At 43.9% G+C, this 288,358-nt stretch overlaps 1 long non-coding RNA gene across 2 annotated transcripts; it reads right to left on the reverse strand.

The window, feature by feature from the left end:
* Positions 1-39,789: 39,789 nt before the first annotated feature.
* On the reverse strand, positions 39,790-154,858 carry LOC137377927 (uncharacterized). Of its 2 annotated transcripts, XR_010976515.1 has the most exons (4): positions 154,796-154,858; positions 140,359-140,493; positions 40,290-40,365; positions 39,790-39,904 (listed from the first exon to the last, which is right to left on the reverse strand). It is a non-coding gene; the product is annotated as an uncharacterized lncRNA (long non-coding RNA). The 2 variants fall into 2 exon arrangements; XR_010976514.1 differs by having other exon boundaries at positions 39,790-40,365.
* Between the last annotated feature and the right edge of the window lie 133,500 nt (positions 154,859-288,358).

A 288,358-nucleotide genomic window follows, 5' to 3' on the forward strand; every position in this document is an offset into this window, starting at 1 on the left:
TGCGTTTCCGTTGGTTGCAGAAAGTGTGTGGAAAGCCACTGCTCTTTGCCTGATAAGACTCTTACACTTGCTCCACTGTCGAGTTTGAAATTAGTGATATGTCTGTTGACATATAGGTCTACAGAACAAAATGCCTGATTCTGTTCATTGATCTCACCAAGGAAATGCTTTGGTTGGTGTGCTGCAGGATGTAGTTTAACTTCATTAACTTCTCTGTTCTGAAATACTTTTCCTTTAGAGTTTGAGGTAGTTGAGATTTTATTTTGACTCATCTTACTGTAATGCTCTATTTTTTGCAATAAAAGCATTCTGCTCTATTGCCAGGACATTTTGTGCCTATGGGTACTTTTGGCACGACATCACTGGCAGGGTTTAATGGCGTCTTTCACTTCGCCCCGCTACCCACCCTCCCCACCCCTCCCCGCCCCAGTGTACCTTTTTTCCTGGTGTCTGTTTTTCAGCCTTCTGGTGAAGGAATTGAACCATTGTAGGAGGTGTCCTGAACCAAGGTCTTTCTTCACCTCGCAGGATTGGTCTGTTGTTCTTCCTATCCACAGCTTGGCTCACTAGGTGAATAGCTTTATCCAGGGTGAGGTCTTCTTTGGAATGTAAAATGTTCAATATGGAATCATCCACAACAACACGATCTCTCTTTGAGGTCTCCATACTCACATCCCTCTGCAAGCCTGTAAAGATCATTGAGAAAATTATCGACCGTTTTGACCAGTTTCTGGACCCCTTTATTGAATTTGCTCTTTCTAAAATCCTATTACTCCGCAAATTGAAGTCAGAATCACAAGCTTTAAAAACATCATTGAATTTGGCAAATGTTTCATTGAGACCTTGTCTTTCAATTATGTCATCAGTTATAGTATCAGTTGAATATAACAGTGTATTCACTTGCTCTGCTTCAGACTGGCTTTCCAAGTTAGATGCAATTCTATATCTGAGAAACTTTTTTCTCCATAATATCTAGTTTTGAATCTGATTGGGTCCCTCTTGACTTTTGATACTCTCCAGCATTCCCAATGTTTGATCCATGTTATTTTATTTTTAGACTTTTTAGAGTGTTCCCCTTGAAAAAATTCTTTTTTCTAAGCTAGCATGCTTTCATGGAATGTAGCAGCTGCTTTCTGGTGTCCCTTGCTGTTTTTAATAGGCTATTGTAGGGTTTTTCCCTTTGCTTGAGAACTTCACTTTATTTGTTTACTCAGCTTGTCTAATGGAGTTGACACAGCTGTTTAAATGTTCCTTGCTGTTTTAATAGAATGTTCCAAAGATTTCCCCTTTCTTTAAAAGCTGTGGCTATTTGTTTTTCTTCTTCAGGCTTGGCTGTGTTAATGGAGTCTCCCTGCTGTGTTCTGGGGTTTCCTGTACTTTTTGGCAGTTTGCGTGCTTTTCAAAGGTTTCCTGCTCTTCGCCCTCGCGTTCAGCCTGAGTGAAGCATTGAGCTTTCCCTTTTTTTTCTCTAGCCTGATGTCTTTAAAAAATAAATTTTAAGCTCTTCAAAGGATTTTTTTTTAACTGCAATTCCTCGACCGTCAGCACTATAACTCACCCATCAATGGAACTGATTTGCAAGAAGCCATGCTTCTGATCTGTGGAGCTTCTCCCAACCTCTTCAGGTCTGTAGTTTTTATTTCACTTTTTGACTAGTTGTTTTAAATTTTTTCTTCTGGCTGAAGGATGATAGTTGTTTTACATTTTCTCTTCTGAGTGTACAATCTCATCGCTGATCACCATCCAAAGGCTGTTCACCATATTATATGCTTGGTTCTGTATGCTGCCACTGTATAGAGTCTAGCCAGAGAGGTACTTAGACTAAAGTATTTAAACATTAATATTTATTTCATAACAACAATATACACTCCACACTAGCCTGTGTGACTCCTTCAAAAGCCATGCTGTATCTGTTCTCGACTCTCTCCCACATGATCTCTTACATGTGCATGGTGGGTGGTATTCTTTACATTCTCTCAAGATTAACCCTTTCAGACCCTTACACTACAACTAGTGCCTGTGGAACGGCACCCTAGAAGTCAAAAGCTTCAGAAAAGCAGGAGTGGCATAAATTGAGAAAGAAATCATTTGCAATGACTGTAATATAATGAAGAAACTCAAATTACATCTGAGGTGTTATGTGATCACTGATAAATGGAAGAAGATGTTGCAGAATTGTTACAGTACAGAACGAGGTAATTTGATCCATTGTGTCTGCACCGGCTCTCCGAATGAGCTTAATACCATTCCTTGCCTTCTCCCTGTAACCCTACACATGCTTCCTTTTCAGATAACAGTCAAATTCCCTTTTAAATGCCTTGATTCATCGAGAGAGATACAACACTGAAACAGGCCTTTCGGCCCACCAAGTCTGTGCTGACCATCAACCACCCATTTATACTAATCCTATATTAATCCCACATTCCCTCCATACACTAGGGGCAATTTATAATGGCCAATTAACCTATCGACCTGCAAGTCTTTGGCTGTGGGAGGAAACTGGAGTACCCACACAGTCACAGGGAGAACTTGCAAACTCCACATAGGCAGTACCCAGAACTGAACCCAGGTCACTGGAGCTGTGAGGCTGTGGTGCTAACCACTGCACCACTGTGCCACCCATTTTCAGGCAGTGCATTCCAGATCCTAACCACTTGCCGTGTGAGGAAGTTTTTCCTCATGTCGCTTTTGCTTCTTTTGCCAATCGCTTTAAATCTGTGCCCTCTCATTCTTGATCCCTTCACGAGTGGGGGAACAGTTTTTCCCTATCCACACTGTCCAGACCACTCATGGTTTTGAATACCTCTACCAAATCTCCTCTCAGCCTTCTCTTCTCCAAGGAAAACAGTCCCAACTTCTCCAATGTGTCTTCATACCTGAAGTTTCTAATCCCTGGAACCATTCTTGTGAATCTTTTCTGTACTCTCTTCAATGCCTTCGCATCTTTCCTAAAGTGTGGTGCCCAGAACTGGATGCAATCCTCCAGCTGAGGCTGAACTAGTGTCTTATACAAGTTCAACATGACTTCCTTGCTCTTTATTGAAACTCAGGATATTGTATGCTTTATTAACTGCGCTGTCAACCTGTCCTGCCGCTTTCAATGACTTATGCAAATATACACTCAGGTCCCTCTGCTCTTGCACCCCCTTTAGAGTTGTATCTCTTATGTTATATTGTCTCTCCATGTTCTTCCTGTGAAAATGAATGACTTCACATTTCTCCACATTGAACTTCATCTGCCACTTGTCTGCCCATTCCACCAACTTGTCTATGCCCTTTTGAAGTTCTACACTTTCTTCCTCACAGTTCACAATTGTACCAAGTTTCGTATCATCCACAAATTTTGAAATTGTGCCCTCTGCACCAAGGTCTAGGTCATTAATATATATCAGGAAGACCAAGCGTCCCAAAACTGACCCTTAGGGAACTCCACTATAAACCTTCCTCCAGCCCGAAGAACATCCATTAACCACTACTCTTTTGTTCCTATCATTCAGCCAATTTTGTATCCATGTTGCTACTGTCCCTTTTATTCCATGAGCTATAATATTGCTCACAAGCTTTTGGGCAGCACTGTATCAAATGCCTTTTGGAAGTCCATGTACACCACATTAACAGCATTGCCCTCATCAACCCTCTCTGTTGCCTCTTAAAAAAAAACTTCAGCAAGTTATTTAAACATGATTCTCCCTTAACAAATCCATACTGGCTTTCCTTAGTTGACACACACTTGTCCAATTTATTCCCGAATTGTTTGTTTATAGAAGTTTCCTCACCACTGAAGTTAAGCTGACTGGCCTGTAGTTGCTGGGCTTATCTTTACATCCTTTTTTAAACAAGGGTATAACATTTGCAATTCTCCAGTCTTCTGGCACCACCCCGGAGTCAAAGGAAGACTGTAAAACTATGGCCAATGCCTCCACAATTTCCACTCTCACTTCCCTCAGTATCCTTGGATGCATCTCATCCGGCCCTGGTGCTTTATAAACTTTAAGTGTAGGCAGCCTATCCAATATTTCCTGCTTATCAATTTTAAATCCTTCTGGTGTATTAATTACCTCCTCTTTCACTGTGGCCTGGGTAGCATCTTCTTCCTTGGTAAAGACAGATGCAAAGTAATCTTTTAATACCTCAGCTATTCCCTCTACCTTTATGTGTAAATCCCCCTATTGGTCCCTAATCGGCCCTACTCTACCTTTTACCATCCTTTTACTATTTATCTGCCTATAGAAGACTTTGGGATTCCCTTTTATGTTAGCTGCCAGTCTCTTTTCATACTCTCTCTTTGCTTCTCTTATTTGCTTTTTCACTTCCCCTCTGAACCTTCTATATTCAGCCTGGTTCTCCATTGTACTATTTACCTGGCATCTGTCGTAAGCACACCTTTTTTTCTTCATCTTCATCTTTATCTCTTTTGTCATCCAGGGAGCTCTGGATTTATTTGCCCTGTCTTTCCCCCTCAAGGGAATATACCTGACTGTGCCTAAAATATCTCTTCTTTGAAGGTAGCTCATCGTTCAGCTACTGTTTTTCCTGCCAACCTTTGATTCCAATTTATTCGGCCCAGATCCATTCTTACCCCATTGAAGTTGGATTTCCACCACTTAATTATTCTTACTCTAGATTGTTCTTTGTCTTTTCCCATAATCAACCTAAACCTTATGGTACAATGATCACTGCCCTCTAAATGTTTTCCTACTGATATTTGATCCACTTGGCCCACCTCATCATATAGTGCCTTTCACCTCCTCAGGACTTTGCCAAAATGCTTCACAACCAATGAAGTATTTTTGAAATGTAATCACTTTTGTAATATAGAAAACCATTTACACACACAAACAGCAATGAGGCAAATGGGCAGATAGTGTGGTTTGGTGCTGTTGGTTGAGGGATAATGTTGGCGAGCATTAGTAGCCATTAAACATTAAATTTCACAATCAGAAGGCATATTTCCAATCTAATGCTTGTCTGTCATTTACTCTTGGGTTAATTTTACCAACAGAACACAGACAAAGCTAATTGATTCCATAACCAATGGATCAGAGCAAAGCTTCATGACCCCCTCACATCCCATCGAGAATGATGATGGACAATCAGGCAGCTAAAGGTAGGAGGAGGCTCGCTGATCATACTCATCCTTACCCCAGTCGAGATCAGCATGCGAGTGCAATATAAAAGGCTGAAATGCTTTTATGCATCTTCATTCAAAAGTGCAGTGCGAGTAATCCTATTGAGTTATTTCCCTACCTTTGTAAATGGCAGTGTCAAGCCAGTTTAGCCACAAGAAGCAACTCAGTGCCTTGGACACAGCGAAGGCTATGGATTCTGACAGCAGCCAGTTGTGTCACTGAAGACCTGCATGCCAGCACTAGCCATTTCCTCTAGCCAATGTTTTCCAGTGCAGCTATAATATCACTATATACCCAACAATGTGCTAAATTGTCTAGGGATGGCCTTTTCAAAAAAAGTAGGGGAAATGTAACTTGGCCAATTACTATTCACCATCTTCCCCCCCTCAATCTTTAGCAAAATAATGGAAGGAATCATCAACAGTGTCATCAAGTAACACCTATGCACCATTAACGTACTCACCAATGCTCAGTTTGGAATTCACCAGGTAGTTCCAGAATTTATTCGAACCTTGATCCAGATGTGAGCACAAGAGCCGAATGTCAGAGCACAAGTGAGACAGTTGCCCTTGACATCAAGGCAACATTCAACTGAGTATAGTAGCAAGAAGTCTGTAAGGCTCAAGGGGAAAGTTCTTCAGGTGGTTGGAGTCACATCTGACACAAAGACAACTTTGATTGTAGATTGCAGCCCCAAGATATCACTGCAGCAGTTCCTTCAAGCAACATACTCTTCATCAGCTGCTTCTAAGTAAGATTTCCTCCACCATAGGTCAGGATTGGAGCTGTTTGATGACTTTTCCATAGTAGTCAGCTCCATTTACAATTCCTCCTGAGTAAGTCCATGTGAAGCTAAAGCAGGACAACAGCCAAATTTGGACTGACAATGAGCAGGTAGCAGCTACACCACATATGTGCCAGAAAAAAAAATCTCCAAGAAAAATTCCAATCACTTCCCTGAACTTTCAGCCATGCCATCTTTGCTAAATGTCCCACCATCAAAAGCTTGGGAATCATCACTGACCAGAAGCTTAAGTGGACCAGGTATATCAGGACCATAGCTACAAAAGCAGGGAAGAGGCTGGGTACTTTGTGATGAGTGACTCACCATCTATTCCCTCAAAGCTTCTGCACTATTAGCAAAGCACCAATCAGGATTATGATGGAATACTAACGACAGACCTAGGATGGCGCAGTCCCAATAATATTGGAGAAGCTTGATACCATTCAGGACTGAGCCGTTTGCTTGATCTTTTACTTAATATACACTTCCTCTACCACCAATGCTCTGTGGTAGTTGTATGCACTATCTGCAGGATGCATTACATGTTTTCACCAAGCTAATATTGACAGAATTTTCCAGCCTTGTGACTTCTACCATTGAGAAAGACAAGAGGAGCAATACTGTGGAATATCATCACCTTAAAAGTTCTCCTTCATGTCACACAACTGTCATGACATGGGCATATATTGCCACTCTTTCCTGAGGTCAAATTTCTGACGTTCTCTGCTCACCTCATCATAGGATCACCATCACCACAAGGACTGCAAGAATGCAATCCATCACCAACTATTTGGGGCAATAAGGGATGATCAATAAATGTAGCCTTACTAATGTTGCTCACATTGTGTGAATAAATAACAAAAACAGTTTTTTGAGCAGACTGTTTGTGGAAGGAAGATATGCAAAAGCAATGGTGAGAATATTAATTTCTGCTGATTCAGCTATAGTTGTAAGGTCCACAAGCTCTTACATAATGCGATACTGAAGAAGGAGGAAAGTAATTATATGAACTGATTTGCAGAAACACTGTATACAACTTAGCTTCTAAATGACAGATGACTGCTTTAGACATTCATTGTCAGATCTGGCTGGACCACATAAAGCATTGTTGGGTCCTGCTCTTCACTGTCAAAAACAGCTCACTAATCTAGGATCACCCTGGTATGCAAAAATAACCCCCAGCTTATCTTCTCCCTTACAAACCATCTCCTTAAACCCATCTCTGCTGCCCCTACCTCCCTTACCTCCAACAAGTACAAGGAGTTACTGGACTTCTTTATCACTAAGACTGAGAGAATCCTCTGCCATATCCTTCCTTTTCCATTGTCTACTGAATAAAATTTCTCTAAGGTTTACTTCCTGCCCTAGCCATGAACTTGCATCTTTCTCTAGTTTCTCTCCTGTCTCCCCTCATGTCTTCTCAAAAGTAATCTTGTCCATGAGACCCACCTCCTACTCCTTCAACCTTATTTCCTCCAAACTGCTGATCACTCAAAGTCCTGGCCCCCATGCTGGCTGATATTGTTCAGAGTTTCCTTTACTCAGGTATTGTCCCCCTCTACTTCAGATCTGCAGTTATCACTCCCTTCCTCAATAAAAACACTCTTGATCTCTCTGTCTTTGCAAATGACCACACCATCTCCAACATCCCTTTTCTCTCATCTCCCAAATCCATACCCGTTTTTCCCATAAATATATGTTGGTCCCTTCCCAACAGACTTTCACCCTGCTACAGGACTGAAATGGCCCTTATCAAAGTCACAAATTACACCTCATGTGTGTCACTATGGCAAACTATCCTTCCTCATCATCTCGACCTGCTTGCAGTCTTTGATGTACCATCCTCCTCCAATGCCTCTCCTCTGTTGTCCAGCTGTGTGAGACTGACTTTGCCTAGTTCCATTCTTATCTATCCAAAGACAGAGAATCACTGTAAAAGGCTTCTCTTCCCACTCTTGCACTGCTACTTCTGAGTCCCCAAAGGATCTATCCGCAGCCCCCTCCTATTTCTCATTTAACTTCTGTACCTCAGCAACATCATCTGAAAACACAATGTCAGGTTCCATATATAGGCGGTTGAAACTCAGCTCCATCTCACCACCTCTTCTCTCAACCCTTCCACTACCTCTGAGTTTTCACACTGGTTCTCTGACATCCAGTATTGGATGAGCAGAAATTTCTCTAGATCAAATAATGGCAAGACCAAAGCCATTGTCTTCAGCCCTGCCACAAATTCTGTTTCCTAGCAACCAACTCTATCACTCTCTCTGACCGCTGTCTGAGGCTGCACCAGACCGTTCACAACCTTGGCATCCTATTTGACCATGAGATGAGCATCCGGACCCATATCCTCTCTATCACCATGACCGCTTGCTTCCATCTCCTTAATATCATCTGTCTCCAGCCTGCCTCAGCTCATCTGCTGCTGAAACCCTCATTCATGACTTTGTTACTTCCAGACTCGACTATTGCAATACTCTGCTGGTTGGCCTCCCACATTGCACCCTTTGTGAACTTCAGCTGATCCAAAACCCTGCTGTCCGTATCCTAATTCGCACCAAGTTCCATTCACCCATCACCACTGTGCTCGCTGACATTCACTAGCTTCCAGTCCAGCATCGCTTTGATTTTAAAATTCTCATCCTTGCCTTCAAATCCCTCCATCGCCTTAACCCTCCCTATCTCTATGCCGTAAGTCGGCCATATAAACTTCCGCAATCTCTGTGCTTTCCTAAATCTGGTCTCTTGCGTATTCGCGAGTTTCTTCCCTCCACCATTGCTGGCTGCACCTTCGGATGCCAAGACCCTAAGCTGTGGAATTCCATCCCTAAACTTTTCCAGCTCTCTAGCTCTCTTTCCTCCTTTAACATAAATTCCTTAAAACCTACTTCTTTGATCACGTTTTTGGCTACCTCTCCTACTATCTTCTTAACGTAGATCAGTGTCAGATTTTGTTTGATAACACTCCTGTGAAGTACCTTGGGACATTTTACTATGTTACAGGCCCTATATAAGAGCAAGATGATGCTGTTGTAAAGTAGCACCACTAAGATTTAGAACACTGAACTGTTTGATGTCTTTGGGAAAGCTCCACTTATGACAATGTTAACTGTGAGTTGTACTATTGATTTGCATTCCAAGGGAATAGTGATTGTCAACACAAAATATATTCTTCAAATTAGTTCATTTTGCTAGAAATTCACCTTCTCCAGTTCATCACTCAATAGCCTGCAAACAAATTACATTGGCTTAAATCGGAGGCAAATTCATTTATGTTTGAACAAAGAAATTGGATTGCGCTGTTGGCTAAAATCTTGGTTTTCTAATAAGATCTTATTAAATTTTCTTGTAAGTATGGTCTTGTTAAAAATCCATAATTCAACCCATGTGCACAAATTAAAGATTCTGTGCTAAAACAGTGTTTTGTTGCCATGACCCACCTTTATTCTGAGGTTCAAAACAATTTTAAATTAAAACTAAAACAGCCCCTTCTTCAAACGAAGTTCAAGTACAATTATGTTTTTGCATCTGTAAGGTTAATTTTTACAATCCCCATGATACTTATTTCACATGAATGAGAATAAAAATACAGGTGAAAATAAAAACTTTACAACATGCTGCATTACAGCCATTAAATGCTGTATAACATTTCAATGTTACAAGAATTGGGCTATCCTTGCACACAAGCTGGTGAGAGGAACAGCTGTGAAGAAAGGTCAGTGGTTCATCGAAACATCTAGTGATATTGGTTAGGAAAACACAGAATTTTGGATAGACTATGTAGACACAAAGTTTTTAATCAGATCAATTGGTTTTTAAATATTTTCAGTGAGTTGATATTTAAGTTTTTTTTTAAATTTGAGATTTCCAACAGCTTTTTGACCAATCTGGAAAAGTTAGTAATTAAAATTAAAGGTTAATGCCTCTGGAAGCATGCTGAAAATTAAAACATGAAGCTTTTTTAAATTTGTATGTCACACAATAATTTCAGTGCATATGCTAACATTTAAAGTAATTAAATGTAATGTGTTTCAGCCCGTATGGTTCAGCTTGTCTATCCAGTTGGAACAGGGCCATACAGGACAGGAAGGAATGGCATATGTTCCATCCTTTGTGCAAGGTTACCTGATATTAGATGGTGTGACAGTAAGGGTGTTATGGAAAGAGGTTTGTACAGGATCTCTCCAGAGATTCCTTTTAATTAATTCCTGGAAAATAAATCACAGGCCTTAATTCCCAGTGGGAATTCCACCAGTTTCTTGTTGCACTGTTTTTCTCTCTAAGAAAAACTGCCTCAGAAAAAGTCCTTGAAATTTGAGACTACTTCCAATCCATTATCTCTCCACAGATGCTTTCTGACCTGCTGAGTATGTCCAGCATTTCTTGTTTTTATTCCAATCCATTACCTTGTCTTGGATTTTTTTTTTAAACAGAAAATGAATTCTGATTACTTTCATTTTCATAACAATCGCTTCCTTGGGGGGTTTACATTCTCAGTTGAAGGGTCAGGACTTAAAAACAATGGCTTAGAAATTTGGCCATGCATGTTTTAGTACATTTGTCATGTGCTAATTGTCCTCCCAAGCCTACAATATAACAGCAGGAAGTGCATGCTCATTAGAACCCAGAACTAAAAATGGAAGCAGCTGAATTGCTAAGTCAATGGGTCTGATTTTAGGATTCATCGTGCCTAAAAATGGGTGCAGCAGGAACATATCAAACTGGGCAGGAATTCATTCTGTCTGAATTCTGACCATTTTGTATCTCCCTGGATGTTGTAGCAATTTCTGGAGCAGTTGATAGAATCTCTTTTCTGGCTGGCATACTTGCTGGAAATCGAGTTCAAAGTAAGTCCAGGAACTTGACATTCAAAAGAAGAAACAAAGGCAAAATACAGCATATGCTGGAAATCTGAAATAAAAACAGAAACAGCTGAAATATTCACCAGGTCTGGCAGCATTTATGGAGGGTGAAATAGAGTTAAAGGGCAGAATTTCCCCAGCCCAGTGGAAGCAGGTTCCAGAGTGTGCAGGGTGGGAAAGTGTCAGAAATTGATGTCGGATCAGGATCCCAACATGATCCTGCCCTTGTCGCGATAGTGTATTTGTCAGTATGTTAAATATAATCGTTTAAATATATGTCCAAGCTAATATGTATGTCATCAAAAGAAGTAATGCAATATCATGTAATTCAATTCTCTTGCACAGTCAGTTAGCATGTGTAAGCTGAAGCAACAGCAAATCTCCATTAAAGTTTTGTGTTCAAAACCTTAATGCCTGCCCTTCAGCTTCATTTGCATTAGTCTAGAAAGAGATAATGGTGGCAGCTGTAGCGAGTCGACAGCATTGATCAGCAGCTGAAGATGACAGCTCAAGTCAGAAGCCTTACCTGAAGTCCTGCAACCAGATCACAGCTCTCACATAGGGAGAGCAATGGTGTGAGTCGAAATTGAAAGTGATTTGAGTGCACTCCCAGTTTTGCCCCAAGCTAGCAAGAAAATGCCTAAGTTCCTTAGACCTGGAATACAGGTACAAAGAGTCAACATGATCGACTTAGATATTCTGTATAATGGAAGTGTCTGCACCAGCAGTAGCAGGGTTGCTGGCATGTAATGAACTGAACATGGGCACCATCCATGAGCTGACCCAATCAGAAGACCACAGCAGTCAAAATAGGTGCAAGATTGGTGCAAGACCTCCAGAGGTTGTACCTGGAGCAGTTTGACATGGGAGTTGGAACTCCACCTTCCTCTATTTCTTCAGTCTAGTACAGCATCCTGAGGGAGGAACATGAAGCTGAGATCGACAGCGAGCTTATCATTGATCCATGGGACGCTTTATCAGCATCTGAAGAGAGTCTCCAAAGTGAAGAAGACTCCCCAATGAAATCTGAGAGCATGGGGAGAGAATCTGATGAAAAAGCCTTAACGATGGACAACCAGCAAGAATCAGATCATCAGTCAAGTCGATCAACTAAGTAGCTTGCATCTCACATTCTCAAATGTATAAATGGAACAAATGGAACCACGGCAAAGCTTCTCCAAGCACATGACATACCGTCATCACCATGGACCAAGATAGCAACAGATCTGTGATCTGTGAGCAGAGAAGACCATCCGCTAGTGACTGACTATCACTCCAAATTTCCTATTGTGCAGCAGCTTCAAGACACATCGAGTACAACAGTGGCCAACACTGTTAGTGCCATCTTTAGTCTTTTTGATGGCCCGGTAGAAGTGGTGCCCGACAACGGCCCACAATACACAGGAAAACCGTTCCAGGATGTGTGTGAACAATGGTCCATCAACCATGTCACATCATCGCCCCAATATCTTCGTTCAAATGGGATGGCTGAACATACGGTCAGCACAGCCAAATCGCTGATCAAAAAGTGTTCAGAAACTGGGCAAGATATCCAAGTTGCGTTATTACATCTTCGCGCAACACCATTAGACTCCAGATTTCCATCACCTGCTGAGATTCTGTTTGGTCGACTAGTGAGAACCACACTACCAATTTATCATCTCACCAAGTCATTCTTGAACACAGACCCTCAGAGACAAGACAAGATGAAAGATGCGCTTGATGTGAATGCAGGTGCAGAATTATCAACACTATGTGTTGGCCAGAAGGTGAGGGTCCTTCGCCAGCAAGAACAGACATGGATCGCAGCAGAGGTGTCCAAGGTGTGCAAAGAACCATGTACATATGAGGTGATAAATGGTGCGATACTGAGAAGGAATCAATCTCACCTCAAGGGACTCTCTGTTAGCCATGCACAAGGTGACCAATCAGCGTACCCACATATGCTTTGAAGACAAAGAGGGAACAAGCAACACACCAATAGCTATGGACAATCCTGCCAAACACAATCTTCAGGAGGAGAGGACAGACAGTTTGAGAACACATCCACATGTCATTGTCACAAGGTTTGGTTGAGTCCAAATGGAGCGGTGCGGGGCGGCACAGTGGCGCAGTGGTTAGCACCGCAGCCTCACAGCTCCAGCAACCCGGGTTCGATTCTGGGTACTGCCTGTGTGGAGTTTGCAAGTTCTCCCTGTGTCTGCGTGGGTTTCCTCCGGGTGCTCCGGTTTCCTCCCACATGCCAAAGACTTGCAGGTTGATAGGTAAATTGGCCATTATAAATTGCCCCTAGTTTAGATAGGTGGTAGGGAAATATAGGGACAGGAGGAGATGTGGTAGGAATATGGAATTAGTGTAGGATTAGTAAAAATGGGTGGTTGATGGTCGGCACAGACTCGGTGGGCCGAAGGGCCTGTTTCAGTGCTGTATCTCTAAACTAAACTAAACAATGCCTTAAAGAGGAGTATTCCAAGTATTCTTGTTACAGTTAAATGTTTTCTTTAAATAGTGTTATACTTGTTAAATTTCCTATATCGCATAAGAGTAGCTTATTCATGTAAATATTTATGTTATACTCTATGGGCTTGTCATTAAGAGAAGGGAGATGGTGTATTAGTGTATTTGTCAGTATGTTAAATATAATTATTTAAATATATGTTTATGTTAATATGTATGTCATCACAGGAAGTGATGCAATATCACTTGATTTAGTTCTCTTGCACAGTCAGTTCGCATGTGGAAGCAGAAGCAACAACAAGTTTCCCTTAAAGATCTGCATTCAAAATCTGTTTTTAAAATCCATAAGAAAACTTGTCACGCTCAGGTCATTTGAAAAATAAAACACCAAGGATCTAAACTCTAATACAAATATATTTGCTGTGGTCAGATGGGGAGTTGAACAGTGGGAGCCATCTATGTCACACCACATAGCCGTAACAGTTTGGCCTGACCCTGGCATCCCTGCCTCACTTACTTGAGGTCTGGGATTCCAGCGCTGGGCCTGGGTCCAAGGCCTCTGTAGTATTGGCAGTGGCCATTGCTCGCAGTGGCGCTGCCAATGCTATTGAGCTGCCGGCCCTGTGATTGGCTGGCAGTTCTTGGGGGAGGGATTCCCGTCTTTAAAGGGATGGAGATCCAGGCGCCGGATACATTGCCGCCAGAACAACGGAGAATTGTGCCGGGGGATGCCAAAAGGCCGACGAGGTCTTCCCCCCGTCCTTGTGGTGAAATCTTTGGAGGCTTCATTCGCACATTGTGGATGAATATCCGAGATCACTGGGTCCGGAATACCATCTGTGGGGTTATGGCTGAGGTGGGAGGAGTGCACTGTTTTTCTCTAGTTCCACTTCTCCACAGGTCACAACATATATTTAAATGTTTACACAGTTACCAATATAGTTAATCATATACTCTCTACTCTTTATCCAAGAATAAAATACACCAACTGTGTTTCTTTAATAAACAACAAAATTATCAGTTTATTATAAAAAAAACTTATCCAGTAAAGATGCAAAGCATTAACTCACAGTTTGAAATATGAATGTAAATAGATATTCCCTTCTAGATACCCAACACACACGGGGACACATACACACCAGTTCGATTTTAAAAAAAAGACATTTTCTTTGCAGAGCTCTTTTACAAAAAAAAGACAAAAAAGAATACTTTGTCCAAATACTTATCAATTCTTGAAGAAAAAGGATAAGATATGTTGTGTCCGAAATGGCATGCAGTCTGGTTTCCGAGTACATGTAGCCGGGTCACTGAGATCTTTTTTGAAGCAGTTTTTTCAGGTGGCATCGAGAATTAATCTGGCAGGCTTTCCAGGAGCTTCTCAGGAGAAATGCGGCATCAGGGGTTTTAGCTATCACACATTGGATTTTTGCAAGGTTTCTCAAAGAGTTGAAGAAAGATGAGCTGGGTGTTTCTTTCAGCAGGCTACAAACTCAACTGACATCCAAAACAATTCACACCCTATTGAGAAAGTCAAAACCTCCTGACCACCATAAATCTTGACATGTCATTTCTCTGTAAACATCTCCCCAAAGTTAGCAAGGCTTCTGTTGTTTATTTAGCTTAAGACATGTGACATCCAGTAAAGGTTTGTTTTCAAACTAAACCTCAAGTGTCTTCCCAGTGACCTTTGTAGAAAAAAAAACACATCCAGGGATTTTTTTCAGTTTTCCAAATGAACCAATGTTCACAATCTTTATCACAAGTCCTCAAAACATCTTAAGAATGGAGCACCTTCTTAACAGTGGCAAAAATTTCTTTGAGCGATTTGATTATGGCTCAGAACTCTGGCCATGTATTGGTTTGACTTTAACCCATCTAGAGTAATAATCAATGACAGTAAGGAAAATCTTCCCTTCATGTTCAAACATTCCCAGACGCTCCTATGGCCTCGACAGAAATGAAGATGACATCAGTGGCTCTCTAGAGTCTTGTCTGGTAGTAGTGCATGTGATACACCTAGAAATCATGTCTTAATTCCATCTCCTTGGAAACCCCTGGCCACCATATTGAGTATAATGAGAAGCTTTTTATGTTGTCTGATGCGACATAAATGAGATGCATGGAGTTCAGTTGATTGAAGATCTCAAAACAAGTTTATTAACAGCTAACTATTATACAGTGCAGAGCTAACTATTAACAGGACTTGCCTCTTGGTGTTGCAGTTACAGAGTGACTCTGGCATGTAGTCACATGATTGTATTCTGGCGCTCAGCTCATTAACATACTAAGATCTGAAAGAGACATCACTCTTAAAGGCAATCGCACAACACCGAGTTCCTCACTCTTGCTTTACACTTGGTGAGTCCTAAGTGCCTTGGTATAGTTTCCCTAGGACATCTAACCTTAAAGCCCACGGAATAACTAGCCTTTCGTCGTAGACTAGTAAGTCGTCCACAATAATAAGATGGCTTCGTTGCTCATGATACTTTCTTAAAACCGAGTTATTAGGCATATATTCTGGTCAACCTCCTTGGCAAAATTGTCTTACTTTTTTGCAGACTTCGTCCTCTTTCTGTAGGTTTCTAATTTAGCGTAACTTTTGAGCAGTTGCCGGCAAATCTTCCATTATAGCTAAAGCAAAGACTTCCACTTCGTCCAGGAATGAGACATCTCCCACTTCAGATATAGCAATCGATGGTCTTGATAGCACATCAGCTGTCATCTGATGTTTCCCTGGGACATATTCAGTTGTTGTGTTATATCTCATTAGTCGTAGTCGAAGTCTCTGTACCCTTGGGGATAATTTTACTAACTCCTTTGAATTAAGCAACATCACCAGTGGCTTGTGGTCAGTTTTGATCTTGATCTTGGGGCCCAGTAAATAGTCTGAAAATTTTTTTCCATGCTCATGTTGCTGCCAATGCTTCCTTTTTAATCACTGCGTACCTTTGTTTTGTTCCATTCTGGCACTTCCTTCTCTTTGGTTCCCAACTCGAAACATCTTCAAATTGCCTGTTTGGAGCTTCCCTTTAAATACATGCCATGCAGGTGGTTACCACACTCGCTGATGCTAATTGGTCATGAAATGCGAAAATAATAACTCAATGCAGTGTTTGGGTTAAGAAGCCACTGACAGACATGCTACACTTACTTTCAGGTTTCACACGGTATACCAGACCACCTCCGCTCCCAGCGCATCACAAACTTAAAATCCAGTCCATAGTATTCTAAAGTATAAGTTATTAACTAGAATGAACATTTTTGGAGAAACACAAGTAGAGACTGATTTATTATTCACTAACTCTCCAGATTGAACTTGCACGATTTGGACATTTAGATTGCCCAGTAATGTTGTAGCCGTGAAATATTCCTTTAAGGTTCACATCAAGGTTGCCAGTTTTTCAATGGGAAAGTATTTACTGATTATTTATAACCTTGTCGAACAATCTGCGTTGATGCAGATTAGACAACTTCAAAGCTTATCTTTTTCAGGAAGTATTGTCATTTTTAAAATAGTTTATAGGAAGATCTTTAGGATTGACTAATAACAGTCACTGATAATAATGATAACAGCAATCAACGTCTATCAGGGGTAAGGTCCACCAACTAATAGACTGCTATGGATGATATTACACCAAGGACATTCATTATCACCACTGTTTGTGAACAAAAACTGAGTACATCATACGTTGTTAATTGCTGAGATTAATACGAAGATTGCAGGAGTGTTACTGCCTTCAATTCAGACTCCAATGCCTCCAAAGTAAAGAGGAGAAGGTGGGCAGGGGGGAAAGAGCTTTAGAGACCCAAGTTCAATTTGACTTTGCAAAATTGAAAAAGATAGTAGAGTTTTATTCTACACCATTGAAACATACATGCCACAGATACTGTTTTATAAATATTTTATTATTCCACCAAAGTTACATTCTGTACAATAATTCCACAAATACGTGAAATATGTTTTGATTTCAATTTGTGTTTTTAATGAGGATCTATATACAGATATAATTTTGGAATAAGGTTCCTATTTGAATATTGCAGGTATTTAAATTCTATATTATACAACAATTGTTTAGTTTACAGATACAGCACTTAAACAGGCCCTTCAGCCCACCGAGTCTGTGCCGACCATCAACCACCCATTTATACTAATCCTACACTAATTCCACATTCCTACCACATCCCCACCTGTCCCTATATTTCCCTACCACCTACCTAAACTAGGGGCAATTTATAATGGCCAATTTACCTACCAACCTGCAAGTCTTTTGGCTTGTGGGTGGAAACCGGAGCACCCGGAGAAAATCCACGCAGACACAGGGAGAACTTGCAAACTCCACACAGGCAGTACCCAAAATTGAACCTGGGTCGCTGGAGCTGTGAGGCTGCGGTGCTAACCACTGCGCCACTGTGTCTGTAGAATAGTACACCTGACATGGCACTTAATAAGGAAAGCATAAGGTTAATGAAAGCAAATTGGCATGAACTGGGTTATTTTTTTAAACAGGAGTGCGCTGTATTAGGCTTGCCTTGTTGAGTTTTAGTGGTCATTGCTTTGGAATTAAATGATAAATCAGCAGATTAAAAAAACACAATAGCTTTTTATTTTTGCCATTAGCACTGCTGCTGCATAGCAAACAAAGTCTGCTGCATCTGCAAATATATAAACCTGAACCATCCGTTTCATATGAATTTCTGGAGAGACAATATGCTTGTTATTTACAATGGATTATATTTGATGGGTATAAACAGATGTTCAGGAACACGTCCCTGGAGATATGCTACAGCAATTACAAATACATAGCCTAATTATCTTCTCATCGTTTTTCGTTAGGCAGTTCCCTGTGAGGCTGAGGATTATTTACTAATTTCTATGAAATATCTTTGCATGTTTGAACAAATTATTCACTAGTTTGTGCAAGCGTATTGGAACATGATTTCTTTTCTGTAAAGAAAGAACAAAAGCAACATTCACATGAGAATTTTAGATGGGATAGCAAAGAAAACATTGGGAAAGTCAACAGCAGTAGCACCTGGGAATAGATCTCTCATTCAATATCTTTGGGAATTGAGCCTTTCTCTCGTAAAGTGTGTAGTTTTGCATCACTATTATTCTACTGAAGTGTGGCATCCATCAGTTGTTAATGAGCTGAAATCCCAAAAGAGAAAATGCAGCAAACTTTTTTTTTAAAACCTAATTTTGCAATTAATAGCTTACAAGTAATGTACAAGGAAAATCAGATCAAAAGAATTTGGCCTATTTTAAGCTTTGGAAACTCAACCCTATTAACATCCCATGGACAATTTTAGGATAAGCTATTCATCCATTTATAAAACATGTACACTTTAGAAGAGACTTTTAGCTCAGAAACAAAATTGTTTTCAATTTGGAGGAATATAGTTTTTCTTCTTCCAAAATATGCAGTGTTATTGCCAATGGATATGTCGGGTTCAGGCCTGTGATTCAGTGTTTGTTTCATCTAGACTATCTACATTACGATGACAGCTGTATTTAAGTCGATTGCAACACTGCATGCTTTAACTTCAAGCTTCCTGTACATTTTGGAAATGCATTTCAAAGCAAGTCATGTGACAAATGAAATAGAGTTATTTGAAGAAATAACAGTATATTGAGAAAGGAACAGCAGTGGATCTGTATACACAGATTTTCAAAAAGCATTTGATAACGTGTCAAATAAGATCCTTGTTGATAAAATTAAGTTGTGTGGTATTAAAGAAAATATACAGCAGCTTGGATCAGAAGTTGGTTTAAGGCCAGAAAAGAGAGAGCAATGTTTAATGGCTCTTTTTGTACTGGAGTGATGAAAATAATGGTGTGCCCCACAGGCCAGTGTTGGGATCATTGCTCTTCCCATTACATATAAAAATGATTTGGACTTGAGTTTATCAAAATTTGAGGATTACACAAAATACAGAGCATAGCTTACTGTGAAAAAGACAGTAAGCAACTTCAAGAGAACATGATTGCAAAAACAACTTGGATGCTGGAAATCTGCCCTCTGAAAAAAACGAGTGCAGAAGTTATGATCTAAAATCGTTGAAATCAATGTTGAATCCAGAAAGCTGCAAAGTGCCTAATCGACAGATGAGGCGCTGTTCCTTGAGCTTACGTTGAGCTTCATTTGAATAGCGTAGGAAGCCGAGGACATTTACCTCATTTAGACCCATCTGTTGTTTCTTTATTTGTCACATTACCATTTCTTTTGCACCATCATCCCTTTTGTTGTTTAATTACTCCCGCCTTCTGCCCTACTGAAGATATTCCCTTTTGTTGTTTCCCCTCTCCTCCCCGCTTTCTCTGCCTCTGTATTCATTTAAAACATGTTACATTTCTCACTTTTTCAAGTTCTGACCATAGGGTATTGACCTGAAATGTTAATTTGTTTCTCTCTCCATAGATGCTGCCTTGTGTTCTGAGTGTTTCCAGATTTTTCTACTTTTATCTCAGATTTCCAGAATCCATAGTGTTTTGCTTTTGTGTTAGTGTTCAATTCATTGCCACTTCTCTTTCAGGAATACCCACCTTGAAGAATCTCTGCTTTTCTCTCCAATGGAATTCTCATTTATCTCTTTTGCCTTGATCAACGTCATTGTTTTCTGTTTCCATTCTCTTGTTTCATCATGCAGTTACTGTTATGGTCAAGTGAGGAAGGGTCGAAGGGCTTCCCTCTTTTGCTCCCCTTGTTTGACCACAACAGATTTAATTCTTTCTTAGAGTGGATGTACTGACAAATTCAGTAGGTGTTTGATTATTTATTTGCTATGATCATAACAAGAATCAATCAGACAGGTTTTCTTGAGTTTAGCAAAGAAAGAGGTTAACTTTATGGTACCTAAACTGAATTAATGAAAATAGTAAACTAAGCGCCAACTTTCACCCACACATTCGAGGTTTACACACACATAAATAGGCTACAGAGTGGGGAAAGGTAGCTTGGTTGAGTTAGAGTCCATAAAAAAGCAGAATACAGTCTGTGGTGTTTGGTGATTTGGCTGGCTTCCAGTTGAATTCAGTAGTCCCGAAACTTTTAGTTTGAAGAAGTAGATGACTGGTTTGGTGCATCTCTTGGAGACAGCAATGCGGATGATTTCCTCCAAAGGGGTTTCTGATTGTAGCCAGAGTATGCAAAGGTGGTCAGTCAACAGTTCGGATTTGAAGCTTGCAAGCTGAAATGGAGAGAGGGAGAGAGAGAGAAACCCCCACCTGGGTCTGCACGTGTCAGAGTCCAGATGCTTCTCCTTGCTGCTGCAGAGAAGCACAAGCATTAAATCACACATGGGGAGGAGTTGTCACATGGCAGTCACTCAGTGATTCAAGCATAGTAGTTAGTAGTATTTCATCTTGCTAAAAGAAAAAGAACAAGCAGTTCCCTCAAACTTCCTGGGTCTTGGTTCTTGCTGCGATGAGCAGACATTTTGTCTCCCTCCTCACAGGCTTTGCAATGTAGGATACAGTGTTGCAAATTAGGTGGCCACCTTAAGCTGCTGGTAAAGTCATCTTTTATCTGTTCTTTTTAAAATTTCTTTAAAAAAAACATAAATTCAGATCTCCAGTCAGTGGATTAAAGTAAATTATCATTCAACAAAGCAAGTTGGTGTGATTCTACCAAAACTCACTTTCACAGCTACATCTCTTTCCTCAGCAACTATCTCTGAATCTTATTCCAGGTGGGTTCCAATTGTAATTGCACCATTCATGTTTCAGATCCATCCATGATTACAGATATTTTCAAGATATTCTGCATTCCTCAGACCACTGCTCTTGTCGCTTCCTGACATCCACACTCTACCCCATGCACCACCACCTGCACACTGTTGACCTCTCTATGCAGCAGCACCAACTCACTCTATCACAAAGCTGTCCTGTTCTGCAGTTCCATTTCATTCTTCTCCTCATCCGTGCAGTAACAAAACACTTGTTTTCTTCCTTTCAGGTGTCAAGAATTGCAAGCTTCAACAACTATTGAATATAAATTCCCCTTTCGATTGATCTTCTTCTACACTTTTCTCTGACCCCAACCCTTCTTCTAGTCCCACCACTTGCCATATTTTCAATATCCCCTCTGACCACAAACGTTCAGTCCTTAGCAAAGGCCCCACCTCAATTAGCTCTTCGTCTGCTGTGGTTGCCTCTGCACCCCTTTCTTTGGCCAGAAATCTTCTCCCTGCACAACAGATCCTTTCTCCCATCTTCAGAATTTGTGATCGAACTGCATCCCTCCCTCTGACCTCTTGCCTTCTTTAGATTTTTTCATTGAGAACTGCCAGCATGACAGTAGCCATCTTAATTTCTTTACCCACTCTAACGCATCTCCCTTTAAACTTTAAACTTGCAGCACGCTATTCTCTCAGGTCCATCCCTAACCTTGTTATTGAACCATCTGACAAGGGTGGTTCCGTTCTTGTTTGACATACTGACCTCTACCTAGCATAGGCTGGAAGCCAACTCTCTAACACCTCCTCCTACCTCTCCCTAACCATGATTCCACAACCAAACATCAAGCCAATCTTTCCAAGATTTTCAACGACCTCCTCTCCTCTGGAGATTTTTCCCCCATGGCTTCCAGCCTCACAGTCTCCCAACCCTGCCAGCCCACTTCTACCTCCTTGCCATGATCCACAAACTGGACTGCCCTGGTAGACACATCGTTTTAGCTTGTTTGTGCCCCATGAAACTGATTTCATCCTATCTCAACTCTGTTTCTTCTCCCCTTGTCCAGTATCTTCCACCTACATCCATGACTCTTCCGATGCCCTCTGCCACTTAAACAGTTTCCTGTTTCCTAGCCCTAACAGTCTCCTTTTCACCACGGACATCCAATCCCTCTACACTTCCCTCCCCCATTACGATGGCCTCTCTGTTTGATCCTTGAACAGAAGACTTCCCAGGGCTTTACAGGGTAGGCACAAAGCAGTTGTTTTCCCTGGCTGGGGCATCTAGAACACAGAGGTACAGTCTCAGTACAAGGGGTTGATAATTTTGGACTGAGATGAGAGATTTCTTACAAGGTTGTGAATCTTTGAAATTGTCTACCCCAGAGGGTTGTGGATGCTCCTTTGTTGGGTATATTTAAGGCTGAGATAGAAAAAACTTTCGGTATCTCAGGGAATCAAGGGATAAGGGGAGGGAAACCGTCGTTAAGGCAGCAGATCGTTGTACTGAAGCCATGGTTGTGCTGAATGGGGGAGCAGACTCGAGGGGCCTTATGATCTATTCCTGCTCTTATTTCTTATGTTCTTATGATCAGTCCCCATCCATCACCACCCTCCTCCACCTGGCTGAACTTATTATCACATTGAACAACTTCTGCTTTGACTCCACTCACTTTTTCCAAATAAAAGGTGTTGCTATGGGTACACATATGTGTCTTAGCAATGCTCACCTTTTCATGGGATATGTGGAACATTCTTTGTTCCCGTAATACTTAGTTTTCCTCCTTCATCTCCTTTTCTGGTACATTAATGACTTCATTGGTACTGTTTGCTGCTTCCACCCAGAACTGGAAAATTTTATCAACTTTGCTTCCAATACCCACCCTTCCCTCACTTTCATATGGTCCATCTCCGACTTTTCCCTTCCCCCACTTCTCTGTCCCCATTTCTGGAGATAGGCTACAGATCAATATCTACTGTAAGCCCACTGACAGCCACAGTTACCTTGACTACACTTCCTCCCACCCCATTTCCTGTAACAACGCTATTCCATTTTGCCAGTTTCTTCTTCTCTGCTGCATTTGTTCCAACAAAGCCATCTTCCATACCAGGGCTTCCAATATGTCTTCCATTTACCTCAACTGATGAGCCCCTCCACTGTGGTTGGTAGAGCCCTTGCATGTCTCTGTACCAATTCCCGCACTTCTGCACTCACCCCATTCCCTCCCTCCAAGAACCATGATAGATTTCCCTTTGTCCTCAACTTCTATTCCACCAGCCTCCACATTCAATGGATCATCCTCCACCATTTCCACCATGTCCTGTGTGAAGCCACCACCAAACGCATTTTCTCCTTTGCACCACTCCTCAATCATCCCCACCACCTCTGCCCTTTTCCATGGTACCGTCCACGTAATAGACACCTGATGATATACCCCAAAAGATGAATTCCTACCCCAATTTTTCGAACTGATATGTATATGCAAATGCCATGGAAATTAATCTCATTTGGTAATCAATGGAAAAAGTATATGCTATTAATAGCCAACTTGCTGATTAGCAGGTGCATTTTGTTGATGCTCCTGTTTTCAAAGCCACCATTCTGAAAGGTACTACTACAGCTTTCAATAGGAGCAGTGCTGGTGTAGTTTGACCTCCTGCCTGATTTTTCTGTAAAATTAAAGCCAAATAATGACCGATGTTTTAATTATTTGCAGTTGGCTGACGAAAAATACAGCAAGTTATAAAAATTCATTATACGTCCTAAGGTCTATTGCTTGAATATTTTGATCTCATTTTTTAACAGCGCCAGCATTACTCAATGTTACAGTCACTAGCAAATTAAATCAGCAATTGTTTGATTAATCCAATGTAATTTCAGTAGGTTATTAAATAATAGAAATCCAGTTCTTCATGGCTTGCAATTGCCTGATAAGCAAAAAGGGTTTTTGTTAGAATAGTGTCAGTTCACTGTGTCAAACATTTTACACTAGAAACTTAGGGACGGAGGGGTGGGAGAGAATCATTGGGGGGTTTTCAATCGCGGAGTGGGTCTGGTCGCTGTATGGGGATTTGATCGCAGGGCAAGGCGAATTCCTGGCAGGGGGCATGTCAGATCACTTATGATGGCGGTCAGAGGGAGCAGATGGTGATCAGGTGTGATCTGATAGTGGTGATGGGGTGTTCGATGATTGTTGGGAGGGCTCCAATAGTGTTTGGGGGGAAGATTCTGTTGGTGGGGGATGGGAGCAGACAGATAGCGGGGAACGGTTCAGTGGATAGTTTTCTCTGCCTGGAGGAAACACTTCTGCTGCTCCTGGCTCACACGCAGTTCGGTAAAGGCACTTACCTCATGCATTCAGCCCTTCTTATCTACTTTCACCTGCCAGGTTTCCCAAGGTCTGGGAAACCTGGCCAACATGAGTTAAAAATAGAATCACTGTTAAAATATTTAAATGACAAACTCACATCGTGCAAGCGGATTGGTCACCTGCCTTTCATCCTGCCACTGTTAAAACATGGAAGTGGGTAGGTTGGTTCCGCTTTCCAATTTTCTGAATTTTAAGCTCTGACATGACCCCAACCCACAGATTTCTAGGAGTTAAGTTTCAGCCCTTAGGTACTGAGTTTTTGAGGACCCAGAAAAGTAAGAACTTGCACTTAGATATTGTCATTCACGACCTGTGGATGCCACCGAACGCTTTCCAGGGATAGTCACATTGTAATATAGGGATTCAGGAATCCCTGAATTGTGGTTTATCAAAACTATCAGCAATATTAAAAATCATAGCTAATTTTAGAAGAGAAGTTATTAATATTTTCTCTGTGAAAACCCCACAAACACAATTCGTTACAATATTACATACTTAATTTTTTAGAATGAATTTCAGCATGTAGTTTTAAATATTTTGTACTTCATTTGAGATTAGTCTTTACAAAGGAATAAGAAACTGTGAAGTAAAAAGGGCAATTCAGCCGATTGATCCCACTTACAATTTGCACAGGCACGGATTCTCCTTAACTTATTCAGTCTCCTGAGCAAGACGAATAACAGCAGATAAAATTCAAGTTTCTCGTTGACCTCAAATGCAGCCAAATCGATTCATCATTACAATTGACACGAATCAGCTTTAAGTAGCTCCATTCCATAAATGAGATTCTTATCTCAACAGGATGTTTCAATGCACACCTCAGTGAAATGTTCCTTCCACAAGGACATAGTATTGTGAAAGATTTAGAAGGAAAAGTTCTGTTGTCAGTTCTGGTGCCTGACAACATCTGATATTCAAACCTGTGGAAATAACAGCTCAATCAAGTGACTGCAGCTGTTTTATTTAAAAATATAAAATCATTTTTGGGCAGAACTACACTGAGTCATGTTATTAATGAGCCTCATTCAAAGAGAGAGCTTTTTGATGTCTGTTTGATGTATTCAAAATGGGAGCATTTTAAAAGCATAACTTTTAGTTGTTGGGAATATTCCTGCCAAACACCACATCTGCACTTTATTTTAAATTTTATTATTACTTCCTTTAATCATGCCCAGGAACAATGCAATACATTGTAAACAGTAATGATCTTTTTTACTGGAACTTATTTCAGCTGCGAGGGATGGCATCTGGATTCTGGGCGCAAGAAACTGGACTTGTTAGCACCATTTTTTTGGGGATGCAATGAGTGCCCATAGAGCTCCAAAATGGTACTGTGATATGTGTGCACACTTCTGGGACAAATTCTGCTGGATGCCATCTTGGTGCAGGTATCAGTACACATGCATTGAACATCTGCAGAAGTGTGCAGAACAGGCAGATCATAATGTCAACCAATCCACAATGTTGATTTGACACCAGCGGTGCTATTTTTGGAGCTCAACACTCCAGTTAGCGCCTTCTCATAAGCTCACAAAGCTGAATGCATGCTCAGCAACTGGAAGGACCTCCCACCAGTGCTATTTAAAGAGACCATCAACTATTTACAGTTATCAGCTGGTTGATTTCTTTTGGCTATTGCTATAATTCCACAAGTGTTTGGTGCTTTCTATAGTTGTTTCAAATTGCAAATGTCTACAGTGTATCGTACAGCAGGGTACTGAAGGATTTTTTGCTGACTTCAAGGTTTCTGCACAAACCATTTAGAGTCACTTACATAAAGTCATTTACAGCACAGAAGGAGGCCATTTGGCCCATCGCGTCCATGCCGGAAGTTGCTCTCCAACATGTGTGCATTATTAGGCATTCCCCTTAGAATACAGTATGACAGGGAGAATGAATAGATGGCATGCAGAGCAGGTCGAACCTCTGGAAGATGGAGGAGGAGGAGGGGGAGAAGGGCTGACAGCAGGAGGCCATATCCACCCAGAGTGTTTAGGGAACAATTCTACTACTTGACTTTAGTGAGGAGCAATGTGTGAGTTGTCTGCAATTCAGTAAAGATGTCCTCTCTGAAATCTGCTACCTGCTGCAGCAACAACTGTAACCTCAGAGCAGGGAAAGGACCGCATTGCCAGTGGCTGTAAAGGTGATGGTGGCCATGAACCTTGATGCATTTGGCTCCTTCCAGGCTGAAGCTGGAGATATTTGTAACATCTCCCAGGTTGCCGTTCACTGTTGTGTAAGGGATGTCACTAAGGCTCTCTACTCAGTGAGAGATAACTACATTTCATTCTCTCTTGTCAGAGACAAGCAGGTGGAGTGAGCATGCAGCTTTACTAGGGTTGCAGGCTTCCCTGTGGTGCAGAGTGCCACTGACAGCATGCACTTACATTTCTTTTCAGGTGTCACTTGTCAACTCTGCCCTATACTGGAATTGAAAGTGATTCCATTCCCTCAACGTCCAGTTGGTGTGTGGCTATAGGCAGTGCATCATGCAGACCAGTGCCCTGTAGCCTGGCAAAAGTCAATATATGTGCATTCTGTGTTGGTCTGCTGTGACATTTATATTTAAGCCACCGCAGCAAAGTGGGTGATTACTGGGCAATCAAAGCTATCCAGTAATGACATGGCTGATGACTCTAGTGTGCAAGTCATGTACACGCGCACAGCATACATACAATGAAAGCCATGTTGCCACACAAAATGTGATAGAACAGACCGCTGGCATGCTGAAACAATGCTTCTGCTACCTGGTCCACTCTGGAGGAGGCCTGCAGTACTCTGCAGAGCACGTGTCAAGATTTGTGGTAGTCTGCGGCACGCTGAAGAACCTCACCATTAAGAGGGGACAGCCCTTGCCACCAGCTGTATCGTGAGAAGTTGAAGCGCAGGAGCATGAGGAGGAGGAGAAGGAGGAAGAAGAGGAAGGGAGGAGGCAACCTTGTCAAGCCCCCTCCCACGATGAAGAGCTCATCTGAGTGCAATACCAGTAACCGCAACACCAATTCCCTATTCACCAACGGTCCCAAACCTTTTCTTCCCTCTGGTACAGTGTTCATTTTGCCACAAAGCAAAAAAAATCACCACAAAATAAATGTTCAAGAATAATTTTATAGCTGAAATCATGCTGAGAAAGGACAGTAACTTTGTGCTCCACTGAGCCACTCCACGGGGTGGCACCTCAGCAATTCTCGTAATCTGTTGGAGGACATGTTGCTGGACTGCTGTGACATCATGCAAGCTCCTTCGCACACAGCTATGATGACAGCAGACTGAGCTATTGTGGCAGCAAGCTGACCTTGCGTGGCAGCAATCTGAGCTTCCAATGCAGCATTCAGATGTTGGTTGGCTGCTGCTAGTGCTGCAATGGAAGCTGCAACATCAGCCATTGGACTCTGAAGCATAATTGGGTCTACTAGTGTGCAAAGGGAGTTGGCCACCACTTCCATGCCAGAAAGGATGAGCTCCAAGCTCTGTGCAAAGCCTTGTGCCAAGTTGGTACGAGACTCCTCTATGCTGCTTGACATTGACTGCAGACTTTCTGACAGGCTTCCCAATACAACAATGTATTTTGTTATACCTGCTCATCAGCATTCTTCTGTAGGCTGCCCCATTGAAATGCTCATCTGAGTCATCTGCAGTGGAACCCATGTGCGACCTCACCCTTTGGTGAGCTGGCATCTGCACTATCTTTGCCCCCTACCCTGGCTGCAGCCCATTCCTGCCCGGTGTTTCACCATATGCAGATCCCACCTCCAAGCTATCCACTTAAGGTATGCACAATGTCAGTATCTGAGTTGATGGCTGCGATTGTGAAATCAAGGGGTGGTGCTGTGTCTTCACCATCACTCTTTTCTTTGAGTTCTTCCACTGTCGGGCCAGATTGCACCTTTTTGGTATCTGAAAGGAAAAGGTATGAGGATAAGGTTCTGGTGGGGAATGGGAGGAAAGTAAGATTTGCATGCTTGCACCGTCTGAAGTTTGTAAATGAGAGGAGATTGTAGGATGAGGGGAAAGTGGAATGTGAGAATTAGTGTAAGGTATGAGGATACCATCATCATTAATGGTTTCAGTTCTGCAACTGACCCTGACCTCAATAATGGGCATCCTAATAATGGCCAACATTGAATCCTCCATGGGGGTCAGGACATGCAGGCGCGTCTGTCCTCCTCCACTTAGCTGTGTCTCTGATGATGTGCCACCTTGTCCTGCAAGGGAGAGTGAAGTTTGTCACTGAGTATTGTCCATTCTGTTTGGCTAATGTGGCTATCATGGTTGAATAGCTGGCAGCCTGTGCAAGCGATGAGGATTGATTGGGAGGTTTGCTAAGAGTAAGAAGATGTTGGTAGGTGACTGATGGGGGTATGGTTATTTGAGCAGTTTCTGAGGCTAGTGGTACATTTGATGAGATGTGGGATTTGAAGATGCATTCACTGATCTTGACCACTCCTGTGAGGTCATTGAACTCATTGTCGCACTGCAATCTGGTCGTGGGGCTTGACTCTTGGCATTGACCTTCAAGCTATCTTCTTCCAGTGCCTTCTGAGCATGCATCTGGAGGGCCTCCTAGTCCCCTGCAGATACAGGACATCTCTCCTATTTTCCATCTCTTCCACCAAGGCTCCCGTGCAGTATCCAGACACCTTGGAGGCCCCCTCTCTCACATGTGCCATTCTTCACTGTTTCCCGGGTCAAACTTCCTGTGCAACTGCCAGCACCTACTCCAGCCACCAATGCACCTCCCCTTTAAGAGGTGCAGGCTAGCTTAAAGCACTGCAGGCTAGTTTTAACTGCTGCTAGCATGTTATGATTTTGGGCCCGCTGCTGATGTGTGCAGTCAATGAACACCATGGTTAACGCTGGCTGCATACAACAATCATTATAATGAACAGGGAGCACGAAGTTGTTGTGCTTCCTGCTTTATATTGAACAGGCATGGGTTAATCGTGCATCGTGATCACAGCAACAATTTGTGGGGGCTATCCAATTTAGCCCCCTAGGTATCTCTTACCATACATTTAGGGTAACAAAGTGACTGATGTGGGGAGAGCGGGGAAGAGAATTCCCTTCTATCACAAAGCAAGTGCTCCTTCTCCCAAGGATATATTGATAGCTGATATCTCACATGCAGCTCATGTGAATGGAATCATCCTGACATTAATAGGTGCGAATGTTTCTAAGGCCATCAGAGATGAGATAACAAATTGTTTAATGTCTCAAGTCACTGTGAAAACCTTTTCAGTATTGAACTCATTAACAGGTAAATCCCTGTCTCAGTGGCTGCAGGATGTGGCTATTTAAACCTGTGTGAAATCATTTTGTTTTAAAACACACGTAACATAACTCATTACCAAATCCAAGCTATGAAAAATATGATTAAAATTCCCAAGTTGTGACAATTCTCAATTAGCACAGATGCTAAATAGGTGTGCTGTATTATATTTTGGTGATAACTGATGGGTGTATTGGTTTTGCTATTGCTTATTTCTACCTGACTTTAACTCTGACCCCATTTATTTTGGATTGTAACAGTGTTGGGCATTTCCACTACTCTTGGAACAGAAGAGATTTTAGAACCTGGAGAAGACCCATCCTTCCTTGATTGATTGCAATGCCACTCAGCACCATATCCCCAAATTTCAACTATACAGAAACATGTTTCTTTGTCTTTTGAGTTCATTTACGTGATGCGGTCCAAAGGTTATCCTTGGTAACTTATTTCATAACTCTATTAATCTTTTGATAAATAAAAAAAAGTTATCTGACTTCCCTTCTTACATCTAATTTACGCATTCAAAACTTTTCTTTCTCAAAGAAAAAAGAAAGTTACCTTTAGTGTGTCTTGTTTGTACATTTAGGAATTCCACTGCAGAAACTTAAATGTTGCTGAGAATAGAAGCATGTTGTTGAAGCTTTTTGTCTTGCACTCATCAGGACAATCCGCAAGAATATCAATGTAAGGGAAAACAACAACTTTATACTATATGAGAAGACAGTGCTGATTGGTTGGCAAGTCAACTCTGATTGGTAGAGGCGTTGCCATGGAAAATGTACCAGTTCTGGTGATTGACAATTAACTGCCAAGCTTTATTTGAAATTTAACCCAGGCAGCTTGACTCTGATTGGTCAAGGCATTGCCTTGAGGATTGAACCAGCGAATGGCTGAGACTTATTTTGTTTAGCTGAAACAGGCACAATGTTTGTACACATTCTTTCTGTCTGCGAAGAACAGGGCCCTGTGTATTAACTTAACCAAACAGCAGTGCTAAGGGTCACTGATATCCAGTTATTTTAGTATTGTTAACTGATATAACTTCTCAAGGCAAAGGATGGTGAGTCTATCAGAACCAATGTCAACATATCCATTTAAAGGATCATTACCAGGGCATGGGATTAGAGTGTATGCTACAATAGAGAAAGGTCAGCTAGGTAGGAAATTAAGGGTGAAGAATTAAACTGCTCAAGGAAGGATTTAAACACAGAGTTAATTAGCTCAAATAATCTCAAATAGACAGATAAAGCAATGTAAAGCAAAATATGTAATGACCAGAGGAAACAGAATGCTTTCAGCACCCGGGGCTGGAGTGAGTAGCATAAGGGAAACCAAGTAGACACTGGAGTTAGTCACAACATACTCTCATCTGCATCACTGAAGATCAATGTTAATGCTGAAGGATAAAGTTTCCTTTTGAGATTGAAAATCTAGGAGCTTCATCCAGACAGATCATTATTATAGATATTACTTTGAGGATTATACAAATGTGTGTGAACAAGGTCAATAATTACCATAATTTCATACTATTAATGTTGGCTACACAATCACAATCACTGAACTTCAAAAATAACCCATTATATGAAGTGTTTCCAGACATTTCAAAATGATATGTGCTATATATGCAAATGTTATTAACAATAATGTACATTTTATCTCAGAGTTGTACATTCCGGCTGAGTATATACTTTCTTCCATAAATGGGGCTTTGAAGTATACTCTGAGTACCAGAAAGTAATGTCAGTTCTTAGGCAGAAGCACTTACAATAATTAGAAATTTGAATCTGGAACTTGGTTCAGACTAATTCAGCTCAGAATATAGTGCAATTTGGATTCCAATTACCTTATTATTCACCCTATGTGGAAGACTGACAACTAGAACCTTTGTGAGCTTTGAGGGCTTAGTGGACACCTCTAATGCATGTTATCTACCCCAGCCTGTGCTATATTTACTGTTGCCCATGGCACAATTGCTAACTCTCAACCAACAAAGTCAGCATGAAATCCTTCCTCACAATAGAAACTTTCAAAAAAACTAAAAAGTATCTTACCTCAGCTGCAGCGATGACTAATTCTTGAGATGTCGTCACTTCCCTAATAAGGTCATGAATAAAATCTGCCAATTGCTGCAAACACAACTGCAACCTCAAAGCAGGGCAAGGATCGCATTGCCTGTGACTGTCAAGGTGACCATGACGCTTAACTTTTATGCATCTGGCTTCTTCTAGCCTGCTGTTGGTGATATAAGCAATATTCACAATTTGCCCTACACAGGGCATAAGCGAGGTCACTGAGGCTCTATATATTCAGAGAGACAACTTCTGCTCTCTTACCAGAGACAAGCAGGCAGAGCGAGGATGAGTGTTCGCAAGGATTGCAGGCTTCTCCATGGTGCAGGGTGCCATTGACTGCACACACATTACTCTGTGTGCACCTCATATGAACTCTGCCATTTTCCTGAACCAAGAGGGATTCCATTCCCTCCATGCACAGCTGGTGTATTACTGTAGGCAACGCATCATGCAGATGAATACCCAATATCCTGGAAGTAGTCATGGTTCTTTTATTTTGTGGCAGTCCTCTGATGTGTATTTGAACTATCACTGCAAGTCAATGGCTGGCAACTGGGTGACAAAGGTTGTCCACTCATGATATGTCTCATGTCTTAGGTCCGTCACAGCAGGCATACAATGAGAGGCATTATGTCACAAGAAATATTATTGAGCATACCATCGACATCCTCAAACAACACTTCTGCTGCCTGTACTTCTCTGGAGGAGCCTTGCAGTACTTTGCTGAATGGATGTCAAAATTTGTGGTGGTCTGCTGAATGGGGCACAATCTGGCCATTATGAGGGAACAACCCTTACCACCAACTATTAGGTAAGAAGTTGAGAAGCAGGAATGTGAGGAGAAAGAGGAGAAGACAATGAAGGAGAAGGAAGTGCAACAGAAGGCAAAGAATCAGAAAGAAGAAAGGAGGCTGCAACATAGCCAGCCCCTTTCTGTCTGGGGCTCTAGGTGATTAAATAATTAATGTGTGATATTAGTAACCACAACCACATCTCCCCATTCACCAACAGTCTTGCTCTCCTTACCATTCCGATATCAGTGACCATCGCATCATCCTCTTCCTGACAACATAAAACCATCAGAAAATTCACATTCCAATTCTAAATTCTAAATTCAATTATTACATTATGCAGCCAAAAATAAACTAATTACCCTTGTGCATTCTGCACTGCCTCTTCTGTGTGTTTTTGCCTATCCTAGTCTCCAACGAGGTACTCATCCAGTAGCTGCAACATGAGTGGTGGAAGGCTGCTAATCTCCAACTGAGGAGACTGCAGATGGCCTTGGATGGTCACCTCGAGCAGTTTAGGGGCTAGAAGGCCCGGTTTCAAACTGCACCATCTCTGCCTGGGTTGCAGCAGTCTGGGCTGCTTGGCTGACAGGCAACAACAAGGACACTGGTGGAGTAGGAGGGAGCATGAATATTGCCAGCCTGAAAGAGGACAGTAGGTTCACGCTGTGCAGAGGCACTGCAACTCCTCTGGGGTGGCTCTTCAGCAATCCTAGTAATCTTTTGGGGATCAGATTGATGGAGTACTTTGAGGCCCTGGAAGTCCCTTCGAATAGCAGTATCCACAGCCATGAGGCCATCAGTCTGAGCTTCCAGTCCAGCACTCAGACCCTTGATGGAGGTTGCTTGTGCTGCAGTGGAAGCTGTGTTATCGGCCATCAGACATTGCATCATGATGGGGTCCACCAGGTGTTCTGATGGAGGTGACTACCAGTTCCATGTTGGAAAGGATGGACCAAAAATCTCTATTAATCATGACTCAACTCTACCATTCAAATGCATTACCTCACCCTCATTTATTCAGCACTGTTGAAAGCCTATCACACACACTGACAGCTGTTCAATCACGGCAGCCACACCACTCAAATATATTGTGGAACACTCATTGATGCACTTCCCTTTTACTTGCAGGGGAAGGCGATGCACAGCAGCAGGCAGTAGCAACAAACTCGAGAAGGACAAACACACTCACATGTTTTAACTGCCATAGAGCAGATAATGCTGGCCATCATGGGAAGGGCATCACTGAGGCAGTGTTCACTGAAGCCCTGGAGCAATGGAGTTGGATGGACAAAGTCTTGTACCAAGTGCATTCTGGACTCCTCCATGCTCCTTGACATAAACTGCAGGCTTTCTAGCAGTTTTTCACATGCACCAAGAATTTGATTGTGCACACCTATCAGTCTTCTTTTATAGCCTCGCCCATCAAAGTCCTCACCTGAGTCCTCTGTGGCAGAACTAGTGTGCAACCTCATGCCCTAGTGAGCTGGTACCTGTGCCAATCCTTCAACCGCCTTGGCTCCTGTGCACTTATGCCTGGTGTCTCACCATGTGTAGACCCCTCCTCTATCCGAGCCTCTTAAATATGCACAGTATCGGTATCTGATCTGGTGGCTGCAACTGTAGGATTGAGTGACAGCATCTTTTGATCTACTACCTCTTCCTCTGCTGACTGGGAAAGTTCCAGTTCTTGGGTATCCAAAATGAAAAAGGGACAAGTGTTGGGTTGTGATGAAGAGGAGAAAGTAAGAAATGCATGATGCATCTGCAGCTTCTCAATCAGAAAAGATTGTGGAATAAGGGAGAAGTGGATTGAGAGATGGAGGAGAAGGTATGCTGATAACTTCATTATCAATTTCTCCAGGGCTGTCAGTGACCACAGCCTCAGTGATACCCTTCCCATGATGGCCAGCACTGTCTCCTCCATGGCAGTTAAAACATGTGGGTGCCCTTCTCAAGTTTGTTGCTACTGCCTGCTGTTGTGCGTCACCTTCCCCTGCAAGTAAAAGGGAAGTGCGTCAGTGAGTGTTCCGCAATATGTTTGAGTGGTGTGGCTGCCACGATTGAACAGCTGTCAGTGTGTGTGAGCTGTGAGTTGTGGGTGATAGGCTTTCAACAGTGCTGGATGTGAGGATGAGGTAACACACATGAATGGTAGAATTGAGTCGTGATGGATAGAGATTGTTGGTAGCTGTGTGATGGGGGTGTTGTGAATTGAACAGTGGATGTGGCGACTGGTGCAGTTGATAGGATATACCATTTGAAGATGAACTCATTCACCTTAACAACTCGTGCAAGATTGTTAAACTTCTTCCTGTAGTGTATTCATAGAACAACACTCCTGGCAATGACCTCTGCTGCTACCTGTTCCCACTGCCTCCTGAGCATATGTCTGGAGGACTTCCTGCTCTCTCCTCACATCCACTTGTTCCATCAAAGCCTTATTGTTATCAGAAAACCCTGGTGCATGCTCACTCGCATCTTCAGACATTCTTCAATTTTTCACAAGACAGATTCAGTTCACAAATCACTCCCACCACTCTTGCAGCCACAATGCACCTCCATTTTAAGAGTTGCCGGTTGCCTTTTAATAGTGCCAGCCACTTGTGATATCACAGCCCTTGCTGATATGTGGAGCCAATGAGAAGCAAGGATAACCCATACTGCATGCAGCAATCATGTAAAAAAGCAAGTACCACAATCCCCATGCCTATTTTCGAGTTGTGTCCAATTCAACTCCCTAAATGTTCACAGGCCATCTCTTGGATCAAATGAAGAATTGAGAAATGAGATTGTTAATCAAAATAACTGTAACATCCATCTATTAACTGACCTTGTTGGGAACTGCTGGAGCCTTAAATCTCTGTGGGAATACAAATAGGATATAAATACTGAAATAATTTTCCTGTTTTGACTGCATACAGAACTTTTCCATTATTGTTTCCACTCATGTTGGTTGCTCTCATTGCAGATGTTGAATGTGTTAAGGCAATACGTTGATAGCACGTTAAAACTCACCAAGATGAACTCAAACAGAGCTCAGAGTAAGGTACAATAATCATCAGATTACATTACATGGGGGAAATGTTGAACACACATCATTTCAATATGAATTCAGCATGAAATTTGTTTCTGTCATTTTTGGTACTAAAATATTGATGAAAGGAGATTAAATTTCAGGACCAGCATTTTATTTAGTATTGGATACATTTGGAGGTAGGTTGCAGAAAGGAAATCATCGTTTCATGTGATTTTCCAATCAATCAAGAAAAGAGGTGAAATTATGCTGTTCCTCTAATACACATAATAAATTTCGCATCAAGGACATTCATGTATATTTATTACCAGGAGATCTGTGTAACGGTTTCTAGTTTGGGTTATTTACTAGTTTCACAGATGTGGCAACAGTAGCACTGTACTTAATGCTTGGTTTTAGAAGCTGCGCCTTCTGGTCCGACTAAAATAAATCAGATTATTTGTTTAAATGCAGGACCAACATAACAATGTTGCAAATATAACTTGTCTTCGTAAATAATTTTGTGATTGCAGTCTGTATTAAAACCACTACCATACTAATATTCACACCAGATTGTCTTAATATAGCAATTGCCAGTGTGCATATAAGATATATTTATGCCTTTCTGTTAGCATCCATAAAAAAAAAATACTATGAGCTAGATATTCAATCCACGTGTCATTACTACTTGTAATGGATTTTATATCCAACTGACTTTCCACCGAAACAATGAGCTCAGTGGTGATATCAATTTAGACGCAAACTAAGTGGTGTAATGGTTTCAGTAACCTCAAATAAAATGTTCTACATTAATAACCAGGGCTTTAATAAACTAATTACGTGTCTTTTCTTCAGAAATAAATATGACATAGTATTCCATTGCATTTACAGCACAGCATCAGGCCATTCGACCCAACAAGTCCATGCCAGTGTTTATACTCCACATGTAACTCCTCCCATCCTTCTTCGTCTACACCCTTCAAAATATTTCTCCATTACTTTCTCCTTCATGTGCTTATCTTGCTTTCCCTTAAATGGATCTATGCTAGTTTTCTCAACTACTCCTTGTGGTAACATGTTCCACGCTCTAACCACTCTCTGAGTAAAAGAAATTTCTCCTAAATTCCCTATTGGATTTATTAGTGATGCATGTTATACTTAGGGCCTCAAGTTCTGGTCTCCACCACAAGTTGAAACATCTTCTCTTACGTTTACCTTTTCAAACCCTTTCATGACTTTAAAGAACTCTATCAGGTCACCGCTCAGTCTTTTTTCTAGAGAAAAGCACCCTAGCCTGTACAATCTTTCCTGAACAGCCAAATTTCTCTGTCTGTATCATCACGGTGAGTCTTTTTTGCACTTTCTCTAATACCTCTGTTGCCTTTTTAGCATATGAAGACCAGAACTGTTTACAATTCTCCAAGCATGGTCTAACCAAGGTTCTATAAACATTTAACATAACTTCACTGCTTTTCCATTCTATCCATCTAGAAATGCTTTTATGTGGCCTTATTAACCTGTGTGAACGCTTTGTAATTTGTGTATCTGTACCCCCAGATTCCTCTGCTCCTCAACCCCTTTTAGACACTTAGGGCTGGATTTTACCATAGGTGGTGGTGAACCCGCTTCCGCCTAGCCTGGGGATCTCACCCGCATTTTACAGTCCCCGGGGTTTAATTGTCCCGCTTGAGGGCGGAAGTCCAGCCTCAGTGAGCTGCCGGCCAATCAGCGGGCCGGCAGCTCTTAGTCCCAGCAGAACCACCGGGAGCGGTGGCCACTGCTAGGACTGCAGCCCAGCTGCCCAAGGAGGATGCCAAGGAGCCGGGATCCAAGGTAGGTTGTCGATGCCTCACTAAGGGAATCGTGCGTGCCCCGACAAGGCAAGGTTTAGTTTAGTTTAGTTTAGAGATACAGCACTGAAACAGGCCCTTCGGCCCACCGAATCTGTGCCGACCATCAACCACCCATTTATACTAATCCTACACTAATCCCATATTCCTACCACATTCCCACCTGTCCCTACATTTCCCCTACCACCTACCTATACTAGGGGCAATTTATAATGTTTGTTTGGGGGGAAGGGGGGTGTTTTGGGTCTCGGGGGTGGGTTGGGAGGCAGGCGGAGCTCTCAATCGGGCACCCTGTGCCCGACTGCCATGGCACCCCCCCCAGAGCACGGAAAGGCCGGCAGCTATCGCTGGGAAGACTTTCACATCCCCAGCACGCCCGGGGGTAGAGGGCCCTTAAGTGGCTGTTAAGTGGCCACTTAAGGGGCTTAATTGGCCTCAGGCGGGCAGGCCATTTCCGCTCCCCCCCCCACCACCTCCCCGCCCGACCGCTGTAAAGTTGACCGGAGACGGGGGCTGGGCGGGAAGGCCTCCCTGAGCCTCCTGCTCAATTTCACACTGCCCCCTCTGCCCCCACGTCACCATCCGACCTGCAGGAGCGGCATAAAATACAGCCCTTATTTTGTACCAGAAAGTACCACCTCACACTTATCTATACTAAAATTCATTTGCCGATTACATACCCCATTCTGCAAGTTTATTAATGTCTTCCTGGAGTTTCACGCAGTCCTCTTCTGTCTTAACTATACCCACCAATTTGGCGTTATCCACAAATTTGGCAGAGAATGGAAGACCTTACTCTCCAGAATTAATATATGGCTCTCATAGTAATTATGTTGGCTCTAATATGAACAGAATTATATAGAAGTGAAAATTTTCATCCCAGTCCTACGTGACAGATGAACTTTCAGCCTCGGTCCCAGGACTGCCTTTATGTCCTTCAACAGATCTGAATTCCATTCTTTGATGAAACGTCTATCTTCCATTTTTACCTCTTTTTAAAATATTACCTTGCCAAATTATTTTTTTACACAAAAGTGAATTCCCATTTTTTTCACAAAGAATGACATTTCATATTATTAGAGTGTGCAGACAATAACATAATACATGTTGCAGTTGGATATATTTCCCTTTTAACCATGCTACCATTTCCCTCTTTGCTAATTTCTCCAGTTTTCAAGGCTAGCATAGAGAAATTTGTCTCACAAATATAATTCATGACCATTACAGGAAGTGGTGTCACTTACATGAAAAGTTCTTGTTATGATCCCCGTGGAGACCAACAACAAACAAAAAGAATCAAATCCACCGACTAACCCCAATTTAGGAAACCAAACAAAATGGACAAGATTTCACTTCTATAAATTCTACTTTAACACTGAAACTAAAACCAACATAAATTAAACATGAAGTAACAGACAGATCACGATCTATATATACATTACTAATTACACTTTAACTGTCAGATACAACAGAGATGGATCTCACGGTTTCAATGGGCAGTCCACTGAGCATATATGGCAACAATTACAGTCACATCGTTCTTCAGAACTCTAAAGTTCCTCAGGTAGATTTTCAGCCCCTTTCTTCAAGGATTTAGGCACTATTCTTCTTTCGGCAGCAGTTCCCTCTCAATCCGAACTCCACAGGTGCGGTCTTTACCACATGGTGTACATCTACAGCACCTTCTCAGCTCTGCTCACAACAGTCTTCGTGATGTAGATTTTCCAATCTTCCCTTTATCCAAGTCCTTCAGTGGCAACCTGTGCACCGTATGGTCACGTCTGGTTAGTTGACTACTTTAAGTAACAGGAACAGTTCCTGGATTCATTCTTCACTTTCTTCTGCTTGCCGGCTCTCCACTCCTGCCTGATCTGGGGAGGACTCTGTCTCCTTCTATCTGGTTCTTACCAGTGTCACTTTCTCCAGAAACCTGAAATTGTTTCTCCAACTTCTGTTTCAGTTTTGGTTTCCGTTTCTATTTCGGTTCTAGTTTCTGTTTCAAATTCTAGTTTTCCTCTCAGGGTCTGAAAAAAACAAGTTTTTCAACCACAGATTCCATCACATTCTATCCTTACTGCCATACAAGAACCAAATCCAAACTCTACAATTGTTGAAGAAAAGATTAGCTGTTCTGATGGGAGATGACCTATCACCTGTTAAGCTTTAATTGCTCCATGTTTCTGTCTGGAGCTCGATATCTGTCACTTTTCAGGGTTTTTTGACCATTTTGGCAGAAAAAGGATTTGGAAAATTAACTATTTTCTATTTAGCTATCAGCCACCAAAAAGGCTTTTGGAAACGAGATGCAGCAAAGATAGATAGTCAGTAAAAGACAGGATCTGCAGCAAGGTGAGATTCTGCCCTGATTTGTAGGACAGAATTCAGAAAAATTGCTCTACTCAAATCAAGCAAGGTGAGCCACTAAACTTGGGTTAGTTAACATATTATTTATTTTTCGTTAATTTCACAGAAATAAGTTGCATTGATTGAACAAAGTGAATTTGATCAGAACTATTACTTTATACATGCACTTTACTGTGGAATAAATTTACTTAACGACTTGAACCAAGCCTCGTCTCATCCAATATTAACCTGGCCCTCCTTTGGAAAGGTTGAAGAACTACACCTGCAAAAGACACAGATAACCTATTCAGGTCACACAAGTGTTCCATCGCTATATCCCCAGATCCCACTATTGTGCATTCAGGGCTGTGAGAGTCAATTCCCATAAAAATGGATTCCTTGGACTTCCTGTGGGAGTGACTTACACTACTGACCTCAAGAAGGGGTCTACAGCAGATTCAAATTGGTAAAATTTTTTTGTTTCTTTAACTTAAATTGCCATTCTTAGCTATATTACATTAGTGAATTTACTGACACTGGCCGAATTAAATAGACAGTCGGGCTTGATTCCAGCAGATAAATGACTTATTTTATCCACTCTAATGGAAGTGACACATCCTCAGGTAATCCAGGAATGTCACTGCATAGTAACAAGGAGCTGTTGTAACCTCACAGTCTGGCTTTCTCAGAGAAGACCTTGACCTCTTCTTCCATTACCAAGTTCCAGTGGAGTTCTGAACACAGCTGGAGAAGACAAAAGTAGTTTCATCAGACAGAGACACTAGATTATTAATCGAAACAGATAGACCAAATGCCTGACTGGAATCAAACTTGACTGCCCATTTAATTAGGCCTGTATCAGCTGGAATATAGCTAAGCATGTCAACTTAATAAACAGCTGTTACATACACATAACATATTAATTTTCTGGCTGGTATATGACTTGTTACTAAGGTGACATATCATTGAGACCAATAGCAATAAACATACTTCAGGCTGAAACAATCACATTTTCTTAATATTTGATAACAGCAAGAAAGCCACTCTAATTATGCATGGTACCTGCCCTATATGTTTAATGTGTCCAGCAATTTGTAAGGCATCTCATCAAAATTTCTGCTCTGTCCCTTTTAGCAGACAAATCATTTTTACATTATTTCAACAAGATCTGTCCTATAGATTGCCAATTTTCTACTGCATGATGCCACCTCTTATTCTAAGTCCTTTTATTTTACTCATTTGTACATGCCAAATCATTTCGATTTAAACTCCATATTTCTGACTGTGTGAAGTGTTTGTTCTTTGCTGTAAATTTATTTTCCATTAATATGGTTCATATTCCGTAAAATAGTACTGAATCTTGACATCACCATTTGAAGCATTTCTACCTTCAAAATGATAATTTCTCTGAGTAACCCCTCCAATTACATCGAGGGAGGCGATTTATTTCTGTCTTTTAATCATTCCCAGTGCTCAGAGAAGGTCACAGTTGCCTGAGAATCTTTTTCAGATGGCATTATTGCAATGATGGATGAGAGCTTGTGAAAAGTGTTTGGAAAATTTGACGACTAATACAGATTGGGAGGAATCTGATAAAGGAGCAGAACAAGCTTGCTGCATATCCATCAGATGAGGCACATCTTTTCCAGTGTATTTCAAAAACTTAATTGCAGAAGTAGGGTAAAGGGAAATAAATGCAGGTTTCAGCATGTCAAAATCAGTGATTGTTGAGATTACTGTATTCAAAGAACATGTTACTAAATAAAAAGCACTTACATGAAAATGAATGCAGTTTATGAATAGTCCAGTGTAATGATGCATTGAGAACTACAGATATATCTTATCTCCAATTTATAAACTCAACAATGTTCAGTTATCAGTTTGCAAAAGAAAATAAAATTGTATGAGTCACTCATTTTCATTATTCTACTTTAAGGTATTTAGGATTGTTATGTTATGGAATACAATTTGTGTTGACAGTGATGGTGAAAAGCAGGCATGTGCTTAATGAAGTATCAGAGGAATGACTGGTGAAAGGATAGTCTAAGCTTGTAACCTATTTCTGCTCATACTGCATCTAGATTATTGTATTCTATGATAAAGAACATTTCTTAAGCAACAATAATTAACAACTTAAAAGAACTGCAAACCATACAAATGTACCTTACCCCCACCCCACCAGGTCTCACCCCATCATAGGCTCTATTGTGAATGCTCAGACACTGAGTGTTTCCTTTTCGTAGTACAGTCCATGGATAGAGGCTTTAACAATATACTTGCTGCTGTCAGCTCTGCCATCATGAAGATCACTGCATACAGTGAAATGGTGGACAGCAGCAGGGGCAGACTTCGAGTGGACCTGGATGATGTAACTCCCTTTTTGGATGACAAAACAAATGAACCTTTCAGCTACCTCCTTCCAATGACTGCACATTTGCAAGAAAGTGGGCAGGGCCATGCTACTCTCAGCATCCTGCGGCTGGGCCATCTCAGGCTGCTGCTCACAGAGATTAAGTGGCACCTCTGTGTTAAGCATTGGCTGTAGTCAAACAGTAGCCAGCAATCTTACATCCCCCTGCTAATGAGGGGGCTTGTCGAAGCACTAGATTAGGTTCTAGAGTTCATTAGTCACACACCACATGGCACTTTTCTTTCCAAATCAAATAATTGGGACAAGATTTAAAATAAAGCCATCATTGCCACTACCAGGGAAGTGGACATTGACACACATAATCCTGTGCGAAGCATCATAGACAGCATGCAGATTAACAGAATGGCAGCTCTTGCAATTTACAAATGAACGACAATTGTGTACAGGAGCATGTAACACTATGTGTGCAATCAATGATCCCTGAAATTGAGAAAATCCTGCCATGGGCTCTCTCCTCCTGTTGACAATTGTCAATGGGGAAAGTAATGAAGTTTCTTGCTCTTGCAAACAACACATTAGTTATTTGCTTAATGTATCTTGTACTGAAGATTCATGGATATTGCAGATGTCCTCGATGGTACCTTGGATTCAAAATTGTTAAGAGCTAAAATGAACCTGACAGCCACTGGTAATGCCATGCTTGCCCTGAAATGTGGCTGCTGGTTAGCATATACAATGTAACACACCTTTGTCACAGTCTTCCTGTTGAACCACAGCCTTTGCACGCATTCTTCCTTGTATAATTCTAGGTAAGGACGATTGTTGTCTATGTGCAATTGAAAGGAAGTTGGTGGGAGGGCACCATTTCAGATATAGGATATTATCTGACTTGTCCTTCATGAATTTGTTCCTTGCACTCTGTTCAGTTCTGAAACAGCAATTGGGGTTCTATTAATGTCATAGAACTCCAGTTTCCATTTTAAATGGATCTACTGCCTGACTCTGTGGGCTACCCCAGCTGCACAGCAATAAGTACTAATCATCATTACAGCAGCCACAGAGACATGGGCAATAGATCAATGCCCACCATTTTAAGGTGTTACTGTCCCGTTTTTGCAAGGCAGCCAGACTGTAAATTCAGTCCATTGTTAATTAAGCTGAGCCTGGAAATAAATTTTGGTTCCTTGCATCTAGCATAGCCATGGTGGTAATAGTCAAAGGCATATGGGGGGGTGGGGGGGTGGGTGGGGAGAAATTGGCTAAACATCGAAAATGAGTGTGGGGATCGTGAGAAGCAATTAACCTATGCCTACTCATGTTGTGGCAGGCAGCACAGTAAATTGGTGCTGACTGCTGTTGTACATGATTGTAACATACACCCAGAACCAGGCACAATATTTATTGACTGCAAGCATCAGCCAGGGATTCGATATCACAAGTGGCTAGTGCGACTGAAAGGCAACCTGCACCTCTTAAAGAGGGAGGTGCATTGTGGCTGCAAGAAGTGGTGAGAGTCATTTGAAAAGTGGATCTACGCTCTGAAACTTTGTGCAATGGCTGAACATATAACAGAATGTGCACTGGAGGTCTTTTCCTTCCTATGACGCATTCAACGTAAAGGCACTTTCACATCAAAGCAATTCCTACTTTAACGGACATTACAACAATCCCTAATAAACAGAAACACAGCACCAAAAAAACCTGTTAAACCCGAGGTTATTAATTATGAATATATGATAAAGGACCAAGCACATAACAAAATACCAACCACATCTTGTAGAAGTCTAAACTCAATATAAAAAACAGAATTTCCAAAATTTCCCAAAATTATGGTGCTTTGTTAACAAATAAAAGCAAGAAAAAAAATTATCCCTCCCAAAATATAACGCTTCATTGACCACCACAAACTGGCACCCTAACATAAAGACTGGTATTATATCTGACACAAGACAAACAGAAAAACTCAAGCCAGTAACTTCATTAGTAATTGCATAAAATGTATTTTTGAAGTTTATAGTGCATCAATTCAAAGATTTACTTCTTTGAAAGCAATGCTATTATCAGAGTGCATATCACGGAATCAATGGACATAGTCTGGAGGTATAGTCAATTCCTAACTTTGTGATTCATTTGTTATAATGTCAATGTGGTCATTGAGCTTATGCCAGAGGTCCCTGAAATGTAACTTAACGAACAAACTAATTTTGTGTGATTAAAATGGTGTGTTATAGCTTTTGAACTATGACCTTTTCCAGTACAAACAGTAGGAGACATAGTGACTAACCCCAAAAATGGGCGCGGGGTTCATGGTATGCGATTAACCCATGTCCGTTCATTGTGTTGCAGGCAGCAGGGTAAATTCCAGCTGCCTGCTGCTTTACACACTTTCTGCACGCCGCCAACACTGCCCGTGGGGTTCACTAGCTGCAAGCATCAGCGGGGACCCAATATCATGAATGGCTGGCTCTACTGTGGCTCAATTGGAAACACTCTCACCTCTAAAACAGAAGGTTGTGGCTTGTGAGTTGAGAGCAATAATCTAGGCTGACATTCCAGTGCAGTATTGATAAAGTGTTGCATTGTTGGAGGTGCTGTCGTTTGGATGAGACGTTAAACTGAGGCCCTGTCTGCTCTCTCAGGTGGATGTAAAAGATCCCATGGCTCTATTTTAAAGAAATGCAGGGGAGTTATCCCCTTGGTGTCCTGGCTGCTGCATTCCCTACATTACAACAATGACTACTTTTACGACCTTGGTAGTAGCAACACACTGTCAATTCAATCCCATCACTCCACAGGCCACAGCATATTATTTAAAGTTTTCCACCCAACCAGAAAACAGCCAAATTAAACACTCTAGTAACCCTCGGAATAAAACAGACCAAACGAGGTATCTTTAGACAAGAACAAATTAACTATTTATGAAAACTAAATCTGAAGCACTATTAAGATAAACCGATGTCTAAAAACCTTATAACTTCTTTTTTTAATCTAACTCCTGATTCACACACATACATTCAAAAATCACGGTTAATGGGTTTTAAAAGTGGTGGTTTTTTTTCAAAAAGCTGTTTCTGAAGAATAAATAAATAAGTCTTTGTGGGTTATGTTCCTGATGGATGCTACTTGAAGTCTTCACTTGGATTTGATGAAGCAGTCTGTTTTGATAGGCATTCAAACTCTTCGGCTGCAGCAGGCATCAAACACTGGCGAATTCCAGAAAAATACAATCAGTCAAGAGAGAGTCAATCTTGAAGCAAATATTTTCTGTGTTGGAAGTAAAGAAAATGAGTTTTTACTACCTTCAGTAATATAAACGATCTCTTGAAAGTGCTATTTCCTCTTTAGGCAATTAATTTGGCCAGAAGCTCCTTGTAGAATTTCTGCTGAGAGAGAATGGGCAGCTCTTTTCTCTTCAGTACACTTCGCTGGTGAGTCTGGTTCAGACTGGTTTTTGCCAGTTTTACACACAAATCAAAACATTATACCATGTGAACTCACTCTCTTTCTGTTGCCTAGGTAACAAAATGCAGCTATGACACACTGTCCCCAGAAATCCAAAACTTCTCTCTGTCTTAAAGGTGCATTGTTTTTAACAGAGTCTTAAAGGCACACTGTTTTAATCCAAGGAGAAAAATAATACAAGTCCGAGACACTACATTTCAAAAAGTACTTCATTGGCTGTAAAGTGCTTTGAGACATCCGGTGATCATGAAAAGCTCTATAAAAATACAACTTTTTCTTTCTTTTCGTTTACTTAAAGGCAGCCTGCACCTCTTAAAGGGGAAGTGAATTGTGGTTTCCAGAATAAATGGGAGTCATTTGAAAACTCAGATAAAAGCAAAATACTGCGGATGCTGGAAATCTGAAATAAAAACAAGAAATGCTAGAACCACTCAGCAGGTCTGGCAGCATCTGTGAAAAGAGAAGCAGAGTTAACGTTTCAGGTCAGTGACCCTTCTTCAGAACTGACAAATATTAGAAAAGTCACAGGTTATAAGCAAGTGAGGTGGGGGTGGGGCAAGAGATAACAAAGGAGAAGGTGTAGATTGGACAAGGCCACATAGCTGACCAAAAGGTCATGGAGCAAAGGCAAACAATATGTTAATGGCGTGTTGAATGACAAAGCATTAGTACAGATTAGGTGTTAACGACTGAATATTGAACAGCAGCAAGTGCAAACCTGAAAAAAAACAGTGGGTAAGCAAACTGAACAAACTAAGATGAAATGAAATAAATGCAAAAAAAAGATTGTAAAAAATGTAAAAAAGAAAAAAAGAAAAAATAATTAAAAATGAAAGTAAAATGGGGGGCTGTCATGCTCTGAAATTATTGAACTCAATGTTCAGTCCGGCAGGCTGTAGTGTGCCTAATCGGTAGATGAGATGCTGTTCCTCGAGCTTGCATTGATGTTCACTGGAACACTGCAGCAATCCCAGGACAGAGATGTGAGCATGAGAGCAGGGGGGAGTGTTGAAATGACAAGCAACCGGAAGCTCAGGGTCCTGCTTGCGGACTGAGCGGAGATGTTCTGCAAAGCGGTCACCCAGTCTGCGCTTGGTCTCCCCAATGTAGAGGAGACCACATTGTGAGCAGTGAATACAATATACCACATTGAAAGAAGTACAAGTACATCGCTGCTTCACCTGAAAGGAGTGTTTGGGGCCTGGGATGGTGAGGAGAGAGCAGGTAAATGGGCAGGTATTACACTTCCTGCAATTGCAAGGGAAGGTGCCATGGGACGGGGACGAGGTGGTGGGGGTAATGGAAAAGTGGACTAGGGTGTCGCAGAGGGAACGATCCCTTCGGAATGCTGACAGGGGAAGGGAGGGGAAGATGCGACTGGTAGTGGCATCACGCTGGAGGTGGCAGAAATGGCGGAGGATGTTCTATGACCGTTTGGATATGGAGGCTGATGGGGTGGAAAGTGAGGACAAGGGAAACCCTGTCACGGTTCTGGGAGGGAGGGGAATGGGTGAGGGTAGAGGTGCAGGAAATGGGACGGACACGGTTGCGGGCCCTGTCAACTACAGTGGGGGGAAATCCTCGGTTGAGGAAAAAGGAGGTCAAATCAGAAGCACCGTCATGGAAGGTAGCATCATCAGAGCAGATGCGTTGGAGACGGAGAAACTGGGAGAATGGAATGGAGTCCTTACAGGTTCCCTCCTGGCGTTTGATAAGGTGTCTACCAAAACTGGTTTTCACAGCCACATCTCCTTCCTCAGTGACTGTCTCCGGCTCCAACTTATTCCACGTGGATTCCAATTGCAGTTTCACCCATCATGCTTTGAATCCACCCAGGATCACAGGTGTCTCCGAGAAATACAACATTCCTCGGACTGCTACTCTTGCCGCATCCTGAGATCCACACTCAGTGCTATGCTCCGCCACATGCACACACTGGACCCCTCTCTCCAGCAGCACTGCCTCACCTTATCTCAAAGCTGTTCTACTCCGCAGTTTCATTTAATCTTTTGTCTCATTCGACGCATTAACAAGAAACTTTTTTTCTTCCCTTCAGGTGTTAAGGAACGCAAGCTCCAGCAGCTGATGGGGGCTAATGCCCCTCCAGATCCTCCTTCCGCTCCACTTCCCTCTGACCCCACCCCTTCTGATCTGACCCCTTGCCGTGTATTCACTATACCCTCTGACCTCCCCCCCTCTCTGATGCTGAACGTTCTGTACTCAGCAAAGGTCTCATTTTTATCCCCTTACGCCCCCACCTCATAGAGTCATAGAGTCATAGAGAGATACAGCACTGAAACAGGCCCTTCGGCCCACTGAGTCTGTGCCAACCATCAACCACCCATTTATCCTAATTCTACATTAATCCCATGTCCCCTACCACATCCCCAACTTCCCTCAATTCTCCTACCACCTACCTACACTAGGGGCAATTTACAATGGCCAATTTACCGATCAATCTGCAAGTCTTTGGCTGTGGGAGGAAACCGAAGCACCCGGCGGAAACCCACGCGGCCACAGGGAGAACTTGCAAACTCCGCACAGGCAGTATCCAGAACCGAACCCGGGTCGCTGGTGCTGTGAGGCTGCGGTGCTAACCACTGCACCACTGTGCCTTTTAAAAGCAGGATCCATGAGATGTGTGGCCCAAGGCACTTCAAGCAGTGGGATAACATGTACTTGCTTATCAAGATCCATTTCCCTAGACGCTCAGCATGACGTTGAGCTCTTCTTCCATCGCCTCCGCCTCCGGGCTCACTTCTTTGACCAGGAGTCCTCCCCCCGACCATCAGACCCATTCACCCGCCTCCAGCATTCTCCCTCTACCTGGACCCCTCCCCCTGGCCTCTTACCCGCACTTGATCTCTTCATTGAAAACTGTCGGTGAGACATTGGTCATCTCAATTTCTCTGCCCCCCTCACTCACTCTAACCTTTCCCCCTTTGAACTTGAGGCACTCTGTTCTCTCAGGTCTAACCCCGACATGGTCATCAAACCTGCAGACAAGGGTGGTGCTGTTGTTGTCTGGCGTACCGACCTCTACCTTGCAAAAGGTCAATGCCAACTCACGGACACTTCTTCCTACCTCCCTCTGGACCATGACCCCACCACCGAACATCAAGCCACCGTCCAAAGGACTGTCATTGACCTCATCTCCTCTGGAGATCTTCCCTCTACAGCTTCCAACCTCATAGTTCCGCAACCACAGACAGCCCACTTCTACCTCCTTCCCAAAATCCACAAATAGGACTGTCCCGGCAGACCCATTGTGTCAGCCTGCTCCTGCTGCAGTGTTCCAGTGAACGTCAACGCAAGCTCGAGGAACATCATCTCATCTATTGATTCGGCACACTACAGCCTGCTGGACTGAACATTGAGTTCAAGAATTTCAGAGCATGACAGCCCCCCATTTTACTTTCATTTTTAGTTATTTTTTCTTTTTTTCTTTTTAAAATTTTTGCAATCCTTTTTTTGCATTTATTTCATTTCATCTTCGTTTGTTCAGTTTGCTTACCCACTGTTTTTTTTTCAGGTTTGCACTTACTGCTGTTCAATATTCAGTCCGTTAACACCTAATCTGTACTAATGCTTTGTCTTTCAACACACCATTAACATATTTTTTGCCTTTGCTCCATGACCTTTTGGTCAGCTATGTGGCCTTGTCCAATCTACACCTTCTCCTTTGTTATCTCTTGCCCCACCCCCACCTCACTTGCTTATAACCTGTGACTTTTCTAATATTTGTCAGTTCTGAAGAAGGGTCACTGACCTGAAACGTTAACTCTGCTTCTCTTTTCACAGATGCTGCCAGACCTGCTGAGTGGTTCCAGCATTTCTTGTTTTTATTTGAAAACTCAGTCTGTGCTCTGATGCTTTAAGCAGTGGCTGAACATGTCATATAGCATGTACCAAGGTATTCGGGCACTGCGAGGTCTTGGTGGAAGAGGTAGACAGAAGGAGGGATATCCTGTATCCGCAGGGTTTAAGAAGCCCTCCAGACAGATGCTAAGGAGGCAATGGGAAGATGTCATGATGGAGGTCAATGCCAGGAGCATTACTCCAAGAATATGGCTGCAATGCAGGAAGAAGTTAAATGATCTCACACAAGTTGTCAGATGCTAGTTCATCGTCAAATGGCACATACTATCAACTGTAACACTAGCCTCATCCACTGCTCAATTCATTAAACGCCCATGACACACCTACCAACAATATCAATCACAACTCAACCATACCATTCATGTTCTTCACCTCACCCTCACCTATTCAGCACTGTGAAAACCTCGCACCCACAATTCACAGCTCGCACATACTGGCAGCTATTCAACCATGACAACCATACATATTGCACAACATTCATTGACACACTTCCTAATTTTTTGCAGAAGAAGATGGCGCATAATAGGAGGCAGCAGCAAAAATCTGGAAGAGGGTAGGCATGCCTGCATGCATGCTTTAACCGCCTGGTTCACCATCATGGGAAGGGGCATTGATGAGGCTGTGACCACTTGCGGGGCTGAAGCGATCAATGATTAGGTGATCTGCACCTAATCCTTCATCTCTAATCCCACTTCTCCCTCATCCCCAAATCTCTTCTGACATAGAAGCTGAAGATGGTGTAATCACACACTTCTTACTCTCTTCTCTTCCCTCACAACAACCCAACCCACTGGAGTCTTCCCAGTCAGAGGAGGAAGAGGAAGAAGAAAGTGAAGATGAAAAGACACTGTAACTTGATCTTACACTCGCAACAGCCAGCTTAGATACTGAAGCTGCACATGTTTTAGAGGCTAGGGGAGAAGATGGATCTACACATAGTGAGACACCCAACACAGGTGCTCAGGAGCTAGGGTGGGGGAAAGGATAGTGCAGGTGCTAGCTCACTGGAGGGTGAGGTCGCACACAGTTGAGGGCTTTGATGGGCCAGTCTACACTGTACTAGAAAGCCTGCCAGAAAGTCTGTGCATAATGGCAAAGAGCATGGAGGAGTCCAGCACCAACTTGGCACAGGACTTTGCACAGACCTTGGCGCCCATCCTTTGCAGCATGGAGCCAGTAGTCATCTCCATTTGCAGGCCAGTGGACTACACTATGATGCGACGTCTGAAGGCTGATGTCACAGCTTCCACAGCAGCACAAACAGCTTCCATCAAAAGTCTGAGTGCTGCAGTGGAAGCTCAGACTGTAGGTTGTTGCCAACATGGCTCTGGTTCAAAGGGACTTCTAGGATGTCACAGCAGTCCAACAATTATTCTCCAACGGAGAAGCATGATTGTTGAGATGCTGCCCCAGGTGAATGCAGTGGCTCCATTAAGCCTGAACCTGCTTTTCTCTCTGAGGGTGACAACATTTGTGCTCTTATCCCTACCACCCCTGTCAGCCAGCTGGCCCAGGCCAAGTTGGTGAATTCTGAAGCCTGTTTTACCAGGCCTAAAGCTGCTCGATTTCACCCTCCAATGCCATCTGTGGTCTCCTCAGTTAGAAGTCAGCAGCCTCCCACCGGCATGCTGCAGCCACTGGGGATGCACCTCATAGGAGCATCAGGAAACATAAAGGCTCATGGAAGGGAATGCATAAGGGTTATTTTTGTCTGCATTACATCATAATTGAATTTATAAATTTGGATAGCAATGTGCATTTTCTGATGGTTTTTATTTTTGTGTTGTTGGAAAGAGGACAAGATGATAGTGATGGAGGAAAGGTAAAGAGTGTGGGACAGTGGTAAATTGAGAGGTGTGGCTTAGGTTACTTGCATCTCATAAATGATTTGATCATGTCGAGTCTGGGCAGGAAGGGACTGTCAATGATGTAGGCTCCCTTCCTCTTCCTGTTCCTCTCTTCCTCTCCATGTTGCATTTCCTCCTCCTCCTTCTCCTCTTTTTCCTTCCGCTCGTGCTCCTCAGTTTCTCACCTGATAGCGGGTGGCAAGGGCAGTTCCAGCATGATGACCAGATTGTGCAGCATGCAGCATACTACCAGAAATCTTGAAACCTGTTCAGCCAAGTATAGCAGGACTTCTCTAGGCAGTGGAACTGTTGCTTGAGGATGTTGATGGTGACCGCTATAATGTTCCTTTTGGCAACATGGCTCTCATTGTATGCCTGCTCTGCACTTGTTCATTGGTTCCAGACTGGAGTCATGAGCAATGTTTTAAATGGATAACCCTTGTCAACCAGTAACTGTGATTTTCTGTGGGTTGGTAAATGCAGCTGGCACAGAGGATTTCCACAGAATAAAGGAATCGTGACTACTGAAGGATAACAGATGTTCACTTGCATGATGAGCTGCCTGTGGTCACACACCAACTGAATATTGAGAAAGTGGAATCCCTTTCAGTTCATGAAAATGGTTATGTTGACATGAGACAAGTGTAAGGCAATGTGAATGCAGTCAATGGCACCGTGCATCATGGGGAAGCCTGCAATCTCTGCACACCCTTGTGCTTACTTTGTCTGCATGTCTTAGGTAATAGGGATGAGATGAAACTGTATCCCTGTGTATAGACAGCCTCACTATGTCCCTTATGCAGCAGCATACTGCAAACTGCGAGATATTGCTTCTATCTCTAGCAGCAGCCTGGAAGAAGCCAGATGCATACAAGTTAAGCACCATGGTAACCTGAACAGCCATAGGCAATGCAGTCTTTGCCCTGCTTTGAGGCTGCGGTTGTTGTTGCAGCAGGTGGCAAATTTCACTCAGGGCTTCTTTAATGAAGTAAAGACATCTCAAACATTGGTGATCGCTGAAGCTGAGGGAAGAGAATTGTTCTATAACAGGGCTATCCAACATACTGCCCAGGGGCCAGGATCCAGCCTACCAAAGGTTCCCAACCAACCCGCGGATGTACACTGTACCCAGGCCATTCCTCATCCTCGCCAGCTGTCCGTGACTGGAGATGAGTAATCACCTTTGTCTTCTTCTTGCATATCGGCTTTTTAAAAACATCGTGTTGAGATTCACAGCTGACAGCTGCTGACATTGGGAACAGTCGTTTCCCAACTTTGGACAGTTTTAGGGTTTTGCAAAAAAAGTCAGAACACGTCGGAAAACCACGAGCCTGTCTGAAATTGGGAAACAGCTGTTCCCGATGTCAGCAGCTGTCAGCTGTGAAACTGAGAGCGCGATGCTTTTAAAAAAAAACTGACCGACCATTGCTGAGTGTTCCCGCTCTCTACAACTGTCAGAGAGAGAGAGGGGGCTGAGAGAGAAAGGGGGACAGACAGAGATAGGGGGGGACAGAGAGAGAGAGAAAGGGGGACAGAGAAAGAGAGAAAGGGGGACAGAGAGAGAGAGAAGGGAACACAGAGAAAGAGAGAGAGGGGTGAACAGAAAGAGAGAGGGAGAGAAGGAGACAGAGGGAGAAAGGGGGGTCAATGAAAGCGAGGACAACACAGAGAGGGGAGAACAACACAGAGAGTGGGGAACAACACAGAGAGGGGGAAATACAGAAAGGGGGAACACAGAGAGGGGGGAACAGGGAGAGAGAGAGACAGAGACAGAGAGAGGGCAAGATAGTGATCAAGATCACTTCTGACAGAATGACATCTATCCAGAATACTCCACATCACTACAAGTGTGTGGGCAAACATTGACTACTTGTGAAAACAAAAAAGTGCCAGGTATCTCACTAAATCAATGCCCAACATAGTGAAGAGAAAGTAAGTCAATAAATTAGTCTTCTCATTTAATGCTTCTTCACAAAAATGTACATTTGTTGTTGTTTTGATTAATAGTAAGATACATTTTTAATGCCTTGATCCTTCTGAAATAGTCTCACCTGCCCCCGATGTATGACAAAAAATGTAACGTGCTCCCCCCATGTGAAAAGGTTGGACAACCTTGCTCTATAAAGACCTTGGTGCATTTGACCTCCTCCTAAGAGCACTTCTCCCCTCCTCTTCTTTCCTCTTCTAGCTGCTTGTCCTTCTTTGTGTGGCCTCTTTTCATTCTTCCAGCCATGCTTAATTCCAAGGGGAAGGCCTACCAGGCTGGAAGCAACTTATTTCAGCATGGCTTTTAAATGAAAATAAAGTGCTACAGCACAGTCAGTCTATTGCCTCTAGACTACTGAAGCTTTAGGCGAGTATAGGAAAGCTCCAACAAACACATTGCAATTGCACCAGCTGTCAGAAGAAATAATTTAACAACTATACAGTAAGTAGTTCAATATCCCTTTAAAAAGTGCTGGTGGGGTGGTCCTTCAAGCCATTTAATGTTGTTTTCAGCTGTGAGGTTAAGACATGACATAGGTTAGAGTGTGGTGCTCATAAATGGCAGTGCTGGTGTCAAATCAGCATTGCACACTGATTGACATCATTATCTACCTGCTTGGCATGCTGCCGGTGGTCATTTGGTGTACACTTGCAAACCCCTTTATCAAGATGGTGTCCCGCACATCGGAGGTGTGCAGGTCCATCTTGGACGTCATTCTGAGGATCAGGAGGCTTAGAAACAGAGCCCAATTTCTTCCTCATAAATTCATTCCACCATTACCATCCACATTGAATATGCCTGCGCACAGGGCTGGAAATACTTTATGTTGGGCTGCATTTTGAAAGCCCGCCGCCGAAGTAGGTGACGGGTGTAAAACTTTGCGGCCCACATACAGAGGGCCCACGTCGCAGAACAGCGTGATACCAAATGCGGTGGCTCATTACCATGTCTGGGGTACCTCCCATCCCCCACCTCTACTCTCGATGGCGTGGACGGGACGTGCGAGCCATCCCCGGCAACGGCATCTGGCGCCATTTTTAACGGGCTTAGAGCCCCAAATGACATGTTAAATATTTAGAGGGCCTGTTAATGTAAATTTTTAAAAATTAGTTGAAAAGCCTTCCCATGCCCTCTCCCCGCCCCCCTCCCCCCACCCCCCAAATGGCATTAAACTTCATTTCTGCCCTTTCCCTCCACCCCCCAGAATACCAACCATCATTGAATGACCTTTTCCCCCCTGGGCCAAAGTTCTGACCCTTTGTCCTTTATCCCTTCCCATCAACCCCTCCAACCAATCCGAGGAGTTTGACCCCATTCCCCACATCCTGCACAGAGAAACAATCCTCCTCCCCATTCCCCACAGGTGTCATGGCACATTTTCCCGAATGGGGATTTGAAGGCGCGGCATTGCCGGCCGCCCGAATGAAGATCGGTGCGGCAATTAAGGAGGCAACAGGACCGGCAATAAATCAGGTATGTAAATTAATTTACATATGGAAATCGTGGTCCTGTCGTCGAGTGGCGGGGCGGCCGCCACAAGACCTCGCTGCTACCACCGAGATCAGTACGGGGCCTGCTGCTTCGGGGTCAGTGGCAGGCCTCCTCCGTTCCTATCTTCATTGCACCACCCCCCCCCCCCACCCCCACCACCATTCCTGGCGTCAGAGCGGCTTTAAAATCCAGCCTGTTGTCATAATTTTTTGCAGAAAATCTGAGCAGTTCAACCATCAGTAGGGAACCAGCAGAGGTATCTCCTGACCAATTTTCCACATCCGCCTGCTTCAAATCCACTAAAAATTGGGTGTAAGTGAGTAGAAACTCATGTTTTATGTGGCCCCACACACAATTTTCTATTTGTGACCTCGCCGGTAATCGTCACAAATTCAGATTGACTTGGGGAGCACTTTCTGTTGAAAATGCTAACACTTGTATTTTTCCCTTAAAATGTTCCCTTTGTCAATTGCAACAAATGCAATTTCTTATTAGAAAGGAATGAAAATGTTATTTTAATGTATTAATGTCTTTTTTAAAACACTGTTCCTGAGAAAATCGAGATGTTATTGATGTAGATTCCATCTATTTAGCTTTCTTTTCTTTCCTGGAAATAATCAATTTTGGTAAGAAGAAAAAGATGAATTTATGTTGGGATGAAAAATTACCCCAGGTAATTTGGAATGACCAGTCTTTATTAATTGCCAAATAAAATAAGCAAACAAATAACAATGCATTAACAATGTAACAGCTTGGAATTACTGTGATTAAACATTAAATAGCGTGATTAGCTTTTCGGTTGTTGAAACACACCATGTTGTGATAGATGTGTTGCATAACAGCTTAAAGTAGTGCACTGACCTGTTTACTTTCCAGCTTTTTTAAATGACTGTAATCTCAGTAATCACTATTCACCACGATTAACCAATCCTGCAATCAATCCTTCCATGGATTTGCATAGATGCAAAAGGAGAAATTAGAATGGAGAATTCAGTTTCAGGGAATGTACTCTGTGCTCCTTCGCACCCCACCTCATCCCCACTCCTAACCCTTATACACGTGGTTAATTTTAACAGAAAAGTAGATTTGAGTAGATATTGGTACTCCTGTCAATGTATTCAGTAGGCAGTATTCAGTAATGCACAGATGTTAATCACCAATATTTGTCTTAAATTGTATTCATGTAATTTTATCATTTGCATTACAATAACAACATCTTGATGCCTTCACAAAAACTTGTACTATGCACTCATGATGCTTTATAATAAGGAATTCTAGGAAACTTTTAATTTGGGTAGGCATGACTTGTTACCAATTGCTTGCACTCAATCAGTTTCTGAATTCAATCCTAATTTTTCCCTCTGTGCTATATCTTTTTGGGGTCAGCCTTCAGAATATCAACCCAATACATTTCCCACAGTTTTGCTTGTGAAAGAAGCGCTGACAACAAGAATTAGATTGTAAGCCAACAATGTTTCTTTTTAATAAAAGATTTTTAACTAAAATATATTCGGCATCCATTGCTGGAGTTCAGCTCTGCTGAGACAATGGGCTGAACTTTACAGCCGACGTCGGGGCCTTATGTGGGTCCTGACCTCAATGTTTTTCGAGTCCACCCACCTGCGCAATCTTCCCAGAGGTGGCTAATTAGCAGGGAGCCTTCAAGAGCCCTGTCTAATTAGAGGGGGTCTAATCGGAGAGCCCGAGGCGGTGGGCAGCCAGCAGCCCCATCAGGAGAGGTGCCATGAGGGTGACTCTAGCCTTCTAACTGGCCCACTGATCTCCACTGCTCCAGGAGGGGAGAGGAATGGATTTTCCAGGAGGTATCGATGGCTCCGCCCCACACGGTCTTCCACTGGGAGGCCACCTCTAGCGAGCTAGTGGACTCTGCACATAGCGGGGATCACTCTAACTGTGGGAAAATCCATCTCCACTGGAAAATAGCCCCTAATTGGGCCCTTATGGGGCATAATTGGCTGTCTTTCCCCCTTTGGAGTAGGCTGCCATCTTTCTTCCTGACCCACCCTGGAAAGCTGTCCTGGAGGTGGAAATGCATCAGGGAGACATCTTGATGTGTTCTCCCCCTATTTTTCTGGCCCCCGCCTCCAAACCTGTCTCCACGGGCATGGGACAATTCAGCCCAAAGGCACTCAAGAATTAGTGAACAGAGTACATCCGTGCAGCAATAGAGATGAAACAGGTTTTATTGTCTTGATCTGAACCAGCAGATAAGACAAAGTCAGGGTGACATATGAAGCATGACAGATGATATACAAGTATGTTGAACTTTGCTGTTACAATATGACATTATCTTAGCATTTTGCTTGTGTGACTATTTCTAGAATTATATTTAATAATTAGCTTGACAGTTTTGCATCTTATCTGTGTTCATGGTTGCAGACAAAAAGAAATGAAAGGCAAATCAGGCTGACATTGTGAGCTACTTGTGCAGTATTATCATCACAGTGGGTTCTTTGCTTGAAGTGATCTAATTTAGATATCACTAACGGAAACAGTGTAGGCTGCTCCAAGCTATCCTTGATATCCTTGTAACCGCCCAAAATGGCTGTCAAGATGGTATAGGATTAAAACTTGAGAAAATAACCCTGAAATGCTTCTTCAAAGTTTTAGTTCACAGTTTATTCATAGCCAGTGTCAAATTTCTGTACTGTATCATGAAGTTTTCTTGCTGGTCATCATTTTTATTTTAACATTAATTTGTTAGCAAATATCACAATTGTAAGAAAAGAGAAAACCCCAGGCCTGTTCACTTAATTCCAGCACACAGCTACGGAGAATTTTTAAAAGTTTGTTTATGGGGATGTGGGCGTCGCTGGCCAGGCCAGCATTTATTGCCCATCCCTAATATTAGATGATATTAGATTTTTTGTAATGTAGTTTCTTCAATAGACCATTCCATTCAACCAATTTAGGTATGATTTATATCAATGTGTTGTTTTTAATTTAAATTGAGTTCACAAGAGTTTAAAAACTGTCTCTATAGCCTGAAGCCAGAAAGGCCAGGACACAAAATGCTGTGTTTCACATACCGATCTAACCAGAAAGAATAAGGTTGCGGAGTCCTTCCTGTGAACTATATAGGTTTATTGTGTTAGTATAGCTCAGTTGGAAAATGCAGGAGCCAAAGGGTAATTTTTACCTAACCCATCCGACAGAAGATTAGATTTGCTGCCCATTTTGCAATCCAACCGATTTTCTTCTCCCTTGAATTCCCTTCAGTCCCAGGGGTATCAGTAATTCTTGTCAATCAGTTGTGCACATTTGCCTAATGCAAGTGGTGTATGTATTGTTTGCTGTAGACAATAGGCTTCAGCATAGAAGGACACTGCAATTCTAAAGAGTGACAGAATTCCTGTGCATCCATTTAGCCATACATGATCCCTTTCTCAATGTCACAATCTACATCAACAGGAAAGAATTCCATTCTTCAGTATGGAGCTCATTTACAACCAGCACCACAGCATAATGCAAATGAATGCTCACTTCCCTAGTAGTTTCCATGGCAACTTCACTTTATGCAGTCCATCATGCTAAGACAAATTTCTTGGTGGGTTTTGGGAGTTCAAAGCTAGTCTCTGCAGCCATAGCTCATAATACCTGTGTGGTATCCTAGGACAAGAACTGAACACTGTAGCAATGAGGTTGATTTATGTATCAGAATTATAATTGAGTGCAACACTGTAATAAATTTGAAGTCCCTTTAGACTGTCAGTCCAATAGTTTAAAACTGACTCCATATTGGTATAGTTAGACATTTTACTTAAGCATAAGTGAGAATTAATACATTACAGTATTTCAGCAGCAGTTTATAAGGAATAATTGAGAATTACATTACTCCATTAATTGTTGGGTTGAAGGCATGGCCCAGCTACTCTAGTACACCTGTCTGAAGTCCTCCTTGCACTTTTATACTGAGAATGACCCAAACCCCCTGGGATATGCACCAAAAATCTGAACTACAGAAAAATTCATCCATTCATAGGCACAGCAGGTTGTGTGTCTAGGCACATACCTTGGGCCTCCCTTATCTGCGTGTAGCCTTAGCAATAGCTTTTTCTGTTTTCACAGTTGATGACACAGCCCATCAGCTATAAGAGTTCTATCTGTAATTGAAACCCTAGATATAGAAGAAATTTCCTTTTTGCTAATTCTAACAGGGGAGTAATAAAACTAACATCACAGGACAAGAATTCTGCCATTTAAGACTGAGATGAAGGGAAATTTCTTCACTCAGAGGGTTGTGAATCTTTGGAATTCTCTACCCCAAAGGCTTGTAGCTGCTTAATCGCTGATTATATTAAAAGCTGAGATAGATAGATTTTTGGACTCTAAGGGAATAAAGGGATATGGGAATCGGGTGGAAAAGTGAAGTTGTGGTTGAAGATCAGCCATGATTTGATTGAATGGCAGAGCAAGCTTGAGGGGCCGCCTACTGAGTTCTTATGAATGCAAAGGTGGGTTGAAGCTAGAAGAGACAATCCTCTTCAATCTGAAAACCCAGGCTTCTAATGCAGTAGGCTGAACACCCATTGCAGAAACACAGATGCTATTAGAGCAACTGTCATGGGTCCTCTACCTTATATGCCCCTGGAGCTGTGACATTTTTTTTCAGGAGATGTGGGTGCTTCTGGGAAAGCCAGCAATTATTGCCCATTCTTAATTGTCCTTGCTCCGTAGTGGACTGCAAAGCTGTGAAACCATCCTTCAATGTATTCCATATGTTGCTAAGGGCCCTCTTCCGCCAGTGATTATCTACAGCATATAGTCTGATCCAATGCCTATTGACTGTGGTCCATCGGATGGTTCTTGTGAAAGCAAGACCTGTGAGATCCTAATCCCTAGGCTTGTCAACTGAGAGGCAATATATCCTGACTCTCAGTCCAACAATGTCCTCCTCCTAATGTGCCACTAGTACTTACTCTAGCTTTTTTGTGCTTGGTGTCATCCAGAGCACTTCTTACTAGATCTCCTGGGATGAATATCTTTAAGCTGGAGCATGGAGGAGTTAGAGTGGGTGAGGAAGCATGCTGTTAGATTCTGGCAGTTCCAGGTGCAGTGGTATCTTTTTCTTAATTCTTTGACAGATTTAGAGGAGTAAGAACGGTTAGGGCAGTTTTCTGAGGACATAAACTCATGTCACATTCAATAATTGGCATAACATTCGGGTTTCAAGATATAATTTAATGTCAGTTATGTAAAGTGAGATGGGAGAGGAGCAGAATGTCAGCCATTGGCATGCGCTCTTTTCCAAGTTTCTAACATCCTCAATGGCTACCTTCCCTAGGATTTGAGGCAGTTCCTTCTCCTAGGAGTGACAGGTTGAAACTTTGAGGTTAACAGCTTCTGTAGCTGGCTGCTATGATCTGTCTGGTACTTAAAAAAGAAAACAAAATGGGCTATGTTACCTTTTATAATCAGGACATGCAGTAATACCTACCTGTCAGCATGCAGCCTAAAATTAGTAAAATGACATGAACCTAGTACGTGTAATTACATTCAATACAGAGCATTTTCTCAATGTGAGTGAATGAACATTTTGAGGAGAAGGCTGATAATGCACAATGCAGTGTGCTGCTTCATTACAAGCACTTTAACATATTTGAAGAGTAGGTCATTGTTTAGTGCATTTCTAGAAGGTGTGACTGGTTTCTTTTACCTTGCCTGACCTGGTAAAATCATAAATCTTTAAATGGCCTTTAGTTTCCTTCCATGGGATCATAGAATTTTGCACTCATTACCCTGACCACCTCATGCCCTTACTCCTGAGCAGCTATCTGTGAGGCCCTACATAGTCAGTGCCAAAAAAGGCCTCCCTCCTTAGTTTGACTCCCTCCATTAGCACATCCCCAGCTACATGAGAAAACAAAGTTGTTTTGTGCCCTACGGTTAACCTGACATATTTTTCCTGATGTGCACCAAAGCTTATTCTGAGGATGCCTACCATTTTAAGCTAGTGCTTGTCTTTAAGTCCTTCAGGAACATGCTATTTTCTAGACCTTAAAGACAAACTCCCAAGGGTATGTGTGCTATATATTGTTAGATTTTTCATAAAAAGATAGGAACTAATTAGCTAGAAACTAACTGTCATGTGTAAGATTCTTCCAAGGGGCCATATCGCACTGCCGCACTAGAGTTATGTGACATGTAACACTACACCACCCTGAACAGTCCTTAACAGACAGCATAGAAGCTGAATGGAATAAACAAAGAGCTCCAGCCTTTCCAAGTCTAAAGTGTGATTATTTCTAACTAATTGGAATCAGGAGACATAATATGGTGGCAGGAGGTGTCTGTGAGTAAGCGTAAAACATTTTAAATGAATTTAAATCTGAATTAGATTAGAAAAAATCAACCTAAAATAGTGCCAGAGAGAAAAAAAAACGAGTGAATTGTACGAAAGCGAAAAATGAAATGTCAGCCGGCACAGCAATGAATGCACAGCTACAGCCCATAATGAATTGGGAAGCCGATGATGTTGCAGAGGCATTTGAGAAGTTTAAACAAAAGTTCATATTCACATTCAGTAGTTTTATAAAAGGCACTAGCAATGAAGAGAGTATTATGATCCTGTAGTTTTTTGTTTTTCTGGGAAGTATGCCGTGTGCCTTTAAGGCTGAAAAAGAAGCAGTACTGCTTTAAGGCAACAAGCTCCAGAGACTGAGTCAAAGAATGCCTTCTCGTTGTCCTGGGATGCAGCTTCTCCGAGACAGTGATTCAAAGAGTGCATTCTCACTGCCATAGTATACAGCCACTCAGGACCAAAGACACGAGATACATTGTTGCTGATTGATATTTGAAACTAGTTGAAAAACTTTTTTTTGAGAGACAGTTAATAGAGACACAGACTGTCAGCCAGCATGTACTGAAGGAAAAGAGAGCTCTCTCTCAGTTTATTTAAACCCTATTTATTATACTCTCAGAATTCTGATATCAAGCCAGATTAATTTCTTTAAAGAAAATAACCAATTCCTTTACCTACTGAACTGTAATTGTTGAAATTCATTACTGGAAAAGAAGAGCATCAATTCAACTGCTGAATTAGACTACAGACTGTTCTACTATTGAAGAACTTTTTTCTCCCCCCATCGGACAGCTGTGAGGATGTCAAGTAACATTGGACTATTCCAGATTGGAAGATTTCACTTTGTTAGGAGCATAAATATGCAAAGACACTATTTTTTTCTAATTTAAATGTTGTTTATATCTTAGTAGTGTTTAAGAATTTAGTTTTTCTAATTAAACAGTTAATTTGTTGATCTAAAGACACCTGGTTTGATTAGCCTCATTCGGGGGTTAATAGATGGTACAAACTGGCTGCGTCTTTCTTTAATTTGGAAAGTTTAAAATGATATGTTAGGCGATCTGTGGAGAGACAGCACTGAATCAACGGTGCAGTTCTCCCACCACAATCAGAATTGTATATTTTGATTGGGGGCTTTGACTTGAGAAGTCGGTTGTAACAAGAGGTTAAGCTATATCGCTCTGTGGGCAGGCGATAAAGGATTAAATAGGTTTAATAGCTGGTAGCTGAGTGAAGAGGACAGCAAAAACCCAGACAAAATTTTTGAAAGATTCAGCACACATCTTCAGCCAAATTCAAAACATAGGATCTACCAATATGAATTCCAAAGCCTCGGACAGGAATTAGGCAAGCCTATTGACAATTTCATCACAAGATTAAAAAATGCAGCTAGAAATTATAAATTTAAGGACACAGATGAAAGGCTCACAGATGAGCTAATTTGAGATTCTGTACACCCTTAAGTACAAAAAGCGCTAATTGGAGAAGACAAACTCACAATATCGCAAGCTGTAAACACCACCAGAGCATATGAAGCCACAAGTAGACAGATGAAGACACTGTCTACCCAAACAGCAAGCCTTCGGTTAAGCCAAAGGAAAGGCAGCAGGGTTGATACAGTGAAACAGAAACAAAAAATACACATCGGACAGAGAGAAAGACATGCAGGAGCTGTGGACAACCACATGAATTCACAGACAGGAGGAAATGTCCCGCATATAGATCAATCTGCAGAGCTTGTGGAAAGACCAATCACTGGGAAAAGACGTGCAGAACAAAGAAAGAAGGTGGTAGATGAATCACCAGAGACAGAGCAACAGTAGGAAAAGAAATCAAATATCCATACCCTGGGAAATGAAGATGGGTTTGAGAACACGATAGACATGGGAACCATACAATTGCACAAAAGGTCTGGATGTGGCAGTTCCCAGGGAAAAGAACTTCACACAAACCATTCAGATCAGGACGGGGGTGAGAAATAAGCCCACAACGATAAATCTGAAGGTGAAGATTGATACAGGAGCACAGAATATCATCCCACTCAGACTATACCAGAAGATATTTCCTGAAAATTTGGAAGAAAATGGTTATCCAAAGAAAGGTGCTCTGAAACTGACCAATGCCATGCTAATGGCATAAGGAGGGTCTGAGATTTGACAGCTAGGAACAACCCAAATCAGAGGGACATACAACAGAAAACTTGAAAGAAAGCTCCAAGCGATGGAAGAAAAGAAGGTGATCACCAGATTCACAGAGCCTACAGATTGGGTAAATTTCATCATTGTGAGAGAGAAGCCAAAGGAACGGCTATGAATTTGCCCGGATTCCAAAGATCTTAATCAAGCCATAAAGAGGAATTACTACCCCATTCCAACACTAGAAGAGATCATACTAGCACTGGTAGGGGCAAAAGTTTTCAGCAAGCTTGATGCCAGAAATGGCTACCGAAACATGAAGCTTGATGAGGAATCTTTGCTGTTGACAACATTCAACACACCTTTTGGATGGTTGGGTGTCTACCTTTTGGCCTTAAAGTGAGCCAGGATGTGTTCCAGCAGAAAGTTGACGAGACATACAGGGGATGTAAGGAAGCAGACAGCATAGCTGATAATATCCAGATATATGGTGCAGACAGAAAAATCATGATTACCATCTACATGAAGCCATGGAGATAACCAAGAAAGCTGCGATCAAGCTAAACACAGACAAATGCATTGTGAAAGTAACAGAATACCAGTTCTTCAGGATGGTGTGCACACCTGATGGAGTCAAGCCGAGTCCTGAAAGAATCTTAGCCATCTCTGGGACGGAGGCCCCAAGAGACAAATGAGAATTAAGAAGCTTCCTTGGCTTGATCCAATACATGAGCTCATTCATACCTCATATGTTGGAACACATAGCAAACTGGCGAGAGCTGATGGAAGAAGCCAATGGTCAGAATCACATGACAGGAGTTTTAACAAACTCCAAGAGGTAGTATGCAAGCAGCCAAGTCTGTCATACGACTACAGAAAGAAACCTATCACTCTGCAAGTAGATGCTTCTACAAAAGGACTGGGAGCAGCCCTGGTACAAGAGGGAAAGCCAATAGCATTTGCATCCAAAGCCCTAACCTCAGATCTGCCAACATTGAAAGTGAGCTTTTGGCAGTCGTGCATGGATGTGAGAAGTTCCATACATTCCTCTATGGGTGAAAGTTCATAGTGGAGAGTGATCATTGTCCACTGGGACAGAGATATAAGAAAAATTTGCGTAAAGCATCAGCAAGACTGCAGAGGTGACTCTTGAGGCTTCAGAGTTACGATTTCACTCTGAAATACAAACCAGTAAGCGAAATGGTGCTGGCAGATACCCTATCTCAGTTGTCGTCACAGGAGAAAGACAAGATAGAAGATCTAGGTTTAAAGATTCACCACCTAGTGAATGTAACACCACCAAAACTGAGTCAAATTAGAGATGAGACCAGCAAAGACAAGGAGTTACAGATGGTCTCACATCAAGTGATAGAGAAATGGGCTGGTAAGATACAGCAAAGACAGCGAGCAATATGGCAGTACTGGTCTATCAGAAATGACATATCACTAGAAGATGATAGTGTTCTGCTGGCCAGATCCAGAATAATCATAGTCAAAACAATGCAGGAAGATACATGAAGGCGACATGGGAATGGAGAAGTGTAAGCTCAGAGCCAGATCAGCTGTGATCTGGATCGGCATATAGAAAGACATTGAAAATATGGGGCTGGATTTTGCAGACCCCCCTGAGGTGGGGGCGGAAGTGGGGGAACCCATAAAATTGTGATGCAATGTGGGGGGGAACGGGATGGTGGCGGAGAGCTCCTAGCCTCCACATCGCCAAGTGATTTTGCCGGGCGTGGGATAGGCCGGTGACGGCCTTCCCGCCCAGAGGCCAATTGAGGCCCATAAGTGGCCTATTAACGGCCACTTAAGGGGTTCTTTCCACCACCACTGGGACCTAACTAGTGGCGGGGAGCGGTGCCTCCGCCACGCGGGAAGGGTGCCTTGTAAAGCGAGGCACGCTCCCTGCAGGCTTGGGGGGTGGGGGGATCATTCCTCCGTGGGTAATCTGTGGCCTACACAAGATCCCGGCCATGGTGCCTACATGCAATATATGCCAGAAATACAGTAACACGCAGCTGGAAGAGGAGATGATAGCTGCTGAAGTACCATCCGGGCCATGGCATACTGTAGGAGCCAATTTATTCACACACAAGCAAGAATGTTATGTCAGAGTTGCAGACTACGACTCAAAATTCCCTTTTATCTGGAAGGTGAAAAATTTCAGTGCTACAACAATCCTCTCAGCAGTATGAGTTCTGTTTGCTGATCAAAGGATTCCTGAAAGATGAATATGTGACAATGGCACCCAGTTCACCTCCAGGAAATTTAAGGAATTCGCTGACCAGTAAGGGTTCAACACCATCACCTCATCACCACACTACCCACAGGGACATGGCATTATGGAAAGAAACGTCCAGACAGTCAAAAGAACCCTTGTAAAATGCTGAGACAAAGGAATATCTGACATGTGGGAGTCTTTCAAACGTCAGCTGATTAGAATCCATGACCAGCATGTTCCTGTGAGGAAGAAAGACAAGTTTGGCAAGTTTCGGGAAGCTTGGATAACACGGGATATTGTGAGCTTCGTCAAAAAGAAAAAGGAAGCGTTTGTAAGGGCTAGGAACAGATGAAGCACTTGAGGAATATAAAGACAGTAGGAAGGAACTTAAGCAAGGAGTTACTAGGGCTAAAAGGGGTCATGAAAAGTCATTGGAAAGCAGGATTAAGGAAAATCCCAAGGCTTTTTATACATATATAAAGAGCAAGAGGGTAACCAGGGAAAGGATTGGCCAACTCAAGGACAGAGATGGGAATCTACGTGTGGAGCCAGAGGAAATGGGCGAGGTGCTAAATGAGTACTTTGCATCAGTATTCACCAAAGAGAAGGACTTGGTGGATGATGAGCTGAGGGAAGGGAGTGCAGATAGTCTCAGTCATCTCATTATCAAAAAGGAGGAGGTGTTGGGTGTCTTGCAAAGCATTAAGGTAGATAAGTCCCCAGGGCCTGATGGGATCTACCCTAGAATACTGAGGGAGGCAAGGTAAGAAATTGCTGGGGCCTTGACAGAAATCTTTGCATCCTCATTGGCTACAGGTGAGGTCCCAGAGGACTGGAGAATAGCCAATGTTGTGCTTTTGTTTAAGAAGGGTGGCAAGGATAATCCAGGAAATTATAGGCCGGTGAGCCTTACGTCAGTGGTAGGGAAACGATTAGAGAGGATTATTCGGGACAGGATTTACTCCCATTTGGAAACAAACAAAGTTATTAGCGAGAGACAGCATGGTTTTGTGAAGGGGAGGTCGTGTCTTACTAATTTGATTTAGTTTTTTGAGGAAGTGAAGAAGATGATTGATGAAGGAAGGGCAGTGGATGTTATCTATATGGACTTTAGTAAAGCCTTTGACAAGGTCCCGCATTGCAGACTGGTACAAAAGGTGAAGTCACACGGGATCAGAGGTGAGCTGGCAAGATGGATACAGAACTGGCTCGGTCATAGAAGACAGAGGGTATCAGTGGATGGGTGTTTTTCTGAATGGAGGGATGTGACTAGTGGTGTTCCGCAGGGATCAGTGCTGGGACCTTTGCTGTTTGTAGTATATATAAATGATTTGGAGGAAAATGTAGCTGGTCTGATTAGTAAGTTTGCGGACGACACAAAAGTTGGTGGAGTGGCGGATAATGATGAGGATTGTCAGAGGATACAGCAGGATATAGATCGGTTGGAGACTTGGGCAGAGAAATGGCAGATGGAGTTTAATCCGGACAAATGTGAGGTAATGCATTTTGGAAGGTCTAATGCAGGTGGGAGGTATACAGTAAATGGCAGAACCCTTAGGAGTATTGACAGGCAGAGAGATCTGAGCATACAGGTCCACAGGTCACTGAAAGTGGCAACGCAGGTGGATAAGGTAGTCAAGAAGGCATACGGCATGCTTGCCTTCATCGGTCGGGGGCATAGAGTATAAAAGTTGGCAAGTCATGTTGCAGCTGTTCCAAAACCTTAGTTAGGCCACACTTAGAATATTGCGTGCAATTCTGGTCGCCACACTACCAGAAGGACGTGGAGGCTTTGGAGAGGGTACAGAGGAGGTTTACCAGGATGTTGCCTGGTCTGGAGGGCATTAGCTATGAGGAGAGGTTGGAAAAACTCACTGGAACGACGGAGGTGGAGGGGCGACATGATAGAGGTTTACAAAGTTACGAACGGCATGGACAGAGTGGATAGTCAGAAGCTTTTTTCCAGGGTGGAAGAGTCAGTTACTAGGGGACATAGGTTTAAGATGCAAAGGGCAAAGTTTAGAGGGGATGTGCGAGGCAAGTTTTTTACACAGAGGGTGGTGAGTGCCTGGAACTTACTGCCAGGGGAGGTGATGGAAGCAGATATGATAGCAACGTTTAAGAGACATCTTGACAAATATATGAATAGGAAGGGAATAGAGGGATATGGGCCCTGGAAGTGCAGAAGGTGTTAGTTTAGGCAGGCATCAAGATCGGCGCAGGCTTGGAGGGCCGAATGGCCTGTTCCTGTGCTGTACTGTTCTTTGTCCTTTGTTCTTGGTTCTAAATCTTGCCTTATTGTTACTCAAATCCATATCGCTCAAGGCTGACATGAAATCACCTGCAGAACTGTTGAATGAAAGAAAATATAAGACAACTCTGCCAAACAAAACACATCCACCGAGTGACCAGGAGTAAGTGAGACACCTGCTCATTGAAGCACAGGTAAGAGGAGAGCAACACAACAACAAATATGCTAAATCCCTACCTGAGATGTTGAAAGGACAAACTGTACACATCCAGGATCCAATCATGAAAACCTGGAGCCCAGCAAAAGTTGGTGGTGAAGCTGAGACTCCAAGGTCATAACATCATTGTGACCAAAACTGATCAGCAAATGATAAGGAATAGCGTCCATATCTGACCTGCACCTGAGCTGAAAAAACGGAAAAGACGTGAAACATCACTCACTATTCAGCGAGACAACATGACTCCAGTGTGGTAGTGAAATACAAAGAACAAAGAACAGTACGGCACAGGAACAGGCCATTCGGCCCTCCAAGCCTGCGCCGAACTTGACCTTTGGACCTGTACGCCCAGATCTCTCTGCCTGTCAATACTCCTAAGGGTTCTGCCATTTACTGTATACCTCCCACCTGCATTAGACCTTCCAAAATGCATTACCTCACATTTGTCCGGATTAAACTCCATCTGCCATTTCTCCGCCCAAGTCTCCAACCGATCTATATCCTGCTGTATCCTCTGACAATCCTCATCACTATCCGCAACTCCACCAACTTTTGCGTCATCCGCAAACTTACTAATCAGACCAGCTACATTTTCCTCCAAATCATTTATATATACTACAAACAGCAAAGGTCCCAGCACTGATCCCTGCGGAACACCACTAGTCACATCCCTCCATTCAGAAGAACACCCATCCATTGTTACCCTCTGTCTTCTGTGACTGAGCCAGTTCTGTATCCATCTTGCCAGCTCACCTCTGATCCCGTGTGACTTCACCTTTTGCACCAGTCTGCCATGCGGGACCTTGTCAAAGGCTTTACTAAAGTCCACATAGACAACATCCACCGCCTTTCCCTCATCAATCATCTTCGTCACTTCCTCAAAAAACTCAATCAAATTCGTAAGACACGACCTCCCCTTCACAAAACCATGCTGTCTCTCGCTAATGGCCCCCAGAACACTCTTACAAAAAACTATTAGTTCCCAGCAAGTGACACAACATTAGCAACAGCAAGCACAACTCCTACAAGACCAAGAGCAACAAGCACAATATCGCTTGTGCAGCATGCCAACTCGTCAATGAGAGCCAAGTCTACAAGATGGAGGCACAGCATCTTTCTACCTAAGCAATACCGTGAATACTACTTTTCGAAAAGAAAGAAAAAGCTCTAAAAGATTCTATAAGGGGTTCAGTTTATTTATGAAAGTTGATTGTTCATCTCCTTTAGTTTAGAAAAAAGTTAACAATTGGAACAGTTATATTGATATAGAGACATTGGGTGGAATATTGTGCTGGCAGCAGGGGTCTCGACATCAGGAGAAAGTGACACTGAAACTTCCACATCGGCTCTTGTATGGATGGCCAATCAGGCACTTAACTGGACAGAGGTGGGCCTTCCACACAATTTAGGACCCTGTCGCTGGAAGTCCTGGCCTTGTAGAGCTGCCGGCCAATCAGTGGAGGCGGTGGCTGCTGTCGCAGCTCCAGTCATCAGACAGCGAGGAGCAGCGCTGGAATCGGACTTAAGGTAGGTCAGGGCGGGAGGGATCTCGCAGTAAGGGAAGGGGATGGTCCTCAGTGCCTTTGACCAATGGACCACCCCGTTCCCCACCTCCCCCACACCCGGGAAGCAGCCCGCATTTTTTCCGTGCCATGCTTCCTGTGTGGCGAGAGGGCTGCCTGCCACAGGGATAATTGTGGCTGCGGCAAGAAAAGGCCCTTAATTAGGGATTAATTACCCAGGTAAGAGCCTCAATTGGCAGTGGGTTGGGAAGGCCATTCACAGGCCTTCCCGCCCGGGACTAAATTTCAGCCGAGGCTCGATGTTGGCAGGGTCCCCCCCCCCCGTAATGATTTTATGCTCTCCTCACTTCCAAACCCACCACGAGAGAGCATAAAATTCCACCCATTATGTTTTTTAACAAAGAAGGATGTACTACTCGGGAGGGTTTAAACTAGTCTTGCAGGGGGGTGGGACCCAAAGTAGTAGTCTTTCCGATGAGATAGTTGAGGCATATGTAGAGGTTACAGCAAGCAGGTCCAGTGGGCAGGCCGGGCAGGGGCAGGACAGGGAGCGTGGCAGGTCTGGTAGGCTAAACTGCATTTGCTTTAATGCAAGAAGGCTTACAGGTAAGGCAGCTGAACTCAGAGCATGGATCGGTACATGGGATTGTGATATTATAGCTATTACAGAAATGTGGTTGAGGGATGGGCAGGAATGGCAGCTCAATGTTCCGGGGTACCGATGCTTCTGGCGTGACAGAGTTGGAGGTAAGAGAGGAGGGGAAGCTGCACTATTGATTAGGGAGGACATCACTATTGATTAGGGAGGACCTCACCCGTGGCTAACGATGATGCAAAAATCTCTGCCAGGGCCCCAGCAATCTCCTCCCTTGCTTCCCATCGCATCTTAGAGAGGATATCCTGGGGGGAATGTCCAGCGAGGCCATATGGGTAGAACTTAGAAATAAGAAAGGGGTGATCACTTTGATGGGATTATACTATAGGCCCCCCAATAGTCAGAGGGAAGTGGAGGAGCATATATGTAGGGAAATCACAGATAGGTGTAGGAATTATAGGGTTGTAATAGTAGGTGAGTTTAACTTCCCTAATCTTGACTGGGACTGCCTTAGTGCTAAGGGATCAGATGGGGAAGAATTTGTTAAGTGTGTCCAGGATAGTTTTCTGAAGCAGTATGTGGATGGCCCTACTAGAGAAGGGGCTACACTCAACCTCCTCTTAGGAAATGAGGATGGGCAGGTGGTTGATGTGTCAGTGGGGGAAGCACTTTGGGACCAGTGACCATAACTCTATTAGCTTCAGGATAGTTTTGGAAAAGGATAGGACTGGTCCTCAGGTTGAAGTCCTAAATTGGGGGAAGGCTAATTTCAATGGCATCAGACAGAAGCTCCCAAAAGTAGAATGGGAGAGGCTGTTTACAGGTAAAGGGGTGTCTGGCAAGTGGGAGGCTTTTAAAAGTGAGATAGGATGGGTTCAGGGCTGGCATGTTCCTGTTAGATGGAAAGGCAAGACTGGCAAGTTTAGGGAACCTTGGTTGATGAGGGATATTGAGGGTCTGGTCAGGACAAAGAAGGAGGCATATGTCAGATATAGGCAGCTGGGATCAAGCGAATCCCTCGAGGCGTATAGGGGAAGTAGGACTGCACTTAAGAAGGAAATTAGGAGGGCGAAAAGGGGCCATGAGATTTCCCTGGCAGATAAGATAAAGGAGAATCTTAAAAGATTCTACAAGTATATTAAGAGTAAAAGGATAGCTAGGGAGAGAGTAGGTCCCCTTAAGGATCTGTGTGGTAATCTATGTGTGGAGCCACGGGAAATGGCGAGGTCTTAAATGAATACTTCTCATCTGTATTTACCATGGAGAATGACATGGAAGCTAGTGAGTTCAAGGGAGGGTACAGCGATATCCTGGAGCATATCAACATTACAAAGGAGGAGGTGTTGGAGGTTTTGAAGCGCATTAAGGTGGATAAATCCCCAGGGCCTGACCAGGTGTTTAATTTAGTTTAGTTTAGAGATACAGCACTGAAACAGGCCCTTCGGCCCACCGGGTCTGTGCCGACCATCAAACACCCATTTATACTAATCCTACACTAATCCCATATTCCTACCACATCCCCACCTGTCCCTATATTTCCCTACCACCTACCTATACTAGGGGCAATTTATAATGGCCAATTTACCTACCAACCTGCAAGTCTTTGGCATGTGGGAGGAAACCGGAGCACCCAGAGGAAACCCATGCAGACACAGGGAGAACTTGCAAACTCCACACAGGCAGGACCCAAAATTGAACCCGGGTCGCTGGAGCTGTGAGGCTGCGGTGCTAACCACTGTACCACTGAATCCCAGGATGCTATGGGAAGCAAGGGAGGAGATTGCTGGGGCCCTGGCAGAGATCTTTGCAACATCGTTAGCCACGGTGAGGTTCCGGAAGACTGGAGGATAGCTAATGATGTGCCTTTATTTAAGAAGGGCAGCAGGGATAAGCCAGGGAACTACAGGCTGGTGAGCCTTACATCAGTGGTGGTAAAGTTATTGGAAGGTATTCTGAGAGACAGGATTTATATGCATTTGGAAAGGCATGGTCTGATTAGGGATAGTCAGCATGGCTTTGTGCGTGGGAAATCATGTCTCACGAATTTGATTGAGTTTTTCGAGGAGGTGACCAAGAGGATTGACGAGGGCAGGGTGATGGACGTTGTCCACATGGACTTTAGCAAGGCCTTTGACAAGGTCCCGTATGGTAGGCTGGTCTAGAAGGTTCAAACACATGGGATCCAGGGTGAGCTCGCAAATTGGATACAAAATTGGCTTGGTGATAGGAGGCAGAGGGTGGTAGTGGAGGGTTGTTTTTCAGATTGGAGGCTGGAGACCAGTGGTGTGCCGCAGGGATCGGCGCTGGGCCTTCTTTTGTTTGTCATATATATTAATGACTTGGATGTGAATGTAGGGGGCATGATTCATAAGTTTGCAGATGACACCAAAATTGGTGCTTTAGAGGACAGTGAAGAAGGTTGTCTCAGGTTACAACAGGATAGAGATAAACTGGGAAAGTGGGCAAGGGATTGGCAAATGGAATTTAACACAGACAGTGCAAAGTGTTGCATTTTGGGAAGTTAAACCAGGGCAAGACATATACAGTGAATGGCAGGGCCCTGGGGAGTGTCGTTGAGCAGAGAGACCTTGGGGTGCAAGTGCATAGTTTTCTGAAAGTGATAACACAGGTAGACAGGGTGGTGAAGAAGGCGTATGGCATGCTTGCCTTCATGGGCTGGGGCATTGAGTACAAGAGTTGGGATGTCATGTTACAGTTGTACATAACGTTGGTTAGGCCACATTTGGAGTACTGTGTGCAGTTCTGGTCGCCGAATTACAGGAAAGATGTGATTAAGCTAGAGAGGTTGCAGTAAAGATTCACAAGGATGTTGCCTGGTATGAAGGGCTTGAGTTATAAAGAGAGATTGGATCGGCTGGGTCTGTTTTCCCTGGAGCGAAGGAGTCTGAGAGGGGACATGATAGAGGTATATAAAATCACGAGAGGCATAGATAGGGTAGATAGCCAGAGTCTGTTTCCCATGATAGGGGTGACTAAAACTAGAGCGCATAAATTTAAGGTGAGAGAGAGGAGGTTTAAAGGGGATCAAAGGGGTAAATCTTTTACAGGGTGGGTATCTGGAATGAGCTGCCAGAGGAGGTGGTGGAGGCAGGAACAGTAGCAACACTTAAGAGGCATTTGGACAGGTACTTGAATGAGCAAGGCATAGAGGGATATGGAATTAATGCAGGCAGGTGGGATTTGGGCGGCACAGTGGCGCAGTGGTTAGCACCGCAGCCTCACAGCTCCAGCGACCCGGGTTCAATTCCGGGTACTGCCTGTGTGGAGTTTGCAAGTTCTCCCTGTGTCTGCGTGGGTTTCCTCCGGGAGCTCCGGTTTCCTCCCACATGCCAAAGACTTGCAGGTTGATAGGTAAATTGGCCATTAGAAATTGCCCCTAGTATAGGTAGGTGGTAGGGAAATATATAGGGATAGGTGGGGATGTGATAGGAATATGGGATTAGTGTAGGATTAGTGTAAACGGGTGGTTGATGGTTGGCACAGACTCGGTGGGCCGAAGGGCCTGTTTCAGTACTGTATCTCTAAACTAAACTAGTATTGTTAGCGGGAATGAATCTAGAAGAATCACTCAACACTCAGGTCTGATCCAATGTCAAACAGTTTATTGAGTTACGCCAGCGGGGAGCAGGTCACTGGGCTGTCCAGATGCCTCTCCACCGAACAAAGGAAAATCATCAAGACTTATACATTTTCAAACAGTTACTCAGCCCATCCTGGCTGGACATGGTCCAATCACAATGATTATAGATCATATACATTGATTATTAGAGCCAATAGAAGTGATTACTAGGCATAGAGGGACTGCACAACCGACCCATCGACAGATAGGGGATTACTCATGATGTTTTCCATTCCTTCTTATCCATTATCCTTGGTTCTCATGTACGCATACCATCTTATCTTGACCTCGTTACAGGCTGGTACCTTTGTCAGCATTCCACAAGGACATCTGCTTTCCATTTAATGAGTCTTTGTTTGAATTTATGTTACTCAGCTCCTGTGTGGAATGTGGTCAAGTTGGCTAAGCCCCATGATGCCTTGCAACCTCTTAATTGTTCACTAAGGTTATACGTTACTGGTTACTCAAATAACATTTAAACAGTATGATATTTACTGCAGGTGACTCTGCGCTTGGGAATACCCTACAACAGTATAGATAGGCATTATGGTCGGCATGGACGCGGTGGGCCGAAGGGCCTGTTTCTCTGCTGTACGACTCTATGACTCGATATTGTTATATTAGTCGTAAAGAGCTGGGAACTAATTAGCTAGGAACTAATAGTTATGTCTAAGAGTGTTCTGGGGGCCATTTCACTGCCACACTGGAGTCATGTGACACATAACACTACACCGCGCTGAACAGTCCTTAATAGGCAACATGGAAGCTGAATGGAATATACAAAAAGCTCCAGCCTTTCCAAATCTGAAGTCTGATTTTTTCTAACTTATGGGAACCAGGAGACATTACAGTTTGTGATGTGTGGAGCATATCCAAAATATTGGCCCGAATCTTCCACTCAGCAGCAAAGTTGTGGCATACGCTGCCGACTGCACAAAAAAAGGAACTTACGCTGATCCGTAGTTTCCAGGGAAAACTTTCTCTTCTTCCTGCAGCAGAGCCTGCCACTGAAACAAGCAGCATGGACTTCCAGAACGGCGCACTGGCGGCAAAGCCACACACCCTTTTGACATCACAAGCTGAAGACTTGCCCCTTGAGTTCTGTTTTCAGCTCATTGACAGGCAAGTTTTTTTTAAATGATTTTTAATATTTTAAAACAATTAGGACATTTTTTAAACTGCTATAAACTTTAAAATTCATTTAACATTTTTATAACAGTTTTAAAAGTCTGCTGGGCTCTGTCCCTTGGATATTAACACCACCTGGCTCCTCTCCTATTCCCCCAATAACCCCCCCGGCACCTCCCACCAGGCACCTCCGGCTCCCCAGCTCCCTCTGGCTTCAACACCCCGGCTCTTCCCAGGCTCCTCGCTTCCTCCCCTCCCATACCCCCCAGTTCCTCCGGCTCCACTGCCACATTCCGACTGCCCCCTCCCCAGAGCTCCTCTGGCTCTTTCCACCCCCAACCCCTTCCATCTCCTCAGTCCCATCAATGTTGGAAACAGCACTTGCACTTGATGTAGGTAGAAAACACAACACAAATGCCTGTGTTTTGCTCCTACATTAAGTGCTGTTTCTGACATTGAATGGACTGAGGAGCAGAAGTGGGGGAGCAGGAGTGGGGGAGCAGAGTGGGTGGAGCTGGAGGCAGGGAGTGGGGAGCGGAGAAGGAGGAGTTGGTGAGGGGGAAGCTGAGCCCAGGGAGCTGGTGGGGTGGCAGCATAACTGGAGGAACCGGGGGTGGGGGGTGGTGGTGGTGAGTGGGTGAGTGGGTGAGTGCCAGAGGAGCCAGGTGGGGGAGATAGTCGAGGAGCCAGAGGAGTTTGTGGGTGAAGGAACCACGGGAGCCAGAGTAGAAGGAGTGTTTTAAAACTCTTGTTGGTTTTATATGAGGGTTCAAAGGGATGAACTCCTGAGCAGGCTCTGCTCCTGCTAGTATCAGCCCTAAAAAAAAAACTGCTCAAAAGCTACTGGGCAATAAGCCCAAATTCCTGAATTACAGGTCCCTGCCCCTTTAGAAACTGAGCCAGCGGGACGATCAGCATGCACTCCGTCGGAGCCCATTGAGGCGCAAAGGCGACTTTTGGGTTTGGCACAAGTGTGATCACCGAAGATTGCGGGGCTGTTGCGGCCCTCAATAGCTGCGATCGTCTCAGCGTTTGCTTCTATTGGGTGCGCAAGATCCTGGCCATTATATTTATGCCCAGAGATGATGACATTAGGCAGAATAGTGCTTTTAATCTATGCTGAGTACTCCTTCTGGTGCCTGTTCTCTTTAGAAGAACATGATAACATTCGTGAGCATTTTGTCCACCTACAATGTTAGTGTAGTTAATTTCCAGATTCACTTCTTATTCCTTTTGTGATCATTGAGCTAATATGCTTTTCTCCAAAGCTTAGTTTTAGCTTCACAACTTAAAGCACCTCATCAAATATTACTACTGTTTTGATTCAATACTTCACAGTCTCCCACAGTGAATCCTTCTTTCCTTCCTACTGTTGTGTGATTGCCACAACAATATAAAGGTATTTACACCCAAGCTTCGTGACATCTCACCATTGCTTCTTGATTAACCTCATGTTCTTTCTCATTGTATTCAATACTAAACACCGGACATTAGGAAGGATGTCAAGACCTTGGAGAAGGTGCAGAACAGATTGGCTAGAATCATAGCAGGGTTGAGGGGCTTCAGTTATGTAGAGAAACAGGAGAAGCTGGGGTTGTTCTCTTAAGAGCAGAGAAGGTTAAGAGGAGATTTTATAGTAGGGTTCAAAATCATGAAATGGTTTTGATAAAGTATATAAGGAAAAACTGTTTCCAGTGGCAGAATGGTCAGTAACCAGGGGACACAGATTTAAGGTGATGAATAAAAGAATCAGAGGCGACATTAGGAGACATTTTTTTTAACATAGCGAGTTATTGTGATTGGGAATGCATGACCTGAAAGAGTAATGGAAGCAGTTTTAATAATAACATTCAAAAGAGAATTGGATCAATACTTGAAGGGAAAAGTAATGTATAGGACTATTAGAAAAGAGCAGGAGAGTGGGACTAACTGAATAGCTCTACCAAAGACCTGGTTCAGGCACAATGGGTTGAAGGGGCTCTTTCTGTGCTGTATTATTCTATGATTAAGCAGGCCTTCACTTATGCTCTCTTTTGTTTGTTTGAGGATTCCACAGGTACAAAAAAGAACAAACTGGGCTAAAGAGTCAAGTTACTCTGTTTTAACTTCTTATAATTTGTATTTCTTTTCAACATGGAAGATTGTCCATCTTTTCAATTTAAAACTTACGAGGCAATTAATATATCACACCCAGCATAGCCATACACAACCAAAAGGTTATTCTTGATAATCAGAGGATTGTTCATTACTGAAATCTCTGACTCTTTTGGCATAATGAATGATTTCAAAGTGCTATCATTTTGCTTCTGAAACACTAATCTTTAGTGTCACTGCTCAGATACCACTGCAAGCTTTTGAATAAAACCTCAAAGATCAGCGACCATTGCCATGCCGATGTGCAGCCCTCTCAAGTATATTAAATATTCTGACTGTGACAGTGCTGAATGTTTAAATGGCACCACCATGAGCTTTCAAACAAAGTTGAAACTGTCACACCATCATTATTCTTATCTAAACACTTTCAGAGTATTAATATTTTAAGTTTCAATCGCCGCACATCCTACTGTGCCGCAGCTATGAACTTATCAGCACACAAACTCTACCTCACAATTTTTTGAGACCCTGTTGGGTATTTGGAGACAGAACAATATCTAGAAATGTTGAAATAGGGACGATAATATTCCCACAGGTTGAGTGGCATTTCAGTTGTCATGCAGGCCCCCACCTACCAAGAATGAGGCACATTAATTTCACCACATGGACAGTAAATTTCAAATTGTTGCTGGGAAGAAGAGAAGGCCTGTTACAAGGGGTTGCCCGGCCCCTGACTGGAAGGACATTTTTGCATATTAAAAGATACTGCTTGGAACAAAGGAGCTATCCCCTGCTCCAGTACAATACACACAGCCAGAAGTGGTTATACCGGTTTGCCACATGATTACCCTGCTGGACAACTTGGGGAGTTTTAAATTGTAGAGACAGTGTTTGAACTGGCAAAAAGATGAAGCAGACCTGTCTGCTCCCATCTCTTTCTCACAGAACTCCAAAAACTGACTGAAGATACATGAATCCCAAGAGAGAAAAGTCTCCTACTGTGAACAAGGTTTAAGAAGAATAATGGGCACCAACAAAAAGCAAGACCTACCTACAATAAAGGACTACAGTGAGCTCGAAGAATCGTAACAACGACTCTTCAGAGATTGCCTCAAACCTTTCCACTTTTATTTTTCTTCTGCTCTTTTCTGTCTCTATTTGCATGAGTGTATCACGTATGCATGCCAGTGTGTTGTGTATCCGTAGGCGTTAACCAAATTAGAGTTTAAGTTTAATAAAATGTCACCTTTCTTCTTTAAACCTAAGAAAGCCTGTTTGTGCTCATTTCTTTGCCTTATAATTAGAAAGCAGTGAACAAGGATTCACCAAGAGAGAGCTAAAAACAGTGTGTTAAAAAAAAAGCCCTGTTACAGTAAGACCAGGTGAAGGCTGAAAGGGAACCCTAGACCTCTTTCTCACCTGGTCGTAACACAGTTCTTAGACAATCAATTGGTGCACATCACAGGAATTTTCTGAACTGCTGATACTTTTAACATAAATTCCATCAACATTGTCAGTGTGCCTTAGCAAAGCAAGACAGAGAACTAATGCCCAAATACTATTTGCCTTAACTCTTTTGCCTTTGGCTGCCTTAACTTCTTTAAAAAGACTTGGAATTGCTTTGGCTTGCTTTAGCAAAGGAATGATTGCAATATTGTTTGACAGCACTTTGAACTTACCTTGTTTTAGAATAGCCAGTCAGCAAAATTAATCTGCAGCCATCCCTACTCCCTTCACAGATTGTGCCAACATTAGAACAATAACATCAATTCTGAGTGGGCAGGAGGTGGAGCCAGTGCGAAATACACTCACCGGCCTAAATTTCAGACTCAGGATTTTTTAACTCTTGGGTCTCATTTAAATGCCGCCAATTCATTTCTCACAGGACGAACGCTAAAATTGGAAAGGGGTGGGAATGGAGTGGGATATGGAGCTACTCTATTTTAACTACAGACCTGATCCATATTTGCTCAGTGAAGACAGTTAAAGCTCCCCTAGTATCAACTTACAAATTTGTAACATTTCAAAATCCATCATTAAATCAGCAAGAATTTTGCTGCAGGGATCAGTGCCTGGGCCTCAGCTGTTCACAGTATATATCAATGATTTGGATGTGGGGACCAAATGTAGTATTTCCAAGTTTGTGGGTGACACACAATTAGGTGGGAATGTGTGTTGTGAGGAAGATGGAAAGCAGCTTCAAGGAGATTTGGGCAGACTTAGTGAGTGGGCAAGAATGTGGCAGATGGAATATAATGTGGAAAAATGTAAGGTTATCCACTTTGGTAGGAGGAAAAGATGTGCAGAGCATTACTTAAATGGTAAGAGATTGGAAAGTGTCGATGTACAAAAGCAGCAGGGTGTCCTTGTCAATAAGTCACTGAAAGCTAACATGCAGGTGCAACAAGCAATTAAGCAGGCTAATGGTATGTTAGGCTTTATCGCAAGAGAATTTGAGCACAGGAGTAGTGAAGTCTTTCTTCAATTGTATAGAACCTTGGTGAGACCACACCTGGAGTACTGAGTGCAGTTTTGGTCCCCTTACCTTAGGAAGGATATTATTACCACTGAGGGAGTGCAACTAAGGTTCACCAGACTTGTTCCCGGGATTGCAGGACTGTCCTATAAAGAGAGACTGGGGAAATTGGGCCTGTATTCTCTAGAGTTTCGAAGAATGAGAGGTGACCTCATTGAAACCTACAAAATACTTAAAGGGATAGACAAAGTATATGCAGGTCAGATGCTTCCCCTGGTTGGGGAGTCTAGAATCAGGGTACACAATTTCAAAATAAGGAGGAAGCCACTTAGGACAGAGACGAGGAGAAACTTATTTCCTCATAGAGTTGGGAATCTTTGGAATTCTCTACCCCAGAGGGCTGTGGAAGCTTAGTCATTGAGTATGTTTAAAGCAGAGATTGACAGATTTCTTACTACAAATTACATAAGGGGATATGAGGATAGTGTGGCAAAAAGGCATTGAAATGGAAGATCAGCCATGATCATATTGAATGCTGGGGCAGGCTCGATGGACTGATTGGCCTACTCTTGCTCCAATGTTCCTGCGACACTAAATTCCACATTTCACAAAATTTGACAGTAACAATTTAAAGTTTAGTCATCTGTGTAGTTTCCAAGAGGAGACCTACATCCAGGACTGTATAGAGTCATGGAGTTACACAGCACACAAACAGGCCCTTCGGCCCATCGTGTCCGTGCCAGCCATCAAGCACCAAACTATTCTCATCCCATTTTCCAGCATCTGACCCATAGCCTTGTATGCTATGGCGTTTCAAGTGCCCATCTAAATACTTCTTAAATGTTGTGAGGATTTCTACCTCTACCACTGCTTCAGGCAGTGCGTTCCAGATTCCAACCACCCTCTGGGCGAACAAATTTTTCCTCAAATCCCCTCTAAACCTTCTGCCCCTTACCTTAAATCTATGCCCCCTGGTTATTGACCCCTCCACTAAGGGAAAAGGTTTCTTCCTATCTAACCTATCAATGCCCCTCATAACTTTGTATACCTCAATCAGGTCCCCCCTCAGCCTTCTCTGTTCTAAGGAAAACAACCCTATCCTTTTCAGTCTCTCTTCATAGCTGAAATGCTCCAGCCCAGGCAACATCCTGGTGAATCTCCTCTGCACCCTTTCCAGTGCAATCACATCCTTCCTATAGTGTGGTGCCCAGAACTGTACACAGTACTCCAGCTGTGGCCTAACTAACGTTTTATACAGCTCCATCTAACCTCCCTGCTCTTATATTCTATGCCTCGACTGATAAAGGCAAGTATCCCATGTGCCTTCCTAACCACCTTATCTACCAGTGTTGCTGCTTTCAGTGATCTATGGACAAGTACACCAAGATCCCTCTGACCCTCTGTACTTCCTAAGGTCCGAACATCCATTGTATATTCCCTTGCTTGTTAATCCTCCCAAAATGCATCACCTCACACTTCTCAGGATTAAATTCCATTTGCCACTGCTCCGTCCATCTTACCAGCCCATCTATATCGTCCTGTAATCTAAGGCTTTCCTCCTCACTATTTACAACACCACCAGTTTTCGTATCATCTGCAAACTTACTTATCATACCTCCTATATTCACGTCTAAATCAGTAATGTACACTACAAACAGCAAGGGTCCCAGCACCGATCCCTGCGGTACACCACTGGCCACAGGCTTCCACTCGCAAAAACAACCCTTGACCATCACCCTCTGCCTCCTGCCACTAAGCCAATTTTGGATCCACTTTGCCAAATTGCCGTGGATCCCATGGGCTCTTACCTTCTTAACCAATCTACCACCTCGAAGGACAAGAGCTGCAGATGCATGGGAACACCACCACCTGCAAGTTCCTGTCCAAGTCACAAACCATCCTGACTTGGAATAATATCGCCGTTCCTTCACTGTCACTGGGTCAAAATCCTGGAGCTCCCTTCCTCACAGCATTGTGGGTGTACCCACCTCACATGGACTACAGCGGTTCAAAAAGACAGCTCACCACCACCTTCTCAAGGGCAATTAGGGATGGGCAATGAATGCTGGCATAACCAGTGATGCCCACATCCCATGAATGAATTTAAAAAAAAGCGGGGCCTTATCAAAAGTCTTACTGAAGTCCACATAAACTACATCAACTGCTTTACTCTTATCTACACATCTCGTCACCTCCCTGAAAAATTCAATCAAGTTAGTTAAACTCGATTTCCCCCTGACAAAGCCATGCTGACTATCCCTGATTAATCCCTGCCTCTCCAAGTGGAGATTAATCCTGTCCCTCAGAATTTTTTCCAATATTTTCCCAACCACTGATGTTAGACTCAACGACCTGTAATTATCTGGTTTATCCCTGCTACCCTTCTTGAATAACGGCACCACATTCGCTGTCCTCCAGTCCTCTGGTGCCTCTCCTGTGGCCAGAGTGGATTTGAAAATTTGTGTCAGTGCCCCTGCTATCTCCTCACTTGCCTCGCATCCTTTAATTGACACTAATCCTTTAATTGATATAACATGTTTTCAAATCTGTTAATAAATATGCTATGTGGTGACAGTCTTGTATGCCCTTTTTTTAATTCAGAAACTGGTACTGCACTGGTTCTTGGCATTAAATCCACATAAATAGATTTACTGAAATGCCACATATGTGGCACCTGTGCAGTGCAAATCATTATTGGTGCAGGAGATAGACTGAAGCCTGGAGTTACTCTGCCTCCTTCACTGTTTGCTCCATTTTGAGTATGTGTACAGCTTTAGTGCTGGTTGCAAATATATCGCAGCTGGCAGAATGAAACACCAGCATCGAAAACTGTAGAGAAGAGAAATATTGCACTGACAGACCTGTATTTGAAAATCAGTGTTGCATTTACAATCATTGTGGCCTGAATGCATTGGTCTTAGTCAGATATAACGCAGATATTAAACATCTTCCATCCAGCATGTGGTTTTATTTCACAGTGTTTGAAGGAGATGTTAAACATCCATTAAGGATTAATAAATAGCTTTTTGTAATGTAAAGGACTGTCGTTCCCTTGATTGACAACTTGAATCTTTACATTATTACAAATTGACGTTTACGGATGTAAACTGAAAGATTGAAGCTTAATTAGCATGCATCTTAAATTATTACTTGAAAATGACAATGCAACAGTACATTTATATTACATCGCAAATAAAGCTTTTAATTTAAAATCTTTTGGTCGATAATATAATTTCATCAAATTTGCTTTGATGTACAGCACAGATACAAGTCCAAAAGGAAGCTATACGTTGTTAGTTATGGATAATTTTGGAAAAAAAAATTCTCATTATTTTAAGCAGAAGTTTCAATGTGTTCAATAAATACCTCGAATAAAGATCATAAAACTATTCCCTTGGGATGATCATGAAACAGGCAGTCAGTGCCTTTTGCAAATTTAATTTTGAATCTAGTATGTGAAATGTACAATAGGTTCTCTGATCAGCATTGCAAAGCTCCTCACCGACAACTGAACTCATTATTTTAACATTCGATCGTGTTGATTATTGTTTAAACAAGTTCCATTACTTTTTCTATGGTGAAGCACATACCTAATTAGGTACGGGAATTTACTTGCTTGAAGGAAATATTAGAAAACAGATTTCAATAAATTGCTTTGGACATTTTCAAAGGAAAATTTCCACATGGTCACTTGTATTACTCCTTTTCTTAGCAGCAGTGCTGTACTTATATCAAAGTGTGACTGCTGACAGCAGCCTGAACCTCTGCACAGCATGCAATATAAATGAGGCAGTGTTTCTGTCCCCCACAGCACAGAATACTACAAGGCCTACTTTATCTCTGCGCTTCTGCTATCAAATATAATATCCACACCTCCAGTAATAAGGAAAGGAACTGGCATTTATGTAGCGCCTGTCATATCTGTAGGAAATCCCAAAGTGCTTTACAGCCAGTAAATTATTTTTGCAGCATAGTTGGTAACCTTAATAGTAAAGGGTGCATGGGTTTGGATTTGGGAGGTTTGTAAAAATTGGTAAAAATGTCATGCTTCCGGAAGCTGACTCCAATGCACCGATATCCAGGCTTAACTCAGGTTCACTTTGATGTGTATCCGTACCCTATCTGGAGAGGGGGGGCTTACTGCTTAGAACATTTAAACGAGCCACTTTTATGAGATTTTGACCAGCATTTGAACTTATCTTCACATCCAAGGGTTTCCCGGGCTCCCTGGACCGTGCCAGTGAAACAAAGGCTCATTAAAAGTCAGGTATACGATAACATTAATACTCAATGTTAGCAGCTGCATTCTTATCTCTCACTGGAAAAGGGTTTATTGAGAGTACTTCTGCTAAGATGTTATTTTGAGCACTTTGGAAGTATTGAAACTCATGATCAGGATGGATGGATCCATGGCTGCCTTAGATTGGGCCTCCGATGAGCAACAAGATGACTATCAGATGCAGCAATAACCTGCTGTGGAGAAACCTACAGGTGGTCAGCAGAGAAGGGAGAACAGGAGACAGGGAAACAGCAGAGGGGTTCAGATCATTGGAGGCCCTATCTGCGTAACAGGGTGTATAGGAAAATCTGGTCAAACATGGACAAGGAAACCTGCTGATTATTACTTACCACGCTCCCTCAACTGATGAATCAGTGCTCCACTTGGAAGAATCATTGAGGGTAGTAAGGGCACTGAATGAACTCTGGGTGGGAAACTTCAATGTCCATCACCAAGAGTGGCTCGGTAGCACCACTACTGACTGAGCTGGCCGAGTCGTGAAGGACATAACTGTTAGACTGGGTCTGCGGCAGGTGGTCAGAGAACTAACTTGAGGGAGAAAACTACTTGTCTTCATTCTCACCTATCTACCTGTCGCAGATGCAACTGTCCATGTCAGTATTGGTAGGCGTGAACACTGCCACCACACCGTCCTTGTGGAGATGAAGTCCCGTCTTTACACTGAGGATACCCGCCATCATGTTGTGAGGCACTACCACCACGCTAAATGGGATAGATTCAGATCAGATCTAGCAGCTCAAAACTCAGCATCCATGAGGTGCTGTGGACAATCAGCAGCAGTCGCAGAATTGTATTCAACCACAATATGTAACCTCATGGCCACCAAATTCCTCACTCTACCATTACATCAAGCTAGGGACCAAAATAAGAGCAAAAAACTGCAGGGGCTGGAACTCTGAAATGAGGACAGAAAGTGCTGGAAATACTCAGCAGGTCTGGCAGTATCTGTGCAGACAGAAACAGAGTTAACATTTCAGGTCTGTGACCCTTCAGCATCCATCTTCATCTGCTTCATCAATGACCTTCCTCTATTATAAGCTTAGAAGTTGGGATGTTCCCTGATGATTGCACGATATTCAGTTCCATTCACAGCTCCTCAGTTAATGAAGCAGTCTATGTCCGCATGCAGAAAGACCTGGACAATACTGAGGCTTTGGCCGATAAGTGGCAAGTAACATTTGCGCTATACATGCTAGACAATTGACCATCTACAACAATAGAAAGTTTAACCAGATCCCTTTAACATTCAACGGCATTACCATCTTCAAATCACTACCATCAACATCCTGAAGGGCCAGCATACACCAGAAACTTACCTGGACAGGTTACATAAATACTGTGCCTACAACAGCAGGTCAGAGATCGGATATTCTGCAGCAAGTGACTCATCTTCTGACTCCCCAAAGCTTTTGACCAGGGCACAAGTCAGCAGTGTGATGAAACAGTCTTCACCTGCCTGGATTAGTGCAACTCCTACAACATTCAAGAAGCTCGACACCATCCAGGAAAAAGCAGCCTACTTGATCGGTACCCCAATCACCACCTTGAACATTTACTTTCTCCACCACCACCCTACTGCGTCTGCAATAAGTACCATCTACAAAATGCACAGCAGCAACTCACTGAGGCTTCTTTGACAGCATCTCCCAAATCCGTGACCTCTACCATTTAGGAGGACAGTAGATCCATGGAAACACCACAACCTGCAAGTTACCCTCCAAGTCAACACTATCCTGACTTGGAAATATATTGCCGTTTCTTCATGTTACTGGGTCAAAATCTTGGAACTGTCTCCCTAACAGCACAGGGGAAGCACATTCACCACATGGACTGCAGCAGTTCAAGAAGGCGACTCACCACCATCTTACCAAGAGCAATTAGGGATGGGCAATAAATACCGGCCTTGCCAGTGATGCCAACATCCCATGATTGAACAACAACTTATATTTATATAGTGCCTTTAACGTAATAAAATATTACAAAGCACTTCACAGCAGCATTATAAAACAAAATATAACATCATGTCGCGTAAGGACATACAAGGTCAGATTGGTCAAAGATATAGGTTTTAAGGAGTGTCCCAAAGGAGGAAAATGAAGTGCAGAGGCATAGAAGTGTAGGGAGGGTATTCCAGAGCTTGGGGCTTAGGTAACTGAAAGCGTGACTAACAATAATGGAGCGATTAAAATCAGGGATGCTCAAGAGGCCAGAATTAGAGGAGCGCAGATATCTTGGAGGTTGTGGGGCTGGAAGAGACAGGGAGGGATGATGCCATGGAGGGATTTAGAAACAATGATTTTAAAATCAATACATTACTTGACCGGCAGCCAATGTAAGTCAGTGAGCATAGGGGTGATAGGCGAACAGGACTTTTTGTGAGTTAAGACATAGGCAGTAGATTCAAGTTTTTGGAGGGTAGAATGTGGGAGACCAGCCAGGAGTGCATTCGAATAGTCAAATCTAGAGGTAACAAAGGCAGGAATGAGGGTTTCAGCAGTAGATGAGTTGAGACGGGGTGAAGTTGGGCGATCTTATGGAGGTTGAAGTCGGTGGTTTTAGTGATGGTGCGAATATGAGATCGGAAGCTCATGTCCAGGCCAAATGAAACACCAAGGTTGCAAACAGACTGGCTTAATCTCAGACTGTTGCCAGAGAGAAGGATGGAGTCAGTAGCTAGGGAATGGAGTTTGGAACTGGGACTGAAAATAATGGCTTCGGTCTTTCCAATATTTAATTGAAAGACATTTCTGTTCATTCAATACTGCATGTTGGATAAGCAGTTTTACAATTTAGCAACAGTGGAGGGGTCGAGAAAGGTGATGGTGATGTAGAGCTGGGTGTTGTCAGCACATGTGAAAACTAATGCTGTGCTTTTGAATGATGTCGCTAGTGGGCAGCACGTAGATGAGAAGTAGGAGGGGGTGAAGGATAGATCCTTGGAGGATACCAGAGGTAGCAGTGTGGGAGCAGGAAGAGAAGACATTGCAAGTGATACAGTGGCTATGATTTGATAGATAAGAATGGAACCAGGTGAGAGCTGTCCCACCGTGCTGGACAACAATAGAGAGGTGTTGGAACAGGATGGTGTGGTCAACCTTATCAAAGGCGGCAGACAGGTCGAGAAGGATGTGGAGGGAAAGTTTGCCTTTGTCACAGTCACATAGGATGTCATTTGTGACTTTGATAAGAGCTGCTTCGGTACAGTGGCAAGGGCGGAAACTGGATTGGAGTTTCTGGATTGGAAACATGGAGTTCCAGGACAGATGGGCATGAGTTTGGGAGGCGACAACACATTCAAGAACTTTAGAAAAGAAAGGGAGCTTGGAAATGGGGCAGTAATTTGCAAGGATGGTGGGATCAAGGGTATTTTTTTGAGGGGTGATGATGGCAGATTTAAAGGAGAGAGGGAAAGCACCTGAAGAGAGAGAACCATTAACAATGTCAGCTAATAAGGGGACTAGAGGGGCAAGTTGCGTGGTCAGCAGTTTAGTGGGAATAGAATTGAGGAAGCAGGAGATGGGTCCCATGGACAGGATGAGCTGAGAGAGAGCATGAGAGAAGATAGGAGAGAAGCTAGAGAAAGATGCAAGTTCAGGGCTAAGACAGAGGGGAGCATTAGAGGAAGATTGACCAGGTGGGCTTGGGGACAGAAGGGATGCAGCAGAGGCAGCTGATCGGATGGTCTTGATCTTAGTGACAGAGAAGTCCATGAGCTCCTTGCACTTATTGTTGGAGTTGAGGGTGGAGGAGACAGGGGAGAAGGGTTTAAGAAGATGGTTTGCAGTAGCAAAAAGAAGCTGAGGGTTATTTCTGCATTCCAGATGATCCTGGAATAGTGAGCAGTTTTAGCAAACAAGAGCAAGACCCAATAGTGTTTGACAGGCTGTTCACTAACCTGCTCTCAAAAGGCGAGTCAATCATTGAAATATGCGAATGAGGTTGTGTGTCTCAAAGCATTCAGGTATTCAGGTTTAACTACTGTGGGTCAGGTTTCTCAGGGCTTGGGAAACCTCACAGCTAAATGGAGATGAGAAAGGCTGGATCCAGTTGGTGAGTACTTTTCCAGTACTACTTGTGGACCATGAGGAACAAGAGTGCTTTCCCTCTCTGCAGTGCTAAATTGTGCAGAGCACAGCAGACCACCATGATACGTGAGATCCTCAGTGGGGCATACTGCAGGGATCCACTGGATCAATCCAGGCACTGGAATCTCAGCTTCAGCAGCACAATGGCCTGCTCGATGGTCGCTCTGGTGGAGCTGTGGCAAGTGTTGCATCTCTCCTCTGCTGCAGTGTGAGGGTTCCTCATAGGTGTGAGTAGCTTTGTCTTCAATTGGTAGCCTTTATCCCTGAGAATCCATCCCTGAATGCAAGTACGAGGCATGAAAAGCTGTGATATCTGGGGTTCTCATGGCTGCTTCCCAGGAAGTGGGCACACACCTTCAGGAAACGCTTTGGTGGTTGCAGGCAAGTTCAACATTGACTGAAGGGAAGCCCTTCCTGTTGATGAAGGTGGCTGGCTGGTCTGTGGGAGCCTTGATGGCCGCATGGATGAAATCTATCACACCTTGCACCAGCGATGGCCCTGAAGCTGATGGCCCTCTCCACCTAACTGTCATGGCCAGTCCAGTAATGCACATAGTCGCCAGTCCTCTTGAACACAGTATTGGTCACCTCCTTGATGCAGCAATGGACTGGTGCCTGGGAGACCCTATGCAAGTCCCTGGTTGGTGCCTGTAAAGAACTAGATGTGTAAAAGTTGAGTACAGTGATCTTCAGGACCACAGGTATTGGATGTCCACAGAAGCCCAAGGGTCACAACTCATTCTATAACATAGTGAATAAGTCGGTGATAGCCTCCCTGGAGAGTTGCAGTCTTTGCTGACATTGCCGCTCAGACATTAGGAGATATCTGAGGCAAGTCCGATACACTCCCTGGCCCAGGCAGGGCTTCTTGGCATGGCTGGCTGCTGCTACTCTCTTCTTGGAGTTTCACAGGGATGTGCAGCTGCACCTTGGCCGTCTGAACTGCTGCTGTGCGGCATGAGGGTTCACAAAGACAGGGTGTATGAGACCCAAGCCAATTGATCAGTAGCCCTCCAGAGTGCTGTCCTTGCAGAGACAAACTTGCCGTGGCACCTTTCCATTTGCTACTCCACTTGAGAAACATGCTAATGCCCTTTAGTGCCTACCTTTGTAGAGAGCCCAGCATCTGATTCTATGCCTACCCAACCTTGGCACCCGAGACAGCCCATCCAGCCCTATCACCTGAGATATACCCACCGGACCCCCCACCTGATACTGTGGCCACCTGACTCCCTCACCTGATACTACGGCCACTGGACCCTGTCACCAGATACTATGCCCACTGGACCCTGACACCCGAGATATAGCCGACCTGGCCCTGTCACCTAAGACATAGCCCTCCAGACCCTCTAACCCAAGATATAGCCCACCAGAATCTAGTACCTGATACTAAGGCCACCTGATCCTGGCACCCTTAAGTGGTTTATGACTTTAAACCCTTATAGGGACTAAACCAAATCAGGAGTACATCCCTATGGATCTCCATTAATTAAGTTCAAAACAGACAAACTCATATAGGCACTTATTGGTCCAAAGAATTGAACCAGCTTTCCCTCAAAGAAAGAAAACTAACAGAGAATATTACCATCTTTTGGATAGCCTATTTTTAATAATTATGGCCAAGTCATAAATATCCCAGATATTATAAGGGCCTGGCAAACTCTCTTGAATACGTATCTCTCCACATAAAGAGACACAGAGAGGGGGCGCTTGTAGTTGTATACAGAATACAACATGAGACAATTTATTAACTTTTATATATTTATTAAAGAATTTAACATGCAATTTAAGTGGATAAGTATATCACAATATCAAATATTACTAAGAGATGTAACATATAATCTTATTTCTAACATAGAATCCAAAAATTTAACCTTGCTAACGTTACAGCAAAATATCTTAGAATATCCATTAAAATTTAAAGCAAACTTTTACCTTAAATTCCCCGAGTAAGGTGTAGGGTGAGAAGAATTGTTTGAGGAATTCAACACTTCTAATCTTTGCTTCAGATGGCCTCATGTTTATATTGTTTCTGAAGTGTCATATAACCTCTTAGCATAAAGGTGTTACCTTCCTTTGTGTGCTTTTCTTGCTTTCAAAATCCATATTTGGCAGTATCATTAACTAACTCTCTACTTAATGTTTTACTGGAAATCCCCTGTTTTGAAATTGTGAGCATCTACCTGGTCAAAATGTATAGAATTGTGTTTACTTGACCTCTTGTTCCTGTAAGTCCATTCCATTTATCATTTTATTATCTATAATTGCCTTTTTTATGGTACCTTAAAGCAAATTTTTTAGCTGCTCTGACTGCATCAACAATCCCATAAACTAATTAAGTTCATTGCTACCTCTTACTGATGTCACACAGGATATTACAATGTATGTCTTTATCTTCCAAGTCCTTGACAACAGAATTTCTATTCTAACTGAGACTTTGAAATTTTTAACTTTACGTTCTTAAAGGGGGATGTCAGTGAGTCCTGCAAACTGACTATTTATTCAAACTTTAATTCTAAAAGGTATAATATTTTAACTATTTCTAAATTCTACCTAATTAAGCCTATTATACTTATATTCCATTATAACCTGATATTATGACCACCCAATCCTGTTACCCAATACAATGCCCACCCATGCAGAGTGTCCAGCACTGCAGGCCAACACTGGCCTTCACTCTAACCTCCTCCTTTATCTACTGATCCTCATGGTTGACTTCCCTCGGCATCACTGACGCCTCGTCTCAGTGCCACCACATTTAAACGGCTGGGGATCAGAAGGCATATTATCCCGTGCACCGTTGACTAAATTCAAAACTCCCCATAGATTTGTGATCACTTCACTGCTAATGTATTCAAATGAGCTGCTCACCGACTTAAATTACAGTCCCTCTGCGTTGGGGTGGCGACGCTGCCTTGTAGCTTTCCCACAACCGACAAAATCCAGAACCGATGTCCTGATGCTGCACCCCCCCTCCCCTCCACGTCCACGACTCCACCCTCACTCCTGCAATCCTCACAAAATTCAGCCCAATAATCTAATTGTGGCTTAACCATTGCAGTATACAAATTTATCATGAACTATTTCCTCCTGGATTCTATGCCCCTATTTATAAAACCTAACACATTTTCTATGGCGTAATCATAATCAAGGAATTACACGGAATCATAGATCTATCAATTCATATGCACACTTCGACATTCTTCTATTCTGTATATATTCCCATTCCTCCGAAGATACATTACCTCCCATTTTTCCATATTAAATTAACTCTTCCACCTGAGTTCTCAGTTTGCTAACCTAACTGTCCTCTTGAAGTGTTTTACAGTCTTATTTGTTGTTGTTCTAACTACTTCCTTTTTTATTACCATGCACCCTGTACCCCAGTAGTAACGATCTGGACACATCAAGAGCAAAAATGGGGTTGGACTAATCTCTGGGTTAACATACTCGAACCCTTCAGAAAACTGAGCAATATTGCTTAACAGTAAACATTTGTTTCAGTTTGTCAAACACATTTTTATCCCCATTGTGACATTTCCTCTTCAAACATTTACCTAGACTTTTGTAATAAGTCTCCTGTGAGACAACGTATTGAATGAAATCTAAAAATCCACATAGACTACATCTATTGTATTCTCTATATTTATACAGTCACTACTTCTCAGAAAAAGTCGAGTAAATTTGTTACATGATTTATCATAAATAAATCCATCCCGGCTCTCATTGGGCTGAATCCGCCTGGCCCCTTCGAGGCGGGATTGGAGGAGGGACCAGGAGTATAATTTGAAGATAGTGCATCAGGTCAGCATCTTGACGCGTTCCTCTTCTGGATGATCTTGCTGGAGGCTGGGTCAATGTGGCAGCAGCTACTTGCTAAGCAGCGAAGGGTAGCTAATTATGCCATTTTATGGACTAATTGGAGGCAAAATGCTACCGCCGCTGGGATTTTCCTAACATTGGACGGGTCCCCCACTGAGGGTTTTTTAAAAAAATAGTCCGAAGCTGCCAGAAAACCCCAAATCTGTCCCAAGTTGGGAAATAGCTGTTCCTGTTGTCAGCACCTGTCAACTGTGAAACTCAGTGCAATTTTATTTTTAAAAAGCTGGTCTGAAAGAAGAAGACAATGGAAAATTTCTCATCTCTGAAATACATCCTCAGGCTGGAGGCTGGAACCTGGCCCGTGGGCTGTATGTTGGACAACCCGGATATAGATCATAAATAAATGAGGCCCCAGCAGTGATCCCTGTAGCTCCCCACGAGTTATAGTTTGGCAACCTGAAAATGCCCCATTTATCTCAAATCTCTGTTTCCTGTTAGTTAGCCAATCCTCTATCCAAGCTAATATATTACGTCCAATACCATGAGCTTCTGTCTTGCATAGTAACCTTTTATGTGGCACCTTGTCGAACACCTTTTGGAAATCCAAATACACTGCACCTTTATGCACCCTGTTTGATACAAGCTCAATGAACTCTAATAAATTTGTTAAACACTATTTTCCTTTCACAAAACCATGTTGACTCTGCTTGATTGTATTCTGATTTTCTAAACATCCTGCTACTACTTAACGGATTCTAACATTTTCCCAATGACAGATGTTAGGCTAACTGGCCTATAGTTTCCTGATTTCTGACTCCCTCTTTTCTTGAACAGAGGTATTACATGTGTGGTTTTCCAATCCACTGGGACCATTCCAGAATCTAGGGAATTTTGGAAGATAATATTCTTTTAAGATTCTAGGATGCAGGCCATCAGGTCCAGGGTACTTGTCAGCCTTTAGTCCCATTATTTTTCCTAGTACTTCTCCTCTAGTGATAGAATTGTTTTAAGTTTCTCCCTCCCTTCTGCCTCTTGATTTTCTACTGTTCTTGGGATGCTTTTTGTGACTTCTACTGTGAAGACAGATACAAAATACTGTATTTTGCCATTCTAATCTCCCTTTTCACCTTTCCACTACATGAATCGCCACATGCCACTTATTCTGAACACCAATCAGATTGTTGGATTTATATGGGCTGAATGGATTTCCCACCATTACTGGAGAAAGTCCAGAGGTAAGAGATCAAAACTGCATTTGTTGCTTTTAAACAAAATTCTGTGTTTTTGTATTGTCATTGGTACTCTGAATTCTGCCTGGCAACATAAAGGGGGCAAATTCCAGCACAATAATAGTCTGAGCACATCAGAGAAATGAATCACCCTTAATGCTTCTGCAATGCAAGCTGACAAATCGTAACCAAGCTTGCTGTACCTGCCCTCCCCAATAACTAACACTGGTTACATTCCTTCCATTTCCTCAAAATGTTGTCTTGTCAGCACAATGAAGACAATGCAAATATCTATGCTGGCAGCAAAGAGAATGTAATATTAAGCTGAAACATAGTTGTCCCAACTACGCTTTCAAGAATAGTGTTACAGAATAGAACATATATTTCCTAATTTGAGTGTCAGTTTGTTTTAGTTGATAGTACTCTCATCTCTGAGTTAGAAGGCGGTAAGGTCAAGCCCCATTCCATGACTTTAGCAAATCATCTAGACTGACATTTCATAGCTACTAATTTGTAGGGAAAATTTTAAATTGGTCAAGGAAATGTAATAGCTTTCTTTTGAGATTTTAGTGAAAGTTCTATTTGAACAACACACACTATATCTTAAAAAGCATCCAAATCATCATTATTTACATGATGAAAGGCGGACTGTTGCAAAGATTAGAGGAAAAAAATCATTGTGTGTTGGAGAACCTACTTAATTGAGTAACAAGATTCATTATGCCAGTAGATCCTTGTTACATTTCCATCTACATGCTGACACTAAATTAGAGAGAGACACATTTATAAATCACTGGTTGCAAAAATTGGATACTGGTAATTTCTTGGTGTAAAATTGTTCCAGCATTGATAATATTATACAGTTGATCTAAAGTAACATTTTGTAGCAATCTACTCAGTAGCAAATGCACTGAGATAATCCTGTAGTGAATTCACAGGTAGTGCCAGACACTATTTGCATTATGAATGATGTTTAATGTCATAAGGAAATTCCCATGGAATGCAAACGATGAAATTACAGACATGAAATTTAATATTTGAATAGAATTTCAGATTGATTCATCTGACTGCAGTAATTAGTCAACAAAATAAATATACATTAGACATATCAGGTTCAATAAATGTGTGGGGATTATGTTTGTATGCAGAATGTTGGAAGCAGGGGTGGGGGGGGGGTGATATCAAAGTAAAATGACAATGCACCACTGACTCTAAGGAAAATAAATAATTGTTTTCATTGTTAATGCGGTTAAAAGGTTTCATATTTAATTTCCTGTGGAAAAAAACTTACAGAAATGTCTCTGAAAATGAGTGTAAATTTAGAACAGGTTCTTTTTCTTACTAAAATGAAGAAAGAAAGAAGCTAGTCAGAGCTTTTCAGCCAGTGGCCTTGATATCAAAATATGAAAATACCTGCAGGAGCTGTTTGAACAAAATCAATTGCTTTACAGCTGGTGGATTCGTGAGCCTTTGTGACATTGAGAAAGACAATGTTACAATGTAACTGCCCACTGACCTGTGTTGTTACTTTAAAAGAAACATTTTAGAAATTGGCCATTTCAAAAGATGTGTTGCTTTTCTAACAATTGCAAAATATTCAATATAAGGGACAAAAAGACCAAAGGTAATCTTTCACTGAACTTCATGGATGATATGTTGGGCTGGAACTTGCTGGCTCAGGGCATCACACAGTGTATGGCATTCATTATTTTTCATTATTTCATTATTTTTTCAGCAAATTTCAACCTATTGTAGTGTCTTTGTGAACAAAAAAACTGCAATTGAGTAAACATACATTATCCTCTTCCACACTCAGTTTACTCATGAATTTTCTTCCTAACTCATCTTTTTAAATGTAGCTTTTCTACATTACAACAGTGACAAATCCAGCCAATCGAAGATGCAACCTTGCATATTGCGCACCCACCCCAACCACACTATTTCCTGGAAGCACAAAAAAAAAGCAAGAATAATGCAGCCAATTCATGGACAACAGGGGAATTCTTATCTGACTTTCTATGGCAGTCAAATAAGCTCCAGAACCCAATAGCTGTCCGTGATTCATCTCTACCACAACAAACCAGCAACTAATCCTGATAACTGGAAGTCCTATTCTCTCAGCAACTTGTCAAGTTCCTTATTAAAAGGTCATAACAGCTCAATACTAACTCCATAGCTTGGCAGTTTGTTCTTGAGCATGATGATACTCTGAACAAAATACTTCCTGGTATCTAAACTAAATCTTTAATTATGGGTTTTATAAGCAATAGTGTCATCAAAAGCCAGGACCCCCTGAGGCGAGGTTGGAGGCAGGGGGGCCTATAGAATTCTGACGGGTGGCAGGGGGCAGGGGGGGGGGGCCTGTTGCTGCCTGTGACAAAACCACACCTGCCAAATGGAACAAAGTTCGTCATATGGAACACTATTTGAACATAACTTGTTTAAAAAGACCACAGAGATGAATGGCTGAAAACATGGCTGTACATTTGCATTCTGAAAGACAATTGCATTGAGAAACAATAGGAGTGCTCCCTGATTTAATGAGCCAGATGGGTTTTGTCAATAGTGATGATCAAAAGATATTGAGTCATTGTCTGTGTAAGAGCTAACACTCCACCACCACCACAGCCCCCACACACCACCACCCCCACCACACCCCCCCCCCCCCCGCAAAACAGACTGAGTGTGTCTAGTAAGCTTTGAAGAATCAACAATCCTCGAAGGCGATGCTGTTTCAAACAAACAGCTGGTCACATGACTAACCTGCTGGCCAACCTGGGAATTGATTTAATTGCGCCTCACAGAAAAGTTTGGGGCACTGCAACTGAACTTCAAGGAGAAAGCACCGCTCTCTATCTGTCTGTCTCTCTCTCCAGCAAAGTTCCAGGGACCCTCGGAAGCAGCTTAATAGGACTTCTTCAGCCTTCTGGTACCAGCAAAACAAGTTTGAAAGGCCCCAACGAGAACTGCAAGACTTAACTCCAATCAAAATCTTTACATCCAAATCAAAGATAGTAACTAAATTCCAATTACTACTCCAGATCCTCTTTAATTCATTCTCCTCCTCTGTATCTATTTGTGTGTGAGTTTATCACATATGTATGCTAGCGGTTGCGTCATGTAGTTTTAGTAATTTTAACTGAGTGAGAGTGTAAAGCAAATAAACTTGCACCTTTCTTGTTTAAACCTAAGGAAGCCTGTCTGATTGGTTCATTTACAATTAGAGAGCAGTGAGCAAGGACTCACTGATGTAAAGCTAACAGCTCTGTGTTTTAAACGTTAAACCCCATTACGGCCAAACCAGGAAAGGGGCAAGAGGAAAGCCTGCGACCCCTTCCTCACCTGGTCGTGACACTGACCCTTCACCAAGCAATCTTGCCAGTGGCGGTATAGGCCAACGACGGCCTTCCCACCCAGAGGCCAATTGAGGCCCTTAAGGGCCTATTATTGGCCACTTAAGGAGCTCTTCCCGCCGCCCTGGGATCTAACCAGTGGCAGGTGGGGGTGGGGGGTGGGGGGGGAGTTCTTCCACCACACAGAGCGGGCACATTGTAAAATGAGATGCACCCCCCACCCCATGGGCTTGGTGGGAGGTGCCTCCTTTGTTGGTAGGCTGTGGCCCATGGAGAGTCATGGCCAGGAAACAATGCACTTCCCTGGACCCCTCTTCCCCTGGGCTTATCTCCATCCCCCCGACTCCCCTCCCTTCCAGATTGGCCCTTGCGACTCCACCTCACTTAGCTGAGGTGCGGGGTCTAGTGCTGGGCCAGGATCCAAGGCCTCTGAAGTGGTCACCGCAGCTGGTGTTGCTGCCGATACTGCTGAGCAACTGGCCCTGTAATTGGCTGGCAGCTCTTGGAGGTGGGTATACCCATCTTTAAAGCGATGGGGATCCCAGTGCAGGATATGTAACCTTCAAAACACCAGAAGATTCATTGGGGGATGGGTGCGGCGGCATGATAGGACAAGGCAGGGCTCCCCCCACTGTTTCGGCCCGGTGCCGGGAGCCCTACTTCCTCCCCAAAATCAAGCCACAACTTGCTGCAAGTGGGAGATCAAAATACTGCAGCACCCTCTACAGGGATTCTGGAACCTGTGAACAGGGTAAGCAACTGTGCATCTCCATAACTGATCAGATTGAAGAATCATTGATGAACAAACCAGAATGTGAACCAGAAGTGTAAGTTAGAATAGTGAGGCTAATGCCATATCAGGTACAGAAGGCAAAATAAAGAGAGGGAAAGAAAGCTTGGATTAAGAAAGAGAGAAAAAAGAGAGAGAATGTAAAAGTTAAAAAAAAACACATTTTTTAAAATCTCCAGCAACAATTAAAAGCTGAAGGAATGTGATTCCACATTTGTAATAGTTAATTTTCAGTGCCAGAGAGGTTGTTTGGCAGTAATTAAAATTTATCATGCCATGAAAAAGGATACTTAGACTGAAAAGAATAAGCCCAGCTTTCTGCGGGGAGTTTACGTTATATCTATCACACAAGTACAGGAACTTTACACTGTTCAATGTATTTCAAAGATGAAGCAGACAAGATGCTGTTTTTTTTGAAGGAAATGGTGGAGTGGCACAACTTGGACAACGACTTCTGGATTTTCACGTTTAGTCACACATCTAACCCTGCCTGAAGTTGCTGTGTGACTTGCACATAAATAACGGTGAGCAACGTTAGTCTCACTGTTGTTTTGGTCATAAATTCGGGTGCATCATTATTTGTACAACATGGAGATGCCTGGATTTTTTTTTTTAGAGATACAGCACTGAAACAGGCCCTTCGGCCCACCGAGTCTGTGCCGACCATCAACCACCCATTTATACTAATCCTACACTAATTCCATATTCCTACCACATCCCCACCTTCCCTATATTTCCCTACCACCTACCTATACTAGGGGCAATTTATAATGGCCAATTAACCTATCAACCAGCAAGTCTTTTGGCATGTGGGAGGAAACCGGAGCACCCGGAGGAAACCCACGCAGACACAGGGAGAACTTGCAAACTCCACACAGGCAGTACCCAGAATTGAACCCGGGTCGCTGGAGCTGTGAGGCTGCGGTGCTAACCACTGCGCCACTGTGCCACCCGTGCTACCTTGGATAAGCAGCAGGGAGCCAGACAGTTCTGATGAAAGGTCACTGACCTGAAACGTTAACTCTGCTTCTCTCTCCACAGATGCTGCCAGACCTGCTGAGTATTTCCAGCATTTCTTGTTTTTATTTAAGAAGCCAGTCTTATTTCTGATGAGACTTTATATAAGGCTGTACCTTAAAAGAAAGCTGCACAGAAATATTGCTGTCATGTAAATTATTTCAAAAATGAACAGTGGAGCAGAGAAAGGTTTCCATAGTGACGGATGTGGCGCTGAAGGCATTAGTTCTGTAGGTTGGGCAGGAGGAGAGATCCCATGGTTCCATAGGGCATCAGGAAGCCCTCAAGAACCACCCTCAGAAGGGAATCGGAGCAGATGGCCAGGAAGCTCAACTCCTGGAGTCTGGACCCAAGGACGTGACAGCAGTGCCACAAGAAGTTTAATCACATTATGTGAATGCATCTTCACATGTCATCTCCTGGCCACCAAACCACCAGCCTCTCACACTGCTCAATGCATCTCACACCCATCACTCACCCAACAGCACTCCCTGGCACTTAGGACTCACACATAACATTCAGATCATCCACCTCATCCTCACACACCTACCAATACTACCAGCCTCATACCCACCTTTCACTGCCTCCACATACCCTCATCCTCCTATCTGGCACAATGAGCAAGCTGTTGATGGTGTGACCATAGACCTCTTGCTTCCCACCCCAACCCCGTCCATCACATCAACCTTCCCTTTCTGAATTGATGTTTTCAGACACTCAAAAAGTGATGCCTGCCCAATCACAGGAGCCCTAGGAGGTGACGAGAGAGAAACAGAATAGCAATAATTAAGAGGTTCTGTCACTTGATCTGACACTTGCAGCCACCAGCTTGGATATTCACGCTGCATGTACGTTGAAAGCTTGTATAGAATTATGATCAGCACATGGTGATTCAGCCAGGCACGAATGGCCTGCAGCCAGGCCAAGGGTAAAGAATGGATCATTTGCCAGCTCACCAAAGGGTGATGTGTCAAATAAGTACTGCTGCAGAGGTCACTGATGAGGATCTCGATGGGGCAGCGTACAAGAGAGAACTGATGGGCACGCACTCTAAGATTCTGGGTGTATTGGCTGGCCTGCTAGACTGTCTCCTGTCATTGTCAAGGAACATGGAGGAGTACGGTTCCATCTCGGAGGAGGGATGGTGCAAAACCTGCCCTCTCCACAGCCTCTGCTCCATCTCCCTCCTCCTGCAAGCTCAGAGGCACTGTCACTGTTGCCCCTATATCTGTTGCAGCTTTTGTGTGGACAAGTCACCTACACCTCTCCCTGACTCTGCCTCCCCACCCACCACCGCCCCCCCCCCACCCAACTTCTGTGGATGCAGCAACATTCTCTGACAAATCCAGAAACTCACCAACATATTTTCAAAAACACTTCAGAGTATTTCCAGACACTATCCAGTAGAAAAAGTTCCAAAAAATTACTTTATGTCTCATCAGGGTGCTTGGATCTTTACAGAACTCTATTGCAGGGTGCATCTTGCAGGTTCACACATGCTGTTTGCAGAGTGCACAATGCAGACATTGTCTGAACATGCATTGCCCAAATTTGGATTCTGGCCTCACATCAGCCAGTTTGGATGTGTGACATCAGCTTAGTGTCCATTCAAGGTCTTCAGCGCATGCAGGGGACACCCCCATGTCTGCCTTTCTTATTCAGTAATGCCGTGTGGGTCACACAGGAAGCAGCCAGTGGAACGGGGCAGAAGGTAAAGTGGCAAAAGGCCTCTGCAGCGCTGCTACAAGTGAGACAGTTTTACGCCTCATATACCTTCAGGTTAATATTGCTCAAAGAACATACTTAAAACTGGAAGAATACCAGAGTCTTAATTGAATTTAATCTTACTGTAAACACTGATGCAAAACCTTGTGTTAGTGCTCATCATATTGCAGCAGATGTAACCAAATAATGTGCACTTAGCAACACATTTCAGTTTGAGTCAGTTCTTAATACAACTGGTGAGTGAGAATTACGTTGCTTTTCACTAATTTTTTTGGTGATAAATGCTGAATTAATATCTTTTGTACTCTGTAGGATGGTTCGAAGCAAGTTGATTTCAACATCATATAGGAAATCCAAGGCATAATCAGTAACTCCCAGACTAATTTTCTGATTATGTGTTTGGGAAAAGAAAGAGTGGAAGATTCTCAATCTGTAAAAGCTGCATTGTGTTTAATGTTTCAGCACTATATTTCCTACATAATGTGGGCATTGTGAGAGATTTGGCTTTCACATTTCCGATAATCTTTCAAAATCTGGAAATGCCCAAGTTAGTGAACCAGTTGCACAAATTTTCCACACTGCTTAATTCCCTACACTATCCCGCTCTTCATAGGGGAACTCATGCCTTGTGTTGTTAGTTGACCAAGTAAATCGTATTAAGCTGCTTGAGAGGCATGAAATAAGCATTATTGGAGCTGATTCCTGATTGTATTGCCAGCAGAACCCCTATTCAAACAAAATCTGACAAAACAAACTCACTGGGCTGGGTTTTAAGAGCTTGCTGCTGAGATCGACGGTGAGCTCAAAAAATGGCGGCTGCACCAAAGAACTACCGCAATCTCCCACACGGCAGCTCATTTAAATAGCCGGGGCAGCCTGCCCCTCCCAATCACGTGAAGGGGCGGGCTGTACGTCGCCAGCAATGGCATCAGCCATTGAAGAAGTAGCCCCCCAAAATTAAATAAATAAATTTATGACACCCCTTTCTCACCACCCCCCCCATAACAGTTGCAGTAACTATTTGCCCTTCCCCCCCATCCCCCGAAAACACTTAACCTTTTACATCTGACCTTTTCACACCAAACTGCACAAAGTTTAAAGGTCAACCCTTCCCACAATCCCCTACACCATTACGTTTATTTGATCCAGTTCCCGCCCCACCCACCCAACTGCACTGAAAATGTTACCTCCTCCCCCTCCCCACCAGTGTGGTTCCACGTTTCCCCAGACGGGGATTTGAAGGCGCAGGAATGCCATCCGCCACGCCGAAGCGAAGATCCCGGCGGGCCCTCAAGATTGCAGGTAAGTCTATTTAAATGTATTCATTTTATTGATTTGAATATTTTAATTGAGGTCCCATGGCCCAGCGGCGGGGGGGAGTGCCATGGAGCCTTGCCACCGCCGGGAGGATTGGGCCGGGCCCTCATGGTGTCGAGGTCCATGGCGGCCTCATCCAGAGCCATCTTCGGAACCCCCCCCACCGCCCCCTCACCTTGGAATCTGACTCCTCGGGGAGAACAAAATCCAGCCCACCCTGTGGAAAGATGAAGTATCAGCAAATCTATCCAACCCAATTAAAAGAAACAAGTAAACCACAAATTAAAATTTCAATGTGAAAAAATATTCTCTTTAGTTTTTTCTTTAATCTGATTTATCACACTTTCTTCAATAGGAGCCGCAAGATAAAAGTGTTAATCCATTTGAAATAATTATTCTATGATGTAATTTAGGGGCCAGGTTTTACTTCGAGTGCCAGCAAATATCCAACTGCATTGTTGATGGTGAGTGAGAGGTTATGCTTTTATGGGGAGAAGTTGTTGGGAATGTGTGAAAGGATGAGCTGAGCTTAACTCCATAGAAAGGATTAGGAAAGAAGCCTGCAAGACATCGACCAGGAGACAGTGATTTTTTTTTTTAACTGGATCCAGGAAAGTTTGAAAATATTGTTTCTCTTGCCCACTGTGTGACACAGGTAAGTAGTTAAAGGGAAGGGAGTGAATGGGAGGGAGAGCGATCAGAAGAGAGGGCAATCAATCAGGAGGGAGGGCAATTAGGAGAGACAGTAATCAGAATGGAGAATAGCAGTGACTGAGAGTGAGGTGGGTGGTGAGTTGGGGAATGATGATCAGGAAAGACACAATATAGTTGGACAGTAGAGCCCAGGATCCATGAGGGTAGTAGCTGCGATCAGAAGTGGATGGTGAGGGTGATGGAGGGGGCGGTGAGGAGAGTGGTGGTGATTGAGCGGTGGCCGTTAGTAGTCTATGCGGTTTGAATGTGGAGCCGGAAGTGTATTTTAAATATTTACCTTGTTGGTTGTTTCCTACATTGGGCCCTATGAGGGCTGACTCTTAAGTCACATGCAGACTCACTTCCTGAAGGCCGCATTCAGGGCAACTCAATGTTCCAGAGGCAGCTTCAAATAGGCATTAAGCCTCTTAGGTGAACATGCAAAGGGGCCAACACCATTTCACGTGTGGTCCCTAGACTCCTTTTTTAATGCCTCTGACAATGTAGTGGGCAGCACACTTTGTATCATAACAAGCATGCACTTCCTGCTTGTCATATTGGAGGCTAATATTGCCATATTAGACACGACATGTTGAATTTCTTGGTCAAAATTTTTTTGATGATATTGGTTAAGGAATAAATATTGGACAGGAGGCTGGGAGAACAATCCTGTCGCTCTTCAAATAATGCCATAGTATCTTTTACATCCAGCATAAAGGGCCTTGGCTTAATACCATAACTGAAAGAAAGCACATCCGACAGTACTGCACTGAAGTGTCAGTTGAAATTTTGTGCTCAAGTCTCTGGAGAGAAGCTTAAACCTATGACCTTCAGGCTCATATAAACATAAGAACCAGGTGCAGCAAAAGGCTATATGGTCCCTTGAGCCTGCTGCACCATACAATAAGATTATGGCTGAACTTCTACGTCAAATCCACTTTTCCACTGTATCGCCACATCCCTTGGTTCTCTTAGCACCCACAAATCTGTCAATATCAGTCTTGAATGTACTCAACAACTAAGCACCCATATGCACCCTTTGAGTGAGGAAATTGGTCCTCATTTCAGTCCTAAATTGTTGACCCATTATCCTGAGACTATGACCCATAGTTTTAGATTCTCTAGCCAGTGGAAAGAGCCTCACGGCATCTACCCTATCAAGCTCTCTAAGAAGTTTCAGTGAAATCACCTCTCATTCTTCTAAACTCCAGAGAATATAGGCCCATTTTACTCAATCACTCCTCCTGGGACAACCTCTCATCCCAGGAATCAGTCTAGTGAACTTTGTTGCACCCTCTGTAAGGCAAGTATCTCCTTTCTTTTGCAAGGAGACCAGAACTCTACATAACTCCGGGTGTGGTCTCTCCAAAGCCCTATATATATTTGCAGCAAGACTTCCTTACTCATATCCTCCAAGCCCTTTGAAATAAAGGCTAACGTAGCATTTAATTGCTTGCTGTACCTGCGTGTTAACTTCCTGTGACTCAGAGACTGAACCATAGTGGACACCTAAAAATGTTCTTGTGGTGTGAAAAACAGCAGCAGCAACTACATTTTTAAATACCAGTGAGTATCAGATTGAGAATGGAAATCAATGACACATTATTCTATTATTCCTGTTGATTAATTTTTCTATTATTTATGATTATCGAGTGTACCGTATCCTGTTACAGGATGTGTTGGCAGCAAATTTGCCAATTAATTTGCATGCTGCTCTCCCCCTACTGCAAGCGTTGCCTTCCTCCACCCACTGGCAGACTGAAACATTGTTAAAGGATGATGCATAGTTAATGTTGGTTATCTAACAGAAACTCGGGCCATTAAATCAAATTGGCAAATCATCAGGCTTCATTTCAAACTAACCTATTGCAGAGCATCTACAGGCAAGGCTAGAATACAGCTACTTGTGAGGCCAATCAAAGAGTTGTTAAGAACTTGTTTACTGGTTTAAAAACTGCAGAAAAGATTTGGGAATCCAAGACTGCAGAATGACTTGCTCATAAAGGAACAATTATTATAAAATTAATTTCACATGCATCCTTTCTCTACCTGAGCCCCACACTTTCTATTGTGCATGACAAATTCTGTCCTGTGTGTATATTCAAACCTCTGGCTCAAGGAAACAATAGAAAAAGTTAGTTTCTAATTGGAAGACATTGGGGGGAATTTTAACCTCCAGAATGGGTTATTTTGAACTGGGTCGGAAGTGAAAATGTAAAAAATCTCAAAGCAGAACCAGTCTGCCTTAAACCCGCCCACTTCTGGTCTTAATGGACGCAGGATTGGAGGTGGGCAACCAATTCACTCACAGACTATAGGCCCATCATCTAACTATTTTTATGAGGCCGCATGCCTCAGCTTTTTACTCTCTGTTGCAACCTTTACACTGGCCAGACTGGAAATCTGGCACATGAAGGGAGGTGAGGATTGCTGCATAGAACAGCTAAATACTTTTCTTGCACTGCTTGTGGGCCAGGAGGAGCAGGAGTGCTTTCTCCACCCAGCCCCGGCCCCCAAGCAAGTTAATCTCCCAAGTGATTGGAACCCCCATCCAGAGGGCTTTTCTGAACATTGTGCAGAAGTCTGCAGGATGTCATTGAAGTTTTTTCTCCAGATTTCTCACCTGACAGTCAGTCTAATTGACAGGCTGAATGACATGTTAATTGACATGCAGATTGACAGGCTGGCTGCCAATCAGGCAGAAAAGCCTGCAGCATCAGGATCCATTAAGTGTAAAGCAGGTAAGGAGGCAGGAAGAGATTGTGGTGAGAGGAGATGGTGGTCTTGTAGGTCTTGCTCAGGGTAGAATGTGGTCAGGGGTAATTCATGGCTGCGGGTGGGGGGGGTGGCTTCTGATCATGGTCAGCAGTTAGAATGTGGGGGGGGGGGGAGAAAGATAATGGTCAGGGAGGGAGCTGATTGTTGGGGTGGAGATGGCATTTGGTGGAGGTGGTCCAATCCTGGGCTGGGGAGATGGTGGTAGGGGATGGCGATCTGATTGTGAGGGGGTCTGATTTTGGTGAGGGTGAAGATGATGGTCAGGGGACATCTGATCAAGAGGGAAGAAATGGTGGTCGAGGGGGTCCGATTGCACGGATGACATTGTTCCAAGTCAAGATGGTGTGTGACTTGGATGGGAACTTGGATGTGGTGCTGTTCCCACACATTTGCTGCCCTTGTTCTTCTAGGTGGTACAGGTCACAGGTTTGGAAGTTGCTGTTGAAGGAGACTTGGTGAGTTGCTGCAGTGCATCTTGTAGATGGTGGTAGAGGGAGTTAATGTTGAAGGTGGTGGATGGGGCCCCAATCAAGTGGGCTGCTTTGTCCTAGATGGTATCAAGCTTCTTGAGTGTTATTGGAGCTGCACCCATCCACGCAAGTGGAGAGTATTCCATCACACTCATGACTTGTGCCTTATGTGCCTTGTGGGCGGCGCAGTGGTTAGCACCGCAGCCTCACAGCTCTGGCGACCCGGGTTTAGTTCTGGATACTGCCTGTGCGGAGTTTGCAAGTTCTCCCTGTGACCACGTGGGTTTCCGCTGGGTGCTCTGGTTTCCTCCCACAGCCAAAGACTTGCAGGTTGATAGGTAAATTGGCCATTGTAAATTGCCCCTAGTGTAGGCAGGTGGTAGGAGAATGGCGAGGACGTGGTAGGGAATATGGGATTAATGTAGGATTAATATAAATGGGTGGTTGTTGGTCGGGACAGACTTGGTGGGCCAAAGGGCCTGTTTCAGTGCTGTTTGACTATGACTAGATGGTGGACAGAGTTTGGAGAGTCAGAAGGAGAGTTACTTGCTGCAGAATTCTCAGCCTCTGATTTGCTCTTGTAGCACAATTATTATATGACTGGTCCAGTTAAGTTTCAGGTCATGATGTTTATGGTGGGGGAGTCAGTGTTGGTAACGCCACTGAACGTCATGTTAGATTCTCTCTTGTAGGAGATGGTTATTGCCTGGCATTTGTGTGGCACGAATGTTACATGCCACTTATCAGCCCTACTCTGAATGTTGTCCAGGTCTTGCTGCATATAGACACAGACTGCTTCAGTATCTGAGGAGTTAGGGATGGGAGTGAACATGGTGCAATCACCAGCACCCAGCAAGCTGACTGATGGCCCGCCCCTCGTCGCACCTCTGCAAAAACTGAAAATGGATGGGTTCAAAGCAGGTTCAGATTTTTACTTTTTTAACTTGTACCTGAACTAAACCCAGCCATTTTGAGGAGGGGGTGGGGGGTTGTGGGTGGGAGGGGAGGTGGCGGGGGGGGTGGTTAAACTTCCTCCCATGTTTCATTTTTAAAGATTTGCTGAAACACTTAAAACATGGGCAGAACAATAAAAGTTTTGTATTATAGCACATGGATCCCAAATATCCTTCTGAAAAACAGTAGATAAGTAATTTAAGGCATGACAAACAATACATTTAGCATGCTTGAGGAGAACAGGTGACTTTGAGCCTGTGGTCCATAATGCTCTCCACCACTGGGGTTTCCTTCTGTCATGCCTGGGTCTATTGCATTGTAAACCAACAACTGGTAGAGATTAATTTTTGTGTTTCGTCCATAACTCCATTATCATTGTATCATGCAATGACAAGGATGGTAGAAGCCAAACTATGTGAACCTTGGTCTTTATTCATGTAGCAATTTTTATGTTCCTCTGTGCTTCCAGCCCCTCCTCACTGAGTTGATGGCACAGGAGGACTGTGTGCTGGGCATGATAATGAGATGCTGTGTGCCTGTTGCACTCTCCTACTTTGGGCACAGCTGACCTGTATTATATCTGTTGCCTGGGGAATTCTCTGAAAATGGAGTAAATTATCTGCGAACCGCATAACGCCTTTACAGTGCTTAAACAGCACTGCATATCTGTAGCATTCACAGAAAACATTGAACAGAGCATTGTGGAGGTGGGGGCTGGGGCGAGGTGGGTGCAAAACAGCTGTGCTAACCTCTGACCCTGACATTCTGCTTAAAACTCCTAATACTTGAAGTTCTGCACTAGGAGCACTAATTTGCAAAATCTACTCTTAGATTATTGCTTCTTTTACATTCTTCTGCAGTTACTAATCAGAAAAGGCCTTTTGAGAATCTGCATGTTTCAACAATTTTCAATGCTAATAACTTTCTCACAGGAACATTCCTTTTATATAAAACAGTTTCTTGTCAATCATGATGAAAGCATATCTGAAGGCTATCTATCTTTGCACTTCAGAGATCGCTGGAAAAAATGCTCTGACAATTATGAGCAGACCATTACAGCCTTACAAATTCCCAAGAAATTACTTGTTGCAATGTGCTTAAATGTACAAAAGCTGGATCGATGCCAAGAGAGCAATATAAGAATTTAAGTCAATCTATCAGTGTAAAGAGTAGATCTTTGGCACATGGGACCTGCATTATTTACAGGAGTATGTATCAGAATGGATGCACAAATCAGAGCTGCATAGGCAGAACTATTGATGAGTTATCTTTCAGAGTGCAGTATTTTTTCTTTGCTCAGCACTTTGTAATGTTTGTATTCTCAAAACTGTAAGCTTCCTGTAAATGACTATTGCTTTAGCAAGTGAAGTGCAAAGATATAAAGGAATCTGCTGAATTCACGGCCGGAATTTTACCTGTCCCGGCCGGTCCACGGTCCCGGAAGCGGAAGCGGATGCCATAGCCGCTCCTGCTCAGCGCTCAGCCGCTGCCGCGATCGAGTGTTAAGTGACCAATTAGCGTTTCGCCGGCAGATTTTTGATTGAAAAGGCACGCGTGGGCGGGAAGGTCAGCGTTGGTGGAGGCGGGGGTGGGGCTAAAGCCGAAGAGGGTGCTGACAGCCATTTAAAAGGGCCATCAGCAACTTTAGTGGCTCTGAGAAAGCTGCTTGCGTCTTACATGATGGTGGAAGAGCAAGAGTGCAATAGCAGACAGATACCAGGCTGAGGAGCACAGGAGCTGTCCTGTCACTTAGATACCAAGCTGAGGGGAACAGGAGCTGTCCTGTCACTTAGGTACCAGGCTGAGGGGAACAGGAGCTGTCCTGTCACTTAGATACCAGGCTGAGGGCACAGGAGCTGTCCTGTCACTTAGATACCAAGCTGAGGGGAACAGGAGCTGTCCTGTCACTTAGGTACCAGGCTGAGGGGAACAGGAGCTGTCCTGTCACTTAGATACCAGGCTGAGGGAACAGGAGCTGTACTGTCACTTAGGTACCAGGCTGAGGGGAACAGGAGCTGTCCTGTCACTTAGATACCAGGCTGAGGGGCACAGGAGCTGTCCTGTCACTTAGGTACCAGGCTGAGGGGAACAGGAGCTGTCCTGTCACTTAGATACCAGGCTGAGGGGAACAGGAGCTGTCCTGTCACTTAGATACCAGGCTGAGGGGAACAGGAGCTGTCCTGTCACTTAGGTACCAGGCTGAGGGGAACAGGAGCTGTCCTGTCACTTAGATACCAGGCTGAGGGGAACAGGAGCTGTACTGTCACTTAGGTACCAGGCTGAGGGGAACAGGAGCTGTCCTGTCACTTAGGTACCAGGCTGAGGGGAACAGGAGCTGTCCTGTCACTTAGATACCAGGCTGAGGAGCACAGGAGCTGTCCTGTCACTTAGATACCAAGCTGAGGGGAACAGGAGCTGTCCTGTCACTTAGGTACCAGGCTGAGGGGAACAGGAGCTGTCCTGTCACTTAGATACCAGGCTGAGGGCACAGGAGCTGTCCTGTCACTTAGATACCAAGCTGAGGGGAACAGGAGCTGTCCTGTCACTTAGGTACCAGGCTGAGGGGAACAGGAGCTGTCCTGTCACTTAGATACCAGGCTGAGGGAACAGGAGCTGTACTGTCACTTAGGTACCAGGCTGAGGGGAACAGGAGCTGTCCTGTCACTTAGATACCAGGCTGAGGGGCACAGGAGCTGTCCTGTCACTTAGGTACCAGGCTGAGGGGAACAGGAGCTGTCCTGTCACTTAGATACCAGGCTGAGGGGAACAGGAGCTGTCCTGTCACTTAGATACCAGGCTGAGGGGAACAGGAGCTGTCCTGTCACTTAGGTACCAGGCTGAGGGGAACAGGAGCTGTCCTGTCACTTAGATACCAGGCTGAGGGGAACAGGAGCTGTACTGTCACTTAGGTACCAGGCTGAGGGGAACAGGAGCTGTCCTGTCACTTAGATACCAGGCTGTGGGGAACAGGAGCTGTACTGTCACTTAGGTACCAGGCTGAGGGGAACAGGAGCTGTCCTGTCACTTAGGTACCAGGCTGAGGGGAACAGGAATTGTCCTGTCACTTAGATACCAGGCTGAGGGGAACAGGAGCTGTCCTGTCACTCAGGTACCAGGCTGAGGGGAACAGGAGCTGTCCTGTCACTTAGGTACCAGGCTGTGGGGAACAAGAGCTGTACTGTCACTTAGGTACCAGGCTGAGGGGAACAGGAGCTGTCCTGTCACTTAGATACCAGGCTGAGGGGAACAGGAGCTGTCCTGTCACTTAGGTACCAGGCTGAGGGGAACAGGAATTGTCCTGTCACTTAGATACCAGGCTGAGGGGAACAGGAGCTGTCCTGTCACTCAGGTACCAGGCTGAGGGGAACAGGAGCTGTCCTGTCACTTAGGTACCAGGCTGTGGGGAACAAGAGCTGTACTGTCACTTAGGTACCAGGCTGAGGGGAACAGGAGCTGTCCTGTCACTTAGATACCAGGCTGAGGGGAACAGGAGCTGTCCTGTCACTTAGGTACCAGGCTGAGGGGAACAGGAGCTGTCCTGTCACTTAGGTAGCAGGCTGAGGGGAACAGGAGCTGTCCTGTCACTTAGGTACCAGGCTGAGGGGAACAGGAGCTGTCCTGTCACTTAGGTAACAGGCTGAGGGGAACAGGAGCTGTCCTGTCACTTAGGTAGCAGGCTGAGGGGAACAGGAGCTGTCCTGTCACTTAGGTACCAGGCTGAGGGGAACAGGAGCTGTCCTGTCACTTAGGTACCAGGCTGAGGGGAACAGGAGCTGTCCTGTCACTTAGGTACCAGGCTGAGGGGAACAGGAGCTGTACTGTCACTTAGGTAACAGGCTGAGGGGAACAGGAGCTGTCCTGTCACTTGGATACCAGGCTGAGGGGAACAGGAGCTGTACTGTCACTTAGGTACCAGGCTGAGGGGAACAGGAGCTGTACTGTCACTTAGGTACCAGGCTGAGGGGAACAGGAGTTGTCCTGTCACTTAGATACCAGGCTGAGGGGAACAGGAGCTGTACTGTCACTTAGGTACCAGGCTGAGGGGAACAGGAGCTGTATTGTCACTTGGGTACCAGGCTGTGGGGAACAAGAGCTGTACTGTCACTTAGGTACCAGGCTGAGGGGAACAGGAGCTGTCCTGTCACTTAGATACCAGGCTGAGGGGAACAGGAGCTGTCCTGTCACTTAGGTACCAGGCTGAGGGGAACAGGAGCTGTCCTGTCACTTAGGTACCAGGCTGAGGGGAACAGGAGCTGTCCTGTCACTTAGGTACCAGGCTGAGGGGAACAGGAGCTGTCCTGTCACTTAGGTACCAGGCTGAGGGGAACAGGAGCTGTCCTGTCACTTAGGTACCAGGCTGAGGGGAACAGGAGCTGTCCTGTCACTTAGGTACCAGGCTGAGGGGAACAGGAGCTGTCCTGTCACTTAGAGACCAGGCTGAGGGGAACAGGAGCTGTCCTGTCACTTAGATACCAGGCTGAGGGGAACAGGAGCTGTACTGTCACTTAGGTAACAGGCTGAGGGGAACAGGAGCTGTCCTGTCACTTGGATACCAGGCTGAGGGGAACAGGAGCTGTACTGTCACTTAGGTACCAGGCTGAGGGGAACAGGAGTTGTCCTGTCACTTAGATACCAGGCTGAGGGGAACAGGAGCTGTACTGTCACTTAGGTACCAGGCTGAGGGGAACAGGAGCTGTCCTGTCACTTAGATACCAGGCTGAGGGGAACAGGAGCTGTCCTGTCACTTAGATACCAGGCTGAGGGGAACAGGAGCTGTACTGTCACTTAGGTACCAGGCTGAGGGGAACAGGAGCTGTCCTGTCACTTAGGTACCAGGCTGAGGGGAACAGGAGCTGTCCTGTCACTTAGATACCAGGCTGAGGGGAACAGGAGCTGTACTGTCACTTAGGTACCAGGCTGAGGGGAACAGGAGCTGTCCTGTCACTTAGATACCAGGCTGTGGGGAACAGGAGCTGTACTGTCACTTAGGTACCAGGCTGAGGGGAACAGGAGCTGTCCTGTCACTTAGGTACCAGCCTGAGGGGAACAGGAATTGTCCTGTCACTTAGATACCAGGCTGAGGGGAACAGGAGCTGTCCTGTCACTCAGGTACCAGGCTGAGGGGAACAGGAGCTGTCCTGTCACTTAGGTACCAGGCTGTGGGGAACAAGAGCTGTACTGTCACTTAGGTACCAGGCTGAGGGGAACAGGAGCTGTCCTGTCACTTAGATACCAGGCTGAGGGGAACAGGAGCTGTCCTGTCACTTAGGTACCAGGCTGAGGGGAACAGGAATTGTCCTGTCACTTAGATACCAGGCTGAGGGGAACAGGAGCTGTCCTGTCACTCAGGTACCAGGCTGAGGGGAACAGGAGCTGTCCTGTCACTTAGGTACCAGGCTGTGGGGAACAAGAGCTGTACTGTCACTTAGGTACCAGGCTGAGGGGAACAGGAGCTGTCCTGTCACTTAGATACCAGGCTGAGGGGAACAGGAGCTGTCCTGTCACTTAGGTACCAGGCTGAGGGGAACAGGAGCTGTCCTGTCACTTAGGTAGCAGGCTGAGGGGAACAGGAGCTGTCCTGTCACTTAGGTACCAGGCTGAGGGGAACAGGAGCTGTCCTGTCACTTAGGTACCAGGCTGAGGGGAACAGGAGCTGTCCTGTCACTTAGGTACCAGGCTGAGGGGAACAGGAGCTGTCCTGTCACTTAGAGACCAGGCTGAGGGGAACAGGAGCTGTCCTGTCACTTGGATACCAGGCTGAGGGGAACAGGAGCTGTACTGTCACTTAGGTAACAGGCTGAGGGGAACAGGAGCTGTCCTGTCACTTGGATACCAGGCTGAGGGGAACAGGAGCTGTACTGTCACTTAGGTACCAGGCTGAGGGGAACAGGAGTTGTCCTGTCACTTAGATACCAGGCTGAGGGGAACAGGAGCTGTACTGTCACTTAGGTACCAGGCTGAGGGGAACAGGAGCTGTCCTGTCACTTGGGTACCAGGCTGTGGGGAACAAGAGCTGTACTGTCACTTAGGTACCAGGCTGAGGGGAACAGGAGCTGTCCTGTCACTTAGATACCAGGCTGAGGGGAACAGGAGCTGTCCTGTCACTTAGGTACCAGGCTGAGGGGAACAGGAGCTGTCCTGTCACTTAGGTACCAGGCTGAGGGGAACAGGAGCTGTCCTGTCACTTAGGTACCAGGCTGAGGGGAACAGGAGCTGTCCTGTCACTTAGGTACCAGGCTGAGGGGAACAGGAGCTGTCCTGTCACTTAGGTACCAGGCTGAGGGGAACAGGAGCTGTCCTGTCACTTAGGTACCAGGCTGAGGGGAACAGGAGCTGTCCTGTCACTTAGAGACCAGGCTGAGGGGAACAGGAGCTGTCCTGTCACTTAGATATCAGGCTGAGGGGAACAGGAGCTGTACTGTCACTTAGGTAACAGGCTGAGGGGAACAGGAGCTGTCCTGTCACTTGGATACCAGGCTGAGGGGAACAGGAGCTGTACTGTCACTTAGGTACCAGGCTGAGGGGAACAGGAGTTGTCCTGTCACTTAGATACCAGGCTGAGGGGAACAGGAGCTGTACTGTCACTTAGGTACCAGGCTGAGGGGAACAGGAGCTGTCCTGTCACTTAGATACCAGGCTGAGGGGAACAGGAGCTGTCCTGTCACTTAGATACCAGGCTGAGGGGAACAGGAGCTGTACTGTCACTTAGGTACCAGGCTGAGGGGAACAGGAGCTGTCCTGTCACTTAGGTACCAGGCTGAGGGGAACAGGAGCTGTCCTGTCACTTAGGTACCAGGCTGAGGGGAACAGGAGCTGTCCTGTAACTTAAAGGGGCGAATTTCCATAAAGCCACTTGAGAAGTTGGAGGACCAGAACCGCTTGCAGCAATGGCAAACAAAGCCAACTGCATAGCCCCAAGGTTCACAGATGACTCCCTGCATGTCCTCCTCCAGGTGGCTAAGGCATCAGACAGAAGGAAGAGGCCTTCCCAGATCACCAAGAAGGCCTGGATGGAGGTTGTGAAGGAGGTCAGCAGCTGGGGTGTAGTCAGGAGCACATTGATACAATGCCGCACGTGAGTTAACGACCTTCTCCGCTCTGCCAGGGTAAGGGGCATGTCTCAGTCCTCGTTGCATTGTACTCGTGTGGGTGGGTAACTAGGTGTTGATGCTGCAAAGTGGAAGCCATCCATCTGGAGTGAATGGCTGCAGCCCTGTTATGGGCCAAATGCTGGGCACATCTGAGCCACACAATGGACCAGAAGTCTGCCAACCATGCACATGAATGGCAATGGTCCCAGAGGCGGCATGCAGCACAAAGGATGAGAAGGTGCTCCTTCAAGCCAAGTAACTGAAATGATTGTCATGTATCTGCACTGGAGAAGAGGGCCCAGAATGCCCGTGAGAGGGCACGGACTGGTGGCAGTGTGCCAAATCTAGCATTTCTCACCAATATGGAGGAGGAGGCATTGCTGGGGAGGACAGAGTCCATTCAGTTGCTGATGGTGAGGCCGAAGCACCTGACCAGGAGGGTGATTCCCCAGAGTGTGGGCATGGGGGGGAGGGGGGAAGGGAGAGTGTGGAGTGGGGTGGGGTGGCTCAAGCAATGAAGGTTGTTCACAGATTCCAACTCAGAGACATGTGGCCAGACTGCAGTCTATGGCATGTCCTTCAGTCCAGAATCGCGCTCATACCTGATCATTGTGTTTTCCACTGCAGGTGAAACACAGCAGCGGCAAGGTGACGTCTCTGAGGCACATCCATCCACCACTGAGGAGAAGGGGACCTCAGAGAGTGCAATGATACATACTTTCCGCACACCAGCTCAGATACAGTCACTTCGGTTGGGCTGGTTGCGTCTTCAGATTTGTGGTCACAACCTGGTGCCAGCACCGCACAGGTATCGGACCAGCTGCCAGAGGCAATATTGACCAATGCCTCTGACACTCGGAGGACTGTGGGAGGCCAGGCCAGTGCAGAACCCCATGCTGATCATGAGCCTCTGAGGACATCCATTCGGCGGGAGATGCTGCAGGTTCAGCGTGAGGTGCATGGAGATCTGGCAGAGTTAGCAGAGACGTGCTCTGGCTCTGACTTTGGAGATGTCCCTCCAGGCCATGAGTACCACATAGACCCTGTCATCTGCGCAACTGGCTTCCTCCGTTAACAGATTGGCAGCTGCAGTGGAATGCCCGATCCTGCAGGACCTGCAAACCCTCACCAAGAAAGTGAGCTCTATGGAGCAGTGCCTCAGCGAGCTGTTGATGAGGCTCCTGTGACATTCAACAGCTGCTCATCCCTCTGAGGTCAGCAGGGAGGCCCAATTGAGCTTTGTGAGGGCATAGGAACAACAGCAGTATGCATCAGGGGGCTCCTCTCAGGGCGCTCCTGATGTGTACAGCACCTCCTTGTCCCCTCTGCCAGTGACATTCGCACCTCCGAATCCAAGGGTGATGGAAGGTGGTCTTGAGACTGCACAGGGTCTCATCAACATGCCGAAGCCCTCACAGCCTCGGGCAGGCAGAGGACGCCCACCAAAGTCATCCCAAGCCACGGGGCATCCTGAGCAGCCGCCTGCCTCTGCCGTGGTTGACAGCGAGGGGTTATCAACACACGTGAGCATTCACAAACGTTTCAAGAGATCACAGTAACTGCACTTATGGGTCACTGGTGCGATTTGTAAATATTTATTTGCTGTTATACCTCACGAAAAATTGTTAAATTTTTCACTTGGCATTTTCATCTGTCAATGTCAATGTTTTAGGCGATCTTGTTCTGCATGAGATGGAGACTTGGGGAGGTGGCACATTCAGGCCTTGTGCTGTTTGAGGGAAAGGTGGACCATTGCAGCTGAGATTAACACCTGCAGGTGAGTGCTTTAGCGCTTCAGCTGATGTTAATGCCTCATTTCAGAATGACCTGTCAGTCGCTGTGTGATGAGCCTCCGTTCAGGAGAAACTCCAGAGCATTAGAACCTCCCAGGCCTCCCTTGTGTTCAACTTCCGCAAACCTCCAGCTCCCTCCCCCCACCGTTCAGGTGTCTACGCCCCCTCCTCTTCATCCTCAGCCGTTTCACCATCCTCGTCTAAGGATGTCTCGCGCTGAACAATGTCCTCATCCTCCAGGGCCTCCCCCCACTGCAACACCAGGTTATGTAAGGCGCAGCAGATGACAACAATGTGAGATACCCTTGCTTGCAAGTACTGTAGGGCATCACCTGAGTGATCAAGACACTTAAATCTCATTTTCAGAAGACGTATGGTCTGCTCAATGGTGACTGTAGTGGTCGCTTGGCTTGCATTGTACCGTTTCTCTGCTTCATTCTGTGGGTTCCTCACTGGTGTCATCAGCTATGTCTTCAGCAGGTAACGTCCGTTGCCAAGTATCCATCCTTGCAGGCACTCGAGAGTCTGAATAGTGCTGGCACCTGGGAGCTCTGGAGAATGACTGCATCATGACTGCTTCCAGGATAACAAGCACATACCTGCAATATACCCTTACGGTGGTCACAGACAATTTGCACATTCATTAAGTGGAATCCCTTTCAATTAATGAAGGCCCTGACTAACCTGTAGGTGCTCTAATCGACACATGTGTGCAGTCAATTACACCTTGGACCATGGGGAACCCAGAGATGGTGCTGAATCCTCTGGCTGTCTCGGCCTGACTGGTGGCGTCCATCTGAATCTTGATGAACTGGTTAGCTCGCCTGAATATGGCATCAGTTACCACCTTAATGCAGTGATGTGCTGATGACTGCGAGACTCCGTACATGTCTCCTGATGAAGCCTGGAAGGAGCCTGATGTGTGGAAGTTCAGAGCGACTGTTAGCTTCAGTGCAACCGGCATTGGATGGCCACCCACGCAGTTGGAAGCAACCTCTGCTGCCAGCATCTCACACATGGATGTGACAGTCTCCCGGGACAGGCACAGTCTTCTTCGGCACTGGCGCTCTGATATTTGCAGAAAGCTTAATCGCGGGCAGTAGACCCTGCCTACTGGGTCGGCTTGTCTCCTCACAGGTGGTTGCTACCGGCACACTCTGTGATCTTCTGCCCCTCCCCCATTACCAGGCTGCACTTGGCCAGCAGGTTGCTGATTTCTTTGGCCAGCTGTCCTCCTGTCCCTCCTCGTGGTGTTCTCTTCCTCAGTAGACGAGCCACCTCCAGAGTGGACAATGCCCATGGCTGCAGTGTCCCAGAGATGTAATGAGGACAGCTATTTGCAGCCTGCTGCAAGGACAGACACTCACAACCCCCCTCCCCTACACAGAATAAATCAGTGATGCTGTGGCCCTGCCAGGAGTTTCAATCACTCAGGTGAACCCTGATGAACCTGCAAAAAGAGCCCCAACCTTCAAAATAGTGCACAAATCTATCAGAGAGCAATGAAAACAGCAGTACCTCCAACTCCTTCACAGATATACTGCTGGCCACTCTTTTAAAGCTGCCGGGTTCCTGACTCCACTTTTGACTTGCCAGATGTAAAATGTGACAGCCGATGTAAAATGGCTGTCAATTGGATTGTCTACTATCTCAATTGGCCCTTAATTGCTGCAAAGTGGACGGTGAACAGCGCCTCAATTTCGCCTGCCATCCGACATACATAAAATGGGAATTGGGAGACATGACATCGGGGACCGAACGTCATTGCCTGCAATTTTTCGCCTTGGCTGCCTCGAAGGATGCCCGTTTTGAGCAAGTAAAATTCCGGCCCACATATTTTATTTTACAACATGTTAGTATTGATGAAGGTGGATAAAATTTTCAATCCTTATTCTTTGTTCATGCAACAAAGTAAAAGAGAAAATTGATGTTCCTGTAAACTTGTTCCATTTTTATTGATATGTCAAAACCCAAGTATCTTGCTTTTATATTTAAAGGGTATAATCAAGTTATTTGGGTGAAGATATTAATTAATCCTGCAATTTGGACAAAATTTGCAGAAGTATTTATTTTAATATAAAAAGACTTTCTTTATCAACCCGTACTTCAAAAGTCCCATCTTCACAAAATTTGGAGAGTAGAAGCAAATCCATCCATAATAAAACTTTAGGAATTAATATAGTAAGGGTAAAAGAATGGTCACTGCATTATATATACTATAAAATACCTTATAATTGTCAGTAGCACTCTGTGACAGAAGGCTGTGGGTACAATCCCCATTCCAAAACGTCAGCGTATGATCTCAGGGCTGATGCTGCAGTGCAATTCTGAGTGGCATTACAGAGATGTAATCGGATGACTCTTTAAAATTAACAGTCCCATTTGCCTCCCCAGTGGAAGTGAAAGATCCCATGGTACTATTCAAAGCAGAGGAAGGAGTTTCCCACAGAGTCCTGGCTCAAATTCCACCCTCAAGCAACAACACCAAAAACAGATGATCTGGGCATTGCTGTTTCTGGTACAAATTGGCTGCTGCGTTTCCTTGCATTCCAACAGCGATTACTTTATTGGCTGTGAAGTACTTTGCCATGTCCTGCAGTCATGAAAGTGCTATATAGATGCAAGTTCTTTCTTTTCTTTTTCAATCAGGAGGTAATGACTCTTCAGGAAAGGAAATACTAATTCAAATGCACTTGATAAATCTTTGTTACCTTGCTTTAAGCAAAATAGTCTCTAATTTGAACAGAGAACAAGCTGAAAAACGGGAAAGGTAACCAAGGAAGGTGGAAGCGTAGATAAGATGAAAGACCCAGGAAAAGATCTGAGTCATGTTGCAAGTGCTTCTATATTTTTAAGTTGTTTTTTTTTGTGGACTTATGCATTTTAGAGCTGGAATTGGTTTATTTTGGGAAAACTGAAAAGTCTTCATGGATGGGTTTTTATCTGGGTCACTGAGAGGTCTGGCTTTGAAAACAAATAGTTACTGGAAGACACCAGTTTTCAAATAATTACCCAGCAGGGGTTGTTTTTGGCTTGGGGAAGATGTTTACAGAGAAGTAACAGGTTAAGATCTATAGAGGTCAGGAGGCTTGTCTCTTGTGACATTTTTTATGGTTTCGCTTTGGACAGTGAGTTACGATATGGACAATGGTTTGAAAAGACAGTTGGAGAAAATTTGCTAAGCAGAACAAAGCCTCCAACTCAGTCTGTTCCAGCAGTTTGGAAAAAGCCTGCCAGTTTTCCATCGAGGAGCTGAAATGTAAGTGTAAGAAGCAGACTAAAACTGTTGCCACATTTCTGCTGTAAGACCTGTCTGAAACCTCTGTTGCTGCCTTTCTCCTGGAACACCTACCCAAACTGATCGTCAATATTGCCTGAAAAGAACAGTTCTAGGAAGATCCGAGTGACAGCCATCTGTATGCATTTGGGATGCCAAAACAAAAGGACATCTTTCCATATCTTCTCTTTCTTCTTCAAGAATTAGTAAGTATTTAACTCGTGTTTTTTTGTTGTCTTTTGTTTGTAATAGAGCTCTAAAATGCATATCCCTTTATTTTTCCAGTTAACCGGTGTATGCATGTGTGTGTGTGAGTGTATGCATGAGGGACTAAAGTAAAAAGGAAACTGAAATATTTCAATCTGTGTGTTTATGCTTTACTTCATTATGGGTTAAGGCTTGTTTCATAATAAACTGATAATTTTTTTGTTTATTAAAGAAACCTGGTTGGTGTGTTTTATTCTGGGAAAAATAGAGTATATGATTGACCGTATCGGTAAGTGGGAAAATTTAAATATATGTTGTGACATGTGGAGAAGTGGAACTAGAATGCACAGTGCACTCCTCCCGCCTTGGTCATAACAGTCAAAACATGTCAGCAGTATGTGCATACATTACACAAAGTTTTCTGTTGATTTTCAACTCATCACACACCTCACAAGAAACTAGAACTGAGAAGAAATGTCATTTTGCTATTAGCAAGGGCAATCAATAGTAGTTACTTGCAAATTATTTTTCAATCATAAAATCATTATATGTTATACAACTTTAAAGTTCATTTAGCTGGTGCTCAGAAATAGCAATTTACCTAAACTGAAGAGAAATGTCATTTTCCTGATAGTCAGACCAATCAATAGTGGCTACTGGCAATTTATTTTTCAATCATAAAATCTTTAAATGTTGTACAAAATTAAAGTACAGATTCTCAGTGCTCTAAAACAATAATCTATCATTGTCATCACAACATATAACAAATGTTTCCTTGATTTTTATAAAGTTATGTTTGATAAATGGGACAAATGTCAGCTTTCACACAGAGGCTTTCTGTGACATTTCCTGTTTAATCACTTCAGTCATACTTCATATTGTGGTCACTTTGTTTTCTAGCAAAACAGTGACAATAGTCAGAGAAGTACATCAACAAGGCTTCAATCCATTATAATGTTATGTCTGCAACAAAACAATCAAGACAAAAAAATAATTTTCAAAAGACACTTTGCAATAGCTGTTACTGAGGTTTTGCAGAGATTTTGCTTGTTACTCATTTAAACAGACTAGTAAATGCTTGCTTAAAAATTATTAAAATAAATGTATTTGAAAAAAATGGCCAATTTTATGAAGTTTGCATGTGTTCAGCCTAAACACGGAACAATAGGTTTTGCTTTTCCATGTATTAGGGTAAAATTTCTGCTTTGTGTGCAATTGTCAAAATGGGTGCAAAGTCTACCCCAAATAGCATTAGTTTTGATGAGAATTTTTTTTTGAATTTCCTCTCAAGTTCTTTGCACATCACCAAAGGTAAAACTTGCTATGAACCAACACAACTAGGCAGCATCTTAAAAGTTTTTTTTTTAAATGCTTTAAAATATTCCTTGATATATATAAGACCTGAAATTGTGTTTATCACAGTAAGTAAACATTTCATCAGTATCAATGTTACCTGTGAGTAATCTAATTTTAAATTGCTGAAAATGACTTTTAAAAAATATACTGAACCATTTCCTAGTTACATTGAGATACAGCAGTCAGCTCTTCAGTAAATTAAAAAAGAAGCAAAAGTTTATAAAATATTCCTGTTAGTGTCCTTTGAAGGCCTGCAAATGCGCACAATTTGCGAAAGCTCCCAATGATGATTAATTCACTCTGGCTCCGTGGCCAGTTGTGTGGACAGGACCAGCTTCTAGCAAAATATTTTTAAAACTTGTGCAAGATCGCAGAAACGTGAATTGTGCTGAACATCATTTGTACTTAAAATTCTGCAATCTTTTGCACTGGAAGCACCAATTTTGGATCAGTTGCACCCGAAAAAGCAACACAACTGAGCGGAAACTCTAGGCTAATGTGTACAATTGATCTTCGCGGATATTCCTAACTGTGAAGGCTTGACAATCTCCCAGTTGGTAACTCTCACAGCAAGGGGAGCAAGGACTTTAATGAGTGCTGCAGCCATGTCGGGAGCTGCAGCAGCCATTTAAAGGATGTGACCCTCTAAAGGTAAATGGCCACACATTGAGTGAATACATTTTTGAGGTCCAAAAATATGGGGAAAAAGTGTCAGGATCGTGTTATCAGATGGCAATAAAAAATTGTCTTCAAAAAGTCACTAAAGGGCAAAACGTTGTTCAACTGTGCAAAGTCAGTGAAAGATCTGAAAAATGCGGAGATAGGAAACGTAGTCTATTGACAAGTGATGGAGTAGCAGAGACCCAAGCTTTTTTTTGATTCATAACAGATTGTAAGTGTTGGTCCATGAGTTACCTATGAGGAGGTTTCACCAGACAACATACCCGCAGGACAACAATCAATGTCAAGTGTAGTAACATGTGGAAGAACAAACTGGCCTAAGAAAGCTTTTAAGGTACTATTATGATCGACCGCTCCAGTCAAAGCCCCCAATCAAAATATATGATTCTGATTGTGGTGGGAGAAACGCACTGATAATTCAATCCCATCACTCCACAGATCCCCTAACATATCATTTAAAACTTTCTAAATTAAAGAAAGACCCAGCCAAATTGTACCATCTATTAACCCCTGAATGAGGCTAACCAAACCAGGTGTCCTTAAATCAACAAATTAACTCTTTAATTAGAAGAACTAAATTCTTAAACACTATGAAGATATAAACAGCATTTAAAATAGAAAAAATTTGAAAACTTTCAGTCAAATGATGCTTGGAGTCCTCGCAGAATGTTGCTTGAATCCTCACAGAATGTTGCTTGAAATCCTCACAGTCATCTGATGTGAGGAAAAAAGGTTCTTCCACAGTAGAACAGTCCGTAATCTAACTTCAGCAGTAGGTGATGCTTTCCTTCTCCAGCAAATTTCAACAATTAATGACTTGCAAACACTTTCAAGAGAATCAAGCTGACTTTAGAGTTTTTGAGGGATAAAAGATTGTCACAGTCTATCTTCCCTTTCTTTAATTTAAATTACCAGAGATCTCTGTTTTGGCTTGTCTTTTTTTTTAGAATTTTGAGAGATAATATTTAAACAGACTAAATTTCTCTTCCTTCAGTTTTAACATTTGAGAGCTCTTTTTTCAGGTGCTGTCACCACAGCTGTCTGTGTCCTCTGTGTCTGTGTTCTGTTAGAACAAACTGTCTTCAACTAAAAAGCCAGTTCAAAATTGAATTATAATAAATGTATCTCTTAATACTCACTCCCAGTGGCTGTATCTATGGTAATGAGAATGCACCCTTTGAATGGCAGTCTCCCAATGGCTGTTTCTAAGGCAATGAAAATGCACCTTCCTATAACTCCTGAGGCTTTTTGGTTCTTAAAGCAATACTGATCCTTTGCAAGCCTTAAAGGCAAACTGCATATTCCTGGAAAAAAAAAACTACAGAACCATGACACCACAGCCCCTCGCGGAATGAAACGCCATTCCTGAAATGTGTTTCATTACAATTGGTTAAAAAAAATACAAATTAAAAAAAGCCAACATTTTTTTTCGAAGTTACAAATATACTGTATTCATAAATTACAGCATTCTCATCACCATCCACATAGTTAAATCTGCGACAAAGCGTCGGCGATAACATTATTTTTCCCCGAAATGTGTACAACCCTCAGATGATAAGGCTGTAACAACAGACTCCATGTAAAGATTCTAGTATTTCTGTTCTTAAACTTTTCCACAAATGTTAATGGGTTATGGTCAGTGTATATTAATATCTCCTTATAATCCTGACGGACATCCACCTCAAAATGTTGGAGAGCTAGTAAGAGTCCCAATGCTTCTTTTTCCACAGTGGAACATTTTTTCTGATGACAATTTAGTTTTCTAGAAAAATACCTTACTGGCTTCTTTATGCCAGATTCGTCATTTTGCAGTAGGACTGCACCAACCCCCAAGTCGCTAGTATCAATCGCTAATTTAAAGGGTTTAGTGAAATTTGGAGCAGCCAACACTGTGGTTCATTAATTCGGATTGCCTTTAGCTTTTCAAAAGCTGCCTGGCATTCATCTGACCTAACACTTTGTTTTTCCTTTTTTGTAGCAAGTCGGTTAATGAAGCAGCCACGGTACTAAAGTTTCGTACAAATGTCCGATAAATTCCGCACATCCCTAAGAATCTCATTATTTCCCGTTTAGATTTAGGGATTAGGGAACTCCATTAAGGCTTGCACCTTTGCTGTTTTTGGTAATACCTGACCTTGCCCCACTATGTGTCCAAGGTAAGTTACTCTTGCTTTTCCAAATTCACTTTTTCCTAAATGCTCCACTAAGTCTGCAGCTCGTAACTTTTTAAACAAAATTTTTAATTGGTTTAAGTGTTCTTGCCAAATGTTATTATATATTAGTACATCATCGAGATATACTACACAGTTGGGAACACTGGCTACCACCTGATTCATTAATCTTTGAAAAGTTGCTGGGGCATTTTTTAGCCTGAATGGCATCATCCGGCACTGATAAAGACCGTCAGGCGTTACAAAAGCTGATATCCCTTTGGCTCGAGGAGTCAAAGGAACTTGCCAGTATCCCTTTAACAAGTCAATCTTGGTAAGAAACTTAGCGCCGCCTACTCTGTCGATGCAGTCTTTTAAACGTGGAATTGGGTAGGAGTCTGCCTTTGTTACAGCATTAACTTACATATAATCTATACAAAATCGGGTTGTCCTGTTAGGGTTAGGTACTAGAACTACTGGCGAACTCCAGCTACTCTGACTAGGTTCAATCAAATTGTTTTCCAGCATGTACCGGATCTCTGCTTTCACTTGGGCCTGTTTGTCTGGAATCAAGCGGTAAGGATGTTGTTTTAAAGGAACAGTGCCCCCTATATCCACACCATGTGTGGCTTAGGTTGTACACCACGGCTTATCCCTACAAACTCTTTTAAATGTTGTGGAAAGCCTGGTTAGGTCTTCTCGCTGTTTTGCCTGTAAGTATAAAAGCATATTGTCTAATTTTCCTAACCATTCTGTGTTCGTTAATCTGACAGTTGGAGGTTCAATCTGAGAATTTCCTCAGCCTAATTCTGCCTCATGCTCACTATCCTTTTCCTTCTCAACAGTCCCGATTACCTGACATACCTGTACTGGCTTATCCTCCTCCCTGCAGTAATATTGTTTGAGCATATTAATGTGACACAACCGATTCTTCTTCCATTGATCAGGGGTGACAATCAAGTAATCTACCTTACCTACTCTTTTGATCACTATATATAGGCCACTGAACCGTGCTTTTAATAGCTCTCCCTGTAATGGTAACAACACTAATACTTCATCCCCTGGTTGAAAATCGTGGGCTTTTGCATTCTTGTTTGCCCATCTTTTCATATTGGCTTGGGTTGCTTTAAGGTGTTCCTGAACAACACCACAAGCTTTTGTGAGCCTTTCCCGAAACACAGATACATAGTCTAGTAGCGAGGAGTCATTCTTTTGTTCCAAAAATCTATCCTTTATAAGTTTTAGAGGACCTCTTACTTCATGTGCATAAACCAATTCAAAAGGACTGAAGTCTGTAGACTCATTCAGTGAGTCTCTGGTGGCAAATAAAAGAAAGTCTACTCCTTTATCCCAGTCATGTGGATATTTGTGACAGTTTGTTCTAATCATCGTTTTGAGAGTCTGGTGAAATCTCTCTAAAGCTCCCTGTGACTGCGGGTGATATGCTGAAGATTTCAACTGTCTAATCCCCAAATTGCCCATAACTTCTTGAAATATCCTAGATATGAAATTAGAACCTTGATCTGATTGAACTTCAAGTGGTAACCCATATCTCGTAAAGAATTGTGATAACTTCTCTACACTACTCTAGCAGTAACTGTCCTCAAAGGAATGGCCTCAGGAAATCGAGTAGCCATATCCATGATAGTATGTATTGATGCCCCACTTTTGTTTTTGGCAAGGGTCCTACACAGTCTACCAATACCCGACTAAATGGTTCCTCAATCACTGGTATAAGAATTAGCGGTGCTGGTTTTATGGTAGATTGTGGTTTTCCCACCATTTGACAGGTATGGCATGTCCTACAAAATTGTCTCACATCCTTTGTAAGACCTGGCCAGTAATAATGTTGGCTTATGTCTGATTTGGTCTTCCGAATTCCCCTATATCCTGAAAAGGGACGTCATGTGCTAACCTTAATAATCCTTGGCGATATTTAGGTGGTACCGCTATGTGCTCGACAACTGTCCAATCTTCATTGGCAGGTCTATGAGGCAGTCTACATTTCCTCCTCTAAACCCCGTTTGCCATATAATAGCCTTCCAGAGCTCCTTTTACCTCAGCTTCTGACAGAGTGTCTGTGCGATTTAATGGATCTCTGGATCAGCTTGCTGTGCTGCAATGATAGACGATCTGTTAAACATCTCATTTGGATTATATAAATCCCCAAATAAGGTTTCAGATGCCTGATTATCTATTTGTGGTGCCCCTTTTACCTCCGTAAATGGATCCTGTTTAGCCATTGCTCGGGTAACTTCACACGCAGGAAGTATTCCCGGAACTTGTTCCTGTAATTGCTCTGTTTCCTTAATTTCACTTGGTTCCTCTGTAACTATAGGAGAAACTGTTACTTTTGATCCAGCCAAATTGTTTCCTAGGAGTAGATCAATTCACTTTACTGATAAACTGTGGACAACACCTACAGTTACTATCCCAGATATTAAGTCACTCTCCAGGCATACTTTATACAAAGGTATGGGTATATACTCCCTACCAGTTTCATTTACTAAAACTTCAGCGTTTAAGGCACTCTCTGGTAGAAACCTGATATCTTTCCCCAGCAAGAGTGTTTGGGTTTCTCCTGTATCCCTGAGTATAATGATAGGTTTTCCTGCCTCACTTACGGGATACGGAGTTACTCTCCGCTTTCACAAAAAAATCATTATAACTCTCAGGTATTTTATTCTTAACCTCTATACTCCTCTTAGTTTTAGTATCTGGTTTCACATTCACAGCTATCGTTAAAGTTATAGCCTGGTCTGCTATACTCTCAGTCAGAGTCTTTTTCTCTGCACTAACTTTGCGTACTCCAACAAGTCCTATGGGTTTACCTCACAATTTCCAGCACTCTGAACGAAGATGACCCATTTTGTTGCAATGATAACACTTTGGCTTGCGAACCTTACTTCTATCTTCAGCACCTTCCTTTCTGACCTAAGGAGGTGATCCTGGGGCATTCCCAGCTGTTCCTTCTTGTCCCTGGCTACTTGCCTTCCTTTCACTCCCCCACTTTCTATCCTTCTCGGGTTTATGGGGGTGACGGACAAAATAAGTTGGCTTATTCACAAGCTCAAAATCATCAGCAATCTCTGCTGCGTGCCTAGCTTTCAAAACTTCCAGGTTATCGATATGAGTTCTCAGTACTGAAGGAATGGAGTTTTTAAACTCTTCTAAGAGAATCAATTCTCGAAGGTTCTCATACGTGGTTTCTATCTTTAATGCCCGTATCCAACGGTCAAAATTCATTTGCTTCACCCTCTCAAATTCTAAATATGTCTGCCCAGTCAATCTCCATAAGTTCCTAAACTTCTGGCAGTAAGCTTCAGGGACTAACTCATACACAGAAAGAATAGCCTTTTTTGCCATGTCATAATCTGCAGAAGCCTCTTCAGAAAGCATGGCATAAGCTTCATGAGCTCTACCTACTAGCCTGCCCTGCATGAGCAATGTCCAGCTTTCTTTCGGCCATTTCATCTGTTTAGCTATTTTATCAAAAGATATGAAAAATGCCTCTACCTCCCTTTCCTCAAACTTAGGAAGAGCCTGTATAAATTTAAACAACCTCTTGCTGGGTCCTGATCTAAATTCAGATTTTTCCTGACCCAAATTTTCCCTGGATTTAAGACTACCCCTTTGTCTTAGTTCCATCTCTTATAACTTAAATTCCCTCTCTTCTCTTTCACTCTCTCTCTGAAGTTCAAGTTTTCTTATTTCTGACTGAATCCTGGCCAATACCACTGCATCAGTCTTGGACCTACTACCTTCTTGTTCCTCGTATTGCCCTTCATCTGTATTATCATCATCATCATCTTCGACTAATTCCAGATGTTCGGCTATTATGTCAATTATCTCGGCCTTTTTGGCACCTGATTTCAATTCCAACCCCAATTTCGCTGCCAATTCTTTTAATTTGTTCTTAGTTAAAATTATCAAGTCACTCAGGGAAACATTCTGCTTTCCCAAAAACTCTGCTACAACCACTAATGCCATAACAATGGTATAGACTGTACCTTATTGTACAAGAGACCTGGTTCTTTTAATTTCTTTGTAATTGGTAATTGATTTAGATCCCAACAATCAAGTTTCCAACTGATAACATCCCAGACTCGAGAGCAATTAATATGATACCAAACGCAAGACCCCAATTTAAATATGTTATCCTCAAGATGAGTAATTACTATTTTTCCAAATGTGAGCCTTCACAATTAGCCACTGAATTAAATATGATTCAATTGCAAGCGAGTCCTCAATTAAGATATGATTCAAATCCAGAAACCCAATTAATATGTGATTCAAATCTTGAGCGGGCCCCCCCCCCAATAAATATGTTACAACCCACTGCTTCAGTCAAAGCCCACAAACAAAATATACGATTCTGATTGTGGTGGGAGATACGCACTGATAATTCAATCCCGTTGCTCCACAGATCGCCGAACATATCATTTAAAACTTTCCAAATTCAAGAAAGACCCAGCCAAATTGTACCATCTGTTAACCCCTGAATGAGTCCAACTAAACCAGGTGTCTTCAAATCAACAAATTAACTCTTTAATTAGAAGAACTAAATTCTTAAAAACTATGAAGATATAAACAACATTTAAAAGAGAAAAAATTAGAGTCCTTGCAAATTTACAGTCCAATGTTGCTTGAGGTCCTCACAGAATGTTGTTTGAAGTCCTCACTGTCGTCCGATGTGGGGAAAAAATGTTCTTCCACAGTAGAAAAGTTCATAGTCTAACTTCAGCTGTAGGTGATTCTTTCCTTCTCCAGCAAATTTCAACAATTAACAACTTGCAAACACTTTCAATAGAATCAAGCTGACTTTAGAGTTCTTGAGGGATAAAAGATTGTCACAACTAACTTCCCTTCCTTCAATTTAAATTACTAGAGATCTCTGTTTTGGTTTTACTTTTTTTTTTGAATTTTGAGAGATAATATTTAAACAGACTAAATTTCTCTTCCTTCAGTTTAACTGGTTGAGAGCTCTTTTTTCAGGTACTGTCACCACAGCTGTCTGTGTCTTCTGTGTCTGTGTTCTGTTAGAACAAACTGTTATCAATTAAAAAGCCAGTTCAAAATTGAATTGTAACAAATGTATCGCTTAATACTCACTCCCAGTGGCTGTATCTATGGTAACGAGAATGCACCCTTTGAATCACAGTCTCCAAATGGCTGTTTCTAAGGCAATGAAAATGCACCTTCCTATAACTCCTGAGGCTCTCTGGTTCTTAAAGCAATACTGATCCTTTGCGAGCCTTAAAGGCAAACTGCATATTCCCGGGGAAAAAACAACAGAACCATGACAGGTACAAATACCCAGCAGTACCATATGCCAGGTAAAGCTTAGAAAAAGGAAAAAATCCACAAACAAAATTATCAGTACAAAATCCAACAAAAAAATCAGCATGTTTATGAGCTCATTTGTGCATGACTGAGGCACTGCTCAAGAATTTAAACTTTGTCACAATTAAAAAAAAAACTTAAAACATGGGCTAAATTTTTATTGTCACGAATGGGTGAGCAACTGGCAGAGCTTATCACCCATCTGTAATGATTTCAATGAATGAAATTCAGATGGGTGCTTTACAGGCTGGATGATCCACTCAGTCACATTAAACCCCCAATGGCCACCACCTCCACCCCCCTCCCACCCCTTTCCCTTGCTGGCAGTGAAGATGAAAATTTAGTGCATTGATTGCATCATTTTTGGAGAAATAACTGGTGAACACATTTTTGAAAGTTATATATGTGCTATTTGGATTCCTCTGTGTAATTTGCTTTCTTGTATTGTTCAAAAACACTATTTCTGAATGTTCACAAGTACAACATGTCACTTATTGGGGCATAATTGCATTTTCACAATGGGAACTAGCCGAGGCACCCTCCTTCATGAATGTGATGTTGCCAGGATCCTAAGACAAGAACAAAACAAATCAAGCTGAACACTGCAGAAATAATGAGAATTTTCCTTGGAGGGTAAGCAACCACAATCCCAAAGAAGCCAATCTACTTCTGAACTGATGTTGAAAGACTGGCTTGGAGAAGAAAAAGAAGAGACCGATGACCTGAGTGCAATCAGCAAAAAGTTATACTTATATAATTCATTTCATGTCCTCAGAACATCCCAAAATACTTCAGTGGAACCAATTACAGCAGCCGATTTGTACAAAACAATAATAAGTTCATTTTGCAGAGAGAGTGAAAGGAACAGTACCCTATAGAATATTTGAAATTGTAATTATCTTCATTCCCGGCTGAGGTGCATGTTTAACTGAATAAATGATACATGCAGTAAACTTAAATATGTCTCAGTATAATGGTAATGAGCTTTGTATACTTTCAATGGCAATATTTTTGTGGAAAAAGTCATGCAGGACAAGTTTGCTTGAGGAAAATACTAACAAACTTTTAAGTTATATTTCTCAAGTTTGAAAAGAATGACATGATTTTTGGGAGAACTGTTAATCAAGGAATATCCCACTGTGTGATATTTGGAAAGTAGGGGTGGAGGAAGGTGCTCTCGGTCAGAGGTGTTCTCACACCTCAGCAGAGAGGCCTTCAGACAGCTTTATGGTTGGGAACATTTGGGGGTAACATGGAGGAGTTGGTTTTATATCAATGTGGTAAAAATACTGACCAGCATATCCATCTGTTCTGCCCAATTATTTAACATTAAATAGGCAAACATGTCACTATGAATCTACAGCCACATATTCAATGGCATTCAAACATGAAGAAATCCTTTTCTCCCTGAACATTATATTCCAGTATTAATTTTCAGAAATATTTTTCTGTCTTTTCAGAAACCTTGGGCAGTTTGTGCACTTTCCTTGTAGCTATCTCTATCCTTCCTTGTGGTGTTGATATCACGTAATTGTCCTCAGGAATACTTGTCAAAGCATTTGACAAGAACAATAAACTGAGACTTTGAGAAAGATGACCACTGCAGTCGCTTTCTGGACCTATTAATAATAGCAGTGCATGATGTGACATTTGTTTGCATCTGTTACATGTAAAGGATCTCATTAGAGTGATAGATTTGAAAATTGAAAGTTGTGTTCTTTTTGCATGTCCTGATACTGATTGTAATTTGGGAGAACAGTTAATTTAACCCGAGTGCTGACTGTGACCTGTAACCCCCATGACTTGTTCTCAAAGGCTATCACAAACTTGTATTATCATTTCACCTTTCAGTTTGTTGGGAAAATACTATTGAGATTCTCAAAGAGTGCAATCACACATCCAATAGCTTCAGCTGATTGTAATTTATATCTTAATTATAGAAAATGTCATGGTAATGTCCTTCGGTATGTTTAAATGTTTAATGGAACAAATTATTTGCAGCATCTGTGTGAAAACAGGCTCTGTTGATTGAAATCAAGATATGTCACTAAACCTTCTTGGCTTGACTATGCCAGTCTCAGTGGAGAAACTGTCATCAAAACGGTAATTGTTTTTGACCACATACAGTTTGTGGAAATTAATGCTTTATTGAAAATGGCAGATTGAGCAGAATTTAGAATCCTTTGAGGCCTTTCATACCACAGTATCACTAAATATGACATGTAGTGCAGCAATTATGAAAATTAGTGCTTAACCTCCTAAGGTTGAGGGTACTTCTCATACCAAGTACCATGGCAGAATATCAAAAAATTATAATTATTTCAGGAAAGAAAAGTTGTTCTGCAATATATCCAAAGCTTTTTATCAAAGGCCATGATTTTCTATTTTGACAATGATTTTAATTCCACAATTTGTAGACTCATTGATCATTACTACCATTGGGTAGAACTGTGTTTTAGATTTATTTTTGCAGTGCTACATGAGTTTTGCAATCAGCTATTTTAGAAGGGATGAGGAAAGTAAAAAACATCTATCACACAATGACAAGTGCATCCATTTAGTTGTTACAAGGGTTTGGATCAATGGTATATACTAGACCACAAACTTAGTGGCATAATAAAGCATTGTGTTGCATGCATAATCTTTTGTGAGGGACAAAACTTGTCTTTATTTGCATCTTCTGATTTGCAGAAGCTATCTCAGAAAACTTTATAATGAGGGAGAAAAGGATGCTGTGGGCACTGAAATGGGGTAAACAAAAAGCTATAGAGGCACTTGGATGGGAACCAAAGCCACAATTTAAAAGATTTTGAAAGCAGAGAGGGAGGTAGCAAGAGAGAGTGGATTTGGTCAGGAATTCCAGAGGGCAGGAGGATACTGGTTGAATGAGCAAGGTGAAGAGGAGGAAGCAAGAGGTAACGAGGAGTCTAATATTAGGGAAGCAGAGGATACACGGGGGACATATGTTGAAAGACTAAGCTAGGATGAGAGAAAGCTTTGGAGAGACCTGAAAACAAGGACAAGGATTTTGAAATTGACAAGCTGGAACACAGGAAGCTAGTGAAGCTTGAGGGGATGGAATGATGAGAGTGTGAGGCTTAGTGTGCATCATTATGTAGACTGTTGCATAGGTTTAAACTTGTTGAGGGAGAGGTTTGATGTTTGGAGGTCAGATAATAGGGCATTGGAGAAGTCAAACCTTGAGACAATGAAGGAAATATTCAGTAGAAAATCTTTTTTTTTCCCCTAGTGGAACAATAGTTCTTAAAAACGTTTATTTTTTAGAAGTATATATGTCTTTGATTATGTTAGCAATATATGAAATGCCAGTGAATTTGGCTCCAGGTTATCTTCAGTGTGGGCTGCCTTTCCTCCATGATAACCATGACTTAAACAGATATAAAAACAATTGCGTGCCGAACTCTACCTTGTAGAGGCTCAGCGCCAACTCTCAGACACTTCTTCCTGCTTCCCACTGGACCATAACCCCACTACCGAACATCAAGCGACTGTCCACAGGACTGTCACTGACCTCATCTCTTCTGGAAATCTTCCCTCTACAGCTTCCAACCTCATAGTTCCGCAACCCCGGACAGCCCACTTCTACCTCCTTCCCGAAATCCACAAATAGGACTGTCCCGGCAGACCTGTTTTAGCCTGGTCCTGCCCCACTGAACTTATTTCTTCCTATCTTGACTCTATCTTTGCTCCGCTGGTCCAGTCTCTTCCCACCTACATCCGTGAGACTTCTGATGCCCGACATCATTTTGACAATTTCCAGATTCCTGGCCCCAACCGCCTCCTCTTCACTATGGACATCAAATCTCTCTGCACCTCCATCCCCCATCAGGACGGTTTGAGGGCTCTCTGCTTCTTCCTTGAGCAGAGGCCCAACCAGTCCCCATCCACCACTACCCTCCTCCGCCTGGCTGAACTTGTTCTCACATTGAACAACTTCTCCTTCAACTCCACTCACTTCCTTCAAGTAAAAGGTGTTGCTATGGGTACCCGCATGAGCCCTAGTTATGCCTGTCTTTTTGTGGGATATGTCAAACATTCCTTGTTCCAGTCCCATTAACACCCTATCTGTACTAATGCTTTGTCTTTCAGCAGCCCATTAACATATTGTTTGCCTTTGCTCCTTGACCTTCTGGTTAGTTATTCTGTGACCTTGTCCTAGCAACACCTCTTTTGTTATCTCTTGCCCCACACCCACTTTACTTGCTTAAAATCTTTTACATTTCTAATATCTGCTAGTTCTGAAGCAGGGTCACTGACCTGAAATGTTAACTCTGCTTCTGTCTCCACAGATGCTGCCAGACCCACTGAGTATTTCCAGCATTTCTTGTTTTTATTTCAGATTTCCAGCATCTGCAGTATTTTGCTTTTATATAAAAACAGTGGAGCTGATTAATGCAGCACAGATCCATACAAAATACAATGGGTAGGGTTTCTGTTTTGGGTGCAATCAGCAATTCCGGCACAAATTGTCCCCAAAATTGTGCCTGTTTTGTAAAGTGTTTTTTCCACCAGCAGCAGCCTGCCACCACCACCACCCCACCCTCCCCACAGCCCCCAACCCTCCACCTGGAGTTTTCACTGAAATTCTCATTTGAACATCACTCTGCTATTCCCGAGAGCAAACAGGCAGTGCTTAAAACAAAATTAGTTTTAAAAATTGCTATAAAATTTATTCCTTGATATATGGTAACTAAGTAAAGTTTGATTAATACAACTGAAAATGGGTTTATCACAAAAAAATAAGCATTTTAAATTAAAGTATCAGTACAGTCAATGTGAGTAACCTGATTTTGTTACTGAAAATGAGTCATAGAGTCAAAGAGACATTTATAGCGTAGAAAGAGGCCATTCAGCCCATCAAATCCATGCTGTCTCTCAGCAGAGCAATCCAGTCAGTCCTACTTCCCCGCTTGATCGCCTTAGCCCAGCAATTTTATTTCTTGCAAGTTCCCATCCAATTTCCTTTTGAAATCATTGTCTCCCTTCCACCACCCTCGTGGGCAGTGAGATCCAGGTTACCACTCGCGACATAAAAACAGTTCTTCCTCACATGCCCCCTGCATTACTTGCCCAAAACCATCAATCTGTGTCTCCTAGCCCTTGCACTATCAGTTAATGAGAACAGTTTTACCTTGTCTAACTTACCTAAGACTGTCATAATCTTATGGAACTCTATCAAATCTCCCCTCAATCTCCTTTGCTTTAAGCAGAACAACCCTAGCTTTTCTAACCTAACCTTGTAACTAAAATCCCCCAACTTTGGAACCATTTTGGTACATCTACTTTGCACCCTCTCAAGGACGCTAAATTGTGGTGACCAAAACAGATGCAGTACTCTAGTTGGAGCCTAAATAGAGCTTTATCAAGGTTCAGCATAACCTCCCTGCTTTTGTTCTTAATACCTCTATTTATGAAACCCAAGATCCCATATGTTTTATTAACCACGCTCTCAATCCGTGCTGCCACCTTCAAAGATCGATGCACATGCACTCCAGGTACCTCTGTTCCTGCACACTCTTTAGAACCATGCCATTAAGTCTATATTGCCTCACGCTATCCCTTCAGCCAAAATGCATCACCTCACACATACCTGTATGAAATTCCATCTGCCACTTGCCTGCCCCTTCTGCTCACCTATCTATGTGCTGTTGCAGGCAGTTCGTATCATCCTCACTGCCACTCCTCCAAGTTTGGTATCATCAGCAAATTTTGAAATTCTGCTCTGTATGCCAAGATCCAAGACATTTATATATCAAAGTGATTCCTGACAACGCTGTGGCCCGCTGATGTCATCAGACTGCACCAAGTTGTGTACATGCGCAAACGGGCTCCTGCTTTCTGACCGTGCGTGGTGTTCCGCCTTGCCAGGACTGGTTGGCGCATGCGCGGAAAACGTCATCATTTAATGCATATGTCATCGTGTAACACGCCTGGTCGGCCTTCACGCATGTGCTTTACGGGTACCTGAACGTCGCAGACTGTGACATTTTAGTGGAACAGGTGGCATTGGCGCCTGTGCCAGTACAGCGCCTTCTAGTGGTTGCGTTGTCAGCAAATGCAGCCTTTTATATAGCAAAACCATCAGTGATACTAGCACTGACCCTTGGGGAACACCACTGTCCACCATCCTCCAGTCTGAAAAACAACCATTTACCATGACTCGCTGTTTTCTGTCCTTAAGTCAATTTTCTTTCCAATTGGACACTGACCCTCCTATTGCATGAGTCTCAATTTTGTTAACCAGCCTTTTATATGGTACTTTCTTAAAATCCATATAGGCAACATCCACCGCATTCCCTTCATCAACCTTTTCTGCTGCTTCATCAAAAAAATTAAATTAGATTAGTCAAGCATGATCTGCCTTTTACAAAGCTGTGCTGCCTATTCTTAATTAACTCAAACCTCTCCAAGTGCCTGTTGATTTTTTTCCCCTGATTATTGTTTCTAAGACCTTACCCACCACTGATGTTAAATTAACAGTCTTGTGGTTGCTAAGACTGTCCTTACACTCTTTCTTGAATATGGATGTCACATTTGCCACTTTCCAATCCTCTGGCACTTCCCCATATCCAGGGAAAACTGGAAGATTATGGCTAGTCCTTCTGCTATCTCCACCCCCACTTCCTTTAGCAACCTGGGATGTAAGCCATCTGGACCAGATGATATATCTGCCCTCAGCATAGCCAGTCTTTCCAGTGCTTCCTCCCTCTCAATTTTTATCCTATCCATTGCCTCCACTCTCTTCACTTCAACCGATATTTTGTCAGATTCCTCTTCCTTAGTAAACACCAATACAAAGTACTCATTAACCACATTAGCCTGCCCTGTTCCTCAAAGCATATGTTACCCTCATTGTCCCTAATAGGTCCAACTCCACTTCTTGCTTTTCGCTGGGGCCCAGTATTCTTCTTAAACCTTGTTCGCTGTAGGAGACTTTTCTGTCTTGGGGTTCATGTGTTTTTGGTGGATTCAGAGGCTTGTGAGAAAGAGATGGGAGCAGACAGGAGAGAGATCTTCTCAGTTCAGGAGGAAGCAGACTTTCTCTGTTCAAACTGTTTGTACAATTCAGAAAAACCCCAGGTTGCGAAGCAGGTTAGTCACGTGACTAACTGGTCTGACCATGTCTTGGATTGTATCACCTTAGCAGTCTCTGGAATGTTCCTCTTGCACACAATACCTGATGATCAAGGTCCATTGTGGGTTGACTATGTCAGGGAATGGTCCTTCCGTCTGTTAATATGCAAATATATTTTCCAGCCACAGCTGATCTGTTTAACAAGTCCTTTCTTCACTCCAGTAACAGTTTAAAATCAATTTTCATGACAAAATTAATGTGCCACATTCTGGGCAGGTGGGGGCCTAGCATGACACCTCTACACCCAGCAGAATGTAATGCAATTTGCGAAAAGGAGCATTCCATTAAACGGATCGAGAGAAAATATAAGATACAGAAAAAAAACATGCATTTCTCTCATTCATTCATAAATCTTAAAACTTATTAAAACTGTCCCGCCCCCTTGTTGGCATCCCAGTAAATATGTGTTTCTTTGCGGAAGTTTGCCCATTTCCATGGTTGCCTCGGGTCTTTGAAATGTTTAATTAGCCATGAGTTGGAATTTTTTTCTGGAGAATCAGTAGGGGGCGGGTCTATCCTGAACTTTCAGTGCTTTGCTGAGCCATGCAAAGGCTTTTGACTTCAGGGGATGGGTGGTTCGCTTATTTTCTGACTGTGGGGGAGGATTCTTTGCTAATCTCTCCTTTGTCCCAGAGGACATTCCTGCCTGCAGCTTTTGTGCAGACCGGACTGCACTCCCCTGTGACACTTCGACTAGGTGAGGCATCACCTTCAAAGTGCTCCCCAGAGGTCTTTCTTTGTCTCTGCAGGTTTCTGTAAATGCTGTTAGCAACTCTGGTGGGGTGCTTCTAGTGTCTGCATTTATGTAGGAGGATGCGAGGTTTAACTTTTCACATTTTCTGGGGTTGGTTGACCGGACAATAGGGGTTTTCATCTGGGATTCCTCCCGGACTCCCTTTAACCTGCCCTCTTGGTCGCTTTTTCCCCTTCCCTGTCTAACCTTTTGCCAGCCTTGTGTCTGCCTGTCCCTTTTTTGTTCTCGGTGGGGGTCCCTTACAGTTCACCAGCCCTTTGCTGGAGGGTCCTCCTAACACTGGTACAGAACTTAGGAGTGCAGGTTTCACTGTAGGTTGGTGTTTTCCCTCAACCTGGCACATGTGGGAACTCCTGCAATACTCCACCACATCTTTGTGGAGTTTTAGCCTGTCAAACTGCTGTCTTATGCCGGCTTTGGTCTTTCATATACCGGCATGTACAGCTACTGTAGTCTCATGGGCCCTTCTTAATATTTCTCTCTGGTACCTCTGTGGCACCACTAACTGGTGAAATACTTTCCACTCCTTGCTGTCAGGTCTGTGAGGAGAACTCTATTTCCTCATCAGTACCTCATTCTTTAGATAGTAGCAATCAGGGACTCCCTCTGCTTCACTGGACAGTCTGTGCTAACTCTCACAATACTGGGTCGGCTTGCTGAGCCTCAGCTGGGGAAAATCCATTTAATTCATTCCCTGGGTCTCCTAATTTTCCAAAGAAAGTCTTGGATAGGCAGACCTCATGGTCATCTGCCTGCAGTGCCAATGCAGTCTCCTTTGGGGGAGCTGGTTTGATCATGGCCTGATCAACTACACATTCAGGGAAACTGCAGAGCCACTGCCCTGTCTCTCTGACCTCCTGCAGTCTTTCCTTCACTACTGGGGGGCTACCAGCTTCACCCCCACTCTATCATTACATATGAGCAGGACAACCCCGTTCACAGGCAAACTAGGGACAATCCCTACGGTAACCAGTCACCAAATCTAGGTCGCACTCCATAAGAACATAAGAAATAGGAGCAGGAGTAGGCCATTCAGCCCTTCAAGCCTGCCCTGCCATTCAATAAGATCATGGCTGATCTGTCCCAGGCCTCAACTCCTCTTTCGGGCCTGCTCCACCTAACCCTCGACTCCCCGAGATTTCAAAATTCTATCTACCTCCTCCTTAAATACATTTAGTGACCTAACCTCCTCAACTCCCTGAGGCAGAGAATTCCAGAGATTCACCACCCTCTGAGAGAAAAAATTCCTTCGCATCTCAGTTTTAAATGTCTGCCCCCTTATTCTGTAACTATGTCCCCTAGTTCGAGATTCCCCCATCAGTGGAAACATCTTCTCAACATCTACCCTGTCAAGCCCCCTTAAAATCTTATGTGTTTCTATAAGATCACCTCTCATTATTCTAAACTCCAATGAATAAAGGCCTAGTTAGCCGTTCTTGATAAGACAACCCCTTCGTCCCAGGAATCAGCTTCGTGGACCTTTTCTGAACTGCCTCCAATGCTAGTATATCCTTCTTTAAATACGAGGACCAAAACTGTACGCATCACTCCAAGTGTGGCCTCACCAACACCCTGTACAGTTGTAACAAGACTTCCCTATTTTTAAACTCTAACCCCGTAGCAATAAACGCCAAAATTCCATTTGCCTTCCTAATTACTTGCTGCACCTGCATGCTAACCTTTTGTGTTTCATGCACAAGAACACCCAGATCCCTCTGTACTGCAGTATTTTGTAGTCTTTCTCCAGCTAAATAATAATCTGCCTTTTTATTCTTCCTAGCAAAGTGGATTACCTCACACTTTCCCAACTTGAACACCATCTGCCAAGTTTTTGCCCACTCACTTAACTTATCTGCATCCCTTTGCAGATTCTTTGAGTCCTCATCACAACATGCCTTCCCACCTATTTTTGTATCATCAGCAAATTTGGATACACTACACTCTGTCCTTCCTCTAGGTGCCACAAGGATCGGTCCTAGGGCCTCAACTATTTAAAGTCATTAATATAGACAGTAAATAGTTGAGGCCCTAGGACCGATCCTTATGGCACCCCACTAGTTACGGCATTCCAACCTGATAAAGACCCATTGATCCCGACTCTCCGCCTTCTGTGTGTTAACCAATCCTCAATCCGTGCCAGCACGTTACCCCCAATACCCTGAGCTCTTATTTTGTGCAATAGCCTTTTATGTGGCACCTTATCAAACGCCTTCTGAAAATCCAAATACACTACATCGACTGGTTCCCCTTTATCCACTCTGTTTGTTATATCCTCAAAGAATTCTAACAAATTTGTCAAACATGATTTCCCCTTCATAAAACCAGGTTGACTCTGTTTGACTGCATTATGTTTTTCTAAATGTCCTGCTATTTCTTCCTTAATAATGGACTCTAGCATTTTCCCAATGACTGATGTTAAGCTAACTGGTCTATAGTTTCCTGCTTTCTGTCTCCCTCCTTTCTTGAATAGGGGTGTCACATTAGCAGTTTTCCAATTCGCTGGTACCCTACCGGAATCCAGTGAGTTTTGGTATATTAGGACCAATGCCTCCACTATCTCTGCAGCCACTTCTTTTAAAACCCTTGGATGCAGGCTGGTGCACCCGGTGTACAGGCATACACTGCCCTCCAATACCATCTGCCATCATTTTGGTGTTCACTGCACTCTCTGGGGGAGAGATCAGGCCTTTTTCCAGTAAAAGAGTTTTAGCGGCCCCTGTGTCCCTGAGAATTACTATGGACTTGCTTTCCCCAATCGAGGGATATGGGGTTACTTTCCCTTCAGACACAAAACCCTGTAACTTTCCTGCACTTGCAGTAGTCAGCTTCCTGGGTCTCACTTTTACTGCAGTTAAAGCCACAGCTTGTTCTGCTGTGCTTTCCATCAGGTTCCCAACTTCAATGAGCTGGTCTGCCCTTATTAACCCGACAGGTCTCCCTTTAATTTCCAGCAGTCAGCTTTTAGATGACCTGCCTTGTTACAATGGAAGCACACACTCCAGGTCTCACACTTACTGCTCACAGTAGAAAAATAAAGTGAAAAAGTTTGAGGCAATATCTGAAGAGTTTTTGTTACGGTTCTTCGAGCTCACTGTAGAGTCCTTGATTGTAGGTAGATCTTGCTTTTTGTTGGGGCCTGGTATTCTTCTTAAACCTTGTTCGTTGTAGGAGACTTTTCTCTCTTGGGGTTCATGTGTCTTCAGTGGATTCAAAGGCTCGTAAGAAAGAGATGGGAGCAGGCAGGAGGGAGATCTTCTCAGTTGAGGAGGAAGCAGACTCTATCTGTTCAAACTGTTCGTACAATTCAGAAAACCCCCAGGCTGCCAAGCAGATTAGTCATGTGACCAACTGGTCTGACCATGTCTTGGAGTGTATCACCTTAGCAGTCTCTGGAATGCTCCTCTTACATACAATACCTGGTGATCAAGGTCCATTCCGGGTTGAATTTCCTTTGTTCTTCCAATCACTGCTGTTAATATGCAAATGTCTTTTCCAGCCACAGAGTCATAAAGTTATGCAGCACTGAAACAGGCCCTTTGGCCCATCTTGTCTGTGCCAGCCATCAAGCACCTATCTATTCTAATCCCATTTTCCAGCACTTGGTCCGTAGCCTTATATGCTATGGCATTTCAAGCGCTTATCTAAATACTTCTTAAATGTTATGAGGCTTCCTGCCTCTACCACCCCTTCAGGTAGTGTGTTCCAAATTCCAACCATCCTCTGGGTGAAAAAACTTTTCCCCAAATCCCCTCTAAACCTCCTGCCCTTATCTTAAATCCATGCCCCCTGGTTATTGTTCCCTCCGCTAAGGGAAAATGTTTCTTCCTATCTATCCTGTCAATGCCCAAAATAATTTTGTATACCTCAATCGGGATCCCCCTCAGCCTTCTCTGCTTTAAGGAAAACAACCCCAGTCTATCTAGTCTCTCTTCATAGCTGAAATGCTCCAGCCCAGGCAATATCCTGGTGAATCTTCTCTACACCCTCTCCAGTGCAGTTACATCCTTCCAATAGTGCAGTTCCCAGAACTGTACAGAGTACTCCAGCTGTGGCCTAACTAGCATTTTATACACCTCCATCATAACCTCCCTGCTCTTATACTCTATGCCTCGGCTAATAAAGGCAAGTATCCCGCATGCCTTCCTATACACCTCATCTACCTGTGCTGCTGCCTTCAGTGATCTATGGACAAGTACACCAAGATCCCTCTGACCCTCTGTACTTCTGAGGGTCCTACCATCCATTTTATATTTCCTTGCCTTGTTAGTCCTCCCAAAATGCATCACCTCACACTTCTCAGGATTAAATTCCATTTTCCACTGTTCCGCCCATCTTACCAGCCCATCTATATCGCCCTGTAATCTAAGGTTTTCCTCCTCACTATTTACAACACCACCAATTTTTGTGTCATCTGCGAACTTACTGATCATACCTCCTATATTCACGTCTAAATCATTAATGTACACTACAAACAGCAAGGGTTTCAACACCAATCCCTGTGGTACACCACTGGTCACAAGCTTCCACTCGCAAAAACAACCCTCGACCATCACCCTCTGCCTCCTGCCACATAAGCCAATTTTGGATCCACTTTGCCAAATTGCCCTGGATCCCATGGGCTCTTACCTTCTTAACCAATCTCCTATGTGGGACCTTATCTAAAGCCTTACTGACGTCCATGTAGACTACATCAACCCTCAACTACACACCTAGTTACCTTCTCGAAAAATGCAATTAAGTTAAGGGTCTCTTACCTTTTGGGAGCGGAGTGGAGTGGACCAGTGGGGAGAACGCCGAGAGCGGAGCCTATAAATCGAACCCGAGGATCGAGGCCCAGTCTCTTACCTTCCATGAGCGGAGCGGAGAGCAGTCGAACCTCTTCCAACGCGCTGGAGTTTTGAAAAAAAAAAGCCAACAGTGACGTCACAGGAGAGCTGCAAGGTGATTGGTTGGTGAGTCACTGCTGTCAGGGAATAGCTCTAAATAGCTGGGTAGGTATCTCAGGTACGAAAAGTTTAGAAGTTTAAAGTTTCTTTCAAATATAGTAAGTAGTTTTTTTTTTAGGGAGTTTTGTATTAACGAGAACCAGGGAAGAAGGGCCCTAGAGTAATTGATATTATTGGGAATTAAGATCTTCCAGAAGGTTTAATTTAATTTAAAGGGTTAAGTCATGGCAGGAGAGCTCAAAGCCGTGGTGTGCTCCTTGTGCTCCATGTCGAAAGCCGGGAACATTTCCAGTGCCCGGGACCAGCATGTGTGCAGGAAGTGTGTCCAGCTGCAGCTCCTGGAAGCCTGGGTTTCATGGCTGGAGCAGCAGCTGGGGACACTGTAGAGCATCCACGAGGTGGAGAGTATCGTGGATAGCACGTATAGAAAGGTGGTCACACCGCAGGCTCAGACCCCACAGGCAGGAGGGGAATAGGTGACCACCAGGCAAAACAAGAGGACTAGGCAGGCAGTTCAGGAATCTACTGTGGCTATTCCCCTGCAAAACAGATATACTGCTTTGGATACTGTTGGGGGGAATGGCCTCTCAGGGGAAAGCAGCAACAGCCTAATTCGTTGCACCTCGGTTGGCTCTGCTGCACAGGGGAGGAGTAAAAAGTGTGGGAATGCAATAGTTATAAGGGATTAAATTGTAAGGGGAATAGATAGGTATTTCTGTGGCTACAAAAGAGACTCCAGGATGGTATGTTGCCTCCCTGGTGCTAGAGTCAAGGATGTCTCAGAACAGTTACAGGACATTCTGAAGGGGGAGGGTAAACAGCCAGTGATCGTGGTACACATTGGTACAAACGACATAGGTAAAAAAAAAAGGATAAGGTCCTAAAAGCAGAATATAGGGATCTAGGAAGTAAGTTGAAAAATAGGACCTCAAAGGTAGTGATCTCAGGATTAATACCAGTTCCACATGCTAGTCAGAGTAGAAATAGCAGGATATATCGGATGAATGCGTGGTTGAAGAGATGGTGTGAGGAGAAGGGTTGTAGATTCCTGGGGCATTGGGGGAGGTGGGACCAGTACAAACTGGACGGGTTACACCTGGGCAGGACCGGGACTGATGTCTTAGGGGGAGTATTTGCTAGAGTGGTTGGGGAGGGTTTAAACTAAAATGGCAGGGGGATGGGAACCTTTGCAAGGAGTCAGAGGAGGGGGGGGGATCAAAGACAAGAACAAAAGACAGTAAGGGGAATAAGAAAAGTGATAGGCAGAGAAATCAAGGGACAGAATCAAACAAGGCCACTGTGAAAAATAGCGGGAAGAGGACAAGTAATGTTAAAAAGACAAGCCTTAAGGCTTTGTGCCTTAACGCGCGGAGCATTCGCAATAAAGTGGATGAATTAATCGCGCAAATAGATGTAAACGGATATGATACAGTCGGGATTATGGAGACATGGCTGCAAGGTGACCAGGGATGGGAAATGAACATCCAGGGATATTCAGTATTTAGGAAGGACAGACAAAAAGCAAAATGTGGTGGAGTTGCATTGCTGGTTAAAGAGGAAATTAACGCAATAGTGAGGAAAGATATTAGCTCTGACGATGTGGAATCTGTATGGGTAGAGCTGAGAAACACTAAGAGGCAAAAAACGTTAGTGGGGATTGTATATAGACCCCCTGACTGCAGTGGTGATGTTGGGAATGGCATTAAACAGGAAATTAGAGATCCATACGATAAAGGAACATCTGTAATTATGGGTAACTTTCATCTGCATATAGATTGGGCAAATCAAATTAGTCACAATACCATAGAGGAGGAATTCTTGGAGTGTATATGGGATGGTTTTCTGGACCAATACGTTGAGGAACCAACTACAGAACAGGCCATCCTAGACTGGGTATTGTGTAATGAGAGAGGAATAATTGACAATCTAGTGGTGCAAGACCCCTTGGGGACAAGTGACCATAATATGATAGAATTCTTCATCAAGATGGAGAGTGACGTAGTTGATTCTGAGACAAGGGTCCTGAATCTTAGTAAAGGAAAGTACGAAGGTATGAGGCGCGACTTGGCCATGACGGATTGGGAATCGTTAATTAAAGGGATGACGGAAGACAGGCAATGGCAAACATTTAAAGAGCGCATGGATGAACTGCAACAATTGTTTATCCCTGTCTGGTGCAAAAGTAAAACAGGAAAGGTAGCCAAACCATGGTTTGCAAGGGAAATTAGAGATGGCATTAAATCCAAGGAAGGGGCATATAAATTTGCCAGAAAAAACAACAGACCTGAGGATTGGAAGCAGTTTAGAATTCAGCAAAGGAGGACCAAGGGATTAATTAAGCAGGGGAAAATAGAGTATGAGAGCAAGCTTGCGGGGAACATAAAAACTGACTGTAAACATTTCTATAGGTATGTGAAGAGAAAAAGATTGGTGAAAACAAATGTAGGTCCCTTACAGTCAGAAACAGGGGAATTTATTATGGGGAATAAAGAAATGGCTGACCAACTAAATGCATACTTTGTTTCTGTCTTCACAAAGGAGGATACAAATATCATATGAAATGTTGGGGAACACACGGCTTAGTGAGAAAGAGGACTTGAAAGAAATCAGTATTGGTAGAGAAATGGTGTTGGGGAAATTGATGGGATTGAAGGCCGATAAATCCCCAGGGCCTGATGGTATGCATCCTAGAGTACTTAAGGAAGTGGCCCGAGAAATAGTGGATGCAGTGGTGGTCATCTTCCAAGATTCTATAGACTCTGGAACAGTTCCTACAGATTGGAGCTTAGCTAATGTAAGCCCACTATTTAAAAAGGGAGGTAGAGAGAAAGCCGGGAATTATAGACCAGTCAGCCTGACATCGGTAGTGGGGAAAATTCTGGAGTCCATTATCAAAGATTTTATGGCAGAGCACTTAGAAAACAGTGGTAGAATCGGACAGAGTCAGCATGGATTTACAAAAGGGAAATCATGCTTGACAAATCTACGAGAATTCTTTGAGGATGTAACTAGTAGAGTTGATGAGGAGGAGCCAGTGGATGTGGTTTATTTGAACTTTCAGAAGGCTTTCGACAAAGTCCCACAGAAGAGATTAGCATGTAAAATTAAAGTGCATGGGATTGGGGGTAATGTATTGCGATGGGTAGAAAATTGGTTGGCGGACAGGAAACAAAGAGTAGGGATAAATGGGCCTTTTTTCGAATGGCAGGCAGTGACTAGTGGGGTCCTGTGGGGATCTGTGCTAGGACCCCAGCTATTCACAATATACATTAATGATTTAGGTGAGGGAACTAAATGTAATATCTCCAAATTTACAGATGACACACCTGGGTGGGAGAATGAGTTGTGAGGAGAATGCAGAGAGGGTGATTTGGACAAGTTGAGTGAGTGGGCTAATGCATGGCAGATGCAGTATAATGTGGATAAATGTGAGGTTATCCACTTTGGTAGCAAAAACAGGAAGACAGATTATTATCTGAATGGCAATAAAATGAGAGAGGAGAATATGCAGTGAGACCTGGGTGTTCTCGTACACCAGTCGCTGAAGGTAAGCATGCAGGTGCAACAGGTGGTAAAGAAGGCAAATGGTATGTTGGCCTTCATAGCGAGAGGATTCGAGTACAGGAGCAGGGATGTCTTGCTGCAATTATACAGAGCCTTGGTGAGGCCACACCTGGAATATTGTGTGCAGTTTTGGTCTCCTTATCTGAGGAAGGATGTTCTTGCTATAGAGGGAGTGCAGCGAAGGTTTACCAGACTGATTCCTGGGATGGTGGGACTGATGTATGAGGAGAGATTGAGTCAGTTAGGATTATATTCGCTGGAATTCAGAAGAGTGAGGGGGGATCTCATAGAAACCTATAAATTTCGAACAGGACTTGACAGGTTAGATGCAGGAAGGATGTTCCAGATGTTGGGGGAGTCCAGAACCAGGGGTCATTGTCTAAGGATACGGGGTAAACCTTTCAGGACTGAGATGAGAAGAAATTTCTTCACCCAGAGAGTGGTGAACCTGTGGAATTCGCTACCACAGAAAGCAGTTGAGGCCAAAACATTGTATGTTTTCAAAAAGGAGTTAGATATAGCTCTTGGATCTAAAGGGATCAAAGGCTATGGGGTGAAAGCAGGAACAGGCGACTGAGTTGGATGATCAGCCATGATCATAATGAATGGCGGAGCAGGCTCAAAGAGCCGAACGGCCTACTCCTGCTCCTATTTTCTATGTTTCTATGTTAGACACAATCTCCCCCTGACAAAGCCTTGCTGACTATCCTTGATTCGTCCCTGCCTCTCTAAGTGGAGATTAATCCTGTCCTTCAGAATTTTTTCCAATAATTTTCCCAACCACTGATGTTGGACTCACTAGCCTCTAATTACCTGGTTTATCCCTGCTCCCCTTCTTGAATAATTGTACCACATTCGTTGTCCTCCAGTCCTCTGGTACCTCATCTTTGGCCAGAGAAGGTTTGAAGATTTGTGTCATAGCCGCTGCTATCTCCTCCCTTGCCTCAATAGCAGCCTGGGATATATCTCATCTGGGCCTGGGGATTTAACCACTTTTCAGCCTGCTAAAACAGCTAATTCTTCCTCGCTTTCAATGTGAATTTGTTCAAGTATATCCCAATCCCCCCCCTGATCTCTACACCTAAATCGTCCTTCTCCATAGTGAACACAGATGAAAAGTATTCATTTAAAACCTCCCCTATGTCCTCCGGCTCTGCACACAGATTGCCACTTTGGTCCCTAATGGGCCCTACTCTTTCCCTGGGTATCCTCTTGCCCTTAATATACTTATAAAATGCCTTGGGAGTTTCCTTTATCTTGCCCACCAGTGTTTTTTCTTGTCCCCTCTTTGCTCTCCTAGTTACTTTTATAAGTACCCCCCAACACTTTCTATACTCCTCTCTGGCCTCCGCTGTTTTCAGAGCTTTGAATCTGCCTTAAGCCTCCTTTTTTTTCCTTTTCCAATCCTCTATATCCCTTGACATCCAGGGTTTCTTGGACTTGTTGGTCCTACCCTTCACCTTAATGGGTACATGTTGGCCCTGAACTCTCACTATTTCCTTTTTGAATAACTCCCACTGATCTGATGTAGACTTTCCTACAAAGCTGCTCGCAGTCCACTTTGGCCAGATCCTGTTTTATCATTGAAATCAGCCTTCCCCCAATTCAGTACTTTTATTTCTGGTCCCTCTTTGTCCTTTTTCATTACTACCTTAAATCTTACAGAGTCATGGTCACTATCCCCAAAATGCTCCCCCACTGACACTACTACCACTTATTTGGCTTCATTCCCTAGGATTAGGTCCAGTACCACCCTTTCTTTTTTAGGACTTTCTACGTGCTGGCTCAAAATCTCTCCAGTATGCACTTTAAGAATTCCGCCTCCGTTAAGCCTTTTGCACTAAGACTATCCCAGTTAATAATGGGGAAGTTGAAATCCCTTACTATTATTACCCTGTTGTTTTTACACGCCTCTGAGACTTGCCTACATATCTGCTCCTCTATATCTCCCTGACTGTTTGGAGGCCTGTTGTACACTCCCAGCCAAGTGATTGCCCCCTTTTTGTTTTTAAGTTCTACCCATATGGCCTCATTTGAGGAACCTTCTGAGAGATCATCCCTCCTTACTGCAGTAATTGACTCCTTGATCAACAGTGCAATGCCACCTCCTCTTTTAGACCCTTCCCTGTCACGCCTGAAGATTCTATACCCTGGAATATTGAGCTGCCTGTCCTGCCCTTCCCTCAGCCATGTCTCTGTGATACCAATAATATCATATTGCCATGTGTTAATCAATGCTCTCAATTCATCTGCCTTTCTAGTAAGACTCCTTGTATTAAAATAGATGCAATTCAGCCTTGCATTTTTCACTTGTGCCTTAACAGGTCTATATTTTCTCTGCCTTCCAGACTGACTCAATTTCTCCTCTATATTTGACAGTGCATCACCGCTACTGTGCCTCTACTCTGTATCCCATCCCCCTGCCTAATTCGTTTAACCCCCACCACCTCACAACAACACTAGCAAACCTCCCAGCAAGGACATTGGTCCCTTTCTGGTTCAGGTGCAACCTGTCCACTTGTACAGGTCCCACCTTCACCAGAAACAGACCCAGTGATCCAGGAAAATAAAGCCCTCCCTCCTGCACCATCTCTTCAGCCACGCATTCATCTGCTATTCCTATACTCACCAGCACGTGGCACCGGGAGTAATCCAGAGATTACAACCTTTGAAGTCCTGCTTTTTAATCTGCTACCTAGCTCCCTAAATTCTTGTTGCAGGACCTCATCCCTCATTCTACCTATCTCGTTGCTACCAATGTGTACCACACCCTCTGACTGTTCACCCTCCCCCATCAGAATGTCCTGCAGGAGCTCCGTGACATCCTTGACCCTAGCACCACGGAGGCAGCATACCATCCTGGAGTCACGTTTGCAGCCATAGAAATGCCTATCTGTACCCCTTACGATAGAATCCCCTATCACCATAGCTCTCCCACTCTTCTTCCTCCCCTTCTGTGCAGCTGAACCACCCATGGTGCCTGAACTTGGCTCTTGCTGCTTTCCCCTGAGACATCTCCCCCAACAATATCCAAAGCTGTATAGCTGTTAGAGAGGGGGTGGCCACAGGGGACTCCTGTGCTACCTGCCTTCCTCTATCTGCCTGGTGGTCACCTATGCCCTTCTTGCCTTTGCAACATTTGACACCTCACTAAATGTGCTATCCACAACGATCTCAGAATCACGGATGCTCCACATTGAATCCACCTGCAGCTCCAGCTAAGTAATGCGGGTAGCCAGTAGCTGCAGATGGATACACTTCCTGCACACATGGTCGTCAGCGACACTGGAAGCTTCCCTGCTTTCCCACATAGCGCAGGAGGAGCATATCATGGGTGCGAGCTCTCCTGCCATAACTTACCTTTAGATTACTTAGTTATTCCCTTTAATTAAAACATATTAATTACGCTAGGGCCTTGTTCTACTTCAAACACTCCCCACTACAATCTAAAGTCCTTAATAAATTACACTAATTTAAAAAAAAACGCTCTTTGGTAGCCTGATCACTGATGCGGTAGGTTTTGAGGTTTTTTTTTCCAAAAAAAAAGTTCCCCTTTTTTAAAGCTATTTACAGGCACTAACATCTGTTACTTACCCAACCAATCGCCTTGCATCTTTCCTGTGATGTCAGTGTTGACTTTTTTTCCTTCTTTTTTCAAAATTCTGGCATTCTCCCCTCAGGTCCACTCCTTTTCACTCCACTGATCTGTTTAACAAGTCCTTTCTTCACTCCACTAATAGTTAAATATCAATGTTCATTCTTGTCAGGTGGGGGCCTAGCATGACAATATTTATTCATTGAGCATAGCTTACAGAATATGAATGAGTGATGTGGTTATAAGTGAAAGCAAGGCCAATGTGGCATGTAAGTGAAAGGAATAGAAGGGTATGCTGAAAGGGTTAGATGAAGATGGGTGGCAGGAGGCTTGTATGGAACACAGACCAGTTGGGCTGAGTGGTCTGTTTCTATGCTGTAGACTCTACGTAGTTCCATGATGTTGTATAAGACACCACATTTCTCAAATCATGAAAAAGAATATTTGAGCATTATTTTCATTTTTCCAGGCTCTTCCTCTCTTAATTTCTATGACTAAAACAGGAAATGAGAGACATGGTGATGAGAGTAGAGCTGCAGAAACAACACCACAAAGTAGGGAACATGAGGCCCAGGAAATGATTTCCTTTCATACAAGGTTTTTATTTTTCAAATATTTTGCATGTCTTAAATTGCCAGAGTACCTGTTGAAGTTGTCAGAGGCTTGAAATATTTTTGGGAATTTGAGATTGTGAGTTTGTGTTAAACAATGAAGGAATGAGTGCTCCAATTTATTGGTTCAAGCTGGATAAAAGAGGTAATGAGCTCTGACTTTTTTTTGTCACAAGTGCCCTACTTATTCCCTTCTGTTCGACTTGTGTAATCAGGTTAGATATTTAATTATCGGTGTAAAAGACTGAAGTGTCTATATTGTCATGAGGTTCTTTGTGTTATCTTAAGCAACACAATGAGGTACATGGATTCTAGTTCCTTGAAGATCTCTAGATGGTTTATTAACAGCTAAACTAGTACATACAATATAGAGCAAACTATATACAGAACCATTGTCCAGGGTGTTGTTTTGCAGAGTGACTATGGCTTCTAGGCACGTGATTATTTCTGGTACTTAGCTTATTAGCATACTGAGCTCTTAAAGGGACATCACTCTTAAAGCGATATGAGCTACTAAAATTGGTTGAGGAGACAACAATGTGATTCATTGGCAATCCTGTTGTATCATGGCCATGTGCCATTGTAGAGAAGTGGCAGCAGTCCTTGCTGACATGTAGTTTGTAGGATATATCTCTAAATTCAATGTGACTTCACTTAATATGATGCATCACCCCACTGTCATCTTGGTAATTTGCAGAAAATGAATTACATAACTAACTTTAATTTGTTGGCAATGTATTTGGTGGTGGTGCTAATTAAACTAATTTCAATCTTGTTATTGATGAAATCAGTACCTTCTGGGATACTAATAAAATACATTAAAATCACTCAAGAAGGCTATTGATTCCCAAATTGAACAAGGTAAGTCTGGTACAGAAATGATAAAAAAATTGTGTCCATAATCAGTCCATCAGCAAATGCATTCATTTTCAAAATACTTCTTATTTTGGATACTTTGCACTTTTTACAATTTTTAATTTGTGACAGAAAGTAAACTTAGGATAAGCAATTTTTAAACATCAAAGATTCCATCTGGAGACAAGGCTAATGGTCAATGCTACTAAGATGTTAGTTTGGTACATTTATATTGATAAATTACCACCAATAGAGGAAAACAAGTGGGCACAAATTTCCAAAATCCCTACTCCACTGCTATAAGTGGAGTGATGTGGGAGTCCCAGATACCTACTGGAAAGGACATTGATCCTGCCACAAATCCCACGAATGGGGTCATTTTAATAATTGGAGTAGGTCATCCATGCTTGTAGGGGAGGAACAAAGTTACCCATCCGTAAGAAGTGCCAGAAAATTGAAGCGACAACTTGCTGCATTGATAGGAGGAGGGAGGAGGATGCAATTTTCTTTAATGAGCCAAAGAGATAAGTGAAAAATTTGGATCCTTGGGAATGCCAAGTATGGAAGTCATGGCAGTTCCCAACAGGCGTGGCCTTTTTTGGTCTCATGGATGAAATTTCTGGGTTTGCCTAGGAATGACCGCAAGACATAACGTCTCTGCAAGGTGAAAGGGAGTTGGCAAAAGATTTACCAAGGGATTTTCAATCGGGTGAAATCTCAGCAGACAGATTCTACTCAAAATTCCTGCCCTTATCATTGGGAAATCTATTGGAATATATTGCTCCTCTATTTCAGGAGTATTGACCCCCTGTCTTTAGTCAAACTGTTGAGACAGTTGTTTGATGGGCACCTTACTGGGAAGGCTTCCCGGAGCCTCCCGCTCAATTTCACGCCACCCCTCCCCACCACTATCTGGCTCGCTGGGGTGGCGTAAAATTCCGGCCATCGTCTCCCCCCAGCCCACACTTCCCTAGCTCTCAACGCATCGGCATATTAAAATCTAGCCCTATGTATTTGTCTTTAAAAGCCAAAGCTCTTGTTCTGCTATTTGTGTTCATAGCTGTTAATTTAAGGATTTGCCTTTTATTAGCCAAGGCTCATAGCCTCCCCATCTGTCTTTGGTATTCAGCAGTCGCATTCAAACTGCAGCTGCAAAATTAACTAATTAGGAGTCAGAAATCCTCGGATTATTTAATAGCTGCTGATCACCAAAAACAAGTCTAATACTGATCAAGTCTTAAAGGTTATAATTATAGACACGCTGTTTAACAATCTATGTAACTATACAAGAATAAAACATGATGTTAGATGGAAAATATATGTTGTTATTGTTTCAGAATAAAACATTGGAGGCTAAGGGGCTTCTTGATAGTCAGTGTACTGTAAAATGTAGAAACAACCACTTCTCTGATTTGCTTTTGCTTAGGTTGTGACCAAAATAACAGCAGCAATTTGCTTTTTAAAACCATGATGATTATAACCACAGGAGCAGTTGTTTTGACGCTGAACATCTTCAGCAACATGCAAGTGCAGGAATTATAATTTTAAAGTGGATAGCACAAACATAAATAATTGAAAATAGGACAAAATACTAGTACCTAAAGTTAATCCAGATAAAAGAAAACTATAAATCTGAAATACTAGAAAATGCTGGGAATGCTCAACAGGTCAGTCAGCTCCCGGACAGGGAAGTGTGACTAAGAATTTTATGTGGGCTCCTTCATAAGAACCTTTTCAGAAGTTTTGTGTTCTGCCTAAGTGTTGATCTATCTTGTTTTTCAAATGCTGGTGAACCAGTTTTGCATTTCCACTTTTTTTTCAATTTTTTTTAACTCCAGTTAATTAATTAACTTATTCAACCAATTTGCAAAATACATTGCCACCTTAGGGATGCTTGGATGGCCAAAAAAATCATAGGGTTTTGACATAATTTCAGAAGTCAATATTCCAATCAATAATAAACCACAGATAAGGTGCCCATCAGACAACAGTCTCAACAGTTTGACTAAAGACATAGAGTCAACATTCCTGAAATAGAGGAGAGAGCAATTCCAATGATTTCCTAATGATCAGGGCAGGAATTTTGAGTAGAACCTATGTCTGCTGAGATTTCACCCGATTGAAAATCTCTTGGTAAATCTCTGCCAACTCCCTTGTATCTGGCAGAGACTTTAGGTTGTGTCTTGTGGTTATTCCTAGGCAAACCCAGAAATTTCATCCATGGAACCAAAAAAGGAGATGCCTGTTGGGAACTGCCATGACTTCCATACTTGACATTCCCAAGAATCCAAATTTTTCACTTATCTCTTTGGCTCATTAAAGGAAATTGCATCCTCCTCCCCCTCTCTCCTCCTATCAATGCAGCAAGTTGTCACTTCAATTTTCTGGCACTTCTTACGGATGGGTAACTCTGTTCCTCCCCTGCAAGCATGGATGACCTACTCCAATTATTAAAATGACCCCATTCATGGGATTTGTGGCAGGATCAATGTCCTTTCCAGTAGGTATCTGGGACTCCCACATCATTGCACTTATGGCAGTGGAGTAGGGATTTTGGAATTTTGTGCCCACTTGTTTTCCTCTATTGATGGTAATTTATCAACATAAATGTACCAAACTAACATCTTAGTAGCATTGACCATTAGCCTTGTCTCCAGATGGAGCTGCGGGGAGGTGAGAAATGGGCCACCCACCACATGCCAATCAAGGCCCTGAAGTGGCCAGTTAATGGTCACTTCAGGGCCTTTGTATGCCTCCACGGGTATTTTACCCCTGGCAAGTGGGCATCCGGTAGAGTTGAAAGGCCGCCCAGTAACACCTGGCGGCCTCTCAGCGCACTGAGGGGGGGGTGGCCTTGACAATCGGACACAGGGTGCCCTCCCTTCCGCTCAAATGACTACCTTACCTCGCCGGGTCACGGCCGATTCCCATGGTGAGGCAAACCCCAACTTATCTTCAGTCCCGGCTCCATGTCCTCGGCTGGGCTGCAGTCCCAGCAGTGGCCACTGCTCCCGGTAGCGCTGCTGGGACTTAGAGCTGCCAGTCAGATGATCGGCCAGCAGCTCAATGAGGCAGGACTTCCTCCCTCAAGCAGGTGGAAGTCCTGCCTCAGAACAATTAAAGCCCGGGGACCCATAAAATGCGTGATGGATCCCCGGGCCGGGCAGAAGCGGGTTCACCATTGACTTTTACTTCAGTGACCAGCTCCCGTCCACCCGATGTAAATTCCAGCCTGATAATGCAAAAGAAACCCAAAAATATGTTAAGAGCATCTGTCAGTGGCTTTTAAATGGAATCACTTCAATAGCACTTTATTTCTGGGTTTCCTATCCAATCAGTTGCAGTGGGTGTGATGATGGCCCACATGGTGCAATCTCAACACCAGTGTTTAAAGGGACAATCCAAACATGCAAGTTGGATTTGGGTGTCAGAGAACTGGAAGTTTTGCAGTGTAGTCCCAATGGACAAAGGCTGCACCTTGCTTCCTGGATGCTTCCCAGGATCTGCTGCTGGGGCTGTGAGGAGTAGGAAAGAGATACTCTTCCCTAGCAATGGAAGGAATAAACTTTCTGGGGAAAACATGAAAGAGTGGTTGGGAGTGGAAGAATCCAGCAGTAGGAATGTGGTGCCACTCGCCTGGAGTCAGTGCAGAAAGCAGTTTAATGACCTAAGCAGGACAGGAAAGTTAAGAGCAGTGGCACATTTACTCACATTCTCATGTGTATATCACCCCAAACTCCTCACTCTATCTTCTCAAGTTTACTCCTCAGGCCAACCTACCCAGCAGGTGCAATCATCTTCCTCTGTATATTCACTTCCTCTCGTCCTCATTTTTCCATCCACCACTGACACTAACCCTCATCTTTATGCAAAATGTCATTCTCTTCCTTATAGTAAACCTTAACAAATGCTCTCCACCCATCAGGTGGAAAGCCTGCAAAAGCCATAAACCCAAGTGCCTTGTCATTCTGACTAGTATCATTACCTGTCTCATGCTTTTGTGTGCTGTTGACTGAGAGACCTTGCAAATGTCTCCAACAAGGCCCTGGAAGGATCCAGAGGCAAATTAAACTTAAGGAGGCGATGGCTTTGGCAACCATTGTTTAAGCATGGCCATCAAGTCCAGCTGGCAATAAGCTCTGTTCCAGTAGGCTGAAAATAGCTGCTAGCACCTGACACAATGCTCTGACATGTCAAGGAAGCTTATCCTCTGCCTGTAGATCCCGTGTGCCAGCAATAGCCTCCTGTTAGCTGCACCTCTCTGTTGTTGCCCTCCCTGTTGCTCCCCTCTCTCCTGTGGAGCTACAGGTCCATGACTGGGCTGCTGCTGCTGTTGCTGGTTCTGTTGCTGGAGTTGTTGCTGGTCAGCTTGGTCCTCATCTGAGATCCAATTTAAGGCACCATAAGTGGCACACATCCTGGTCTGATAGATCAGACCTTCGAAATGAAGATCAAACCTCCAAAGTGTTGAAGAAACCCCCCAAAGTGTGTTAAGTAATCACTCAGCCAATGTTCTGTGAGCAAACCCTTTCCCACAAGCAGGTAAGAAAGCACTGTGAGTACAGAGTATTTATTGGAGCAGTTCTCTGAGTTTGCTTCAGGTCCCTCAATTGCCATTTTGTGCTCACCTTGCTTTAACTGTGGAGTTCCAAGAACCCAGGAAACCTGTGGACCCCAAGTTAAAGTGAAAAATCTGTGTTAATGTCACTCTAATTAAGCAAATAACACATGTTAATCAGCAACCACCTCTCCTGAGGGAGTTGCACACGGGCAGCCTAGTGCTGCAGTGAAACCTGTAAGTCAGCAGCTTGGACCCACTTTCCCAAGATGCTGTCAATTTCACTTCCCAATAACTCCCAAACCCGCACCTTTTTATTTAAAAAATCCATGGAATTTTTAGCATGGAATGGAGAAGTTTAACAATAACTTCTAAACCCGCACCCTCCTACCTATTAAAATCCAGGCCAGAATCTGTCCAGCAGACACATTTTTTTGGTACGCGAAATTAGAGGAGCACTCTGACTTGGAATGGATTTTACTGTTTACAGTTAGTTTGAAACCTATTAGAGCTGAAGTTTGGTAAAATGTGGAGGAAAGTGACTGCTAAGACAAGCTTTTACTAATTACTTAGCTGTTTTGGAGCGTTTGATGTGAATAAGCTGCAAGCAGGAATGATGTCGATGAAAATCTTTACTGGAATAGGAACAATCAAATCGTGATTAGGCAGTGGAGAGTCAGTGAATACGACAGCAATCTGATTCCATTAGCATGATTGGCAATAGCGACTTCTGGATACCTCATCACCCATTCTTGTCTCACTCTTGTGCTTTTCTGCACACCTCTTTATAAAGAAGACAAACAAATTTCCCGTTAAGAAGCAAGGCTTCTAACATGTTTTGTTTACAGTCCAGGATGCTAAAGAGATTTAACCTTTGTGATGACAGGCAGTACACAGGCTACTTTGATAACTATCAGACTCACTTGCATGCTTCCTCCATTTTCCCTTCTATACCTTTCATTTGTACATATAAGTTAAAAAGGCAGCTATGATGCAAAGATTAGCAGCCGGCTTTTCAGTGTCAAGTGGGAGTTTCACGTAAAAATGTATATTTCACCATACCTTCCAAAGATCCTTCCGGTGAGCCTCTTGGTTTTTCTTCAAAATTAAATACAAGAAAGAAACAATAGTTCACCAGGGAGTAAATCATTGAATGACACGGAGGCCAATCAGTTATGATTAACAGAGGCATAAGTGAATGATAGGCCGATAGGCCTGGATCTTGCTGTTGTAATGACATTGAAACTGTTAATGTTCACCGTCATTACTCTGTAAAATTGACAGAATTGGTGACAGAATTGGTGTCTGCACACCTGCAATTAAATGCGAAAATCCAGAAGTTGCTGCCAGTGATTCCCCACTCTTCCTCAGTGTGTGCTGCTGAAGTCCTCACAGATGGAAATCACTTAGAAATCACTGACTGATGCGAGCTTCTACATTTCACACAATTAATTTCACTGTAAAAACTCTTGAAAAATTACACTTTATTGCGGTGTAATAAGTTACAATTACTGCTAAACAATCTCTCTGGCCCTGACAAAATTGATTTTATCTAAATGGAATGTTAAATTTCTCCATTACGTGCTAAAAATTCCATGGATTTTTAAAATAAAATCTATGTTTAAAGTTTGTTTTTTGAGAATTCAGCTTCCACCATGATCCCATGTGTATGTTCCTATCTTTATTTTGATTTCTGTAAAAGTTATAAAAAGTGAATCGTAAAACATGTTTGTTACTTCCTGATTTGCTATCTGTGAGAATTCTTTCATGCGATTGGCTGCTTAATCTGCTTGGTGACATCATTATTGCTGGATGCTAGAGATTCCCTGTGGTGGTACCAGATTGAAATTGACATTGGGAAGGGTGAAATTGATGCCACAGAGCTTGAGAGATTTTTTTAGGGCAGCTTTTTTCAAGGTCAGTGGCAAGTGCTGTCACTTTGCCATTGACTGCAAAATCCAGGCCAATATTTTGAGTGATGAGAAGGTTTATTGCGGTAAACCACTGCTCCCTTTTATATAATATATAATAAAAACAAGAAATGCTGGAAATACTCAGCAGGTCTGGCAGCATCTGTGGAGAGAGAAGCAGAGTTAACATTTCAGGTCAGTAACCCTTCTTCAGAACTCCCTTTTATATGTTTTGGATTATGTTTATACCAGGTATGGAGGTAAAACAATCATGAATTATAACTGTGGAAAATAGAGATCTGTATGACCTGACAGCTGTTGCACGTCATGATAGGTTTGGAAATGTATTTGATGTGCTTCATGACATGGATTGGAGCTGTTGAGTGCCATTTGGTGTGAGCAGTTATTGTCAGTGTGTTCACATCTGGTGACAACTGGTGATTGAATCCATTAGAAAAGAAGGCGGTAGTTTGTGTGCCTTTCTGTCACTGCATAGAGCAAAGGTATGCATCTCTGTGGTGTTCAAGTGTATTTTTCTACTTGTTGGTTTAAAGAAGGAGGAAGTGATGTATGTGGTCGGGACGTGGAACTTTTGTGATATATTTTAAGAAGCTCTGGTGGTGTTTTTAAAGGCTTGAGCTTCACATTTCCATCAAATCCAGTGATTTAGTGAAAAATCACTGAATGTCACGCAGGTTTACATAGTATGATAAACACAAGCATTCTGTAAGAAAATATATATCTCATTCTGCTTTTTTAATGTTTCATTTGTAAATAAATCTTTATTGATATTTTTTCTGTAAATAGTACAAAGTAGTACTTGCATCCATCATATGAGTACAAATAACTTTCCATTATTTAAGCTATACATAAAAGACAAATGGTTGGTCAAGCATTTGTCACTGATAATAGAGTATGTCATATATCTTCAAATCTACAATAGCCCATTATACAAGTTAGGACTGTATTATGATCCCCATGGAGACCACCAACAAACGAAAAGAGTCAAATCCATCGATTGACCATAATTTAGGAAAACAAACCAAATGGACAAAATTTCACTTCCATAAATTTTATTTAACACTCAAACCAAAACAAATATAAATTAAACATGAAGCAACCGACAGATCACGGTCAATATATATATATTACAAATTACAACTGAACTATCAAATACAGAGATGGGTCTTATGGTTTCACTGGGCAATCCACCCAGCATATATGGCAACAATTGGAGTCACACAGTTCTTCACAACTCTGAAGTTCCTCAAGTAGAGTTTCAGCTCCTTTCTTCAAGGATTTAGCCACTGTTCCTCAGAGAGAAGTTCCCTCTCAATCCAAATTTCATGGGTGCTGTCTTCAACACAAGGTGCATTTCTCCAGAACCTCCTCAGCTCCGCTCATGACAGTCTTGATGGTATGAATTTACCAGTCTTCTCTTTATCCAAGTCCTTCAGTGACAACCTGTGCACTGTATGGACGGGTCTGGTGAGTTGGCCATTTTAAGTAACAGAAACAGCTCCTGGATTCAGGCTTCACTTTCTTCTGCTTGTCAGTACTCCACTCCTGCCTGGTCTGCCTTGTCTGTCTGGTCTGCCTTGTCTGTCTGGTCTGCCTGATCTGGGGAAGAATATGTCTCCTTTTATTTGGTTCTAACCAGTGACAATTTCCCTGGCTACTGTATCAGTTTTTTTTTTTCTTTCTGTTTCAGTTCTAATTTCTGTTTCAATTCTAGTTTCACTCTCAGTTAGGGTCTAAAAATAAACAAGTTTTGCAACTGTGGATTCCATCACAAGTGAGACAACAGGCCCAAGGAACACTGGCTGGTAAAGCAGCCAGCTTATAGAGTCATAGAGTTACACAGCACAGAAAAAGGCTTTTCGGTCCATCATGTCTGTGCCAGCCATCAAGCACCTAACTATTCTAAATCCATTTTCCAGCACTTGGCCCGTAGCCTTGCATGCTATGGCATTTCAAGTGCTCATCTAAATATTTCTTAAATGTTGTGAGGGTTCCTGCCTCTACCACCTCTTCAGGAAGTGCGTTCCAGATTACAACAACCCTCTGAGTGAAATTTTTTTTCCTCAAATCCCCTCTAAACCTCCTGCCCCTTACGTTAAATCTATGCCCCCAAGTTGTTGACTCCTCTGCTAAGGGAAAACGTTACTTCCTATCTAACCTATCAATGCCCCTCATAACTTTGTATATCTCAATCATATCTCCCCTCAACCTTCTCTGCTCTAAGGAAAACAACCCGAGCCTTTTCAGTCTCTCTTTATAGCTGAAATGCTCCAGCCCAGGCAACATCTTGGTGAATCTCTGCACCCTCTCCAGTGCAATCACATCCTTCCTATCGTGTGGCGACCAGAACTGTACACAGTACTCCAGCTGTGGCCTAACTAGTGTTTTATACAGCTTCATCATAACCTCCTTGCTCTTACATTCTATGCGTGGGCTAATAAAGGCAAGTATCCCATATGCCTTCCTAACCACCTTATCTACCTGTGCTGCTGCCTTCAGTGATCTATGGACAAGTACACCAAGATCCCTCTGACCCTCTGTACTTCCTAGGATCCTACCATCCATTGTATATTCCCTTGCCTTGTTAGTCCTCCCAAAATGCATCACCTCACACTTCTCAGGATTAAACTCCATTTGCCACTGCTCTGCCCATCTTACCAGCCCATTCATATTGTCCTGTAATCTAAAGCTTTCCCCCTCAATATTTACAACACCACCAATTTTCATGTCATCTGTGAACTTACTGATCATACCTCCTATATTCACGTGTAAATCATTAATGTACACTACAAACAGCAAGGGTTCCAGCACCGATCTCTGCGGTACACCACTGGTCCCAGGCTTCCACTTGCAAAAACAACCCTCAACCATCACCCTCTGCCTGCTGCCACGAAGCCAATTTTGGATCCAAATTACCAAATTGCCCTGGATCCCATGGGCTCTTACCTTCTTAACCAATCTCGCATGCGGGACCTTATCAAAAGCCTTACTGAAGTCCATGTTGACTACATCAACTGCTTCACCCTCATCTACACATTTCGTCACCATCTCGAAAAATTCAATCAAGTTAGTTAGACACACTGTCCCCCTGACAAAGCCATGTTGATTATCCCTGATTAATCCCTGCCTCTCCAAGTGGAGATTAATCCTGTTGCTCAGAATTTTTTCCAATAGTTTCCCTACCACTGATGTTAGACCCACCAGCCTGTAATTACCTGGTTTATCCCTGCTACCCTTCGTAAATAATGGCACCACATTCGCTGTCCTCCAATCCTCTGGTACCTCTTCTGTGGCCAGAGAGGATTTGAAAATTTGTGTCAGAGCCCCTGCTATCTTCTCCCTTGCCTCACATAACAGTTTGGGATACATCTCATCTGGGCCTGGGGATTTATACACTTTTAAGCCTGCTAAAACAGCTAATACTTCCTCCCTTTCAATGCTCATATGTTCAATTATATCACAACCCCCTCCCTGATCTCTACACCTACATCGTCCTTCTCCATAGTGAACACAGATGAAAAGTAATCATTTAAAAGCTCACCTATGTCCTCTGGCTCCACACACAGATTGTCACTTTGGTCCCTGATGGGCCCTACTCTTTTCCTGGTTATCCTCTTGCCCTTGATAAACTTATAAAACGTCTTAGGATTTTCCTTTATCTTGCCTGCCAGTGTTTTTTCATGTCCCCTCTTCGTTCTCCTAATTATTTTTTTAAGTACCCCCCTACACTTTCTATACTCCTCTAGTGCCTCCACTGTTTTCAGCCCCCTGAATCTGCCATAAGCCTCCTTTTTTTTTCTTATCCAATCCTCTATATCCCTTGACATCCAGGTTCCCTGGACTTGTTGGTCCTACCCTTCACCTTAATGGGTACATGTTGGCTCTGAACTCTCACTATTTCCTCTTTGAATGACTCCCACTGGTCTGATGTAGACTTTCCTACAAGTAGCTGCTCCCAGTCCACTTTAGCCAGATCCTGTTTTATCATCTTAAAATTGGCCTTCCCCCAATTCAGTACCTTTATATCCGGTCCACCTTTGTTCTTTTCTATAACTACCTTAAATCTTACAGAGTTATGGTCGCTATCCCCGAAATGTTCCCCCACTGACACTTATAACACTTGTCCAGATTCATTCCCTAGGATTAGGTCCAGTACTGCCCCTTCTCTTGTAGGACTTTCTACGTACTAGCTCAAAAGCTCTCCTGTATGCATTTTAATAATTCTGCCTCCTTTAAGCCTTTTGCACGAAGACTATCCCAGTTGAGATTGGGGAAGCTGAAATCCCCTACTATTACTACCCTATTATTTTTACACCTCTCTGAAATTTGCCTACATATCTGCTCCTCTATCTATCCCTGACTGTTTGGAGGTCTGTAGTACATTCCCAGCCAAGTGATTGCCCCTTTTTGTTTTTAAGTTCTACCCATATGGCCTCATTTGAGGAACCTTCTGAGTTATCATCCCTCCTTACTGCAGCAATTGACTCCTTGATCAACAGTGCAATGCCACCTCCTTTTTTACACTCTCCCTGTCACGCCTGAAGATTCTATATCCTGGAATATTGAGCTTCCAGTCCTGCTCCTCCCTCAACCATGTCTCTGTGATACCAATAATATCATAATGCCATGTGCTAATCAATGCCCTCAATTCATCTGCCTTTCTAGTAAGACTCCTTGTATTAAAATAGATGCAGTTCAGCCTTGCATTTTTCACTTGTGCCTTAACAGGTCTATATTTGCTCTGCCTTCCAGACTGACTCAGTTTCTCTTCTATATTTGACTGTGCATCACCTCCTATTCCTATACTCACTCGCATGTGGCACCGGGAGTAATCCAGAGGTTACAACCTTTGAGGTCCTGCTTTTTAATCTGCTACCTAGCTCCCTAAATTCTTGTTGCAGGACCTCATCCCTCTTTCTACCTACGTCGTTGGTACCAATGTGTACCACGACCTCTGACTGTTCATCCTCTCTCTTCAGAATGTCCTGCAGCCGCTCACAGACATCCTTGACCCTAGCACCAGGGAGGCAACATACCATCCTGGAGTCTCATTAGCGGCCACAGAAACACTTGTCTGTTCCCTTTCCAATTGAATCTCACTGGAATCAAGCTAAGACATCTCAATTAAACAATTCACTTAAGTTCCCTGTACAGTTTTTACATGATTGAAAGTAGGCGACGAATAGAGAATGCCCCACTTGCTTAAAGATCCACTCCTCTTTCACTGCTGGACTGCTGGTAAAAGGTAGAATCTTGTCCAGACCCAAGATACCAGAACTATGACAAAAATGAAATGTTTTTTTCTCTAGTTTTGGTTCAGTGACTTTGCCTTTAATTCCAGGCACAATCCATAAGGAGTTTAAAACCAGCAGCAAAATCGATGTCCCAGCCTGGATCAATGGAAATGTTGAGGTATTTTGAACTTCTTTTTGAACTGGATGGTTGTGGGAGAAGCCAATCTCTATTCGAACCAACACCCACGTTTCAGTTATTTGCATATGTTGCCAATTTGGGCCTTGTCTTAAATATTCTCACATGTAGTGGTTCTCATTGTTCCTTTAATTGGACTGAGCATCTTACACTTAAGGGTCTAGCAGTATTGCTCAATATCTAACTATACAGGAGCGTAACTCAGGGACAATAGTATCTCTTCATGATTTGAACCAGATAGTTGTGCTTTTGCTGATGCCACCATAAGCGCCTCTCCAATCTTCTTAAAGGCACTCCAAGAAAACATGTGGTTAGATAAGGCCTGATAGTGTAAAGCTGCTTCATTTCTGAGCAAGTGAACACACAGAACAATAGTTATATACAACTCACTTAGTTAAATTAGTACAATTTTTACTTTGCTTAACATAGAAAATAATGAATAAGCTATGCTTCCCCCTGAAATGGTGACTGTCTTTCTTGCAATGCTTCTCAACTCTTCTTATTAAAACTGAATGGTCAATCTGAAGCCATCAGAGAGAGAGAGATGGAGAACTAGGCTGGATAGCCTCTGGTCAGTCAGCAAAAACTGCCAGATAAATGTTGATATCCAAGGATCCTGTATCAAGTTTACATTGCACTTTAGCATAGCTGACATAACTGTTGATTATTATTTTATCATATAAGGACTAGTTAACTGTATCGACTGTAATTCAATGTCATGCTCTTGTTTCCGTTCACTTATTCATTCACTGCTCAATAAATCTGCTTATAAGTTTTTACCTTTTGTGTGGTAAAATGTTTATTCTACCAATTTCTTGAAGTTGAAAAAGATCATGCGGTAATATAACCAGTAACCAGAATACAATAACAGGGTTTATCTGTTTGATCACTGGGCTTGCTACAAATTACCTAGATATTGGGCAAGTAAAGATACACTTTGGGTCAGAAGGAGCGAGGACTCACCTATTGGTGATCTGAGACTCTGAATTGTTACAAAAGTTGTTCCATTTTTTATTTTATTTTTGTGGACTTGTGTTAAAACTGATAAGATTCCATGGATGTGGTTTTTTTTAACCAAATTCACTGAAAGGACACTTGAGATGTTGTTTGAAAAACCACCTGTGCTGGAAGTCATGTGCTTTCGGCTCAGTAAACAACCGAACCCTTGATGACCTGGAAAAATGCTTACAGAGAAGCCACTTGTCAAGTTTTATGGCGGTCAGGAGGTTGATTCTCTGTTTTGGGGTTTGGACATTGTTTTCAGTTTAGTTCGGTGTGAACTGTTTGAAGACAGTTGGTCTTTCTCCTGCCAAGGAAAAAGAAACCCCCCCAGCTCACCTCTTGCTTTACCTCTTTGAAGAAATCCCGCAAAGATCCAGTGTGGGAGAGCTAAAATCCCTGGTGCTGCATAGCTCCAGAGAAGCTGCGAAAAAAAATCCTGTGATTCAAGTATGTGCTGGTGGAAAATCCTGAAGGCACATTTCTCCGAGGAAGCCGACTAGAATAATTCCTGACATCTCCAGAACGGACTGCTTCTGAAACGATCCTTAGAGCCGTTTCTGTATACCCGGATGCCAGACCAAAAAAGGGACAACTGACATCCTTCCATATCTTCTCTTTTTCTCATCAAGAATTAGCAAGTATTTGGCCTAAGTAGTGTTTTTTGTCTTTTTTTTTGTAACAGATCACTGCAGAGAACTTTTCTGTATTTTTTTCCAGTGTGTGTGTGAGTGTAATTGGGGAATTTAAAAAGGGAACTTTCATAACTCAATCTGTGTGTTACTGCTTTGTTTCATTACTTGTTTCATAATAAACTGATAATTTTGTTGTTTATTGAAGAAACCTGGTTAGTGTATTTTATTCTGGGATAAAAAATAGAACATATGATTGGCTGTATCAGTACCTGGGTAAACATTTAAATATATGTTGTGGCCTGTGGAGAAGTGGAACTAGAAATGACAGTGCGCACCTCCTGCCTTGATCATAACAGAATCTTAGAAAATCTAGTGAAAAAAATGCAAAAACATTTCAGATCTCTAAGGTCTACTAACATTCAAAATCAAGCATAATCCATGAATAATGGTAACTTGGACAAGGTCCCAAAAAGTAAGCATAAATCCACTTCCCAGCAAAAAGTCAACGCCTTCTTCAGCGAAGAGTAATTCAGCAAGCTCCTGTTGAAAGAGGTGGGGGCTGGAGGGGGGAGGGGTGTGGTAGTGAAAATTGTCAGCAATATTCAAAATACAACCTTATTCATGATCCAGAAAAGGTGAGTTGACCTTTTTTCATATTATATTCAAGTACTGTCACAATGTATCCTAATAACAGGCAACATGAGCGGCACAGTGGCGTCGTGGTTAGCACCGCAGCCTCACAGCTCCAGCGACCCGGGTTCAATTCTGGGTACTGCCTGTGTGGAGTTTGCAAGTTCTCCCTGTGTCTGCGTGGGTTTCCTCCGGGTGCTCCGGTTTCCTCCCACATGCCAAAGACTTGCAGGTTGATAGGTAAATTGGCCATTATAAATTGTCCCTAGTATAGGTTGGTGATAGGGAAGTATAGGGATAGGTGGGGATGTGGTAGGAATATGGGATTAGTGTAGGATTAGTATAAATGGGTGGTTGATGGTCGGCACAGACTCGGTGGGCTGAAGGGCCTGTTTCAGTGCTGTATCTCTAAATCAAATCAAAACAGTTTTACATTAATTGGAAACTTTCAAAGAGTAATCAGTAAAGGTACCTAATTCCTTTCCAGTTCCACCCATGCTAATATTTATCCCTTTATCAGGTTGTTTGCTGTTCCAATACGTAATAACTTATACTTGTCTGTATTAAATACCATCTGCCATTCTTCAGCACATCAGCTTAATTGGTCCAAGGATTTTTGAATCTATCTAGCTCTGTTATATTGGTCACTTGAGAGTACATTTTGTAAATTAGCTTGATATTATCCACTCATTTTATAATAAAAAATGTACTCTTCTTAAAAATTGCTTTTGAATTATGTGAATAGTGAATAATTGCAAATAAACCCCTGTAGAATGCTTCATTTTTGCAGACAGAGTGTTTCCATGATGGGAAAGAAATTAAAATAAAATAAAGGTGATTAGTAAGCAAATGAGTAAAATAAAAAAATACAATTTTCATTTAACCTAACTTCAGCAAGTCAACTACAAAAATCTTGCATATGTTGGAACTACAAATATCCTAGTCCCAGGGCAACGAACTGCCACTTAGACATGACCACTTACCAATTATATATTTGATTTGCCTGCTAATTCTGCCATCCATTTAGAACATTATACATTGTAATAGAGCCACTGGGCTGAATTTTACCGGCCCCTCGATGCTGCCGGTCGCGGAGTGGGGGCCAGTAGAATGTTGTGGCGAGAAGCCCGCCTCGGCCCAAAACGTCAAGAAGGGCCCGCCGCATATTACCAGCAGTGGGATGACCTTGGTGTGGTCGCCCCCGCCACCTGGAAGTGGACCCTTCATCTGCATATTGTCAGGCAAACCCCCCACCTGCCAAGACTGTGGCACATATAATTTCGCCACATGAACATTAAAACTTAAAATTGCAAGCCCCTGGCTGGAAGCACATTTGCATTGTACCAGACGGTGTTGAAACAAAGTAACCATTCCCTGCCCCAAGACATAGAAGAAACCTGGGCAAACCAGTCAGTCACGTGACCACCTGCTGGCCAAAAAGGGGAGTTTTAAACTAGAAAAACAGAATTTGAACATAGAACGCCCTGTGCTCCTGGAACTGAAGCAAGAATTACCTCCTCTCCTATCTGCCTGCTCATCTCTCAGGGAACTAAATCTTGTGAAGACACGTGAACCTCAAAGAGAGAAAAGTTTCCAACGTGAACAAGGTTTAAGAAGAATTCTGGGCACCAATCAAACACAAGAATTACCTACAAAAGGACTATACCATGAGCGAAGCACAGTAACAAGATATTGCCTCAAACTATTCCACTTTCTCTTTTATTCTCTTTTCTGTCCCTATCTGCATGTGTCTATTGCGTGTGCATGCTAGCATGGCCATGTCACAGATCTGTAGGCGTGAACCATATTAGAGTTTAAATAAGTTTAATAAATTTCACTTTTCTTCTTTAAACCAAAGAAAGCCAGTTTATGCTCATTTCTTTCCCTTATCATTGGAAAGCTGTGAACAAGAATTCACAAAGGGGGAGCTCAAAACACAGTGTGTTTAAAATTAAACCCTGTTATAATAAGACCAGGTGAAGATAGCAGCAGACCCCTAGACACACTTCTCACCTGGTTGTAACAATATTTAAATTGACAGTAATGATATTCAAATGAACTTACGGAGTTCCGAGGCGAGAACCTGGTGGGGAGGGGGGAGTAATAAAAATTTCAGGGCTGGAGGGGTGGAGGAACGGAGAAATCAATTCTTATTGGATGGTGGAAAGGGGTTATCGGCCAAATGTTATAAGTTTAGGGGGTAAAGTTCGAGTAGGGAAAAAGGAATGTGTTAGTCATTTCGGGCATTGAAATGACCATTGGAAGGTTAGGGAAGGGCCATCCACATATTTCTTATTGTTTATTAAAAATTTAATACTGCTGCCCATTTAAAAATTTAAAGTAATTATAAGAGCTGAAAGCTGTTTAAGAATGGCACTGGTGCTGGACGCTGTTGCCGGGGGTGCGAAGGCTCTCCCTGCACGTCATCGAGGGCAGCCGCTCTGCCCCCACTATTTGAATTAAATTCAGCCCACTCTGTCTGCTCTCCACATTGGTTTACAACTGAAGTAACTAAGCAATGGACCTTGTGGATCAAATGGCCTTTGCCAATTCTACATTTAGATTAGAGATACAGCACTGAAACAGGCCCTTCGGCCCACCGAGTCTGTGCCGAACATCAACCACCCATTTATACTAATCCTACACTAATCCCATATTCCTACCAAACATCCCCACCTGTCCCTATATTTCCCTACCACCTACCTATACTAGTGACAATTTATAATGGCCAATTTACCTATCAACCTGCAAGTCTTTGGCATGTGGGAGGAAACCGGAGCACCCGGAGAAAACCCACGCAGACACAGGGAGAACTTGCAAACTCCACACAGGCAGTACCCGGAATCGAACCCGGGTCCCTGGAGCTGTGAGGCTGCGGTGCTAACCACTGCGCCACTGTGCCGCCCACCTCACAGCTGCTCCTGAACTTGCCCTAGAATATGGCTGAAAGTGTGGTATTTAATGTATTCGTTCATTGGATGTGGCAGGGCCAGCATTTATTGCCCAACCCTAAGAAAAGGTGCTGGTGAACCACCTTCTTAATCTATTGCAGTCCATGTTGCAAGTAAACCTAGAGTGCTGTTAGGGTGGGAGTTCCAGAATTTTGACCCAGTGACGATGAAGGAACAGTGATATAGTTCCAACTCAGTATGCTGTGTGGCTTGGAGGGATACTTGCAGGTGGTGGTGTTCCCATGCACTTGCTGCCCTTGTTCTTCTGGTGATAGAGGTCACGGGTTTATAAGCTGCTGTGGAGGAAACCTTGGCAAATTGCTGCAGTGCCTCTTGTAGCTGGTACTCTCTGCAACTGCCCCCTGCCCCCAGTGTGGTGAAGGGATTGAATGTCTAAGGTGGGGGTTGGGGTGCCAATTTAGCAGGTTGCTTTGACCTGGATGGTGTTGAGCTTCTTGAGTGTTATTGGAGATGCACTTATCCAGCAAGTGGGAGAATGGCAAAAATCAGATTCATGATCAAGAATGCTGACCCCTGTCACAGAGAGGAGATACTGGGGCCTGTTTTAGTCTCCATTCTACCATTGGAAATGGGTAGAGAGGGGCATAGTAAAGCATAAAAATAGGCAAAGATTAGTCCCAATGAATGCCTATTTCATGTGCCATTTGACTTTCTGGTGGGCATGGGGTCAATGATCATCATTTCAACCTGTTACAGACAGGTGGGAAATGATAGGGATGGTTTCCCTTTTACACCTTTCAACTGACCGCAGACAGCATGTTTATTACAAATTAGAAAATTAGCCCCTGAGTGTTATAATGATCAGCAAACAGATAATTGACAGTTTAAAGACAGATAAATGTTTGTTAAACAACACCCGAAAAATATTCGCCACTTCACCCACCCACACATGTACACAGAGACACACAGACACACTATGTACCATGCGTTTCGGTCTGATGATTTTTAAAAGAGTTCACTGTAAACCTTGCATTCTTTGCTGGGGGTTGGTAGGGGTGTATATATAAAAAAGGTGCATGTCTTTTTTTTCCTTTTTCCTAGTTCACTGAAGACAAAACTTGGAAAGTTTCAGGAGGTCAGATGTGTGGTTGCAGACTTTACTTTGTTGTATCCCAGTCACAGTTAAATGTCAAAAACCTTGGTACAATTTCTCAGGTAGGGAGTCTCAACATCACTTCTCATCTTTGCCTATAGATAGCTTAAAGGTGGTGTTCTTAGGCAGGGTCCTTCTTCTTCTACTGGAGCAGATGGAACCTGTCTTTTGCTGGCTCTCTGCCTTTGTCTGCCCAGCATATACTTTTATTAAGCTCCTTAGCAGACTCCTGGTTTCTGTCATGTGACCATGGTTTCTCTTTACCATTGGCCTCATAAAGCGTGCCTGATGGTGCCATTATCAGACAATGAGGTCTGTGTGTCACCCATCTTCATTCCATTTTGATAAAGTGCAGTTTTTTCACACCCATTCGTTTGAATTTGAATTTAGAGATATCATGTCTGCCATGCGATCTTTAACCCAATATTTTTACAGAATGGGCCATTTACATTTTACTGCCTTCTCCAAGGCTGGTCCAGACATGAAGATTAACTCAGGGTTCTGGCAGTTTCCATGTGTATTGGCAGTACAGGATAAGGTCACCTGACTTCTTGACTCCATCTTGTTTTATTGGAAGTGTCTCTGTTTTGGGTTTTTTTATAAGTTCATTATATAGTTCATAATTTCTCCATGTGTGAACGTGACACAACCCAAAATGAAAAGAAGCGCAATAATAATATTTAAATGAATTAGCGGCAATTTCTATAGACTTTCTGTTTAATTTTCTGGCCATTCATTGTTGCTCGATGCGGAGTTGTATACTTAACTAAGTTTAAAGGGGCAAATAAGAAGGTTCATTTTGTAGTCATTTCTGCACTGATTTTCTTAAAATAAAAAGAAAAAACTCTCGTGACTTTATTCTGCTTCCACTTAAGCCATCACAAGTCTTTGTGGTAAATTCGCTGCTGCCTTTTCTTCCTTCCAACTCCAGTAGTGTCACAAATTGGGACCCATTGGGAATTTTACACTTCACCTTTTCAGATGAAAAAGAGGGAGGAACAGAGGGGTGCCAGCCAGGCTATACTGCACCATATGCAAACAATATATTAATGTCTTATTAAATAATACACTGGATGGCTCTTTGGAAATGCCACAAATCATAGTAAGTCATGCTTTGATTGGTACTACACCAAAGAAGAAATGCAAAGATGATCAGCCAGCCTGATTGGTCACATCCACCAAGAAGCCACCAACAATATTTGCAGGCATTGTTGAAATTACAGAGTCAGATACAGAGCTGAGGCTGTCTGCTGTAAAGACACCTGCTGCTTGCATCCATCATACAGCTGGCACAGTAAATCAGAATACCAGTTGACTATGGCATGAAGTCTACCTCCACCTCTTTGCAGGTAATCTGCATGGCTGACCTGTGGGGTTGGCACCGCAGAGTAGTAAATGGAGCTTCTTCTTTGCAACCACCACATGTGGCACCATCTCCATTTCAGCAGCCATCGGATGCTGGACAGCTCCATCACTTGTTCACAGTCTTATGCCTGGATACTTGGTTTCCTTCTCCTTCATTTTTACCTGTTGCCAGATTACGAGTTCTCCATTTCAGAGCCTGCTTTCAGCCTTGGCAAAAACTACCAATGGGTTATAATAGCTTTTGAGCTTTCCCAAAGACTTTCGAAATTTATGTTCGCCTATAGGGTGCAACAGTGGCGCAGTGGTTAGCACCGCAGCCTTACAGCTCCAGTGACCCGGGTTCAATTCTGGGTACTGCCTGTGTGGAGTTTGCAAGTTCTTCCTGTGTCTGTGTGGGTTTCTTCCAGGTGCTCCAATTTCCTCCCAAATGCCAAAGACTTGCAGGTTGATAGGTTAATTGGCCATTATATATTGACCCTCGTATAGGTAAATGGTAGGGAAATGTAGGGACAGGTGGGGATGTGGTAGGAATATGGAATTAGTGTAGGATTAGTATAAATGGGTGGTTGATGGTCGGCACAGACTCGGTGGGCCGAAGGACCTGTTTCAGTGCTGTATCACTAAACTAAACTATACTGTCATTTCCCTTTAATTGTTGTCTAAGATTTCACCTCCTCACAATTTTCCACTCCCAGCATTCATTCAAATCTACACCTAGAGCTGTGACTAATTCTGCAAATGGCTGAAGAATTAATTATTATTCACACATTATAATCATAAGATTTGCACCAGCTCTTGACTACTTATGACTGATTTACACCAAAACATGAATATCGATCTGAATAGTTTAGATGTCCAGTGCATAGTTTTTATTGAAAAGCTGGATGAAGGTTAAAAACTGGTGAGATGACATGTGAAAATCATCTCAATAAGACAATGAAAAGCCATCAAAAGAAAACAAAGGTCTGAAAGTAGAAAAGAAAAAGAAAGACTTGTATTTATATAGCGCTTTTCACAACCACCTGATGTCTCAATGTGCTTTACAGCCAATGAAATACTTTTAAAGTGTACTCACTGTTGTAATGCAGCAGCTAATTTGTGCACACCAAACTCCCACAAACAGCAATGTGATACTGACCATATAATGTGTTCTTGTGATGTTCATTGAAGGATAAGTATTGGCCAGGATACTGGGGATAACTCCCTTGTTGTTCTGCGAAATAGTGCCATTGGATCTATTACATCCACCCGAGCAGGCAGATGGGGTGTTGGCTCATCCAAAAGATGGCACCTCAGACAGTGCAGCACTTCCTCAGTACTGCACAGGAGTGTCAGCCTTGATTTTTGTGCTCAAGACTAGCTGACCAAAGGGCAAAAAGGAATAGGTGAACATCTGCAGAACTGCAGTTATATTGTTGCCAAAGGAGCATCAGTACAAGTGGTCTCCAATGTGTGGGTCAGTGGCAGCTCCAAAGCATACTCATTAGACCCATCCAGGCTAACTGGTAGGAAGAACCGATTGAAAATAAAGCTCTTCCTTTCTGCCAGTCTCAGTGAATCTAGCAAGTACAAGCTAAACCTTCCACGTAGAACTACTGGCTTCTGCAACTTCCTGCAGCAATACAAAAACAGTAATTTTTTATGTCCTTCCAGCTTTTCAAAGCATGTTTGCTGGATATTTACTCTCTATTTCCTGTTCATGACATGTATCTGAATTCATAATTCAAGGCCAGACTTTTATGCCACCCCAACGAGCCAGATGGTGGTGGAGAGGTGGCGTAAAACGGAAAGGGAGGCTCCGGGAGGCTTTCCTGACTTGCTCCCGCCTCTGCTGCCCTTTACGTAGAGTGGCGGGGGTGAAAACGGACCGCCCGCCCCAGGCCAATCAAGGTCCGTAAGGGGCCACTTAATGACCACTTAAGGGTCTTCCATCATTCAAGTCTTCAGAAGAAGGAATTTTCCTCCACACAAGATCAGATGGCAGGTTGTTCAACCTTGCCCGCCTAAGAGCGAAGACCAAAGTATGGAAAGTCCTCATCAGGGAACTCCTCTTTGCTGACGATGCTGCATTAACATCTCACACTGAAGAGTGTCTGCAGAGACTCATCAACAGGATTGCGGCTGCCTGCAACAAATTTGGCCTAACCATCAGCCTCAAGAAAATGAACATCATGGGACAGGACAACAGAAATGCTCCATCCATCAATATCGGCGACCACGCTCTGGAAGTGGTTCAAGAGTTCACCTACCTAGGCTCAACTATCACCAGTAACCTATCTCTCCATGCAGAAATCAACAAGTGCATGGGAAAGGCTTCCACTGCTATGTCCAGACTGGCCAAGAGAGTGGGAAAATGGTGCACTGACACGGAACACAAAAGTCTGAGTGTACCAAGCCTGTGTCCTCAGCACCTTGCTCTATGGCAGCGAGGCCTGGACAACGTATGTCAGCCAAGAGCGACGTCTCAATTCATTCCATCTTCGCTGCCTCGGGAGAATCCTTGGCATCAGGTGACAGGACCACATCTCCAACACAGAAGTCCTTGAGGCGGCCAACATCTCCAGCTTATACACCCTACTGAGCCAGCGGCGCTTGAGATGGCTTGGCCATGTGAGCCGCATGGAAGATGGCAGGATCCCCAAGGACACATTGTACAGCGAGCTCGCCACTGGTATCAGACCCACCGGCCATCCATGTCTCCGCTTTAAAGACGTCTGCAAACACGACACGAAGTCCTGTAACATTGATCACAAGTCGTGGGAGTCAGTTGCCAGCGATCGCCAGAGCTGGCGGGCAGCCATAAAGGCGGGGCTAAAGTGTGGCGAGTCGACGAGACTTAGCAGTTAGAAGGAAAAAAGACAGAATCGCAAGGGGAGAGCCAACTGTGTAACAGCCCCGACAACCAATTTTTTCTGCAGCACCTGTGGAAGAGTCTGTCACTCTAGTATTGGCCTTTATAGCCACTCCAGGCGCTGCTCCACAAACCACTGACCACCTCCAGGCACTTACCCATTGTCTCCCGAGACAAGGAGGCCAAAGAAGAAGAAGAAGACGGGCCTTCCATCTTCACGTGGATTTTACGCATGGCGAGCAGGTCTCCTGGAGCCGGGAAAAGCTGCCTGGGAAAAGCAAGAGGCTTCTCAGCATCCCGGGGGTGGGGGGCCCTGCTTAATGGGCACAGGGTGCCCAATGGAGGGCTGCCTCCACTACCCCAACCACCCCCAAGATCCGACACACCCCCCTTCCCCCCTATACAACCACCCTTGCCTCGCCGGGGCCCAATCGATTACCCCCGGTGAGGCAACCAAAACTTACCTTATATCCCAACGCCCAGGCATCTTGTCTTCATGCTGGGCTGTAGTCCCAGCAGTGGTCACTGCTCCCGATGGTGCTGCTGGGACCAAGAGCTGCTAGCCTGCTGATTGGCCGGCCGCTCTATTAGGCGGACTGCCTACCTCAAGCGGGTGGAAGTCCTGCCTCAGAGCAATTAAAGCCTGGGGACCCATAAAATACGGAACGGATCCCCAGGGGAGGCAGAAGTAAGTTCATCATCGACTTTTACATTGGAGGGGCGTCTGGTGAGGGTGCCGTCCAATTAACAGTGGTGGGCAGGTCCTAGTGCTGACAGATTGCAAGGAGCTGGATTTTTAAAGAAACCTTTGCAGCAGTCAGCCAGCTTGAACTCAGAGGCAAGAAGGAGGGAAGGACAGCTGAGCAGGCTTGACAGAGATGGTGGTTGAAAGAGGAAGGGTCACCCCACACTTTAGCGATGTCACCCTTGAGGCACTTGTGGAAGCAGCCCGCGAAAGGAGGCAGGTCCTCTTTCCAGAAGATAGAAGGAGAAGGACAGCAAGTGTCACCAAGATGACATGGCTGGAAGTGGCAGATGTTGTGAGCTGCAGAGGTGTCATTGCCAGAACCTGGATCTAGTGCAGGAAAAGGTTAAATGATTTGCTGCGGTCTGGAAAGGTGAGTGGTGTTAAGATTTGGAAATGGAAACCCTATATTAATTGGAAGGTGCCCATGATATGTGAGGCTAGGTGGTAGACACATGCATGGGACAGCACCAGGTACCAATGTTAACACTGAGGCTTCCAGTTGTCATGCAACCGAAACCCATGCTCAGTTATGGGTAAATGCTGCATTGAGGTGGCTGCATGGCCACCTCACCATGTCATCCCATCGGCTCTGTGCTGCTCATTGACAGTGCCCCAGAGTCACCAGCACATAGGCACCATGAGATAGTACTGACATTGCCTTTGTTCATGATTGCAGGAGAAGCATGCTCAGAGTGCCAAGGAGGACCAATGGACTGGATGTGGAGTTGCTGTTATCAGCGTGATGACACGAATAGAAGAGGGGCCCATGCATATCGGATGGGTCACTGCAGGGCAGCCTGGAGAGTGTGGAAAGAACTGGTTGCATCCAACATTCCCTACACCATGTCTTGCCTTTACTGCCACTGGAAGCTCCTGACCACAGGAGGAAAGAGGCCTCGGTTGAAGGTCCACATGCTCACCTTTAATATTTTCTTTTCACCAGGTCCAGCAGTAGTTAAGGGACAGACCAGGGATGCAGCTACACTTGAAAGCTCACAGGATGCAATGCTATGTGAAGGCTCTGCGTCACTTCATACCTGCGCACCCTCCACCAGTACAGAAACACTCACGTAGGAGGGCTCCATTGTGGGTGTAGAGCGGGTGGCACAATCTGGTAAACAATTCACAGGCCGGCAGGAAGAGGTAGGAACATAGGAAATAGGAGCAGGAATAGGCCATTCAGCATCTCGAGCCTGCTGCACCATTCAACTAGATCATGGCTGATCTTCTACCTCCAATGCCATTTTTCCGCACTATCCCCACATCCCTTAATGCCGTCAATATCTAGATATCTATTATTCTCTGCCTTGAATATACTCAATGGCCGGAATTTTATGTTGGGCAGGAGGCCCCGCCCACTGGCCAAAAGGTCAGTGGGGAGCCTGCCTCCGCCGGGCCTGGGAAGCCAGGCCGGGATTTTTCGCTCCCCAGGCCCTCAATTGTTCTTGGGAAGGACTTCCACCTCCTTGAGGCAGAAAGTCCCACCTGATGGAGCTGCCGGCCAATCAGTGGGTCGGCAGGAAGGATGGCCCCAGAACTCAGGTAAGTTTTTACTGGCTCGCTGGGGAAATCGGCCAGGCCCCGGCGAAGCAAGGAGGGTTTGGTTGGGCGTAACGGGGGAGTGTTGTGCGTTCGGGGCAGTTGGAGCTGTGGGGGCGGCCCTCTGTGAGGCACAGAATGCATGATCAGGAGGGCCCCACTCCAGCCTGCAAAAAGGCCGCCTGGTTTTACAAAGCAGGGTTCCTGGGATCATTGCCGTCCGGCCGCCAAGAGTAAAATACCCACAGTGGCAGGAGGAGGCCCTTAAGTGGCAGTTAATTGGCCACTTAAAGCCCTTTATTGGTCTGGGACGGGTTGGCCATTTCTTGCCACCTCCGCCCCACGCAAAATTGCAGCGGGGGCGGGAGGGAATCAGGAATGGCCCACCCCCAGCCATTCACTCAATTTTAAGCCCCCCACCGCCACCAGCCCACTCATTGGGGGGCCGTAAAATTCCAGTCCATGACTGAGTCTCCGCCACCCTCTGGAATAGAGAATTTTCTAAGATTCACCACCCTCTGAGTGAAGAAATTCTTCTTCATCTCAGTCCTAAATGGCCTACACCTTATGTTGAGACTGTGTCCCCTTGTTCTAGACCCCGCCCTCCTCCAGCCAGGGGAAACATCCTTCCTGCATCTATCCTGTCGAGCCCTGCAAGAATTTTGTATGTTTCAATGAGATCACTTCTCATTCTTCTAACCTGTAGAGAATACAGGCCCAGCCTCCTCAATCACTCCTCATAGGACAATCCCGCCATCCCAGAAATGAGTCTGGTGAATCTTCATCTCACTCCCTCTAAGGCAATTATATCCTTTCTTAGGTAAGGAAACCAAAACTGTACACAATACTCCAGTTGTGGTCTCATCAATACTGTATACGATTGTAGCAAGATATCTTTACTCCTGTACTGAAATCCTCTTGCAATAAAGGCCAACATACCATTTGCCTTCCCAATTGCTTGCTGCACCTCCATGTTAGCTTTCAGTGACTCATGAACAAGGACACCCAGGTTCCTTTGGACATCAACACTTTCCAAGCTCTCCCAAATCTATTGAGGCATCAAAACTTAATCTTCGGAAGGCCAATGGAGGAGTCTGCTCAATGGTGGCCCTTGTAGTCATATGGCAGTTGTTATATGTGTCGTCTGCCTGTGTGTTGGTGTTGCATACAGGGGTCAGAAGACATGACTTCAGAGGATACCCCTTATCCCCTAGAATCCAGCCATGAAGTTGCTTGGGTGGCGTAAAGAGCTGAGGGAATTGGGACTTTCAAAGGATGTGGAGTTTCCTGGAAATCTTCCATAAACCTGCTTGCACCTCTCATGGTGGTCACACATGATGAGCATTCAGTGAGACTCTTCCTGTTCACAAAGGTACCTGCCTGCTCTGAGAGCCTTAATGTCCACATCAGTACAGTCAATGAATCCCTGTAACTGGGGAAATCCAGCCATAGCCCCCAAAGCTGACTACCCTCTTGGCCTGACTAGCCTATCGGTAGTGAACTTGATATACTGGCCAGCCTGATGGTACATGGCATCCATGACCTTCTTTATGTAGCGATGGGCCGCTGACTGAAAGATGCTACAGAAATCTCCAGACAATCTCTGGAATGATCCGTTGGCAAAAAAACTGCCAATATTACCTTCCTCAGGCAGCTGGACCTCCTCTTGCCACAGCACAGTTGCACCAAGTGACTGTATCCACATCTCTGGGCCTCTCTGCTCCTCACTGGAGGAGTCAGAGTCTGTAAACACTAACACCATTGCCAGTTGAAGCCTCCACTGTTTTGTGCCTCCTAAGAACCTTTGGCCTAACTCCAGTGGCTGCTTAGGACCTGGGAGACAGTTTTCCAGCAGCAGTAAATTACTCTGGCCCCACCATCTGCAGAGCCTCCAAACACATTAGCTTGGCACTGCAGACAGGTTCACAGAGCCTCCATTTATCTTTACAACCCTGCTGGCTTTGATAACTCGCTTCATTGCAGTAGGTGAACCTTCAGCCTCCACGTTTCCTGTTCACCGTTGGTTTAAGATTAAAGTCACCTGAGAAAATCCTGCTCTATTGGCTTCTTAAGGGGCTTAAGTGTCCACTTGCCTCCGATCAGTCAGCCAGTGATCCGCCACACCGGCCGCTTTTGGTAAAATCAGCCAATAGCAGGATGACATCAAGAAACCTGCCTGACACGTGCAAGCACTATTTTACCAGCCTCTCCCTGCCTCCATGCCTGCCTCCATGGGGCTGGTAATATTCTGGTCCATGTATCCAAAGGGTGCAACTATGCAAAATTTTCTTGAAAAGTTAATTTTCAACAGTTTGTGTGCAGAAGCAGAAGAGGGAGAAAATTGTTCAGGGACTTACTATGCCTGCTAATTCGTCTTCCAAAAAAGCTGGGGCTGAATTTTTCCATTTGAGTCGTGAGCCTGACATTGGGCTGGTTTCTGGGTACCTAGACATATGCGTGGTGAGACTTCAGGCACGATCTTTCTGGAGGAGGCAAATTAAGGAGCCATTTCTGGGACTGGCATTCAGTTAGGGATGGCAGGTGGCCTGAGGACACAGAAGGGCCAATAAGAGCACCCAAAGTGAAGGGCGGACAGCAAACCCACTGTAAATACTGTGTACTGCTGAGGTGAATGGAGGAGAGGCAGCACAAGATGGAGGTGCCATATTGCTGATGGGACGAGCAGTCAATTCCTCATACCCAGCATTATCCGATGGATCCATCTGCAGATGACAGGCAAACATTTGTAAGCATTTCCCGGCGAATGTTCTGACAATTGCCAATTTTGTTGTTTAAAGTGACCACTGCATATAAATCTCAGCACTCTGAGCACCCGCTCTGTTCTTGCTTCCTATGAGTACTCAAACTGCAGACACAGCGGGTATTCTGTGTGCTGCTGAAAAAATTACATAGCCTTCCAAAAATGCCCGCTAATTGCCTTCATAATTACCTTAATTGGCTTCCCGTTGCACACCATAACCACTGCGAGCCCGCTTCTGGGAACAGTGTAAGGAGGTTGGAACACGTCGGGGAACCAGCCCACGCTTTTTTTTCTGATTTTCCTGGCCTCTCTGCCTCTAAAGCCATTACTTGGGCCTGGAAAAATTCTGCCTTTGATCTAAGTTGAAACTCAGCTGGGATTCAGCATTCCAGTTCATATCATTTAATGCATTTATTCTTCCTTTGTCAAAAACTCAATTAATACTTATTTTATGTCATCAGCTTCCTACAAAATCTGCCCAAATCTTTCATGTTATTGCTGCTCCCTTTCTTGACTCTATATAGGATTGCCATCAGTCCAGTTTTTGCCCGCATCATCATGTTTTTGAGTTGCATGCTTGAAAACATCTGAATGAAAATTAGCGACCAAGATTTTTTTTTTACCACTGGGCCTTACAATATAAACTGTAACTTGAACTTGTACAATGCCTTGAACATAGGCATCTCAAAGGGCTTTACTTGTTCTTAGAAATGAAGGTAGAAGGGACTGGGAATTATAGTTTTAGGAGATAGTTGTTGAGAAAAGAAGTCAGGTTTTTTTTTTGCTCTCCAGGATGATTCTTAGAGAAATTCCAGTTTAAAGAAAATCTCCAACATAATTAAAACTGAAGGAATGTGACTCCACACTTGTAAAAGCAAATTTTCAGTGCAAGAGATATTGTTTGGTAATTAAGACCTTGAAAACCTATTCCCTATTTTCGGTTTTGCAGCCAACTGGTTACCCACACAACCACTTGTCCTCTGACTACACATGTTCTGACTTTAGTCAAGAGTTTATTATGCGGCAGCTTATCGAAGGTTGTTTGGCATTCCCAATGTATCATGTCTGCTACATTATCCTTATCTACCCATTCTGTTACTTATTCAAAAGAATTCAATAAGGTTGGTCAAGCATGGCCTTCCCTTTTGAAATCCGTGCTGACAATTTTTAAAATATTTTCAGTTTCTAGACATTTTTCTGTTACACCTTTGAGTGAGGATACCATTATCTTTCCTACCACAAACACAGCTAATTGATCTATAGTTCCCTGAACTTGTTCTATCTCCTTTTTAATACATTGAATCACATTAGTGGTCCACCAGTCCTCAGGCACTATTCCCTTTTCTAATGCACTTTTATATAAATCTAATAGTGCCTCTGCTATCTCTTTCTAATCTTCTTTTAATATGCAGGGATGCAATCCACCCAGGTCAGGTGTTCTATACTTCCTAATTTTGATTATCTCCATTTTCCTGTCTTAAATATCTTGATATCCTTTTTATCACTTCTTCTAATGTGTTGTCCACCACGGTGATATTCCTGGCGAATACTGAGGCAAAGTAATTACTTAATATTTCTGCCTTTTCACTGTCTTTATCTGTGAGTTTATTATATGCATCCTGCTGTGGCTCTATCTCTATCCCAATTTTTCTTTTGTTTAGCTTTTTTCCTAAGCTTTCATATTCCCTTTTATGATCATCTCGTTTATTATCTATGTACTTGGTGAATGCCTTTTTCTTTAGTTTTAATTTTGCATTTATTTCTTTATTCATCCATTGAGTGTCATTAGCAGCTCATTTGTTTTTATCTTTTAATGGGATATATTTATCCTAAACCTTATTGATCACCATTTTATGTTTCCCACTGCTGTTCTCTTTCTTTGTCAGTAATTTGTTTCCAGTTTATTTTCCCTAGTTTCATTCTCATCTGCTTAAATATAGTTTTGTGCTAATTCATCACATAGGTCTTTATCTTGCTTTTGTTTTTCTTAATCTATATCTTAAACCTTATTATTTTGAGATCGCCATTGCCAAGATATTCCCCAAACACTTACTTTTCTCATCTACTACGGTTCATTTCCCATTGCAGTGCTCCTTCTCTTATTGGACTTTTTACATTGTGGGTAAGAAAGGAATCCTTCGCACATTGTAAAAATTCTATTTCCTGTGCCACTTTCACTACTTCGTCTTGCCACTTTATTTGGGTTAGTTAAAATCTCCCATGGTTATTATTCTATGTCCTTTTCTCATTTTCATATTTACATATATACTTCTTCCTCCACCTTCTTATGACTATTAGATGGTCTGTAGTATTCCCCTATTAGTGCAATCAATACCGTCTTACTTTTAAATTCAATCCGTATGGATTATAGTAAGTACGGGAATTTTGCACCATTCAATCTATTTCAATGATGAGTCTCACCGCCAGATAATATAATCGCACAGCCTTTGGAGGAGCAGGGCAGCTTAGACAGAAACGTGCTGATTTCCACATTGAACTGTACATGTGCAGTCGCTGGAAGTTGCAGTCTGATTTCCACATAAATAAATGTGAGCGCAGTTAGTCCGACCATTACTTCCATCACAAAACTCATCCCAACATTCCGATTTAATATCATCCCTCAGAAGCTGCTGAATAATCTGAATGTAATTTAATGCCATCATTGTCATGTCACAATGCAGTTGAAGATTTTGAAAATCCTGGATGTAAAGATCAGTCTGAACACCATACACCAAATTTTGGAACAAATAAGTCATTTTGCAACTTATGTTGAATATTCCACTAAATTTGCAGTTATGTAGTTCTCACATGTAGGATTAGAAATATTTAACCTAAGCATAATTCTATAACATAAGTCAACATTTTTTTATTCTTTCACGGGATGTGAGCATCACTGGCATGGCCAGCATTTGTTCCCCATCCCTAATTGCCCTTGAGAAGGTGGTGGTGAACTGTCTTCTTGAACCGCTGCAGTCCTTCTGGTGTAGGTACAACCACAGTGCTGTTAGGAAGGGAGTTCCAGGTTTTTGACCCAGCGACAGTGAAGGAAAGGCAATATAGTTCCAAGTCAGGATAGTGTGTGGCTTGGAGGGGAACTTGCAGGTGGTAGTGTTCCCATGCATTTGTTGCCCTTGTTTTTCTAGATGGTAGAGGGCACGAGTTTAGAAGGTGCAGTTGAAGGTGCTGGTGAGTTGCTGCAATGCATCTTGCATATACTGCTGCCACTGCGCACCAGTGGTGAAGGGAGTGAATGTTTAAGGTAGTGGATGGAGTGCCGATCAAGCGGGCTGCTTTGTCCTGGATGGTGTTGAGCTTCTTGAGTGTTGTTGGAGCTGTACTCATCTAGGCAAGTGGAGAGTATTCCATCAAACTCCTGGCTTGTGCCTTGTAGATGGTGGACAGGCTTTGGGGAGTCAGGAGGTGAGTTACTCGCTGCAGAATTCCCAGCCTCTGACCTGCTCTTGTAGCCACAGGATTTATATGGCTGGTACAGTTCAGTTTCTGGTCAATTATAACCCTCAGGATGTTGAAGACGGGGGAATTCAGTGATGGTAATGGCGCTAAATGTCAAGGGGAGATGATTTGATTATATTGCAACTCTAATAACAAACATTAATGAAAATGAAAATAATGATTTAGTTTTGCATGTCTAATAAAACTAATGGGCACACACATAAATCCTTTTGGAATATTTACTGAACTCTTCATTCGAAGATGCAATTACAAGTTTTACTATACAACAAAATAAGAAGCTTTAATTACAGGTTTAGGTGTTGTACTAGCCATCACACTCTTTTTCACAAATGAAAAGAAAATCTATAATTGCTGAAAAATATGCAGTTATTGAACATCTGAAAGAGAAAGACAAATTAACTCTTCCCCAGCATTCTTTTTCTACTTTCCCGTTTTTATTTATTTTGATGCCGATGGCAAGTAATTGATTTTACAAAGCTGAAAGTAGGCAAAGAATCAATTAATTAAAAAATGCAAGTGATTTACCATATAGATTATTAAATAACAGAAAAAGTGACATTTTCCTTTGATTGGTCAGACTAATAACACATTTGGTGTTAAATCTGTTTATTTAATACATACAAAAAATCAACACAAATCTCTGGGGAAATTCTCCATCTGTAGATGATTTTGCCATTTGCACAACTCATCATAGCCTGTTGATTCACATTGATGGGACACTGGATCAGTTTATTGGTTGATAGGTTAAAAGGGGGAGGTGATATCCCTGAATCTTAATAACTACCGCCAAAACTGACAGGAAAATTGAAACTACCAATAACTTAATTGACAATTAAATGATCACCCAATGACAACATTGAAGTGGAGAGGGAAGACTGCAAAACTGTAATGAACTCTTGGAAACTATATTGATGAGGACGCGGGTACTAAGCCGTTGGTACCAAATCCCAGGCCACTGAAAGCAACAGCAGCAAACATGGTGCTTGATCACAACTGAACAGAAAAAGAAAAGTTACATCTGGTCCTTCCCAGAAGTTTGCCTGAAAACAGAGACCATCAACCTTTTTTTCAACCAGTCTGCCAATTACACATAAATTAGATCAGTTATACCAATGGTTTGTATATACCCCAATTTTTCAATTCTGATAGTTTCATCATCATGGTGATGGTGGTTGGAAGGATTATTTCCACAACCAGCTAAATAGTTTTGTCTAAAATGGATTGAGATTAAAACAATGAGAAGCTAAATGTGAACATTAGCTTGACTTCTTGAAAAGGTTAACCTGTTCTTCGATCTTTAATCACCTGCACTCAAATACCACTGTGTATTGCTGGGACCATTTATCTAAACTAAGAATTAACCCTCAGCTTTTATTCCTTATTTTGCGGAGCATACAAAATAAAGACAGGTAAAAAATCAGTTGGTCCACTGAGCATGTTTTATAATGACTTTGTGCAACTCCTGCATGCCATCACCCCTAATCCCTCCAACCCAACCAGCTGTTCAATCTGCTGGGAGAGGAAAACAGCAAGAAAATAACTTTAAACCAAATTGGAGAAACGTTTTGGAAATTTCCCCCCCACAGGTGATCATGCGAAGCTTCAACAGCCCACAGTGATTGGGTGACAACTCCAGCTGTAAATATTTTAGCCACCTTAAGGAACTCATCCAACCTCCTTTTTAATGCTGACAGTGAATTTATACTTGGCAACATATTTAAAAGGCTAACAGCTTCCTGCAAAAACAGTTAACTCCTAGCATCTAACCTAGCTCTTTCCTTTTGGTAATGTATACTTACATCCTCTGTTCCTCCCAAACCTATCCATTTCCTAATACTAAAGACCTCAATTGAAACTCCTCAAAGTCCACAATAGAAAGCCCAGCTCTCTCAGCCTAACCTGGTAACTTTTTTTTAAGTTTTTTTGTGGGATGTGGGTGTTACTGACTAGGCCAGCATTTATTGCCCATTCCTAATGGGGATTGAATGGAGTGGCTTACTAGACCATTGCTGTGGGTCTGGAGTCACATGCAGGCCAGACAAGGGCATTAGTGAATTGGATGGGTTTTTACAACAATTAACAATGGTTTTATGGAGACTATTAGTAATAGTCCAATTAGACTAGTTTTTAAATTACAGATGTATTAATTTAATTCAAATTTCACTAACTGCTATGCTGGGATTCAAATCCATGCACGCAGGGCATGAGCCTAGGCTCTGGATTAATAGACCAGTGACACTACCACTACACCATCACCTTTCCCATGGAAGTAGGAATCCTTAAAGTAATTACCAATCTAGTGGCTCTCCTCTGAACCTTTTCCAGAGTTTCTACATCACCAACCATATTATGGGACCACAAATGGATATAGTTTTCAAAATGTGGTCTGATATTATTCGAAGGAAGAATAGTACTTCTTGTTTTATACTTAATTGTCCTGGGAATACATCCTATAACCCTATTTCCATTTGCAGTAGTTTTGCAACATTGATCATGGACCTTCAATACCTCATGCACTATAATATCCAGGTCCTTCACCCATGCAGCAACCTTAAACATAGGACCCTTCTTGCTTGTCATAGACCTTACCCAAGTGCATCGCTGTATATTTATTTGTGTTAAAATATATCTGCCAGATATAGGCCCATTCCATTATTGCATCTAATTTATCTGTAATCTATTTTTATAATCTAAGGTCCTTGCAACATTGGCCAGGATTTTACGAACCCCCCGAGGCAGGGTTGGAGGCGGAATCATAACAGTGGCGGGGGGAGAGGAGGGGCCTCTGATGCGTGGGGAGGATGCCTTGTAAAATGAGGCGGGTTTGGGGGAGGGGGTTATCCCTCCATTGTGGGCAATTTGTGGCCCATGGAGGGTCCCCACGAGGAACAATTTTACCCCCCCTGGGACACTCCTCCCCCGGACTGAATGACCAACCTCCACAGTACCTCACCAGGGTCTTCTGGATTGGCCCCAGCAACCCCGCCTCACCTACCTCTGTTCCAGAGTTCCAGTGCTGGGCCCAGGTCCAAGGCCTCTGCAGTGGCCACGGCTCCCACTGGCGCTGCCGATACTGATGAGCTGCCAGCCCTGTGATTAGCCAGCAGCTCTTGGAGGTGGGATCTTCATTTCTTTAAAGACTTTAAAGGGACGGGGATCTTGCCTGCTGATTTTTTGATTTAAAAAGACCGGAGGATTGCTCCGGGGCGGGGGACACGAAAAGGCAGAGGTGGGGTTCCCCCCCACCTTTTCAGCCCGGTGCCGGGATCCCTGCCCTCAGCGCAAAATTCAGCCCATCGATATCCTTATGAAATTCTACGATCTGTGATAACATTCTGTGGGGATTTGCAATTTGGAGAATAATATTGTTTGCATTTTTGTTTACATACTACCGCTCTTATAATCTTAACATTTTCAGCTGAAAGCCGTAACAAGAATGCATAGGGGATTTTTTAAAGATATGCAAATTAAATATCAGAAGAATTAGTTACGAACTATGAGAAGCCACAGAATAAAAGCTCTCTTTCTAATATTCATTTAGAGACTGGAATGTTTACTCGCCAAACATCAGATATTGACCAGAGATGTGTACTGCGCTTATAAATCAATCAATTATACAGGACAGCTATGTTACCATGTTATGTCTCCAATTGCTGCTAAAATAATTGAGTGTGTGTTGAATAGTCTATGACCTTATCACTTTCTTCAATTTGAAATCATAACATTACCCAAATATTATCTTTGATTCTTACCTTCTTGTTTTGCATTCCTGAATGTTCATTGAAGTGAAAGATGGCAAATCTGAAGATTCAAATATTCAGCCTGGTACTATGAGAACTTGAGAAAGTGTCAAATCGGTGTAATCACATTGACAAAGCGATATGCTTCAATTACAGCCTCTGAACAACACCTGCTACTCCAAGTGCAGATGACTTCAGTGAGTCAGAATGACAAAATTAATTAGAAAGAAAGAACTTGAATTTATATAGCACCTTTCACACCTGCAGGGCATCCCAAAGTGCTGCATAGCCAATGAAGTACTTTTTAAGTGTCATCACTGTTGTCATATAGGAAAATGTAACAGCTAATTTGTGCACAGCAAAGTCCCACAAACAGCAATCAGGTAAGTGACCAGATTATCTGTTTTGGTGATATTGTTTGAGGGATATTGAAGAGCACATCAGGAGAACTCCCCTTGTTCTTTAAATAATGTCATGGGATCTTTTACATCCAACTGAAAGGAAGGGTGAGGTCTCCATTTAACATCTCATGCTAATGACAGCAACTCCAACAGTGCAGCACTCCCACAGTATTGTACTGACGTGTCAGGCTAGAGTATGTGGTCAGGTCTCTGAAGTGGGGATTGAACCCACAACTTTTAGACTCATAGGTGAGAGTGCAACCCATGAGACAAGGCTGCCATCTTATCACAGTTTCATAAGATAGCTACAGATGAGGAAAGCTATTCCATTCATTTTAGTTTACCATCGAAAAAGTGTCTCCTTTTCATAGTTCTCAATGGTCTTTCATTAGGTTGAACTGTCCGAGTTTAATTTGAAGTTGTGGTCCAGGTTTTCTATACCATTTACTATCTTACATAACTCTACAAGATCGCCTCACAGTTTCCTTCTATGAAGATCGAAAAGTTAACATTTTCCCACTCCTTTCTCATCATTCAGACTTTCTATAGTAGGCATCAGTCTCATAACTCTTCTCTGAACTCCAAGGCTGCAGTATATCAGTGATCAGAAATGAGTGCAAACTCAATGAGGTATGACCAGATCGTTACACCTATTGAACACATTCCCTTTGAATTATGTACCACTATTCTTGTTAAGTAGTTCAGCTTTGTATTTGATTTGTTGATTGCTGCTCTGCAGCCATTGAACATGTCGTGCGTCAAGTCAACTAACATCTCTGGACCTGTTTCAACATAACCCTTTTGATATTTCAACACCATGGAATACTTATGTCACCTATTGTTTCCTTCCTTCCTATGCATGGTACTTCACACTTGTCTCTATTAAATTTAATCTGCCATTATTATGCCTGCTTAGGTATGTTATAGTTCATGATCTGCTTTCTCAGTTTCAACAAGATTGGTGTTGTCGATACATTTGACCAGCTTGCATCGAGATTCTGAATCTTTGTTGTTAATATATTAGAAATAGTAGGTGCCAGAAAGCAATCCCTGGGGCATCCCACTCAGTGGGCTGGATTTTAAGGACCCCTCAACGTCGGGATCTGTGGCAGGGCGGCCACCAATTTTTTCGCCTGCTGCCCAATTTCGGTAGTGGGCTTGTAAAATTCAGCCCAGCATTTTTCTCCTTCCTGGTACAATTTCTCTAACAACTAGCAGCTGATTCATCCCCTTGCAGGGCCCGAACCGATGTTACCAGCAGTGGCTAGGACTCATGGCGCCGCCCCGTGGCTCGGCGATGGAACCACAATTTAAATATTTAAATAAATTAAAATAAGTGAATTAATTAATCTCATGTCACGTCCTGATGTCCTGCTGGAATCGCGGCAGCTCTTTGGCCGTGCGGGCCTCCATTTTTTTTTTGCCCACCACTGATTTCGGTGGCAGGCTTATAAAATTCAGCCCAGAATTTCTCTCCTTCCTGGTACAATTTCTCTAACAACTAGCAGCTGATTCATTCCCTTCAGCCACTTTTTATCCATTCCCAAACATTACACTGAATCTCACAAGATGGAACAGATGTCATGCAGCAATTAAGTCACCAGCTTCTAACTCCCTATCAACATCTCAGATAATACATTATATAAACCTGGGTAACTGTTAATTTAAGGCATGTTAATCTTTCTACAGTATTAATGCAAGCTTAGTGATGTTAAAGAATAACTGCCACTGTAATAGTACAACAACTTAAATTAAAATTGAAGCACAATCAGACTGCAACTTCACACTGGCTCTACTATTCACAAGGTTGCTCACGAACCAGTGACAGATATAATATTAGAAAGGCTGGTTGTACATAAAATTAATAAGTCACCTGGACCAGATTGATTTGCATCGGAGGATGCTGAGAGAAGTAAGGCTGGAAATTGGCCATAGTCTTCCAATTCTCCTTAGATAGAGTGGTGGTGCCAGAGGACTGGAGAATTGCAAATCTTACACCCTAGTTCAAAAAGATAGCTCAGTAACTATAGGCCAGTCAGTTTAACCTCAGTGGTGGGAAAGCTTTTAGAAATGATAATCCGGGACAAAATTAACAGTTACTTGGACAAATATGGATTAATTAAGGCAAGCCAGCACGGATTTGTTAAGAGCAAATCATGTTTAACTAACTAGCTTGAGTTTTTTTGATGAGGTAACAGAGAGGGTTGATGAAAGTAATGTGGTTGATGTGGTGTACATGGACTTCCAAAAATTGTTTGATAAAGTGCCACATAACAGGCTTGTCAGAAAAGTTGAAGGCCATGGAATAAAAGGGACAGTGGCGTGGAGACGAAGTTGGCTGAGTAACAGGAAAGAGAGTAGTGATGAATGGTTCAAAAACAAGAAATGCTGGATTCACTCAGCAGGTCTGGCAGCATCTGTGGAAAGAGAAGCAGAGTTAACGTTTCGGGTCAGTGACCCTTCTTCGGAACTGACAAATATTAGAAAAGTCACAGATTATAAACAAGTGAGGTGGGGGTTGGGCAAGAGATAACAAAGGAGAAGGTGCAGATTGGACCAGGCCACATAGCTGACCAAAAGGTCACGGAGCAAAGGCAAACAATATGTTAATGGTGTGTTGAAAGACAAAGCATTAGTACAGATTAGGTGTGAATATACTGAATATTGAACATCAGCAAGTGCAAACCTGAAGAAAAACAACCTGAAAAAAACAGTGGGTAAGCAAACTGAACAAACTAAGATGAAATGAAATAAATGCAAAAAAAATTGTAAAAAATGTAAAAAGGAATGCAAAAAAAAGGAAGAAAAAATAACTAAAAATGACTGAAAAAGAAAGTAAAGTGGGGGGCTGTCATGCTCTGAAATTATTGAACTCAATGTTCAGTCCGGCAGGCTGCAGTGTGCCTAATCGGTAGATGAGATGCTGTTCCTCGAGCTTGCGTTGATGTTCACTGGAACACTGCAGCAATCCCAGGACAGAGATGTGAGCATGAGAGCAGGGGGGAGTGTTGAAATGGCAAGCAACCGGAAGCTCAGGGTCCTGCTTGCGGACTGAGCGGAGATGTTCCACAAAGCGGTCACCCAGTCTGCGCTTGGTCTCCCCAATGTAGAGGAGACCACACTGTGAGCAGCGAATACAGTATACTACATTGAAAGAAGTACAAGTAAATCGCTGCTTCACCTTCCCTTCCCTTCCTCGACTTCTCTGTCTCCATCTCTGGGGATAGGTTGTCTACCAATATCCATTATAAGCCCACTGACTCCCACAGCTACCTCGACTACACTTCTTCACACCCTACCTCCTGTAAGGACTCCATTCCATTCTCCCAGTTTCTCCGTCTCCGACGCATCTGCTCTGATGATGCTACCTTCCGTGACGGTGCTTCTGATATGACCTCCTTTTTCCTCAACCGAGGATTTCCCCTCACTGTGGTTGACAGGGCCCTCAACCGTGTCCGACCCATTCCCCGCACCTCTACCCTCACCCCTTCCCCTCCCTCCCAGAACCGTGACAGGGTTCCCCTTGTCCTCACTTTTCATCCCACCAACCTCCATATCCAAAGGATCATCCTCCGCCATTTTCGCCATCTCCAGCGTGATGCCACTACCAGTCACATCTTCCCCTCCCTTCCCCTGTCAGCATTCCGAAGGGATCGTTCCCTCCGCGACACCCTGGTCCACTCCTCCATTACCCCCACCACCTCGTCCCCGTCCCAGGGCACCTTCCCTTGCAATCGCAGGAGGTGTAATACCTGCCCATTTACCTCCTCTCTCCTCACTATCCCAGGCCCCAAACACTCCTTTCAGGTGAAGCAGCGATTTACTTGTACTTCTTTCAATGTAGTATACTGTATTCGCTGTTCACAGTGTGGTCTCCTCTACATTGGGGAGACCAAGCGCAGACTGGGTGACCGCTTTGTGGAACATCTCCGCTCAGTCCGCAAGCAGGACCCTGAGCTTCCGGTTGCTTGCCATTTCAACACTCCCCCCTGCTCTCATGCTCACATCTCTGTCCTGGGATTGCTGCAGTGTTCCAGTGAATATCAACGCAAGCTCGAGGAACAGCATCTCATCTACCGATTAGGCACACTACAGCCTGCCGGACTGAACATTGAGTTCAATAATTTCAGAGCATGACAGCCCCCCACTTTACTTTCTTTTTCAGTCATTTTTAGTTATTTTTTCTTCCTTTTTTTTGCATTCCTTTTTACATTTTTTACAATCTTTTTTTGCATTTATTTCATTTCATCTTAGTTTGTTCAGTTTGCTTACCCACTGTTTTTTTCAGGTTGTTTTTCTTCAGGTTTGCACTTGCTGATGTTCAATATTCAGTATATTCACACCTAATCTGTACTAATGCTTTGTCTTTCAACACACCATTAACATATTGTTTGCCTTTGCTCCGTGACCTTTTGGTCAGCTATGTGGCCTGGTCCAATCTGCACCTTCTCCTTTGTTATCTCTTTCCCAACCCCCACCTCACTTGTTTATAATCTGTGACTTTTCTAATATTTGTCAGTTCCGAAGAAGGGTCACTGACCCGAAACGTTAACTCTGCTTCTCTTTCCACAGATGCTGCCAGACCTGCTGAGTGAATCCAGCATTTCTTGTTTTTGTTTCAGATTTCCAGCATCCGCAGTATTTTGCTTTTATTTTAGTGATGAATGGTTGTTTTTCGGGCTGGAAGAAGGTATATAGTGGAGTTCCCCAGGGGTCAGTGTCAGGTTGACTGCTTTCTTGCTATATTAGCAATCTAGACTTGGCACAAAGCTTGGAAGTATTGTGAACTGTGAGGAGGATAGTGATAGACTCAAAAAGGACAGGCTGGCGGACACGTGTCAGATGAAATTTAATGCTGAGAAGTGTGAAGTGATACATTTTGGTAGGACGAATGAGGAGAGGCAATATAAAATAAAGGATACAGGTCTGAAGGGGTGCAGGAGTGGAGGAACTTGGGGGTATATGTGCACAAATCGTTGAAGGTGGCGGGGCAGATTGAGAAAGAGGTTAATGAGGCATATGGAATCCTAGGCTTTATCAACAGAGGCATAGAGTACAAAAGCAAGGAAGTTATGTGCCAAACCAAAAAGGGACAACTGACATCTTTCCATATCTTCTCTTTTTTTCTTCAAGAATTAGCAAGTATTTGGCCAAATATTCTTTTTTGGGTTTTTTTGTAACAAGGTCTAAAGAGAAAATCTCTATTTTTTGATTAACAGATGTGTGTATGTTTGTGTGAGGGGGTAAGGTAAAAAGGGAACTTTCATATTTAAATCAGTGTGTTAATGCTTTGCTTTGTTACTGGTTAAGTTTTGTTTTATGATAAACTGATAATTTTGTTGTTTATTAAAGAAATCTAGTTGGTGTATTTTATTCTGGGATAAAGAGTAGAGTATATGATTGACCATATCGGTAACTGGGTAAACATTTAAATATACGTTGTGACCTGTGGAGAAGTGGAACTAGAAAAAAACAGTGCACTCCCCCTGCCTCGGTCGTAACCATTCTTTCTTTCTAGAACAAAAATAGTGACTTTGGCATAATCAAACCACAGCTGGTCGCACATCTCTGGTTTATGCAACACAGTTAATCCTTATTTCCCAGAACTCATGATGGAACAATCTGCTACACACCTGTAGCCTACAAACCCCTTTAGTGAGAATATTGAAGCCAATCTGCCACCTCGTGTCCCATCAGAGCTATTAGATGAGCTCATTGGCATTTCTTCAGACAACTTGCTCAGACCCAAGTTCAGGGAAATGTCATTGGAGACATTTTGATGTGAATGCTCCAATGAATTCAGCACGATTTCTTCTGCAGCACTGAAAGTGCAGTTTCTATTTAAGCCCAAACTACTAATGTGAAGCTAGATTTTCAGCAATAACATCAATGAAAATAAAGTACCAAGTCAGGATGAACATTGACCATGACATGCGTGTGTGCTTGTCAAAGACACTTCTATATCTTGACAGAATTGTTGCCAGCACCAACAACAATTTTCGCATTAAGACAAAAATAATGATAAATATATGCGTAATTGTACAATTAATTTTTATACAGAAAAAGGACTTGCTGTGTTACGGGGCCCTTTTCGTTTTTATAACATGGGAGGGGGCATCAGATGCAAAAATGGTGAAAACCCTGTTCTGGTGAAACATCTTAAATTAACATCTGCAGGATCTTTATGGCTCACGGTGAATGGAGAATTTCATCCCAATATTCAGGGCTGGGTGATACATGGGTCCAAAAGTGAAACCACGAAGTGCCAATTCACTACACAACACAGTCTCTGTCCTACTTTATGTTGAATATGTACTCTTCTGCCATGTGGCACAACTGCTAAAAATATTAATCAAATTCTTTGTTATTTCCTTAATCATTTCCTTAAGGATCCTAAGTGTAGTCCAGATTATTTAGCACTTTTGAGTTTCTTCATAGCTCATGCATAGCTGACTTCGATGAATTGGCTTCCAGAACCAATTTGGCTGAATTGGAGATATGTCCATAGACATTAAGCAGAATTGAAAACATGGAGCTGGATTAACTTGGGGGCAGGGAGAGAGTGGGTAGGAGAGCTGGTTTAAGGTCTGGAAACTCAAAAGTATGAATTTCCCAAAGGTTCCGCTGAATTTAATGGCAGGACCTGATTGGCAATTTTTGTCTCTGTTTCTCAGCCACAGTCAGCCAGGTTAAGAGGTTGACAGGCTGTCAGGTAGTAGGCCTTCAGCACCAGCATGTAGCCGGGGAGCTGAGAGGAGCCAGGGAAGGTAAATGAGGCTGTGAGTTTGGGGGAGAAAGGTCAGAGTCTGGAGCCAGGGAAGATCAGTGAGTCAGGGGCAAAAGGAGGAAGATCAGATTCCAGAGCCAGGGAAGATTGGGGAGCCAGGGGGAGGAGGGGCGTGGTGTGGTGTTGGGGAGGGAAGATCGGAGTCTAGAGCCGGGCCAGTTTGGGGAGGTTGGAGTGGAGAGCGAGCGGAGGCCAAAAGCTGATCAGAGTCCTTGCGGAGCAGATTGGAAGGGAAGAGATTAGCCATCAGCTTTCCCGAGGCCTGGAAAACTCGGCCGGCCAGGGTAAATTTAAAATGGTGGTTAAATATGAGGCACGCAGCCTCATTATAATATGTAAGCTGCTAACCCTTATGCGGATTGGTTTCCTTCCCCCTGTCCACCTCTGTTAAAACTGAAAGTGGAGATTGGGGTCATGATTCATATTTTTAACATTTTAACATCCCATCTGACCTAAACGTGCCCATTTTCGGGAGGGGGTGGGGTAAAATTTCCTGCATAATTACAAGAAGTAGTAAGAGGAAGAGAGAATTGAGGCCAGGGAAACCTCTCCACCTCTCTATCCTCCTTTCAAATGCTCTTCAAAACCAACCTCTTTTACAAAGCTTTATTCTCACCTGTCCTTTTGCTTGATGTCAATTTATTTCTGATTACACATAAGTGAAGCGTTTGCACCATTTCAAGTATGTTAAAGGTGCTAGATGAATGTAAGTTGTTGTTGTAGGTGAGAAAGGATGGTGAGATCACCAAAGGAAAGGTGTTGAAACATTCTCATCCATTGGTGCATTTTGATACAATAAAATATTAAACAAACTATTTCCTTTTATTCAGCTGAAAGGAGTGATACTCTGGAATTATATTATAAACTGGCAGAAATTCAGGCAGAAATTTATCATACTCTTTACTTAAGATAGCATATTTGTTATCTTATCAAAGTCACAAATGACATCCTACATGTCTGTGAGAAAGGTAAACTATCCTTCCTTGTCCTCTCAACCTGTTTGCAGCCTTTGACACAGTTGATCACTTTATCCTCCTCCAACACCTCTCCACTGTCATTCGGCTGTGTGGGACTGCAGTCACCAGGTTCCATTCAACTATTTAATCATAGCCAAAGAATCACCATCAATGGCTCTCTTCCTGCTCGCACAGTTACCTCTGGTGGCCCCCAAGGATCTATCCTCAGACTCCTCCTATTTCTCATCTACATGTTGCCCCTCGGCAACATCATCTGAAAATATGTCAGTTTCCATATGTATGCTGACGATACCCAATTTTACCTCAGCACCACCTCTCCTGACCCCTCCACTGTCTCTAAATTATCAGACTGCTTATCTGATATCCAGTACTGGATGAGCAGAAATTTCCTCCAATTAAATATTGGAAAGACTGACGCTATTATCTTGTCCTTGCCATGAACTCCACTCCCTCACCACCAACTCCTTTCCTCTCCCTGGCAGGGTCTGAGGCCAAACCAATGGGTTTGCAGCCTTGGTGTCACATTTGACCCCAAGATGAGCTTCCAACCACATAGGCACACCATCAATGAGACCGCTTATTTCCACCTCCGTAACATTGCCATCTTTGCCCCTGCCTCAGCTCTTCTACTACTTAAACCATCCTCCATGCCTTTGTTACATTTAGACCTGACTATTTTAACACACACCTGCCCAGCCTTCTACGTTCTGCACTCCGTAAACTTGACGTCATCCAAAACTCTGCTGCTCATGTCCTCACGCACACAAAATGCTGTTCACCCATCATTCCTGTGCTCGCTGACCTATTGGCTCCCAGTTAAGCAATGCCTTGATCTTAAAATTCTCATCTTTGTTTTCAAATCCCTTCATGGCTTTGCCCCTCCGTATCTCTGTAATCTCCTCCAGCCCTACAGTCCTCTGAGATATCTCCACTCCACTAATTCCACCATCTTGAGCATCACTGATTTTAATCGCTCCATCATTGTTGGCCACACCTTCAGTTGCCTAGACCCCAAGCTCTACAATGCACTTCCTACATCTCTCCATCTCTCTACCTCTCTTTCCTCCTTTATGACTCTCATTAAAACCTACCTTTTTGACCAAACCTTTGGTCATCTGCCCTAATATCTCCTTATGTGACTTGGTATCATTATATTTTAATACCTTTGTGAAGCTCCTTGGGGCATTTCATTACGTTAAAGGCGCTATATAAATACAAGTTATTGTTGTTAAATATTGGCACTGTAAACTTGAGAACTGAGCAGTTCCTTTATTGGATAAGCATGCATGAATTAAAATATATTAAGCAGTTTGTACATAAGTTGCAACAAATTTAATGAGCAATGTATTGACCAGCTCAGAATCTACGCTATAACACCAGTTAATAGACATGTATTTGACTGTGGGAAATAATTCAAATAAAACAAAGGCAAATAGACAGACATGATTTATAAATTCTAACCATAGAATCAGTGAGGGCTACAGCTGTAGTAATGCTTTATAAAAATAGCAATCTCATAATTTAATAGAAACTGTGGTCTCTTAAAGATTGTGAATTAATGAGCAATTAGACAATTTGCTGAAAGAAATTACACAAGTAACAACTGTAGTACAACTGAATAAATCAAATTGTTATAAATGTACAATGGCACAAATGCTTCATATATATTCAGTATTTTAAGGCACAGAGCAATAATGGTTAGTGATTACAATGCTCAAAGAATGCATTTTTATGTAAAATAGGAACAGATTGATGCCTTCGAGGTCCTGTTTAAACCAAGGTGGCCTTCATTTGCTGCATGGATGGTTTAACATTGCCACATTTTTAAGATACTCTTTAACAGACCTACTGAGCTAATGAAAGTCTATGAATTTCATTTTACTTGAGGGACAGGTTTGACCTCACCACAACTGGTTTCGAACAAATCGATGGCTTCTCCACAATGTTGCTAACAGAGGATCAATTTTTTCCTATCTGTTCAGAACCAGGAAGCAACAATGGCTGCACACTTCTAATTTGTGATGGAAAGCTGCTGGCAAAATCTTAAACTTTTGAATAATGATGAAATCATCTAATTTGCTCTTTGTGTTCTTGTCAGGTAAGTGATCTGTCCTGTCCTTGTACAGCTGCTGTTAAACTGCTTTGGATGCCAAAAAGATGCATTAATTAGCCTGGTAGTGACAGCAGTTCTTAGACTGCTATTGTGGAAAGTGCAAAGAAGTTGGATCCATGAGATGAGTTTGTTCACAGTTCATTTCATCTACTGCTTAATGTGTGCTGCGTATACAATACCTTGACTTTTGATAGGGCAGATCAACTAATTTTGCCAAGGGATGTAGCTGAACAAGGAAACTAGTTTCCCTATAGGCAGTCACTTTCAAGATAGAGCAGAGTGTGGGCCCGGATGAAGATACTAATGGTAACTGAATAGCAAGAATACGCTTTCATTTTTTTTGGGTGAGGAGATTTTCTATATATATTTAAAGCTTCTGCACTCAAGAAGATGTCTAACATATGAACCTTCCTACATTGTTAGAACCTCCACATAAATGCTCTCTACTTGAACTCCCTGTGATTGGGTGCAGATATAAATAACAATATGACAATGGATCAAATGATTATCTGACTACCTCCAGAATTCACACCTAGCCATCATGATAAGAGAGACTGAATGAGTTAAACTCCTCCAATGTATAGCAAGGTGCCATAGTTATTCTTTTTAAGGGACAGATTTATCAAAGTTGAGGCAACATGAAACAGAAAGCAACTGTGGGCATTTCTGAACTTACTCAAATTAACCTATTTGTGCCAATTCTGATTTAGAATATAGTTTGCTGCTCATTCCTGCTGAATCGGATCACTTTACTTCAAAGCTGTCACATTGAGGGCTGAGTGCTTCACTGACAGGCTAATGGGAAAACGTTCAATGTCCAAATTATTTTCTAGCCCAAGTTCTTCGCCACAGCTCCATATAAATACAAATAAAAAATCTCCAAATCTGTTTATCTCAGCTTCCCTTCATGAAATAGTTGATTGCATCAAGAGTTTTAATAGTCAAAATTTAAGTTGAGGTAGTGTGAAATTTGAGGGTTCGAATTCTGAATCCTTACCTACAGGCTATGCACAACCTCAAACATCATGATCTGCTTACTTAAACTCAAATGTTTTTTGAGCAAAAAGTTAATTGTCCTTAGGAATTTCTGATGAGCAAAAGATAGCTAGTTGGGAGCATAGAGATCACAGTGGAGATAGGAATCTGCATAAGCTTCCCACACAATTTTTTGGTTAGGATCAATGTTCTGATTGCCATAAAACATATGACGATTTCAATTTGAAACAATCCAGCAGTATGTCTGTCATGCAAATTGCAGCAGATTCAGATGTTCGCTGCCAATTTAACTATTCCATCTGGCTATCATTTGTTTACAGCAAGAGAGAGATTCCTGACAACGCTGCTACTTCAACAGTAATACAACAGTATTTAACTGTTGCTAATGGAATTGTTCGACAGTACAAAGTAGTGCATTTAACATCCTATTTCCTTTTATAGCTACACTTTACTATGCTTCACTTGTCCAAGTACCATCTGAACATTGGGTGCAGGGTATAATAAAGTGTCAGTGGATTGTAGGGAAATGGTAAGGATGGCAATGTCACTGTCATATTTCCATATATATGTACATTAAATTAAAATGCAAATAGACTCCAAAGAGATCCCCGGTCAGCTTTTACAGAACATTGATTCTGAGTTCATTGTGGAGTCAACTCTGTTCTGGAAAACTGAGGGGCTCTTTTTTTGGATTTGAAGGAATTACTGTTCACCGTGGGTACTCATACTCTATAAAAGTTTTGATTCATTTCAGTCATAAAAGAGCAAGGTATTACATGCTTTCCCATTAAAACTAGCTTATCATTTTTATTCAACATCTGCATGTTTGCTTTCAATTTTGGTTTCTAAGGATTAGCATTGATTTTTCCACAAACATTTACAAAAATTGCTATTGAACATAAAAAGTATAGTAATTTGTTTTCATTATTTTTAATGGAATCTGTTAGCTATTTCAAATACAATTATATTTTCTAATAGTTATGAAAATAATTTGAATTTATCACACACTTAAAGGCAATCACCTGAACTGACTGATTATCATTGATAACGCAATCATAGATTGTCATTACCCCCTCAACCACTAATGACGAATATATTATATGTCGATAAATTAATTTTGTCAGTGAGCTATGACAATCTGGCACCATTAAAATAGCATCTGCAGTGCACAACATGTAAAAGCTGATACGAATTTGTACAACATATGCAGACAGCTGGGAGCCCTCACAATTCACCATTTGTACAGGGGGCAGTCAGCATTTGCACAGGATATTTACTTACCTTGTGCAGTCAGCCAAATGATCGCCTCCTCTATTACCCAAATAGCTTGCTCTGCTTGGGAGGGATTTACATAGAGCTGTTGTAGCATACATGCATGGGAGATGGTATCAAGATGCAATTCACACACTAGTTTATCTCGTTGCTTGGTAGGGTGAGACATCTGGATATAAAATGATCCAATCTGGATCATTTCAAGTTGTGATTGGAATATTTAGTAACGTAGTAGTGTGCAATCATGATATATGAGTATAATGGGCTGACTCTTCTGTGCCCGCTGCCGAAAAACGGCGCCCCATCAGCGCGGGCCGCATGTCACGGAGCCGCCACAAACTTCCATGCAGCAGCTCATTTAAATAACTGGGGGCATGCCAGCCCCCCCTCCCCCCGATCACATAGAGAGGGATGGTTGTCCATCCCAGGAATGGCGTCAGCTGCCTGTGCGCAGACGCTGACGCTATTTATAAAGGGCTTTGAGCCCTACCAGTAAATTTAAATACTGAAGGATAAAGTGCATAAAAATAAAGACATTTCTTCTGCCCCTCTCCCACTTCTCCAACAACAATTGAATTAATTATTTGCCCTATCCCCCAAAACACTTACCTTATCCATCTGACATTTGCACCCCCCAAACTGTACAAAGTTTAACCTCCAACACTTCCCACCATTCCCTACATCAGTGATGTTACTTTGACCCTGTTCCCCCCTCCTGCACTGAGAAACCTACCTCCTTCCCCCTCCCCACCAGTGTGGTGCCTCGTTTCCCTGAACGGGGATCCGAAGGTGCGGGAGTCCCAGCCACCGAGCTGAAGATCAGAGCGGGAACTCAGGCGGTGATGTAAGTATTATTAATTCATTCATTTTCATTTATTTAAATCTACAAATGGAGATCCCCTCGTTGAGTGGCGGGGGTGGGGGGGTCGCCACGAGGCCTCGCAACCACCGGTAACGTCGGGCCGGCGTCAGGGTGCGTGGTGTTCCTCTCCTGGAGGCATCTTCAGGCCCACCCCTGCACAGACCCCAACGCCTGGGGGAGAACCAACTCCAGCCTAATGTGTGGGGAGTGGTGGGGCAGACTGGCTCGCACACTTTGGAAATTGTGATTCAATCACTGGCTTGAACTTCACAAATACCCAAATACTATGGGGTCCAAAATTGAAAATGAAACTCAAGAATCTTTAAAGTTTTGTGCCTAAAATGAAGTCTGCTACACTGTAAGATTTCTGACATTCTGTTTTCCAGAAGGATTTATTTCATCTCACCAGATTCTTCAAATGGAAATGAATGTCACCAAATTAAAAACAATTGATTTGACAAGTGGTTTGAAGCAAAAGTGTCCTTCATTTCACCTGACCTAACTGCCTAGAGTCTTCCCAGAGGCAAAGACTATTATGTTAAAAAGTGAAACATTTTAGCAACTCAAAGCTTTCTTGGTGATGCTCTAGGATTTATATAATTTGCAGAAACATGAGTGCGCAAATACAGCTTAAATAAACATCTGTGATTCATGCTTATTCACACAAAATATGATTGTATCAGGCTTAATAAGCCTATTATAAATTGTTGATACATACAAGTGTCTGAAGGTATCAAATTAAAGTCAAGACAGTTGGCATTTCTGCAAAGCTGGAAACAAATATCAGTAATTAGTTTTACAATTAAATTCTGGTAGAAAAACATGTAAAGGTTATAAAAAAAAGTAATTAATAGGATGCTCAGCACCCAAAATCCAAGCTCAGCATGATTAAAATTGATTTATTTTTAAGAATAAAACTCACTTAAGAAATCAAAGTTCAGTATATTAGATCAAGGAATGCATTCTGTTTCAAATCTGAGGATTACGAAACATATTCGAAATTAACTTTTTTCCCATTTGAGTACTGCTCCTCTTACTTATATCCATGTACATTTTCATTAGTTAGGACAGCAGGCAAAAGGGTACCAAATTCAATTATTTCAAAATTCACAGTTGCTGATGTTGCAGTTTTGATGAATTGACCTGAAACATTAGCTCTGCTTTTCTCTCCACAGATGCTGCCGGACCTGCTGAGTATTTCCAGCATTTCTTGTTTTTGTCACAGTTGCTGAGTTGCTTAGACAACAGGAGGTGAATGAAAATTTCCCCTGATGTAATATGTCACATAAGCAGCCCTGGGGACAAGTGACAAAAATCTTTGCATGTAAGAGTGGCATATTTAAAGAGACTTTAATCTTTAACTGCAGTAACCTGAAAGAACTGTGTTGACCACTACACTATTGTGATTGCTCACAAACAGAGTTGGATGAAATATTCAAAGTTAAGTAAGACCCTACTAACCAAGGAATAGGGTAATGTACCTTCAATATGCAAAACATTCATGTCTACCTATATCCCCAACATTGTCAATAATCCTATCAGTGCTTCATTTGTAAATTGGTTCAGTCAGTTTATCTTGATGTTGACACAAGTAGTCAGGAGGATAGTTCTTTGGAATTTTCTCCAAAATATTCAAGATGTTTAACTCTTTATATTTAGTGAGAAAATAAGTGCATATGTTAATAGAACAAGCCAATTATAAATTGTAACCCTTCCTATACATGTTATGCACATTTTTGCCTCAAAAGCTGTATGACTAAAAACCTGAAAATGTTGACATTCAATGTTATCCGTACATTTGTTTTTCTTAAATTAAAGCTGCAGACAGCTTATAACATTAACATTCATGCTATTGTGCTGCAGTGGCCTTACTGTAGTGAAACATCACGAGTATTTTTAACCGCCCCCCCCCCCCCCCCCAAGGACAGATGGAAAGTAAAAGTTCTAAAAGTTTCAAACGCGACTGCAACCTATCTCCAACGTACCCACATCCAGGATTAATGGAGGCATGTTTGACTGCATGTGAGTAATCTGCTGGCCAGAGGCAGGTTGATCATTAGTAAATGATAGTGAGGCAATTTTCAAATGATTCTGACAGAGATTTGAATTTAGTGCCTCCAGCACAGGTTTCCCAGAGCTCAAGAAACTCGCCAATGAAACTATACTGAGATGGAACAGCACTTCATGGGTGAGATTAAAGTTCAAATTGTCTGATATCAATAAAGGACAGCAGAGTGGAGAACAACAGAGAGGAGAAGAGAGGAGAGCAAAGTGGAGAACAACAGAGAAGGGAAGGGCTGAGATCGTAGGAGGCACTATCAACATGTAAAGGTCTATTGACGGAGGCTCAGCTCCCTCGGCCTATCAGAGAGCATTGCTTCCACAAGCTCAGCATAACAAGGCAGGTGGCTGCAGATCTCTGCCACAACCTTCAAGAAGAGCTGTTGTCGCTGGACCTGGTGGCCATGTATTGCTTGTTGCTGTTAAGGTCAGCAATGATCTCAATTTCTTTGCCTCTGGCTCTTTCCAATGCACCACTAAAGACTTCTCAAAGGACTCACAGTCGGCTGCATGTAAATGTTTAAGTCAAGTCATGATGAATTGATTGCCAGGGCGTCGACTTATGTCAACTTCACTTGCTAAGACAAGAGCCAGTATAAGCAGGCATTCGGGTTTGCTCACCTGGCTGGTTTCCCACAGATATTGGGTGCTATGGATTGTATATATATGGCAATCCGAGGACCACGACAGCAACTAGGAGTTTTCATGAGCTGCATGTGATTTCGTTCCATCAATGTACAGCTGGTGTGCAACCAGCAGAAGAGGTTCATGTAGGTGGCGTGATGTGCATCCACATGACATGATTTGAAGTCGACTATTTAAATGACCAACGTAAAAGTAGAATTTGGAGGAACTGCGAGATGTTTAACATGGATTGACAAAGAGCAAGGCCAGTGTTAAACTCTAGAAAGCTTTGTTATGGGAGGATAATGCTGGAGCCTATCTTTACTCAGTTTCACATTTACTGTACAGAATAAAAGGTTTACAAGCATGTAACTCCTCACTCAAACCCTTCACCAGCCTCAGTAAGTGTCTGCTTATAAGTGTCAAGTAAGACTCCAATTAACACCCTCCACCTGCATATAAACAAATAATTGATACATATTTAACAAATTAACAACCAGCACTCAGATTCAATGATGCTTCCCTTGCAAAGGGAAATAAAGACTGAAACTTTCTGTTCCATAAATCACTGGTCCCGAAATTCTGCAATGAAAAGAATAAACATAATACACACTTTTTCCCCCTTTAGTTACCCACCCATTTCTGTTACTTCTTCAAGTTTTCTTCACCCTTTGTTTCCTTCAAAAACTAATTTTTCTGAATAGAAAATCCCTTGGTTGTGGTTGAATAACATAAATTTGATTGTTTTTCACCACTGCTATGGCACGACCACTCAAGACAAAGCCCCCAATCAAAATATATGATTACGATTGCAGTGGGAGCAATGCACTGTCAATTCAGTCCCATCGCTCCACAGATCACATCATACTTATCACATATACCCAAACTATTGGTAGTTTGGTGTTTAATTAGCTGCCCAAAACATAGAAATAACAACAAAGTCTTTGTTGATTTATGTTCCTGACGGAATGGAATCTTCAATATAGACACAGTCCAAAGTTGCTTGATGTCTTCACAGTTGTCCAATGGGGAAAAAAAAATGTTTTTTCAATGATAGGAAATTCAGTAGTCCAGTTCAGCAGTTGAAGCGTCACTCATCTTTTTCAGCGATGAAGACAGCAAATCAACAATTCAGTACCACTTTCAAAAGAATCAATCTGGCTTGACTTTTCAGAATTTTGAAGGATAAATAAACAAACTAAATGTTCTTCCTTCAGTTTAAATGGTCTGAGAGCTCTTTTTTCTGGTGCTAACACACAGCTGTGTAAACTGTCTCTGCAAGATCAATTTCCAAAGTCAAACAGCAACATTGTATGTCCTGTTGTCCTTCTCTGTATGGTTGTATCCAGGCGACTGAGATGTACCTTTACTTGGTAACTTCTGAAACTGGCTGCCTTAAAGAAGTACTGATCTCTTACAGCCTTAAAGGCATACCGCATATTTCCCAAGGAAAATAAAAACAGGATCATGACACCACCACTACCACAGGGCTTCATGTGACACGTGAAATGCACTTTATATCAGCACAAGTTGTGGTAGTATTAGGGTTATTTAATTAAATTTGGGCCTGATGTTTACTAACAAATTGGCCAGGCATTGGTTCAGTTATAATCAAGACTTTTTTGTGGAACAATTACTGGGGTCAATTTTGACTTATGGCCAGCTGCTCAGATAATACCACAATTTTGGGGCTTTGGCCTCAGTTGAATTTGACAGGCAGCCTGATGCGATGTCAGAGGTATCAGTTGGCTGGGAGGCTGGCAGAGGCTGCGGGGACTGGGGTGAAATGCAGCGCTGAGGAGGACAAACATGGATTGGCAGCGGCCTGCAGTATTTTTGTACCCATTCAGGAGGAGCAATCCAACACATTCTAGCGCCTCGAAAAGTACATAAATTCTTAAAATGAGATTGGCCGTTTCCTGATCGGGTCACTAGTATGCATGGGTGGAGCATACTTGTTGTGAGCTCCCCTTCTATGCCCCTATGCCTCTTAAGATTGCAATCAGGGTCTTAACTATGCCAGTTTCTATCTTGGACCAAGTGATTCTATCTCACAGTAAAAGAGTCATTGTTACACTAGGGGTCTACAATCCAAATAGGTCCTGCAAATGACAGTGACATCATTTAGTGTATTAATCACAGAGTTCCATTTTATGCAACAAACCTTTAAAGCACATAAACATATGTGGACCTTAGTAAATGTCTAGAATGAAGAGGGTGATCTGATGTATGAATTGTTTTTTAAGTAAGGCTAAGCAAGGGGAACTGCATTGATGAAAAAGTATTTGCCATGCATTATTTTGTTTGGAGAGGGAGAAGAGTGTATGTTTAGTCTACTAGAATGATGATGCACCCAAGCAACCTAAACATGCGTTTTGATATAATTCATTACTAATTATCTGTTGGCACATTGGTGAGAAACATTTGTTGCACGGTCTTTCATCAAGACCCTGCAGCTTTATTTACATAAGTTGAAGTAACAACCAAGTAGCATAAACACTGACTGCCCTCCTTTTTAGGCTTCTATTGAGCTTGAAATTATAAATGGTCTGCACACCTCCAATGCAGAGTCTATCTAGAACATTTTGTGAATATTTCAAATACATATCATCTTCCCCTAACCATTAACAACCTCAGTGTTTTAACTATGAAACTGTGAGGCCTCTCAGAGTACAATTATTAGACTATCTTAGAAAACAAATAGATGATCAGTCTTCTTCTTGGCCTCCTTGTCTCGAGAGGCAATGGTGAGCGTCTGGAGGTGGTCAGTGGTTTGTGAAGCAGCGCCTGGAGTGGCCATAAAGGCCAATTCTAGAGTGACAGATTCTTCCACAGGTGCTGCAGATAAAATTGGTTGTCGGGGCTGTTTCACAGTTGGCTCTCCCCTTGCACTTCTGTCTTTTTTCCTGCCAACTGCTAAATCTCTTCGACTCGCCACACTTTAGCCCCACCTTTATGGCTGCCCACCAGCTCTGGCGATCACTGGCAACTGACTCCCATGACTTGTGATCAATGTCACAGGACTTCATGTCACATTTACAGACATATTTAAAGCGGAGACATGGACAGCCAGTGGGTCTGATACCAGTGACGAGCTCGCTGTACAATGTGTCCTTGGGGATCCGGCCATCTTCCATGCGGCTCACATGGCCAAGCCATCTCAAGTGCCGCTGGCTCAGTAGGGTGTATAGGCTGGGGATGTTGGCCACCTCGAGGACTTCTGTGTTGGAGATACGGTCCTGCCACCTGATGCCAAGGATTCTCCGGAGGCAGCAAAGATGGAATGAATTGAGACGTCGCTCTTGGCTGACATACATTGTCCAGGCCTCGCTGCCGTAGAGCAAGGTACTGAGGACACAGGCTTGATACACTCGGACTTTTGTGTTCTAAGTCAGTGCGCCATTTTCCCACACTCTCTTGGCCAGTCTGGACATAGCATTGGAAGTCTTTCCCATGCACTTGTTGATTTCTGCATCGAGAGACAGGTTACTGGTGATAGTTGAGCCTAGGTCGGTGAACATTTGAACCACTTCCAGAGCGTGGTCGCCAATATTGATGGATGGAGCATTTCTGTTGTCCTGTCCCATGAAGTTCGTTTTCTTGTTTTTTTTTAATTGCAAGTACTGATCATCTCCTTTCCTATCCTGAGATGATCAGTACTTGCAATAAAAAAACAAGAAAACATCTATTTGTCATTCATTTCTTTCTCACAGCTCACACCAAAAGCTTTTGATGTGGATCTGTAACCCTTTTTGGTATATTACCAGTAAAATGGTGTCCCATATACACAGAATGATCACAAAGAGCACTGTCCCATTGTGGATATTATCCTTCAAGTATACCATTGTCTGACTAGGCACTAAATTTGATTTTAACAAAAAAGGATATATTTGATTGATTCAGTCTCCAAATTTATTCAAAAAAAGCAAAATCATATTTTTAAAAAGCAGATGTATACTTCAGTGGATGTGTGTTGCTAAATTAGTAATGATGCAGCCTGAGCCATAACTGTTCCCAAGCATTACTGTGTGAGATGCTAGTACATTACAAGACCCATGATACCCTTCACCCACTCCTTGCTAATACTACAGCTAATGATGCTACATGGAAATATAGTATTATATTTGAATAATGAATGAATGTTATTTTAGATTATTTTTACATGCTGGGTATGTATACATTTGCTTTTATTTTAGTTATGCTCATTCATTTGTACTGTATTTGATGATATATCTTAGGTTAGATGCCAGGCAGCTGTAATGTTGTGCTTACTGGAATAAACAACTTAACAATGGAATAACTGGTTGAAAAAGAAAAGACAATACATAAAATAACAACAAAATGATTGCTTTTAGTAAGTTTTAGCCATCTCTGTCAAATAGCAATTTGGGAGCCAATATTGCTGCTACATTTGGTTGTTAAATGTGTCAGCCATGACTCAATGGGCAGTACTCTCACCTCTGAGTCAGAAGATTGTGGGTTCAAATCCCACTTCAGAGACATGGACACGATATAAACTGACAATCCAGTGCAGTCGTGAGGGAGTGCTGCACATTGAAGGTGTCATCTTTCAGATGGGACATTAAACTGAAGTTCCACCTGTCCTTTCAGGTGGACATGAAAGATCCCATAGAACTGTTTCAAAGAATTGCAGAGAATTTCTCCGAGTCAATATTTATCCCTTAACCAAAGCACCAGAAAAATATTATCTGATCATTGTCACATTGTTATATACAAATTGACTGCTATATATTTTACAGTGAGACTATTTTAAAAATATTTCACTGGTTGTAAAGCATCTTGGGACATCCTGAGGTCATGAAAGGCACTATCGAGATGTAAATTCTTTCTTTCAAATTGTGCCATGGCATCTTTTCGGTCTACCTGAGGGTGGACGGGGCCTCGGTTTAATGTCTCATCAGAAAGACAGGTGGCCATCTAGCATCAAGAGAAACCATGCCACAATTTTCTTTAAATATTAACATTAACATACAACATTTGTCTTTGCAATTCTGTTGCATCACTCTGACTTGTTTTCCATTAAAGGAAGATCACATCACATCATTGATTTTATAAATAGAAAGAGGTTCCAATGCTGAGTTTATCATCCCTTGGAGTAGTAGAATATAGTTATGCCATGATTCCCCCACATAATGAGCCTGTATTCTCAGTAAAACTGCCTTGAGGAGTTACTGAACAGATGCAAGGTTTCTTTGAAGTGGAGGGAAGGAGCTAAAATCGGCAACTGAGTTAATTGCACTGATCTTCACAGCTCTTAGTATTAACTTTAGGTATGGCTTTGACAGACACCAGTAAAAACATTGCATAAACACCAATTCAGAGCAGAAACAGATGAATTATGGCAAGAATTGTTACAGCTGATTGGATGCAGTAACAGAAGATAGAAAATTAGCTGACTTTATTCAAGTTCTTTAAAAAAAGTCAGTTAATCATTTTCGTCTAATATTCACCTTAATATTGATTTCTTACATTCTGTCATCGTATGTAAGGAGTTGACAAACTGGTTCACTGAGAGGAATGTCCCAGTTTAGTTGATCACATCTTGCTGCAATAATCTGTTGCTTTGTCTGAACTTTTCCATTGTCTTGGAAAATATTGCCAAGATTTTTAATTGCAAACCGAGTAAAAGCGACAGCGAGATGAGAAAACGAGTCTTCAAAAAGAGCTTGAACTATTGTTCTGTGAACTTTGGTGGAAAGAAGATCAGGCATGGTGAAAAATTGGCATACAAGAAATAATATTTCTTAAGCTACAACCACGAGATTCAGGATTAATAAAAATAACTTAGAAGTAAAACTCATTAAACTGTAGACAGCTTATACAATATTACTAAACAACAAAATGTCTTGACTCCTTCAGAAGTTCTGTGCAGTGCTTTAAACAAATTTTCCCTTTGGTGAAACATTTTTACATGAGAAAGGCGAAGTAATGGAGTCCCCATAGCAATATATGGTGATGAGGGAACTGGTGAACTAGATAAAGGTTCCAATATTTATTTCTCTGTCAGGTGGACATTAAGCATGTCAATCAATCCCAGCACCGGCATCAAAACCCTGAAATGCCATCTGTACCTGACTCACACTCCAGGCAGGTCAGCAATCACAAACAGTTAGCTGTGTCTGCTCACAATCAATATTAACTGTTTCTGTATCCTATGTGAACCCTGTGTCTACTGTACATTAGGTTGCCCACCTAAACAGAGGTGTCACATTGGATATGATACTTACCTGCTTCAGGCAATAATTACTTTGTACAGGCAAGCTATTCCCAGCAAGCAGTAAGTAACCAATTAAAAGTGACTATCAAGCTGGCCAGCCACAATGTCTGATGAAGAATAATTAAAAATATACATCCTGGTATGATTTACCAGGGTAAGTGGTATAACAGAGTGAATGCAGATGCAAAGAATCCACTGGAAGTTGTGGTCCATGTTGCAAGGATATAGGGAATAATAGCCCTGTGAGAAAAAAGATCCAGGAGTTAAAATCGAGGTTAAGAAATAGGAGTTCAAAGGTCACTATATCAGGATTACTATCAGTGGAACAGGGAGATTTGGAGGTAAATGTATAGCTAAGGACATGATATAGCCAGGGAGGGCTCAGATTTCTGTGGCATTGGGACTCGTTGTGGAACAGGAATGAGCTTACCAATGGTCCATTATCTTCACTGGAACAGAGCTGGGATTAACATCATTGGAAGGAGGTTAACTGAGGTTAAAGGCAAGGATTTAGATTAACATGGCAAGGGAGAAGAGAAAAACAACAGGATCGTCAGCTTGAAAGGAAAAGCAAAGGAATAGGGAAAGGTTGAAATTAGTAAAGAAAAATCAATTTGGGGAAAGCAAAAGGAGAAATTGCCAAACCAAGGGAATCCAAGCTAAAATGAAACTATATTGTTACACAGAGCACAAGGAACAAAAGCAGGGAACTAGAATCATTCAATTAAAATAGGAAATCATGCCATAACAGTAGTAACCAAGACATGGGCAAGAATTTTACGTCGGGCCGGAGACCGGGCCCACCATTCAAAAAGTCCGGGGTGAGCCCACCTCTGCCGGGTCTGGAAGCCACGCCATGATTTTACGTGGCCCAGGTGCTTAATTGGCCTCAGGCAGGACATCAGTCCCTCTGAGGCAGGAAGTCCCACCTCCAAGTGCTGTCAGCCAATCAGCGAGCTGGCAGCTCTTCGGTCCCAGCAGCGCCACTGGGAGTGGTGGTCACTGCTGGGACTACACCCAGCGAGAACAACAGCAATGCAGGAGGCCCCAGAATTGAGGTAAGTGTGTGGCACCTCACCATAAAGGCTAGCTTGGGTATAAAATTAAAACCTGACCTGGGCCCAATCCGACAACAGCCAACCAGAACCCGAGCTGGGTCCGTGTCCTTTAATTTTTTCTCATGCCCGACCCGAAAATATCAAGCATATTATTGAAAAATAAAATCACAGATTAAAAAGAAAACAATACAAAACAAAACAGTACAGTCCAGCCCGACCCAACCCGAGCCCGAATGCTGGACAGGGAATATAGACCCGACCCAAACCCGACACATGGTTGAGAGGGAGAAGGAGATGCTCCAGTGGGTTGGCTTGTGCCGTAGCGGAGCCCTCTGTGGGGCACAAGGTGCCTGATAAGAAGGGCATCCTACCCCCCTTCAGCTCGCAAGGAGGCAGCCAGGTTTTACTGGGAGGTCTCTTCAGCTAACAAAGTGCTGTCCTCAAAAGCCTGGCTTGGGTATAAAATTAATATCCGACCCGGGCCTGACCCAACAACAGCCAACCCGAACCTGACCCGGGCCGAGTCCTTTAAGTTTTTTAAATTCCCGACACAACACGAACCTGAATTCTGGAAGAAGAATACAGACCTGACCCGAACCCGATACATGTAGTTGGCTTTGGTTGGGTTCGGGTTGGGTAGTCAGTCTTTAGCCCATGGTCCAGCTCCCCATCACTGACCCCCCTCCCTCCCCAGCTCTGAGACACATTGAGACCCGGAGCAGCCCTGACACAGCCCATGGTTCCGCTCCCCATTACTGACCTCGCACGTGTGAGACACTGACAGTACCTGCAGCGCCTATTCCATCCGGAGACGAGGAAGAAACTGCTGCTGCTGCTCAGCCGGAGCAGCAAGAAAGGCTGTTGAAAGGCAGGGCCTGGTGAGGGGCGTGGGCTGGGGAATGGGGCGTGGCCAGTATCTGCATCTGGGCCCATGCTGTGGGGAGTGGGTGTCAGTCTAAGGTAAAGCCTGGCTCGGGTATAAAATTAAAACCCAACGCGGGCCCGACCCGACAACAGCCAACCCAAACCCAACCACGGCCCGAGTCCTTTAATTTTTTAAAATGCCCGACCCAACCCGTGCCTGACACATGTAGTTGGGTTTGGTCGGGTTTGGGTTTGGTAGCCAGGCTTCACGTCCTTTGCTGATAACATACCAGTAGCGGCAGGAGGAGGCCCCTAAATGGCAATGAACTGTTCGTTGTTTGTCACCTCCCGTGCAACTCATAAAATTGCAGCAGGGACGGGAAGGTGATGGGAGCAGCACCCCTGCCTCCCGCTCAATTTTAAGCTCCCACCCCCACCTCAAGCCCGCTCCCGGGGTGTGGGGTGGGGGTATGTGTAAAGTTCCAGTCATGGATGCAGCTGGGTCATGATTGACCAATATTCCTAGATATAAAACTTTCGGAGAAAATTGGGAAGTAGGTAAAGGAGGAATGGTAGCACCATTGATTAAAGACAATATCATAGCACGGAGGGTGACGATTAAAGAATATGGTCCAAACAGGATCCCTATGGATTAAGCTGAGAAGTAGCAAGAAATAGGTCTTACAAATGGGAAAATATTATGGATTATCAATTGCACTCTGTATCAACTATGAGAAGGCATTCAGCAGTGGTCCAGTATGGGAGAGAGACAATTTTCCTTTGATTTACCTTCCCACTGCCTTAGGGAAACAGCTATCTTCCTGTCAGTATCTCTCCATAGTACTGCAGCTCAGATCACCACCTCAATAATAGGGGAAGAGTTCAACACAAACTCTATTGCCATGGAATTGGTTCTCCAATACCCTGAGTTAACACAGTGCTGTTACTTTTTCATACACAATCATTATTATAAATGGCTGGAATGTTATGCTCTCCCTTGTGGCAGGTTTGGAGGTGGGAGAGCAGACAATCGGGTGGGATGGTGGTGTGGGGGGGAGGGGGAACGACCCGTCACCATCTGCACCTCTGCCAAAATTTAGTCCTGGGCAGGAAGGCCTGTGAATGGCCTTCCCACCCTGTTGTCAATTAATTACCCGTGTGGCGGGTGGCCCTGTCGCCGCATGGGAAGCACGGCACGAAAAACTGTGCATACTGCTTCCCAGTTCCAGGGGTGGGATTCTCTTATTCAAAGGCATTTAGTGCCTAAACAAGGGATCCAACATCGGGAAAGGCAGTGGACCTGCTGAGGGCCACCCCTCTGCCTTTGTTGCCAACTCCCAACACAGCCCCTCCGCGACCCCCACCCCGTGGGACCCTTCCTGCCCTGACCTACCTGAGGCCTGGCTCCAGCAAAGCCCCTCAGCCTCCAGTCGGTGCAGCTACAACAGCAGCCACTGCCTCCAAGGTGGCACTGCAACTGCCGGCTTCTAATTGGCCGACAGCTCTGCAAGGCCAGGACTTCTGGTAATAGGGTCCTAAGTCCTATGGAAGGCCTGCCGCTGTCCAGTTAAGTGTCTGATTAGCACTAAAATTAGTGGCCCTTCCGTAGAAGTGGTGCTCACAAATCTCAGTGTCGGCTTCCCCCGATGTTGAGACCCCTGCTACCAGCATAAAATTCCTCCCAATATAAACATAAAATATGGCAAATGGTCGCTGTCATATTCTGCTGAAAGATGAAGAAGCACAGTCCCTTAGATAGCAGATCAGTTATACCGATTCTTTTACCTCGGTGGATGACTGCAGTGAGTTTAGATTAACAGCTTCCTTGATCTGCGAAAGTGAATTGTGATTTATGCTGCCAGGTCTCATCATGGCACGATGATAAGAATAGACTGAACAAGCTTGGAGGAAGTGCACAACTCTGCTTTACACCTTTGGAAATCCCAAACATCTCCTGTCTATGCACAAACAGCCAGCACACCATCAAACATCATAAAATTGAAAAGTACAGTAACTAAACTTATAATGAATTTTGGTTAGACCACACTTAGAGTACTGTGCACGATTGCCATATTGAAAAAGAATTTAGAGGCACCAGAGAGGGCCCAAAAATGACTTAAAAGGATGATACCAGAAATGTAAGGTTATACCGATGAGGGAAGGATGAACAGGCTGGATCTCTTTCCTCTTGAAATGAGACGGGTGAGGGGTGACCTAATAAAAGCCTTTAAAATTATGAAATATTTTGATACAGTAGGCACAGAGAGAAAGGAGGAAATTTTACGCTCCCCCCCACGGCAGATTTGGAGGAGGTGAGAGCATTTAATCGGGTGGGATGGTAGCAGGGGTGGGAACCCTGCCATCTTCCTGCTTCTGTCGAAATTAAGTCCGGGGCGGGAAGGCCTGTCAACAGTATTCCCATCCTGCCACCAATTGAGGCCCTTAAGTTAATGCCCAATTAAGTGCCTCGTCCTGCCACAATTAGCCGAGTAGCGGGCAACCCTGCTGCCATAGGAGAAGCATGGCAAGAAAAACTGTGTTGGCTGCTTGCTGGCTCCAGGGGTGAGGGGTGGTGGTCCTTCATTTAAAAGGCACAGTGCCTGAATGAGGGTCCCAGCATCAGGAAAGTAGGGGCCCGCTGACAGCCACACCCCTGTCCTTGCTGTCAATCCCGCTATATCCCCCATCCTCCAATACACTCACACTGCGAAACACCTCCTGCCCTGACCAACTGACCAACCACCATTCCTGGTCCTCAGATGGGAATGCACCGGCAGCAGTCACTGTCTCCGGGGTGGCACTGCTCAGTTAAAGAGCTGTCAGCCTCTGATTGGCCAGCAGCTCTCTGAGGGCAGAACTTCCGTCATCAGGGTCCTTGATCCCGTGGAAGGCCTGCCACTGTCCAGTTAAGTGTCTAACTGACACTTGATTCGGTGGGCTTCCCACAGAGGGGCAGATGTCTAGACCCCTTTCACCCGGTTAAAATCCCAGCCAATGTTTCCACTTGTGGGGAAGTGCAAAACTAGAGACCATCAATATAAGATAGTCACCAAGAAATTAAATAGGGAGTCCAGAAGAAACTTCTTTACCCAGAGTGTGGTGAAAATGTGGAATTTGCTCCGACAGAAGTGATTGAATCGAATAGTATAGAATAATTTAAAAGTAGGCTAGATAAGCAAATAAGTAAAAAGGGAATAGAAGGTTATGTTGATAGAGTTAGATGAGGAAGGATGGGATGAGGCTCAAGTGGAACATAAACAGGTGCATGGACGGGTTGGCCTGAAAGGCCTGTTTCTGTGCTGTATATTCCATGTAATTCTATGTAATATTGTCAGGCCTACCTACCAAGACTGAAGCACACATTATTTCGCCACATGAACATTAAAACTTAAAATTGCAAGCCCCTGAATGGAGGACACTTGCATAGTACTAGCAGTGTTGGAACAAAAGGGACCCAGTCGTTGCTTGCCTAATACACAGAAGAAGTGGTCAGACCAGTTTAAGTCACATGAGTAACTGGCTGTTGCTGAGAATTTGGCCTGACACTGGGAAGTTCCGAGGAACAAAGGGACCTTGGCGTGTTTGTCCATAGATCTCTGAAGGCAAAAGGGCAGGTTAATAGGGTGGTGAAAAAGGCACATGGGACACTTGCCTTTATCAATCAAGGCACAGATTACAAAAGCAGGGAGGTCATGTTGGAGTTGGACAGAACTTTGGTAAGGCCACAGCTGGAGTACTGTGTGCAATTCTGGTCGCCACATTATAGGAAGGATGTGATTGCAGTGGAGGGGGTGCAGAGGTGATTCATCTGGATGTTGCCTGGGATGGAACATTTAAGCTATGAAGAGAGGTTGGATAGGCTTGGGTTGTTTTCGCTGGAGCAGAGAAGACTGAGGGGTGACCTGATCGAGGTGTACAAGATTATGAGGGGCATGGACAGGGTGGATAGGGGAGCAGCTGTTCCCCTTAGTTGAAGGGTCAGTTACGAGGGGTCACAAGTTTAAGGTAAGGGGCGGGAGGTTTAAGGGGGATTTGAGGAAGAACTTTTTTACCCAGAGGGTGGTGACAGTCTCGAATGCCCTGCCTGGGAGGGTGGTAGATGCGGGTTGCCTCACATCCTTTAAAAAGTACCTGGATGAGCACTTGGCACGTCATAACATTCAAGGCTATGGGCCAAGTGCTGGCAAATGGGATTCGGTAGACAGGTCAGGTGTCTTCAATGCATCGGTGCAGACTCGATGGGCCAAAAAGCCTCTTCTGCACTGTATTATTCTGTGATTCTGTGAACTTCCAAAAAAGGATTTTGAACTCAGACAAAGACATGTGTTCATGGAGTAAAGATCTCTCCTGGAAATGAAGCAAGAATTACAGCCTCTTCTGTCTGCCTGCTTCCATCTTCAACCCATGGAACTGAATCTTGTGAAAACACGTGAAACTCAAAGAGAGAAAGGTTTCCTATGTGAACTAGGTTTTAAGAAGACGACTGGGCCCCAACGAAAAGCAAGACTACTTACAAAGTGACTGCAGTGAGCTCGAAGCACTGTAACAAGATATTGCCTCAAACCCCTCAATACTATATTTTCCTCTTTTTTCTGTCCCTATCTGTATGCTAGCGTGGGCACGTTGTATATCCATAGGCGTGAACCGTATTAGAGTTTAAGTTTTAATCAAATTTCATCTTTCATCTTTAAACCTGAGAAAGCTTGTGTGAAAATTATAAGTTTTCTTATAATTGGAAAACTGTGAACAAGGATTCACCAAAAAGGAGCTCAAAACACAGTGTGTTCAAAATTAAACCTTGTTACAATAAGACGAGGCGAAGTTAGTACAGCCCCCTAGACACGTTTCGCACCTGGTTGTAACAAATACAGTGTCAAAAGATCAATGCAGTTACCAGCTGCCACTGTGAAAATCTTATACTCTACCTTTTTTCTTCATAGACATCATAGATGTGGGTATGGTTCTTAATCAATACTTTGCATCTGTCTTTACAAAAGAGGAGGACGATGCAGACATTGTAGTTAAGGGAAAGTGTGAAGTATTGGATGTGATAAACATAGGGAGAGAGGAAACATTAAGGGGATTAGCATTCTTGAAATGAATAAACCCCCAAGGTCAGATGAAATGTACCCCAGGCTGTTAAAAGAAGACAGGTAAGAAATAGCAGAACATCTGACTATCATTTTCCAATCTTCACTGGATGCAGGTGTGGTGCCAGAGGATTGGAGTTCTGCTAACATTGTACCCTTGTTTAAAAAGGGAAAGAGGGATAGACCAAATAATTGCAGGCCAGTCAGTCTAACCTCGGTAGTGGGCAAGTTATTGGAATCAATTCTGAGAGACAGGATAAACTGTCACTTAGGAAGGCATGGATTAATCAAGGATTATCAGCATGGATTTGTTAAGGGAAGGTCGTGTCTGACTAACTTGATTGAATTTTTTGAGGCAGTTACAAGGAGCATTGATGAGGTTAGTGCAGTTGATGTGGTCTACATGGATTCTAGCAAGGCTTTTGACAAGGTACCACATGGCAGACTGCTTAAAAAAATAAAAGTCCATGGGATCCAGGGGAAAGTAGCAAGTTAGATACAAAATTGTCTCAGTGGCAGGGAACAAAGGGTAATTGTTGACAGATGTTTTGGGAACTGGAAGGCTGTTTCCAGTGGCGTTCCACAGGGCTCAGTACTATTTCCCATGCTTTTTGTGGTATATATTAATGATTTGGATGTAAATGTAGAGGGAATGATCAAGAAGTTTGAAGACGACACATAAATTGGCCGCGTGGTTGATAGCGAGGAGGATAGCTGTAGACTGCATGAAGATATCAATGAACTGGTCAGGTGGGCAGGAAAGTAGCAAATGGAATTTAACCAAGAGAAATGTGAGGTGATGCATTTGGGGAGGTCAAACAAGGCAAAGGAATACACAATAAATGGGAGAATACTGAGAGGTGTAAAGGAAGTGAGGGACCTTGGAGTGTATGTCCATAGCAACCTGAAGGTAACAGGACAGGTTGATATTGTGGTTAAGAAGGCATATAGAATCCTTTACTTTATTAGCCAAGGCATAGCATATAAGAGTAGGAAGGTTACGCTGGAACTATATAAAATATTAGTTGGGCCATAACTCGAGTACTGTGTGCAGTTTCGGTCATCTCATTACTGAAAGAATGTAATTGCACTGGACAGGGTCCAGAGGAGATTTACTAGGATGTTGCCTGGACTGGAAAATTGCAGCTATGAGAAATGATTGGATAGCCTGCAATTGTTCTCCTTGGAACAGAGGAAGCTGAGGAGTGATTTGATTGAAATGTACAAAATTGTGAGAGACCTGGATAGAGTGGATGGGAAGGGCCTATTTACCTTAGCAGTGGTGTCAGTGACTAGAGGGCATAGATTTAAAGTGATTGGTAGAAGGATTAGATGGGAGATGAGGGAATATTTTTTCACCCACAGGGTGATGGGTGTCTGCAACCCACTGGCTGACAGGGTGGTAGAAGCAGAAAACTTTATCTCATTTAAAAGGTGCCTGGATGTGCACTTGAAGTTCCGTAACCTGCAGGGTTACGGAACAAATGCTGGAAAGTGGAATTAGGCTGAGAGGCTCTTTTTTTTTTTGCCGTGCAGACATGATGGGCCAAATGACTTCTTTCTGTGCCATAAACTTTCTATGATTCTCTTGAGCTAACCATTAAGACCTGATTCATCTGTGTTCTCTAGAAATTTGCTGATTGATCTCAATGAAGAAGGCAAGCTCCCCATATGGGTACCAACATGAATGTTTAAAGAGTCAGCATGGCAGCACTTTGAGGATCAAGGTTTACAATAAAAACTGCTCCAAACTCATTTGTACTTGTGTGTAGATTTAAACCATTCCATTTTTGATTTTAATCAGAGTTAAGGAATTGAGTGCTGATCAAGACACTGAAGGGATTCTTTGATCCTCGGTCAAATTCGTTTGCTGATTTAAATTGCTCGTGGCTGCATCAATGTCAATTCCAGGAGTTTCCTTTGAGGTGAATAATCAATTTGTTGACTAAAATTGCCAATGGCTGTAATGATGCAAATTGTTGAGATTTCCTGTGAGTTAAATAAGATAATGGTCTTTCCATTATGAATGAACTTGTGTACCAAGTGTGTCGTAAAAGCCCAAAAGAAACATTCTTCATGGGAAGATGTACATTGTATTCCATACCTTACTTGCACATGCTTTTGCTGTTCACTTTTAAGTCACTGCTTGATTAAACATATCCATTATCACAATATGAAAAGTAATATGAGAACACAATAATACCAGATGTGCTTCAACAGTAACTGGACATAAATTTTCAAAACTCAAAAGACTATTTTATTTCTTCAAAATAATTACTTTCATAGGGTAAATAACTGATTATTGACTTTTCTTACTATATATAATTTATGTTATACCTGATATTTTGCAGAATATGTTGTGCTTCAGATCACTATTAAATTGCAATATCCGTCTATCGGAAGTGAGTTTGATGTAATGAGATTTTATTTAATGCATTAAGTGGATTACTCAAGTAGGGTAATTATTAACCTTCAGGTCACACAACTCTGAAAAGGCAATTTTCTCATAAATATACAGCTTGTGCATCATAGGGGACAAGATCAGATTCTGGGGACTGCCATTAGTACATTGAGAGAGAGAATGGTTTTATAAAACAATAAATTATAAGAGCCTATGAGGCATGGATGTGCTAACCATGCCACATGAAGGAACTCAACAAATTCCATACACGTAACCTGTTATCAATACTTTGCAAGACAAACAAGAAACATTTGCAAACACTGAAGTCCCGTCAAAGACCAATAAAAATTTTATGTTCAGAACGGAATAGCAGTTGATCAGAATAGGTTTCTGAAGGAGGAATTCTGCTTTGAGCATAAAAATGGCAAGTGTCTTGCAGTGAACAGAAGAAGAAGTGATACAAAGACTTTTTGAAACACAACTTCAAGACATCTGGACAGAATCTTCCCTATGAGCTTCAGGACCCTGCCTCAAATGGGGGTTAGAAGCCCGTACAATGTGGGGAACATTCATTCACCTGTGATTTTTCTCCAGTTGGCCAATCAATAGCCAGAGGGCAAGCTTGCTGTCCAATTAAGGATGGTGGGCAGGCTCTAAAGCTGGAAGTCCAATAGGAGGCTCTCCGACTCGAAAACAGTAGCAGGATGCCGTGACAGGTAATCTTGATAGAGGCGCCCTCTCTATAACTTTATAAAATTTAAAATAAAAACAAATCAAGCAGCTTCGCCACCATTGTTGGGGAAGGGGTGGAGGAGTCCCTCCACAGAGCGACCTGTGGTTGCAGCTGAAGCCTGGCAGGCACGAAAGGCCTCGAAGCATGCCTGGAGTGCTGGCTCCTGAGTCTGATGCTGGGGGGGCCCCCCCAGCATCAGACTCAGGAGCCAGCACTCCAGGCATGCTTCGAGGCCTTTCGTGCCTGCCAGGCTTCAGCTGCAACCACAGGTCGCTCTGTGGAGGGACTCCTCCACCCCTTCCCCAACAATGGTGGCGAAGCTGCTTGATTTGTTTTTATTTTAAATTTTATAAAGTTGTAGAGAGGGCGCCTCCATCATCCTTACCTGTCACGGCACTGTTCCCCGCTGCCTCTGGGGACCTGGAGGCTGACTGCAAAATCCCAGTTGCCTTCCAGCAATAGGCCTCAAAAGGCCTTTAATTAGTTCTGTCAGTTACCCACCCCATCCCACCCAAACTGCCTCTGGTAAAAAGGCCCGGGTCGGGATGGAGTCGGGGAACTGGCATGCCGGTTGGTAGCATGAAACTTTGCACCGCTCGCCCCCTTCAGGGCCTAAAAATTAAGCCCCTGATGTTCCCACTGGCAATTGAGAGGATGCAACACTGAATCGGCCATTAAGGCACATGAGTGAGGTGAGGTGAGAGTGACTGCCATTGACATCAAGGCAGCATTTGACCGAGTATGGCATCAAGGAGCCCTAGCAAAACTGAGGTCAATGGGAATCAGGGGGAAAACCCTCCACTGGCTGGAGTCAGACCTAGCGCAAAGGAAGATGGTTGTGGTTGTTGGAGGTCAATCATCTGAGCTCCAGGACATCACTGCAGCAGTTCCTCAGGGTAGTGTCCTAGGCCCAACCATCTTCAGCTGCTTCATCAATGACCTTCCTTCAATCATATGGTCAGAAGTGGGGATGTTCGCTGATGATTGCACAATGTTCAGCACTATTCATGACTCCTCAGATACTGAAGCAGTCCGTGTAGAAATGCAGCAAGACCTTGACAATATCCAGGCTTGGGCTGAAAAGTGGCAGGTAACATTTGCACCACACAAGTGCCAGGCAATGACCATCTCCAACAAGAGAGAATCTAACCATCTCCCCTTGACATTCAACGGCATTACTATCGCTGAATCCCCCACTATCAACATCCCAGGGGCTACCATTGACCAGAAACTGAACTGGAGTAGCCATATAAATACCGTGGCTACAAGAGCAGGTCAGAGGCTAGGAATCCTGAGGCAAGTAACTTACCTCCTGACTCCCCAAAGCCTGTCCACCATCTACAAGGCACAAGACAGGAGTGTGATGGAATACTCTCCACTTGCCTGAATGGGTGCAGCTCCAACAACACTCAAGAAGCTCGACACCATCCAGGACAAAGCAGCCCGCTTGATTGGCACCCCATCTACAAACATTCACTCCCTCCACCACCGACGCACAGTGGCAGCAGTGTGTACCATCTACAAGATGCACTGCAGCAATGCGCAAAGGCTTCTTAGACAGCACCTTCCAAATCCGCGACCTCTACCAACTAGAAGGACAAGGGTAGCAAATACATGGGAACACCACCACCTGCAAGTTCCCCTTCAAGTCACACACCATCCTGACTTGGAACTATATCGGCGTTCCTTCACTGTCGCTGGGTTAAAATCCTGGAACTCCCTTCCTAACAGCACTGTGGGTATACCTACCCCACATGGACTGCAGCGGTTCAAGAAGGCAACTCATCACCACCTCCTCAAGGGCAATTAGGGATGGGCAATAAATGCTGGCCTGGCCAGTGATGCCCACATCCCATGAATGAATTTAAAAAAGTATATTAAAGGGCTGGAATTTTACGCCACCCGCTCCCCCCCACACAGGAGTTGGCTGGTGGCGGGGGTGTAAAATTGAGTGGGAGGTAGGAGGGGCCTGACGCCTTCCCGTCCCAACTGTAATTTTACCAGGGCCAGTGGTGGTGAGAAATGGCCCGCCTGTGCCAGGCCAATGAAGGCCCTTAAGTGGCCAATTAACTGCCACTTAAGGGCCTTCTCCCGCTGACGCTGGTATTTTGCTAATGGCCAGCAGGTGTTTTATGCCCCCAGAGTGCTGTCAACCTCCTTGCAGGATGGGGGAGGGGGCCTCCTGATCGGGCACCCTGTGCCCTATGGAGGGCCCTCCCAAAGCCCCAACTGCCCCCTCTAAAATAAAGAACCCCCCTCCAAACCACCACCACCCTCCCCTCCACCCCACTACCACCTTGCCTCGCCAGGGCCTGGCCGATTGTCCTCGGTGAGGCCCTAAAACCTACCTTTCTTCTGGGGCTGGCGTCCCTCTTGTTGCCGATGCTGGGTGCAGTTCCAGCCGTCCCACTGATTAGCCAGCAGCTGTTGGAGGCGGAATTTACTGCCTGAAGGAGGTGGAAGTCTCACCCAAGTCCAATTAAGGGCTTGTGGAGCATAAAAGTCTGGCATGGCTCCGCAGGCCCGGTGGAGGCGGGCTCACCCCCAACTTTTTGGCCAGTGAGCAGTGTCTCCGGCCCAACATAAAATTCCAGCCTCGGTGTCCCTCATTATAAAAATAAATACCTGTGAAAGTTGAAGAGAACTGAGAAAACCCCACATGATATGCTGCAATCCAATCCAATGACCCCAGTCAGAACAAGCTACACTGAGACAAGAATGAAAAGAATTGTGGCTCTCACATTTAGGTCTTAAGTCATCAACAGATCCTCTGGAAAATGCATGAAAATTGTGATGATTCAGTTATCTTCAGTATGAGGTTTAATCATATATATATTGACTGGACTAGTTCACGTAGAGGGATATTTTCATGTTCAAAACTTGGGCAGTCATCTGGGAGAGCAGATTGTCCACCCGCTGAAGAATCGGACCAATTTTCTTTCCATTGAGCAGGCGATCCACTCTGCCAAGAAACAAAAAAAACATTGTTTTGGAGATTTAAAGGGAAAATACAGTCTACTAAACTGTCCCTTAAATGTAACAAAAGGAGACACACCAGTGTCCCTCAGTCGTCCTTTGTTCTCGCGTTTTATTCTTCAGAACTACATGTTGAGAGCAGCTAGAAGCAAGCAAGTAGGTGTTATGAATCAGGCAAAATTGGCCCAAGGCTAAGGCTGAATTTTGCTGGTAGATCAGGGAGCAGGTGATGCTCTCTCCACCTAATTTGAGTAAGCTACTGGCACAGGAAAACCTGTCTAGAGAGATTAGCCTGCAGCTCAACCTACAGGGGAAAAGCAAAATTTGGTAAAGCAGCAGCTCTTAAAGGTCTGCAGCTTGCCGCAAAAGTGATAGTTATAATGGCGGAGGAACAGTGGACTAATTATTGCCAATAGCACAGCGATGTGGCAACACTGCTCGAGAAATGTTTGAGGTCGTACTGAAGGAAGTGCAACAAAGAAAGGTGACCTTATCAGAGGCTGAAGACAAGTCAACTGTTACAAGTGAATGGAGGAAGATTGCCATTCAAGTCAACACAACCACCCAGCTCTCTTGTTTCTGTTTGCCAATGAAGCATGGTCATGCTGGTATCAAGAGTAAAACAAAAGTAAGGGTGCCCCTCACTTTTGCATACATTTCTTGTGGGGTCCATAAAAAATGTAAGGTGCAAATACAAGCTGAGAACTCCTGCACCTCTGGAAAGTACTGTGAAATGCAGTGAACCACTATTGGCCATATTTGCCTGTCAAAATAAAGGTCAGGCTAATGGTGCTTACTGATATTTATGCACAAATAGTACAGCAATTTCAGGCAAGGGGCAAATGCATGGTTAAAATCAAATATCCAAAATTTACTGCCCTTGTTATGCTACTTTGCAAAGTCTTACTGTCTGCCTTCCCATTGAAATGAAGATGCTGTATTTGCATGATAGATATGAGCTAAACTCACCACATAGGATCATAGAAAGTTTACAGCACAGATGGAGGCCATTTGGCCCGTCGTGTCCATGCCAGCTCTCTGCAAAAGCAACTTAGCTAGTCCCACTCCCCAGCCCTTTCCCTGTGGCCCTGCAAAATATTCCCTTCCGATAATTATCCAAATCTCTTTTGAAAGCCATGACTGAATTTGCCTCCACCACGCTCTCAGGCATTGCAATTTAGATCCTAACCACTTACTGTGCACAAAAGATTTCCTCATGTCACCTTTGTTTCTTTTGTCAATCGCCTTAAATCAGTGTCCGTTTCTCGACCATTCTGTCATTGGGAACAGTTTCTCTCTATCTACTCTGTAACGATACCTCATGATTTTGAACACCTCTATCAATTATCCTCTCAGCCTTCTATTCTCCAAGGAGAACAATCCCAGCTTCTCCAATCTATCCACATAATTAAAGTCCCTCATCTCTGGAGCCATTCTCATAAATCTTTTCTGCACCCTCTCTAATGCTTTCACATCCATCCTAAAGTTTGGTGCCCAGAATCGGACACAATAGTCCAGTTGAGGCCAAACCACTGTTTTGTAAAGGTTCACCAGAGCTTCCTTGATTTTGTACTCTATGCCTCTATTTATAAAGCCCAGGACCCCGTATGCGCTTTCTCAACCTGTTCTGCCAATTTTAATGATTTGTGAACATATACCCTCTGGTCCCTCTGCTCCTGCACCCCCTTTAGAATTGTACCCTTTATTTCATATTGCCTCTCCTTGTTCTTCCTATCAAAATATATCACTTCATTGTACTCTGCATTAAATTTCATCTGCCACATGTCATCCATCAGTTCCACCAGCCTATTTATGTCCTCTTGAATTCTATCACTATCCTCCTCACAGTTCACAATATAAAGTTAAGTCTTATCCAATCCAGTGTAAGTACCCTTTAATGACATGACAAGGGTTAATCAATGCCAAACAACTTCTTTGGCACTGAATTGTGAAATCTCACTCCTTCAGTTTTTAATTGTTGTTACAGATTTTCAAATGTTAGATTTCCATTTTTTATGTTGTTTTGCTTTTCTTTACTGTCCTTTTTTCTCTCTCTCTCAATCCAGTCTTTCTCTCTCTTTATTTGTCCTTTGGGACCTTATTTTATATTAAAATTCACCTATTCTAATTTACCCTTCCTTCTCAGTCCTTGTTCTGTCAACTTCACAATCCTTCAATCTTATTGATTAAGGAGATATACAGTTTCTTGCAGTTGCTTGCATCATAAGCACATGTAAGGACATAAGAGCATAAGAACTAAGAACAGGAGTAGGCCTTACAGCCCCTCAAGCCTGCTCCGCCATTCAGTATCAACACTGAATGTTTACATCAATTCCACTTTACCGACTATCCGAATATCCCTTGACGCCCTTAATTCCAAAAATCTATCAATCGCAGCCTTGGATATACTCAATGATACAGTATACACAACCGGGTTCCGGGTACTGCCTGTGTGGAGTTTGCAAGTTCTCCCTGTGTCTGCGTGGGTTTTCTCCGGGTGCTCCGGTTTCCTCCCACAAGCCAAAAGACTTGCAAGTTGGTAGGTAAATTGGCCTTCATAAATTGTCACTAATATAGGTAGGTGGTAGGGAAATGTAGCGTCAGGTGGGGGATGTTTGGTAGGAATGTGGGATTAGTGTAGGATTAGTATAACTGGGTGGTTGATGGTCGGCACAGACTCGGTGGGCCGAAGGGCCTGTTTCAGTGCTGTATCTCTAATCTAATCTAACCCTCTGGGGTAGACAATTCCAAAGATTCACAATCCTCTGAGTGAAGAAATTTCTCCTCATTGTCAGTTCTGGGGTTTGCTTTAATTTAATTGTCAGACTTAGGTCAATTACAATTACAGACTGTTGGGAGAGCTGATCTCAATGGGACTGTCAGTTCAGACTAGCTACAAACCAAGTTGAGTACGAATGCATTTTCACAGGCTTCACAAAATCTATTAAGTTGATCACAAAGAGTACAAAAGCATGATACTTAACAAAAGGCAGTGGTAAGCAGTCGCATTCAGTGTGGAACACCGGTCTTCAACCTCCGGTCAACTGCAGCACGTGTCTCTTCACTCTTGACTGATGATCTTTGATTCATCTTCTGTTCTTGTGCGTCAATGTCTCTCAGCACCTTTCTTTTATCCTCCTCCAAGGGTTTCTTCATTCCACATTAGGTCATATTCCAATTTAACCCTTTTGATTGGTCAGGTATGACCTCACCTTTCATGCATTGTCTCTACAGATGGTTTGATGGCCCAAGTCATTGTCATACAGTGGGGAATGTTTGATATCCCCATCATTATTCCAGTTATGAATAGCCTCTGAATACATTTATATACATTTCCATCCCATAAGGTCTGCAAGTCTATCAGTAATTGTTACTCTAAGTCTCTCACTTAATTGAAATGGAGAGAGGCAGTCATCAGACATCCTGCCTTATCTGAAAAGCCACTTCTGTTATTGTTGCTTCAGTAGACATTCTTTCTTTCACCATCTTTCTAGTACAGCATACAAATATACATTTCACATAGCGACATGATTCCAGTCACGAAAGTACACAACTTACTCCTAATATAATGTAATGATAAAGGTACAAAGTGCAACTATTCCCGAGTAGAACCGTAACATTTCTGAAAAGCATTCTACTTCAAAAACTGTAGGCGGCCATAACCTGCACAGGTTCATTCAATCAGCATTAGAATCAGGGTCACTAGCTGGTGAGCACATTGCACACACACCCAGGCAGCTGGCTGAGATTGAGACAGCTGAGGCCTCTGACAGTCGGAGGACGATGGATGGACAGGCCCATGCTGAGCCCTAGGCTGACGATGAGCCTTTGGTGTCAACAGCACAGGACATGCTGGAGTTGCAGAGAGGTATGGCAACATCATGTTAAGCCATGAGTGGACAATAGAGGAGTCCATCCTTGTCATAACTGTTGCCATGTCCCAGGCATATGAGCACATAGCTTCCTCCATCGAGAGGCTGGTGACCCTAATGGAAAGCTAGATACCACAGATGCGCAAGGACCTGCACACCATCACCTTAGCCATAAGCTCAACTCAGCAGTGGCCATACGAGTAAAGGAACAGGAGCCTGGAGACTTCTCCCACTCCTCAATCCTTCTCTGGTGACCAGGAAGGTTCCAGTGAGCCTTGAAAGGGAAGAGGAGAGGCTGCCCTCCACATCTGGGGGCTCCCCTCAGGGTGCTCTGAGTGTGGACACCAGCTCCTCAGCCCCTCTGCCAATGAGTCCAGCTCCAGCAGCTGTGACACCTGAGGAGAGTCCTGAACCAGTGCAAGGAAGCCCTTAAGCAGCATAGGCCCTCCAGGACTCACGCAACTACAGGATACCCACCAAAATCATTTCAGATCAACGGGTGTCCTGATCAGCAGCCTACCTCCAGCACAGCTGCTAGTACAGGGGTCACACCATGTAGGAGCACCTGCAAACATATTAAGAAAAGAACCTAGCTGCACTTGGCTATTGTAAATATGTTCTTTGGAAGGTAATTAAACATTCTGTTGTGCCAATCATACATCATTGTGTGAAACCCATGTTCCAACATGCCTTAGTTGTGAGATTCTGATTTCTACCCTATCCCTTAGTGCAGTGTCAATGTGACCACAGCCCTCATTATCGTGGCAATGTGACTGTAGACCTCATTAACATATGTTCCCCCATGGGCACTAATGTGTATTGCAGCTGGTCGGCATTCAGGGAACACAGATGGAAAGGAGGCAGCAGACTACATGCATGAAGGTGAGTCTTTATTGGATTCTCAGTGAGTAGACATCAGGGTCACTGAAAGCAGTTCATAATGCCTCCTTTACGCATCGTTCAACATATCTGGCCTCCATCACCGTGTTCTCATCATCCATTGCTGCTTGCCCCATCTCTCCTCTGTGTCCTCTTCATTGGAGGATGATTGTCGCTCAGGCATATCTTCCTCATGTAAGGCCTCCCCCCCTGCAGTGATAGATTGTGCAGAGCACAGGCAGACCACCACTTTACGCGAAACCCTTGCTGGGCATACTACATGGCTCCACCAGATTGACTGAGGCAACAGAACCTCACCTTCAGCAGCCCAATGGCCTGCTCGATGGTGGCCTGGGTGGAGTCGTGGCAAGTGTTGTACCTCTCCTCTGCTGCATTGTGAGGGTTCCTCACAGGCATCAGAAGTCATGTCTTCAATAGGTAGCCCTTTTCCTCGAAGGCGAGCGAGGGGATTAAAAAGCTGTGGCACCTGGGACTGCCGAAGTATGTCGGTGTTGTGTCTGCTTCCTGGGAAGTGAGCACACACCTGCAGGAAACACTTTTGGTAGTCGCAGACCAACTAAGTATTGAATGAATGGAAGTCCTTTCTGTTGATGAAAGCAGTTGGCTGGTCCGTGGGAGCCTTGGTGGCCACATGGGCCATCTGGGTGTACAGGTCCACAGGTCACTGAAAGTGGCAACGCAGGTGGATAAGGTAGTCAAGAAGGCATATGGCATGCTTGCCTTCATCGGTCAGGGCATAGAGTATAAAAATTGGCAAGTCATGTTGCAACTGTACAGAACTTTAGTTAGGCCACACTTAGAATATTGCATGCAATTCTGGTCGCCACACTACCAGAAGGACGTGGAGGCTTTGGAGAGGGTACAGAAGAGGTTTGCCAGGATATTGCCTAGTCTGGAGGGCATTAGCTATGAGGAGAGGTTGGATAAACTCGGATTGTTTTCACTGGAACGACGGAGGTGGAGGGGCGACATGATAGAAATTTACAAAGTTATGAGTGGCATGGACAGAGTGGATAGCCAGAAGCTTTTTCCCAGGGTGGAAGAGTCAGTTACTAGGGGACATAGGTTTAAGGTGCGAGGGCAAAGTTTAGAGGGGATGTGAGAGGCAAGTTCTTAACACAGAGGGTGGTGAGTGCCTGGAACTTGCTGCCGGGTGAGGTGGTGGAAGCGCTATGACAGCGACGTTTAAGAGACATCTTGACAAATACATGAATAGGATGGGAATAGAGGGATACGGTCCCCGGAAGTGCAGAAGGTTTTAGTTTAGACAGGCATCAAGATCGGCGCAGGCTTGGAGGGCCGAATGGCCTGTTCCTGTGCTGTACTGTTCTTTGTTCTTTGTTCTTTATGTGTGCAATCTATCACACCTTGGACCTGGGAAAATCCAGCGATGGCCCCGAACCTGATGGCCCTCTGAGCCTGACTGTCAGGGTAGGTCCTGTAGTGCACATAGTCGCTAGCCCTCTTGAACAGGGCATTGATCATTTCCTTAATGCAGCGAAGGGCTGCTGCCTGGGAGACCCCACACATGTCCCCAATGGATCTCTGGAAAGATCCATATGTGTCGATGTTTAATGCCATGGTAATCTTTAGGGCCACTGGCATAGGGTTACCCCCAAATCCCGGAGTTCAAAAATCGTCCTGCAGAAAGCCACATAAGTTGGTTACAGCGTACCTGGAGAGCCGTACTCTTCACTGACAGTGTTGCTTGGACATTTGGAGGTAGCTGATGCAAGTCCTGTAGACTCTCTTGCATACGTAGGCCCTTTTTGGCCTGTCCCGTTGCTCTCATCCTGGAGCTTCAGGATCAGGCGCAGCTGCCTCTTGGGCCTGCCTCCATCAGAGGTGCCTCAACACGTCAAGGGGATCCAAAAACACAGGGTGTATGAGACCCATGGCAGGTTACCTGGGGCCTCTGGAACACTTCAGAGGCAGAGTCGACCCTGCCTTGGCAACAATGCCTATCACTATTTGCTTAGTGGAATGCTTGATTAATCTCAGAACTCAAACTTACTGATGGGTCACCATACTTTCCAGCATTGTGTGCCACCACACACAGTAACACAACAATTATGAGACCCTCTAATGCCCACTCACACCGAACCTAAACCCTCACAGAAAACTTTTTGCTAAGTCCTCAATACACAAAACTTTTTGCTAAGTCCTCAATACACAAAACACCCTTGCAGAGCCACCGATATTTAGAACCCCCTTACAGAGCCCCCGATACACACAACCCCTTTGCAAAACCTACATCAACAGAGCCACAATGGTCTCAGAACCCACCACTGCCCCTATGCTGTAATAGGAAGGATACCTCCCCGCCGCGGCACTGAGGCCTCTTGCATCAGTACCGCCAGATTTTAATGTTTGCAAAGCTGAAGGCACGTGAGGAGTGGGAGAAGACTCCAGGCTCCTCATCCTTCTCTCACATGGCCACTGTCGAGTTGAGCGAATTGTCAAGGCGATGGAGTGCACGTCCTCGCAAATCTGTGGTATCTAGCTCTCCATAAGGATCATCAATCTTTCAATGGAGGAAGCCATGCGCTCATATGCCTGGGACATCGCATGGATGGACTCCTCTATTGTTCGCTCATGGCTGCACATGATGTTGCTTTACCTCTCTTTGCAAATCCAGCATGCCCTGTGCTGTCGACACCAAAGTCTCATCATCAGCCTGGGGCTCAGCATGGGCCTGTCCACCCATAGTCATCTGACTGTCAGAGGCCTCGGCTGTCTCAGCCTCAGCCAGCTGCCCAGATGTGTGTGCAGTGCTCTCAGCAGCTGGTGACCCTGATTCTAATGCCGATCGATTACCTACTGAGGTGAAAGTATCTGCACTGGTGGAAGGTGCAGGAGAATCATCGGATGGTGCATTCTCTGAGTGGTCCTCCTTCTCAGAGGTTGACGAATGCTGACCTGCATGAGAGAACAAAAATGTGTGTGTTCGGCAGCACATATCCCATATTGCCAAACATGCCTAGTGTGGTTCACCATAATTCATGATTTTATCAATGAACAGCAATAATCACTCTCTTGCGCTGGGACATCAGTCTCCCTGTCAGGTATTACGTATCAGCCCTGGCTCCCTGCTAGTTCAAAAGCCTCTTCCTCGGCATGGCTTAGAGGACAGATGTCAGGGCTCCCTGCAGCATTCCTGGCTGCCTCCCTCCTGTTATGCGACCCTTTCTCCTGTAAGAGGAAGGATGGAGAAATTATAAATTTGCATAAGTATCACAATAACAGTTCTGCTATTATGAGCCCCTCGTCCCCAAATGGTGAATCTGATATTTTTTTTATTCATTCAGGGATGTGGGCATCGTTGGCTAGGCCAGCATTTATTGCCCATCCCTAATTGCCCTTGAGAAGGTGGTGGTGAGCTACCTTCTTGAACCGCTGCAGTCCATTTGGGGTAGGTATACCCACAGTGCTGTTAGGAAGGGAGTTCCAGGATTTTGACCCAGCGACAAGGAAGGAACGGCGATATAGTTCCAAGTCAGGATGGTGTGTGACTTGGAGGGTAATGTGCAGGTGGTGGTGTTCCCATGCATTTGCTGCCCTTGTCCTTCCAGTTGGTAGAGGTCACGGGTTTGGAAGGTGCAGTCTAAGGAGCCTTGGTGCATTGCTGCAGTGCATCTTGTAGATGGTACACACTGCTGCCACTGTGCGTCGGTGGTGGAGGGAGTGAATGTTTGTAGATGGGGTGCCAATCAAGCGGGCTTCTTTGTCCTGGATGGTGTCAAGTTTCTTGAGTGTTGTTGGAGCTGCACCCATTCAGGCAAGTGGAGAGTATTCCATCACACTCCTGACTTATGCCTTGCAGATGGTGGACAGGCTTTGGGGAGTCAGGAGGTGAGTTACTCGCCTCAGGATTCCTAGCCTCTGACCTGCTCTTGTAGCCACGGTATTTATATGGCTACTCCAGTTCAGTTTCTGGTCAATGGTATCCCCTAGGATGTTGATCGTGGGGGATTCAGCAATGGTAATGCTGTTGAATGTCAAGGGGAGATGGTTAGATTCTCTCTTGTTGGAGATGGTCATTGCCTGGCACTTGTGTGGCGCGAATGTTACCTGCCACTTCTCAGCCCAAGCCTGGATATTGTCCAGGTCTTGCTGCATTTCGACACGGACTGCTTCAGTATCTGAGGAGTCACGAATGGTGCTGAACATGGTGCAATCATCAGCGAACATCCCCACTTTTGACCATATGATTGAAGGAAAGTCATTGATGAAGCAGCTGAAGATGGTTGGGCCTAGGACACTACCCTGAGGAACTCCAGCAGTGAGGTCCTGGAGCTCAGATGATTGACCTCCAACGACCACAACCATCTTCCTATGCGCTAGGTATGACTCCAGCCAGTGGAGGGTTTTCCCCCTGATTCCCATTGACCTCAGTTTTGCTAGGGCTCCTTGATGCCATACTCGGTCAAATGCTGCCTTGATGTCAAGGGCAGTCACTCTCACCTCACCTCTTGAGTTCAGTTCTTTTGTCCATGATTGAACCAAGGCTGTAATGAGGTCAGGAGCTGAGTGGCCTTGGCGGAACCCAAACTGAGCGTCACTGAGCAGGTTATTGCTAAGAAAGTGCCACTTGATGGCACTGTTGATGACACCTTCCATCACTTTACTGATGATTGAGAGTAGGCTGATGGGGTGGTAATTGGCCGGGTTGGACGTGTCCTGCTTTTTGTGTACAGCACATACCTGGGCAATTTTCCACATTGCAGGGTAGATGCCAGTGTTGTAGCTGTACTGGAACAGCTTGGCTAGAGGCGCGGCAAGTGCTGGAGCACAGGTCTTCAGTACTATTGCCGGAATACTGTCAGGGCTCATAGCTTCTGCAGTATCCAGTGCCTTCAGTCGTTTCTTGATATTACGCGGAGTGAATCAAATTCGCTGAAGTCTGGCATCTGTGATGCTGGTGACTTCAGGAGGAGGCTGAGATGGATCATCAACTCGGCACTTCTGCCTGAAGATTGTTGCAAATGCTTCAGCCTTATCTTTCGCACTGATGTGCTGGGCTCCCCCATCATTGAGGATGGGGATATTTGTGGAGCCACCTCTTCCAGTTAGTTGTTTAATTGTCCACCACCATTCACGGCTGGATGTGGCAGGACTGCAGAGCTTCAATCTGATCAGTTGGTTATGTGATCGCTTAGCTCTGTCTATCGCATGCTGCTTACGCAGTTTGGCACGCAGATAGTCCTGTGTTGTAGCTTCACCAGGTTGACACCTCATTTTGAGGTATGCCTGGTGCTGCTGCTGGCATGCCGTCCTGCACTCTTCATTGAACCAGGGTTGGTCTCCTGGCTTGATGGTAATGGCAGAGTGGGGGATATGCCGGGCCATGAGGTTACAGATTGTGGTTGAGTACAATTCTGCTGCTGCGGATGTCCCACAGCGCCTCATGGATGCCCAGTTTTGCATTGCTAGATCCGTTCGAAATCTATCCCATTTAGCACGGTGATAGTGCCACACAACACGATGGACAGTATCCTCAATGTGAAGGCAGGTCTTCGTCTCCACAACGACTGTGCGGTGGTCACTCCTACCAATACTATCATGGATAGAAGCATCTGCGGCAGAAAGATTGGTGAGGACGAGGTCAAGTATGATTTTCCCTCGTGTTGGTTGATGACACACACTGTCATCTGATTTACTGGGGGTGAGCTATGAATGATGGTGGCGTGTGGCCCATTTGCAACCATACATTTGTCATGATTAGGTTACAACCTCTCTGTCATCGCGCTGGCAGTGGCACCATCACCATGTTGCACACCCTGCCACGTGATCACATGCAAATTCCAAAAAGAGCATTTAAATGTTGCACTCCCCATAGCTGAACACAGGAGGTCATTGACCCTCTTCCTACTCTGGAACCAGTTGCGTCGGTTGACCCCAGAGCTGCTCACCTCCTCTGTGATCTCCACCCAGGTTTGTTTGGTCAATCAGGAGGACCTCTTCTTGCCATCTCTGGGGCAGTGTGCCTCCCATGTTTCCCTTGCAGCTTCGAGGAGAATCTGCAGGAAGGCATCACTGAATAGTGGGGCCACTCTTGGTCTACCCTCTGCCATCCTGTCCACTCTTCCTAGGAGGGGTTGGGTGGTGTAGGAAACAGTGCTGTGATTTTTCTGCTTCACAGTACACAGAGCTTCTATTGACTACAAAGCAGGAGTGATTGCAGGACTGACAGGCTATTAAAGATGGCGCCAGTATCTGATCCACTGTCAGCTGATGCTGTAATCGGCGCCTCGTCTCCCGCCCCCACCACATGATTGGGGGTGACTGGAGCCTCCATTCCACTAAATGACCGCTTGCTGCATAATTGTGTTGGTGTGGCCACATACATAATGCATGGGAATGCCTCCCTTTTCCAAGCCCACCGTCAGTTCCGGCGGCGGGCTCATTAAATTCAGCCCATTCTCAAAAAACTTATAAATTTGCCAAACATGATTTTCCTTTCGTAAAACCATGATGACTCTGTCTGATCATACTGTGATTCACTAAGTGCATTCTTAAGACTTGCTTAATAATAGATTCCAGCATTTTCCTAATGATTGATGTCAGACTAACTGGCCTGTAGTTCCCTGTTTTCTTTCTCCCTTTCTTGAATAGCAGTATTATGTTTGTGAACTTCCAGACCACTGTGGCCATTCTGGAATCTAGGGAATTTTGGAAAATCACAACCACTATCATTGCAGCTACCTATTTTTGAAGCCTAGGATGTCAGCCATCAGGTCTTGGTATTTGTTGGCTTTTAGTCCCTTAAGTTTCTCTAATAACTGTTTCTTTCCTGATAGCAACTACTTTAAGTTGCTCACTCTTATTGGCCCTTTGGTTGTCCTTTATTTCTGGTATGCAATTAGTGTCTTCTACCGTGAAGATAGACACAAAATATTTGTTCATTATCTCTGCACTTCTTTATTCCCCATGTTAATTCCTCCTGTCCCTACCTCTAAGGGACTAATATTTAGTTTTAGCTACTCTCCTTTTAAATACCTGTAAAAGCTGTTACAGTCTGTTTTTATATTGCTTGCTCGTTTACTCTTATCCTGTTTTTTCCCCTTTTGTCACCTTATTGTTCACCCTTTGCTGCTTTCGAAAACTCTCTCAATCCTCAGATGTACTACTATTCTTAACAACTTTATGAGCCACTTCTTTTAAACGAACTTCCCTAGTAAGGCAAAGATGGATATTACACACTGAGTTTTTTGAATGGAATGTATTTTGTTGAAAGTTTTGAACAATTTCTTTAAATGCTTCCCACTATTTATTTATCACCATCTGTTTTCATCTTTTACAATCATTCTTAGCCAGCTCTCTCCTCATACCTATGAAATTGACTTTGTTTAAGTTTAAGATTCTTGTTTTGGACTTGAGTATGTCACTCTCAAAATTAATTTAGATTAATATATTACTTTTTTCCCAGAGGATCATTTGTTATGACATTACTAATTAACCCTGCTTCATTACACCTTACTAGATCCAAAATAATTTTATCTTTAGCTGGTTCCACATGTATTGTTCCAGGATGCTGTCATGAATACATTCTACAATCTCATCTTCCCAACTACCTTTGCAAATTTTATTTGTCCAGTCTATATGAAGATTAAAGTTCCCCATGATTACTACATTGCCTTTGTTACAAGCTCCTAAGATTTCTTGCCTCATGTTCTGTCCAACAGTATAACTACTGTTAGGGAACCTATAAACAACTCCCACAAGCATTTTCTGACCCCTACTATCCCTAATTTTCACCCATCCTGATTCTACCTCCTGATATTCTGAGTCAAGATCCTTTCTTACTACTATCCTTACGTCATCCTTTATTATCAGGGCTACCCCTCCTTTTCTATTTTTTTTAATGTTAATTACCTTGGAATATTTATTTCACAATCTTGGACACCTTGCACCATATCTCTGAAATCGTGATAAGATCAAACCCATCTCTGAAATCGTGATAAAATCAAAGCCATTTATCTCTATTTGTGCCATTAGTTCATCTATCTTGTTACAAATGTGTCATGCATGCTGATAAAGAAGTTTTAATTTTATTTTTACCTCGATTCTTTGAGTGCACCTTGTTTGTTGATGTGCTATTACCATTAAACTCTGTCTCTTCCTGTCCCACTCTGCTTGACTTTACCCAAATTGTAACACTGCTCTATTGCCTCGACTTTTCTCTTTAGATTTCTAAATGTACTCTAACCTAACCCCTCCCCCACTCTTTTAGTTTAAAGCCCTATCCACAGCCCTGGCTAGATAATTCGCCAGGATGCTGATCTCAGCCCGGTTGAGGTGGAACCCCTCCCAATGGAACAACTCCCTATTTCCCCAGTACTGGTGCCAGTGCCCTATGAGTTGAAACCTGTTCTTCCCATACCACTCTTTCAGTCATGCATTTAATTCTCTATTCTGCTTCATCCTATGCCAATTTGGACATAGCTCTGGTAGTAATCCAGAGATTATTACCCTTGAGTTTCTGTTTATTAATTTAGAGCCCGGTTCCTCAAACTTCCTCCGCAGAACCTCATTCTTAGTTCTACCTATGTTGTAGGTTCCTACATGGACCACGACAACTGGATCCTCCCCATCCCACTTCAAGTTCTTCCCCAGCTACAAGGTAATGTCCTGAACCCTGGCACCAGGCAGACAACACAACCTTCAGAGCTCCCAGTCTCAGCTGCAGAGAACAGTATCTATTCCCCTGACTATGCTATCCCCTACCACTACCACATTCCTTTTTACTCTTTTTGAATGTTCATTTGAATTCTACATTTGAATGGCCTCCTGCACCGTGGTACCTTGGTCAGTTTAACTACCCTGTCTGCAGTCCTTCTTCTCATCTGTACAGGTAGCAAGGACCTCATACCTGTTGGACAAAGACAAGGGTGGCGGCTCCTCCGTCACTATATCCTGGATCCCCATACCTGCATGACTCGTAGTCACACTCTCCTGTCCTTCATCATCGATCACCTCCAAAGGACCACTGAACCTAAGGGCTGTGACTACCTCCTTAAACAAAATAACCGGTTAATTCACCCCCACAATGTCGGATTTCAGCTTAGTAACTCTGAGCCGAAGTTCCTTTAACTGCAAATACTTACCGCAGATGTGGGTGTCTGGGACCACATTGCTATTCATAAACTCCAATGCTGTAGCTGTGGCACACCACCTGCACTACCATGTCTATCTAAACTGTTTACTTATTTAATTAATTAAAAGCATTCATCAATGAATACTCCTTCTACGCTTGACACTCGCAGCACCCCTGATTCTCTCTCAGCACTCCTGAATCTCTCTCAGCACTCCTGACTCTCTCTCAGCAGTCCTGACTCTCTCTCAGCAGTCCTGACTCTCTCTAAGCACTCCTAATTCTCTCTCAGCACTCCCGACTCTCTCTAAGCACTCCTAATTCTCTCTCAGCACTCCTGACTCTCTCTCAGTACTCCTGACTCTCGCTCAGCACTCCCGACTCTCTCTCAGCAGTCCTGACTCTCTCTCAGCAGTCCTGACTCTCTCTAAGCACTCCTAATTCTCTCTCAGCACTCCTGACTCTCTAAGCACTCCTGACTCTCTCTCAGCAGTCCTGACTCTCTCTCAGCAGTCCCGATTCTCTCTCAGCACTCCTGACTCTCTCTCAGCACTCCTGACTCTCTCTCAGCACTTCCGACTCTCTCTCAGCAGTCCTGACTCTCTCTAAGCACTCCTAATTCACTCTCAGCACTCCTGACTCTCTCTAAACACTCCTAATTCTCTCTCAGCACGCCTGACTCTCTCTAAGCACTCCTAATTCTCTCTCATCACTCCTGACTCTCTCAGCACTCCCGACTCTCTCTCAGCAGTCCTGATTCTCTCTCAGCACTCCTCACTCTCAGCGCTCCCGACTCTCTCTCAGCATTCCCGACTCTATTAGCACTCCCGATTCTCTCTCAGCACCCCTGACTCTGACTCAGCACTCCGAACTCTCAGCGGTCCCGACTCTCTCTCAGCATTCCCGACTCTCTCTCAGCACTCCTGACTATCTCTCAGCACTCCTGACTCTCTCAAAGCACTCCTAATTCTCTCTCAGCACTCCTGACTCTCTCTCAGCACTCCCGATTCTCTCGGGGCACTCCTGACTCTCTCTCAGCACTCCGAACTCTCAGCGCTCCCGACTCTCTCTCAGCATTCCCGATTCTCTCTCAGCACTCCTGACTCTCTCTCAGCACCCCTGACTCTATCACAGCACTCCAGACTCTCTCTCAGCACTCCTGACTCTCTCAGCACCCTGACTCTCTCAGCACCCTGACTCTCTTTCAGCACCCTTCATTCTCTCTCAGCACCCTGACCTTCTTTCAGCACCCCTGACTCTCTCTCAGCACCCTTGATTCTCTCTCAGCACACTTATGCTCTTAGCACCCCGATTCTCTCTCAGCACCCTGACTCTCTTTCAGCACCCTGACTCTCTTTCAGCACCCTTCATTCTCTCTCAGCACCCTGACTTTCTTTCAGCACCACTGACTCACTCTCAGCACCCCTGATTCTGTCTCAGCACACTTATTCTCTCAGCACCCCTGATTCTCTCTCAGCACCCTGACTCTCTTTCAGCAGCCCTCATTCTCTCTCAGCACCCTGGCTCTCTTTCAGCACCCCTGACTCTCTCTCGGCCCCCCTGATTCTCTCTCAGCACACTTATTCTCTCAGCACCCCTGATTCTCTCTCAGCACCCTGACACTCTCTCAGCACCCCAGACTCTCTTTCAGCACCCCTGACTCTCTCTCGGCACCCCTGATTCTCTCTCAGCACACTTATTCTCTCAGCACCCCTGATTCTCTCACAGCACCCGGAAACTCTCTCAGCAGCCCTGATTCTCTCTCAGCACCCTGACTCTCTATCAGCACCCCTGATTCACTCTCAGCACCCTGACTCTCTTACAGCACCCTGATTCTCTCTCAGCACCCTGACTCTCTTTCAGCACCCTGATTCTCTCTCAGCACCCCAGGTTCTCTCTCAGCACACTTATTCTCTCAGCACCCCTGATTCTCTCTCAGCACCCTGACTCTCTCTCAGCACCCCTGATTCTCCCTCAGCACCCTGACTCTCTTTCAGCACCCCTGAATCTCTCTCAGCACCTTGATTCTCTCACAGCACCCAGACACTCTCTCAGCAGCCCTGATTCTCTCTCAGCACCCTGACTCTCTATCAGCACCCTGATTCACTCTCAGCACCCTGACTCTCTTACAGCACCCTGATTCTCTCTCAGCACCCTGACTCTCTTTCAGCACCCTGATTCTCTCTCAGCACCCTTAGTCTCTCTCAGCACCCCTGATTCTCTCTCTGCACCCTGACTCTCTCTCAGCACCCCTGATTCTCTCTCAGCACCCTGACTCTCTTTCAGCACCTTGATTCTCTCTCAGCACCCTGACACTCTCTCAGCACCCCTGATTCTTTCTCTGCACCCTGACTCTCTCTCAGCACCCCTGATTCTCTCTCAGCACCCTGACTCTCTTTCAGCACCTTGATTCTCTCTCAGCACCCTGACACTCACTCAGCACCCCTGATTCTCTCTCAGCACCCTGACTCTCTCTCAGCACCCTGACTCTCTCTCAGCACCCCTGATTCTCCCTCAGCACCCTGACTCTCTTTCAGCACCCCTGAATCTCTCTCAGCACCTTGATTCTCTCACAGCACCCGGACACTCTCTCAGCAGCCCTGATTCTCTCTCAACACCCTGACTCTCTATCAGCACCCCTGATTCACTCTCAGCACCCTGACTCTCTTAAAGCACCCTGATTCTCTCTCAGCACCCTGACTTTCAGCACCCTGATTCTCTCTCAGCACCCCAGGTTCTCTCTCAGCACCCTTAGTCTCTCTCAGCACCCCTGACTCTCTCTCAGCACCCATGATTCTCTTTCAGCACCCTTGATTCTCTCTCAGCACTCCTGATTCTCTCTCAGCACCCTGACTCTCTTTCAGAACCCTGATTCTCTCTCAGCACTCCTGATTCTCTCTCAGCACCCTTAGTCTCTCTCAGCACCCCTGATTCTCTTTCAGAACCCTGACTCTCTCTCAGCACCCTTAGTCTCTCTCAGCACCCCTGATTCTCTCTCAGCACCCTTAGTCTCTCTCAGCACCCCTGATTCTCTCTCAGCACCCTGACTCTCTTTCAGAACCCTGACTCTCTCTCAGCACCCCTGACTCTCTCTCAGCACCCTGATTCTCTCTCAGCACCCTGACTCTCTTTCAGAACCCTGATTCTCTCTCAGCACTCCTGATTCTCTCTCAGCACCCTGACTCTCTTTCAGAACCCTGACTCTCTCTCAGCACCCCTGACTCTCTCAGCACCCTGATTCTCTCTCAGCACCCTGACTCTCTTTCAGCCCCCCTGATTCTCTATCAGCACCCCTGATTCACTCTCAGCACCCTGACTCTCTTTCAGCGCCCCTGATTCTCTCTCAGCGCCCTGACTCTCTCTCAGCACCCTCATTCTCTGCCAGCACCCTGACTCTCTCTCAGCACCCTGACTCTCTTTCAGCACCCCTGATTGTCTCCCAGCACCCCTGACTCTCTCTTAGCACCCTGATTCTCTCTCAGCACCCTGACTCTCTCTCAGCACCCTGACTCTCTCTCAGCACCCCTGATTCTCTCTCAGCAGCCCAAACTCTCAGTCAGCACCCTAACTCTCTCTAAGCACCCCTGATTCTCTCTCAGCACCCTGATTCTTTCACAGCACCCTAACTCTCTCTCAGCACCCCTGACTCTCTCTCAGCACCCCTGATTCTCTCTCAGCACCCTGATTCTCTCTCAGCACCCCTGATTCTCTCTCAGCACCCTAACGCTCTTTCAGCACCCTGATTCTCTCTCAGCACCCTGAATCTCTCTCAGCACCCTGACTCTCTCTCAGCACCCCTCATTCTCTCTCAGTACCCTGACTCTCTTTCAGCACCCTTGATTCTCTCTCAGCACCCTGAATCTCTCTCAGCACCCTGACTCTCTCTCAGCACCCCTCATTCTCTCTCAGTACCCTGACTCTCTTTCAGCACCCTTGATTCTCTCTCAGCACCCTTGACTCTCTCTCAGCACCCCTGATGCTCTCTCAGCACCCCTGATTCTCTCTCAGCACCCTGATTCTCTCTCAGCACCCTGACTCTCTTTCAGCACCCCTGACTCTCTCTCATCACCCCTGATTCTCTCCCAGCACCCTGACTCTCTCTCAGCACCCCTGATTCTCTCTCAGCACCCTGACTCTCTCTCAGCACCCCTGATTCTCTCTCAGCACACTGACTCTCTCTCATCACCCCTGATTCTCTCCCAGCACCCTGACTCTCTCTCATCACCCCTGATTCTCTCCCAGCACCCTGACTCTCTTTCAGCACCCCTGATTCTCTTTCAGCACTCCTGACTCTCTCTCAGCACCCATGATTCTCTCTCAGCACTCCTGATTCTCTCTCAGCACCCTGACTCTCTTTCAGCACCCTGACTCTCTCTCAGCACCCCTGACTCTCTCAGCACCTTGATTCTCTCACAGCACCCTGACTCTCTTTCAGCACCCTGACTCTCTCTCAGCACCCCTGACTCTCTCAGCACCTTGATTCTCTCACAGCACCCGGACACTCTCTCAGCAGCCCTGATTCTCTCTCAGCACCCTGACTCTCTATCAGCACCCTGACTCTCTTAAAGCACCCTGATTCTCTCTCAGCACCCTGACTTTCAGCACCCTGATTCTCTCTCAGCACCCCAGGTTCTCTCTCAGCACCCTGACTCTCTCTCAGCACCCCTGACTCTCTCTCAGCACCCATGATTCTCTTTCAGCACCCTTGATTCTCTCTCAGCACTCCTGATTCTCTCTCAGCACCCTGACTCTCTTTCAGAACCCTGACTCTCTCTCAGCACCCTGACTCTCTCAGCACCCTGATTCTCTCTCAGCACCCTGACTCTCTTTCAGCCCCCCTGATTCTCTATCAGCGCCCTGACTCTCTCTCAGCACCCTCATTCTCTGCCAGCACCCTGACTCTCTCTCAGCACCCCTGATTCTCTCTCAGCACCCTGACTCTCTTTCAGCACCCCTGATTGTCTCCCAGCACCCCTGACTCTCTCTTAGCACCCTGATTCTCTCTCAGCACCCTGACTCTCTCTCAGCACCCTGACTCTCTCTCAGCACCCTGACTCTCTCTCAGCACCCCTGATTCTCTCTCAGCAGCCCAAACTCTCAGTCAGCACCCTAACTCTCTCTAAGCACCCCTGATTCTCTCTCAGCACCCTGATTCTTTCACAGCACCCTAACTCTCTCTCAGCACCCCTGACTCTCTCTCAGCACCCCTGATTCTCTCTCAGCACCCTGATTCTCTCTCAGCACCCTGACTCTCTCTCAGCACCCCTGATTCTCTCTCAGCACCCTAACGCTCTTTCAGCACCCTGATTCTCTCTCAGCACCCTGAATCTCTCTCAGCACCCTGACTCTCTCTCAGCACCCCTCATTCTCTCTCAGTACCCTGACTCTCTTTCAGCACCCTTGATTCTCTCTCAGCACTCTTGATTCTCTCTCAGCACCCTGACTCTCTTTCAGCACCCTGATTCTCTCTCAGCACCTTGACTCTCTCTCAGCACCCCTCATTCTCTCTCAGTACCCTGACTCTCTTTCAGCACCCCTGATGCTCTCTCAGCACCCCTGATTCTCTCTCAGCACCCTGATTCTCTCTCAGCACCCTGACTCTCTTTCAGCACCCCTGACTCTCTCTCATCACCCCTGATTCTCTCCCAGCACCCTGACTCTCTCTCATCACCCCTGATTCTCTCCCAGCACCCTGACTCTCTCTCAGCACCCCTGATTCTCTCTCAGCACACTGACTCTCTCTCATCACCCCGATTCTCTCCCAGCACCCTGACTCTCTCTCATCACCCCTGATTCTCTCCCAGCACCCTGACTCTCTTTCAGCACCCATGATTCTCTTTCAGCACCCTTGATTCTCTCTCAGCACTCCTGACTCTCTCTCAGCACCCCTGACTCTCTCAGCACCCCGATTCTCTCTCAGCACTCCTGACTCTCTCTCAGAGCTCCTGACTCTCTTTTGATGCTTCTGACTTTCTCAGTGCTCCCAACCAAGGCCCGCTCCAGCTCCCGACTCCCTCTCGGATTTCACATTATCTCAGTCCTAAATGACGATGCCTTATACTGATATTTTGCCCTCTAGTTCTAGATTCCCCAGCCAGGGTAAACAGCCTCTCAGCATTCTCCCTGTTAAGCCTTTTCAGAATTTCAGTAAGATCACCTCACATTCTTCTTAACTCCAGACAATATCGGTTCATTCAACTCAATTTCCCCTCATAGGACAGCTCACTCATTGCATAAATCAATGTTGTGAACCTTTGTTGCACTCCATCTATATCCTTTCTTAGGTAAGGAGATCAACATTGTACACAGTACTTTAGGTGTGGTATCACAAAGGCCCTGTACAATTGCAGTAGAACTTCTTTACTATTGTACTTCAATTCCTTTATAATATAGGCTACCGTACCATTTGCTTTATTAATTGTTCGCTTGACCTGCATGTTAACCTCCTGTGAGTAGTGTACAAATACACCCAGATCCCTCTGAGTACCAACATTTCCCATCTCTCACAGTTTTATAAAAATTCAGCTTTTCTGTTGTTCCTACCAAAGTGGATAACTTCACGTTATATTCCACATTATGGGCTGATTTAGTGAGCCCTTCGCAGGTCCTGGCAGCGGAACCTGGAAAGGGAACTATTCCAGCTTGTCACGTGGGCGGCTGGCCCACCATAATCATGTGGCGGGTGATCACTTTACATACTGGAGGCGCAGGGCCCAGTCAACCACGCAGCAGAGGGTGGGATGCGAGACATCAAGTACTGCGTCGGATGACTCCGGAGCAGGTGCTGCCGCCATATTTAAAGCCCTGCCAGCCCTTCTTGCATTGCTGCCTTGAACTCATTTGCTGCTTGCTGTTTACTACTGAGACTGGTGTTGCACTGACTCTGACACCCCACCCCTCACAGACGGACCCTGCAAGATGGCAGAGGCAGGACACAGTTTAGTGGCAGGGCGGCACAGTGGCGCAGTGGTTAGCACCGCAGCCTCACAGCTCCAGGGACCCGGGTTCGATTCCGGGTACTGCCTGTGTGGAGTTTGCAAGTTCTCCCTGTGTCTGCGTGGGTTTTCTCCGGGTGCTCCGGTTTCCTCCCACAAGCCAAAAAGACTTGCAGGTTGATAGGTAAATTGGCCATTATAAATTGTCACTAGTATAAGTAGGTGTTAGGGAAATATAGGGACAGGTGGAGATGTTTGGTAGAAATATGGGATTAGTGCAGGATTAGTATAAATGGGTGGTTGATGTTCGGCATCATGATGTTGATGTTGGGCCGAAGGGCCTGTTTCAGTGCTGTATCTCTAATCTAATCTAATCTAGTGATGCCTTGCTCTAGATTCTCCTCCAGCTGCAAGGAAAAGACGGGAGGTCCTCTTCCGCAGCGATGGCAAGAAGAGGTCCTACCACCTGACCAAGCAAGACTGGATGGAGATAGCTGAGGAGGGGTTAGCAGCTGTGGGGTCACCCCCTGGACATGGATACAGTGCCACAAGAGGATCAATGGCCTCCTTTGTTCTGCCAATGTGACTGTTCCAAACCTCTCTCCTTTTTAGGGATTGCAAGTGTCAATACAGGAGAAAGCAGGACATGGGGAGGGAGGCACTACAAATGAGCTGGCAGAAGAGGTGAAGCATCACCTCATCCTGACAGAGGTATGGCTGCATCTCGGCTACAAGTCACCTTCATTCACAGCTCATCCTCAATAACTTCCTTGAGAGTGGACAGGAGCATGAGCTAAATGTGTTCCGCACTAGGGGAGCAGGGGCTGACAGGAGCAGAAGAGGGCCCATAATAGGAGGGAGACAGCCCGGATAAGCGGATGCATCCCAGATCTTTGGCCTCTCCCCACAGCAGAGGAGGAGGCATTAGAAATAGCGGGGATCCAGGGCGGCCGATCCATATCTGATGGAGAGACTGGAGTCTCCGCGCAAGAGAATGAAGATTGCCTTCTATCAACGTGCAGTTCACTTCTGGAAACCCGCATCATGTATGGTTGGCATGACAAGATCTGCACAGCCTAACCCACACGTGTTTGTTTTCTCTTAAGCAGGTCGGCGACCGCAGGAGACTCCAGCAGATGGGGGCAGCCGTCAACCTCTGAGGAGGAGCAGTCAGAGGATGCACCGTCCCATGGCTCTCCTGCACCTTCCACCAGCACAGATACTTTCACCTTGGTGGGTTTCCACTCGGCTGTAGAATCAGGGTCACAAGCTGGTGACAGCACCGCACACGCACCCGAGCAGCTGGCCTAGACTGAGACAGCCGACGCCTCTGACAGTCAAAGGGCTGTGGGTGGCCAGGCCCAAGCTGAGCCCCAGGCTGATGATGAGCCTCTGGTGCTGACAGTACAGGGCATGCTGGAGTTGCAAAGAGAGGTAGGGCAGAGATGCCAGAGGCCATGCACAGCCATGAGCGGACGATGGAGGAAATGATCCATTCCAAGAATGCTGCCATGTCTCAGGCGTGTGAGCACATGACTTCCTCCATCAAGAGGCTGGCGACCCTCATGGAGAACCAGATCCCACAATTGCACTCAGACCTGCACACCATCACCTTGGTCATGAGCTCGACACAGGCAAGGCGAGAGAAGGACAAATCCTCTGGAGTCTTCTCCAGCTCCTCATTCTTCTCTGGTGAACAGGGAGGTTCAAGTGATCCTTGAAAGGCTGACCTCCACATTTGGGGGCTCCTCTCCTCTCAGCATCCTACACCTGTGCAGGAAACTCTCAGCCAGCCAGTGCCCTCCAGCCAAAGTCATCACAGGCCAAGAGGCAGTATGATCAGCAGCCAGCCTCCAGTCCAGCTGCTAGTCCACTTCATAGAAACACTTGTAGACGTATAAAGAAATCATTACAGAGAAACTTGGGGGTTCACGGGTGTTTGAAATTTGACATTTGCTGGATCATATAAAGTTCTTTTGTTCCAGCAATTAAGCTTCATTGTGCAAAAGTGATTATTCTATCATCCAATAATTGTGAGCAGCTGACTTCATCCTTCCCCCTTAGTGGATGCCATTGTTGGCACAGCCCTCATTTGAATAGGATCTCCCATAGGTCATAGCGTGTGGTTTCATTGGTCGCTAGGCATGGAACACAAATAGAAAGGAAGTGACAGACTGCATATATTGAAGTGAGTCTTTATTGTTTTTAATATGAGTGGCCAGCATGTTGGCTGGAAGTGGGTAATTATGAGACTGTTTCTTGCCTCCTTGGCCCATCGCTCAATCTGCCTGGCCTCTGGTGCAAAGGCATCAACATCCAGTGCTGTTTGCTCATCTCCCTCCTCTGGATCCTCCTTGTCGGTGGAGGAGTGTCGTTCAGTCAAGCCATCGTCATGCAAGGCCTCCCCTCCTGCAGTGCTAGATTGTGCACAGCACAGCAGACCACAGCGATACGTGAAACCCTTGCTGCGGCATACAGCAGGGCTCCATTAGATCGATCGAGGCACCAGAATCTCATCTTCAGCTGCCCAATAGCCTGCTCTATGGTTGCTCAAGTGGAGACTTGGCATGTGACATACCTCTACTCTGCTGGATTGTAAGGGTTTCTCACAGGGATCAGTAGCCAACTCTTCAATGGGTAGCCTTTGTCCCCAAGAATCCATCCCTGAAGGTGAGCGGGGGCGGGGGACCAGAAAAGCTGTGGCATCTGGGACTGTTGAAATATGTAGACATCATGGCTGCATCCCGGGAAGCGGACACACACCTGCAGGAAACACTTTCAGTGGTTGCAGATGAATTTCACGTTAATTGAATGGAGGCCCTCCTGTTGATGAAGGTGGCTGGCTGGTCTCTTAGAGCCTTGATGGCCACATGCATACAATCTATCAGAGCTTGCACCCATGGGAATACAGCGATGGTACAAATCCGATGGCCCTTTCGACCTGTCTGTCAGGTTCAGTGCGGTAGTGCACTGGCCCTATTGAACAGGTCACCTTCTTGATGCAGCAGTGGGCTGCTGCCTGGGAGATCCTACACACATCCCCAGTGGATCCTTGGAATGATCTAGTTTAATGGCACTGTGATCTTCAAGGCCACTGGCACGGAGTGACCCCAAATCCCATAGTTCGCAACTCATCCTACAGCAGGGTGCATAAATAAGTGACAGTCTCCCTGGACAGCTGTAGTCTTCATTGATATTGCCACTCAGACATTTGGAGGTAGCTGATTCGAGTCCGGTACAATTTCTGATGCAGTGGGCCGTTCTTGGCATGGCCAGCTGCTGTCGCTCTTGTCAAGGAATTTCACAGGCAGGCATGGTCCTAACTCCATTGGAGGCGCCACATCACGCCATGCTGGTGCAAAAATACAGGGTGCCAGGTGATCAATGGGCCTCTAGAGCACTGTCGATGCAGAGATGACCCTGCCTTGGCAGCTGTATCTTTGCTACTTCTCCTGGCAGACTCCCTGATAGCCCTCAGTGCCCACCCTTGCTGATAGCTGATTCTCTCATCTCTCATCAGGTCAGTGATCTTTCATCTGAAATGTTAACACTGCTTCTCTCTCCACAGATGCTGCCAGACTTGCTGGGCTGAATTTTACGCCACCCCAGCGGGTCAGTTGGTGGCATGGGGGCGGCGTAAAATTGAGCGGGAGGCTCCGGGAGGCCTACCCGCCCCGGTCCCACCTTCAGTCGACTTTACGGCGGTCAGGCGTGGGGGAGAAACGGCCTGCCCTCCCGAGGCCAATCAAGGCCCTTGTGGCCACTTAACGGCCACTTAAGGGCGCTCGCCCACCTCCATGGGTATTTTACCCATGGCAAGCAGGCATGTTGGGGATGTGAAAGGCCACCCAGCAATAGCTACTGGCCTTTCCGTGCCCCGAGGGGCGGGGAGAGCATGGCAGTCAGGCACAGGGTGCCCGATTGAGGGCCGCCTCCGCCTTCCAACCCACCCCTGGGACCCAAGCCACCCCCCTCCCCCCAAACGACCACTCCAGCCTCACCAGGGAAGGACTGATCCCACTGGGGAGGCATGCCCAACTCACTCACTCTCCAGGGTCCATTGCGTCAGCTGGGCTGCAGTCCCAGCAGTGGCCACCGCTCCTGGTGGCGCTGCTGGGACTAACAGCCACCGGCCCGCTAATTGGCTGGTAGCTCACTGAGGCGGGACAGCCTCCCTCAAGTGGGTGGAAGTTCCACCTCGGGACAATTAAAGCTTGGCGACCCGTAAAATACGGGACGGATCCCCAGGCTAGGTGGAAGCGGGTTTACTACCGACTTTCACATCGGTGGCAAATTCCCGTCCACCCAAGGCAAAATTCAGCCCGCTGTGTATTTCTAGCATTTTTTGTTTTTATCTCATTCCAACAGTTTGGTCTTCCGATTCAGTGACCCAAACCCCAGCACCCTCTTGCCGACCACCCGAGACCCTGGCCGGCTGGCACTCCCACCTGAGACCATGACACCCCTTGCACAGCACCTGAGCCCATGACTCCCCCTGCAGAGTGAACAGCACTGTAGGCCAATAATGGCCTCCGTTCCGGCCTCTTCCCCTATGCAGTGCTGGTCATGGCTGCCTACCTGCCGGGGCACTGGGGCCTCAGCGGTCGGGAATCCAAAGGCACGTGAGGGTTTACCATCGTCCACTTAATGTCAAGCTCCCCATTGAATCGCCATGAATTAGATGCTAAAGTATTAAAAGTGAGTGTTCTATAATTTAAATTACACTCCCATCGCGCTGGGGCGGCAACGCTGCCTTGGTGCTTTCCTACCGCTGACTATATCCGGAACAGGCGTCACAGCACAGTTTTTCCAGGCAGACTCTTCTGACATGATTCTCCAGCACCCACCACACCTGCATTCCCGCTCCAAATGGCTGAATTATGTACAGCTCTGTATTGCATATGCCACGTTCTTATCCACTTCTTTAACCTGTCTAAATCTTTTTGCAGCCTTTTTGAAAATGGAGAAGGCAGTGAAGAACAGAAAACAGATCCTGAGGTGTCCAGATCGATGTGTTCTCTGTTGCTAGGGTTTTTATTTAGTGTGGTTAGTGTCCTCGAATGCAGAGGATAATCCTGTTCTCTTCAGTGTCCTCCTTCAAATAACATGGGTACTATAGATTGTCATCCAGTGAATGTTTTGTGGATGTTTCCAGGATAATGGCACGAACATGCAAAATGATTTTCCGGCAGCCAGAAACCACCTCAACATTAATTCAACACTTCTGTGTTCTTAAGTCACAGGATACATATTAGGTATCCCACCGCCCTCTATCTATTTCTACAGTAGCAGGACGCAGGAAAGTTAACAATGTGTGTGCGTGTACTCCTTGCATCTGTTCGAAGACACCATGCAGAAACACAAGATTGATGAGAGTCACTTGATATAACCGGTATAGCTTTTGCCCATCTGCTATTACAAAAATAAATAACTAGCAAAGGCTAGCCCTCTCTGGTGGATCTTCTAAGTCAACTTAAGAAGTACAATCCCTTTGTACCCTGCCCAGGACAGTGGATCACTTTCTTCATAGCTAATATTGCTCACTTGCTTCTTGGGCCCTGTTCATCTGCTTCTTAGTGGGCTATAGTTTTGGAGCAGGGGGAAGGGGTTATGGTGGGATCAGACATGCGGGTTTCCCCGAATGCCATGGAGTTTTAACTCCAGGACGTGTGATTTTTTTTTTCACACGATCCCCGACTGAAAGCCAATTGATTGATGGGCTTGGCCGCCTCTCAGACAGGGAAGACCACGGCACAGGGCTGCAGCCCAGTAGAGGATAGGTTTAGTGGTGGTGGGGAGATAGATTGCAGTGGGGGTGGGTACAGCATATTTCAGGGGTGTCGGTGACTGTGGGACGGGGAAGTTGACAGATCGCAGCAAGTAGATAATGCAGTAGGGGGAGAGATGGGGAGTAAATTGGAGGAGATCGTGGAAGCAGGGATGGGCGGTTACAGGGTTAGCTTGCTGAGCCTGGAGGGAAACACTGCTGCTCCTCCTGGTCCACAAGCAGTGCAATAAAGGGACTGATCTTTTGGATGTAGCCCTTCTTGCCCCCTTTTACCTGCCAGTTTTCATGAGATCAGTGAAATCAGGCCGACAGCAGTTAAAAACAGAAACTTTGTTACAATGGAGGCACACGGCCTCCTTAAAATGTTTCAATGATGGACTCACCCTCCGAGACGGAATTGGTCACCCACCCCTCATCCTGTCTCTAGTAAAACCGGAAATGGGTGACTTTGAGGCGGTTGGGGCTTGGTTTTGAAATTTTTAACATTTGTCCTTCCCACCTGACCAAAACCCACCTGTTCTGGGGGGTTAAAATTGCCCTTTGCCGTCTGTGTCCTAATTTTTAAAAACCTAACTTGAAACCTTCAAAGAGCAAAAGGAAAATTTCCAACCAAGGTACGAAATGTAGTTCTGAATGACCTGACATGGCTAACAAGTTGTCCAATCTTTGGGTTTCAGCGAACTTTGCACTTTGCATTGTATTTATCATTCATCTGCCCATCATTTACAATTCAATATAGAGTTACACTAGGAAACAAAACCATTTTAGGCCAATTTTTGCTAAAAACACATCTTAAGGTAGCTCATGTCTATGTTTTCTCGGGGAAAAGTGGCCAAGTAATCACAAAGCATGAAAACCGAAGGTCGCTGATGCTTGTGTGGGAATCACACAAAATGGGCTGAATTTTATAAACCTGCTGTCGAAATCAGCAGTGGGTGAAAACAATGGCAATCCGCCTGCACGGGCTGCATGTCGCAGAGCCGCCATGATCTTAAGCTCGGCAGCTCATTTAAATAGCCAGGTTGGGCCACCCCCCCCTCCCCCACCGACGATCACATGGAGGCGGCAGGCTGTCCATCCCTGACAATTGTGTCAACTGCCTGTGTGCAGGCGCTGACGCCATTTTTAATGCGCTTTGAACCCTACCGTTAAATTTACATTTTTTAAAGAGCACGGACATAAAATTAAATAAAGATATTTCTTCTGCCCTTCTCACCTCCCAATGACAATTAAATTAATGAGTTGCACTCTCCCCCCAAAACACTTACCTTGTCCACTTGACCTCCCCCCGCCAAAGTGCACAGGCTTGAACCTCAAACCCTTCCCACCATCCCCTACACGAATGATGTCACTTTGAGTCTGCTTCCCCACTCTCCCGCACTGAGAAACGTACCTTCTCCCCCCTCCCCGCAAGTGTTCCGCCTCTTTTCCCTGGATGGGGATCTGAAGGCACGGGAATGCCAGCCACTGGGCTGAAGATTGGAGTGGGAACACAGGCGGGTACGTAAGCATAATGAATTCATTTATTTACATTTATTTAAATATTCAAATAGGGTCCCGTCGCCAAGCGATGGGGGTGGTGGGTGGTGGTGGGGGCCGCCACGAGGCCTTGCTGCCATCAGCAATGTTGGTCCGGGCCCTCCCTTCTCCTTAGAAGCAGAGACAGGAGAAATTATCATGGGGAATGAGAAAATAGCAGAGGCATTGAACAAATGTTTTGTGTCTGTCTTCACAGTAGAAGACACAAGTTCCATACCAGAAATAGAGTGTAAACGAGGGGCTAAAAAGAGCAAGGAAATTAAGGAAATTCATATCAGCAGAGAAAAAGTATTGGAGAAACTTAAGGGACTAAAATCTGACAAATCTCCAGGACCTGATGGCTTGTATCCTCCCTCAGAGTTCTAAGAGAGATAGCTGCAGATATAGTGGATGCGCTAGCAATGATTTTCCAAAATTCCTTAGATTCGGGAATGGTCCCATCAAATTGGAAGTTGTCAAATGTTACACCGCTTTTCAAGAAAGGAGGGGGGAGAAAACAGGGAACTACAGGCCAGTTAGCCTTACATCAGTTATTGGGAAAATGCTGGAATTTATTATTAAAGAAGTCTTAATAATGCATTTAGAAAAGCACAGTATGATTAGAACAAGTCAGCATGGTTTTACTAAAGGGAAATCCTGTTTGACAAATTTATTGGAGTTTTTGAGGATGTAACTAGTAGGGTAGATAAAGGGGAACCAGTAGATGTAGCATACCTGGGTTTCCAAAAGGCATTCAATAAGGTGCCACACAAAAGATTAATTGACAAGATAAGAGCTCATGGAGTTGGGAGTAATATATTAGCATGGATAGATGGTTAGTTAACAGACAGGAAGTAACACGTGGGCATAAACAGGACATTTTCAAGTTGGCAGGCAGTAAATAGTGGAGTGTCACAAGGATCAGTGCTGGGGCCTCAGCTAGTTGCAATTTATATCAATGACTTAGATGAAGAGACAGAGTGTAATGTATCTAAGTTTGCTGATGATACAAAGGAGGTGGAAAGGTAAGCTGTGGGGTGGACACAGAGAGGCTGCAAAGAGATATTGACAGGTTAAGTAAGTGGGCAACAAGATGGCAGATGCAATATAATGTAGAGAAGAATGAAGTTATGCATTTTGGTTGTAAGAATAGAAAAGAATATTTTTTAAAAGGTATGAAACTTGTAAGTGTCGATGTTCAAAGAGACTTGGGTGGGCTTGTCCAAGGAATGCAGAAAGTTAACATGCAGTACAGCAAGCAATTAAGAAGGCAAATGGCATGTTGGTCTTTATTGCAAGGGGATTGGGTTACAGGAATAAGGAAGTATTGCTACATTTGTACAGGGTTTTGGTGAGACCACATCTGGAATAAAGTGTGCAGTTTTGGTCTCCACATTTAAGAAAGGATATACTTGCATTGGAGGCAGTGCAGCGAAAGTTCACTAGATTGGTCCCTAGGATGAGGGGGTTGTCCTATGATGAGAGGTTAAGTAAATTGGGCCTGTATTCTCTGGAGTTTGAAGAATGACAGGTGATCTCATTGAAACATACAAGATTCCAAATGGGCTGGATAGGGTAGACACTAAGAGATTATTTATGTTGGTCGGGGAATCTAAAACATGGGGCATAGTCTCAGGATGATGGACCCATCATTTAGGGCTGAGATAAGGAGAAATTACTTTACTCAAAGGGTTATGAATCTTTGGAATTCTCTACCCCAGAGGGTTGTGGATGCTCCATCATTGAATACATTTAAAGCTGCGATAGACAGATTTTTGGTCTCTCGGGGAATCAAGGGATATGGCGAGCAGGCGGGAAAGTGGAGTTAAATCCTAAGATCAGCCATGATCATTTTGAATGGCAGTGCAGGCTCAAGGGGCATATGGTCTACTCCAGCTCCTATTCCTTGTGTTCTTGATACATGCATGCACTGAAAACTGCACTTTGTTTCATGTGGTGGCTTGTTTCATGTGAATCCAGTGGCACGAAATATTCACGCTGTGGATACCTTCGCCTCTACAGGAAAATCCTTCCACGATCCACACGGTATCGGCAGGCCATTGCTGAACAGATGCCACAATTTATGGAACTTGTCTTCTGAAGCAGAGGCAGTGAAAGACTGATCCCCTCTAATATGTTCAGGTACACACGGAGGACCCTATCAACACAGGTTCCACCATAATGCTAGGTGTCTCTAAAATACATCAAGGCCATTGTACCTGCATTTTGTTGGCCCTATTACAAACTCCTCTTTCTCACTTCAATCACACATTGCATTCTGAATCACTAAAAGAAAGACCATCCTCACCACTTTGTAAAACGTAACATCAAGCCCAGCAGCAAACAAGAATAATGAAGCAAAGTTTTGGAAGGAGAAATTAAACAAAAATGGAAATGGAGGAGCCACTAAAAATAGGAAAATAGAATAGGAAAATAATGATGCCTATCTTTAGCTTCCATGATCCCAATATGCTCAGAGCTTAGGGTTAAGGTTTTGGTTGTGGAGGTTTTGGAGTCTCTTTCAGGAACATTTAATTTAACAAGTGGTCAGTAATCATTGAGAAGACAGAAGCCATCATCTCCAGCCTTGCCACAAACTCCATATATTCGCCACCAAATTAATCTCAGACACCCTGCCGTTGTATTAGTCTGAACTAGACTGCTCACAACTTTAATGCCCTATTATACCCCAAACTGAGCTTTCAGCCAAAGACTGGCTATTTCCAGCCATACATCATTTCCTGCCTGTGCCCCCAACACAGCTCTCGGTCATTAAAATCCTTCATCCACATTTTTGTCATCTCCAGAATTGACTATTCCTATGCTCTTCTGTCTGACCTTTTATCCTATACCCTCTGTAAAATTCACTTCATTCAAAACTCTGTTCACCACATCTTATCCTGCACCAAGTTCTGACTACCCAGGGCTCCAATCCTTGCTAACTTACATTGGCTCCTCATCCCGGAACACCATAAGGTCTCTAAATCCCTCCATTGTGTTACCCTTTCCTCTCATTGTAACCTCCTGCAACAGCAACACTTGCATTTATATAACGACTTTTAAGTAACAAAATGTTCCAAGGTGCTTCACATGAATGTCATCAAACAATATTTGACACCAAGCTGCATAAGGAAATATTAGGACAGGTGAACAATAGCTTGGTCAGAGGTTTTAAGGAGTTTCTTAAAGGAGGAGTGAGAGGTAGAGAGGTGGAAAGGTTTAGGGAGGGAAGTCCAGAGCTTAGGGCGTTGACAGCTAAAAGAATGGCCACCAATGGTGGAGCAATTAAAATCTGGAGTACAGAGATCCTGCTGTGCTATGCTCTCCCCTCCAGCCCCCACCCCCACCCCAAACTCTCTATTCCTCTGACGTTTGGTCATCCATCCTCATATCTCCTTCTTTGGCTTGCCATCATTTTTTTTCTTATATCTCAGTGAAAAACCTTGGGACATTTTAGTCAGTTGAAAGATGCTAGATAAATGCAAGTTTTTGTTCAAGTGAAGGGGTTAATTCTTACATTATTTCCCAACTGGAGTTCTACACACCCAAGTACACTTCAAAAGAAAAATACAGCAGTAAATCACCGAAAAAAGATTCAGCATTCACATTATGTGCTCATATATTATTCAGACTGTGATATGTTTGAAATGAATATTCCAAACATCTGTAGAAATAAATGTCAGGATGGATTTGGAGCTTTTCATTTCCATCCACGCATTACTAACAAATGCACAATTGTTTTTTCCCCCCTCTTTTCTCTGTGCCTCAATGATTCTCGACAGCCACATTTACACTGAATGAATCACAGATGTTCCTCTTTTGTGGAAGTGCGCTTTGCTGATTTCCTAATAAAATAAAATATATTGCAGGCATGATAAAATTATGAGTTGATCAGAAAAACACTGCAGAATGTCCGTGTAATTCTAACTCTCAATACTCTCAAAATGAGGGAAGAGAGGTGATTTCCCAACTTTGTGCCCCAACAGGGACCTCCCCTGCCAGACGTGCATACCAGAAACCTCAGCATGTCCTGCATTTGTTTTTCCAACCAATTAATTTAAATAGTTGGCACATGATGTGCAGGAGTATTTGAATTTCCAATACGCAAATCCGCTGGGTGTGTTTCTCTGTTGGATGTGCAAAAGCAAAAAATTGCCCCTTCTTACAAGCATGGGTTTGCTGTAGATACCTCCTCAGCTTGAATGGTTTCAGTCACTTCCATCCACTGTCCAATATATTATAGCATTATGCAGTGGATACAGCAATGCACCCCCTTTGATATATGTACTGGATACTCTATCTTTCACATGCCTCCCACTGCATGGTTCTCCAATCCTTTTGAAGATGGATCAGATTAACACTGGAAGAGGTGAGACTTAATATGATTCATTAAGCTACTTTATAGGTATTCACTGTGGTTCAGTGTTAGCTGTCTCAGCTTTGAGACAGAAGGGTCTGGGTTCAAGTAGTGCTGCAGAAACTTGAACACAGAATCTTTGCTGGCTCGTCAATGAAGTACTGTGGGAGTTCTGCACTGTCAGCGGTGCCTCCTGTGAGATGAGACTTTAAACCGAGGTCCCATCTGCTGTCCCGTGGATGTAAAAGATCACACAGCACTGTTTTAAGAAGAGCAGGGGAAATTACGCAGTCATTACAGCCTTGGTCTAAACATGGACAAAAGAGCTGAATTGCAGAGATGGGTGAAAGTGTCTGCCCTTGATATCAAGGCAGCATTTGACCCAGTCTGGCATCAAGGAACCCAAGAAAAATTGAAGTCAATGATCATCAGGACAAAACTCTCCACTGGTTGGAGTCAGACTCCGTGCAAAGGAAGATGGTTGTGAATGTTGGAGGCCAATCATCTCAGCCCCAGGTCATCACTGAAGGAGTTCCTCAGGTAAGTGTCCTATGCCCAACCATCTTCAGCTGCTTCATCAATGACCTTCTCTCCAACATAAGTGGGAATGGTTGCTGATGATTGTATGATGTTCAGTACCTTTTACAACTCCTTAGATACTGAAGCAGTCTGTGTCCACATGCAGCAAGATCTGGATGACATTCAGGCTTAGGCTGATAAGTGGTAAGAGACATTCACGCAACACAAGTGGCAGGCAATGATCAGCTCCAACAAGAGAGAATCTAACCATCTCCCCTTGACATTCAATAGCATTACCATTGCTGAAACCCCAACATCAACATCCTGGGGGTTACCATTGACCAGAAACTGAACTGGACCAGCCAGATAAACACTGTGACCACAAGAGCAGGTTAGAGGCTGGGAATTCTGCAACGAGTGACTCACCTCCTGACTCCCCAAAGCTTGTCCACCATCTTTAAGGCACAAGTGAGTAGTGTGATGGAATACTCTCCACTTGCCTGGATAAGTGCAGCTCCAACAACACTCAGAAAGCTCAACACCATCCAAGAGAAAGCAGCTCACTTGATTAGCATAATAATAAAAGCAAAATACTGTGGATGCTGGAAATCTGAAATAAAAACAGAAAATGCTGGAAATACTCAGCAGGTCTGGCAACATTTGTGGAGAGAGAAGCAGAGTTAAGGTTTCAGGTCTGTGACCTTGCAGCAGAATGCAGTTCTGATGAAAGGTCTCAGACCTCATTTGATTGGCACCCCATCTGTGACCTTAAACATTCACTCCCTCTACCACCAACACACAGTGGCAGCAGTATGCATCATCTACAAGACGCACTCAGCAACTCACTGAGACTCCTTTGACAGCACCTTCCAAACCTACAACCTCTACCACATAGAAGAACAAGGACAGCAGATGCATGGGAACGCCACCAGCCGCAAGTTCCCCTCCAAGTCACACGCCATCCTGCCTTGGAACTATATCACTGTTCATGCACTATCACTGAGTCAAAATCCTGGAGCACTGTGGGTGCACCTGCACCACATGAACTGCAGCGGTTCAAGAAGACAGCTCACCATTACCTTCTCAAGGGCAATTAGGAATGGACAATAGATGCTGGTCTAGCCAATGACACCCACATCCCAAGAACGAATGAAAGAAGCAAATGGCCAATATTTATTGCTTAACCAACATTACTTCAACAGGATTATCTGGGGATTATTTTATTGCTGTTTGTGGGATTCTGCTGGATGAAGATTGGCAGTGTGTAACTATATTTGAAATGTATTGTCTTGGCTGCAAAACTTTTACGATGTTGTGAGGTCATGAAAGGTGCTATGATAGAATCATAGAATGATACAGCACTGAAGGAGGCCATTTGACCCATGGTGCGAGTTTTAAAATTCTCTCTAATTAGTCCCTTCCCGCACCAGGCCATTTGAGGCCCTTAAATGGCAGAAGGGCCCACTGCCATGGAAAACGCCACCAGGTAAAGCCTGCTGGCCTCCTAGTGGGGTTGGGGTGGCGGGGGGGTGGGGGGGGTTGTCCCTTCATTTGGAGAAATCCACCAACCACCTCCCCCCACCCTGTCGCTGGGACCTGCCTGAATGGCTCAGCAACCCTGACCCCACTCACCTGACCTGGGTCTCCTTTTCCTTCAGTGCTGCAGGGCCTTCTGCAGTACTTGTAGTCATCACTGCTCCCAGTGCTGCAGTACTGCAGGGCCCTCCAAATGGCTGGTAGCTCTCAAGGTGGGAGCTCGTCTCTTAAAGGGACAGCATCCCCGATGGTGACCCGCTGATTGCCTGCCCACCGTGAAATGGCTTCCGGGGTCTGATAGAGGACCGAGGTTAGGTCTCCCCCAGCCTTCCAGCTTGCCTCTGGGAAGCTCTGTTGCCGAAATAAAATGCAGCCCTATGTCGTCTAGGTTTGGACCCTTCTGTCACTGGAAACAGTTTACTTTAACTTATTCAACAGAACATATTGTGCATTCAAACACATCTGTTAAATTACCCCACAACGTTCTTTGCTGTAAGGAGAACTTTCCCAGCTTCTCCAGTCTCTCCATGTAACTGAAGCCCTCCATCCCTGTTATACTTCTAGCAATTCTCTTCTGCATCCTGTCATGAAGTTGCTTCCATTATTAATATTTTTTGAGGACTTGAGTTTAAAAGATGTGGAAAATACCTGAAGAGATGCCTGGGCTTGGATTTTTATAAAAGGGTCACTGGAAGGACACTTGAAACTTTGTTTAAAAACAAACACTTACTGGAAGTCACCTGTCTTCAACTAAGTAAATAGCTGGAGCCTTACTGGCTATGGAACTATTTGGACTTAGAGAAGTCGCATGTGTAGGTTTATGGCTGTCAGGAGTTTTTGTCTTTCTGTTTTGGGGCTGGACTGTTTGAATGGTCAGTTGGAGTTGCAGCCTGCAGACAGAGAGAGAGAGAGGCAGCCAACCCATCTTGTTTCACCTCTTTGAGAAACCCTGAGAATCCAGTGTGAGAGCTGGAGAAACTGATGCAGCATTTCTCCTGAGAAGCTTCTGGAAGACTTCATCTTGATATCTCCAGAATGAGCTGTTTCTAAAAAGATCCCAGTGCCAACCACATGTGTCTAGTGACACCCGTATACGTGTACCAGGACGCCAGACTGAAAGTCATCTGGAACATTCCATATCTTATCCTTTTTCTTCAAAAATTGACAATAACTTGGCAAAGTGTTTTGTTTTTAATGTTGATCTCTATGGAGCCAGTTTTTTTCATTTTTCTTTATTTTTTCTTTAACTGGTGTATGTATGTGTGTGTGTGTGTGTGTGTGTGTGTGTGTGTTAGGATATTTTAGAAGAGTAGATATTTATACTTCCATATTTCAAACTGTGTGTTGATAAGCTTCACATCTTTATTGAAAAAGTTTTGTTTTATAACAAATCAACAGTTTTGTTGTTTATTAAAGAAACCTGGTTGGAAGATTTTATTCTAAACTATAATAAAGGATATAATCGGTCGTATCGGTAACTGGGTAAATCATTGAAATATATGTTGTGACCAGTGGAGTGGTGGGAGTAGAGAAAGACAGTGCATTCCTTCAACCTCGATCATAACAATCTTCTCCAATGCCTTGGTCATACATCCTAAAGTATGCTGCCCAGAACGGGACACAATACAAGGGCCTAACCAATGATTTAAACATATAGTCGTTTTGTAGTACAGAACTTGAGTATTGTTGAAAATAGAGACATGTTGTCAAAGCTTTTCATCTTGCACTCATCAGGACAATCACAATAATAACCAATGTAAGGGAAAACAACAACTTATACTGCATGAGAAAAGAATGCTGATTGGTTGACAAGTGAACTCTAATTGTTAGAGGTGTTGCCATGGAGAATGCACCAGTTTATAGTGACTGACAGTTAACTGCCAAGCTTTGTTTAAAATTTAAACCAGGCAGCTTGACTCTGATTGGTCAAGGTATTGCCCCAAGGAATGAACCAGTGAATGGCTGTCACTCAACATATTTTAAACATATTTAGTATAACTTCTATGCTTTTGTACTCTATGTCGCTATTTATGAAGTCTAGGATCCTGTATTCTTTTAGAAAAGCCCACTCATCCTTCCGTCTTCAAAAATTTGTGTCCATACACCCTCAGATCTCTGTTCCTGCACCTGCTGTAAAATTGTGCCATTTTGTTCATTGTAAAGTTTATTAAAATGCATCACTTAACACTTTTCTGTGTTAATTTGCATTTTCCATGTGTCTGCACATTTCACCAGCCTGATTAGTTCTCCTAAAGTCTGTCACTATTCTCCTTACTGTTTACTACATTTTTGAATTTTGTGACATTTGTAAGATTTGAAATTATGCCCGGATACACAAGTTTAGGTCATTGTTATATATCAAAAATGCTATGTAAATGCAAATCTTTCTTTTTTATCTTAAAAGTAAGGTGAATATACAGAGTTACAGTAATGAACAGATTAATTTACTTCAGATGATACAACGTATCTTTGGCGAATGATAATGAACATATCGTGCTAACCCACATCATGGGTCCTGTACCAAGAATTAAACAGATAGGCCTAGAGTTTCTGTTCATTTGCAATGGCTCTCCGAGAGCAATCCACCTCAAATCAATCCAGCCAGCGTAAATGACACGTAATTTTAAATGCAAGTTGCATTGAGTGTAAATTGAGTTTCTATGATCTTTAGCATTGGCTGAAAAAACATTGTGTGGATACAGACAGTGTGAAGGGCACAGAGGGCACAAAATTCTTGAGCTGCATTCAAAATAACTTTTTTTAGCTAGCACGTAACAAGCCCAACGAGAGGGGGCACAATTCCAGATTTGGTCTTCGGTAATGAAGCTGGGCAAGTAGATGAAGTAGCAGTGGGTGACCATTTTGGAGATAGCAACCATAATACAGTTAGTTTTAGCATAATCATGGAAAAGGCCAAAGATAAAACAGGAGTAAAAGTTCTAAATTGGGGGAAGGCAAATTTTACAAAACTGAGAGGTGATCTGGCAAAAGTAGACTGGATATGGCTACTTGAAGGAAAATCAGTGGCAGACCAGTGGGAGGCATTCAAAAGCGAGATTCTACAGACACAGTATAGGCTTTTCCCCACATAGATAAAGGGTGGTATGGCCAAATCTAGAGCCCCCTGGTTAACTAGAGGCTTACAGGTTAAGTTAAAGCAGAAAAAGAAAGCTTATGATGATCAAAAAAAACGTAATACTTTAGAAAGGCCTAGAGGAATAAATAAAGTGCAGGGGTGAAGTAACCAAGCAAGTGAGAAAAGCAAAGAGAGGACATGAAAACTATTGGCAGGTAAAATCAAGGAAAACCCAAAGATGTTTTATCAGTACATTAAGAGCAAGAAGATAACTAAGGAAAGGGTAGGGTCAATCAGAGATGTACAAGGGAACTTATGCATGGATGCAGAAGATGTGGGCAGGGTTCTTAATGTGTTTTTTGCCTCTGGAGGAGTGTGAAATATTAGATACGATAAGCATAATGAAAGAGGAAGTACTAGAGGGTCCGACATCCTTGAAAGTGGATAAATCGCCAAGGCTGGATGGATTGCATCCCAGGTTGTTAAAGGAAGCCAGGGAGGAAATAGCGGATGCGCTGAGGATCATCTTCAAATCCTCACCGGATACGAGTGAGGTGTCAGGGGATTGGAGGTCTGCGAAATGTTATACCATTGTTTAAAAAGGGTGTGAGGGATAGGCCAAATAATTATAGGCCAGTCAGTTTGACCATGGTGGCAGGTAAATTATTAGAATCAATTCTAAAGGACAGGATAAACTGCAACTTAGAAAGGCATGGATTGATCAGAGATAGTCAGCATGGATTTGTTAAGGGAAGGCCATGTCTCAGTAACTTAATTGAATTCTTTGTGGAAGTAACAAGGAGGAGTGATGAGGGTAGCGCAGTGGATGTTGTCTGCATGGATCTTAGTAAGGCATTTGACAAGGTCCCGCATGGCAGACTGGTCAGTAAAATGAAAGCCCATGGGATACAGGGGAATGTGGCAGATTGGATCCAAAATTGGCTCAGTGACACGAAACAAAGGATAGTAGTCAACGGATGTTTTTGTGAATGGAAAGTGGTTTCCAGTGGCGTTCCATAGGGCTCAGTGTTCGGCCCCTTGCTGGATAGTAGTCAACGGATGTTTTTGTGAATGGAAAGTGGTTTCCAGTGGCGTTCCATAGGGCTCAGTGTTCGGCCCCTTGCTGTTTGTGGTATTTAGTAATGATTTGGACTTAAATGTGGGAGGTATGATTGGGAAATTTACTGATGATACAACAATAGGCCATGTAGTTGAAAGTGAAGAGGATAGCTGTAGACTCCAGAATGATATCAATGGTTTAGTTGAGTGGGTGGAAAAGTGGCAAATGGAATTCAATCCAGATAAGTGTGAGGTAATGCATTTGGGGAGGGCAAATAAAGCAAGGGAATGCACAATAGACGGGAGAATATTGAGTAGGGTAGAAGAAGTGAGAGACCTTGGAGTGCATGTCCACAGGTCCCTAAAGGTTGCAGGACAGGTAGATAGAGTGGTGAAGCAGGCATATGAAATGCTTTTCTTTATTGGCCAAGGTATAGAATACAAAAGCAGGGATATAATGCTGGAACTGTATAAAATGCTGGTTGGGCCACAGCTGGAGTATTGTGTATAGTTCTGGTCACCACATTACAGGAAGGACATAATTGCTTTGGAGAGAGTGCAGAGGAAATTTACAAGAATATTGCCAGGGTTTGAAAGTTGCAACTATGAGGAGTAGGACTGGAAAAGGAATGTTCGACATATCCCACAAAAAGACAGGCATATCTCATATGCATATTATCCAACGATAGGCTAGGGTAGTTTTCCTTAGAACAGAGGAGGCTGAGGGGTGACTTAATTGAGGTGTACAATATTATGAGGGGCCCAGATAGAGTAGACAGGAAGGACCTGTTTCCCCTACCAGAGAGCTCAATTACCAGGGGGCACAGATTTAAGGTGATTGGTAGAAAGATTAGAGGGGACATGAGGAAAAACTTTTCCACCCAGAGGGTGGTGGGGTCTGGAATTCACTGCCAGGAATAGTGGTGGAGGCAGAACCCTCAATTCTTTTAAAAGGTACCTGTACATGCACCTGAAGTGCTGTAACCTGCATGGCTATGGACCAGGTGCTGGAAGGTGGAATTAGATCGAGCGGCTAGTTTCTTCAGCTTCAGCTGGCATGGACACGAGGGCTGAATGGCCTCCTTCTGTGCTGCAATTTTTCTATGATTCTATGGTTCTAAGCCAGTCCCACCCACAAAATTAGCCATGACCCCTGATCGAAATAATCACCATGGTGGGTTTCACCAATTACACCCATTTGTGACTGTTAGAGGAGGTGCAAAGACAGTAGTAGGCACATTTTAAATGTTTTTAAAATTTATGCCCAAATAGATGGTGTTCCCCTGGGATCTCCTCTAGGCTCAGCTTTCACAAACATCTTTGTTGAGTTCCATGAAAAACATGTCTTTGATGAAATGAACCTAACCTCCTACCCCTTGCATATTTCTGCTATTTCAATGATACATTTGCTATATTTGAATCTGCAGCTGCATGCAATAATTTCCTTACACATCTTAATGGGCTCCATCCTGCGCTGAAATTCACCTTTGAAATGGAGCAGTCAAATGAGCTCCCTTTCCTTGACGTACTAGTTGAGACATCTGCTAAGGAGTTCTCTACCATGGTCTACTGCAAACCTACCTTCACTGGTCAATACACACGTTGGGATTCTTACAGTTCCACGCGCTATAAGATTGGCCTTATCGGCAACTTCATTAATAGGGCCCGGGCCATTTGCTCAACATGCAAGCTTGATGCTGAAATAGGGCGAATCAAAGACATCCTGCGTGACAATGGCTACCCTGATCAGATCATTTCTCACTTTATATCGTGCAAAAATAAGCATTTTAATAAGTGTGTCTAGTCCACCACTTGTGAATAACTTGATTTTAAAACACTGAAGTTGACTTTTGAAAAAATCTATACTGAACCATTTACTAGTTTCATTGGTATACACAGTCAGTTTTTTTTGGAAGTTAAATATTTTTAAGATTTAAAAACAAATAGTTATTTAGCTGTGCAGAACTTGAGTATTGCTGAAAATAAAAACATGTTGTCAAAGCTTTTTGTCTTGCACTCATCAGGACAATCTCAAGAATAACCAACATAAGGGAAAGCAACAACTTATACTGCATGAGAAGAGAGGGCTGATTGGTTGACAAGTGAACTCTGAAATTTATTAAAGGGCCTAAGGCTGTCTTTCTCGGCCCTGAAAAGTGCCCAGTTTATCTCAAATTACCCTGGAAGGGTAATGTATCCCAAAAAGTTGAGCAACAGGTAAAGCTGCCTGTTTCTGTGTGGTGTTCGCCACTAACAGGATGCTGCCGTCAAGCCAAAAAGACGTCCTGCCTATCACACAAATAAGTAATGTGATATATGAATTTCAATGCCAGTGTGATGCTAGGTCTGCAGGACGTACATCCTAAAGACTAGCGAATCGTACCAAACAACATGTCCCTTCTGCTGTTCGCAACAGGCAAGTTACGGGCCATACCCAACCAGCCCATGCTTGCAAAACTCAAAACACAGTGTCCAACATTAGATGTGATTCCACGATTGGACAACATTTGTTAAATAATCCACAGTGTGCTAAGAATTACTCTGACAACCAATTTAAGATTGTCTGTAGGGCTCTCAGTGTGGTGCATTTGAGTGTACTGGAAGCTACATATATTAATACACAGGGCCTTGTTCTTTTTCGACAGAAAGAATATGTACAAACATTGTGCCTGTTTCAGCTGGACAAAATAAGTGACAGCCATTCGCTGGTTCATTCCTCGGGGCAATGCCTTGATCAATCAGAGTCAAGCTGACTGCTTTAAAGTTCAAAGCAAAGCTTGGCAGTTAACTGTCAGTCACTGTAAACTGGTGCATTCTCCATGGCAACACCTCATCCAATCAGAGTTCACTTGCCAACCAATCAGCACTTTCTTCTAATGCAGTATAAGTTGTTGTTTTCCCTTACATTGGTTATTCTTGAGATTGTCCTGATGAGTGCAAGACGAAAAGCTTCGACAGCATATCTTTATTTGCAGCAATACTCACGTTCTGTGCAACTAAACAACTATTTGTTTTTAAATTTTAAAAAAATTTAACTTCCAAAAAAACTGACTGTGCATACCAATGAAACTAGTAAATGGTTCTGCATAGATTTTTTCAAAAGTCAAATTCAGTGTTTTAAAATCAAGTTATTCACAAATGGTGGACGAGACACTATTATTAAAATGCTTATTTTTTTGACATAACCCATTTTCAGCTGTATTAAGAAAACTGCACCAGGTTAAATAACAATGAATTTATTTTCAAAGCAAGCTTAAAAAAATAAACAGTTACATTCTAAAACACTGTCCAATTACACTGGTTCATGAAAGATTTTACATTTGTGATTATGCAAATGATTTGATCAGAAATTTGAACTAGAACTTCACTCCACATAGACTGCAGCAGTTCAACAAGGTGGCTCATCACTACCTTCCCAGGGCAATTGGGGATGGTCAATAAATGCTGTTGTGTGTAATGCTCACATCCCAAGAACGAATAGTAATTTTAAGGGCGACCTTGGTGTAGTGGTAATGTCACTGAGTGAGTAATCTAGAGATTCAGGTGAATGCGCTGGGGATGTGGGTTCAAAACCCACCAAGGCAGCTGGTGTAATTTAAATTCAATTAATTAATAAAAATCTGGAATTGAAAACTAGTCTCAATAATGGTGCCATTAAACCATCATTAATTGTTATAAGAGCCCATCAGGTTCACAAATTCCCTTTAGGGAAGGAAATCTGCAGTCCTTAGCTGGTCCAGCCCTACATGTAACTTCAGACCCACTTAACTTACCTCTGAAATGGCCTAGCAAGCCACTCAGTTGTAAAGGGTGTTCACAGAGGAAGATACAGAAAATCTCCCAGAAATACGAGGGAACCAAGGGACATGCAAAAATGAGGAACTGAAAAATAAAATAGTATTAATGAGGAAGCAGTTCTTGAAAAATTAATTGGATTAAAAGTTGATAAATCCCCTGGACCAGATGAGCTACATCCCAGAGTATTGAAGGAGGTGGCTATAGAGATAGTGGATGCATTGGTGGTTATCTTTCAAAATTCTATAGATTCTGGAAGGGTTCCTGCAGACTGGAAAGTAGCAAATGTAACCCCACTATTTAAGAAGGGAGCATGAGAGAAAATAGAGAGCTACAGACCTGTTAGTTTGACATTGATAGCAGGGAAAATGTTAGAATCTATTATAAAGCATGTGATAACTGGACAGAGACAACATGGAGTTATGAAAGGGAAATCATGTTTGAGAAATCTGTTGAAGTTTTTTGAGGATCTTACTTGTAGCGTAGAAAAGGAAAACCAATGGATGTGGTGTATTTGGATTTTCAGAAGGCTTTTGCGAAGGTCCCACACATGAGGTTAGTAAACAAAAGTAGAGCACATGGGATTTGGGGGTAATATATTGGTATGGATTGAGAATTGGTTACCACACAGAAAGCAGAGAGTAGGAATAAATGGGTCATTCTCAGGATGGCAGGCTGTTACTAGTAGGGCACTGCAAGGATCAGTGTTAGAGTTACAGTTGTTCACAATCTATATAAATGATTTGGATGTGGGGACCAAATGTAATATTTCCAAATTTGCTGATGACACTAAACTAGGTGGGAATGTAAGTTGTAAGGATGATGCAAAGAGGCTTCAAGTGGATTTGGACAGGCTAAGTGAATAGGCAAGTACTTGGAAGATGGAATATAATGTGAATAAGTGTGAAGTGATCCACTTTGGTAGAAAAAACAGAAAGGCAGAGTATTTCTTAAATGGTGAGTGGTTGGCAAGTGTTGATGTCCAAAGGGACTTGGGTGTCCTTGTTCATGAGTTACTAAAAGCTAGTATGCAGGTGCAGCAAGCAATTCGGAAGGCAAATGGTATATTGGTCTTCATTGCAAGGGGAGTTGAGTACAGGAGTAAAGATGTCTTGCTGCAATTGTATAGAACCTTGGTGAGACCGCACCTGGAGTATTGTGTACAGTTTTGGTTTTCTCGCCTAAGGAAGGATATATTTGCCATAGAGGGAGTGCAACGGAGGTTCACAAAACTAATCCCTGAGATGGCGGGACTGTCTTATGAGGAGAGATTGCAGAAACTGGGCCTCTATTCTCGAGAGTTTCAAAGAATGAGAGGTGATCTCATTGAAACTTAGACAGGTTGGATGCAGATAAGATGATTCCTCTGGCTGGTGAGTCTAGAACCAGGCGACACAGTCTCAGTATAAGGGACAGGCCATTTAAGACTGAGATGAGGAGGAATTTCTTTACTCAGAGGGTGGTGAATCTTTCTAATTCTCTACCTCAGACAGCTGTGGAGCTCAATCATTGAGCATGTTCAAGACAGAAATCGATAGATTTCTGGACAATAATGACATCAAGGGATATGGGAATAGTGGGGGAAAATGGCATAGAGGTAGATCAGCCATGATCTATTTGAATGGCGGAGCAGGCTCAGTGGGCTGAGTGGCCGACGACTGCTCCTATTTCCTCTGTTCCCAATTAAGGATGAGCAACAAATGCTACCAATACCCACATCCCATGAAAGAATTAAAAAAACTTCAGAAAACCAGAGCAATTTAAAATTTCAATTTGCCCCCAGATTACTGCTTGCACGCAAAGCAAAAAGTCTATCCTGAAGTCTTTTAACCTTCCTCCAGCATGTCCATCCTGTTTACCTTAGTGGAGGCCCCACAGGTTCCCCTTTAACAAACATAAAGCCTTGTGCTGCTTATCTCCCTCAAATTACCTCTCATTGAGCCTATGCTCCAAATTTATCTTGTATCCCTTTTCACAGTCACACAGAGATCAAAGGTTTTACAACACAATGGCCTGAATATTCGGGACCCCCAAAATCAGGAATGGAGGCATGCGGGCCCCGGAAATACCAGCGCTGGGCAGCGTGTCAATTTCAAAGGTGCCAATCCCGACACTGCCAATACTCAACAGGGCAGGTTTGGGTAAGACTGTTCTCCTCCCAATTCAGCCCAATTAATCTTATTAAAAAGCTCATTTAGAACTTGTCAGGAGCTGATGTTCTAATTTGTTAAGTGGGGGGACAGCTGACCCGTGCCTCAGAAACTCTCCAGCTGAAGGCAGCTGGGGAGCCAGTCATGGCTGCCCTGGGCATCACCCCAGTCCGATAACATCAGTGGTAGGGAAACTATTGGAAAAAGTTCTGAGGGACAGGATCAATCTCCATTTGGAGAGGCAGGGATTAATCAAGGATAGTCAGCATGGCTTTGTCAGGGGGAGATCGTGTTGAACAAACTTGATTGAATTTTTCGAGGAGGTGACTAGATGTGTAGATGAAGGTAAAGCAGTTCATGTAATCTACATGGACTTCAGTAAGGCTTTTGATAAGATCCTGCATGGGAGATTGGTTAAGAAGGTAAGAGACCATGGGATCCAGGGCAATTTGGCAAATTGGATCCAAAATTAGCTTGGTGACAGGAGGCAGAGGGTGATGGTCGAGGATTGTTTTTGTGAGTGGAAGCCTGTGACCAGTGGTGGACCACAGGGATCAGTGCTGGGACCCTTGCTGTTTGTAGTGTACATTAATGATTCAGATGTGAATATAGGAGGTATGATCAGTAAGTTTGCAAATGACATGAAAATTGGAGGTGTCGTAAATAGTGAGGAGGTTTGCCTTCGATTATAGGACGATATTGATGGGCTGGTAAGATGGGCGGAGCAGTGGCAAATGGAATTTAATCCCTAGAAGTGTGAGGTGATGCATTTTGGTGAAATTGGTAGAAAGGTCATGCCCACCCAGTCACTGGCAATGGCCAAGCAGCAGCTTGGCCTTGTCAATGACATGTCAGCCTTTCTGTGAAGGGTCCCGGGTTGTCAGAGTTTGACTCCCGCACTGCTGCTACTGAGTATCATCATGAAGGAGGCATTCCTGTGGCACCATCATGAACAGTCAGCCTGTCATCAGCATAGACATTGTGCATGTTTTTGGTGGGTGACAATCAATGATCATTTATGTGCCTGCAGGAGAAGATTGCCTACAATGCAAACGAAGGGGCCAAGACGGGTGGCGACAGCCCTTACCAGGCCATACTGACACCAATGAAGGAAGAGGCTCTGGTGCTCAGAGGCCTGGAGACAGGCCAGTCCATAGCTGATAGTGAGATGGAAGTGAAGCCGCGAGAGAGTGAGTGGTCAAATGGATGGGAGAAAGAGAACCTCTGGTGAATAAAAGGCATAGTGATCATGTGTGCACCACTAGAGACATGGAGCTCCACAATAGGAGTGCTGTGAAGGACATGATGGAATGCGTATTAGCCCATAATCACTCTTCTCTCTGATGCAATGGTCAAAGGCAAGAGCAGCCAGCTTCACTGACCGGGGGACAGCCTTGCACTTCTCAGGAGGAGGAGGGGACCTCAGAGGGTGCATCATCACATCGCTCCCCTGCACCCTCCACCAGCGCAGATACTCTTACCTCAATGGGTACCTGTGAGCATGTACATTCAGGAACACAAGCTAGTGAGAACACCACAGACATGCCCGACCAGCTGAAGGAGACTGTGACAGCTGAGGCCAGGGTGATGCTGAGCTTCAGGCTGATGATAAGCCTCTGCAGTCATCAACAAGGCAGAAAATGCTGGACCTGCAGCGTGCGGTGCGGAAACATCTGGTGGAGCTCCCAGAGGCTATGTGTACCCAAATGCAGAAGATGCAGGAGTCCATCCAGGCCATGAGTGCCGCCATGTCTTTGGCATGTGGGCACTAGGCTTTCTCCATGGAGAGCCAAATCCAGCATACCATACAGCGGATGCCAGAGTGTACAGACCTGCACATCATTGCCACTTCTATCAGTTCTGTGGAGCAATGGTTGGGCGAGCATGGGTATGGGGAACCTGTGCTTACTGCCAGGTCCTCGGACTCCTCCGGTGAGCAGGGAGGGACAAGTGTGCCCTGAAAGTATAGAGCAGCAGCTGCTTGAAGCATCTGGGAGTTCCTCTCAGGATGCTGCTGGTGTGGACCATGACTCCTCAGCCCCTCTGTCAGTGCCACCAGTGCCCCACGTAGCTGTGATGACAGAGATGGCTCCTGCTCCTGTGCAGGAGGCCTTCAATATGCTGGGACTCTCCAGGCCTCAGCCTACCAGAGGACGACTGCCACAGTCATCAAAAACCATGGAGCACAAAGGTCAACAGCCTGCCTCCACCTCAATGACAGTGCAGGGGGGGGACCACATGGAAGCACACATAAATGATTTAAGAACATCACCTCGCTACACTTGAGGTTCACAAGTATATGTTTTGTAAATGCATGCTGCCTTGCAATGTTTGTACATTCCAAAAAATGTGGAATGTTGCAAGGCAAGATGATTCCTCAATTTCTTGTGGGCCTTTAGCAGTACCCTGGGTCTCTCAAAGGGTGTGGTAGGAAGGGCCACACCATGTGAGGTCAATGCATTTCCCATGCGGATGTCTAATATATTAATGGATTCAGATAAATGATAAAGGCAATCAAGGAAATGGCAACAGGGCTGCAGAAGGCTGTAGCTTTATTAGATTGAATGGATCTGTTAACAAGGATCATCTGAAACATGCTGTATCTCATTGTTCTTTGCCTGCAGTTCCTGGGGTTTTTCATCATGCAGAGCCTGGTCAGCATCTTCCTCACTATCCTCATCCTTGGAGGAGGCATTGTGTTCCAGGATGTCCTCATTGTGCAAAGCCTCTCCGCTGTGTAATGCCAGGTTGTGTGGAGGACAGCACACCACTACGATAGGTGAGACGCTTGCTCGGTCCTACTGAAGGGCTCCACTGGATCTAAAATAAAAAAAGAAAGTGCTGGAAATACTCAGCAGGTCTGGCAGCCTCTAGAGAGAGAAACAGAGTCAAATTTCAGGTCTGTCACCTTTCATCAGAACTGGATCTATCTAGGAATCTGAACCGCATCCTCAGAAGCCCTATGGTCTGCTCAATGGTCGCCCGAGTTGTCCCATGACAGATGTTGTATTCTCCTCTGCATCTGTGCTTGGGTGCCCTTCAGGTGTCAATAGTCATGTCTTCAGTGGGTAGACCTTGTCAACCAGTGTCCATACTTGAAGGCACACGGGGGGCCTGAAAAGGTCCAGCACCTTGGACTGCCTTAGTATGCAGGTGGCATGGCTGCTTCCCGGGAAATGTGCACAGACCTGAAGGAACTGTTTGCAGTGGTTGCAGACCAGTGGTATGTTGAGCAAGTGGTAGTCCTTCTTGTTGATGAAGGCTGGTGGCCAGTCTATCTGAATCTTGATGGCCACATGCATGCAGTCAAGGACACCCTGTACTTGGAGGAATCTAGCGATGTCCCCATACCCTATGACCCTCTCAAATTGATTGTCCGGATCAATGTGAAACCGCAAGTACTACCTGGCCCTCTTGAAGGTGGCACTGATGACCATCTTAATGAAGCAATGAGATGCCGCTGACTGGGAGATCACACACATATCTGCAGAAGATCCCTGGAATGATCTTGAGGCATAGAATTCAGTGCCCCGGTGACCTTCAGCACCACAGTCATTGGGTGACCACCAATTGCCATTGGGCTCAGCTCCTCCTCCATCATGGTGAACAGCTCTGTGATAGCCTCCCTGGACAGGCGCAGTCATTGGTGACACTGCTGCTCTGACATTTACAGGAAGCTGCGTTTCTGAAGGTAGACCCTCTCTGGTGGGCATTGTCTTCTGTGCACATGGGGCTGGCTGCAGCCCCTCTACACCTTCCTCCTCGATGAAGCTCCTGGTGACTGTCAGGTTGCTGCTGGCCCGCTGCCTGTGATTGCTGTTCTCTCCCTCTCTGATGCTCCTCCTCACTAAAGACCTCAAAGCCTAAGTGAATGAAGCCCATGGCAGATAGCTGCACTCAGTTTTCAGGGCCTCTCACCACCCCTGCTGTGTACATACAAGTGCCATGTCTGAGATGGCACTCAAATGGTATGCTCCTACTCTGCTAGCATGTTTGTCCCTGCTCCCGACTGCCACTGCCAATGTCCATGCTGTTCCACCCTCTCTGCCAAGCCATGCTATCATTCACAATGGCTGCCGTCTGGAGCCATTATTGACCTCTCGCTAATCCACAGCCTCTTTATACTTGGTTATGTTCTGAAGCCCCATTATTCCTGTGCGTGAATCATAAAATTAGAAATCACTAGTAAAATAGGAGTTGATTGTCTGTTAAACAGGCCTAATTACCTTCCGTCCACGCCTCAGCGCAAGGTACTCCCGCCAACCTGAACACCCTTCAGAATATCTGGTTTCGACGTAAAGACGTTGGGCTTCCCCCGAAGCCTTTCGTCCGATATTACGACTCTGTTGTGTAAGGTTAAAGTTGAGACAGTGTAAAGAATATGTCCAACCATGATGATGTAAGAGATCACAGGTGATAGAGACTTGGAGGGAGATGCAGCATGGCTTCAGAGGAGTCACACAGACTGGTGTAAAGCTGTACATAGTTCGAATGTAATAGAAGAGTTAATGTTCAAAGTACAGAAGATTTAGTAATCTCTCTAAGTGAGACTAAGTAACTTTACTAATGCGAGAGCAGACAAATCAAAGATACAATATGGTGAACAGCAGTGGGATAGTGACAGCGGTGATTCTTAGCATTTAACACCCAGAAGAAGAATTTGAAGAAATACTTTGAAGAAGGCTGACCTGAGAAAAGTGCTAAAACTGCAGAACTCAAGAAGAGGCTATGAAAAAGCTCCGGAGCTGGTCAGTGGATGAAGGAGGCACGGAGAGTCGGGGAATCAGCTTGCAGAGGCAGTGAGTCTGCATCAGAGGCAGGTATCTGTGAAAAAATTCCGGTCCAGCGATGGGTCATTTTCTGGTTGGCAAGATGTAACAATAGGTGTGTTGCAGGGATCAGTGCTGGAGCCTCAACATTTTATGATTTATATAAATGACTTGGATGAAGGAACCAAAGATATGGGCTGGGATTTACCCTCGGCGGACGGGAGCTGGCCACCGACTGAAAAGTGGGTGGCGCACCTGCTTCTGCCTTGCCTGGGGATCCGACCCATATTTGCGGGTCCCTGGGTTTCAAATGCTCTGAGGTAGGACTTCCATCCACTTGAGGTAGGAAGTCCCGCCTAATGGAGCTGCCGGCCAATCAGCGGGCCAGCAGCTCCTAGACCCAGCGGCGCCACCGGGAGCAGTGGCCACTGCTGGGACTACAGCCCAGCGAGAAGTAAAGGTGCCGGGGAGCCTGCAAGGCAGGTAAGTTTTGATTGCCTCGCTGGGGGTAATCAGTCGGGCCCCAGTGAGGTAAGGGTGGTCGGTTGGGGGGATGGGGGGCTTGTTAGGTGTTGGGGGTGATTGGGGTAGTGGGAGTGGCCCTCCATGGGGCACAGGGTGCCCGATCATGAGGGCCACCCCCGGGATGTTTGAGAGCCACCTGCTTTTGTCAGGCAGCTTTTCTCAGGTCTTGGACGCCCACTTGCCATGCGTAAAATCCGCATGGAGGCAGACAAAAACGCTTAAGTGGCCGTTAAGTGGCCACTTAAGGGCCTTGATTGGCCTGGGGTGGGCAGGCCTTTTTTCACCCCTGCTGCCCTGCGTAAAGTGGCAACGGAGGCAGGAGCAGGTTGGGAAGAGCTCCCAGAGCCTCTCGCTCCATTTTATGCCACCGCCCCCCCACCCCCTACCCTGCTCTTCGGGGTGGCGTAAAATTCAGCTGATGGTTTCTAAATTTGCTGATGACACAATGATAGGTAGGAAAGTAGGTTGTGAAGACGACATAAGGAGGCTAGAAAGGGATATAGATAGGTTAAGTGAGTGGGCAAAGATCTGGAAAATGGAGTACAATGTGGAAAAATATGACAGGAAGAATAAAAAAGAAGCATAGTATCTAAATGGTGAAAGATTGCAGAGCTCTGAGATGCAGAGGGATCTGGGTGTTCTAGTGCATGAATCGCAAAATGTTAGTATGCAGGTACAGCACGTAATTAGGAAAGCTCATAGAATGGTATCATTTATTGCAAGGGGAATTGAATACAAAAGTAGGGAGGTTATGCTTCAGTTATACAGGGCATTGGTGAGACTACATCTGGAGTACAGTGTACAATATTGGTCTCCTTATTTAAGGAAGGATGTGTATACGTTGGAAGCAGTTCAGAGAAGGTTTACTAGACTAATACCTGGAATGGGTGGATTATTTTACGAGAAAAGATTGGACAGGCTGGGTTTTTATCCACTGGAGTTTGGGAGAGTAAGAGGCAACTTAATTGAAACATATAAGATCCTGAGGGGTCTTGAAAAGGTGGATGTGGAAAGGATGTTTCCCCTTGTGGGAGAATCTAGAACTAGGGGTCATCCATTTAAGACAGAGGTGAGGAGAATTTTTTCTCTCAGAGGGTCATGAGTCTTAGGAACTCTCTTCCTCAAAAGGCGATGGAAGCAGAGTCATTAAATATTTTTAAGGCAGAGAGAGACAGATTCTTGCTAAGCAAGGAGGTGAAAGGTTATCGGGAGTAGGCGGGAATATGAAAATCAAAGAACTATTATATTCGGTCTTCAGTCCTCCTAACCCTGCAAATAATTTTGTGACGTCCTTTTGGAAGTGACTCCTGGAAGTTACTTGACTTCTTCTGCTTTTCTTATACGATGAAGGTCAATACAAGCTCTTCTACATAAGAGGGAGAATTCCTGATTCCTTTGAACATACAGGGATGAATTTTACTGGCCCCTTGACGCCTCAGATCGTGGCCCGAGGGCCAGTAAAATGCTGCAGGAAGAGGCCCGCCTCGACCCACAACGTTGAGATGGGCCCACCGCATTTTACTGGCGGTGGCAGGACCTCAGTGCAGCCCCCCCCCCCGCTGCATGGCGGCGGCACCACAATTAGCATATGGTAATGGTTACTTACCTATGCTGATTATGCACCCCGCCGCCTCTCACTGACACTGCCAGATTTTTCATTGAACAGGCAGCCGTCACGTGCCATCCCGTTCATGATCTAAAAAGTCGGCAGGTCCTCACTCTGCATGACAGGAGGGTTGAGGGAGGGGGGATACACAAGGGTCTAACTCTGCATTCTGGAAGGGAAGGAGGGTTGCACAGGAGTCTAACTCTACATTCTTAAAGGTAGAAGGAAGGGGGATACACAGTGGTCTAACTCTGCATTCTTAAAGGGAGGGGGGGGGGACATGCAGGGGTCTAACCCTGCATTCGTAAATGGAGGAGGGAGGGGGGATACACAGGGAACACACTCTGCATTCTGAAAGGGAGGGGGCCTGGGATTACTGGAAGGAAAGCTGTGCTGGCATGAAGGGAGGTACCGTGTACCATTGCTCTGTTAACAGTGTACGCTCTGTGTCTGTGAGGGGGCAATGGCAGACTAGGCACCCTGTGTGTGCGTAGGGTGCCAGAAAGGCAGGAGCATTAAAGTTTTATGGATGGTGGGGGCAATCGATTCAGCTGGTAGGATCTTGATGTAGTCATGTTGTGCCACTCTGAGTGTCGGTCAAGATGGGCAATGCCATGGTATGCCGCATAGTTGATCCAGGAAAGCAGCTGATGTACCCGTCAACACCAATCTATGCCCTGTCAGGAACCTGCGAATATATGCAGGGTTCAACTTTATTTATCACATGGAAATAGAAATGGCTCATCCTACATTGTGTAATCCTCTGCACGTGAGTATCCGTATGCGCCAGAGGTAATACCAACAGGCAGGTATGATCCAGGAGAGGCCCCTGGTCGTGAGCAGCAGCCCCCAAGCGGAGCCCGCCATTACGGTTACCATGCATCTACAGGCCCCACATGATATGCCATCGGATGTCAGAGCACCAGTGTCAGAGGAGATTGCGCATATAGAAAGGGTGGTGGCACGTCTCTGTGCCCTGCTCAAGGATGACCTGCAGCCCATGGGCTCCAGTGGACATCCCATGTCTTTGTTCCTCATAGTGGCAGTGGTTCCCAAGCCTGATGCCTCTGAAGCCTTTTAGGGGCCCACCAGAGACTTTTGTGGGGTCACACAGTCAGCAGTGCAACACTGCATCAGGGAGGTCACCAATGCCCTCCATCGGAGGGCCAATGAGGATGTCTGCTTCAGGACGGACTCTCACAGCCAGACCCAGAGGGCCATTGGTTCTGGCACCATTGCTGGAGAACCATAGGCTGTAATGTTCATAGACTGCACTCATGTGGCTATCAGGCCTACTGCCAGGCTACCACCTGCAGACATCACCATTAAAGGAGACCTCTCAATCTCGGTGAAGCTGGTCTCTGAAAACCGCAGATGCTTGCAATGAATGCGTGACCGCTTCTCATGCAGCTGCCATGACTTGTGCCAGTCCCGGCTGCCACCGCTGTTCACTGAACTGGCTCAGATGGAGGGGTGGCTTCTTGCAGATAAGGGATATCCTTTTCAGACATGGCTCATGAGAGATTGCACCACTGCTGCAGAGGAGAAATACAACACCAGCCAGTGAGCTACATGAGCCACCATTGAGCAGGAGATAGGCATGCCTGTATGGGTAGGGTGACGCCCCTGTACTACGGGCCAAAAAGGCCAGCTCCTTTCTTTGCTGCTTTGCACAACTACACACCCAATAGGTCTGGCATGATGAGGAGAGACGTCAACAGGATTCCTCCTCGGACTATGAAGATGCTGAAGACCTACAACACGAAAGACGCATGGGAGGGCAGATGGCACCCAGGATCTGCACGCAGGCTAGCAGTGAGTTAGGGATGTACGAAAGTGGCTTATCAGACAAAGGCTGTCTGCTCCATAGGAACCGACATGAGCTCTGCAAGCCACACATCACCCTCGCTCACCTGCTGTGCACCAATCTACATCTGCAGCATCCCTGTGTAAATCATTAGAGGCAGCAGCTGACGGAGCCAATGTCCATCTCACTGAGTCCGTGGAGACGCTCATGAGTAATGGTGGCATGGCAATGATGTTATTGCATACGTTGACTCTTCTGAAGGGCTAACGGTGCAAAGGGATGTGACATTGGCGCAACATGCTGGCACACACCATTCACACAGAGAAAAGGACACACATGTTGGTGAGGAACATTTAGTGAAAGATGTATTTACATTGCTATGCCACCTTTGCATTCCCATTTGTGTCAGTGTGTTCTCTGTAAACCTCTGTAATACCTTTCATGGTGCATTTAAGTTTGACATCCTGGAATGTGCAAATTTAAGCTTATTCACCCAGTTGCAGCACGCCTACAAGAAGGAATGTTACACTTGAGTGGAAGAAGTGGATCGCAACTTCACAGGACACTGGGACACAGCAGGGTAAGTACGTGGCAGCAAAGCGGAAAGTGCTGGGGTCACTCAGCAGGTCAGGCAGCATCTGTGGAGAGAGAAGCAGAGTTAACATTCAGGTTTGTGAACTTTCTGCTTTGCTGCCAGATTGACAGCCGCCCCACTCTTCAGCAGTCAGGTAAGTATTTCTTTGACAGCTGTCAGGAAACAGGTGCAGGAGCACTTCAAATAGGGCCCCAGCACTTGCTGCACAACTGTCAAAGGGTTCGTCACTGCGCTGGATGTCCTACCTCTCCCCACGTAATATCAGGGACAGTGGCGCCCCAACAAAATTCAGCTCACAGTGTTTCTAATATCTGCTTTCCCTTGTACTGGAGTGTTGCCTTTGGTGGTGGGAAAACTTATGGAAAAAATAATTCAGGACAAAATCAATAGTCATATGGACAAATGCGAGTTAATTAAGGAAAGCCAGCATGGATTTCTTAAGGGAAAATCAAGTTTAACTAGCTTGCTGGAGTTTTTTGAGAAGGTAACAGAGAGGGTTGATGAGGGCAATGCTATTGATGTGGTGTACATCGACTTTCAAAAGGTGTTTGATATGGTACCACACAACAGACTTGTGAGCAAACTTGTAGCTCATGGAATAAAAGGGACAGTAGCAACATGGGTACCAAAATGGCTGAGTGACAGGAAACAAAGATTAGTGGTTAATGGATGTTTTTCGGGCTGGAGTGGAGTGGAGTTTGTAGTGGAGTTCCCCAGGGATCAGAGTTGGAACCCTTGCTTTTCCTGATATATATTAATGACCTACACCTTGGTGTACAGGGAACAATTTCAAAGTTTGCAGATGATATGAAACTTGGAAGCATTGTGAACTGTGAGGAGGATAGTGTAGGACTTCAAAAGGACATAGACAATTTGGTGGAATGGGCAGATAGGTGGCAGATGAAGTTCAATGCAAAGGAATGTGAAGTGATTCATTTTGGTAGGAATAACATGGAGACACAATATAGAATAAAGGGCACAATTCTAAAGGGGGTGCAGGAGCAGAGAGACCTAGGTGTATATGTGCACAAGTCATTAAAGGTGGCATGACAGGTTGAGAGAGCAGCTAATAAAGCATACAGTATCCTGGGCTTTATTAATAGAGGCATACAGTACAAGAGCAAGGAAGTTATGTTGAACTTGTATAAGACACTAGTTTGGCCTCACCTGGAATATTGCATCCAATTCTGAGCGCCGCACTTGAGGAAAGACATGAGGGCATTGGACAGAGTACAGAAGAGATTCACAAGAATGGTTCCAGGGATGAGGAATTTCAGTTATGAAGATAGATTGGAGAAGTTAGGACTGTTTTACTCGGAGAAGAGAAGGCTGAGAGGTGATTTGATAGAGGTATTCAAAATCATGAGGGATCTGGACAGAGTAGATAGAGCGAAACTGTTCCCACTCATGAAAGGATTGAGAACGAGAGGGCACAGATTTAAAGTATTTGGTAAGAGGAGCAGCGAGTGGTTAAGGTCTAGAATGCGTTGCCTGAGAAACTGGTGGAGGCAGGTTCAATTGAAGCATTCAAAAGGAAATGAGACAGTTATATAAAAAGGAAGAATATGCAGGGTTATAGGGAGAAGGCAGGGGAATGGAACTGAGGGAATTGCTCTTTCAGAGAGCCAGGCAGACACGATGGGCCAAATGGCCTCCTTCTGTGCTGTAACAATTCTGTGATTCTGTGATATGATTTCAAACTTTTAATAATGTCAAAACTGATTGATAGGTTTTTGTTAGGCAAGGGTATTAAGTTTTACAGAACCAGGACAGGTAGGTGCAGTTAAGACACAGATCAGTCATAATCTAATTGAATGTCAGAAGTGGCTCGAGGGGCTGAATGGTTGACTCCTGTTCTGACATTCCTGTGCCTTTCTGTCCCCTGTTTGTTTTGTGGCTATCTATAAAGGGACTCATATTTCCTCTGAAACTTGATTCTGTCATTTCTGTTTTTAGAAGCTGACTGACCTGCTGCATATTTCCAGCATTTTCTGTTTTTATTTCAAGTTTTCAACATTGGCAGTTTTGTGTCTTTTTACATCCAGTGACATTCTCGTGTCCGACTCACTTTCAGCCAATCTTTATAATGACAGCAGCAGCATCAGTTACAGTGCTAATCTGAACCCTTACTTTTCACACTGAACCCATTATTAGAAGGGGAATTAAACTAATAGAATGCAAAGAAAGGGAGAATACACACATATATATATATATGGGGTCGGTTAGCTTAGACATCTAGTGTATGATGCAGAAAGATGTCAACAGCACGGGTTCAATCCCCATACCGGCTGTGGTAGTTTATGGAGGCCTGCCTCCTCACCTTCTCCCACACTTGAGGAGCGGTGACCCTCAAGCTACACATCACCAACTGTCTCGCTAATGGGGAGAGATGCCTATGGTCCTTTGGGACTATGGCTTGAGCAATATATATATATATACATTTGCATAACTATGAATAAAATGCAATTAATTTGCAAGGTGAAATGCAATCCATTCTGCTCTGTAATATAAAATGTATGCTAAATGTTAATTCATTCATATTTGATCTTATAATTCCTACTTCAGTTGTTTATCTCACTTTAAAAAGTTAGATCTTTAAAAAGTCTGATTTTTCCACCTGACCAATCTTTTTAATGTTTCATGTCATTTAGAGTTGGCAAATCTTATGTTGCATGTGTGATGCTGGATACTAAATTATAACATATTTATAGCCAGAGATAATCAAAATGAAATACTGATTGTAATGAAGATTACTGGTAATTAGAAGTGATTTTCCTCCTTTTTGTTTAAGCCCTTTCAACACTGATTTCAATGCTGACAACAGTATAGCAGAATATTTCCACAGCAGCATATAATTTTAATAATTATGTGAAATTAACATAATGATTATTGTGATGAAAGGATGAGGGTTACAATAAGATTTTGTTTTTTTCCATGCCAAAAGACCATTGCCTTCATTAAAATGGGATCCATTATTCCAATACAATTTACTGAAAGATGAAAGAACATTCAAGGAAAATGAAGTGGAGCTGGGGCTCAGACAAAAATGTTTTATTATTTCTGTGAATGTGACTAATAGTACTATATTTATATAAAATTTGCGAGCTGAAATAATGAGGTATACACTGATGCGAATCCAGTTACTAAAAAAAACTTGCTGCTTATTAGCTGATAAAAGGGTTCTTATTTAAACCGGCATATAATGCTCATTTAACACAGCGAGAAGGCAGTTATAACTTAAAGCTGATTTGTTAGCTGTAGTGGGTCCGATTTTATTAACATCACTCCATTTTTTTAAGTACATGGAGCAAAACTAGTTTTAAGCGCCATGGGGCTTGGTTTTATAACATTGTATATTTAATTGTATGACAGTCATTGACTCACAGGAGTTTTGCTTCTATCAGTGGTAAGTACTAAAAATGACAGGTAGTATTTCGTAAGATTTTCTCAGCATGGTCTTGCTGTGTATTGGGAGAGAGATTATTGTTTTGAAAAGAGCTCTGGTGAAACTTAGGGGTTTATTTTAGTGAAAGGGTTAAAGCAGGCACTAAATGGTTGCTGTGTTAATAAGACATGGCTGCTTGAAAGTTTGGTTTCAGCATGTAATTTTGGGTTTAATTGCTAATTATCATTAGAAACCCTGTTGCAGTTTCTTAAACAGGGATGCCTGCAGGTTTAGCACAAAGCACTAATTAGACACAATTCTTGTGGAGCATTGTGGGCTGAATTTTATCAGCCCTCTAGGAATGAGTTGAGCCCGAAAAATGGCAAGGGAAGGTGGTGTGGGTTGAGTGTCCATTGTCTTCCCGATGCCAATGAATTTTGTCAGGGGTAGGGAAGGCCAAGGATGGCCTTCCTGCCCAGAGGCCAATTGAGGCCCTTAAGTGGCCAATTCAGGGCCACTTTGGGGCCTCTTCCTGCCACTGCTGGCATTTAACCAGTGGCAGGCAGCCCTCCATCATTTGAGGAGGCTGCCTAGTAAAACCCGATGGCCTCCCTGTGGGCTGGGGTGAGGGGGGGCCCTTCTGCTTGGGCAATCTGTGACCCCCGGCAGCAAAGGCCACCCTCATGCCAACATGCCCCTCATACCCTCACCAACCAACGACACCCCCACCCCTTGCGGGGCCTGCTTGACTAGCCCTGGCAAGCCCGCCCCACTTACTTTCACTCCAGGCTTCCAGCGCTGCATTTGGTCCTGGCTCTACTGCAGTCCCAGGAGTGGCCACCGCTCCTGATGGCACTGCTGGGACTACTAAGCTGCCGGCCCTCTGATCCTAAAGGGACAGGGACCCTGGTGCTGAGCAGTTAACTGGCTGAATGCTGTAAAATGCAGCCGATGGGTTCCCCCAAATGGCTGAGGCATGTTCTCCCTGCCTTTCTGGTCTGGTGCTGACACCCCCACTGCCTGCATAAAACTCAGCCCTTTATGTGAGTGCTATAGGCCCACTTCCATGGAATGTGTTGAGTGCACTGGCTGACACACAATGGCATGTTTCAGGATGGCGCAGCGATCGAGTGAGAGTGTACAAGGTTCTCAGGCACGACAACAGAGGCGCTGATGGAGGAGGAGGGATGTCCTACACCCACATGGTGTCCAATAAAGTCAAGTAGCACAGCACTCACACCTTTCAGATGAAGTTTTCAGAGAGTTTCTGAATTAAATGTGAATAGTATTTCAGTGAAATCTTCACAAGGTCTCCCAGAAAATCTCCTAATGTGTTTCAAAAGTCTTCTTCAAACCTCCAGTAAGTTCACTTTAAGTAGCGCTTGAAATCCTGACTGACGATTTGTTTATTCACAATCAGCTGGTTGCTGTTCGGAGAGGACGTTAGGTCTCCACTATAATGCAGTGCAATCTCGTTACTGACATCTAGCAAGCAATTTAAGTGGCAATCTGACCCATAATGATTCCCTGGGCATTTCTAGCAAAGCTTCAACTCCTTTATATCTTATGCTAAATGCGGGATAAGCCAGCACTTCAGTTCAAGACCATGGGCTGAATTTTGTTCTGGCAAGCTGAGGGAGACCCCCGCCTTGGCCCTCCGTCAGACCCCCAGTGCAACTCTATGGCAGGCAGCTCACCGTCGGGGATGCCGTCCCTTTTCGGGACGAGCCCCCACCTCCAGAGCTGCCAGCCAATCGGGAAGCCAGCAGCTCTGCTGTATCGGCAGTGCCATTGGGAGCAGTGGTCATTGGTAGTACCAAGGACGGTGGAGACCCCGGGAGAGGTGAGTCTGATCAGGATTGCCAGGGCCATTTCGGCAGGTCCTGGTGACGAGGTGGGGTGGGGGGGGTGTTGGTAAGGGTGGGGACATGCATCATCAAATTGGGTTTGTTGTGTGAATTGCCATTAAGATTTTAGTATGACTACAGTTTCCAGTATGGAGTATAACCTATATATGTACCATACTGTTATATGGCCAACATTCAGCATTCTAAAGAAAATCAAGTGTGACATCAGTGGGAATCAAATAAGTGGTTGATTGTTAGCATTTTTATTTTTTCCTTTTTTCACTTTTATTCTCAACTCGTGGTATTCATTAGTAGCAGGATTTATTTGAAGTAGCAGGGTTCACTGATAGTAGAAGGGTTTACTTGTAGTAGCAGGGTTTATAATTTCATAGATAGAGGAATGGCAGGACTGCTCCAACCTCTGGAGTGTACATCCTGTGCTATGTGGGAACTCCAGGAGATTTCTTGAATCCTGGATAACCATATGTACAGGAAGTGTCATGAGTTGCAGCAGCTTGAGCTCCCAGTTTCGGAGCTTAAGCAGCAGCTGATGTCACTGCGATGCATCCATGAGGCTTAGAGCTGCATGGATATTTCTTTTATTCATTCATGGGATGTGGGCATCACTGGCTAGGCCAGCATTTAACACTTTTATAGATGTGGTCACCCCGCAGCTTAAGAGTATGCAGGCATACAGGGAATGGTTATGAACAGTCATAAAGGACCAGGCAGATAGTACAGGAGTCCCCTGAATGCATCTCACTCTCCAACCAGTATTTAGTTCTGAATACTGATGAGAGTTCATCTGGGGAGGGCAGCCAGAGCCAAGTCCATAGCACCATGAGTGGCTCAGCTGCACAGTGAGGGTTGGGGTACAAGGAAGACTGGAAGAGCCAGACTGAAAAGTGATTTGATAGTTAGGGGAGCAGATTGGTGTTTCAGTGGCTGCAAACGTGATTCCAGGATGGTGTGTTACCTCCTGGTGCCAGGGTCATGGATGTCACTGAGCAGCTGCAAAGCATCCTGAGGGGGGAGGGTGAACAGTCAGCATCCACATCGGAAGCAACGACATAGGTAGAAAGAAGGATGTGCTCCTGCAGTCAGAATTTAGGGAGCTAGGTAGAAAATTAGCAAGCAGGAGCTCAAAAGTAGTAATCTCTGGATTTCTCCCAGTGCCAGGTGCAAATGTGTACAGGAATGGAAGAATAAGACAGATGAATACTTGTCTGCAAAGTTGATGCAGGAGGGAGGGCTTTAGATTCTTGGGACATTGGGACTGGCTCTGGGAGAAATGGGGCCTGTAGAGGCCGGAAAGGTTGCACCTGAACAGAGCTGGGATTGAGTTCCTTGCAGGTCGTTTTGCTAGTGCTGTTCGGGAGGGTTTAAACTAGGTTGGCAGGGGATGGGGACCTGAGGGTAGATTCAGTTGGGACAAAATCAGAAATGAAAATGGAAGGCAGAAAATTAGTGGATGAGTCTTCAAGGCAAAGGAAACAAAGGTTAGAAAATAACAAAAAAAAGAGTTTGGCAGTGCTCAAAGGTATCTACTTCAATGCAAGGAGTATAATAATAAGGAAGATGGACTGAGGGCACAGATAGACACTTGGCAGTATGATATCATAGCTATTACAGAAACATTGTCAAAGGAGAACAGGAATGGCAGCTCACGTTCCTGGTTGCAGGGTTTTCAGACGCGATAGAAAGGGGATATAAAAGCTGGGGGGGAGGGGGGTGGCAATTTTGGTCAAAGAAACAATTATAGCTGTGAGGAAGAATGATATGTTAGAAGGATCATCAAATGAGGCCATATGGATTGAGCTAAGGAACAAAAAGAGGCAATCATACTGCTAGGCGTGTACTATAGACACCCAAACTGTCAGAGGGAGAAAGAAGAGCAAATATGTAGGCAAATCTCACAGAAGTGCAAAAACAGTAGGGCAGTAATAATAGGGGATTTTAACTATCCCGATATTAACTGGGATTGTTTTAGTGTGAAAGGAATTGAGGGAGCAAAATTCTTGAGGTGCATTCAGGAGAACTTTTTTGGTCAATATGCAGCAAGCCCAACAAGAGAGGGCTCAGTTTTGGACTTAATTTTAGGAAACGAAGCTGGGCAGGTGGAAGGAGTGGCAGTGGGAGAGGAGTTTGGTGGTAATGATCATAATTCAGTTAGTTTTAACATAATTATGGAAAAGGACAAAGATAGAACAGGAGTTAGAGTTCTCAACTGGGGCAAAACATTTTTACTAAAGTGAGGAGTAATTTAGTGAAAGTGGACTGGAACCAGCTACTAGAAAGTAAATCAGTGTCAGAGCAGTGGGAGGCATTCAAAAGGGACATTCAAGAGGTTCAGAGTGAACATATTCCCACAAAGAGAGAATGGGACAGCTAAATCTAGAGCCCCTGGATGTCAAGGAGCTTACAGGGTAAGACAAGGCAGAAAAGGAGAGCTTATGTCCGACACCAAGAACTCAATACTACAGAAAACCGAGAAGAGTCTCAAAAGTGGAGGGGTGGAATCAAAAAGGAAATTAGGTAAGCAAAGAGAGGGCATGAAAGAATATTAGCAAGCAAAATCAAGGTGAACCCAAAGATGTTTTATCAATACATTAAGAGTAAGAGGATAAGTAAGGAAAGAGTAGGGCCCATAAAAAACCAAAAATGAAACTTATGTGTCGCGGCAGAAGATGTTGGTATGGTTCCTAATAAATACTTTGCATCTGCCTTCAGAAGGGGACGATGCAGATATTGTAGTTAAGGAGGAGGAGAGTGATGTATTGGACGTGATAAACATAGGGAGAGAGGGAGTATTAATGGAATTAGCATCCTTGAAAGTGGATAAATCACCAAGGCCAGATGAAATGTTCCCCAGGCTGTTAAAAGAAGCCAGGGAGGAAATAATGGATGCTCTGACCATCATTTTTCAGTCCTCACTAGATACAGGTGTGGTTTGGAGGATTGGAGGACTGCTAATGTTGTACCTTTGTTTAAAAAGAGAGCGAGGGATAGACCGAATAATTACAGACCAGTCAGTCTAACCTCAGTAGTGGACAAATTATTGGAATCATTTCTGACAGCCAGGATAAACTGTCACTTAGAAAGGCACCAGTTAATCAAGGATAGTCAGCATAGATTTGTTAAAGGAAGATCATGTCTGACAAACTTGATTGAATTTTTTGAAGAAGTAACAAGGATGATTGATGAGGGTAATGCTTTTGATGTGGTCTACTTGGATTTTAGCAAGGCTTTTGGCAAGGTCACACATGGCAGACTGGTTAAAAAAATAAAAGCCCATGGGATCCAGGGAAATGTAGCAGGCTGAATACAAAATTGGCTCAATGGCAGGAAACAAAGGGTAATTGTTGACAGGTGTTTTTGCGACTGGAAGGCTGTTTGCAGCAGCGTTCCGCAGGGTAATGGTCTGCAAAGGAAACCCCACCCGAGCCCGAATGCCGGACCCGGATGTTCATTTCTCAATGAACAAGCTTAATACTGTGGGTGGAATCTTCTGATCTTAGAAGATTGTCGTGCATCGGGACAATTTCCAGGTCCCCACCCTGATGGTGTCTGCATTCCACCAACCTGCACAATCTTCCCTGAGATGGCCATTTAAGGAGAGTGGGCAGGTTCCTGAGGCAGGAAACCCAATCAGAGGACCCAAAGCTATGGCTGGTCGGCAGCCCCACTGGGAGAGGTGGTGCTGCTGATGCATGTAGGGGATAGTGAAGATGTCTCTCAAGATTGAGGTGTTCTCTGAAGCCAAATGGAAGTTTAAAAATGAACAATGGCTACAGCTGGCAGGCCATTATTGTGAAGGTGGCGGGCTACCTCCAGATACCTGCGGTCTTCAGCCTCAGCGGGTTTTGGGGGTGGGGGGGATGCCGTCTGTCTGGGAAGGTTCCAGCAGTGGCATCATCTTTCCCCCCATTTAGTCCCTCAAGTGACCCTAATTGGCTACTCGCCACTGCTGGGTGGCTAGCCGCTGCTGCTGTGCACCTGTGTCCAGCAAGATCACTTAAAGGGGGGAACACATTGGGGAGAAGACCCAACGCGCAACTCTAAGAATTTGCTCCCGGTCCTGCCTTCAAACCCATCTCCATGGGACTGGGAAGATTCCACCCTTTGAGTGTAATCTGTCAGCACTAAACAAGAAATATTCCCCTCACTGGCACAATCCTTTAAATAAATGCAATGGTATTTTTTCTCTGTGCCTGAGAGTTCTCATAGACAGCCTGTTGTGCCAGCAGTAGATTGTCATCAATACGTAATTAGCTGGAAATGCATTGTTCTGGTGGAACCAACTATTTATTACAAGTCATCAGGATGTCTCACAGTGCATTATTCTAGCCACTAGCTCAGCAAAACTGGTGTTTTTTGCCTCTAATTTAAGTTAGGGTCAGAGGAGCTATATGTGTAGCAAAAACTAGGCTAGTTGGGCCGTAGGGCCTGTTACTGTGCTGTAAATTCTATCTAATTCTAGTTTAAGACAAACATAAAGCTATAGAGATGACAATGAAAGTGTGCAAGAAACATGGAAAAATATACATTACAAGTGAATATAAGTGAGCACAGGGTCATTAATGGCAGCATGTGGGAGCAGTTACATTGTTAAATACAAACAATAACAGAAGCAAATGTTTGAGGTATACTTGCACTTTTACGCATTGTCAGAGAAGAACTATTAAATTGTGACAATAGGCATTAGAGTATTAAGAATTTTATAGTAAGTAAATAGGTATCTGAATAAAGGATATACAATGGCTGGGGCTCTATTCAAGGCTGTAATACTTTGGAAGCCTGTGTAACATTTAAAATGCACTTTTGAATTACCATGAATCTTTTCAGCATGCACAATCTTCCATGTATTTCTCAATTTTCATTTATATGCTCTTATTGCTATTCCTTTTGTCGATTAGGTTTTTGAATGATGTAACATTTTTGTACTTTAGGTACATACTGCAGGGATCCTTAAAGCAAGATAATTCAGAAGTTAAAGTTCCATTACTTGGTTTATTCTCACTTTCATTAATCCTGATTTCTTTTTATGTTTGTCCTGTACCATCATTTAAATTACTTTAGGTATGCAATAGATACTTGCTTGTGACATCAGCAGGCAAATATTTTAGAGTTCCTAAAGCAATATGCCTTACAGCGTTACTTTGACAGAAGCACCAACCCATTTACAACAAACAGGTTTTGCCTCCTTCAAACCAGCAGATAGAAAAATGTTGTATGAATGTATTACATATTCACATGGTAATATCACAGACGTCATTTCTAGGCTTAGATGTTCCCAAGGTGATAGAAAAAGTTCAAATAATGAAATGATTGAAGAATTCTACTAAATCTTACTTCAATTTTTCCTTACGAAATATGTAGAGTTCTACCATCAGTGCATTATTCTGCTGAACATTCTTTAAGTTTTATACTTGATTACTCTCTTATTCTTACCTTTCCCATTGAATTATTTTTCCTTCAGTCCCTTATTCTCTGCTCGACTTTTAGCAAAAAAAAACACACGTAACCATAAAGTAGGGAAAATGCAGCATTTAGTCACTTGCCTTTGTAATGCTGTTCTTTGCATAGGTTTCTACAAGCGGTTTATTATTTGCGCTCTTCAGGTAATGAAGAGGTAATGGAATTCTCTCCCATTTTTGGCCTCCACTGCCTGTATCAAGCTAAAATATAGCATCGTAACCTGCAGGATAAAGCACTTTCTACTCTATCATATCAACATGTTTGAACTCCAACTTTGGAAGAACACCCTCCACTGCACCAGTATGACATTTTCAATGCACATACCTGTTATTCTTAAGGCCTAATTGAAATTGCCAAGTTAGAATCAATTGGTGGCAAATTAAGGGTACCTTTGTGTTGTTGGGCCCATCCCCCGGAGCAACTGACATTTACTTCACATCGGATCCTTACAGTCAGCAGAAAATCTCACCCTCATTGTGTTCCACTTAACTACACTTTCAGTTTCTAGAGCAATGCAATACGCTAATCGGATTTCTAACTCGAGGTAACCGCCTGGTTGGTAATTTGGCAGAGCGGATTGCCTACCTACTGCAGAACCCACCAGATTGTTATCCTGTTGAACTCAATAGGATGAAGATCAGGCATGTTCTATAAAGGCAGCCATCTGTTCCATCGGGTTATTATCCATGCGATGAACAGCAATGACCACCTCTGTTTCTCATCTCAATGGTCTGCTGTTTACTTTCTCACTCTCTCTTATTTTCCTTGCATTCTTGGGCTTCTCTGCAGTACTGGGAATTCCCTAGGTACTTGTCCCAAGAATTTTTAAAGACCTTCTTTTCTTTGTAGCTGCTGATGGTTCTTTGTGCATTTTCAACTGAGCTTTTACCTTATATAGGGGCTGTTCAATTCATGTTCTTTTCCTGTGACACTGAATATCCCTGAGATGTAGGGGGTGAATTCACAATATGTTAATGCTGTAGTCTTAAGCTCAGCCCATCTCAAGCTATCTGCAAGTACACTATCCTACAGTAGGAGCACAAGATTGCAAAATTACCCCTGCTGTTTCTTGTATCCAGAGACATTCATATGATCCCCCAGGAAACTATTGTTCCTTCAGGACTCTGTTGTACAATAATTATCAAGATTCAAAATTCCAAGGGAAATACTGTATTCCTTATGTTTAAAAGATTTTAAAAATTACATTATTAAAGAAAATACCTTTTAGGGGATTGCACCATTATCTCCTCAAAATCTGTGTCAAGCTCATCTGAAATCCAGGGTGGTAATAATCAGAATGTGTTTGTCATTGGCTGTTTAATGTTAGGCTATAGAGGTCAGAAATTCAAAATATTACACTTATGTCACCAATGCTGCAGTTCCAGAATGAGAGGCCAGGTGAATCAGCAGGGTTATTGCTTCATTTTGAAAGGGAATTAAGATAATGGATTGTATTCAGGTGCCAACCACATCATCAGGTATTGATGACAATGTACCACAACGAAGATTAAAATCAGTGTCTTGAGAACTCATCAAAAATTTCAATCAGCGGTGAATAATATGCAAGGAAAAATAATTCAGAAGCTGGAAGTAAAAGGTCAATGTAAGCCCTTAGTAGAAAAGTATGGATTGTTTAGGAAAATTTCTAAAATTCAGTCAACATGTTGTGAGGCCGATAAAGCTATTGATAAACACATTGGAATTGGAAGGGGAAATTGAACATTTTTGTGAGTATATTAAGGCCAGTACAGAAATTTCATATTACACAACCAAACTTTGAATGTGATTAACATCCATAAGTAAATGTTTTATAATGCTGGTTTTCCTCCAGTCAGGAAAAGAACCAATTATATAACAGAAATGACAAGCCAGCAGTATCCATTTTATTTCAGTATGTGAACTGCAATAGGTGGTTTGCTTAGAAGTTGCCTCAGGGAAAGGGCTCAGCTGGAGGCTGATCGTGGAGTTGCACTCAAGGTTAGTAGTGGGACTGAGATTAAGGATAGGAAGCAGAGATCACTGACACCTGTCAGTGACAGATGTCACAACCCAACACTTGCACTGAAACCATCAGAAGTTGTGTATCCCAGAATGACGTCTGGTTTCACTACATGCTCTGAAAAGGAAGTTCATTAAAATTGCACCTTGAGGAAATCAGTATAACTTGATTAGAATTTCATTATGACTGTTAAAAACAAGCAACAAAGTATTTACTTTTTGTTTTCCGCAATTTGCCCTGCAGCATTTTAAGTCTTGGAGGAATCCTGTGACAGTGCCAAAAGCGCAGTTTCACTCCATTTTTAGGGAATGTTTCCTTTAGTTGCTGACACTTATAAGTTGATATATAGATGAGATATGTTGGTGCATATTTGATGATATTGTTAATCAGGGAAAATTTTCATAAATGCATTTTTGATCGCAACACAGACTGGAGGAATCACTTAACTGGTAACCATTACTGCTAATAACAGGGAATTGCAGTTTTGCAATATTTGGACATATATTATGACACCATATTGTCACCACTGCATAACATTGGTTCATTCGCAGCACCTTGTCATTGTGTTTACTTTGCACAGGGTCTGAAAATGCATGAGCGAACATCAAATAACATCATCAGTACTGAAAGATGGTTCCCATTTTGTAAATTGAAGTGTAGACAGAGAAATCACTGAACACTTGAACCAACCATGATATTTCATCTGATTCCATATATTTCATTGCGTCAGTCTGAGATATTAATTTGAGTGTATATGTATTTTACACAGGAACATCACCCAAAAAGTTGTTTTTGCATCTATTTTGGCTTTATATTAATAACAGAAGTTATTCACTTAAATATTTACAGAAAAGATTCTGGTCATTTCTGCAGGCTAATTATTTCTGACTATTCTAGTTTTGAACACTCAGATGAAATCATGTTAATTAGAACTAGTGTTGTTTCCAAAGCAAGAGTTCAATAGGAGATTTCATAATTGCAAAATGGTTAACATTTCCAGTTATAAGTTTGTATTTTGGCACAATTCAGTTATGCAAGTGCTTTCACTTGTACATTACTTTGGGGATTGGGTTATACTGGGATTTTATAACTATAACAGAAATTATAGGCTCGCTACTGTTAAAGTTTTGGCAGTACTTGTAATACATAGGCCATAGTGTATTTCCTGTAAACACAACTTAACCCTAATTCCTTGCTTTGTTTTCTACAGTTTTTGACACTTCTTTCTTTGGCCTCCTTATCTCGAGAAACAATATAACACAGTAATATATCTCCTGATTGCTTTCTGGTTTCCATATGTTGGAAATAATCACACTTTAGACTGGGAAGGCTAGAATCTTTGTTTATTCCATCCAGCTACCATGCTCTCTGGTACAGGACTGTCCAGGCTGGTTTTCTGTTAAAGGTCACATGACTCTCCAGTGCAGCTGTGAATGTGCACCTCCACCTCCCACCACCCACCACCCGGAACACTTACACATAACAATTAGTTCTGAGATGATTAGTTCCTCGCACTTTACAGGTGGTATAACAATATATAACATCCCTCGGTCTTTAAAAACTTAATGTCCCTAAATCTGTCCCAACCATTAACATTTTCTAAATTAAAGAAGATTTTCAACCAAGTTTTGGAAATAATCTGAACCCCTTTTCAGTGTCTCTTATAGCGTGATTTCTTTTCTAAAAGTATTATTCACGGTATCGCTTAGGTGGTAAGATTCTGCACCTCCAATTTGTATTGTAGATGTTGTTAATATTGTCTCGCTGGATAGAGATGATAATGATGATCTTTTCTGTTTTTCTGTATGACCTTGGAGTCTCAGCTTCACCAACGACTTTTGCTGGGCTCCAGATTTTCATGATTGGATCCTGTACATGTACAGTTTGTCCTTTCAACAGCTCATGTAGAGATTCAGCATGTTAGTTGAAGTGTTGCTACCCTCTTACCTGTGCTTCAGTGAGTTGTTTTCTCACTTCCTCCTGGTCACTTGAAGCATTTATTTTGCTTGGCAGAGTAGTTTTATATTTCTTCCATTCAACAACTCTGCAGGTGGTTTCATGTTAGCCTTGAGAGTTGTTGATCGGAGTGACAATAAGGGCAGGTTTGTGACTTCCTTCGCCTCTTGTCATTTCGCAAGGGTTCTTTTGACAACCTGGATGTGTCGTTCGACAAACCCATGTCCCCGTGGGTAGTGTGGTGATGAGGTGATGGTGTTGAACCCACACTGGTCAGCGAATTCCTTAAATTTTCTGCATGTGAATTGGGTGCCATTGTCACATATTAATATTTCAGGAATCCCTTGCTCAGTGAACAGAACTCATACTGCTGAGATTATTGTTGTGGCTCTCATGTCTTTCACCTTCCAGATGAGTAGTAATCTGTGACTGTGAGAT

The sequence above is a fragment of the Heterodontus francisci genome, chromosome 15 (assembly GCF_036365525.1).
Source record: "Heterodontus francisci isolate sHetFra1 chromosome 15, sHetFra1.hap1, whole genome shotgun sequence".
NCBI classification, from domain to species: domain Eukaryota; kingdom Metazoa; phylum Chordata; class Chondrichthyes; order Heterodontiformes; family Heterodontidae; genus Heterodontus; species Heterodontus francisci.